At 39.5% G+C, this 288,358-nt stretch overlaps 1 protein-coding gene, 3 long non-coding RNA genes and 4 pseudogenes across 16 annotated transcripts, besides 1 other annotated feature; 2 read left to right on the top strand and 6 right to left on the bottom strand.

Annotated features, from left to right (window-relative positions):
• On the bottom strand, window positions 4,669–123,898 carry ADRA1A (adrenoceptor alpha 1A). 13 transcript variants are annotated; one of them, XM_017013094.2, is made up of 5 exons: window positions 123,819–123,898; window positions 123,455–123,654; window positions 120,606–122,174; window positions 26,800–27,185; window positions 4,669–5,267 (listed from the first exon to the last, which is right to left on the bottom strand). In XM_017013094.2, exons 3-5 carry the CDS (start codon window positions 121,486–121,488, stop codon window positions 5,109–5,111), a joined length of 1,428 nt encoding a protein of 475 aa, XP_016868583.1. In that variant the 5' UTR covers window positions 121,489–122,174; window positions 123,455–123,654; window positions 123,819–123,898; the 3' UTR covers window positions 4,669–5,108. The 13 variants fall into 13 exon arrangements, 12 of the variants coding, with proteins under 12 accessions (XP_016868583.1, XP_016868584.1, NP_150646.3 ...); XM_017013095.2 differs by having other exon boundaries at window positions 123,796–123,898; XM_006716293.5 differs by lacking the exons at window positions 4,669–5,267; window positions 123,819–123,898 and adding an exon at window positions 10,334–13,298 and having other exon boundaries at window positions 123,455–123,797.
• RPLP1P9 (ribosomal protein lateral stalk subunit P1 pseudogene 9) lies at window positions 28,315–28,648 on the top strand (annotated as a pseudogene).
• Window positions 92,502–92,767, bottom strand: COX6B1P4 (cytochrome c oxidase subunit 6B1 pseudogene 4; annotated as a pseudogene).
• On the bottom strand, window positions 110,086–112,094 carry LOC124901918 (uncharacterized). Its single transcript, XR_007060867.1, has 2 exons — window positions 111,024–112,094; window positions 110,086–110,907 (listed from the first exon to the last, which is right to left on the bottom strand). It is a non-coding gene; the product is annotated as an uncharacterized LOC124901918 (long non-coding RNA).
• On the top strand, window positions 111,413–115,301 carry LOC124901917 (uncharacterized). The gene is made up of 3 exons (XR_007060866.1): window positions 111,413–111,501; window positions 114,873–114,954; window positions 115,212–115,301. It is a non-coding gene; the product is annotated as an uncharacterized LOC124901917 (long non-coding RNA).
• Window positions 122,067–123,018: an enhancer, noted in NCBI's record as "H3K27ac-H3K4me1 hESC enhancer chr8:26723065-26724016 (GRCh37/hg19 assembly coordinates)". NCBI's record gives its function as "activates a minimal SCP1, AML or CMV promoter by ChIP-STARR-seq in naive and primed H9 embryonic stem cells {active_cell/tissue: H9 hESC(naive and primed)}" and the evidence as "EXISTENCE:reporter gene assay evidence [ECO:0000049][PMID:30033119]".
• Window positions 220,182–231,249, bottom strand: LOC105379339 (uncharacterized). The gene is made up of 4 exons (XR_949605.1): window positions 231,210–231,249; window positions 223,599–223,795; window positions 222,431–222,612; window positions 220,182–220,256 (listed from the first exon to the last, which is right to left on the bottom strand). It is a non-coding gene; the product is annotated as an uncharacterized LOC105379339 (long non-coding RNA).
• On the bottom strand, window positions 243,645–244,550 carry LOC100421821 (protein phosphatase 4 regulatory subunit 3B pseudogene; annotated as a pseudogene).
• LOC100132229 (nuclear pore associated protein 1 pseudogene) lies at window positions 266,975–268,963 on the bottom strand (annotated as a pseudogene).

The raw sequence follows: 288,358 nt of genomic DNA on the forward strand, positions 1-288,358 counted from the left end.
AGGGCTAAACAGAAACCAGCCCTTTCAAAAGACTGCACCACTGAGTTCAACCAACCACCTGGTGCTGCTAAACCCTTTTGCAGTTTTGACAAAACAACCCCACATTCCCTCCTGATGAGAGACCACAGACAACGGGGTGGTTCTGTCCAGTCTAGGGAGGAGTGCAGTGAGAGCTTTCGTGTCCTCTGCTTCACCTTTGACATCAGAGGTCCTAAAACTCGCATGACCCTTGCATCATGCTAAGGCTGCATTTTTTTTTAACATAGTCTCACAGGGAAGCATGAAGCTGACTTGCACATGAGCATGCTTCTCCTCTCATAAATATTCATGACTCCTTCTGTAGCTTATTGAATATGTATATCTGGCCACCTAATTTAGCATGAATCCCTGTCTTACGCGTGTTTGTGGGGTTACGGGGGTTGGTACAGTAAAACACCCTTGAAGTTCCTGTTTCTGGGTTTTGGTTGTAAGCTATGGTTCTCAGCCTGCATGTTGCAATGTTTTATGAGAATCAAAGCTTTCCTTTCCAAATTTATGAATCTCGTCTTTCTTCCACTGACACAGAGCATGTCAAAGGTCTAGAATAGCAGCTGGAATTGTACTGCTGATCAAGGACACGAGTGGTTGAGGGCCTAAATCAGACAGGAACTCACTGATAGGTGTTGTATTACAGGGTGGATTCCCTAGCGGTTTGACCCTGAGCAAATTACTTAACCTCTTTAGACCTCTCTTCTCTAATATGGAAAATGTGAATTAATAACTACCACCTATAATATTGCTGCAAACAGCAAATGGTAGTGCATGGAAAGTATTTAGCATTCTGCTTTGGTTTGTTGTTGTTGGTCTTCCAATACTACCAAATTCTCCAACTCTCTGGACACCATCTGGGTGCCCTATAATTTAACTCAATTCTGATGCTACCAGGAGTTAGTGTGGACCCCACAAGACTGCACCCCATTTCAGATGCCAGTTGCAAGTGGTGGGTCCCCAGGTCACCTACAACTTCTGTCTGACTTGGCAACAAATTGGGAATTTCCATAACCTCCTTCTTAGATTTGATAATTTGCTATAATGGCTCATAGAACTCAGGGAAACATTTGCCTTATGTTTATCCGTTTGTTATAAAGGATACACCTCAGGAACAGCTGAACAGAAGGAATGCACAGGGAAGGTGTAGGCCAATGTGCATAGAGCTTCCACAATCTCTCAGGTTACAGCACGCCCCTAGCACCTGGATGTGTTCACACATCCTATCTTGTTGTTTAAGAGTTTTCAACAGAGCTTAGTCTCCAGCACTCTCTCCTTTTTGGAGGTTGACTGGTGAAGCTGAATGTTTCCATCCTCTACCACTTAGTCTTCCTGGCAACCAGCCACATCCTGAGGCTCTCTAGGGGTCCCACCTTAAGTCACCTCGTTAACATGAACTCAGGTGTGACCGAAGACACTCCTCTCACTCTAGAAATTACAAAGGTTTTAGGGGCTCTGTGCTAGGAACCAGGAACAAATACCAAATATATTTCTTATTATCTCACAGAGTATTGCCTGGTATGTAGGGAGTACTCCACGAGTGGCAGCAATGGTTATTTTTGAGGCAGATCATTGGTTTTGCTGTGCTTTGCAGGGAAAGGGTGACTGAACCAGGAAACTGAGGGCTCTTGTGGTCCAGGTCTAAAGCAAGAGCTCCAGGCTGGGTGAGGAAAGAGGTAAGAACAAGATGGGAGATTCAGAACACACAGGCACCCAGGGAGATAGGGATGATTTTCTTAATATTTCCAAGTGTGCTAGTAGTCACCTACATGGCCTTCAGTCTATTCTGGAGGCAATCTCAGAACCATCTGGGCAGGAAATTTTGGGCCTAGAATACCTGGGACATGATCTTTAAGGGCAGCTGGGGTGGTTCTCTGGCCTCGTGAATTCCTTGCCGTATCCAAGATGAGGTTCCTGAATGTCAAGGTACCATGCAGGGCCTTTACTTGCCTGGGCTGAGGACTCTACTGCCTGTCTAGACAGCTTCTAACTGTAGCAAACTAGAAAAGGATGCTTGTCCGTCAGAGTTGTTTTTCTTCATTTTCTGTAGAGTCTTTCTCATGTGATTGCAGTCCAAAGCAGTGCCTGGGGACCTTGTGCCTGAGGCATGAAGGTCTTGTCTTTCTGGCTTTGTCCTCATGTCCTATTTAGGTTTACAGTGGCAGGCACACTGTGACGATGTGAGGATGTCTCTTCTAAAAATGGATGCGAATTCTTCTCAAACCTCAAAGTTCCCCACGGTCTGCACGGGACTGAGCTTGGAGAGGAGAGCCCCTTTCTTCCCTTAGGAAATCCTTATCATAGAGTGGCAGGATCCCCCCTGCCCTTCATGTGGATGGCAAGCAGCGATTAAATCAGCATCTCTACAGTCACTGGCTAACAGGGAGCAAGGGGATTAACTGGTGCTCATTTTGCAAGTAATTAAAAAATGTGTTACCATGATGAACTCTGGGAAGAAATTTTCTGGAAGCAATATTTACTATTTGGAGAATTTCAACTCTGAGTCCTAAAAGAGCCTTCCAAGCAGCAAGGCTGGAAGTAGCTGCAAAAGGAATAATAACTTTCAACACTGGTGTCCATGTTTTACTGGGGCTGGGTCTCTCATTGGCTTCCTCATCAGAAAGCAAAAACATCAGATTGTCTCAGCTGTCTTATGGTGTCACAGAATTAGGGGATACTTAATGTCGCTGAGCATAGGAGACTGACAGTGCTTGCTTTGGGAATTGGAGGCTGGTGTAGTGGCCAAAACTCTATGTTCAGGGATGCCCTTAGTCTAGATATTCTGTCATGTTTCTAAAACCGTGTACTTCGATTTCAGGATGTTAGAATATTATCAAAGGTGGGTAGTGAATGTGCTTTTGGAGAAAAATCATATTAAACATTTTAGTAGGTGCTTTGTTATACAAGATGGAGAATTTGAAAAGCCATGTTCTAATTTAGGGCAGCATTTGAATGTTTCGCATCGTAGCAAGTTTCTCTTCTTTGCAAGAAGTGAGTGTGCTATATGGAGAGAAGAAATATGATGCTGGTCCTGGACAGCTGGAAACTGAGCAGGTGCTTAATTGTGCTATGCCTCAGTTTCCTCATCTGTAAAAGGAACATACTTTGGGCTGTAAGAGCTGACTGTGAAGAATAGATCAGACATTGTGTGTAAAGTGCCTATCCTAAGGAGTTGTTTGAAGCCACCTAATGCATGCCCTGGTTGCTGACCCTTTGCTCAGCTCTTGGGTCCACCTTTCATAGCTTCTTGAATCTCAGGATATCTGCTGGTTTAGACCATTTGCAGGGATCTAGTCTCTCCACTTTGCTTTATTGCTGGCTCTTTGTCCTGTCCTGAATTTTGCTTCCTACCCAACTTTGGGTCACACCATTGCCCTGACCTTTCCTATCTCCCTTTGTGCTCCTTGTTAGGGTGAGTGTGTCCCGCCCACTCCTCAACTTTTCTTCCATCCATCTCATGATGAAGGAGTAGCTTAATTCGATTGGTGAATCTGGAATAAATAAACTGGCAGGCTCAGCTCTAAGACCCCTTTTGTCCTTTTGGGATGAGCTGCCTCCAGGGAGCAGCAGTTTCTTTTAGCTTTCCCAGGCTGTGTCACCCTTGGGCAGACTCCTCCACACCCCACCTGGTATGGGTACCCTGGTTTTGCACTGCTTATAGGGCAGCCCCTCACAAAGCTCATTTGCCCACAGTTATCCGCTGTGTCCTTCAACTTGACTCTTTACTGGGAATAAAACTGAGAGTCTAGTGTCTAGGGAGGCATATTGGTTAAGAAATTGGTCTCTGGAGTTAAAGTACCTTGGTTCAAATCCAAGCTCTGCCACTCACTTGGAGTGAACATTTTTTGTGTGTGTGAAAATTTTGCAAACCCCTAAACCCCACTGACCCTCAGTTTTCCTTCTGTAAGAGGAGGGAAACAATAGAAACTACTTCATAGTTCTGTTGGGAGCATTATACGAGTTAGTATATGTACAATATTTGGAACAATGCCTGCCCCTGGTAACTATAACTGAGTGTTGGCTAACTGTACGTATCAGTGTATTCAGGGCTTGCCCAGGGAAGGTGGAGAAGAGCACCACTTAGGCACTTCAGAGACCCATTCCCAGGTCCTGTTCCTCTACTGGTACCCTCAAGGGTGGCTTCAGAGCCAAGGCCCTCCTGACCACACCCCAGCACCTGCCTTTGTCATGCTTCCCATGTAAGTCCACTTAATCCATGTGGGTTACTTCCCTAGGTTTCAAATCGATTATTATCTCCGCTGGAGGAGTAGGGAGCAAAATGAAAATGGAGCATTTGTCTCCTCCTCTGTCATCAGTTACCATCACCCCATTCCCCTAGACCATGGGCTACCTCCTACTCATTCATGTTGTGAATTCAAAGAGTGCTAGGATGCCCCATCTGTTTTTTACCCCAGCCTTCAAAAACTTCTGTCTGCTCTGGATTTTAACCTTTAGGAAATCGTTCTTGCAGATACGAACCACTGTTTGGTAATGATCTTTGGTAGATCAAGACCAATGGGTCTTCCATTGCTCTTTAGTTGGTTCCTTTAAATGCTGAGCTCTTTTGAGAGCCCCTCACCTTCTACCCCTTCAACAGCGATTTACTACTTGATCCCCTTTCTCATTTGGACAACCTTTATTAACCAATGGCTATGGGCTGGGTGTCTATGGGAAGGTAAGATAACTGCCACAGAAGAATGTGTAGTCCAGTGGTGCTTAAACCGTGCTCCATGGTGTACTATGTACCCTCTAGAGGCCCCTCACCAGTCACCATGGAGAGAATGTGTGTGTGTGTTGGGGGGGTGGTTCTGAGTGGTTGGGGTCTTACCCCACTCCCAACATCCGTCCAGCCCTGCTGTTTTTCTTTCTTTTGCATATTGAGCTTCTGAGCAAGATTTCATCCACAGAAAGGATTGCACTGTTAAAAAAGATAAAAAAAAAAAATAGTTGGGCCGGGCACGGTGGCTCACGCCTGTAATCCCAGCACTTTGGGAGGCTGAGGCAGGCAGATCATGAGGTCAAGAGATCGAGATCATCCTGGCCAACATGGTGAAACCCCGTCTCTACTAAAAATACAAAAATTAGCTGGGCCTGGTGGCGTCGGCCTGGTGGCACATCCCTGTAGTCCCAGCTGCTTGGGAGGCTGAGGCAGGAGAATCTCTTGAACCCGGGAGGCGGAGGTTGCAGTGAGCCAAGATCATGCCACTGCACTCCAGCCTGGTGACAGAGCGAGACTTCGTCTAAAAAAAAAAAAAAAAAAAAGTTGAAAAACTATTGACCTAATTTTTCCCACTGAATTTATTCAGCATGGCTTTTTATAGTGGTTTCACCCTCCCAGCTTGCATTTGGCCAACAGGATGACCTGGCCAATGTCTTGGCACCAGTCACCTACGGACTCAACCAGAGAGGACCTCTGAAGCTGTCCCCTCAGCAGGTGAGTGTCACCTTTTGTATTGGAGAAAGATGTTTTGTGGTCAAGGTTAGTATTATTTGCAATAATAAGTAAATAAGGAATTTGTTAGGGGAGGTATCACACATAAATTGACTCTGAAGGCAGTCTCAAAACAGTTTCAAAAATGTTTTAGGCAGTGACAACACTATTGAAACACACTCATGGCCCCTAAAAATACTAGAAGCTCTAAAATAAGCTCTCAAAGTTGTTTTGTAGGACTCATAATATCAAACTATAACTTTCCAAAGGACAGGAGACTGGACTTTTCTTTAACTTTGTGGTGTGTTTGTTATGGCAACAACCCAGGGATCTAAGATAATCAGGGGCTGATGGCTCAATCACTGATCTATAGAGATGCATCTAATATAACCAATCAATATCTGGCTCATTCTGTTTTTATAAAGATATTTATGCAATCCACATATTTGCATGTTCATAGAGCATTTCTGGAAGATGTTCTAGCATGTTAGCTTCATAGAGTAAGCCTTATGTTTTTCTGTTTTGTTCACTAATGTGGTCAAAGATGATGCCTGGCATGTAATAAATCTTTAATAGCTATGCATTGAATGAGTAAACTCACAATAAAATGGTAAGGGTGGTTACCTTTAGGGATTAGGACTAGAGATTGGTGAAACTATTACTTTTCAATTTATATCCACATATGGCATTTATATGAAGAGGGCAGGAAGACTGTCTGCTTTTCTCTTTGTATTTGCTCCTTTACCCACAGAGAGGAAGAAATTTCTGCCTTTGCTTTCACTGCTATCTTTTGGCCTTAAGACTCCTCCATGGCCAGCCCAAATCAAAAAGGAATGCACAATCTGGCTGGTTGTTCTTGGACCATGTATTCTTAGTGGGCAAGATTCCACTCTTCCTCTCTCATTTCCTATCTCCATTGCTTTACGATCAGGGCCCCCCTTCCAGAAGAAGGCCTGGTCATGATTCTACTCTCAATTTCAGCTTTTCCATTAGTGTTTGGTTCATGGGGCTAGAGGCACATGAGCATTGAAATTTGTCCTTGTCTTAGTTCATTTGGGCTGCTGTAACAAAATAACATAAATAGGTGGCTTATACACATCAGAAATTTATTTCTCTCAGCTCTGGAGGCTGGGAAGTTCAAAAGCAAGGCATTGGCAGATTTGGTATCTGGTAAAGGCCTGTTTTCTGGTTCATAGGTGGCCGTCTCCTCGCTGGAACCTCAGATAGCAGAAGGGACAAGGAAGCTGTCTGGGCTGGGGTCTCTTCTTTTTCTTTTTTTTGAGACAGAATCTTGCTCTGTTGCCCAGGCTGGAGTGCAGTGGCATGATTTCCGCTCACTGCAGCCTCTGCTTCCTGGGTTCAAGCCATTCCCCTGCCTCAGTCTCCCAAGTAGCTGGGACTACAGACATGTGCCACCATGCCCAACTAATTTTTGTATTTTTAGTAGAGACAGGGTTTCACCATGTTGCCCAGGCTGGTCTCGAACTCCTGAGCTCAAGTGATCCACTGGCCTCGGCCTCCGAACGTGCTGGGATTACAGGCATGAGCCACCACACCCAGCTGGGTCTCTTCCTGTAAGGACAAAAATCTCATTCATGAAGGCTTTGTCCTCATGACCTAATTACTTCCCAAAGGCCCCACCTCCAAATAGTTTTACAATGGGAAAGATGTTTTAACATATGGATTTTGGAGGGACACAAACATTCCTTCTGTGGCATTCCTCAAACCTGGATATTTTAGATACAAGCAAGTTGGGTATAGGAAACCCTGAGACAGAGCAGCTCAGCAGAGATGCTTTAATTTTGGCAACACAGCTCTCCTGGTGATTCATAAAAATTCTAAGTTGTAGGCTGGGTGCAGTGGCTCACGCCTATAGCCCCAGCACTTTGGGAGGCCAAGGCGGGCAGATCACCTGAGGTCGGGAGTTCGAGACCAGCCTGACCAACATGGAGAAACCCCATCTCTACTGAAAATACAAAATTAGCCAGGTGCGGTGGCGCATGCCTGTAATCCCAGCTACTCCGGAGGTTGAGGCAGGAGAATCACTTGAACCCAGGAGGCGGAGGTTGTGGAGAGCCGAGATTGTGCTATTGCACTCCAGCCTGGGCAACAAGAGCAAAACTCTGTCTCAAAAAAAAAAAAAAAAAATTGTAAGTTGTTTCCCATTTGGCTCTTGTCCTTCTAGGTACAGTTTCTGCAAATGAGGCCTGCAGTGTGGTATGTGATAGGATTCAGAAACCCAGAGCCCATCCCAACCTCATGATACTGCAGTGCTTTTACTTGTTTAGTTTACCATGTGCAGATGTAATTCTGAAATGAGTATATGGATCAGAACATAATAACATGTGGGGAGTGAGTACGAAAAAAGTATTTTTTCCTCCACCTACACAACAGAATAAAAGAGTTGTTTTTCATAAATTCTGTTGAAGGCAATTTGTATTTATAAACAGGAGAATTAATAATAATAATAGGCTGGCAGGATGATTTGGCATTAAGAGGCCTTTTGTCTAAGAAAACTAGTTCATAGAATCATTAAATACTTTGTTTAAAATTGAAAAGTAAAGGAACAGAGTTAACCCCAAAGCTTTGGTGTCTGAAGCAGAGACTTAACAAATTCAGTATGGGTGAGTGTAAGGAGTAAGTGCTATGTAATGACCAAAAAAAGGATTGTAATACTGCCACACATATCTCAGAAAAGTTGATCTACTAGGGAATGTGTGTGGATGGACACTTTTGCTGTTCTGAGATGTCTGTGATCTGTGCCAATAGGCATCAGTATTGTGTTAACAATAACAGCAATTGCAACAACAACACCTAAGACTCATTGAATGTTTATTATGAACTACACAGACATTCTTTACATGTATCGGTCCAATGAGGAAGCTTCTATTATTATCTCGTTTTACAGGTAAGGAAATGAACACTCAGGTTGGCTTAGGTCACATGCTGCTAAGGGGCATGGGTGGGATCAGTGGAGTGTTGAAGTTGGCTTGTACAGGCTCTTGAGAGCTGACTGTGCACACCTCTTCCCAACAGTGTGTTCAACAACATCATGTCGCTACCTTGAATTTGGCCATTGTGGGATAATTTACACCACAAAAATTGACAAAATGCCACACATCATGTGGCAATTTTGTTTTTTTTTTCCAGAGAGCTCATTGGCAAACATTCTAACAAATCACTAGATAGGATTCAAACCCAGGCAGTTTGACTGGAGAGCATTTTGGTAAAGATGCATGTTTTCAGGCCAAAGTATTGATAATGGTATTAACAATTTTCTTATTGTGTGAGCCACTTTTATTGGTTGGTTTTATAGATGAGCTTGAGGAGGCGGTGTCTCATTTACATGGGGCATAGTGGATTGGTTGGACCAGGTGTGCTATTTACATAGTACCAGAGGAGGCTGGCCATCCCACCCTAATCTTTTATTATGCAAATGAGGTCTTTACCTGGCCTGTGCCATGTTACCTGCACATGTGGCAACAAAGAAAAGGGAAGGGAAAACCTCCATTTTGAATATAACTGGCTTCCAGGTATCCCTTTTTTATTGGTACAGCTGCCGGCATTTACCTATGCAAGCTTCAAGCTTGCTTATCTGTGCCTGCAGCTTGATTTTTCAGGCTGCTTTTTGTTAGAAAAGAAATTATTTTGGGGCTGCTTTTTATTAAAAGGAAATTCCACTGAGAGCTCTTTTGCCCTAACTGCCTAAATAATTTCTTTTTAGCTCCTGTATTACTATCAGTTGACTTAGATGCCAAGGACTTTGGGTGGAAAATAATGATCCCTCTTCACCAGGAAGCAGATGCTCAGCTTTGTGGATAGTCAAAATGACAGCCACAAAAACCCCCTAGCAAGATCACTGAGAAAAAGAACAACCTGTAATTGCTGAGTGCTAACTATACGGCAGGCATTTCCTTAAATCTTTAACTTCATGGTTTTATTTCATTAGCCCAGAAGCCCTCTAATGATGTACAGTAGTCATTGTTCTCATTTTTGAGAAGAGGAAATGAGGATTTGGAGATGTTGAAACATTGGCTTGAGATCTTCTAAGTGGCGAGTGGTTGAGGGAATTAGGAGCCTATAACAGCTGCCAGACAATCTGACTCCAGAGTTCATGTCCCCAAGGAGGAAACCACATTGCTGAGGAGTCCCACTGAGGGAGTGGGGCCGAAAGGGTAGCCCTGAGGCTTTCAGGTTCTGAGCCCATGGCTAGAGAAGAACCTCCATCAAAGAACTCATCATCAAAACACAGCTGTGTTGTCTGTGATCTTCTCTGACCTCGGCCCTCATAACCTATTGCCTTGGCTATGGGTAACTTAATATGTCCTGTCTTGAACACATCCAACATTACCATGTGCCTGACTTCTAATACCACCTTCCCCTGCTACCTGCCTCTAAACCTGATGATCCAGGTGTATTCTGGTCCTTGCCCGTATCTTGAATGCGGCCCCTGTACACCCTATGTCCAATCTACCCTATTTATTGTTATTTGTTTTGCAGTATACTTTCTATTTTTTTTTAAAGTGAGGATATAAAAATGAGATTCTTGAAGAAAATAATAAAGTGTTGTCTTTGGAAGGTAAACTTAAAGGCACCTTATATTTTGCTCTTCCTATACTTATTTACTTATTTCCTACATTTTCTATAATGAATGAGTTATTTCTATCACAAAAAAATGCTACTTACAAACGGATAAATGAAGACAGTCTTAAAATAAATCTTAATACCTATTCATCCAAAAAGCAAAAGACACTTTGCAAACTATTACAATCTACCTCATTTAGCCCGCTGAAGACACCAATTTTCTTTGCACTACCCACTCCATTTCTCAAGAGACATTAACAACACACCATGATTGAAAAACTAGGGTGTTATGTGTTTAAAGAAAGAGGTTTAAAATATTTTATTAGAGAACACATATCAATATTGAACAACACTTAAATAGATGGCATTCATATTAATAAGGACAATATAAATTCTTATAATTTGAACAGTCAGTTTGTTCAACAAATAAAATAAATTCATTTTTATCAGTGGGCATGATCCATGAAGTATATTTTTTCAATAATTTATTCATCTGCTTAGTACTATATACATTCATTTTCTTTGAAAAGAAACATAAAATCAACGTGATTGTTTATCTCATCACATCATAAACAGATGGACCTGTAAAAATGGCGTGTAGAAAATTCAGAAACACTTAAACAGCACATTCCAAGGATACTGAGTCCATTTAAGAGAAATTAAACTCTTTGAAGCCATTGTAGTCAGCCTGGGTGTCATATATATTCATTGATACAAAATGTTGCCACAAATTCAAGTATAATGATTCACACACATAAATATATTATTCTGACACAGAAGAGAATGCTCCCTTGAATAGTATAGCGTGCATACCAAACTCTCAGCACGATTCAGATTAACTTTTTTTTTTAAATGGAAGGAAAGGTAATGACATCGTCAACTTAGTCGACCAAATACCAAACCTGGAGAAGGTGGATGTGGTTCACAAACACTGCACAGTTAGAAATTGCACCTTACATGGAATCTTATTTGTCACAACAATTGTTAAAGGTTACAGAAAAACCATAGCAGCTAAAATCAGCCAGTCAGCCCACATTTGCTTCTCTGGCAACATGGAAATGCTGTGTTTGTATTTTAAACAAATGTAACAAGGAGACAAGCAGAAACGCTGCAGCAAGCCAGGAAATGTCACCGGGTTCATGGTTAAATGGCGTCAGCTTTATTTACTAAAGTATAATTTTAATTTCACAGGCAAAATGAACCTCCAGATTTGTTTTCCTTAGCCCCAGCAAGTCAAGTCCTTCCTAACTGTTAGTTGATTGCAAAAGTGCAGCTTCAAGTCTGTCCCTTTTGCTTTCATTTCCCCCCTGCCCCACCTCTGCTCCATCAGGTTTGTAACACAAGCAGACACTCTTTCATACGCTTCAATGTAGCGTGAGCTGTGACCCTTGGATGGTGTGAAAGCCAGCCTTTGGGGATATTATAGTGATTCAGTTATTTTCTGTTTTTTCTTTTTGTTGTTGTTGTTGTTGTTGGAAAAACTTGTTTTTTAAAAACATGCTGCATAACATCTTCTTGCTAAAAACAATTTCTCAATTAGTAGGAACACTGAATTGCTTTGTATATGATTTGCTTGTTAAGAAGTCCAAAGCATTTGGTTATTCTTAAGAATTAAGCACTTCCATTCTTGGGCAAATATTTATTTGTATGAAGAGAAAGAAATAGACCTCCTTTTTTTTTTTTTCTCTGTTTAGCCATCCCACTGTAATGCTGCACTAAGCCTTGAGAACAAAGAGAATCACGCAACTGGGAAACCAAGGCTTTGTGATTTTCAGCCAAGCCAAACATGGTCACTCTGTCAGGAAAGCCTTGGACTCATCCCTGACTGACTGGCTGTTTCAGTGAGTTCTTTCTTGGCTTAAAAAAAAGAGTGAGAAGAAGAGCAGTTGTGTGGTTTGCCTGTGGGGACTTGGGCAATGGGGGTTTGTAGAGCCAAGTGGCCACCATGATAAGCGAGACTGACTTCCCTGTGCCCCGACATTTGGGAGGAGGCAGCACCCCCAGCACACGCCTGAGGTTCACCAGCCCCTGGGCCTTGGCACAGATTCCTCCCTTCTTTGCCTGGAACAACTGTTTCTGTTCCCCACCCCATTGTGTCCTCCAGGATTCACCGTAGAGATCACCACTTTTGATAAGCCTAACTCTGCAGCCGGCTGAGGCCCTTCACCAAGCTCCCATGGCACTGTATTACCATCACAGGTGCTTGGAGGGCAAGGACTATGTCTCTGCCCTTGTTATTCTCCACCCCCTGGACTTGGCGCTGGAGCACAGTAACCCCACACTGAATATTATAGAGTGAATAAAGAAATGAGAGAGCAGAGACTGCAAGAGCAGCTCTCTTTGAACGAAGGGGATTTTGTTTTGCAGGGTGATTTTCATGTCTATGAATGTTCTAGAATTTGAGGGACACTAACTTTTACAAGTTAAATGTGCCTAACTTTTTTTTTCTTTTAAAATATTTTATTCTGAAAAATTTCAAACATGCACAAACATGGAAGAACGGCATGTGGCCTTGCCTGCCATTCTTATTTCATCTATCACACTTGCTTCCCCACTTTTGGCAATAAAACTTTAAAGCAAATTGCAAACATACTTCGATATGCACTTACCAGTTAAGGACAATGCCATTATCACATCCAACAAAATTTAAAATAACGATCTAATTATCTAACATCTAATAGGACACAGCCTATGCTTAATTTTCTCCAATTACTTCAAAAATGTCTTTTTACACTTTGTTTCAATCTAAATGAACAAGGCTTGTACAGTATACTTGATGAATACATCTCTTAAGAATATTTTAACCCATAAAAGTTCCCCTTTTAAAAATGCCATTTACTTATTGAAGAAACTGGGGTGCCTTATGGAATTCCTCACACCCTACACGTGGCTGATGATTCTCAATTAACTTTTAAGAATGAAATGGGGGAGGGAGGTTGTATGAAACTGATTTACAAAAAATCGAGCTATTTGTCCCTGAAGGCTCTTTTCCTCTTTCCCTTTGCATTCATGATCATTCCTTAAGTTACTGTTTTTCCTGTATCAGTAACAGTAACATGTTGGATTTGTGCCTTAGTCAGATGGATGCTTGATAAAGAAGTAAATCCAAGTGTCAGGCAAGGCTCCTGGGCTCCTGGGGTGGATTCCAAAGACAGTGGGTCGCAGGACCAGTGGTGGGTTTCATGCTCCCCTTCCTTGGGCAGTAAGGACAACAGTCGTGGACGGGAAGCTGGCTTCATGTCATGGGTGTGTGTCCCTTTAAAACACAAGGTAGACTAACATTTAATTAATCATGCATTTTTAATATCCTAGGCATCATGCATCAATGTGATCACAATTTTATCCTTTTGTAGAGTAAGAATTCTTACTCCAAACCCAATGTGTCCATTTTTCCAAGTTCAGACTTCAGTAGAGCGGGTTCTCAAGTTGAGGATCCCTCTCATTTCCTCATTAGCCAGGCTGGTCACATTCTGCTCCCTGTGAGATGATGCTTTTGGTCTTCTTTCTCCAAACACTGAAAGAACTGAATACTCTTCTTTTTAATTTGGGCCAACACCAATCCGTTCATCCTTGCAGCTGCTTCTCAAAATCCAGAAGACTGAAATAGCCATAGACTGTGTTTATATAAAGCAGAGTTGGGCCAAGAACCTCATCCCCGAAAGTGACTTTTTTTCCTCTCTTTAAAACAAGTTTGAGATTCTGAGTCACGAGAGACCATTTGGCAGGGAGATGGCAGCAAGTCCCTGCCAAATTCAGCCTCCGAGCATGGCTGACTACCCCGTCAGCCTGAGTCGTGGTGAGCTGAGCTTGCAGTGTGGACTTCCCTGTGAAGCCACCTGCCTAGAAGGCTGCTGGAGACCACTTAAAGGGTGCCCCAGAAATGTCTAGACTCGACTGGCAGAACCTGAAATTAGAACTAAGATTGTGACCTGGAGCTTCCATGAGAGTCTGGAAGTACAGCTTCAAGTCTGTCCCTTTTGCTTCCATTTCCCCCACCCCCCACCTCTGCTCCATCAGGTTTGTAACACAAGCAGACACTCTTTCATATGCTTCAATGTAGCATGAGGTGTGACCTTTGTATGATGTGAAAGCCAGGCTTTGGGGGTATTATGGTGATCTTCAATTTGCAGTGAAGTCAAAACGACCTCTGTTCATGATTGGGAATTTGTGGTTTTGGCTTGTAAACATTTACTTCCAGTAGTTGCCCACGCCAAGAGGTGTTCATCCCATATTTCCTTAGATGATGTTACATCTTAGTTTTGCTTCAAATGCTGTACTGTCTTCCAGTGGTCAAAACTACTTCTCTTTCCCATAACATCATTTATATAAGCACACGCACACACACAGGCAGACACTCACACCTTTTCTATAATGACTGCATTTTATGTAGCATCTTTCATAGGACAACTATGATAACTTAATATACTTTCTATTGCTAAGTAAGTAGCCAATGTGAGGAAGATGACAAACGCCAGCCTTGGATACTCTTGTTCTGGGCTGTCTACAATTCAGAGAGCTTGGTGGAAATCTTCAAAGTAGTGTAGTTTGCCTGATTTTTAAAAGCTAAGACAAATTTTCCAGGTGGGGATATTTCCAACCCAAAGAAAATAGTGTGGTGTGGGGAATAACTGAGAGTTGGGATTTAGTGCCTAGCACCTTGAATGTAGGAATGACAGGACCTGAGCCGCGGTGCAGCAGGTAGTTTGTGACCTGCTTTCTAATTACAGAGAAATGAATGTCTTCAGGTGGGGATGACCAGCTCCTGGAAATGTAAACCTGAAGTGAGATAAAGAGCAAAGGAAAGTGAAGGACTTATTTTCTCTCTTCCTGCACATGGCACTTTCAGTGCTTGAAGATACTTTAAAGGTGATCTAATTTTTAGTTGTGTCTTATTCAGATGGCATTTGAGAGGGGAAATGAAGATGGGAATAGAGTGCTAGCATTTATAGGGGGCCTACTATGATTTTATAGCTTTATCACCTCATAAGGCATTTCATGTACACAATTGTATCTGCTAATCCCATTTCACAGGTGAGGAAAATGGCTCAAGAGAGGTCACGTGATTTGTTCAGGGCCACTTAAATAGGTACAGAGATGGGAACTGCAATGAAGCCCAGGCCCGTGGTTCCCAGTCCATCATCGGTCTTCTCTCAACACCATTTTCCAGGTCCTTCCAGTGCCCTTCCTAGCATGGGCATTGGGGTGGAGTTGGGAAGGTCACGTTTAGCAAGCTAAGAGGTGAGCACAGGAGAACACCAGGAGAACACACAAGAGAGCGCAGCTCTTTCCAGTATTTCTCTTTTTCAAAACTCCCTGCAGACTTGACTTACTTGCCTCTTCTCATACCCATAATGTTGTATTTATTCTCTGGGAAAATTTTTTTTTGTAATGTGACTATGAAATCTCATACCTTACCATATCATGTGCAAAAACTTGGCATGTAGTGGATACTCTGAAAATACAATTTTTACTATTTAAACTTTATCTTTGTAAATCATCATGGATGCATTATAGGCAGCAAAATGATTTCGTTGTCAGGAATATTGGATTAAGTTTCTGTGTTAATACTGGAGAGTGAATTGCTTGTGACTTGTTATACCCAGAGATAAAAATAGTTTGTTTTCTCTCACATCTGATGAAGAAAGCATGTGTTTTTGATTCAGCTTTAAATACTGAGGCAGAATTTCTGTTGCACAAATGTCAGCTCTCACTTGTTGAAGTTTAGGTATCAGGGTTGCATATGGTATTCAGAAGAGGAAGACGGGGCCAGATAAGCTGCTGGGAATGGAGATGAAAGCAAGCAAGGGACCTCAGTTTTTATTCAATTACTTCCCAATAAAAGTATGACTCTTTTTTTTTAAAGTATGTAGAAAACTAGCAATGGATTGTTATTTAAATATTTGTAATGCTTGCTTTGATCTTCAAAATACTTCACAGAAGTACTTTTTAATAGCCTTCCTACTTGTCGGATTGAATTTGGGCATCCTTATTTGTAGATTCAAGCTGTCATTCAGCACCACATTCATCAAGGTCTCCTCCTTCTCTGCTCTTTACAACCACTGTCACCTCTGTTATGACTCCAGGACTGACTCGGGGAGGCACTGTGGGGCACGAAGTACTCTGCCCGATGCTCAGCTTTTGATTAATGGGCCACAGCCCTCCCATCCCTTGAGACTTCAGTTAGCCGAACTCTTTTCCTTAAGAAAGATAAGGCTGCATTTAGCAACAGGGATGAAGACAAGGGAGGAGAAGAAACGCAATTTTTAAAGATAAATCAATAAGCCATTGCTACACTTATTCGAACTTGGTTTTGGATGGCTTTTGGGCTTGAAAAGACAGAATACTTTTGTAGGCTTTGCCTTTTGATGTGATTTTCCCCCTGTCATTTCTAGATTGGACTGAAGCTGGTGCATCACGTGACTCTAGATAGCAAGGGTGTTCTGATGTGATTGATATTGTGGAACCAGATATACTTGCAACCTGAGAGTCCCCAGGGAGGAAGGAGGTGGATAGGAGGCCACAGCGGCATGGTGTCTTGCCCAGAAAACACAACAGTAGGTACTATGCAGTTAGAACAGTCCTGATTCTTCCAAATGAGGATAAATGCTCCTCGCTTCTCAGCAGGAACCAGGACAGAAGAGAATATATCACTCTGTGTCTGTCAGGGAACACTGTGAGGCAATACAAGGGTCTTGGGTTGGGTGATTAAGTGGAAATGGCATGGGATTTTTCAAGAGGCACAAGGTGTGCAGGCCAGGATGCCCTGAGACCAGGCAGAGTGGGTGGCAGGGCAGCAGGACCGTCTCATTGTGCTCATGAAGGCTTAGGCTTTAAGAGTGGGAGGTGGTCTTCAGAAGGTCGAAATTAAGAGAGCTTTTAGCAGGGCCTGGCTGTCTACATCCTCATATCAAATCCAAACAGTGCAGCTTCCTTTCCTCTTTTCTGTCTTTCTTAGACTATGAGAAGAGTAGAGGAAAACTACATGAGGCTCCTTGGCACCCATTTTTCAAGCCAGTCATGATACAGGGCAGACAGCACTGACATACCCTTAACCCACCTATCACTGGCACGGGTGCCCCAGGGTGATCACAGGGCTCTCATGTGGTCCTCAATGCCCCAGTTCCCAAGATTGGGCTCTGCTGTTGGTTCTTATCCCATCTTGTTCTGCCTCACCCTCCTCTCGGAGTCTAGGGTCTGTCCTATTTAATGATGGGGCTCTGCTTCCTCAGGTGCAAATGTCTCTGGGTAAGCATATGCCCACCTGACTCGAGATGGCTGTGATTCCCCACTGCTGACCTGGGGTTCCCCACTGCTGTGCTCTGCACACCTAACTGGGATCTTACTGTCCCTTAGAATCCTCAGGGTCATCAACTTGAGCCTTTCTGGGTGGATCTTCTGATGTTTCCAGGTCCCTGGGGACTGGCCTCCCAGCTGCTATCTGTAACTAGTGGTTGGATCTTATTACTTGTTCTGCTGTGCACCCCTCTCTCCATGCCTGCTTAGGGGCTGGAGTACTGTCATGGGCATGCTAAGTGACAGACCATTGCTGCCATCCAGGAGTTCTCCTCTAGTTGAGAAGACAGAACTTATATAAGTACAGTATATACAAGGTACCCTTTAAAATACTTTAAATAGATATAAACTTTAAAAAACAACAGAAAAATTACAACAGAGTACAGAATTAGTTGCCAAATACATTCTACAGACAATTGCTGTAAGAACTTGGAGAGAAATTGGGATGATCAGAAATGGCTGAATTTAAACTTCTAATCTGGGAAAAGAATTATGGATAACATTTTGTATGGGCAGAAATGAGAGAGTGAGGAGGGAGTCCTTGTGGGCTCAAATGAGTCTCCTACAGATTCCTATGTTGAAGTCCCCAGGACCTCAGAATGTGACTGTATTCGGCGATAGTGCCTTTTAAGGCATGGTGTGGTTAAATAAGGTGATGAGGGTGGACCCAAATCCAATAAAACCGGTGTCCTTATAAGAAGAAGAAATTGGGACAGAGAAATGCAGAGGAAAGACCAAGTGAAGACACAGGGAGAAGATATCTATCTACAAGTCAAGGAGAGATACCTCACAGGAAACAACCAGCCAACGCCTTAATCTTGGATTTTCCAACCTCCAGAATGGTGAGGCAATGCATTTCTCTTTTTGAAGCCACCCCATTTGTTATGATTGGCTAGGACACTAATATGGCAGGGCTACAAATGCATGGAGCTGTGCTGTATCTGCAAATGCAGGAGCATACTCGTTGGGAGAAGATCCTTTACTTAAAGCAGAAAAGTTCCTGGAACAAGAATATGATAAGTTGGCAGAAGGACTCTGTGAACAAGTTCCAGTAGCAGATGGGCTGCTGGGGACAGGGACGAAGAGCAGAGCGCCAGAAGAGAAAGAACACCCTTTGCCTGGTTGACAGTTTTGCTTAGGGTATACATTCCGATGGGTTAAGCATTGCTCAATGCTAACATAAAACCAGGTTTACTTTATGGGATTAATCAAGGCCTTGAAGACCCTCAGGCACTCCTAAGGGGGAAAGTCAAAAAGAAAGGAACAATAAAGGAAAGAGACAGAAGATGCAGAAGAAGAGAAAGAGAAGGTTACTTTGCTGGGCTCAGTAGAGACTTTCGAACCATCAGAGAGTGGTAAGAGGTGCACACCAGGGAGGCTCATAGAAATACTGCAGCCACCCACTCTGACCACCAGCTCTTTTCCAAAATGTGGCTGCACGTTGTTTGTACCTTTCACTTGGAAGTAATTGTGTAAGAACAGGAAGGCAGCACTGCAAGCAGAGGGTAAAAGTCATTGGGGGCCTTCAGAATGTCCTCATCCTCCTGGCACTGTCTCCTGCCCTGGGCTCTCTGGAAGCTGTGGGCCTGGAGCTCACAGAATCAGGCTGACCTGGGAAGAGGATGGAGTTGCTGAGAGCAGCCCCATCTCATCACTCAGAGCTATGCATGGAGCATGGATTCCATGGGAAATGGCACCCTCTGGAGCAAGGGCACCCACCCCAGCTTCTTTCACTGTTTGTAAGTTTAGCAAGAAGGGGAGAGTGGAATAATGGAGAGGATGGGATCAAGAAAGGAGATGGGAAAGATGAAAGGGCACAGGACCAAGACCAAACAGGGGACGAAGAAGGGAAGGGAGGGAAAGCTGCCATGAAGCATCAGCCAAAGGTCACAGATTACTTAATGGCCTCAGTATTTCCAGGTTCTTCCATATCAGTTCTGCACCCACCACCATCCACGCCCCATCTCAGAGCTCTGCTGTGGAGCCTCCTCTCTCAACACTGTGAACACCGTGCCCTCGGCTGCAGGAACTGCACCTTATTTCTGATTGGGAGAGTCTTTCTCTTCCTCGTTGCCCATCAGGACTGGAGAGAGGAAGGAACAAGAGGTCCCTCCAACAAGTGTGTCAGCTCAGGGAAACATGAATCTGGTATTCTTAGGGGAGGGCTAAATATGCTTCCCCATAGTAATATCATTTCTATTCCAGTTAGTCAAAGGAAAAGGAAAAATAAGAAAAGAAGGAAGAAGTAGAGGAGGAGGAGGAGGAGGAAGAAGAGAAAAAGGAGGAGAGAAATTCTGCATCCTATCTGTCATTTGGAAATGCCCCTCATACCCAGCATGCTTTCTGAACCCCATGGCTCTCCTTGGTGAGCTCCAGGCAGGCCCTCAAATGCCCTGGTGTGGGGTGCCATGTCCAGGAGGCCTTCCCAAGGAGCCAAGTGTGGCCCTGAAATTCTCTTGGGGTCCTCTGGGGACTTCCACTTGGGCAGGTCCCAAGGGTCTGGGAGAAATTTCAGGTTGGCCTTGGTCAGGAGGTGTGTATTTATTGTTGCTACTCTTAGGGTCAGCCAGATTGTGCTGTGGGGGTTTCCCTGATGAGGTGAGGAGCTGAATGATATTGAGGCTACCTGGGCCCCAGTGGACCTTTCTGCTCTACAGATGACAGCAGTGGGGGTGGCGGATGCTCACCTCTTATCCTGATACCTGCTTGGAAGGTCACAACAATTCATGGAGTGGGGCCACTTTGAATATGGACTTGCCACTTTATCCAATGACTCATGCAGGTTAGCCAAGTGGAGTTGTGTCAATGGCATATGAAAAAAATATTTGTATGTGGAACACCGAAACCTATTGTTTAGCATCATCTGTACTACACTGTTAGCTAGTAACGGCATAGATCATGACGGCAAATTACGGCCCATGAGCTCACTCCGGCCTGCAGCCTGTTTTTTTGTTTGTTTTGTTTTGTTTGAGAGAAGAAGGGTTTTTACATTTTAGAGGGTTGTCCCCCTCCCTGCAAAAAGTCAAAACAGATAAGAATGTGTGATAGAGACTGTATGACCCCACAATGCCTAAAATATTTACTATCTAGTCACATACAGAAAAGGTTTGCAAACTCCTAATATACATTAAATAGATTTTTATTTTTTGGTTAATCTGGGAACATCCTCCCCCTCCCCCATTTATAACAATGCCTCTTGGAAAAATGCATTCTTGACTTTGAAACAGATGAACTTGAACTCTATCCAGCTTGTAAGCTGGGGACTCTCTGTGCCTCTCTGTGTTTTTCATGCCAAGTGCAGGGCGGGGTGCAGGAGAGGTTGTTTGCTGCTGCTGATGACCAGTGGGTATGCAATGACCCACAGGCTGACCGGGAAAAGAATTATTTCCCAAACTCCCTTTGGGACCTCTACGTTCCTGAGGACATTAAGGTGGCAATCACTGCCTTACATGTCACCCTGTGGAGCAAACCAAGAGCCTCCTGCCCTGCCTATTTCCTTGGCTCTGCTGCTGCCATCTAGGGAGAAACAACAGAATCACATGTGCTTGTCTGTCAGTCAATGACAGAAGCATAGACAAATTTGCCCTCGGCCCCTAGAACAGTGACATGCTGCCCAGCCATGGCAGAGATAAGGCAGGAGAGAAAGTGCCAATAGAGCTGGAATTATAGGTCAGGGACAAATGAGTGAGATATGAACGTCAAGAGTGTCGAGAAACACAGTGGACCTGGGAAACATGGAGGTGTCATGGAAAAAGGAGTCGGAGGCTGGATTTGGGGATATTCAAAGAAACCCTTAAATCTCCCACCTCCTCTTTTCTTTATATGCTAAAGTGTAGGTAATAATCTCTTCCTTCTCCTTCTACTGCACAGGGATGACTTAAGATAGGCACAATTACTTTGACAAACATAAAGTGCTATATAAACGGACAGAAATATTAAACTCAAGTTGGGATTTTTCTGTCTTAGCTTTCTCTCTACTGCGTTTGAATGCACCTACAGGATCCGGCTTTTGAAGAAGCCAGTGCCGTCATTTTTTTCTCAAAATACAGTGTACATTTGCTCTTAGATTTTCTGCCTAATTAAGTCTGTAGTTTTTATAGTTTAGTAATAATCATTTCCAGTTTATAACGTGGCTGCACTGAATATGATACAGAGAGAGAAAAAGTAAAGTAATAACTCCTGAGCCACACGAAAAGGAAAGGCAATTATTTTGTCTTTTGAAATGAATAAGCCACAATCTTTAGGGCAGTTCCTTGCTTATCAGTTGCAGCAAGCCATGACTCAACCATCCTGCTTTAAGCGACGTCTATGGTAAATCTTCCTGCTCCTAAACCCCTCTAACCCCAAACCCCACAACCTTCCTTTTAGGTGGGAGAACCAGTAATCCATGTTGCAGCAGCAAAGCAGAAATGACAATTTCCTGAATAGAGCAGATAAGGCCAATTCTCAACCCCTCCTCCACATTTGGGTCTGGGGAGCGTGAATGAGCTAATGCTGATGGGAGCAGGGCTGGTGTCCTCCACTGAAATTCTAACTTGCTTTTGTCAGCCTAGCCCCACAGTGATCATCTCCACTCATTCTGCTCCCAGGGGTTCTGGAGGGCCAGGAGGCCACAGCTGCCATTGCTTTCTGAAGATGGTTGGCACCACAGCAGCCTGGCTCAGCCCAGCTCCCCAGCACAGTCTGCAGATACGGGGCAGGTGCAAACAGTGTTCCAACTGGGCTCCACTGGAGCTGTGCGCAGGTGGTTTCATAGTTAAAAGTCCTAGTAGTGTAAAAAAATCAGAGTAACTGGTAGGCATACCTCTGATGTCTCCATATTTGCCTCCTCTGCTTTCTTTTCACTTGGTTTTTCCTTGGAGAGTTTACCTCCCATCTGCTTCAGTGCCCTTTGCTAATGAGCAGAGCTCTTTCTTTAATTAAGTCAACAAGTATTCACACACAGAGGCAGCATCTTTTTTGGCCAAAGGACCTGAGCAGACCAGCCCCAGAAGCAATTGAGAAAGTTTGTCAAGCTCTGATTAAGTAGCTGTGATCAGAGTGAAAAATTGCCTGCCCAAGCAAATAGTTCCTAAAATGTTCTCACTACCAGGTCTTAACCATGAAACCTACTGGGCCAGAAGGTTGGGATATCCAGTTTTCACTTAGGAACAAGCGATGTCACATAATACATAGCCATAGCTTCCAGCTGACTCCTCATTTGCAGACTGCCTAGGTCTCCAGCTACCTGGAGATCAGCATTCTGAACCCTTTCTCCACGGTGGCATCATAAAATTCACATGCTTGATATGCTCTCTGCAATTCTTGGTGAAATATCTACAATCCATTCCCCTCTGTCCAAACAAAAAAAAAGTTGGAATACAGGTGAGTGAGAGTGAGTTATGTCGTATTTGCTTTCATTTATTTTTAAAAGGGATGTACTTCCCAAAAGTGTTTCTATGAACTGTGGTTGGTCATCAATAACTTCAATACAACACCCGATATGTGTCCTGTCAGCAACTGCATTTTACTGTTCTTGGCCAATGTGGCCCCTTCTGCATACTCTTCTATGCCCATCTTCCCCCAGCGTGCCATAGTATGTCCTCCTTGCAAGGCCTTAATCACATTCCAGGCCATTAACTCCTAAAAATGTGATGCAGTCTGATAGAAGTGCAGACACCAAATTCTTCCACAGATGCCCTGCTCTTGGGTTTGACTGGGCTGGAGATTTGGCAGCATGTTTGCCATGGTTAATTTGGAGGCAAATCTCAAGGAAACAGAACATTAAAAAGTTTGGATATGGCTTGGCATCCTCAGCACACCTAATCCAAATGGGAAAACGTTTACCCCCATTCTCTTGAGGAAGGGGGGCTATGGAAAATGTGCAGGTTGAGAATAGGGAGACCCAGGTTTAAATCATGGTTCCCCTTGGCCTTGGGCAAGTCCTTAACCTCTTACAATGATCAGATTTTTATCTGTAAAATAGGGGTAGCAGAGTTTCCAAGGAGTTTAGAGGCAATGGGTGCAAAATTCCCTGAAGATGCCTGGCACACTGTAGGACCTAACAAAAATCTTAAGAGAATATTTATTTACCCAAACACTACTGTCTACCATGGAATATTTATTTTTGAATATTTTGGAGAGTGTTAGATATGCTATGTGACGACAAGCAGAAACCCTCTTGGATAAGACATGAGAGAGGCAAAGGAAAGAAAACTGATGAGTAAAATGCTTTTCTGAAATCCTTGACATAATCTGGGGAAATTTTTGAATAATGAGATTCAGGGTCTCTCATAATGCATGCAGTTTGAGTTGCAGAATAAACTCAAATTTTCCCTGTCCCATAATGTCAGAATAAACTCAAACTTGCCCTATCCCATAATGTCACGTTGATTTTTGTGATGTTTAGACAATCCCAAAGCAACTACTTTTTATAACACATTAGAGAAGACATCGTTACTCTGGGTAAATTCCTCAAACTCCAAATAGAAGCAGTAAACATGTGAGTATAAATATGACAATCATTTGCTAAACTGCAACAATTTTAGATATTTTTTGGCATGCTTAAAGGTACAGAGATTTAGGGGGAATGAGCGAAAAGTAATTCAACTCATATATTCTTTACCCCACTTTGACTAAGTTTTGGGTGACGTTATCAATTTCTTGTAAATTTGGTGTATCATGCTATGGGAAAGGAAAAAAATGTTAAAAGTTTACCTCCCTGGAGAGAGGGGGCTGGAGAAGAGTGTAGCAGAAAATTATTTACGGATAGTTTTACATGGATACAATTGTCATGGTTTTAATCCGTTGACTGAAAGATTCTCTAGTTGTTTATTTTGATTAGATGTGGCATTAGGGCCAGATTTCCTGTATTTCTAAGCTTTCCCGTATCTAAAATTTAATATGTCTGTAAAGGTGTTTAAAGGATCATCTCAAACATGGAACCATAATTTGTTGAAGAAAAACGATAATCATTCTTCCTGTTGGGACGCTCTTCCTGTAAGGGGGAGTGGGGCAAGTGATTTTCTTATTCAGATCCTGGACCAAGCTCTTGTCAACAATGAAACTGATCTTTCCTATCAAGGCCAAAGAGAAGCAAGGGTTTGCATATTCAAGTTCTTCATAGATGCCTGCCTCTATAATAGGACATTCACATCTGGCAGAGCTCTTATGGGACACAGAGAGAGAACAGAAGAGTCTAAAAATCCGGCCAACATCTCAGTGCCAGAATCCAAGTTCTGAACACAAGGCTGAATATGTATCTGGCCAGTAAGAAGACACTCTTCAGAAAAAGGCTGAAAAAACAGTCACACTCCAGGTCTAAATACAACCTATAACAAAACCCAAATCCACATGCAAACATACCCTCCATTGCAATGTGGAAAGAGATTTGGTTTTAAGAAGAATTTAAGGAAATTATCATTTTGCTGCAAGAGAAGAAGAAAAAGATGTTGAGGCCGCTACTCTTGCTGTGAAGGTTACAGCTGCTTTGAATTTGTTAGAGGAAATTACCCTAATAGAGGAAAGAGGCCAGGCAAATGGTCTTTAGTTTTAGACCACTGATTGTTGTCGAGAATTATTCCAAAAACTTAAATTCTATTTTAAATCCTTATTGTGAAAAGACAGCCATATTTTAATTTTTACTTATAGTTACCATCTTCATCCTTAGTAATCTATAGCTTGAGCAGCCCTAATCCGAAAATCTGAAATCCGAAATGCTCTAAGATCCGAGATTGTTTGAGCACCGACATGACGCCACAGGTGGGGAATTCCACACCTGACCTCATGTCTATGGGTTGCAGTCAAAAACAGTCAATTAAAAATATTGTATAAAATTACCCTCAGGCTATGCATATGAGGTGTATATGAAACATAAATGAATTTTGTGTTTAGACTTGGGTCCCATCCCAGAGATATTTGATTATGTATATGCAAGTATTTCAAAATTTGAAAAAATCTGTAATCTGAAACACTTCTGGTTCCAGGCATTTCAGAAAAGAGATACACAAGTTCTGTACTGAGTTATTATGGTTTACCAAAATTTGGTATACATAAAGCAAAATATAGCATGTTCCCCAAGCTCTTGCAGAAAAGTAGGAATAGATGAAGTTGAGTTGACTACTGGATCTTTTACCAGAACAAATGGCCTTCTATCAAAAAATGTTTGCAAACTCCTGCGTTAGACAGTTCTTTGGTGATCCATCAGTATTGTCTGAAGCTAAGCATTAGTATTTTTCAAAGTTCGGGAATAATGTACTTGGATCATAAGGCTCATTCCAACATGCCACAGGTGAAGCTCATTCATTATGCAATAGTGAAGCAGATAAGAAGTAATGGGAGACAATCTTTTGCCTTTCAAAATATTATAAGCTCTGGATTTTCATAACAGAGTTCTGGAACAGGTAAGTGATTTGTCAAGAAAGGCTTTTGTAAGCCATGTTGAAATGGCTGTGCAGTAAGTGAACAGCCTCTATCTTTGCAAGAAATTAACAGCCACACCAACCTCTTGCTCTTTAAAGATATTAGAGAGAAAGCCTATCATCATCTGATCTTGGAACTGTTTAATGGATTTTCTCTCTAGTAGTTAAATTGAAAGAATGATGCTCAGGTCTATTGTTTTCTCTTGGGAAAAGCCATACCACCCTGGTTGGTTCTTTCAACCCTCTCCTGACCCAAGGATAGAGAACACTACATTCCAAGACATCATGAGTGCCCCTCACTCTCATCTTTGGGAAATGAGGAGCAGCATCCATTCAAAGTGCAGTCAAAGGTAAACCTCACTGCCAAGTTTCCCTCAAGCTGAGAAATTGGATGTATCAGAAAGGGTGGAGTTTCAGGACTTGCTCTAAAAATAATGTGTCTGGATCTCGGCCACCATCTTAATGCTCTTCCTCTCTAGGCCCTCTCCCCATAAATGTCAAATGTGGCTGTCAGTAGGTTGAGCCTGAAAATAAAATCCCCTCACTTCCATCAAGAAATAGCTCCAAACTTAGAGTGTGTGCTCAAAATATTCATGATGAAATCATAATCCTATATTTATAGTCTTTTGGATTGTGCATGAAATTCTGTTTCCCATGGTGGTTTTCGTTGAAGTGGGCACAGAGTGACCAAGAAAGCATTAGCTGCAGGGAAATGCTGTTCCGTATCATTCTGAACTGGTTGGTTGTGAGACACCCTCCCTCTTCCCTGTGCCCTACCCGCTGCCTGATGAGTTGGGTCTACCACCCACCCCATTCCCAGCAGGTCCCCTCTTTGATTGGTCCTGTCTTGTCCTCCAAGAAGAGCTGGCCTTCCGAGAAGGAAGTGGGGTGGGTACCTAAGATTATTCCCCTTTCCTCTGCATCTTTCCTGTCCTAGACTTCCTCCCCGTTCTCACTGAGGGAGATGGTGTGGACCTTAATGGTTGGAACTTGATGGTTCTTGTCAAGGCTGGGGGTTGAGGGCCCTACACAGCAGCAGACCTGCAAAAAGCTTTTACTTCTCACCCGGGCTGTGGTACAGGAGGATTGGTCTTTGGACACTGTAATCCTGGCAGATCCACGGGGCATGGAAGAGAAAAATTTCCATTCACAAACGCCATCCGTCTTGGAGATCCTGTAGAAGGTCTCTCTTGATCCCACGGGGATGCGCACCATGTCCTTGTGTTGCCCTTCCACGGCCTGGCTGGGCGGGTGCAGGGTGTAGCCCAGGGCATGTTTGGAAGACTGCTTTCTGCAGAGACACTGGATTCTCAAGACATTCTGAAAGGCCTTTTTGAACTCTTGGCTGGAGCATGGGTATATGATGGGGTTGATGCAGCTGTTTAGATATCCGAGCCAAAATACTATTTTAAAAACTGTTTCAGAGGGCTTGAAATCAGGGAAGAAAGACCCTGGAAGAAAACACACAGATTTATACATATTATTTGAAAGCCAGCAAGCCAATTGGCTAGGAAAACAATCAAACAGACATCTTTCTGTATTTTTAAACGGTTAAAATGATCCCAAACACATATGAGTTTCTCACATTTGACTGACTAGCTCCTATGACTGTCACCCTTTTGCAATATCTTCAAAGACCATTCCTACTTGGTCCGCGTGTGTCATTAATTACAGGAGCAGGCCCAGTGGGTAGGGTTGCACTGGCTCTCAGTGACCAACAGCTGCTGTGAAGTTTTACCAAATGAAAATGTGAAACTCAGACTGAGTCCACATATGTAAATTGTTTTGCCTAAATTGAAAAGTAAGTTGGAATCCATGCAAGTAATCCATATTAAAATTCGGTTATCTGAACATGCCCTTTATTCTCTGATGCAGTGTTATGCAACAGACACAGCCTCAGTGTTTATGAATTCCTCCCCTCCCAAATGTTAGAATTATGGATTTTGATGAGAATCTCAACTTTACACAATATTGGCCTTGCCAAAGTTGGGCCAGTGATTCTCAATCACTTTTCCTAGATGATGTCTTTTGATGTCACCGTTAGCTCCCTTTGTCAATATCCCTCGATGTCTCCCAAATGTGTGTCTTTGCTTCACATTCGGAGTCCTCCACAGCCTCTGGTCTAACCAGCTTTCTAATATGACTAGTTGCTATTTTTTCTCTAGCCAGACTCACTACACTTTTTCTCCAGGTCATTGATCATTTTTTTTGTCCTCTCAAGTTGGGCCACTGTGTCCTTGATGCCCTTTTCCACCTTCTCTACCTACCCAAACCCTACCCGTTGATGTGCACGGCAGGAACCAGGCCTCAGGACCCGTCACATCCTGCGCAGAGACTGCCACAGGGCATTTCGCAGCAGAAGAACAAAACTGTGAAGTCTTAAAATGGAACAACCTTAAGGATTATCTCCTCCAATTACTCAATTTACAAATTTAAAAAATGCTTATTTAGCCTTTTCCCAGCTGCCGCCAAGATGCTCTGCCCTTCTGAGCTGAGGCTGCGTTGGGGTCAGGCCCTCACTGCATCCAGCACTAGCACTACTCCGGGCAGCCCAGCCTTGCACTTGTCCACACCACGGACTCCATCTCAGAGCTCGCCTGCACTGACTCAGCCCTCATTCTGTATAACGCTGAGGGGATCATCACATAGGATAAGGTCAATGTCGTTTCTAAAGCAGCTGGGGTAAATGATGACGGCTTTTGGCCTGGCTTGTCTGCCAAGGCCCTGGCCATCGTCAACTTCGGGAGCCTCCTCTGCAGTGGAGGGGCGGGGTGGGAAGACCTGCTCAGCAGCTGGTGGTGTACCTGCGGGAGGTCCTGCCCTTCTGTCACTGTGGCCTAGGCCGAGAAGAAGAAGGTGGAAGCAAAGAAAGAAGAATCTGGAGTCTGATGATAATATGGGCTTTTTTTTTTTTTTTTTGAGTAAACCTATTTTATAACACGTTCAATAAAAAGCTGAACTCTTAAAAATGCTTATTAAAGAGATTGTCACAAACCTCATAGCTACAATACTGATAAGAGTGATGGATAAAGGGTATGGGACTCCCAATCCAATGTTCTTTATTCTCTGATTCTCAGACTTCCAAGGGCTTTTGCTAAAGGAGCTTTATGAATTATGAAATCCCAAACGTCCCTCTTCACTCCTTTCAGAGAAATTGCAAAATAACATCTTGACTTTCCTTCCACCTCCTTTCTTTTCTTTCTTGGCTCCCAAGCTCCTTTTCCTTCTCCGCGGGCTTTTAGTCACAGCTTCGTGTACAGTTGGTAGAATGGCTTTGGGAAACTCCTATGATGCCTTTGGGCCTCCAGTTTTCTTATCTGAAAAAGGAGTATGTTGAATGGATGATTCCTAATGGCCCTGAACAATTTTTTTGTTGCTGTTGTTTCAAACCTAAGGTCTTGATTTTATGTCTTTCTTTTCCTCTCTGCTCTGTGGACCTATCAGAGCCGTGACAAATTGCTGGTGCTATTAAAATCCACTCTGGCAAACAGTGCTCTGAAATTAAGTCAAAAAGCTCATCAATATAAACAAAGAGTAAACTTAAATACTGAAGAACCCAAAGAAGACACAATAGTGTGGTTGTTGATGGGAGCATTTATTACCTCTGAAGCACACTCCCTGCTAAGTTCCATGTGTCTCAAATTCACACACACACACACACACACACAATGGGTGTTTATTTGGAAAACATGTAAAGTGAGAAAGTTTTATTCTTTAGCTCTAAAGCTTTTCATGTTGTCCTATAATTATAATAAAGTTTACAGTCTTTGAATGCCTGATTTGAAACAGGCAAGGCACTGTGCTGAACACTTTCCATATGATTTAATCATCGTTAGTAACATGAAGAGTTATGTGACTCTTCCCTATTTTACAAATGAAGAAACTGTGGCTTAATGAGTTTGAGTAGCTCAACCGAGGTCACTCACATAGTTACTGGTAGGTTTGAAATTAGGCAGTGTGATTGATTTCAGGGCCCATGCTCCTTTGTGGAATCTCCAAATATACTGCAATAATACATCTCTTAGGAGGATAGCTGATGGGGAGTGATAAAGTGTGCAGCTGGGGGAAGCTGAATTGGAAAAATGCTTTTTCGAACCTCATCTGTGATGGAAAAAATGGCTAATGCCAACATGACTGATGGTTTTGTGCAAATGCGGTCAGTTCCAGAAAAAAATTTGTCTTACATTATGAAACCTATATATTGTCCAATATTTCCTACTAATAGTGACAGTGATGTGATTAAGGAAACCCATTTCACAAAGACCTGCCTGGGCCTGTGCTTAATGACTACAAGAATGTCTGAGCTGAGCACACTGAAACCCACCTTGTCTGGGAATGTCACTACTCTGTAAATCAGCGAGGGAGGGGAGGGTCGTTTCCTTATTTGAAGAATTTCAATTTTTAAAAAAGAAAAAAAAATATGCACTATGAATGTGAATGCTAATAAATATGGTTTGAGAGTCTTGGAATTTCCCATAATTCCTTCAATTACACTCATTCTGCTTACAGAACCCAGTTTTGCACTCGTAAATCTCAACATTTCCTTTTAGTCACTTCCTTCCCATCCCTTCTTTCCTTGCGTGGCCCTGCTCTTAATTCCAGGTATGGCTGACCCAGAGCCAAGCTCTTGGGCCCTCTCTCTAGTCTCTTGCTGTGTTCCAGTCTTCACAGGTGAATCCTGGCCTCCCCCTCTCTGTACCCCACTCAAAACACTCATTTCTTCAACATGGCTCAGGTATAGGTATAGGGTGAGAAAGAGAGTTGATTAAAACTAATTTACACTAAGATCTGAATGTCAGATAATCTCTAGGCCTAACCCCAGGAATATTTTCTTTTTAATCCAAGCAAATCTCTAGATTTTGGCTTATGCTTCCAGACCAGAGACCTTCCTGTAAATGACAATGTTTGGTTTATCCTATTAAGTGTGTGACAGCAGCCAGATGTGTGTAAGCCTAGCACGGATTTGCATGCTCCCAAACTGATAGTTCCACCAGGGGCAGGTTGCAGGATCCATTCTCATGCTTGGAGTATTCTTCCCTTGTGATGGGGAACAGGTGCTGGGAGCCATGTGATTTTCTTTGAGCAGCTGCTGACTGGCTGGGGTTAGATGAGAGACTCATAGCTATGCTTCCTTCAAGAACTTTCCAAAGAGTGAGAAAAGACAGCAAAAGGGCTAGGCATGGTGGCTCACGCCTGTAATCACTGCACTTTGGGAGGCCAAGGTGGGCAGATCACTTGACACCAGGAGTTTGAGACCAGCCTGGGCAACATGGTGAAACCCCATCTTTACTAAAAATACAAAAATTAGCTGGGTGTGGTGGCATGTGCCTGTAGTTCCAGTTACTCAGGAGGCTGAGGTAGGAGGATTGCTTGAGCCCGGGAGGTAGAAGTTGTAGTGAGCTAATGCGCACCACTGCAGTCCAGCATGGGCAACGGGAGTGAACCCCTGTCTAAAAAAAAAAAAAAAGGACAGCAAAAGAACTGCTCCTCTCCTTATTGACATTATTCCCATCCACGTATTTCTTCCTTTATTTTTCCTCTCCTAGAAAGGAGAGATGGGGCTGGAATTGGGCTTGGAAAGCAGCTGCATGGCCCCAAACCCTCCTCCTGCTCTCTCTTTCTCTGCCCAAACCTTCCCCGTCTGGTTCTATTTTCTCTGAACTCTGCATTAGTTCTATCCTCAGCCTCCATTCTTCCCAAATCTCTTTCTTCCTGAGGACTGGCTATGTTTTTAGGGTGGGAAGACAGCTGGAGAATGCTTGTTCCTGGCCTCCAGCCATCAGGACCTAGAGGGTCAGGGCTGAACCAGCCTGGTTCAGGGGTGGGTGCCTCTGACCCAGTCACTCTGTGGGGAAGTCCATTCGAGCAGCCATCCGGCCGGCTTTGCTCACTCACGGAGCTCCAGAATCCAGTAAAATGCTAGAGTCTTGAAGGCATTCTCCTAGTTTTTGCTGCATGAATGGCCGACCTTCTGACAGACGGATGGACTGACTGACTGAATGAATGAATGGCTGTGTCTCTGTGTTCTTGCCATGGTTCTTCTTCACAGTGTGGCTTGGTTTTCTTTTCTGCGTGATGGCTGTAGCCTCATATTATCTCCCAACCCTGACTTCTTTCTGCTGTCTCATTCTTCTTTTTTTTGCCCACCATTTCAGTTCAGTCATTTGGTTTTTTTGTAATGTTATTTTACTACCATTTTTTCCTTGCTCTATCATCTGGCATCAGACCCTCTAGTTTTTCTCATGATGCTTCATAGGAAGAGCCAGACTTCCAAATCACCCACATGAGAATAGGGGCTCCTACTTCTTTGGTCACCGTAGCTATGGTTTTCTCCTCAACAATCTCTGCTTCAAGAAGAGCCAACAGCTCCTGACTTAATCCCCTGAACACCTTGCCCTGCAGCTCAAGCCATCCTTTGCATGTGAATTTGCCTGGTTTAATTCTTGGGCTTTGGAAAATCCCCACAGCCTAAGGATTCTTCCTGTCACTGAGTTTCTTTCCACCATTTGGTCTGCTGCAGAATTTCTGCCTCTTTCCTGACCCTCTGGACACCCTGACCAACTTACGCCGGTCAGACTGAGGTGGATAGAACAGGAGTTTATGGCCAAACACCATCAACATTCTCATTCATGGAGATTCAGAATCCTCACTTCCACTGTAAAGGCCTCTAGATGCCAAGAAGAAATTGAAACGAATAATTTAAAATGTTGCCTCTATGTCTTTCCACTGAATGCTATATCCATTGGGAAAATCTGACTTCATTTTTGAACTGGGGCTCATCTAATAGGCTTATGAGGGGGCACTAGGAGGCATCCCAGTAAAGGCTTGGCGACTAGAGTCACCTTTTACAGTTATAAAATTACAGCAACATTTGCCTCAATGGCTCCAATACAAGATAAAACCATTTTTTCCTGCCCATGCTGGTCTCCTCCATGAATTTGATACACCGGTGAGTGCTATGGTTAGCTTCAAAAGTTGGTGAGAGTAGGAACTGAGTTCTCGAATTCCTATCCAGCACTGGTCATTAGGGGGTTCCTCCTTAGTTCAACTGTTTCTCTCAGAATGAGGGTGACTTGATATGGAAGCTGAAAGCTGTGAGTCAGTCTTCTTGGTTCCAGCCTCCAGCTTCTGCGCTTCATTTTACCCCCTGGAAAACTTGACATCTTAATGACAACCTTGAGAGACACTGGGCTATGGTAAACCCTACTTAGCTGGAGTTGCATAAGGCTAAAATGTGAAGACTGGCAGGCACTTAGAGATCAGAGCTGTCAACCTGTCCTTTATATGTGAAGACAGCAAGGCTGAAGACGCGAGTAGTTCCCCCAAATCACACAGCTGGACCCAAACTCGGCTCCACCTCACCCATTTCCACTCCTGATCTTTGTGTGCCGTTTAGCAACCCTACGATGACATGGAAGTGTTAATGGCAGTATGTCCAGCTTTCACTGAATGACAACAGGTTTTGCAGAGATAAGGAGAAAGAAGAGAGGGGAGTAGTATCCTCAATAATTGCATTATTTTAAAAGTCAGAGTGTGCTGTTCAGAAGGGTTTGTCAGCAGGGCCTTACATTCTGAGAAATGAAGTTTGAATGATCTCAATTTAAAAAAATGTGGACTCCAAAGAAGAAGCTAATGTTACATGACCATGGGAGAAAATAATCTTTAATTGTTTCTCCTTGTTCAGCGAGTGGTCTCTCCGATGTGCCTGGTACACATCCAATGAGCAGAGGAGAGAGACAGGCTGCCACACCAACAGGCCAAGGAGCTCCAGTGCCAGTAACATTCAGGCCAGACCCAATGGCTCCTTCTTACCAGGAAGAAAACTGCCCCATCAAATTAAACCCCAGAGACAAGCTATAGAGTCAAAGTTTAAGAGCAGACCAGAGTCTACCAGATGCCTTTGTGCTGAACTACTTTGGCCTGAACCCTCCTGGGGTTTATGTGGGGCCACTTGGGCAGCTCTCAGTCAGCAAGAAGTTTTTAGATTATCTACCTTAGATGGTGACCAGGGCTCTCTAAGAAGGTGGTCAGAATAACCATGGACAGTAACCTTAGGCTTGCAACCTCAGGTTCACAGACAGACTTCCCATGACTGACATGAAATGTGTATGTCCAGAGATACATTTTCCTGGGAAGAGTCCTTAGCTTGTATTAGCTTCTCGCAGTGCTCTCTGGTGATGGTAAAGATGGTTCAGCCTGGATCCCAGGTAGAGAGGACAAGCTGTACCCTGGCTGGGGAACCTCACTTAGCCTGTATGTCCTAATGATAGAATCTAGCTTACCAACAGAGCAAGCAGATGTGATTTCGGTGCCTCTTTGGAAGGACTTCGCTAGTCTTTTTTTCCCCTATTTAACTGGGGCCTGAAATTGTACAGCTCTCCATTCATGTATCTGAGTAAAGTCATGTGTATGCTCACTTGAGAGTGTTGGCATGTGGAGTCTTTTCTGAACTTTCTGGCAGAAAACTTGAGTGGTTGGTAAAGTGAGGAAGGTGGCACTGAGCAGGAATGGAATTAGCTCTCCTCTTGCATGGGGCAAAGCATGGGAGCATGGCATGGGAGGGTACAGTGAGTAAGGGGAACCGGGCACACTGTGCTGGGCACACATCCCCGAAGGAGACAGGCTCAGGGCACCCTGGGGGCCTGCCCAGTGTGGGATGGAAGTGCTGCCCACTTTTCCAGGGACTGAGGCACGTTGGTCTATGGTTACTGTGAAAAACCATTGCTCCTTCCAATCCAGGCAAGGAAAGAGGTCACTTGGGGAGATGTCCTCTCATCCCTCAAACTTCTGCAAGTGGCAGCTAAAGTTCTCTTGACAGGATCTGTCTGGCTGGCCAAGGAGAGCTCTGAGGAATCAGGAATTTCATCCTGGATGAGTCTGAGCTGCTGGAATTAAAACTTGTCAAATGGTTCGTCTCACCAGTTAACAAAGCCTAAGAAGCATTTCTCCTTTTAGGAAAAAGGAGCAGGTCCACCCAAATGCATGATTTGGACCCCAACGCCCATAAGAACGCTGGAAAGAGTAATAGGGGACCCCACATGTAGACATTTCTCCCTAGAAGACCTCCTTGTGTCCAATAAATAATTTGATTTGAAACACTCTCAGAAGATAGCAAGATTCTCTACCCCACTCCCTTTATTTAAAAGATTATTTGTTCAGGAAAAAGCTAGCAATAAGGAAGTCATCATGTGCTTTTATGGGCTGCTTCCTTAAAAGCAGATCTCCTTTCATAAGCCAGTGTATTTTCCAAGCCTTGTCAATTTTACTAAGGTCACCATTGTTTCATGAGTCTTCCATTTAAAACATTTTTATAATATAATAACCAAACCAAATGTCCAACAATGATAGACTGGATTGAGAAAATGTGGCACATATACACTGTGGAATACTATGCAGCCATAAAAAAGGATGAGTTCATGTCCTTTGTAGGGACATGGATGAAGCTGGAAACCATCATTCTCAGCAAACTATCGCAAGGACAAAAAACCAAACACCGCATGTTCTCACTCATAAGTGGGAATTGAACAATGACTATACTTGGACACAGGAAGGGGAACATCACACACTGGGGCCTGTTGTGGGGTGGGGGGAGGGGGGAAGGATAGCATTAGGAGATATACCTAATGTAAATGACGAGTTAATGGGTGCAGCACACCAACATGGCACATGTATACATATGTAACAAACCTGCATGTTCTGCACATGTACCCTAGAACTTAAAGTATAATAAAAAAAATATATATATATATAAATTTTTTTAATTGTCTCTGCACAAAATCTCTCCCTGAGACCACCCAGTCTAAAGAAGAGTAATCTTCAAACTCACACCTGCTGAATGGCTTATTTATTTCACGGTACATATCACAGTTTTTAAGTTTTCTTATTTACTTGTTTTCTTTGATTGTCTCATCCTCCAGAGCACAGATGATATGCTTTCCAATGGTAGGAGACCAGGTTATCTCTCTCACTGTAGTGCAAGATGGGAGCAGGAACCCAATTAACAGTTCCTGCCAGAAGAATATGTATCTAGTTCCTTCTCCCTTTTTTTTGCCTCTTACATTCCAACTGGTCACCAAACCCCACAGGTGTCTTTCCTTGAAACACCTTCCAAATTTTCCTTCTCCATCACCTCCAACCCCAGCACTGCTGCATGGTGAACTGGTTGTTTAAAGCTGGGTGAGTCATTTTTTCCTTCTTGGGCCTCAGTTTCCTCATCTGTAAAAGTAAAGACTTAGAACAGTAATTGATGCTACCCCTTCCTATCTGTAAGAGCAGATGCTTCTAGGCAAATGGAAACAGTCAAAAGGGGAAAACAGCCCATGACAAGCAGGATGATGAAGGAACGTGGTGGAGAGATGGCCAGAAGGGAAGAGGGCAGGCTTTGGAAGGAAGAGGGGAAACTGAGGTTTTGGGGAAGGCTTTGGGAGGACACCCTCATGTCTATCCTAGAGGTTTACTTTGAGATCACGGAAAGGAGGGGTGGGAGGAGAATTCAAAGGCTGCTGTCATGCAGTGCGTCTGCATAGGGGCCCAGGCAATTCTGATTGCATGAAGCGGGAATGGAATTAGCTCTATTCCTGCTTGGAGCACAGCACGGTTTGGGCTGCTGGTCGCGTCAGAACTTGTGAGCTTCTTAATAATACACGGGCCACACACCTCCACATCTGAGGCCTGGGAGGCTAAGGCTGTGCTCATCTGGTCCTTTCCAAGGAGATAGGATGGAAAGGGAAGAAACCATGGGGGAAAATTCCCAGAAATAACTAAAGGGAGGGGAGGCTTATCAAGGGGCTCAGTATTGTAGCTAAGGGAACCTCATAATGGGGTATCTGCCAAGACATGTGTTATGCATTATCTTTTTGTTGCTGATAAGATCAAGTCCAAGCTCCTCACTCTGTCATTCAAGGCCCCTTTATTATTTGGTTCCACCAGCCCTACACAACCTTCTTCATTCCTCATTCACTTAACACATAATTTACTTAGCACCTGCTCAGGCCAGGCACTTCCATAGATACTGGAGGTAGAATGGTCAGGAACATGCAAAGGTGTTTACCTTCTATGAGTGTCTCCAACAAATGCCTATGTTGGAGGCATTTGTTGTTCCAACAAAGGAATTATGAGTTTCCAACACCAAGGCTTTCTTCCTGCCGCAGTAGACTTTTCACTCTAACTTTGTTAGTTCACGAGGTGACTGTGACCTCAGCTCCTGTGGCTGTTTTCTGCTGCACTCTTCTGCTCTTCACTCAGTGACCTCTCTCCCCTGTATCTACTCAAACTTGAATTTGTCCAATTCTCTCTGTCTTCAAGGCTGTTTTCAAAATCCCACTCATCCACGAGCCCTTCTTTGTTACAGTATAGCTTGCTTTCTTGCCATTTCCCCTGTGGATTTAGCACCAGTTTCTTTTCTTTATAGCAGGGAAACCCCTGGGCCACAGACCAGTACCAGTCTGTGGCCTGTTAGAAACCAGGCTGTATGGCAGGAGGTGTGTGGTGGGCCAGTGAAGCTTCATCTGTATTTAAAATTTACAGCCTCTCTCCATTGCTCACATTACCTGTCAGATCAGCAGTGGCATTAGATTCCAATAGGAGCACCAACCCTATCGTGAACTGCACATGTCAGGGATCTGGGTTCTGTGCTCCTTATGAGAATCTAATGCCTGATGATCTGTTGCTGTCTCCATCACCCCCAGATGGGACTGCCTAGTTGCAGGAAAACAAGCTCAGGGCTCCCACTGATTCTACATTATGGTGAGTTGTATAATTATTTCATTATATATTACAATGTAATAAGAATAGAAATAAAGTGCACAATAAATGCAATGCGCTTGAATCATCCTGAAACCATCCTCCCATCTCCAGGCCCATGAAAAATTTGTCTGCCATGAAACCAGTCCCTTGTGCCAAAAAGATTGGGGAACACTGCTCTATAGCCCTTATCACCATTTTCTGTGCTTTACTTATTTCTATTTTTGGTTGCTTTTCTTGACTATAAACTCCCTTGAAGGAAGAGCTTCCTGTCTTTTTAATTTACTGCTGTATCCTCAACACTCATAATGGTGTACAGCATTTAGTAGGCTCCCAACAATATTGCTGAATGAATGACACATTCAATCCTCCTGGTTTTAGTCTCCTTAAAGATACACCCTCCTTCTTATCCTTCATTCGTGTCTCTCTAAGTGATCAACATGATTCTCAATGAATGCTTTTGAGCCAATAGATGACATTGGTTGATGGAAGAAAACAACATTTTGAACACAGCTCCTGCTTCAATTACTCACAGCTGGAGATAGATTCTCAAATGCAGAAACAGAGCCTGTCTTAACTCACATTCCAAGGAGATCTTTCAGATCTTCAAGACACTCACATTTATGTGAAAACAAGACCATTCTCCAAGTAGTTTTATACAGCTAAGTTGCAGGCACTTCATAAAATGATTACTTCCAGTACTTATAAAAACATTTTATAGGGTCCTGGAAGAAGGGTTGAAGCCTATAATTCAGATGTGATAGTCATCATCTCCTCTCATATTTGTGGGATTCAAGTCCAAGGCCAAACACCACACATCTGAAGCAGTGACACAAACAACCAAAACTGATCTCCCAAGGAGGAAGTGTGAGGCTTTTTCAGGACTGTGTCCCTTCATATTCAGCTTAAAGGCTAAAGCAGGTTTAGGTCCTGATCCTTGCCAGAAAGGACACAGGTGAGTTGGCTGATGCTTGAATAGTCACAGGTGAACAGGGGAGCAGGAAAATGGGTTTTTGCTTCCGGACTGCTGCAAAGATGCTTAATCTGAGTGCTCTGGACAGTTCCGGGTCCTCTCCCAGGCCACTGGCTCACCCAGAGGCATGGCCCTTGCATCTTCCAACAGCATCTTCTAGCTTTGTGCGAAGCAGGAATATGAATAAACCCTTGCTCTTCACTCCCAGCTCCTGTGCAGCTCCCTCCCCTGCCTGGATTAAGCTAGGGATGAAGATTGGCTATAGGTCTCTGCTCTTTCTCCCCAGCCACTTGGGTAAACAGTCCTAGGCTCCATCTGGACTAGAACACCTGACCAGGGCCTGACCTCTATCAGTCATGGGTCCTGTATTCAAATGGACATAATACATATATATAGGAATTTTAATAGCTCATTTAAAACATGCAGGATGTCTTTTTGGAAGCTATAATATGGCTTCTAAGTATAGCTGGGCAGACCAAATTTTAACACGCAGAAAGGGATTGGGGCAATTTCCTCTTTAATTTTAAAAGGCAATAGAGTATGGTACTGTTTTGATTATAGACATTTTTGAAAATAGGAATTGGCCATGCCTTCCTCTTTCATATAAATGTCACATTTAGAAATCTCAGCTTTGCTTGCAAGAGACATCCTTGCTCTTTTCAAACTTAATGAAGCCTTCTGCATTCTCATCTGAGAACTGGCTGGTACTTTCAGGGGGAAGATCAAGGTCAGGGCAGCTCATTCATTTCATACCTTTAGTTTCTTTCTTTTCCCTATGACTTGCAAATCTCTATGCCTAGACCATCTCTGCCACCTGAGCTCCGTCCTGCACACACAACTATTACCAGACATCCCTCCTGATGTTTCCAAACTATCTCATCCTTAACATCATCAAACTGAATTCACCATCTCTCACAAAACCGACTCTTGCTTCTCTGCTTCACTTTGGGCAGCCTTCCTCTCACTTGTCCAAGCCAGAAACCCACTGTCATCCTCAACCGTCCACTCTCCAACCTCTTCCACAACATCCAATCACCCAGCCCTGACTACGAAACCTGTATTCACTTGTTATTGTCCATTCCAGTTCTGGCCACCACCACGTCTAGCTAGAACCTCATATCAGTTTTCTAACTGGGCTTCCTGCTTCTGGTCTTATCTGCTTCCAACCCATTTCTCACACTCTTGCCAGAGAGATTCTGAGAAAGCAAACATGACACTATCCCTCCCTTGAGTAAGTCATTTCAATGATTCTTTACTGAATTAAAGATGAAGTATGAGTTATATATGAAAACTTATTAGGCCCGGGAGACTGAAAATTCACTTGGCTGGATAAGTAGGTAGTAGAGCATGGTAATCCAAGTGCCCACCCAGAGACTCTAGTCAGTGTCATAGAAGAGCAGAGAATTACATCCTCCAGGATGTGATCATTTGCGTGACTGTTAACTCAGCTGAGCGATGTGGCATCTTTTGTTCACTAGGATGTAGGTTAGGGTTATAGTGGTTGAGATATCAGAATTTAATTTTAAGAAATAAATATACGTCTCCTATAAGGCAGTGTGTCCACTAAAAAACTCTTCCGAAGGCCAAAGAATATTCAGAATGAGTTTCCAACTGTTCCAGAGATAGTGGTGACAATGATTCAGAAAGTTTTGTAAAACCTGGAAGACCCAAGACAGGCATAAAAATACCTGAAGGATCAACATGGGAAGTGGTAAAAATACCATTTGACATAGCAATCCCATTACTGGGTATATATCCAAAGGAATATAAATCATTCTATTTCAAAGATACATGCGTGTGTATGTTCATTGCAGCACTATTCACAATGTCAAAGACATGGAATCAACCCAAATGCCCATCAATGATAGACTGGATAAAGAAAATGTGGTACATATATACCATTGAATACTATGCAGCCATAAAAAGGAATGAGATCATGTCCTTTGCAGGGACATGGTTGGAGTTGGAACCTGTTATCATCAGCAAACTAACGCAGGAACAGAAAACCAGACACCACATGTTCTCACTTATAAGTGGGAGCTGAATGAACACAGGGACACAATGGGGGGAACAACATACACTGGGGCCTGTTTGGGGGGTGTGGTGAATGAGAGCATCAAGAAGAATAGCTAATGGATGCTGGGCTCAATACTTAAGTGATGGGTTGATCTGTGCAGCAAACCACCATGGCACAAGTTTACCTATGTAACAAATCTGCACATCCTGCAACATGTACCCCGGAACTTAAAATAAAAGTTGAAGAAAAATAGTCAAACAAAGAAACAAGTGCATTTGAGGCTGTCTCAGAAGGACTAATCCCTGGTACCCGTTGTGATTTTCTGTGACCTCACACCAGCCATGTTTCTAAGAAAAAGTCGTTTCCCGCTGTCGGGATTCCCCTCTGAAATGCTCACCCAATATCTGCTCCAATTAGGTGATTAATTCAGAACATATCAGATCACCACCAATAATAGTTTCTGGATGTGCTGTTAGAGAACAATAGTGTTGGTCAGCAATCTCAGCACAGATGTACTAATTCCCCAGGTGGGTGTGGAAGCAGTAAAACTTTTACTCAACTGTAGTTATCAATTTCTCTCTCTCTCACTCACAGAAAAATGTTCATGAGAAGAAAAGAAAGCTGACACAGTTCGTCAAAATGAAAATAATGAGACTCACTATTGTTGTTTATTCAGATTTGATTTTGGAGAGTTAGAAGAGTTTCTATCTCAAGATAGGAATTGGTGTTAGCAAGTGACTGCCTTCAGAATGTGTTAGAACCTGGGGATCTGGCATGACTCTATTTTCCTAAGTTTTTCATAAGGCTTATACTATCTAAGAATAACTAAAGAAGAAGGCTGCTAGGGAGACCAACCAGGAGGCTAGCATATTGGTTTGGGGTCAGAGCTCTAACCGATGGCTGAAAGCTATAGGAAGACTGATTTGGGCTGCCCTGGAACTTGGCTTTACCATCAATGATACATGAAAAGTATCTCAGAATAGGCGGGATACCCACTCACTGAGGCCAGAGACTGGGGAGTTAAGTACCACACAGCATCCTATTAAAATACTCTTTAGGGGACATTTAAATCCTGAAATTTTACAACTTATTGAGAAAGCAAAAATTATTGGTGGAGAGAAAGTTGATTGTTTTTTGAATGTTGAATGAATGAATGTTGAATGAATGAAAAAATTGAATGTCTTGCTTCCCTTTTAATATTGCAATAAGGTGTACATTAGAAGCATTTTAAGGGGCATATATATATAAGAATATGGATATATTATTGGACATGACAACTTATTTAGCATGATTTATCTGTTTCTGAGAATGAGACTAGTCTATATGTATTTCAATAACTCCTAAATTTTCTCCATTTAGCATTCATTACACACATTTTGATCTAATTTGTTGTTGAAGCCATTTATAATCACCTCATATAAACACTTAAGGCAACAAGAGCTGAGCTGACGTCTGGACTACAAATACGCAAGGATGTCAACATTCAGAAAAGATCAGGAACTTGCTCAGGGTTACACAGCCAGTGAGCAAAACGACTAGGTTAAAAACTCTGTTCTTCAGATTTCCAGTTTAGAAATCTTTCTTTTAATTGACACATTGATTTTTTTTTCAATTGCAAGAGTAGAAATATCCTCCAATTATTTGGGGGCTCTCAGAAACCCTACTCTAAAAAAACATGAATACATTCAAGCTGAGTATCTGCAGCTAGCATTCAGCCATCAAGCGAGTGGCTTCAGTCCTTGCTTATTTCAGCTCATGATTCATACATGCCTCTTCATGTAAATGTCTCACAGAAACCTCAGGGTTAATGTGTTCAAAATGACACATGCTAGTCTGCTTGATTCTGGCATTTCCCATCTTTATAAATTATATTTGGTATTCACTCACTGTTAAGAAAAAGTGACAATCAGTCCTGATGTCTTCTTGACGTCTTCAGTAGATCAGAACTCCTAGTATTGCCCCAGTCTTTCCACGTCTCTCCATCTCCATTGTCAGGCCCTACTCAGCCACAACACCTGTCACCTGTAAGTGCCTTCTTGTTGATCTCCTGCATGCCTGGGTCACCTTCCCTTTTCCCTAGGATGACCTTTATGGAATACAACTCTAATTCGGTGACATTTCCACTTAAAGGCCTCAAACACTTTCCAGTACTCTTAGATGAAGCCCAACGTCCATAGCATGGGCCATAGGGCCATATGATCTGCTCTTGCCTTCCGCTCCTGGCCTGCCTTTCACTCTCTTCCCTATCCCCTGCTCTGGCCACCCTGACCTCTTTTTTATTTTTATTTTTAAATTTTTTTTTTTTGAGATAAGGTCTCACTCTCTCACCCAGGCTGGAGTGTAGTGGCGCAGTCTTGGCTCACTGCAACCTTCGCCTCCCAGGCTCAAGCAATTCTCCTGCCTCAGCCTCCCGAGTAGCTGGGATTACAGGTGCACGCTACTATAGCCCAGTTAATTTTTGTATTTTTAGTAGAGACAGGGTTTCACCATGTTGAATAATAAGACTCATTATTGCAAGAGATGTACTCCATTGAGTACATCTCCTGACCTCAAATGATCCACGTGCCTCAGCCTCAGCCTCCCAAAGTGCTGGGATTACACAACCTGATCTCTTGATCTATGGAATACTTCTCTGCACCAGGCCCTTCACTTCTGCTCTTCTCCTTGCATGGAGTGTCCTCTCAACCTCTGTCCCCTCCACTCACCATTTATATCTTAGCTTAAATCACCCTTCCTCAGGGGAAAGATCTTTGATCCCCTTCCACCCATCCATATACCTCAGACTCCATGCTGGGTTGGGGGGGGGGGTCTCTCATTAAATGTTATCAAAGCATCCTAAACTTTTTCTTCATAGCTCAAGCAATTGTTCTTATTTGATTATGTGGGTGATGATTTGTTCAACATATCTCCCTATGTAAATTTCATAAAGATAGGATTTGTGCCTGGTACATTGTAGTTGTTAAATAAGTATTCGTTCATGGATAAAATATTTATAGAGCACTCATTATGTGGCAGACATCATGCAAAATATTACACAAACATTATCCCATTTAATTCTCCCAAGAACATGATGTGACTGTATTACCAACCTCATCTTACAGATGAGGAAACTGAGGCTTAAGGAGTTTAATTTGCAACTAAGGAAAATAGCTGAGCTCAGATTCAAATTCAGGCTTCATGCCCAAACTCATGTTTTAAATTTCTAGATGATGCTATCTGCGAATCTGTCACTGCTTTGCTGGCTTTATAGTGAAAATAGTGCACAGAGCCATAGTACTTGAAGTTCAAAACAAAGACAATCATCAGAATAGCCAAGAAAATTAATCACACATTCCATGTCCTATTTTTTCAGAAAGCAGAGACATGTGTAATTCAAATTATTAATACAAAAATAAAATTCTCGAATGTTAATAATTAGGTTTGTTCAGAATAGACATGTTTGGACATGGAAAAAAAACCCACACATACTATATTCTGTCTGAAAAGACTTTGACAAAATGCAACTAATAAAGTACGCCTAAAAAACAATCAGGTAAGATTGGTCAGAAAGTATGATCTGTTATGTATGACAAAATCTGGGTGAAAGTGTAGGAATAAAAGGAGAACTGTCATCTGTAGTTCTTGGATATGGAGAGAAGGGAAAAGTGAAGGAGAGATGATAACAGAAATAGTTACCATCTCGTGTGCTGCATAAAAATATCAATGCCTGACACAGACTTCTTAGTTCTTAGTACTTGTTCCCCAGGGAGGAAATCCCGACAGCTCACTTGGTAGTTCAGGGATGAGGGCAAGATTGTTCCCTTTTCTGTGCCTCAGTTTCCTGGCACACGTAAGTTCAGTGTCTGGCTGTAAGCATTTGCTCATTTGCTATCCCAGAGCTATGATCAGTTTCCTTCCTCTGCATGTAGCAGCTCTGCATCTACTTTCAGGGTATCTTCTCAGTCATTAGTGCTATCTTGTCTATTTTTTTTTTTTTAACATTTGGGGATAATTTCCAAGGTCAGAAACCGGACATTGAGTACATCTTCCTGCAGAGATGCCCCTGGATGTGTGGTTCTGGTTTACACAATGGTTACCCAGATGCCACACCTGTCAGCTGCTCTGAGAATCCCCAAGTATTTCAAGAGAATTTCTCTTATTCAGAGTGCTGGGGAAAAGACATATTCACAGAGAAATGTGCTCACATTTCTTGCATAGCCTGTTGTCCAATATTACCTAATTGTGGCTACAGAAAGATAAGGTATAATTTTATTTATTTGGGATTTTTTTCAAGGCTAAGTTGAATCTAATCAGGTAAATAATAGGTGTGTTTCTACAAGTTGTGCTAAGTCTACTCTAGAGCTGAGGCCATATGTTTATTACATAGGATTTCTTGCTGGAATTTCTTCCATGGATACCTGGGCTTTCTATCACATCTGGCACTTTGTTTCTTCTTTTTGTCACTTTTAGAGAAAAAGCCTCCCAGAAATTAGACATAATTTTTGAAAAAGAGTTAGAGAAGTTTTTAAGTTTCATGATCTCATAACCCATGTGGAGAGTTCTTCCTAGCACCATGAGGGTGATGATGGTGGCACTAATAATAGTAATTATAACAGTAGATGTAATTTATTAGTAATTTCAACTGTCCAGCAATGTGCTAAGTACTTTTCATGCACCACCTCATCTCCTCATATCAACCATGTAAGGTAGGCATTGTTTATCCCCATTTTACAAATGAGGAAAATGAGACTCGGGGAGTTTAATAATTTGCCAAAAAACAATCAGCCAATAAGAGTGAAGCTGGGTTCAAACCCATGCTTGCCTGGCTCCAGACCCTGTCCTGTACCTGCTAACACCGAATGCGCTACAACCCACTGCCTGGTTTCTCTACTGCTGTATAGTGCTGTGTGCTTATTGCCAAATTTTCACTGGCAAAATCAGATCCTGATTTAGACAACAAAACAAAGCAATTTGAATCAATTATTAAGAAATTTTATGGTTAAAAATATATATTTTTAAAATTTTACTTTAAGTTCTGGGATACATGTGCGGAACGTGCACATTTGTTACACAGACATACATGTGCAATGGTGGCCTGCTGCATGCACCAACACGTCATCCAGGTTCCAAGCCCCACATGCATTAGACCTATGTCTTAATGCCCCCATTCCCCTTTTCCCCCCACCCCTGACAGGCCTCCAGGTGTGATGTTCCCCTAAATTGTTTTTAAAAAGGGTAAAATTCATATGGAACCACAAAAGACCCCAAATGGCCAAAGCAATCCTGAGCAAAAAGAACAAAGCTAGAGGCAACACACTACATGCCTTCAAAATATGTTGTGAAGCTACAGTGATCAAAACAGCATGGTACTGATGTAAAAATAGACACATAGACCAATGGAATAGAATAGAGAATCCAGAAATCAATCCATGCATTTGCAGCTAACTGATTTTCAACAAAGCTGCCAAGAACATACAGTGGGGCAAGGATAGTATTTTTGATAAATGGTGCTGGGAAAATTGGATATCCATATGCAGAAGAATGAAACTTCTAAACTCCTATCTCTCCCCTTATATAAAAATTCACCAAAACAGTTTCAAAACTTAAATGTAAGACCAAAAACTATAAATATACTAGAAGAAAATATAAGGGAAATGCTTCAGGACATTGGTCTGGGAAAAATTTAATAAACAAGACCTCAAAAGCACAGGAAACAAAAGCAAAAATAGACAAACGGGATTATATCAAACTAAAAACCTTCTGCACAGCAAAGGAAACAAGCTATGCATCTGACAACAGATTAATATCCAGAATATAAACGGAATTTAAACTATTAAACAGTGAAAAATGTGATAATCCAATTAAAAAGGGAAAATAATCTGAACAGATATTTCTCAAAAGAAGACATACAAATGGCTAACCAATATATAAAAATATCACGAATCATCAGGTATATGCAAATCCAAACCACAATGAGATATCTTCTTACCCCAGTAAAAATGTCTTCATCAAAAAGAAAAAACATAACAAATGCTGGTGAGGATGGGAAGAAAAGGGAACTATTATACACTGTTGGTGGGAATGTAAACTAGTACAGCCATTGTAAAGAACATTATGGTGGTTCCTCAAAAAACCAAATACAAGTAGAACTACCATGATCCAGCAATCCAGCTACTGGGTATATAGCCAAAGGAAAGGAAATCAGTACCTTTAAGGGATCTCTGCACTTCTGTGTTTATTGCAATGCTATTCACGATAGCCAATATATGGAATCAACCTAAGTATTTATCAAAAGATGAATGGATAACAGAAATGTGGTATATATACACAATAGAATACTACTCAGCCCTAAAAAAGAATGAAATTCTGTCATTTGTGGCAACATGGATGAGCCTGGAGGACACTGTGTTAGGTGAAATAAGCCAGGAACAGAAAGATAAATACCACATGTTCTCACTCATATGCAGAAGCTAAAAAAGTTGGTCTCGTAGAAGCAGAGATTAGAATAGTGGTTACTGAAGGCTGGGAAGAATCGTGGGGAGGGGGATAGGGAGAGATTGGGTAAAGGATACAAAATTACAGCTAGATAGGAGGAATAAGTTCTAGTGTTCTATAGCACTATAAGATGACTATAGTTAAAAAGTTGTGATATATTGTTGGATGGCTAGAACAGTTTGAATGTTTCCAACACAAAGAAATGATCTTATAAATGTTTGAAGTGATGGATATGTTAATCACTCTAATTTGACCACTATACATTATATATATCAAAACATCACTATGTGCCCCATAAATATAATATGTATGGTTATTTTGTGTCAATTAAAGAAATAAAATAAAAATAAATTGTTAAAAACTTCCTAACATAGAAATTATAGTGACTTTCTCTTTGGAATAAGTTTGATCTATATTCAGGCACCAAAACAGTTTGAAGAAGGTCATAGCAACCATGTTTAAAAATTACTGTGTCTTTTAAGATACAAAATTAATATATGCTAAATTTTTACAATCTGTGGTATCCACAATTGGTATGCCTCCCATGCACATATAGGTGCATGTGTACACACACATACACACACTCACACACACACAATACAAAAATCAACCATGATGCTACAATCTAGAAATAAGACCAGATTTTAAACAACTATGATTGTATTTAGAGCACATGCTTTTTACCAGCCTTTATGTAATATGTCATGAACATTTTGCTATTTTATTTTTATTATAGAACACAATTTTTCATGGCATCTTAGTATTTCATTGCATGAATATAACAAAATTTATCTACTTCTGCTAATTTGAATATTTTGGTTATTTCCAGTTTCCTCTATTATAAATAACTATGAAATAAATATTTGTGTGGATAGATTTGGAGTATTTTCTTAAGTTACATTTCTAGAGAAAGAATTCTGGGTCATATAATATAAATTTCATAAGGTTTTTGATCCGTATTGCCAAATTGCTCTCTGGAGAGGCTATACCTACTTATACTTATCCAGCAGTGAAAAGTAATGACAGTATGGCGATGATGATGGCAGTAAATTATGAGTGCCCACTGGGTGCTAAACTCCTAGAGCTTCACATGCAGCAGCTGATCTAATTTTCCCATGTGTTCAGTGAGGTTGGGTGCCACGAAGCCTGTTTTATATAGGCAGGTTTTATCTGCATAGGAACTAAGAAAGACATTCTTGCCAAAGACTACAAGGGTCTGCCTGACCTGGCCTCTGCCATTTGGTAAGAAAACATTTAACAGCCATGCCAAAGTGCTTTTTACTTCTTAAACTGCCCAGATTTTCCTAACAAAGCTTTTGTATTCATTCATGTTCCCTCTTCTTGAGATGTTCTTCCCTTGGGTTTGCAGGTCTAGACCTTTCTCTTTTATGTCTCAGCTCAGAGGCTGTTCAGTGAGGCTGGGTGCCACAAAGATGCATTTTCTAAACATGTAATCTAAAGGATACTTCTGTCCCTACTTCCCAATATCCCTAACACCAGCCTCCCTATCACATCAGCCCACTGTATTTCTTTAATGGCTCTTGTCCTTTTCTGAAACATTTAAAAATTGTCTGTTTCACTTATGAAATGTAATTTCCCTAAGGACAAGGAGCACTAGAATGGAGGCTGGTAAACAGTAGGAATACAATACATGCTTGCTGGCTGATGAATAAATGCCCATATGAAAGGAAAGCTACAAAGCAGCCATCAGGATTGGAACCCAAGTGCGCTTTTGAATCTTGCTTTAATCATTGCAATCTACAGAGGATGTCTCCTATCCCACCCTCAGCAGCAGTATGTATTTATTTGCTCTTTGCCAATTTGATAGGTAAAATATGATATATTTTAATATTTTATTAGTTATTTGTATTTCTGCTTTTGTTAATTACCTCTGCCCATTTTTTCCATTAGTTAGTCATCTTTTCTCATTTTTTGTATTTATCAATATTTGTATTAGACCTCTAAATATATCCTTGCCAGGTAAGAAAACAGGTAGAAAAGAAGAATACATGATTAATTTGATAGATGTAGAAAGACATTAAGTAGAATTCATCACCAATTCTGGATAAAATCATTTTAATGCATATAGACTGGAAGGACATTCTCTTAGTAGCACAAAGAAGACCTGTAAGTTCCATCACAATATTTCACAAAGAACTACCAAAAACATAGACATTTAACTCAGTACTTTCTCACTCATGCTTTGCCTTAGGTTCTTTATGTAGTAAATGTTTACTTTGTAAGCATCAAATGAATTAATGTAGACAGGAATATATAGATCAGTGTCTGGCACATAGTAAGGTCATATACGTTGGTGATTATTGTTATTACCACTATATAACATAAACAAGTAAAATAATGAGTTTGTAACCATTCATTAATTATTGCTTACATTTTTAGTACATCCATGCTCACCCTTTCATGAGTAAAATTAAGTATGAACATGTTCAAATATGTGAATTACAAAAATAAATGTAAATGGATTAAAGTGCTGTGTTAAAAAATAAAGCCTCTCACACTGAATTAAGAAAAAAATTGAATATATACTGTTATGAAAGACACAAAAGACATGGTTACAAAAATAATATGGTTTGGAAATATATACTAAGCCTAGGTAAAAAAAATAAACTGAGACGGTAATATTAGTATTAAACAAAGCAGACTCCATGACATAAAGCATTTCATGGAATAGACAGGATTATTTTAGGTTGATAAAAGTCATGCTTACCAATAGAGCCATATTTATTAAATTTTATGTACCAAGAGATAGCAAATACATAGGTATATGTATGTATATTTTTAAAATGCTTAAAAATTGATAAAATTTTACTTGAAGTAGATGACTAAGATACAGACAACAAAATATGTATCAAGTTTTCAGTTTAAGAGTAAATCAATGACAACTTAGAAAATACTGAAAATGAGAGCTTCATGCAAGAAGCCAAAGTTATTCTCCTCTGTGAAGTCTTAGATGGTTATATTTAAACAAGAAAGACACAAATAGCTTAATTTGGGCATTAGAGTAAATAAGTTGGAAAAGAACTACAAATTAAAACAAAGGAAGCAAAAATTAATGAATTAAAAAGCAGAAAATCATTAGAATTAATTAGTACATTTAAGCTGATTCATTGAAAAGACTTTAAACTGGACATGCCTCTGACAAGCCTGACTAGAAAGTAAGAGGAAGAGTATAATTGTCCATCAGTAATAAGAAATAATATATTTTCAGATGCTGAAAAAAGTGAAAGCAATTTCAAGTAAAAAACCGTATGCAGATAACATGAAGAATTTTGATAAATTTGAAGATATTTGTCTAATTTTATTCAAGGAGAAATAATATATGAAAACTATAATGATTATAGAAGACACAAAAATTGACAAAATTTATCCTTAGAAACTGTTGGATCCAAATAATTTATATTCATGCTATATAAGTATTTTCAGAGTCTTTAAGTATGTAAAAATGCTTCCTAATTCACTTTCAAAGCTAGCATAATCTTGATCTCAAAACTGAGAAATAGAGCCAAATCAAAAGAAAACAAATAAAAAGTAAATATGAACAACCCACTGTCACCACAAAACAAACAATCCCACAGACTTGTATCATTTAGAAATGAAGTTGAAATACAATGAAAGTTGTCGATTATATCTACCAGTCTATTAAGTAAAAACAAACCATGATCAAGTAGGGCAGGAAGTGGCAAACTTTTTAAGTTTTATTATTAAAAACATTAGGGAATAATGGAATAATTAACAGGAAGGGAACACTTTCATTTCAAGGATTGAAGTTGTTACCTGAGGTGGCTCTTTTTGTATTCAGTGATACACCATTAGATTCTGCATCATTTTCATGCAACTTTATCTGTCTCTTCATTGTTGTCAGAATAAATTAAGAGAAAAAGTGAAATTTAGGAGGAAAGAAGCCTGCTATCTCTGGTAATAGATAGTCTGTGTGGTTCTTCTGGCCTCAGAATTGTGGTTCATGAATCTTGCATGAATTTTGGGATACAGGGCCAGATAGTAAATATTTTAGGCCTTGCTAGCTGTATGGTCTCTGTTTCTATTATTCAGTTCTGCCACTGTAGCTTGAATGCAACCATAGTCATTAGGTAAATGAATGTGTGTGACTGTGTTTTAACAAAACTTTATTTGTGAACACTAAAATTTGAATTTCATATAATTTTCCTGTGTCACAAAATAAATTCTTTGTTTGATTGTTAAAAATTATTTAAAAATGAAAAAATTGTATTTAATTCATGTGGCCATACCAAAAAAAAGGAGGCAGGTTGGATTTGACCTATGAGCTCTAGTTAGCTAACATCTAAGGTAGGATTTATCCCTCACTTTAAAGGGAATTAAGAACAAAAGTGTTTCTTCTGCCCTTTGATTATTAAGAATATTATTATGAACAAGAAAGAGATGTCTAAAATTACAATTAATGAACAATGTTCTAGAAGATTAAGTCAATTTAATGAGAGAAGAAAAGAAAGCAGATATAAATAATGGAAAAGGCAACTTATTAAGATGTGTATCCTGTGTACTATAATAATTTGTTACCTGGAAAACAAACGTTGTATTTTTTAAAAAATCTTTTTTCCTAACTTTGAATTCTAAAAAAACTAAGAAACAATGATCAGGGCAGTTGCAATGAATATTCCATTAGATTGTGTCCTTCAAACACCATCTCCTACTAAAAAGGACCAAGACTTCCTGGAGAAATGGCTGATTCCAGGTCTGGCCAGGAAACATACAAGAACAGACTTATTGCTACTGGTCAGGTGGCCACAAGAGACTGCAGTATCGTGTCAAAAGAGCTAAGGAACTAACTTAAATGAACAACCATTGGCCAATGATGAGACAATGTGAGACTCGATAAGCATTCACAAAGGATTAAAAATCGCTGCAAGGATTAATAATGAGTTTCAATTAGTAAAATCTCGATGCTGGGGGAAAATAAACCTTTATTTATTACCTTTGAAGGAAACTAATAACTGCCTTATTATTTTGAAAACTGATAAGTAAAGAACCAGGCGTTTATCCCACCTTTCTTGTAAAATCTACACCTCAGTTAATCAAATGGTTGATGAGCAGAAGTTGCTCCATCTATGTGTTTTCAAACTAATAAATGAAAGTGGAATGATAGAATATCGCCACTTTGCAACCCTAAAAATAAAACAAATTAATAAATTTAGGCAATTACTATAATTAGCAATATTTTGAAAAAAACAATAAAACATTTTTTACCTCCTGATGGAAGTATATACCATCTAAGCATTAGTTTTACCACAAACAAACAGACAAAGTGATACATCCTTCTAAGTCTAATAGCCAACTTGCAGGAACCATAAGGAGGAGAATATATTAAATGACACCACTGTGATGAAGTCAGCAAAATTCAGGCTACGGAAAATTGTTTATTCAAAGGAAAATTAAATAGAAATTCCAAGAAAAAGAAAGCGTAAGGGAGAACTTGTACAGGAAATAAACTTAGACTTATAAACCATTCATACTATATGGACCTGATTTGGATCTCAATTCAAATAAAAAAGTTCTAAAAGTGTCCTAAGAAAATTGAAGATATATGATAATATAAAATTATTGTCAGCTTTTGTTTAGATATAATAGTATTATTGTTATACATTTCAAAAAAAGAGTAATGTTTAGAAGTAAATAGTAAAATATTTACAGATGAAATGACATGCTCTCTAGAATTTGCTTCCAAAGAACCTGAGTGGAGTGAGAAATCTGAATAAAATAAAACTGCCTATGAATTAGTTTACAATTATTAAAATTGGGTTATAGGTACATCAGCTTCATTACATGATTGTCTCTACTTTTGTATGCATTTGATAATATCCATAATAAATACTTAAAATATTAAAAAAGAATAAAAGCACATAACTAAAAAATAACTCACTGATTACCTACAACATTTCGCTACCTTCATCTGCATTTCCAAGTTTTTTTAAATAGCTTTCATAAATAAGTTTGCTTTTTAATTCATCCTGCTTGAAAGCCAAATGCATTCAGGGCTGTGAAGGACACAAAGAGGTGGGATTTTGTTCCCAGCCTCCTGGATTCATTATGAATGAACAAAGACTGGTAGAAATCCTATGGTAATTCACAGCCTACAGTACCGTGAAGACAAGGAGGAAAGATTCGAGGACAAATGTATCCTACACGTGGCCGCAGAGAACAGACACCATGGGGACATATGAGACAGTGGAGTGGAGGGTATTTTAAATGAAGGGGAATGATGCTAAAGGAGGGTCAGTGTAAAAGTGGATAGAGAGATGATTAATTTCGAAAGGGGGGTACAAGATGAAGGGACACCCCTGAAATCGGGCACAGGCACATAGATTTGATACCATGATTATCAGGCAGCCTCTGTAATGTGTGACCACAGGAAGCTTTTGCATATGGCTTTGTTTTAAAGGCAGATATGTTCAGGACATATTGGAGAGGTTTATTCCCTCACTGCGCAAATTTTTATAGAGATGAGACTGGAATTGAGAGTGAAATGAAGGGAGTCGTATTAGAGCATGAGTTCTCTCAGCGTTCTCCTCCAAAGGGTCTGCAAGGTGAACAATATGTTCACAACGATACTAAGGCAGTATTTGCCTTTGCCACTATCATTCTGTTGTGAGAGTGGAGTGAAATGTTTCAGAGATGAAATGATGTGTGTTATTGTAACAGATTAAATGAAGAGCAGATATGAGGATTTAGCTATCATTTATAGCCTGACATCAAAGACACTTGCAAAAATGTAGAACAATATTACCCCCTCACTGTTTTAAATTTGGAAAATCCAGTTTGTTTTAACAAAAGTATGTTATTTATGTTAATATGTAATGGGTTTATTATTTTTATTTTATTTTATTTTATTTATATTTAAAACAGCGTCTCGCTCTGTCGCCCAGGCTGGAATGCAGTGGTGCGATCACAGTTCACGGTAGCCTTCAACTCCTGGGCTTAAGCAATCCCCCTGACTTAGCCTCCTGAATAGCTGGGACTATAGGCATGAGCCACCATGCCTGGCTAATTTTTTGATTTTTTTTGTGAAGATGGGGTCTCATTATGTTGCCTAGGCTGGGCACAAACTCCTGAACTCAAGTGATCCTCCAGCGTTGGCGTCCCAAAGTGCTGAGATTACAGGTGTGAGCCATCATGCCTGACCTATTATTGTTATTTTAAAGAAATTAATATATTTTTTAAATTTCTCAGTTTTAATTTTGAATATTGTAAATATCAACAGAGTCTACATACACAAAAACTCTTTAATGTCCTATATAATTTTAAGAGTGTAGAGGGGTCTTAAGACCAACAGGTCTGGGAATTCCTACATTTGAGTGTTTATTGAGGCTATGGAGAAGGGGGATTCAAGAGGAATTGCAAAGGAAAAGTGATCATGACATGGTGTTTACGTCAGTACATAATTGTTAAGTGCTCATAAAGTCCAAGGTCTTAAACATGAAGTAGAAGGACACAAGGTGTCTTCAGGTGGTCAAGGTGGAGGTCTGTTTGATTCAGATACAAATTCTCATCTGCATCGACAGTAAGTTAGTCTTTTTTTTTTGGGATGGAATCTCACTTGTCACCCAGGCTGGAGTTCAGTGGCACCATCTCTGCTCACTGCAACCTCCGCCTCCCAGGCTCAAGTGATTCTCCTGCCTCAGCCTCCTGAGTAGCTGGGATTACAGGTGCTTGCCACCACACCTATCTACTTTTTGTATTTTTAGTAGAGACAGGGTTTTGCCATGTTGGCAAGGCTGGTCTTGAACTCCTGACCTCAAGTGATCCTCCCACCTCAGCCTGCCAAAGTGCTGGGATTACAAGTGTGAGCCACTGTACCTGGCTAGTCTTGAATAACTTCTAGTGATGTTCCAAGTGATTTGCTCTTTCAGAGAATTAGATGGGCGAGATTCTAAATCTCACTCAGAAAAGCATGGCTTTTTTAACCCATAAAGAAAAAATGCTTTCTCAAAAGGACTCAATATGTTAAGCAGATCCGAATATACTTATCCCTTTGCTTACACAAGTCATAAACTGTGTCAGCTCTCACCTACCTCCTGCTTATTCTCATTTACTTTTGTTCAAAGGACATTTTTTTATTCCTAAATTATTTCCCCAGACAGAGATGATAATTCAGTATCTTGATGTTCATTTAATGCATGTGCATGGGAAGCCAAGTCATTTGACTATCAGGAGTCTAGTGAAAAATAGAACTAGAATGGTATCTGCCTGTGAAAAAGACACAAAGTTTAGAGAATATACTAAAGTTTACAAAAAGAGGATTTTGGGGGTTATGTAGGTTACCATTATTAAATACCCAAATAAGATTATTTCTATAAGAAACACTTTAAAACACCACTCACCTACCACCATCCCCATGACAAAATTAAACACTCTCCTTGTGCTCCCACGAGTACTACCATTTTCCTCTATAGTATTACCAACATCTCTGATGTATGACAGTTTGTTACATTTCTTTCTTTTTTCTCTCTCTGCCCAGGGATATCTTGCAGAGCAGGTATTTTGCTTTATTCCCATTTGATTTCCAACAATCCCTTACATGGTACATTCTATCTAGCAAGTTTCAATAATGGATGTTGAATTTAATGAACTAAAAAAGCCCCGGATGTTGTCAAGATTGCATTTGTTTATTTAATGTATATAGTTGTTCAAAAGTTCATTAATGGGGTCCAGTTATGACACAGTAATGGGTATGATATACTCTTCTGCTGTAAAAAAAAAGATGTAATTGATTACAATATATGAAGTCCTTGTTTTTAAGCATTTAGGATTTTGATCCTCTGGAGAAGTAAACACATGAGATGAGCTCAATGTTACTCTTTCTCCTTCAGGGCATTTTCTAAATTGTGGCACAGAGAAGTTGTGCCCTAATGAAACTGATCTCTGGGTGGAGAAAACAGAGGTTGTCACCCAGGGAAACTGAGATGGGTGAAATTTGCAAGGCAAGGTGCCACAGAGGAGAGAGCTGTGCAGTGACTTCCAGTGAATCTGTGTGCTGGTTCTCAGTTAAACTACAGCCAAATATTTGAATCTGTGGTCAAATATACCCAGTGCCAGCACAGGGTAATTGCCTACAAGAATACCAGTAGGTGGGTTCATTTGATTCTTTGAGGCATGGCCTTAAGCTTTGCCATTACTTTTAAGGCTAGAGCAATGCTGATCTAAGATATACTTTTCTGGGGTCTCAGCTGATCCCAGATTATGGAACAAGCTCTCTACTGTAGCTTGTTTCACCTTCAATGTGTCATGTATGACATCTGGAGTCTCTGTTGAGTTTGCAGCTCTCTGGGACAATAAGTGAATATTTTAGACTGTATGCCAGTAAATTAAACAAACTAAATGAATTGAACAAATTTCTTGAGGTACACAAATTTTCAAAAGTGATTTAAGAAGAAAGAACATTTGAATAAATCAATTTACATGGAAATGCACGTAATCTAGAATTGCCAATTCAATGTGAAAAAAATAAAGTTGGAGGAGTTATGTTACTTGACTTCATGATGTATTAAAAAGATTATCATCTGCTGGGCTTGGTAGCTCATGCCTGTAATCCCAGCACTGTGGGAGGCTGAGGATTGTGGATCACTTGAGGTCAGGAGTTTGAGACCAGCCTGATCATCATTGTGAAACCCTGTCTCTACTAAAAATACAAAACTTAGCCAGGCATGTTGGCGCATGCCTGTAATTCCAGCTACTTGGGAGGCTGAGGCAAGAGAATTGCTTGAACCTAGGAGGCAGAGGTTGCAGTGAGCTGAGATCGTGCCACTGCACCCTAGCCTGGGTTACAGAGTGAGACTCGGTCTCAAAAAAAAAGAGAAAAAATGATCATCATCAAAACAATATTACATTAGCATTAAAGACAGACTAATAGATGAATAGAAGAGAACAGAAACTCTAGGAACAGGCCAAGATGTGAAAAATGATTTTTCAAAAACAGTATAAAAATAATTCAATGGAGGAAGGTAGCTCAATGGGGGAAAGTCTTTTCAACAAATGGTGTAAGAGTAATTGAATACCTATATGCCAAAATGACCATCCTTGAACCTAGAAGAAATGGACATATTCCCAGACACATACAACCTACCAAGACTGAATCAATAAGCAATCAAAAATCTGAATAGACCAATAACAAGTAATAATATCAAAGCCATAATAAAAAGTTTCCTAGCAAAGAAAATCCTGGAACCCAATCAATGGTTTTATTGCTGAATTCTACCAAATATTCAAAGAAGAACTAATACGAATCCTACTCAAACTATTTCAAAAAATAGAAGAAGAGGGAATGCTTCCAAATACTCATTGTATGGGGCCAGTATTACCTTGCTACCAAAACACATGAAAAATCATCAAAAAGAGACATAAAAAACCCCAAAACAAAATTACAGGATAATATCTCTGATGACCATTGATGCAAAAACCCTCAGCAAAACACTTGTAGTCCAAATTCAACAACATATTAAAAAGATTATTCATCATGACCAACTGAGATTCATTCTAGGGATGCAAGGATGGTTCAACATATTCATATCAATCAGTGTGATACAGCATATCAATAGAATGAAGGACAAAAACTGTATGATTATTTCAATTGTTGCTGAAAAAGCATTTGATAAAATTCAACATCGCTTCATGATAAAAAGCCTCAAAAAATTGGGTATAGAAAGAACATATTCCAACACAATAAAAGCCATATATGACAGACCCACAGCTAGTATTAAACTGAATTGGAAAAAGTGAAAGCCTTTCCTCTAAGTTCTAGAACAAGACAAGCATGTTCACTTTCACTGCCGTTATTTAACATGGTACTGGGAGTCCTAACTAGATCAATCAGACAAGAGAAAGAAAGTAAAGGCATCCAAATTGGAAAGGAAGAAGTCAAATTATCCTTGTTTGCAGATGATATAATCTTATGTTTGAAAAAAATCTAAAGACCACACTGAAAAGCTATTAGTACTGATTTAAAAATTCAGTAAAATTGCAGGATACAAAAATCAGCAGCATTTCTATATGCCAACAGCAAACAGTTTGAAAAAGATATTTAAAAAGTAATTCTATTTACAATAGCTACAAATAAAATAAAATACCTAGGAATAAACTTAACCAAAGAAGTGAAAGATTTCTACAATGAAAACTGTAGAATACTGACGAAAGAAATTGAAGAAGACACACAAAAAGTGGAGATATTCTATGTTCATGGATTGGAAGAATCAATACTATTAAAATGTTCATAAACACAAAGCAATCTACAGATTCAGTGCAATCCCTATCGAAATACCAATGAAATAAAATAAATAAAATTTATATGGAACCACAAAAAACCAGAATAGCCAAAGGTATCCAGAGCAAAAAGATCAAAACTGGAGGAATCACACTACCTGACTTCAAATTATACTATAGAGCTATGGTAACCATAACAACATGGTACCGGCATAAAAACAGACATACAGACAAACAAAACTGAATGAAGAACCCAGAAATAAATTCATACATCTACAGTGAACTCATTTTTGACAAAGGTGCCACGAATATACACTGGGGAACGAACACTCTCGTCAGTGAATGGTGCTGGGGAAACCAGATATCCATATGCAGAAGAATTAAACCAGACCCTTATCTCTTGCAATATACAAAAATCAAATGAAAGTTGATTAAAGACTATGAAACTACTAAAACAAAACATCAGAGAAACTCTCCAGGACGTTGGGCTGGCATACATTTATTGAGTAATATCCCAAAGCACAGGCAACCAAAGCAAAAAAAACGGACAAATGGGATCACATCAAGTTAACAAGCTTTTGCACAGCAAAGGAAACAATCTACAAAGTGAAGACACAATCCACAGAATGTGAGAAAATCTTTGCAAACTATCCATCTAAAAAGAAACTAATAACCGAAATTTATAAGGAGCTCAAACAACTCAATAAGAAAACATACAATAATCTGATTAAAAATGGGTGAAAGATATGAATAGACATTTCTCAGAAGAAGACATACAAATGGCAAACAGGCATATGAAAATGTGCTTAACATTATTTATCATCAGAGAAATGCAAATCAAAACTACAATGAGTTATCTCACCCCAGTAAAAATGGCTTTTATTCAAAAGACAGGCAATGACAAATGCTGGTGAGGATGTGGAGAAAAGAGAACTCTCATACACCGTTGGTGGGAGTGTGAATTACTACAGCCACTATGGAGAACAGAATGGGGGCTCCTCAAAAAGCTAAAAATAGAGCTACCATATGATCCAGCGATCCTACTGCTAGGTATATACCTAAAATAAAGGAAATCAATATATTGAGGAGACATCTGCATTCCCATGTTTTTGGCAACACTATTCACAATAGCCAAGATTTGAAAGCAATCTAAGTATCCATCAACAGCTCAATGAATAATACAAATGTGGTACATATACACAATGGAATACTATTCAGCCATAAGAAAGAATGAGGTTCTGTCGTTTGCAACAACATGGATGGAACTGGAGGACATTTTGTTAAGTGAAATAAGCCAGGCAAGGAAAGACAAACTTCTCATGTTGTCATCTATTTTGGGGAGCTCAAAATTAAAACAATCTGACTCATGGAGACAGAGAGTAGAATGATGGTTAGCAGTGACTGGGAAGCGTAGTGGGAGGGTGAAGATGGGAAATGGGGATGGTTAATCTAAAAATATAGTTAGATATGAAGAATGATATCTAGTATTTGATAGCATAACAGAGTGACTACAGTCAGCAATAATTTGTTTTATATTGTAGAATAACTGAGGGAGTACAATTGGAATGTTTGTAAAACAAGAAATGATGAATGCTAGAGGTGATGAAAACCTCATTTATTCTGATACGATTATTACACAGTATATGACTGTATCAAAATATGTCATGTACTCCATAAATGTATCCTACTATGTATCCATAAAAATTAAAAATGAAAAAAGATGACTCTTGAACTATACTTATACTGTGCACAAAAATTAATTTGTATGGAGTCTGAACATAAACATAAAAGCTAAACCTATAAAGCTTTAAGAAGAAAACATCGAAAAATACCTTTGTGATCCTAGAGTAGTGAAATATTTCCTGGATAAGACTTGGAAAGTGATAAATGTAAAAGTAGATAAATAAGCTTGATCAAAATGCAAACTTCTGCTCATCAAAAGATGGCATTAACAAAATAGACAAAACACAGCCTACGAGACAATACAGACAATATAAATTTCTAACAAAGTACTTGTATCCAGAATATATGCAGAAATGCTACAACTCAATAATTTTAAAAGTCCAGTTAAAAACAGATGAAAGACTAGAATAGACACTTGACATAGGAAGATATACAAATAGCTGATGAGCACAGGAAAAGATGCTCAGCATCGCCAGTCATCAGGGACATGCAAATGAAAAGCGTAATGAGATACTACCACATACCTACTACAATCACTCTGCAAAAGAATATTTTGGAAGTTTCCTTTTTTTTTTTTTTTTTTTTTTGAGATGATTTCACTCTGTTGCTTAGGCTGGAGTGCAGTGGCAAGATCATAGCTCACTGCAACCTTGAATTCCTGGGCTCAAGAGATCCTTCCACCACAGCATCCCAAGTAGCTGAGGCCGCAGGTGTGTGCCACCACACTTGGTTAATTTTTAAATTTTTTTTAGAGTCGGGGTCTTGCTATGTTGTCCAGGCTGGTCTCAAACTCAAGGGTCAAGTGATCCTCCTGCCTTGGCCCCCCAAAGTGGTGGGGTTATGGGAATAAGCCATGAATTTCTTGAGAAGTTAAATGTGTATCTGTCTTAGGACCCATTACTCTCCTTAATGCTTACCCAGGAGACATGAAAACACATCCACATGCAGGCTTGTCTATGAGTGTTCAAAGAGGCTTTATTTGGAATAGCCCCAAAGTGGAAACAGTCCAAATTTCATCGATATGTGAAAGTATAAAAAATTATACCTATTACTCTAGAATAAAAAAGAATAGACTATTGATACATGTGACATGCATCTCAAAATCATTATCATGAATGAAAGAAAAGAGGCCAAGAAGATTCATACTGCATGATTTTCTTCATTGTAGGAGTCTAGAAATTGCAAGATAATCTACAGTGATGGTAAACAGATCAGTATTTGCCTGGGGACAGAATCCGTAACTCCATGGATTCCATGGGTGTCAGAGTTGTGCTCTGACTTATCTGACATATATCACTATTTGATGGACAAATGATCATATAAAGTGAAAAATCAACCTCTAAACTAAGAGTTTGGGATCTAACTCCAGAATAACACCAGTAACCTCTGTGTGTCTCATTGGAAGAACATATGATGCTTCGAGGATGGTTATGTCAGAGAGCAAATGAGATGGTGTGTGAAAAATAATAGTAATTATAAGATCTGATATAAATTTAATTTATTCTTATTGTTTGTTATTAATAGCTAGAGATAAGCCTGAAATTATAATTTCATAGCTCATCAGTGAGGGCAATGAAGGATTTGCATCAAAATAAGCTTCGGAGTCAGTCTCTCTCTCTCACATGCATACACACATACACACATGCTCGTATGCATGCACACACACAAACATACACCACTCAGGTTTCATAGACATTATTTCTGGAGATAAAGAGTATGGCTCTGAATTTTGTTTCTAATGCTGTTGGTTGTTTGCATGCTAATTCTAGACTAGGAATCAAATCCTAAAACGTCAGTTATATTGTGTCCCACTGTGACGACCAAGAATGGGGCTCTCACCTCTGCCTACCTGGCTCTTCACGTGAAGTCGCCTTCCTCATTTGTCCACTCTCAATTTACACCTATTGCCTCAGTATGGTTATTAATTGTGCTTTCTTACATTTTGAGTGTTATGAGCTAGACAGTAAGTTAACATTGAATTAATATTTCTGGTTTGGATCTACAAGGTGGGAATTATTCCCACTTTAAAGATGAAGCAAATCACTTGTCTACTACGCTACAACATTGTCTTAGAGAAGGGAGACCAAGACTCTGGGTAATACAAGACTGAATACTTACTGCGTGTCCACTCTATGCCCAGTACTTTCGAAACGCTTTCCATATATTAGCTCATTTAATTTTCCAAAAATGCTAGGAGGATACCAAGACATTAGTGTTATTACAGATTACGAAACAGGCATGAGAGGCTAAGTAACTTGCCCAAGGCCATGGAACAAGTGAGAGATGGAACTGGATTTGAACTCTGGTACCCCAGCTCCAGAGCTGGTGGGTAATAATTACTTGCTATGAAAAGTATTACAAGGCTTTCTTTTTTGTGTTGCTTCTACCTGGTACAAGAATCTTGATGAGCCAAGAGTTACTGGAACTTCAGTAAGCTCATTACTTGAACACATTTATTTTTAACCATTTTCCCCCCCACATAGATTTGGCATTATTAACAGAGCCAAAGCCAAGTGACGTTGGCCCTTGATAAAGACACAGCTTATCAGAGCCTGTGCCCCCTTCCCCCTAGGCATCTTCTATCACTGTTGCAGGTGCAGGCCCCCTCCACACCCACTCTGGAAAGCTGAGGGTTGTGGCTGGTTCTCCTTTTCTAGGACATTCCCTGAGGCCACTTGTGGCAGCCGCCAATGTGCTTGCTCTTCCTATTTTATCCTTCCAGGCATGTGGCAGCTTTACCTAATGACCGAACTCCCGAATGTTCCCATTCTGTCCTGCCTCTCTTTTCCCCTTACTCCAAGAATGACCCATTATGGGTTATTAGCACTGCCCTGTTTTTAACTGGGTTGCAATTCATGCAGCCTCCTAACTGCAAAATCACTTCCCTACAGCCTTCCTTCAGACAAGGTGGAACTGGCCCCAGAAGCTGGGTGTTTACACCAAAGATTTTTTTTTTTTTTTCGAAAGCTGCCTTCTGTTTTGCTCTTCCCTTACTGTATAACAGATAGCAGGGTGCAAAAAGCCCTTTATCCTGTTAATAGTGGCCTTAGGTAAGGAAAAAAAAAGAGCATGATTCAAGTTTTCTGTGGCCTCTGGCTCAGTTGAAATGGAATGTAAGTGCAATGCCAGAGCCTGGTAAAAATAGAAACTCCAGTGTCCAGACTCCTCTCCAGATGGTGTGGGAATCCAGATAGCAACTCATCACTAAGGAGGGCCACCATTAATTAGTGGGAAGATGTCATGCCTCACACTGGGGAGTAAATGAAATGGCCTATAGCTTAGAATGGAACCTCTCTAATCGCCAGAGAGTCCGAGGTTTCTCCCTAAGTCTCTTTACTCTGGCTTAACCGAGAGTTCGGTCATTACATAAAGCTGCCACATGCCTGGAAGGAGGAAATAGGAAGAGCACGTGCAGTGGCTGCTGCTAGAAGTGGCCTCATGGAACATCCTAGAAAAGGAGAACCAGCCACACCCTCAGCTTCCCAGAGTGGGTGGGGAGGGGGCTGGCATCTGTGATAATGAGAGAAGATGCCTAGAGGGAGCTGGACCCAAACTCTGATAAGCTGGGTCTTTACCAAGGGCCAAAGTGGCTTGGCTTTGGCTCTGTTAATAATGTCAAACTTATGTCGGGGGTAAAGTGCTATAAAAATAAACATGTTCACTGAACGAGCTTACTAAAATTCCAGTAACTCTTGGCTTATCAAGTTTCTTGTATCAAGTAGAAACGACACAAAAAGAAGCCTTGTAATACTTTTCACAGCAAGTAACTATTACCCTTCATAAGAATCACAAATCTAACCCCTTTCCATTAAGCATAGCCTCCTAAAAGGAATTAGCTTTGGGCCCTGGGCAAGCCACTGAGCTCTGCTAGTCTCCCCTTCTTTATCAATGTCATGAGGGTGATCATACTGATTTTCAGATTTTCACAGGGCTGCTTCTTTTGATAATTAAATAATAAGAAGGTACAAGAATCAAGAAGGGTGACAAGCACATGGGTGGCTAAAAATATTAACTGAAGAAATCAAAGCAATACAAATGTTTGGCACCACTAAGTTAGAAAGAGTGTATGAGAACTGGAGGGAACCCCTCTGCTGGTCAATTTTTATTATTTGGAGTAAATGTCATCTCTCAGAGAAGCTGTTCTCAAAGATCATGTTGCATTGTTAATTTTGGTATCTGTCTCTCTTAATAGACAGTGAACCTTCAAAGTGGGGAGGACCATAGCATGTTCAGGTCTCATTATAGCATGTAGTGCATAAAGGTGCTTGGATGTTTATTGAATAAAAGAATGAGTGAAGATTTGGAATAATGGAAAACATTGGGAAGGGTGTTTCTTTTGGTGGGAATGTAGCATGATGCAAACTAGGAAGTTACTTAGAATGTCCAGGAAAAGACAGGAGAGGGCAGCGTGGGTGGAAAACAGGAATTGAGGAGTACTGAGCAAGAGACACACCAAAGAGGCCAGGACCCATCCACCTTATCTCCTCACCTATAAATTCTGCTCCCCTCCTCCTTTGCAAGGTCCAAGCCTCACAATGTGGCTCCCTCTCTACACCATCACCTCCTGCTCCTCTTTGGAAAAGGAACCACAGTTCCCAAGCTCTTTATACTAGACACAGGGCAATGCATTCTGCACTTATTTTTTCTAAGTTCATACTTTGAATAAGTAATACATTTACGTGGCTCAAAAATGAGAACACTGTAACAAATTATACCCTAAGGTGTTATACCCTTGACTTTATTTCCCCTATCCCCCTTCAATCCCTAGACATAATCCTTTTAATTAGTTTCTTTTTTATTCTTCCAGTGTTTTATGCAAATATAAGAAGTATGTCTATATATTATTTACTTATGTTTCCTACACAAAAGATTGCATACTACATATACTTCTACATATTGCTTTTTCCACTTAATACAACCTGGTCCTCTTTTCCCTATCAATGTGTAAAGATCTTCATCCTTTTTTATAGCTGTGTAGTATTCCATTGTATGTATTTAGCATAGTTTATTCAACTAATCTTCTAGTGCTGGATTTTTTTCATTATATACACTGTGGAAATGAATAACTAAAATTTTGAACAGTTTTTTTAACTTAGCCTTTTACCTGATTGTTGATGCCTTTTCTTCTTTGGTGATCTTGGCAATTCTTAGGACTCTATAGATCACTTCTATGCTGATGACAAAGCCCCATTGCGGTGTGCATCCCCTTTCCTGCTTCTAGCTGCCTTCCTGATCTATTACAATCAACAGCAACTCTAAACTTGACCTCATTTTCTCCTCCTTTGCTTAGGAGGTTTTCCTAGTGAAAAGTATACACTGAGATGTCACATTCTCTCTCCTACTCACTAAGATAAGAAACTTCAGTTGCCTGTGATTTCTTCTCTGCCTTGAACTCTACATCCATTGGGTGTAACAAACACATTGTTTTCTTGCATAACATTTTGGACATATGTCCTTTCTTTTTATTCTTATTGTCATAAATAACTGATTTTTCCACTTTTCTCTTACATGTCTTCTGCAATAATCTAGACAGCTTTGGTAGGAAACATCTCACAACTTGGGTGGGATCATTTTTCTGCCATTAGAGGTATCCCAATGCCTAATGAAGAAAGTGTACATTGCTGTTTGTAATGAGAAACTTGCTTTCTCTTTATTGATGAGTGAGCTCTTTAGGAGTAGACACCTGCCTTATTTACTACAATACCCTTACCACCTGCCATGATGCTGGGCATAAGGTATGTGTTCAGTAAAAAATTGTTGAATTTATCTCTGCAATACAATTTCAACGGGCATTTCCAATCTTATCTCCCATTATTCCCCTAAACAAACTTTACTGCCAAAGCTAATTTGAACTATTGTCCAGATATACTATTTAACTTTCATGACTTGGATTATGCCATTCTCTCTGCCTAGAATATTCTTCCTCTGTCTCTATGTGTTACTCTGTTCAGGTACTGAAAAGCCAACAGTTTCCAAGGCCCAGCACCTCTGAGAAGTTCTATCTGATTACCCTGAAACCACCGAGGCCCAAAAGAAAGCAACTTCCTCAGTAGAGGAAATGGAACCAGAACCCTGATTTCTCAGCTCTCATGAGCCTAGAAAGAGTAGAGACTCTAAGATCCAGAACTGCACATTCTATTTCCCAGTGAGCCATGACATCCTGCCTTGGAGGCCAGAATGATACTTGTCTTACAACTTTATTGGATAATAGGGAGGATCCCATGGAATGATGGAATTAGTAATCATTTATAAAAGCACAAAATCTTATAAACTGTAGTGAAGTATGTAGTGCATTTCTATTCAATTAAATAAACATGTATTAAACTCCTACCTCTACTATACACTGAGCAATGTGCTACAAATGGAATGGTTTCTTCCCACAAAGCGCTGAGTAAGAGAAAGCTGTGGCCTTATTGAATCTATTGATTTAGCCTCAATAAATGCAGAAGGATGTCATCTACTCACACGAAGATAAAAGGGTTACAATCATGGACATGGCTTACCTCTCTAAATAGCTCGCTATATAATTTTGGCAAAGTTCCTTGAACAATTTGGTCCTTAGACTTCCTAGATTGTTCATGGAACTTTCTTCTTAGATTATTATACCCTGTTCTGTGTCTCAGTTTGCAATTTTTATCCCAGCAGAGGAACTCTAGTTCTAAGAGGGAGATCTGCCCTTGAAAACCGGCTGCCCTTATTACTTCCTGCCTTTCTTTTAACTGAGCTCCACTGGCTCAGACACATAATTTTTGTTAACCATGAATGCTTTAATAAACTCAGAGGTCGAATCAATAAAGCCAAGATTTTTGACCAATTGTGGTCAACACAAGTACCAAAGTAAATTTTTACAAAAGGGTCACCATTCAATTTCTAGTAATTTAGGGCAAATTCCACGTTGGGTTAATTTCATGCTGCATTTCTGAATTCCCAAAGCAGTTTCTACAGAATGTCATCATGACTATGGGTTTTTTCCCTTGATCCGTCCTAAGACTTGGTGACAGGCAACAAGCCTGAAACAGCCATTCTATTTCACTGGGGAGAGAGATTGCATGTGTACCTGGAATGAAACCATCTGCTAGAATCTTGCAGCAGTGTGATAATGGAGAATAAAATGGAGAATTGTTCAAGGGTCTTAGTTGAAGGTAACAGTATTTACGGGATGACCTAAAACAATTCAAATAAGAAAGCCAGCTTTAAGTAACAATATCCCACTGCTATGTCACACTAGTGAGGCAGCTCTGGCATGGTCCAGCTTAAAATATGGCTAGTGATTTGATTGTAAAATATTAGCTAGCTCACTGGAGAGCTGGCACAGGACTTTAGAGGAGACCTGGACTCATTTTTTCAGGTCTCACTCTTCAACCTCAGCATGCCCACTCCCATAGAATCATATATGACCAACACATCTTTGTTCCTTGGATGGCACGTTTGCAGTTATTCTTAATGAGCATGCTTCCTACTCAACTGACCCGAAATAGTTTGTAAGTAAAATAAAGAGAATTGCCCTAATTTCAACTATGATTAATCAATTAGTTGAAAAATCAATTACCTGACAAAAAAAAATCCAAGATTCACTTCGCATGACTTTTTAGTCTTTCATCATTTCCCACATTTGTGCTCCTGTGTTCAACCAGCTTTGGAAGTAAATTAATAGAAAAAGATGAAGGAACTGCTTTGAATCCATACAAGACATGGTTTATCAAACAGTTCACTAGCAAACATAGATGAACCTTGGGTGCATTTCTTTATCATCATTTTTGTGTGAGGCCCTAGGGTGAGAAATAGAAATGAAGGCTGGATTCTGTCCATTTGGGTCTCACTGTCTAGCTTTCTTTCTTTTCTTTTTTTTTTTTGTTGAGACGGAGTCTCGCTCTGTCGCACAGGCTGGAGTGCAGTGGCGCGATCTCGGCTCGCTGCAAGCTCTGCCTTCCAGGCTCACGCCATTCTCCTGCCTCAGCCTCCTGAGTAGCTGGGACTACAGGCGCCTGCCACCACCCTCGGAGAATTTTTTGTATTTTTAGTGGAGACGGGGTTTCACCGTGTTAGCCAGGATGGTCTCGGTCTCCTGACCTCGTGATCCACCCACCTCGGCCTCCCAAAGTGCTGGGATTACAGGCGTGAGCCACCGCGTCTGGCCCTCACTGTCTAGCTTTCTAAAGACAAACTGGTATTTACACCAATCTCTCCTTGTCACTGCCACTAAACTCCAGTCCACTAGAGCCCACTCAGAAAACCTTTCTCAACTGATGGGAGCATAAAGTTTGAGATTTTGCGATCACTCTTAAATTTCTTCTATGTTTTAGATGGATATAACTTAAGATTTGTAAAGTTCCAAATCTTCAGATATAGAACATTTCCAGCACCTCAGAAGGCTCCCTCATGCTCCCTCCCTATAAAGGTAACAACTATTCCAATCTCTGACACTACAGCTTAGTTCGATCTGCTTTTGAACTTGACGTAAATGTCGTCACGTGGAACGTACTATTTGTGCCTGACTTTGTTTACTCAGCATTACCTCTGCGTGATTCATTCACATTGTTATATGCATCAGTGCTTTGTTCCTTTTTATTTATAGTAGGAATATAACACAATTTATTTACCTATTCCACAGGTGATGGGCACTGGAATAGGTAAATATTACAAATAAAGCAGCCAAAAACATTCTTACAAATATCTTTGGGCTGATATGTCTTTTCTAAAGAAATCAAAATTTCTAATTTAATAAATTATATGTTTTCTAGCTTGGAAGACGAAGACAATGAGATCTAATGAAATGAGAGGCTGAGAAAACTGGACCTGATTAGATGCATCCAGACGTAATCTGTGCAAAAACCATGTTTTTTCCTTCTTCGACATTCTCATGCCTGCTTCTTCCTCCTCCTCTGCTCCCACTCTTAGCAGTGGCAACTCCTGGTGACCTATTTTTCTTCTGAGGCTTTTCTCATACTATCTCCATATTCTGTCAACTCATAACCACTCAGAAAATTTAATATCGAATAACTGATACTCAGGTTAAAATAATGGTTACACTACTCTCCTGAATAATCAAATAACTAATAGGTTTAAATAATAATGACACTACTTTCTTAAGGATATATGCTTATTTACAGGAAACAGGGATCTATCTCTGTGGAGAAATTTTAGAAGTCAGTAAAGTTCAGGAGATAGTTTTTGAGTGGGTAAAACTGATTTTCAGTACCAGAAAATCATAAATGAGCATCTTTCTTGTGAAGCCAGTTCTTAATACATCCAAAAAAGGGAGTTGCCTTTTTATTTTTATTTATTTATTTATTTATTTATTTATTTTCTTTATTATTATTATTTTTTTGAGATGGGGTCTCACTCTGTCACCCAGGCTGGAGTGCAGTGGCGCGGTCTCGGCTCACTGCAAGCTCCGCCTCCCGGGTTCACGCCATTCTCCTGCCTCAGCCTCCCGAGTAGCTGGGATTACAGGCGCCCGCCACCACGCCAGGCTAATTTTTCTGTATTTTTAGTAGAGACTGGAGTTTCACCGTGTTAGCCAGGATGGTCTCGATCTCCTGACCTTGTGATCCGCCCACCTTGGCCTCCCAAAGTGCTGGGATTACAGGCTTGAGCTACCACGCCCGGCCTGCCTTTTTATAATACATTTAATTTTTTAAAAATGCTGATAAAGACCTCTAGTTTGATATATAATTCTCAGAGTTGCGCTATCGTCTAACTACAATTTTTCACTCATACCCTTCCTGTCAATTGAAAGCTAAGGGACAGGTAATAAAAGACTACACTTGCATTAATAGTAAAACATACTAGGGAAAAGTTTTTCAGTTACAGTTTCAGAAAGTTGTTCAGTTGCTATGAGAGTGGAAACTAAATATTTGCTTCCTTCTATTACAAACACAGCAGACCAACCTAACCTAAGTCACCAAAGGAGCAGTTAAAATCATTTTCAGTGACATCGTGGGGCTAGGCTTTTTAAAGCAGGATTGAGAAGAAGGCAAAACAACTATAAGGTATCCTTTTGTTTTTTCTTTCTTAACCCACTCATCTAACTTTCTGCCTCATTGAGCTTCCTTCTTACAAATAAATGAATTAATTAAGACCCTACTTGCAAGAAAACCTGTGGTTAAAAGGGATCTTAATTCCTCTTGCATCTATCCATCCATCCATCCATCCATCCATCCATCCATCCATCCATCCACCTATTAATCCAGTCAACCATCCCTCAGGTGCTTGGCCTGGATCCCAGGCTGGTGGGTTACACTGTGGACATCCATCCTATGCTTGAGTGTTTCCAGTGATATGGAATTCATACAAGCCAAGCAGCCAGCTCAGTTCTGACAAGGTAACAAAGTTGCCTAATTAGAAAGTAATCAATAGCTAGTTTTGATAAGGTGGCATTTTTTCTCATTATTTTATTTCCCATTTTTTTAAGCTTTTTTTTCCAAACACTGGGAAAATAGGATATTAAAAACAAAAAGCAATTTCATATGTAAATGTCTTTTTAGACTAGGCTCAAAAACCTGGACACAGTGAAGGATGATGTTGACAGCTAACATTTTTCTATCTGACTTGGAGCAGGTGAAAGATTTCTCTACAAGTGACATGGACCTGCCAAGCCAAACCAGTGATCCTCAGGTCAGGCCAAGCTTTGTAACTTGGGGCCCACAGATGTGGTTTGTTTAGCTAGCACAATATTTTTAAAATAATGAGTTAGTTGCCAAGTTTTAAAATTAGACTGTTTCACATAAAATTTGAGTCTGGCTGATCCTAACAAAAAGAGGGTGCTTATTTATTTTTATAAAGTTTTTTTCTTAGCTTTAAAGGAGTGGTTTTAGTGATTACTATCTCCTATGGTGAAAAAAAAAAACATACTTCCTAGAATTAAATGATTCCTTTCTAAAATTTTTCATTTATTTATGTTTCTAGAGACAGGGTCTTGCTCTGTCGCCCAGGCTGGAGTGCAGTGATATGATCATAGATTACTCCAGCTTGAAACTCCTGGGTTTAAGCAATCTTCCCACCTCAGCCTCCTGAGTAGTAGGGACTGCAGAATAGCTGAGACTTCAGGTGTGAGCCACCACACCTGCCTAATTTTAAAAAGTATTTGTAGAGATGGGGTCTTGCTATGTTGCCCAGGCTGGTCTTAAACTCCTGGCCTCAAGGAATCCTATCACCTTGGCCTCCCAAAGGCCAAGGATTACAGCTATGTGCCACTGTGCCTGGCCAAGTGATTCCTTTCATTTAGCTTTAATTTTACTTCTGTTAAATAATTTAAATTTAACACTTCTTTAAAATAAAGAAATATATATCATCTGTTTTATAATTTTCTTTCTCTCCATCTATTTACTCATCCATCTACCCTTCCATCTAGAGAGATGTCTAGATTTGTGTTGGCCAAATGATAATGGTGGTTACTTTAGGATGGTGGAATTTTAGATGACCTTTAACTTTCTATTTTGTATTTTGCTGTGCTGAATTTTTAGTACTCAACATATTTCATTTTTATATAACATTAGTCCTTGTCATTTAAGAAGTCCTTTAAAATTAAAATATGTCTCTCTTCTTTTATCTCTTGAACTGAACCTTTAATGGATGTGATTAAGTGAGATCTAAATTAATGGTGAATGCCCTTTTTCAGGTAACAAGAAAAATGTGAAAATTTGAGCTTCCTTATTAGACAGGCTTCTCCCCTGATATCAATCCTTATGTATTTAACTCACTGTAGTAATTTAGAAAAACATGTTTTATTTCTTTTATTGGTCAATATAATTTAGACGCATGGGCCAAAGTATCAAAAATTTCCACTACCAAATCCTCACCAAGACTTACTGGGTTAAATCTTGTGGTAAACTATAATAGGATAACAGTCTTAAATAGATACTTGAAATCACATGCAGATTTCCTTTTCTGGAAATAGGGCATTCTAGAATACTGAAAACTATTTTGCCAGAGAACACCTAGACAGAGTGGAAAAAGTTGATAAGCTTTCTTTTACATGCATGGTTAGGTTTGCAAGATAGTAAAATTTTTCCAAGGGAGCAAAAAATTATCCAAAGCACTAAAACAAGAGGTAGCAAAAACCTAAGTATTAATGTAACACTGATTTCAAGCTACCTTATGGGATTTGTTGGTCTTGACAATCAAGTGATGTGGGTTGCATAAACCACATCAGGACAGAAGATGAGGCCTTGGGCTTACATAAAATTGGAAGGAAAATAAACAGAGATCCCTACATGCAAGCTTGAACCCTCACAGAGCTAGGCCTTTAGTGAAAGGTAGATGACTAGGAACCTGATCAGTCTCAGCCTGGATACTGTTTGTGGGAGAGAAAGGTCTCTGTTGAGTACTGAACAAGAATAAAAATAAAGCATACCAAAACTTGTAGAATGCAGCCAAAGCAATAATTGGAAATGTGCAGCCTCAAATATTTCTATCAGAGAAGAAGAAGGCTGAAAATTAATGAGCAAAGTAGCTGTCTGTGTTCCCTATAAAACAAAGGGTAAGGCAGTGAGTGATTAAGTGCTAATGCTTCTCTGGAGAGGTTCCAGGGCAGAAGGAATGAGAGAAAAGGGAAATGAGACAGGGCAGGATGAGAAGCAAGGGAGGGGGCGTGTCCAGGTGCTGCTGGTTGCTTTATCATGAGCCTTGAAAAGTCGCTGGTTCCATGGCAGCTGTACCCATTTGGTCACTCTTTGGGATCTCCAGAAAGGCAAGACACAGAAACAGTGCCTCACAGCAGCATCCCGAGGAGTCGTCCCTCTTAGTGTAGGCCTGAGGGCGTGGGGAGGAGCAGCCCTACAGGATAGATGTAAAATCCCACCTGGATCTGTCTTTCCTATATTTCCTTTGGAACAAAAGCCTTAAATTGGTGTGGGAAGGACACAAACCCTGTCACCTTCAAGGAATTGGAGAAAATCCACTGAAACTGGGGAAGGGCATGAGAAAAACCGTATTCCATGAAGGTGGGATAAACTTGCTGGGTTCAGACCTATTGATTGGGATCAAAGCAAATCACTGAGGGACTCCTCTCCTGAGACCCAAGGATGCAGTGCCTGCCAAGGACAGAGACTTAACCAGAGCATCAGAGCCCACCCATGTGCTGCCCCTGGAACCAGTGTAGCATACATTGAGTAACAAGTAACAGTGGTCTATGGCTGGGAGAAGGGCAAAAACAACAAGAGAGGTGCTCATGGTGTATGTGTGTGTGTGTGTGTGTGTGTGTGTGTGTGTGTGCATCCACATTGTGTGCACACGCTCATGTGCACACGCCTAACACACTGAGGCAGCCTGCATGGCACCCAGACCAGAGCACCTGTGCGGTCACACAAACACTCGAGTGGACACTGGCTCACTCACACCTCCATGTGGCACCTCAGCGCCCACCAGCTGCTCAGTACCTTGTCCACACACACTTCTTGTAGCACAATGGGAAGACCTAAAGCGGAATATGGAGAAGACCCTATGAAAGCCCCTGGCATGCCAGCCCCCATCCTACAGGAGTTTGAACCTCCCTCTCACTCTTTGCAACAAACTAACTCAAACATGTCATAGACTCAAATGTAAAACTCCAAACTGTAAAACATCTAGAAGAAAATGTAGTAGAAAAATCTTTGTCATCTGGAGTTAGTCAAGGATTCTGGGGTTAAAGATTTCTTAACTACAACTCCAAAAGCATGACCCATAAAAGAAAGAAGATAAATTGGGCTTCATCAAAATGAAAAACTGTTATTTAAGAAGTCTGTGCTGAGAGAATGAAAGGCAAGCCATATACTAGGATAAAAATATTTACAAACCATATATCTGATAAATGACTTGTATTCAGAATATACAAAACCATCAAACGAAGTAATAAGAAAACAGACAATTCAATAAAAATAGAATTGAAATAAATATTGGGACACATACTTCACCAAAAAGATAAGCAAATGTCAAATAAGCAAATGAAAAGATGCTCAACATCATTAGTCTTTAGGAAAATGAAAACTAAAGCAACAATGAGATACCATTTTACATGTATTAGGATGGCTAAAACCAAAACGAAAACAAGAACATCCTGACAATTTTGTGTACTGGATTGTTCATATATTGCTTAAAAGAATGCAAAATGATACAACCACTTTGGAAAACAGCTTGGTGATTTCTTATAAAGTTAAACATACGAGCCGGGCACTGTGGCCCATACCTGTAATCCCAGCACTTTGGGAGGACAAGGCAGGTGGATCCTTTGAGTTCAGGAGTTTGAGACCAGGCTGGGAAACATGAAAAATGCTGCCTCTACAAAAAATACAAAAATTAGCTGGGCATGGTGGCAGATGCCTGTAGACCCAACCACTAGGGAGGCTGACATTGGAGGATTGATTGAGCCTGGGAGGTTGAGGCTGCAGTGAGCTGTGATTTTGTCTCTGTACTCCAGCCTGGGTGACAGAGCGAGACCTTATCTCAGGTAAACAAAAACAAAAACAAAATAGGCTTATCCTACCACCCAGAAATTCATTTGCTGATGTTAACCCAAGTTAAATAAAAACTTGTTCATTTAAAATCTGTATGTGAATGTTTACAGTGGCTTTAGTTACAAGAGCCAAAATCTGGAATCAACACAGACATACATCCTTCAGCTGGGGATTGATGAATACACTGTGGTGTATCCACATAGTGGAATGTTACTCAGCAACAGGAAGGAACATCCCAACATATGGATGAATCTCAAACACATTACGCTGAGTAAAAGATGCCTGACTCCAAAGGCTACAAACTGTATGACTCCATTTATATGACATTTTTACAAAGACAACACTATAGAGAAAGAAAACTCAGTGGTTGCCAAGGATGGGGGTGGACAGACGGTTTGACTATAAACAGACATGAGAAAATTTCTGTGGGTAATAGAACTTTTCTGTCTTTTTTATGGTCATGGCATGTGACTGCAGAAATTTGACTCACAGAACTGGACACTACAAAGATAAATTTTAGTCTATATAAATGAAATCTTAATATTAAAAATGAAATAATATTAAGTCAAAAAGAATTCCATGGTATGTCACTATCCAAAGACAACCTTATTAACATTTTTTTGTTTGTAAAATTTTCTGAAATCATTTTTAAAAAACTGCACTTGCTGCTTCCTACACGTGAACAATAGACCCAGAAAACTTTACAGATGAGTTTTACCAAACATTCAAGGAATTGATGGCTTAACTATCTCAAAGTATAATACATAGGAAAAGGGGCAAAATTTTCCTAGTTCGTTTTATATGACTATAAATAAAAAGAACCAAACAGAAATTCTGGAGCTGAATAATACATTAAAAAAGAACCAAAGAGAGATTCTGGAGCTGGATAATACATTAATACCTCTGGAAATGAGGTACAGAGCGTCAACAGCAGACTTGATCAAGGAGAAGAAAGAATCTGTGAATAAAAAGGCCAGTAATTTGAAGTTATCCAGAGAAGAAAAAGTAAAAAAATTAAAATAAAAAAAGTGAAGAAAGACTCCAGGATTTATGAAATGTTATCAGGTAAAATAATACATGCATAATGAAGAATTTAAGAGGAAAAGAGAGAGAGAGAGAAAGCGGCAGAAAGCTTGTTTCAAGAAAGAATGGTTGAAAACTTTCCAAAACTTAGAAAGGATGTGGACATCCAGACTTTTGATGTTCAGACTTCCACCAAAAGATCAACTCAAAGATGATTACACAGAGACACATTATAATCAAATTATTAAAAGTCAAAGACAAAGAGGATTCCAAAAGCAGCAAGAGAAAAGCAGGAAAATTCCATGAGGCTATCAGTGGATTTCACAGGAGAAACCTTGCTGGCCAGGAGGGGAGTGATATATTAAAAATGCTGAAAGAAAAAGACTGCCAACAAAGCTGTCCTCCAGAATTGAAGGAGAGAGAAAGACTTTCCCAGAGAAACAAAAGCTGTGGGAATTCTTCACCATGAAACTGCCTTATAAGAAATGATAAAGGGAGTTATTCAAGTTGAAATAAAGGGATACTAATAAGTAATTTAAAATCATATGAAAATATAAAACTCACTTTTACTCTAGTATAAAAGTTAAAATACAAAAGTATTAAAATATAGCTACAATAATTAATAAATAAACAATACAAAAAGATGTAAATTGTGATATCAATAAATCAAACGTGTGTTGGGGGAGAGAAATTAGAGGGTAAGTTTTTGTATGCAATTGAATTTAAATTGCTATTAGCTTAAAATAGATTGTTACAACTATAAGATGTTTGATGTAAGCTTCATGGTAATCACAAAGCAAAAACCTTTAGTAGATACACAGAAGATAAAGAAAGAAATCAAAGCATACTACTACAAAATATCATAAAGAAACATTGTAATATAGGAAAAAAGGAACTACACAACAGTCATAAAAATTAATAAATTGGCAATAGTAAGTAGCTATCTATCAATAATTACTTTAAATATAAATGGATTAAATTCTTCAATAAAAAGACACAGAGCACCTGAATGGGTTTAAAAAACAAGATCCAAAAACATGCTGCCTAGAAAAGACTAACTTTAGCTTTAAAGACACATCTGAAAGGGAAGTGATGGAAAAAAGATATTGCATGTAAGTGGTAACCAAAAGAGAGCAGGGGTAGCTATACTTACACCAGACAAAATGGACTTGAAGTAAAAATCTGTCACCACAGAAAAAAAGGTCGTTATATAATGATAAAGGGGTCAATTAACCATGAAGATATAACTGTAAGTGCACCCAACACTACAGCACCCAAATATATGAAGCAAATATTACCAAAACTGAAAAGAGAAATAGAGAGCAATATAATAATAGTAGTGAACTTCAGTACCCCACTGTCAAGAATGGATAGATCATACAGATGAAAAATCAATAAAGAAATACCAGACTTGAATTATACTACATACCAAATGCTAACAGACGTACAGAATATTTCATCCAACAGCAGCATAATATATGTTTTTCTCAATTGTAGGTGGAACATTCTCCAGGATAGATCATATACTGGACCACAGACAAGTCTTAACACATTTAAGAAAATTGAAATCATATCAAGTCATTTTTTGACCACAATTATTGTCAATTATTACCTCAATAGTGCTGGAAAAAAAGTGTACATCTAAATCTCAGCCCCAGGGATACTTTCTTGACTAAACATCATTGATCACCACAGGTTTACTTTGTCTCTCTTTGGCTGGATAGTACAGCCATTCTCTTCTCAGTGTAGACTTTTCACCACCTTCCCCATGACATAGACTGAGCATTTTCTGGCTCTTTGCACCTTACACTTTCTCACCTTACAAATCCATGTATTTGTGGGCACATGCACCATATGCCCACATGCCTATGCCAATATGCGAGCATTGTTAGACAGAATCGGCTTGATGACACTGAGATTCTGGGAAAATGCAGCTTCTATAGGTAATGAGCATATATATCTAGTCACATTTAAAAAAATAGAATTTATTTTGAGTTAATTGTAGATTCATATATGGTTGTAAGAAATAATACAGACAGATTTAGTGTAACCTTTACCATATGCATTAGGCCATTTTGTTGTTGTTGTTGTTGTTGTTGAGACAGAGTCTCACTCTGTCGCCCAGGCTGGAGAGCAGTGGTGCCATCTTAGCTCACTGCAACTTCCACCTCCTGGGTTCAAGCGATTCTCCTGCCTCAGCCTCCTAGAGTAGCTAGGATTACAGGCAGGTGCCACCACACCTGGCTAATTTTTGTATTTTTAGTAGAGATGGGGTTTTGCCATGTTAGCCAGGTGGTCTCAAACTCCTGACCTCAGGTGATCCACCCACCTTGGCCTCGCAAAGTGCTGGGATTACAGGCATGAGCCACCACGCCTGGCCACATTAGGCCATTTTAGTGTTGCTATGAAGAAATACCCGAGGCTGGATGAGTTATAAAGAAAGAGGTTTAATTGGCTCATGTTGCTGCAGGCTGTACAAACATGGCTCTAGCATTTGCTTCTGGTGAGGGCCTCAGGAAGCATACAGTCATGGTGGAAGGCTAAGGGAGAGCAGGAAATATCACATGGTGAGAGTGGGAGCAAGACAGAGCAAGGGAGTGGGGAGGCCTCAGACTTTTAAACAAGCAGACCTCGAGTGAACTGAGAACTCACTTTTCACCACGGAGATGGTGTTAAGCCATTCATGAGGAAGCCAACTCCCTGATCCAATCACCTCCCACCAGGCCCCACCTCCAACATTGGGAATCACATTTCAACACGAGATTTGGAGGGGGCAAACATTCAAACCACATTACCAGGTTTCATCCAATGGCAACATCTTGCAAAACTACGGTACAATATCACAACCAGGATATTGACAACGATACAGTCAAGATACAGAATAGTTCCATCCTGGCAAGGAGCTCTCAAATAGTCCTTTTATAGCCATACCCACTTCCCTTCTGCCCCACCCCGATCTTCACTCCTGGAAATCACTAATCTGTTCTCTATTTCTATAATTTTGTCATTTCAAGAATGTTATGTAAATAGAGTCATACAGTATGCAATCATTTTGGGATTGGCTTTTTCCACTTAGCATTATTCTCTGGTACTTCATCTAGAGAATGTTGCACATATCAATAGCTTGCTATTTTTTATTGCTAAGTAGGGGTGTATTACCATTTGCTTAACCCTTCATTCACTGATGAATATCTGGATTGTTTCCAGTTTGGGGCTATTACAAATAAAGCTGCTGTAAAAACTCCTGTACAAGTTTTTTGTGTGACCATAAATTTTCATCTCTCTAGAATATGTGGCCAGAAGAACAACTACTGGGTTGAATGGTAATTGCATGTTCATATTTTTAAGAATTTGTGAAAGTCTTTCCAAAGTATGGTATCGTGGTTGAGAGAGAAAACTGTGGAGCCAAACCAAGAGATATCCACCACTTTTGAGTTGTATGTGTCTTGATATGAGAGCAAATCTCTCCAAGACTCAGCTTCTTTGTCTATAAAGCTATGCCTACTTCATAAAATGTTTTGTTAAATTGTCTGAGGGCTAAAAGGGATTATACAAACAAGTTCTTAGCATGCAACTACTCAGAACTTGAAATGTGGCCAGGATCATTGAGGAAGTGAAGCTTTTCATTTACTCAATTTTAAGTCACTTAAATTAAAATAGCCATACATGGCTAGTGGCTACTATATCAGACAGCACAGATTTACATTCTTACAAAATGAAGATTACAATAATCCTCACAAGGTTGATGCAGAATGAAGAAAAATGCAAAAGAAAACTGCATGAAAGACATTGTAGTATACAACCTAAGGTGCTATTTATAGACAATAACTTACTCAAGGATGGTTTAGATACAGGCTGTATTAGTCTGTTCTCACATTGCTACAAAGGAATGCCTGAGACTGGGTAATTTATAAAGAAAAGAAGTTTAACTGGCTCATGGTTCTGCAGGCCATGCAGGAAGCATGGTGACTTCCGCTTCTGGGGAGATCTCAGGAAACTTACAATCGTGGTGGAAGGTGAAGGGGAAGGAGGCACATAGCTGGAGCAGAAGCAAGAAAGTGGTGGGAGGAGGTGCCACACACTTTTAATAAACAAATCTCATGACAGCTCACTATCATGATGACAGCACCAAGGGAAGATGGTGTCAAACTATGAGAAACCACCCTTTGAGTCAGTCACCTCCCACCAGGCCCCACTTCCAGCATTAGGGATTACAATTTGACATGAGATTTGGGTGGGGACACAGATCCAAACCATATCACAGGCCAAGAAAGTTTTTCTCTCCTTTCCAACTGTGAACTGTAATTTTTTGTTATAGGCATTAACAGAAGAACAAACACCAGCAAGAAATGAACAAAAAATGGGGGAGGGCAGTGTCATGAAGCAAAATATGTGGCTAGCCTTTCTGCAAAGTGTGCTCTTGTCTGTGACACATGCTTCTTTGGCCACATGGTATAGTGTCTGCCTTCCACACTGTCACGTGCTGGGGGCTGGGCATGGGCGGTGACTTCCATCTGCTTCCTCATGGAGCACAGCCTCACAGAATTCATCATCAAGATAGGTCATGAATGGGAATGCACACCAGTGTAATATCTTTGTCCCTGGTGAGCCGTATCTCTGATACCTTCTAAAATGTTAGCTAGAGAAAGCAGAGGTGTTTCATTGACAGGTAATTATTGTTCTCTCATAAAAACTGAATTCTATGAAGAACAAAACCTTTCCTCCATCTTGGAAGTTGGGACAAATGCACTGGTTCGGGGAGCGCTGGGCTAAGGATCAGGCTGCTTGGGCTATCAACATATTTGTGTCACCACCTATCTAAGTGGCACCAGGAAGCCCACCTTCCTTTTTCCTATAAGACAGAGGATCAGGACTAGTTGGCCTAGGACCCCTACCAGGACCATCATTTCATCACTCATACTTGACACCTCATATTCTTGCAACTTCAAGGGCACAACCACTCTCTGATGTGTGTTATAATTATAGTTGTCAAGGTGAAGAACCCGAGGTACCATAAGACTATGGCTTGGTCAAAACCCCACAATATAGTAAGACAGCGGCAGAATTGGAAATGAAATCTTCATACTCCAAGCCTTTCTTTGGGTCTTTGTTCCACGCTATGTTACTCTGGGCTCATTTAGAAGAAAGTATTGCCCTGGGCTGGAAAATGGAGTGCCCAATGAATAGAGCTGCTTCTTTCTCCTCCCCCTGCCTCTTCTTGCTCAGCCCCCACACCTGCTGTACTGGCCACTGTCTGGATGTAGTAGGAGAGAGAAGAAAAGCAGAACAAAATAGGTAGGGGGCAAGGAAAGAGAAAGGTATTAGAAAGGTAATAGAAAGGATATATAATATTTTTCCATCTGTTCAGAAAGAAAGGCACTTAGAACTTCAGAAGAGCCAGCATTTTTACAGAATCACGAACAGTTTAAGCAAGCAAGGACAGAGAAGTGAAGTGACTCATCCTGGGTAACAGGGGTCTATCTAGTAAGCAAAAACTAATAAAGGATGGCAAAGCATAGGAATTAAGGCCAACTAGAGTCTCCGTGTCAGCCCTGTTGCATGCCCGCCGGGAAGCCACGGTCAAGGCAGCCTCCTTCAAACTTCGTTTTTTGCATCTCTGAAAGGAGGCCATGATACCAACATTGTAAGGTTATTGTGAGGATCGAACAAGGTAATGCCTGTCACACAGCTGACCAAAATTTAAGAGCTTAATAGAAGAGAAAATTGATGAGTTTGGGCTAGAACCCAGATATTCCTGTTCAATCGAGTGCTCTTCCCAGTAGAACACGCTGCCCCTCCCCCTTCCTCCCTTTTTGCTCAATGCCAGCATGCTCCCTTAAGCTCTCTAATTAGCTAAATAAAGAGTGCAGACAGGGCCTATGTTAAAAAATGCTTTCTGAGCCAAGTGAAATCCCTAGGGAAGTGAAAAGAAAAGAAAAAACACACACATGGCCAATTACCATAGCATCATTTCATTTCCTCAGAGTGACTAATACCCAGAGACAGTCACTTAAACACTAATTGCAGGAGAACAGGTAGAAATCATGTTAAATGAGCCCATCTTTATTCCTGGAAGAAAAGACAGCAAGACTCTCCAATGCATGAGTATGTCTGCCTCTTAATCATCTGCAGAAAGAGAAGGCAGCTTCCTTCTCTGATTGAACATTGGATTTTGATGGCATCGTAGTTCTTCTTGAACTAGCCGGCAGATCTGCAGTGTGGAATTGAGTTACCAGTGGAGCAACATGCCAGCTTCCTTCTGACAGCGTTTGGTTGTTCAGAATTCAAGCATGGCATAAAACAATGCCTGCATGCTCCAGAGAGACCCCCAGCCCCCACATGTCCCACCCTGAGCTTGCTAGGCCTTCCAGGGCCTCGGTCCCCACATCTGTGTTGGGAGAGAGGAGACAGTTCCTTCTTTAGGGAATGGGGGTCATAGAGATATCTTCACTCTCTAGCTTGTTTTCTTCTTTCTGATTGTAGCTCAGCTCCTTTTCTTTTCTTCTCTCTTCTTCCTGCCTTTAACCATTCTTCCATGAAACACTCAAGTGGGAGAGTTTGGTTGTTTGACAAAAAATGGGGAGGGTGGGTAGGGAGGAAGATGGAGTTTCTTTGTTTTCTAATTCCGCCCTACTTCGTTTCCTATAAGGGGACCAGGAACACTTTTCACTGGTCATCGTGGGGCTTCTCATCCCCTAAAGGCCATATTACCCCAACTTCTAGTTGTCAGCTATCCTTGTCAAAATTTCCTAATTTTGATACTTATATCCCACTTATTCACTAATCCCAGATCAAGCTTCACTTCCTCCAAAAAGTCTTTTTCAACTATGTCAGCCTTCACAGAGCAACTGTCATTCTTTAGGAAAAATCAAAATTTAGCTTGTAATGATATATGAATTGCACATGCACGCTAATTTATACTCTCCCTCCTGATTTAACAATCCTTAAGGAACAGTCTCCCTTGTATCCTGCGGGCATTCTGGTTCGATACTAGGCACAGTGTTGATTGCCTGTTTGATACCTGCTTAAAACAGAAAATCGACTTCCAAGTTCTGCGCACTGGTGTTTGCATGAGGACATGAGCCCCATTCCTTGAATTCCTACAATGTCCCAAGTGCTGAGCTGGGCACTGGCCATGCCAAAAACACATAAACACATTCTGTCCAGAGAGTGCTTACCTCTTCTTCCTGAGAAGATGGCCAGCTCACTTACACAATGAGTTCATTTTCGTCATGGAGATCATGAACAGAGGGTGCATTCCAGCTGAGCTAGTACTTCCTGCCCCTCAAAGCTCAGCTCAAAGTGAGTTTCCTTCTGTGGCCTTCCTCAGGCCATGGAACCTTAAGTTTCTTCATTTTTTTCCCTAAGACAATGAAAAGAAGAATGCTACAGTAATTAATGAAAGTCTCATGAGTGATCTCTTGCATCTATTTCCAGTGGATAGTTGGGTGTTTCTGACTGGCAAGCAATTCTCCTGCAGACCAAATTCAGGGACCCAGGCTCCTTCCACTTGTGGCTCTGCCACCTGCAAAGGCCTTGGAGTGACCTGCATCCAGAGGGCAATGGCAGGGTCACATTATGACTTTTATGGCTCCAGTGACTCTTGCCTTCATGGGCTCCTTCTTCCATGCAAAAAATTAAAAATTATATTTTATAACTCTATTGGTATAAAGATGACTACATTGTATATAAATATATTTTTTTGGCCAAAAAGTCTATTTTGTTATCTTGATTTTAAAGAAATAGAAACATTTCCATGAGGCCTTAAAACTCTTGTGGACCTGTGCTCATCTTTGTCTGTGCTTACCTCCCAGTCTGACCCCTGCGGTGCTCATCGACCCTATGCCCTTGGATCCAGCATGTGCCACCTTGCTTTGCCTTCTTGGCATGTTCCTGTTAGCCTCCCCAGACAGACAGCAAGATCTTGGGTCTTTTGCTAGCTCCCTAGCACATTACACCAAGCCTTGCCTAGGGCGAGGGTCTCCCAGTCTGATTCCTGAATTTGACCAGTAGGAGAGCTATCTGCCAACCAGAAACACCGAGTTCCCAACTGGAAATAGATTCAAGAGATAATCTCATAAGACCTCAGTCAATTACTATAGCATTCTTCATTTCACTATCTTAGGAAAAATGAAAAAACTTACAGTTACACAGTCTGAGGGAGGACACAGCTATGTATGATTGTGCCCGTTCTGCAAATCACTAACCCTCAGTTTCCTCATCTGTAAAATGGAGGGCAAGAACTGAATCTCCCTCATGGTACTGCGTGAAGAAGAAAATAGATGATTCATGCAATGTGCTTAAAATAGTATCTGGCATGTTGTAAGCACTAAATAAAGGTTAACCTTTTTATTATTATGACAATACAACAATGATTCATATTTATGAAATACTTGCGTTTTTCTAAAAACTGCCACAAGATGATAACATAGCTATAATCATAATGTCTCATTGCAGCCAAAACTTGTTTATGGGAAATGTTGAGGTTGAATGGAAATGTTAAAGACAGATGTGGATTTAAATCTCAGCTTTGCCACTTGCCAGCTTAGTGACATGTGATACTTACTTAATTTCTCTGAGTGTCTTAGTCTGTTTGGGCTGCTATAACAAGATGTCCTAAACTAGCTGGCATATAAAAAACAGAAACATATTTCTGATAGTTCTAGATGCCAGGAAGTCCAAGATCCAGGTACCAGCAGTTGCGGTGTCTGGTGAGGTCCACTTTCTGGTTCATAGAAGGCTCCTTCTATCCGTGTCCTCACAAGGTGGAAGGGACAAGACAGCGCTCTGGGGTTTTTCTTTCTTTTCTTTCTTTTTTTTTTCTTTTTTAGCAACAAGAATGCTCAATTTATTTATTTTTTCTTAGCAACAGGAATGCCCAGTCTTGGGCTTTTTCCATAAAGACACGAATCCCAAACATCAGCGCTCTGCCCTTGTGACCTACTCACTTCCCAAAGGTCTCACTTCCTAGTACTATTACATTGGTGATTAGGTTTCAACATACAAATTTGGGGAGGGGTGGACACAAACATTCAGATCATAGCACTGAGACTCTGTCTTCTTACTTGTTTTTATTTTACTTTATTTTATTATTATTTTTTTGAGACAGGGTCTCACTCTTTCACCCAGGCTGGGGTGCAGTGGCGTGATCATGGCTCACTGCCCCCTCAACTTTCTGGGCTCCAGCAACCCTCCCACCTCAACCTCCTGAGTAGCTGGGACCACAGGCATGTGCCACCATGCCTGGATAATTTTTATATTTTTGGTAGAGACAGGGTTTTACCATGCTGCCCAGGCTGGTCTCAAACTCCTGAGCTCAAGCGATCTACCTACCTGGGCCTCCCAGGGTGCTAAGATTACAGGTATGAGCCACTGCACCTGGCCTTTCTTATTTGTAAAATCAGATAATAATACCACTTACTTCACAAGTATTAAGAAACTGTTCTTGGAGTGCTTGACACCAGTCTGCCTTTTCTTTTTTTTCTTTTGTCGAGAATAAAGATGACTGTCTAAACAAATACCTCCTACTCATCCATGGTTACGAAAGCTTCAAGTCCTCATTAGAGACAAACTTTGGTGTTAGGCTCAAGAATGCTAGCTCCCTTCCCTTTTCCCTATCCCTGTTAAAATAAAAAACACTACACACCTAGAAGGATAATACATGAGTCCTTCCTCAGTCATTAACACCTTAACCTAAATGTGCTTCTTGTCTCCAGAGAGCAAGCTCTATCAGCTGGGGAAAGAAGGGAGGGTTTAAGAATGTAGGGCAGAGGCACAGGTCTGTGATGCCGAGGACTGATTTTGTTTCTGTTAATTTTATTTTTCTGTGATACTGGCATTCGCATAATATGACAACATTTTCTGGATTTTAGAGGATCACATTCTCTGTCGAACTCTCCTTGATTAAATGAAGTCACAGGGTGAATATTTCAATTATTTCAAGCCTTTGTGGTCAGTGATCTAGTATTCAATTGACCTGAACACTGAAAACAATCATCATGCCTATGGCTATTTGCTAGGGACACGTGATAACCACATGCAGGAATTCTGGGTAAGAGCCCAGGACCTCATTCCAACCCTGCCTTTCCCAAATACCTGCCCTGTGAGCCAAATCGCTTAATCTTAGGATTCTTTTGTTTCTTCTTTATAATTTTAAAAAGCACAGTACCTGCTTTATAAGGTTTTATGCATGAGATGGTGCCCATCAAGTGTATAGTGGCTGGTGTGTGATAATTTTGTAAAAGCGTCACATGGCAGTACATCAGAGCCACATGACATACATGACTGCTGGGAGCTGGGAAACACACTAGGAGCAGTGGTGCCTTCCAGTTGTCACCAGAGCAGGCACTGAACCTCCACTCACAATGCTCGGGAGACTCACCTAATGCCAAAGCCAGGGTCTAGATAAATCCTGCTTGACACAAGACCATATAAAGAGAGAGAGAAATATAGGCTGACAAAAAGTGGCTACAAAGCAAGGCAAATTCAAGTGGCTACTGGTGGCGTGTATAAAACAGAACTGCCCTGGGAAAGGAACAATCAAAAAACAAGATGGTGCCTGGGGAACTTTCTCAAAAGTGAGGAAACAATAAGCTATGTGTGCTCCTTAAAGCAAAGATATGGCAAAGATCCCAATCCATCTCATATTTTTAATAAATATGTCATTCTAATAGAATTTTCCTTGGTACTTAAAATTAGATTATAAATTTTACCCTTAGGAAAAAATATAGTTAGGAAAAAGAAGGATGATTGAATGAATGACGAAAGGAAAAATAACAAGTGAATAGTCGGTAATATGATAATATGATAACATGCTTAATCACCTCTCAAAGAAATACAGCTCCAAGTTACATAATCCTGGATTCCACATCTGGAAACAAGGAGCACTCCCTGTATTTGGAGTTTATTATAAATATAGGCAGAAAGGCTGCAATGGAATTCAGAAGGACAACCCAGTAGAAAATTGAAACCTGGAAAAAAAAATCAGCAATTCCATAACACATCACTTATAGACAGCCCCACGCTGCCCCTGGTAAGTTTTTGCAGAAGAACATGAAAATCCTTAGCTAAGGTACAAACAAGCCAAGTAGAGGTCAACACATTTGGGAAATAGTGGCTCCACACTCCTAAATGTCAAGGGTGTGTGTCTGGGGGGTGGGGGTGGGTGGGGAAGGATTGTGGTATTTCAGGGAGAAGGAATGTCGGATGTTTGAAGACAGCACTAAGTGTATATTAGAGTGAGCACTGTCCTGGGCCTCTAATGGACTCCATTCTGAGATCTGTGTCAGAACTGTCAATAACCCAGCCTAGCCCAAAACTGTTAATGTATCACCTCCCACCCAGAGCTGACCCTGCTTCTCAGATTGCTTCCAGGCAGGTCCCCTGCAGAGAAAGCCGAAGGATGGGTAGACACACAGGACTGGTATTGGAAGAGATGCTTCATGGTTTATTTCTTCTGCACCTGCCCTCAAAGCTTGAAGGCAGCTCTTGAAACCCTTATTTCCAAGAAAGGGGAGGAACTTGGCTGTGGTATTATGATGCTCCCTAAGATCTTGCAGTCTGAAAGCTGGCTTGGAGCCTTGTTTTCTTCTGCCATCTCCAGAATCCCAAATGTACTAATCAAGACTCCCTTGTTCGTTCTAGGATAACACATGACTGGACCACAGGGAAATAAATGGCCATGAAAAGATGACACCCTGAAGCCAGACAATATTCTCCTAACAAAGAAAGGGGAAGAGTTAACAGAGGGTTAAACCAAAGACGGTTTGGCTAGAGAGACAGCATAGTTGAACCTTCTCATCAGTTGTGGCTGTAACAAGAATTTGCAAAGATGAAGGTTTATTTAAGGAATTAACCAAGAAATAAGCTGTTCTACCCACAGTCATCACAGCTGCCAAAACTCAAATTATTTTCTTACCCTGAGATGATCCTAGGGGAAAGCATGATTCAAGTTCTACCAGAGTGTCAACTACTCCCTCTGGGCTTGTGTTAACTCTTTTGGAATATTAAAATTGTTTCTGTAGCCTGCCAGAACAAAGCTGGGTTGTTGCAGTAGCCTCCCAGATGAGGTTAGGGTCATTGCGGGCGGGAGGGAGTCTTTCTCACCTTTTTTCTTTTTATCTTATATACACAAAGTTAAATGACTGGATGAAAGCCCCAGATACTGGTCTGTAGAAGTGTCTTTGTTCTCATGGATGCACTGTTACTTCCTGGACTTTGGGGGACTGAGGTCTTTTATAGTTAAAGAAATATACTTAGGAGATTGGCCTGGTTGGGGCTCTGCCATCACAGTCTCTGGAGCTGTAACCTAATCACATATCCTTGGCAGCAAAGGCAAGATCCCCTGCTGACTTGTCAAACTCTCATATGGATGTTAAGAAGATTAAGATAATAGCATGCCTAACATAGCTAATAAGAGAGATTTAAAACAATTGGCAGAAACAGATTGAGTTATGAAATGCTTATTATGGATGATTCTGTGTCACAAAAACAGCATATAGGGTCAGCTTAATTTCACACACAAGTAAGGGGAGAAGAGATGCCAATGATGACGAGGCAGAGAGAGAGAGAGAAGGAGAGAGAGAAAGAGAGAGAGCCTGCTATGCCATGGCCAGTGCTCAAGTGGGCAGACTGATACTGAGCTCTGCTGGGATTGCCCAGTACCAACCCCCTGCCCACACCCCACCACTGATCATGGCCAGTTTGGAAAGGGTGTAGAGGTCACGGAAGTGTCAGGTCACACCCAATGTCCTAGACACTGGAGGAGGTACATCTGTGTCCAAATATCCTAAATAGATTTTCCTAAATTTGAGAATAGTCACTTCAATCTTTCTTCTTTCCAGCCTGGGTAGATCAGCCACATGCCAATTGTCTTCTTGTTTTCTTTCCAGGACAAGAAGAACATAGTTTCACTCGCAGGGAATGAAGGACCCTTTTGGGCCTTGGGGGGAACACGCTGCATGCAGCTTCCTTTCCATCCTTGCATCTTCTTTGCTGTCTAGTGCTCCTTGTCATGGTCTCTGGGGCTGTCAGCAGCCACCGCCCCTGCGCTGTGGGCTCCCTGCCCTGTGGAGTCCTGTGCTCCAGGCTGGCTCCCACCTCTCCCTAAGAGACACCTGGGCCTGGCCGTGTGGTTTGTAGGCTGGAGTGGGGACAGAGGCCTGCTGGTCTCACCCCACATTTCTCATCCATTTAGAGGAAGGAGCCATCTGAGAATCCAGGGACGCTCCTCTGGCCCACCAGCCTTCTCTTCCCCCTCCCAATCTCCCCTTCCTTTCACAAGGGAAGGGAGGAGATTCGGTTTGCAGCGAGAAATGTTGAAGTTGGGAACGAAGTCTTTGGAGTGGATTAGCCCTTTGATCTTCAGGTGGGATCTCCAGGTGGGACGCTCATGGTGAGAACAAGCAGCAGGCTGCTCTCCTGCCTTGCTGGTGAAACCCTGTCCCAGACGCCTGAGAAAGTGACCTGGCAACATCGTTAAAATTGCAAGCACGCATTCCCTTTAAACCAGAAATCCCCCTCTTAGGAATCTCTCCCATAGAAGTAAAAGCATCTAGGTATAAAGGGACCTCTGTAAACAATGTGCACTCTTTGCGGAGGCAAAAGTCTGGAAACTAGATAAGTATCCTTGATAGAGGAAAGGAGGAATACAATAGACTACAGACACCGTTCAGAGAAAACTTAATGAAAACACTGGCAGACACAAATCAGGTTGTGGACATGTGTTTTCTTGGGAGAAATTAAGGAAGCTGAAGATGGTGTATGGCACAAGAGATGAAGAGGGGTTAGTCGCTCCCAACAAACAAAAAAGAAAAGAAAATGAGAAAAATGATGACACTTTAACAGTTCAAGCAGATTGTCTAGGGCAGGGAAGTAGACTGAGAAACAGGCTCTGGGAAGTAGACTCTGAGACGGAGGTTTGCCTGCAGGAGGATGTGCCCTCCTTGTCACACCTGTGGGGGAGGGAGGCAAGCAGGATGGGGTGGAAGGAGAAGCTGGGCTGCCATGCAGTCAGGACAAAAGCCTCAGCCCATCCCGGGGAAGGCAGCATTGCTCTGGACAGCTGCCCAGTCATTGGATGTTGGCTGCCTGCAGGAAGAAGGAGACTCTCATTTGCAGTGGGCAGCCACCAGGAGTGAGACACAGTTGGGAGCTGCCAGGCATTGGCCCTCCCAGCACCATAGGGAAGGGACACAGAAGGCACACTGCAGCGCCCATTGCACGGGTGCACGATCACATGTATGTATATTAGTAAAGTTATAGATATACGTGTGTGTGGAAATCGATAAAGGATGAGAGTAGGCAGAAGAAAAGAGGGTCTCTGATTCTCAGAGTATAAAATTTATTTCTAACACTGGTGAGTCTGAAGCCTCACTGGACCCCATTCCAGTGGGAAACAGACAAGACTCTCAGCCTGGGCAGTTACAGCAGTGACACTGGCCGGATGATTTCCCTTGACCTCGCCACATGGAAGCCATGCAACCCAGCCCCCCATCGTCTTAGCTCCTGAGAACTCTGACTGCCTTCTATTTTTGAATGGGTTGGGAATAGAACCAAGAGATAAATTTTGTCTCCCTTTTGCTTGTCAGGGTTGGGTACCTTGAATATGGGTTCAAACTGGAACCAAAAATAAAATTCAAAGTAAACACCTCAGAAGGACACCCAGCTATCTCCATGGCAGAACTTTGCATAGGGTGCTGGAAAATTCAGGCAACTGCTCTGACCCAGCACAAACTAAGAAGCTCAGCAATGACTCAGTCACTCCTCTTGAGAGCAATTAAGCTGCTGTAAAACATGTAGGAACCTGATAAGTAGACATACAATCAGTCCCTAAATCCCACCTTCTCCTAGCACCATATTGCTAAGGCAAAGCAGAGACAATTCATTCGGCTTGCATATTTTCCTCAAGACTGTCTTTCATACTTCTCTGAATGAGATTTTGTTTCTATCAGCAAGTGTTTAAGAAACTATGGAGAGGAAGAGGAAGCTGGCATATGGCTTCAAAATAACTTATTTCTGTTGACATGAAAAGAAAGCCTTTTATATTTCAATAGGATATCTTCATGTATTTAGCATTGTTCTGGAAATAATAGTTAATGCAATGAGCCAAGGAAAAGGTGAGTTATATGTATTGAGAAGGAGGAGGAGCAGAGTTAGTAAACATTGATAATTTTTGTATGTCTGGATAACTCAAAAGTTATTAGCTGGAAAAAGTTATTAGTAGTATGTAATAAGAAAGCAGGAAGGTAGCTGGGTAAAGGTTAAATATATTAAAATCTATAGCTTTCTTATATGCCAGCATTAATTGTAATTAGAATGTAAATATTCTACTCACAGTAGCAACAAAACTATAAAATACCAAGGGATACATTTAATAAGCAATGTATACAATAAACAATAGAGAAAGCTACAAAGATGAACTGACTTGAAAGAAGTAATACATTCTGGGATCGAAGTCTTTAGGTTGTGAAGATATCAGTTTTATCCATTCTGATTTATAAATTAACAGCATTTCAACAAAGAGTTTACTTAGAACTAGACAAAATAATTCTAAATTTTACCTGGAAGAATAATTATAGGTGAAAAACTAAAATGAGATGGGTGGAAAGGGGGAGCTTTTCCTATTTGATATTAGGATGTGTTTTTAAGTTGCATTCATCTACAGATAGGAAGACCAAAACACAAATCAGGACATCTGCTGATTATTCAGCCATTTCTGATGTTTCCAGACATGGAAATTAACATTCTCTCTTTCCTCAGTTGACCATAGATTCTCATGAGTGTTATTTAGCCTTGTAGAGCACAGCAATCTCCACGTAGATCCCACCAGCCCAGAAGAGCCATCAGCCCCTGCAGTCAGATAGTTCTTCACTTTGGACCTGTATTCCTCTGACAATACTGAGTGCATCTCCAAGGGCAGAGTATCAAAGCATGTCCTCTGGCTGGGTCTACAGGACACCAACATCTGGCAGAGAACTGACCCATCCAGTTGGAACTCTGGACTTTTTCCACTTCCACCTTTTGCTGGATAGGTAAAACATACAGACTTCTATTTTAATTCTTCACTTGTTTCCTGGGATTTTTGATGCCACATATACCAAGCTCTCAAATCATCGTGTAAAGGGCCAGTTTTTCTCAAATCCATTGTGCACCATGATGTTTTTTAAGTGTATGAAAAATAAATCATAAACAATGAAATTAAAAAGAAAGCCAATGTCAAGCAAATACAAGCCCCTATTTTTATTACTACATTTCATAGAAATCAAGTTACTCTGTCATGTTGCCGTATATGTCCTTAAACACTTATTTTCTTTGGTGGCCTGACCCTTATCAACTGACTGCACCATTATATAACTCATCACAAGGGAACTGGCTACTACTTTAGCTAGCAATTCTTTATGCCTTGTGATCTAAGTAACAAGACAATCTTACATTTTTATAACACTTAACTTTTTGTAGTGTGCAAATTCTTTTCCTCTCCAACAACACTATTTTGAGGTAGTTGGGGCAGTTTTTACAAACCCAATTTCTCACATAGTGTATTAGTCTGTTCTCAAACTGCTAGAAGGACATACCCAAGACTGGGTAATTTATAAAGGAAAGAGGTTTAATTGACTCATAGTTCCGTAGAGCTGGGGAGGCCTCAGGAAACTTACAGTTATGCTGAAAGGGGAAGCAAACACATCCTTCTTCACAGCGCAGCAGGAGAGAGAAGAATGAGGGCCAAGCGAAGGGAGAAGCCCCTTATAAAACCATCAGATCTTGTGAGAACTTACTATCACGAGAATAGCATGGGGGAAACTGCCCCCACGATTCAATTACCTTCCACTTGTCCCTCCCACGACACATGGGAATTATGGGAACTACAATTCAAGGTGAGATTTGGGTGGGGATATACTCAAACTATGTCAGGTAGGAAATGCAATTCCTCATAGAGATATTCAGTGACATGGTCAAAGGGGTTACTGACAAAGCTGGAATGCACCCTGGAATGCCCTCCCTGATTCATTATTTTTTGTTATTTCCACTTCTTTCCCCCTGCTTTTCCAAAGCATTTTTATTCATAGTTAAGTCATGATTCAGGGCCCCAGGGTGAGGATCACCATGTACCCAGGTTTCCCTTTGCCTGGGAGAAGGATGAAGGACATAGGAGGGGTAAGATGCAGCCAGTTCAGATCTTTCCAGGAAATGTGCCTTTAGCCCAGCTGTCATCCTAGACTGAAACCCAGGAGCAGGGCAGAAGAACTTGTACACACACTGGTATCATTCACACATAGAGACATCACACCCTTCAGCGGTTGTTGCCTTCTCACAGAGGTGGAAGTCCAGGAAGTTCTGCCAGCAGTTCCTAGTCTGGTTGGGGAAGCGTCTGTCAAAAGGGGCAGTCTTGTAGTTCTTGATTTTGGTCTTCATGTCTTTTGCCAAGGTGCTGACTTCTAAAGATGCTCATGATGCAGCTGGTAGCTCAGTGTGACCCTCAGCAAAGACATCAACTTTGGACCTCATTCCACTCTTTAATGAATCTGTTTATGTCTCAGTTAATGGAGCTACTGATGACTGACTCAGTGAGTCTAATCCCATGACCCTGACTGACAAAGCATTGTAAATGCTAATCCTGCAAAAGTCCCTTCTACTGTTATCTACACCGTGAAGAGAAAACCCACCAAACTGAACAATGATGATGTTCTTACACAGCAGCGCTGCATTAGGAAGAAAATTTCAAATAATCCATCACCTAGTGTGAATATTTCCACAAAACAGCAAATTTCACTAAAAACTCTCATTAAACACTTTAAGAAGAGACGTGTAGCGAGTTATTTAGGCTACATAAACCAAAACCAAAGTGATATTGTTGGTCTGGTAGTTCTTTCTTAAAACTGCAGGTAACACATATAAGAGCAAATAAGTAGCGTCTTATAGGCCAAGTTTACAAAAATAAACTACAAAGAGATGTGAGAAATTTTAAACAAAATCTCTGCTCATTGTTCAGAAGGAGATTCTCTTCTCTGTGCTCTTCAGGAGGGGCCAGCAGTGGTATTTGGGCTGAGTGGCAAGTGAAGGGGAGTGCTTAGGTCCCTTCAGACTGTGTGCCAGTGAATGCAGTTCCAAAGAGCTGAGAGAAGGGCAAACGACCAGCCCAGGAAGGCAGCATAGTACAGGGGAAAGCCCTTGGTTCCAGAATCCAAGGGTTTTGGTTTGAATCTCAGCTTTGCCACTTCCTAACTGGGTAATGGGCCCTCACCTCACTCTGCCTAATAGAACTGTGATTACTAAACAAAGGTAGATATACAATGGCTAGTATATAAGTGCTGAGAGATATTTGTCCTTGTCAATAGAAAAAAAAAAAGCATATAGAATTCACCTTCCTCTACCAGGCATGTGCCTGGACCTCTTCAGGCTTTTTAAAAAAGCTTTTTAAATTTATTTTTGTCTGACATTGATTATGTGGGATAAAATATCTCCAAGTGCGGTGCAGAGTCTATATGAAGAAGCACAGATAGGAAGAGAAGTAGTCACATTAAAGTCAAATTAAGAGTCCTATTAAAGTCTACAATAGCCAGGCTGGGCATGGCAACTCACACCGGTAATCCCAGCACTTTGGGAGGCTGAGGAGGGCAGATCACTTGAGGCCAGGAGTTTGAGACCAGCCCAGCCAACACAGTGAAACCCCATCTCTATTAAAAACACAAAAATTAGCCAGGTATGGTGGTGCATGCCTATAATCCTAGCTACTTGGGAGGCTGAGGCACAAGAATCGCTTGAGCCTGGGAGGTGGAAGTTGCAGTGAGCCAAGATGGCACCATTGCACTCCAGCCTGGGTGACAGAGAGAGACTCTGTCTCAAAAAAAAAAAAAAAGTGTACAGTAGCCATTGGGCTAGATAGCCTGAGGCCTAACCGGTGCCCACAGTGGGGATGTGTTATAGCACAAGGAAAAAAGCTTTGCTTTATGAGAGAATTTTGCAAGGGCTATTCTGACACACACCTGAGTGAGCTGACATGTTTGGAGAAGGCTCAATGAGTAGAAGCTCAGTACCTCCCATGTATGCTCAGAATGTTCCCACTTTTACTGCCTTTGATTCCTATCTCAATACATTACTTTAGTCTCTACCAAAGTAATACGGAAGACAGAATTAGAATTGTCTTTTAGTGATTGTATGCAGTGCAATGTACAACCAGGACAATTGTGTTGTTTTTCCGGCTTGAGTTGCTCCAGTTGGCTGTCTATACCAATCACAAGACTTGTATTTCTCAGGACTGTGCAAAGTTAAGCCAAGTAGTTGAGTACAAACCAGGACAGGCGTTTAATGATACAGATGTTCTACAACATGTTTTCTTTTTTTCAGGCACCAGAAATCTATGTGGTTACTTTCTTTAGTTTATAAGACCACATGTAAGTACTTTGGACAATTGATGTATTTTTCCTTTTTACATTCAGATATTTAACAAAGCAAGGCACAGGTCTAGGCTCTGTATGAATCTATATCTGAAGAAGCCAAGTTGGAGCAGCTTACAAGCAGATCCCAGTCACTGACACCACCTTCCGAGGCTTAGTGATGAGTAGAAAATCCAGACCCTTCACCCCGCTGCTCATCTGAAATAGAGGACAATAACTGGAATCTCTATGCTCTCCAATAATGCAGGACTTGACTTTGAGTCTCTTCAATTTAATTGAACAAATATTTATTCAGGACTTACTACTGTGCTTAGGCCCTGAGGATTCCAAGCTGATAAGACTGATTCAGGTTAGGCCTATGGAATACAATTTAGAGCTTACAAGATGATCACCTAAGCCACTTTCATCATTCAGCTGGTGAAGAACTGAGCCCTGGAGAGAAGGAAGCTTCCCAATGGCACAAAGCAAGGGAGAACCAGGGTCATTCAAAAATTTGAAATGGTAAAAATGTAGATGCCATTACTATCAAAAAAGTGGTAGAAGATAAAGGTACTGTGTGCAAGTCCCTATTCTGTAGCTTTGGCCTTAGATGTGGATCCATTCCTTACCTGGACACAGAGGAAAGGCCTCCCTCCTTAATGTCTGCATAGGGCCACCCCCTCAGGTAAACCACCAGTGTGTCCTCTAATGTGTCCCCTCAGCTCTGGAACCAGAGTTAAGGCCACCTGACCCTCACCATGTGACTAGCTCTATCCTGGACAAGTCAGATATTAAACCCAGTATAATGAAAACCAGGTCTTTACATTAGAGATTTTTATTTCAATAGATATCAAGATAGACTTGCAAGCAAATTTGTGTATTTAAAGCATATGATATAATGATGGACTATGCATGCTAATTATTAGAAAGTAATAAGGGTGCTAGTTAAGTGGTGCTTCACTTCTCTGTGAAGAATTTTTTTTTTTTTTTTTTTTGAGATGGAGCCTCGATCTACGCCCAGGCTGGAGTGCAGTGGTGCAATCTTGGCTCACTGCAACCTCCGCCTCCCGGGTTCAAGTGATTCTCCTGCCTCAGCCTCCTAAGTAGCTGGGACTACAGGCTCCTGCCACAACGCCCAGCTCATTTTTTGTGTCTTTAGTAGAGACGGGGTTTCACTGTGTTAGCCAGGATGGTCTCGATCTCCTGACCTTGTGATCCACCTGCCTCGGCCCCCCAAAGTGCTGGGATTACAGGCGTGAGCCACCATGCCCGGCCTGAAGAAGTTTTTTGACTTCCTAAACTTCAAACTGGAAAACCAGCCTCCTCTGACTGTACCTGTACAATGATTTTGGTCCTTTATTGGGCTTAATTACATGCTAGTCTCCACCTTGAAGTCAGGGTCTGTTCCTGTCTGGCGCCTGGTAGACTCTCAATGTTTCTTGAATAAAGTAAATAAAAGATATTTTGAGATCTTAGTCCACTCTGGGGTGGCTTCCCAGAAGAGAAAAGCTGGGATTTATTTTAAGAAATGGAAGTAATTTGGCGGAAGGAGGCATATTTCTTCCTTAGTGCCCTCACCAAGCCTAGAAAATAGGAGCAGGTCTTGGGGTGGGATGGTGGGAAGGGTGTGTGGGGAGGAAAGGCACAAACTATGTGATTCCCCTATGGCTAGAGAGAAGCTCTCGGAGGCAGGCTAACTCTGCCAAGGTCAAGGAGCAAACAGGAATGGAAGCCTTGACCCTCGGTCCAGCCTCACACCACATGTTCTCTATAGGAGACACCTTTGTACGGAGCTTTGCACTGACCTTGAGAAATAATTTCCATCTGGAATTCTGGGTGAATCACAGGAAGGCAATCTGCAATTTCTCAAGTTTGCACTTGGCTGGGGTTGTTGAATCTATGTTGTAACCCTTATGAAACACTATTGCTCAAGAACATTCGAATGGATGCAACATTTGTAAATTAAAAGCCTGCTGCTTTAATTCCCTTCCAATGGACACAGTTAGACATATACAGAAGTCACAACTGGATGCAGCTGGAGGTTTGACTTTGAGAGGATGGGAGACTGGAAATCCCTGGGCATTTGGTCAGCACAGTAGCAGAGTGCTGGGGTTTGGGAAAGTAGCGGTTGGGTAGGAGAAGGTGTTGCATGCAATATTTTTCTTTCTGGTATTTGTCCCGGGAGATCCATATTGACACCTGAACTTTGTGACACAGTCGAGCCCTGCTCCACTGGCTTCTATACAAACAACATGATGCAAACCAGCTGGGGCCAAAGCAGTTACCATGGAAACCCTAGACTTTGGTTTGGAAAGTAAAAGTAAAAGACATTTATGATGACCACAGCAGTGGTTTGTACCAATGCACTTCTTGGGAAGTTTCTTTTTTATCCTGAACTTTAGCGTTCTTTTTTTTTTTTTCTTGCCCTGTGGAATTTGGCAAAAGAAAAATTTAAAATCAGATTGGAATTATTACCTTCCCCATTAAATAGCTAAAACAGGAAGTCTTGATTTATTCAAACCATATTTGCTAAAGACAAATTTAACTCTAAATGGAGAAACCGCTTAAAGGTCAAGTTTTGTCTTGGATACTTTGAAAGAGTTGCTAAGCATTTTTGTCCCCTATGGAGGCTGGGTTGACACCAGGAAGTGTTATTTGTGTTATTTCCCCTCAAACATTTTTCCACCTCTCAGTAATGACAGGAGAATTATGGCTATAGAGAGCAAACACAGCCTTATGTGGGCATGATCACAGTTGTAGCAAGCCAGTCATGATAGCAGGAATAGGCTGGTTGCATGAGTGCACTGGGTGAAGACTACAGAGGACATTAAGGGCACCAGAGGGAACAGGTTCAATTTCTACTCTGTCACTTACTTGCTGCATGATCCTGGGCCAGTTACTTAACCACCCTCTACCACAGTTTCCTCAGGTTGGAAATGAGAATCAAAATGCCCAACTGCCCCCAAATGTTCACATGGATTCAATGAAATAAAGCACATAAAGCATAAACTGAAATCCAAATGGAAAGCAATCACAAAAAGAATCCAGTGGAAGGGAAGTGGGAAGTAGCAGGCAGATCACGCTGACAGGTTGGCTTCAAGTGACCGTTCCAATCTCAGAGGACCACAGTCTCAAGGCCACCTACAGTTTCCTTTACCACCCACTGTCTGAGCCACCAAAGCCTACCCCACCCTTGCACCTCCTTTCTTACTCCCTTCTAACTGTGAAGGCATCGGGCTTTCCCAGATATCCTTTGCATTCAAATCCTCTCAACCACTGCCTGCAGATTCCCCTCCTTCTGTACTCATTTTTCTTTTCTTGGAAAAAAACAAAAACAAAATTGGACCCTTGGTGGAGCCCTTGATGGCGACAGCACAATCTTTCATCCCTTTGCTTTGTCCTCTCAGGTCCTGGCTCTGTTCCTCACCTCCACTTTTATTTCCACATCCTCCATGACAAGCCTCCTGTCCCTAACATTCAGCTGAAACTGTTCCTAGATCCCAAACTCCTACCCTAGCACAAGAGAAAGCTGGTGGCATTCCTATTTAGTGACATCTCTTCCCAACTCTGCATCAGCTTTGATAGGTCACAAATGACCTCAGATTACTAAACGCTATTTTTTTTCTCCTTTTCTTTCCCCTTGACTTCTCTGCTGCATTTGATATTGGCGCCACTTTCTCTTCACTAAAATTCTCTCTTCTTTTTGTTGCCAGGATTTTATGCTGTGGTGAGTCTCCCACTTTTCCAAAACGTTGTGCAAGTTCTGCTTGTTTTTTCTTCTGCCTACTGATGCCAACATATTCTAACATTCAGCCCTCCTTAGGAGATGACCCATTCCCTTAGCTTTGCTATTTTCTATTCCCATGACTCTCATCTCAAGAGCTCTTCTTCACCAAATGCCAATTATTTCTGCTGATCTCTAGGTCAACCCTGTCCAACAGAACATTCTGAGAGGATGGAAATGTTCTCTGCCTGGGCTGTTGAATGCAGTGGACATTAGCCATATGGAGCTATGGAGTACTTGAAATGCAGTTAGCCTGACTGCAAAACTGAATTTTTAATTTTATCTAATTTCAATTTCAATTTAATTTATTACATGTGGCTAGAGGCTACCATATTGGACAGCATAGTTCCAGATAGTTTCACTTAAACACCATCATTTCAGGCAAAATATGATCAATACTAAAGGTTTTCTGGAACCAACTCCTCTCCCAGCCTCTCTGTCTATGGACAACTAATCCCTACTGCATGCAAAGCTCAAAAGCCTCTTTTATTAATTCCACTCTGATTCCTCAGACGCAGTCTCTGATTCCCATTGACCTGCCTTGAAATATCCCTGTTCTCTCCCCGACCTTCTGTATTTTACTGCCACACCCCTGAGCAGGTCCTCATTCAAACCTAAACAGCCAGCCTGAATCTCTCACTTCAACACACCTTGCGATCACTGCAGACCGGATCTTATTCTAACACTGCTCTGCAATGTTGCTTCCCTGCCTCAAACCCCCAGTGGCTCCCCACTTCCTCTGATTTCATGGCCAAAACCTTTGTCTGGTTTTCAAAAAGACACCCAGAATAATATCATCCCTGGTCTGGGTCAATAATATTGTCCCACCAAGTCTGGATAATAATATTGTCCCACCAAGTCTGGTTTTCCATGACTCTCTCTCTCCCTCTCTCTCTTTCTACACACACACACACACACACACACACACACACACACACACACCACTCAAGGATTATCTCACAAGCTCATGAATGTGCTGTGTTCACTCCTGTCTTGGAGCTTCTATTGGCTTTTCAAATCCGCTATTGGCTTTTCAAATTCTACCTTTCAAGACCCAGTTAAAGACTCCTTCCCTCTATGGAAACTTCCCTAATTAAGACCTGCCTGGCATATCTCCCCTCTGGATTCCTAGACCATTTATAATGAGTGTTATCTTGTCCTGATGACTATTGTTTCAAGTGTGCTATCCTTTTCCCCAGATTAGACTTGAAGAAAGTGGCTCTTCTTCTTCCTGACCTCCAGAAGACTTAGCTCAGAACCGAGCCCGCAGCAGATGCTCAGTGCTTTGTGAACATGTCTTGATTCATCAGCAAGTGCAGGATAAGAACTGGATGTGACAACATCTGAGAGCTCAGTGAACATTAGACTCGCCTTGTTAATAATTTACTCCCTTTGTCCCCTAGTTTCCTGCTCATCCCTCTATTTCTCCTGGCTCTTTTCAGCTTCAATTCCTCTCATTTGTCCACTTCTTCCCTTTGTCCAGTAAACCACATGGGCTGATCAGGGTTGGAGTAGAGAGTGTAGGATTGTCTATTTTCTCTTGGAACTGATGGCCATGGTGAACACCTTGCTTGCCATATGATCAACATGGCTCTATGAGGCAGTTAAAACTATGTAGACAAAATTTTTTTTGTCAGATAAAATGAGGATAAAAATACCTCCTCATCAACATATAGAGGAACTATGGAATTAAATGAATAATGAGTAATGGGCTAAGAATATAGGATTGGATGTACCAGAATCACAGTGCAACTGCCTCATGGAAAAGCTGGGCATTTTCATCTTAAGGGATGATCCAGAAGGGCAAAGTTTAAAACAAAGGAACTGATTCAAGTGCAATATTTTACATTGTGTAAATATCTGAAGGAATTCACAAACGGACCACAATGGCTGCAGAGACACAGTGGTAAAGTGCTTAATAAATTGGCGAACACGTGTTGTGCCATAAATGTTAGTGCATGAAGCAAGTTATGATTATTTGTTTCCCTTTGTGTTTTTCTAATCAAAGATTTAAAAATCATGGGAGTTTTGAGCATCATGAGATAACAAGTATTGTGATACAGGTCCACCATTCCTTTTCCAAAAACTTTGGTATTAGATGTGTTTTGGAAATCAGGATTTTTCAGATTTTATAAAGGTCATCTGGATCATATGTTGTATATTGTATACTACTACCAGTGGGATATGGGTCAGCACCCTACAATCAAACACAGAAATATTTCTGCAACACAACGTGTAAAATATAAAATCTACAAATGGACTCACCTGAGTTCAGATTGAGTTCACTGCCAAATGAGTTCTGATAAGGTCAGATTTTGGCCCCAAATTATTAATCGAGAACTTGCAATTTTCAGAGCTTTTGAACTTAGGAATACAGACATTGTGTACCTGTCCTATTCTACATCATTTTCTTTAAAAAGAGGTAGTCTTTTTGAAAGTTTCTATTAAACTTTTAGAGATGTAAAAAATAGTGGGTAGTAATTACAGAACTTACTACAAAGCTACAGTAATCAAAACAGTGTGGTACTGTCATAAGGATAAAGGACATATGAAATGTGGAATACAATTCCATTTGATGGAATAGAATTTAGACTCCAGAAATGAACTCATTTATCTATGATCAGTTGAATTTCGACAAGGGTGCCAAGACCACTCAGTGGGAGAAAGAATAATTTCTTCAATAGATGATGCTTGGACAATTGGATTTCTACAAGCAAAAGAATGAAATTGGAAGCTTACCTCCTATCATGTATAAAAATTAACTCAAAATGGATCAAGGACCTAAGTGTAACTATAACTCTTAGGAGAAACTATAACTCTTAGGAGAAAACATAAGGATACATTTTTGCAACTTTGTCAGGGGTGTTCAATCTTTTGGCTTCCCTGGACCACAGTGGAAGAAGAAGAGTTGTCTTGGGACACATATAAAATACACTAAAACTAACAATAGCTGATGAGCTTTAAAAAATTGGAAAAAATCATAATGTTTTAAGAAAGTTTATGAATTTTTATTGGGCTGCATTCAAAGCCGTCCTGGCCATGGGTTGGACAAGCTTGAATTAGACAATGACTCCTTAGATATATGACACCAAGAACACATGCAACAAAAGAAAAAGTAGATAAATTGGATGTCATAAAAATTAAAGACAGCTGTCCACCAAAGGATACTATCAAGAATGTGAAAGGGCAACCCACGAATGAAAATATTTGCAGATCAATTATCTGACCAGGGTCTGGCATCCAGAATATATTAATAACCCCTGCAACTCAACAATAAAAAGACAAATAACCCAATTAAAAAATGGGCAAAGGATGTGAATAGATATAACTCCAAAGAAGTTACATGAATAGCCAAACATGCATATGAAAAGACACTCAGCATTATTAGTCATTAGGGAAATGCAAAGCAACATCACTAGAGATACTATTTCACACCCACTAGGATGGACATCATTTTAAAAAATGACAAGTAATGGTGAGGATGTAGAGAAACTAGAGCCCTCAAACATTGCTGGTGGGTATGTAAACTGGGGCGTTTGCTGTGAAAAACAATTTGGCAGTTCCTTAATTAGCTAAACGTAGAAGTTCCATATGGCCGAGCAATTCAACTCCTAGGGGTATACCTAAAAGAACTGAAAACTGGTACTCAAACAAAAACTTGTACATGGATGTTCATAGCAATGCTATTCATAGTGGTCACAAGGCAGAAATAACTTAAATGACCCTCAATGGAGCAACAGATAAATAAAATATGGTACATTCATACAAATAAATAGTATTCAGTCATACAAAAGGAATGAAGTCCTGAAACATACCATAACATGGATGAAGCTTGATAACATTATGCAAAATGAAGAGGTATACACAAAAGGTCACATATATGATCCCATTCATATGCAGTATCAGGAATCAGCACATCCATACAGATTGATGGCTGCCAGGCACTTGGGGAGTGGGGAATGCCGAGTGATTGCTAATGGGACCCAGATTTCATTCTGGGGTCATGAAGTGCTTTGGAACTAGATAGTGGTGATAGTTGGATAACATTGCGAATGTATTAAATGCTACAGAATTTTACAATTTAAGATGGTTAAAATTGTGAATTTTACGTTATGTGAATTTAATTACAATTAAAACAAAGTGAGTAGACAAATATTGCCTCTTTGGGGACCTCAAGGCATCTGGAGACCTCAGGGTTTGTTTGGTTCATGTGTTTTGTTTTGTTTTGAATCACTAGCTAAGATGTTGGCAACACAGTAAACAAAAGCTGAACAATAATAATAATTGATGTCTGCTTTAAATGTGCTGTTTCTGATGTATTTTTGTAAATTTCAGGAATTCCTGTAGCATAAACCAGAGTTTGTTAATCTTGGCACTATTGCCATTTTGGGCTGGTTAATTCTCTGTTGTGGGGGCTGTCCTGTGGTTGTGGAACATTCGGCAGCACCCCTGGTCTAACCCACACAATGCCAGCAGCATCTCCCACCCCAATTGTGACACTATGACAGAAAGAGATCTTGGGCCAGGCGCAGTGGCTCATGCCTGTAATCCTAGCACTTTGGGAGGCCGAGGTGGGTGGATCACTTGAGGTCAGGAGTTCGAGACCAGCCTGGCCAACATGGAGAAACCCTGTCTCTACTAAAAACATACAAAAACTTAGCCAGGCGTGGTGGCAGGCACCTGTAATCCCACCCACTTAAGAGGCTGAGGCAGGGCAATCACTTGAACCCAGGAGGCAGAGGTTGCAGTGAGCCGCGATCGCGCCATTGCACTCCAGCCTGGGTAACAGTGAGACATCGTCTCAAAAAACGAAACAAAAATTATTCACAATAGCAAAGACTTGGAACCAACCCAAATGTCCAACAATGATAGACTGGATTAAGAAAATATGGCACATATACACCATGGAATACTATGCAGTCATAAAAAATGATGAGTTCATGTCCTTTGTAGGGACATGGATGAAATTGGAAATCATCATTCTCAGGAAACTATCGCAAGAACAAAAAACCAAACACTGCATATTCTCACTCATAGCTGGGAATTGAACACTGAGAACACATGGACACAGGAAGGGGAACATCACACTCTGGGGACTGTCGTGGGGTGGGGGGAACAGGGAGGGATAGCATTGGGAGATATACCTAATGCTAGATGACGAGTTAGTGGGTACAGCGCACCAGCATGGCACATGTATACATATGTAACTAACCTGCACATTGTGCACATGTACCCTAAAACTTAAAGTATAATAATAATAAATAAAAAAAAGAAACAAAACAAAAGAAAAACACTAACAAAAACAAAAACAAACAAAAAGAAAAACGTCTCCAGACCTTGCCAAGTGCCTCCTGGAGGTCAACATCACCCCCGATTGAGAACTACTAATGTGACCTCTTTAGGAAAAGTTTATTATCCTGGGATTTTTTCCTCTCCTAAAGTTTCTTTTTAAAAACCCATTTCTGAGATTGTTCTTTAGTAATTTCCAAATGACAGCAAACTCATGAAACAAAACAACATGAAAATTCCAGGTAAATGTCCAAAACCTTTTTCATTAAGAGGAACTAAACTACGCAGTCCACTTGTAGACAGTAGGTTTCTCACTGGCAACGAATGCCCTGGCAATAAGCTAAATGTGGATAGCACATAAAAAAAGTGAATGTGCAATGTTCCCTTTTCAAACCCTTTTTGGGCAAAGACGACTGCTCTGCCAGCATTCCAGTATAATGACAGCTCATGTGCCCTTTGTCAACCTTGCCTCCTTCTCCTTTGAAAATACAAACCACACTTCTTCCCAAACTTCTTCTGATACCATTTAATGAGTCTGGGATCAGACACTGTTAGCACAGAGAGCAACCTGTGCTCCAGATCCCCCTCAGCAGCCGCTGCCAGCAGGAAGGGAGGGCTGAGTGTTCAGGACGCAGGGTTCCCTGGCTGCTTCACCAGCGCAGTGCTGCCTTTATCCATTTTATGTCTTGGATTTCTGAGTGGGATTTATTTTGCACAAAGAGTTCTGAAGCTGAGAAGTTTGAAAGCCACTGGCTCAACCCAAGCCCCTCTCCTACAGATGAGGACACCAGAGTGCAGAGCAAAGGGCAGGACCACGTGTGATTCCAGGGCTTTTAACTGTAGACAGGCCCCTTTCCTCTGTTACAGGGAAGGCAGCCAGGCAGCTCCTGCAAGATGTCACTAATCCCTTGCGTGCCTCAGTTTCCTTATCTCTACATGAGCATAGCAACCTCCATCTTCCTGGCTACTTCTGGGATTTAAATTAGACACAGTAAGTGCCATGCAAGTACCACTAATATGGATGGAAAGTTTGTGTCCTCCCCAAATCCACATGTTGAAACCCTAACCACCAGTGTGATGGTGTTAGGAGGTGGGGCCTTTGGGAGGTGATTAGGACTAGATGATGTCACGAGGGTGAACCCTCATAATGAGATTCATGCCCTTATACAAAGAGGAAGGTACCAGAGAGCTCTCTCTCTCTCTCTCTTCATCAGGTGAGAATGCAGGGAGAAGGCAACCATCTGTGACCTAGCAGGAGAACCCTCACCAAGAGCCTGACAATGCTAGAACCCTGATCTCAGACTTCCAGCCTCCAGAGCTCTGAGAAATCAATGTCAGCTGCCTAAGCTGCCCAGTCTATACCTGCCCAGGTATTCCATTATGGCAGCCTGAGCTGACAAGTCTACCGCTTGACATCACACACATCCTCAGGTGTGTGAATGGTTTCACTTCTTCTTTCCTAGGAAAAGAGTCATTAAACTCTACACGTTTCACACAATCCTCTTGTGATCACAGCCACAAGGGAAAGCTCAGCTTACTGAACTGTGTAGGGATTCTGTTACTGTCTCACTGCACAGTTGTCTTCCTCTAACTGTTGAGAATCAAAGGCTATAGGAGGATGGGTCTGCTTTGTCTTGAACCACAAACTTCTGAAGGACTGAAGGAGAGAATCGCACTGCGGGTGACCCACTTCTGCTTCACACTCTGATATCCCCATGAAAAGGAGCCTGCACACAGGCAGTGAATTCCAGACGGAGCTGAACTCTCAGGTCCTCTTTCTAAATTCTCAATCTATCTAAAAGAATACACATACAGGTGAAATTTTACCTCCCTGCTAAAAACCTTAGGGAAAGCCAAAGTTCATAAGCCAGAATCTCTGAGAAGTTTCTTGAAACTATAGTTTGGTTAGGACCAGCCTGAATAAAAAACTGATGAATCCTCGGTTCACATCAACAAAAGACGGGAAAGACGGAATGGCTCCAGTAGCTTCTCAGGAATAGCCCCAGGGGCTTGAGAGAGCAGAAACTGCGACACACACAGGATCAGGGCCAGCTTGTCAAAGGTAAATCTCAATGCTTACATCCAGGCAGGATGGGAAGGACCCTGAACTTTCCCAGGCAAGGTCAGCAGACAAAGGAGGTTCTCTACAACAGGTGCCCAGGCGGTCAGTCATGCCACCCGGAGGAGAGGGCACTACACACCCTGCACCAAACAGACAAGAGAAACAGCCTTTGCTGTGCAAAATCAAAACATGTTACTTCCATCTCTTGAAGGATAAAGAGTTCTGTACTCTGGCAGATTCGAATCACAACAAAGACAATCCATTTCCTTCTCCCCTTAATCTGGATCTGAAAGATTTGAAGAGGAACCTACCCAGTTTCAAACAAAGCCCATTTCAAATTTTAATACCAGGTCACCCTCTATGAGGTTGAAGAAAAAGAGAAAAAGTACTGTTCCTATGAAAAGCTTCAGCTATTCAATAGAGGAGATTGATCCCAGGAATCAGAGCAAGTGTACACCTTTAAAATGGTGATGCGGAGGATGATCTCTAAATTGTATTCAAACAAGACTTAAGCAGCTATTAGGCTCACAAAACAAGTGTAGGGGGTGACGAAGATGGACAGTGTGCCCACCATATGGAGTGGGATGGAGGGAATATGGAGATTGTGTATTACAAAAACCAAATAAGTAAAGTGGAACATGAACTTGAGAAATTCAAATGGAAATTTAAAAAAAAATAGTAAAAAAGTGACTAATGAGAGAGAAATGCAAAAACAAAAAACAAAAAACAAAAAAAAAACAGGGCAGGTATAGGAATTGAAATTCCAAGAGGAAGATCAGAGCAGAGGACATCATCATTAAAGGAGGCTGCCTTTGGCTTTAGAGCAAAAGGTGCACTGGATCTCAAGCAATAGCAATGAAAAGTTACCCCAAACAGAAGTCCCCAGTATATATACTTTTTAATTTAATAGAGAAAAAAATTTTATAAACATCTTAGTTGAAAAATAAATACACAAAGAGAGTACTTGACAAAAAAACAATAATCAAGGGGACCTCACGTCATTTATGAAGCATTAAATGCCAAGAAACAAAGAAGCAACAAGAGTATTTTGAAATGCAAAACAAACAAACAAAAAAGAAAAACAAAACCCTCACTTGAATTCTATGTCACATAAGTTGTCTTTCATGTGTTAAGGTTTAGGCCTGGAAGGGCTGAGAAAATGTGTTTTGCTTATATCTTTTTTGTTGTTGTTGTCAGAGACAAAGTGTTGCTCTGTTGCCCAGGATGCAGTGCAGTGTGGAAATCTCAGTTCACTGCAACATCTGCCTCCTGAGTTCAAGTGATTCTTGTGCCTCAGGCTCCTGAATAGCTAGAATTACAGGTGTGTGCCACCACGCCTAATTTTTGTACTTTTAATAGAGACGGGGTTTCACCTTGTTGGCTAGGCTTGTCTCAAACTCCTGGCCTCAAGTGATCCGCCCACCTCGGCCTCCCAAATTGCTGGGATTACAGGTGTGAGTCACTGCACATGGCCCTTGCTTATATCTTTATAGGTAAAATTTTGTTTGGTGCTATAGTCTTCTCTAATATAATAATAAATATTTTAAACTTTGTGGGCCATACAGTCTCTGTAGCATCTACCCAAGTCCACCACTGTCGCATGGAAGCACCACAGACAATATGTCAATTACAGGGCATGGCCAACCTAGCTGGTAGAACTTTACTCACAAAAGCAGGCCATGATTTGCCGACCTCTGTTCCATCTGGGAGATTAAGAAAAATCCAGAGCACAGGAGTGAGTAAGTCATAATATATAATAGGAGGACAATTGGTAAACTAAATTATAGAGAGATACAAAAGACAGGAGAGGCAATACAAAATTTAATGAAAATAATCTAGTTTTAAAATGCACTATTTTATTAACTAAAAGATAGAGGTTTTAAAGAGAAGGGAAAAGAAGAGTGTGCTAAACTTCTCACCTTCCATGGGCAAAGGTGGGTGGTGGAGTAACAGAGAGAACTGAAGGTTTAAACATGCTTTTGAAAAACTAGAAAGTTATGTCTAGTAAAATTAAAAACAGGAGACAAGCTTTCCAAACCACCACAGAATTAAAAAGCAAAGAAAAAAGTTACCCGTTTTACGAAAGACTGAAAATAGTGAAAACGAAGGAAGCATAGAGCCAGAAAGCATATGATAAGTTGACAAAAATCACACCAAATAATCTGTCACAATAAATGAAAATTAGTTAAATCCTTATTAAGGACAAATACCCATATTAGAAACATGGATTATGAGAAATCCATTTGATGTGAAGTACACAAGCTGCTATATAAAATGGTGAACAAATGTGAATAAAAATAGATTAGAGATTGAAATATTATTTTTTTAAATGTGCATATCCAGGAAAAATAATTAAATAGAACAAAAAGTCTATCTTTAAATGAAGATATTATTGATTTGATCTTTTATGCATGAAGCAAAAACATAAACATATATAAAGCAAAACTTGTTAAAAATGTAAGAAATAGTGGGAAGAAACCTGGTAGCAAAGGGAAACTTTATCATACTTCTCTCAATATTTGGCAAGTAAAGTATATAATAGATAATGGTAAGATAAATAAAGATTAATGGATAAAGAAGATCTGGAAAACACCACTATTAATGTTTAGTTAATATATACACTAAAGATTAAATCTATTGTGTATTAATTATTGATTACATATTAAGTCATTAAGAAAATCTCAATAAGTCCCATAAGCTAAAAATTATTGAGCTCACACTCTCTGACCACAATGCATTAAATTAGAAATTACATTTGAGAAAGTGGGAGATAAAATTACCAATGATTTTCAAATGAACAAACAACAACAACAACAACACAATGAATCCTTTCCTGTCTACACAGGACAAGGGAAATATTAAAAGCAGGAAGGCAGACTGATTGGATGACAGCACTGCCTACCCAAACATAAGGGAAGAAACTAAACTTTGCGTAGAAGCAAATGTACAGCTTGGATTGTTTTTAATCTTAGACAAGAAAGAATTAAAATAGATGAACTAAACATTCTGGGTAAGCTAATATTGAAAAGCAAAATATAACCAGAAAATAAAAGAGAGAAATCTCTAGAGATTACATTAATGTACTGGGAAAGAGATTAAAATGACTAATAAATTCAGGACTTGGATTCTTTGAAAAAAACTAATAAAATATACAGGCTTTCAGAAAGTCTGAGCAAAGACAAAAAGAAAGAAGAAAGATAGCAAAGAAATAAAAAGTTACAGAATTTCATGTAGAAGTCTATGCTAAAAACTTGAACCTCAATGAGAAGGCAAATGGAAAATACGAAAATAAAGATTATCAAATCTGACGATCAGAACAGACCACTATCCATGGAAGAAATAGAAACCAGTCTCAAAGAATTGCATCCATAAAAGGAGCTGGGCCCGAATGTTTTATAGGCAAGTTTTTCAAACCTTCAAGGAACACATAATTCTTACGGTATTTAAGCTGTTACAGTTTATAGAAAAAAAATGAAAAGTGTCACAATTCGCTTTATGAAATTAACATAAACGTGCTACCAAAATGTAACAAAGACAGTGCATTAACGTAAAACAATAGACTCATTTCACACAGAAACACAGATGCAAATGAGAAGTGAAATATTTCCTGTGATACAGCAACATGAATAACGGTGATGTCACCTGATTGAGTAGAATTTAATCCAAGAATACATGGAAAGGTTAATAATATGAAATAAAATTTTATCAAATCAATGTCAATGAAAAAAGATTATATTGATGGATATCAATAAAGCAAATGTTTAATTTAACAAAATTAAAAATTCATTTTTATTGAATAATATTAAAAATGCAAACAAATTAAAATACATTTTAAATCTAGATCTGTATAGTTTTGTAAACTCTAGAAAGATATTTCTTTGATATGATGGAGTATATCAATCTAAAACCAATGGACAGTGTCATATCTGTCAAAATATCAAAGCAGCATTTCCCAACATCATTGTTTAATCAATTTTCCAGGAGATGTTAGCAGATGTGCTTAAAACTAAAGTCTAAACAACAGTTCAAAAGTAGTTTGGGAAGTAAATGGAGTGACAAAATGAATCCAGAGTTTTCTTGGCAGAATGAATGTACAATAGACAAAATAATTTTGAAAAAGAATATTCATCCAGGCCTTAACCTAGAGAATATTAAAATGTATTATGCAACCACAGCCATTAAAGTAATGTGACAGCAATACTAGAGCAGAGAGACAGATAAATGGAAAAGAAGCGAGTGTATTCCAAAATAGATCCAAAATTCTTTTTAATATAACAAATGTGGTTTTCCAAATAAGAAAGGAAATGATGGATTATTTGATAAGCCTTTTGAGACTATCTGGCTAACCATTTCAAAATAAATACTGTGAGGCATAATCTACCAAAATACAAACATGAATTCCAGGTAGATTACAAATGATGCTCTAAAAGAATGAGGAGGAAACAGACTTACATTGTGGAAGGTCTCTCTGAGCATCCCTGAGAAGGCACATTCAATGAAAAAACATGAAAATATTTGACTATATAAATATTTTAAATGTCTAAACATTTGCAAAAACCATAAAACAACAAAATGCAAATAACCAAGTGGAAAAGATAGTTTTAAATATGTATAAGGATTATAATATTTTAAAATATTCCTCATCTTTATTCTTTTCTTAGTAAACCTCTCTCTCTCTCTGCCTCTCTCTCTCTCTCTGCCTCTCTCTCTCTCTGCTGTCCACTTGGCTTTGCTATTCCATAGAAGGTGGATGCCACTCTGGAAAGGAGGAGGAGTGTCCCCTTTAGCCAGAACAAGGAAGAGGAAAGACTTCCCTGTCTTCCCTGAGGGACTGTGAGAAAGGTGGGGAAGAAGGTAGTGGAAAGAGGCAGTTGGCATTTGTTCTGAGCCCTCTCTCTCAACAAGAGTGGTAGGAATGCCTGAAGATTGGCTGGGCACGGTGGTGCATGTCTGTAGTTCCAACTACTCAGGAGGCTGAGAAGAGAGGATCACTTGAACCCAGGGTTCTAGGCTGCAGTGAGCCATGATTGTGCCACTTCACTCCAGCCTGGGTGACACAGCAAGACCATGTCTGGAACAAAAAAATGCCTGAAGTTAAAGCGGGGCGGGGGGGGGGAGCAGGCAGAGGTGCTTTCTCCCATTCTCCATTCTGGGTGTAGTCAGTCCTTTCCATGAGAGCCACCATACCTGTTAATGTGGCAGCCAGTGTGGTGGGGTAGAGAGTGTGGTGTGGAAGGAACCCACCAGGCTCTCTGTGCCCTGAGACTGGGATGGAAACATTGTTGAGAATTTGGTGCAGGAGGTTGTCAAAGTTGTTCACAGGGCTGCAGGGACAAAGTGACTCCCTGGCCAACAGCAACAGAGCCAGTGTCACTGGAGCCAGGAAACAATGGAGTCATAGTCAAACCCTCTCTGACTACTATGACATTTGTAAGCCCCTAGGCGTGGTCAGTATCTTAGAGGGCAGATCTGAAAGGCCCTGTGCTGTGGTCTGAATGTTTGTGCCCCACCCCCGAAATTCCTATGTTGGAATCCTGGCCCCCAGTGTGATGATATTAGGAGATGGGGCCTTTGGGAGGTGATGCAGAAAGAGGCCCCAGGGAGCTGCCTCACTCCTTCCACCAAGTGAGCACACAGCTAGAAGGTACCATCCATAAAGATGAAGGTAGGTCTTCTTCAGACACTAAATCTGTTGGTACATTGAGCTCAGACTTCCAGCCTCGAGGATTGTGAGAAATAAATTCCTGTTTACAAGCCACCCAGTCTATGGCATTTTATTATAGCAGCCTGAATGGACTAGGACACCAAGGCATCCAAGAGACTGAATATGCAAAGATGATGCATAAATTATTGGATTTGAATGAGTTTATTAAATTTAACTAAAAGTGTGTGTGCATGCATGTGTGTGTGTGTGTGCATGTGAGTGCATGCATATGTGTATTTCCATGGAAGTTTGTAGAAAAGATCACATCCGTTTTTGGAAAATAAGCTACATCTTCTTGGCACATTTGCATATAGTGTGAGAAGACTGGCAACCCAGGATTTGTGATAAATAAGTAATTATTTATCTTCAATGTATAAAATGAGCTTACCGATAAAAAAAAAAAGACAGAAAAACTGCTGTATAAAAAGTGGCCAAAAAGCACAGATAGGAAATTTCACAAGAGGAGAAATATAAGTGATGGATAAAAATATAAAAAGAAATGTTCAAATAAGAACACATGACACGGGGAGGGGAACATCACACACTGGAGCCTGTTGGGGGTTGGGGGGCAAGAGGAGGGAGAGCATTAGGACAAATACCTAATGCATGCCAGGCTTAAAACCTAGATAATGGGTTGATAGGTAAAGCAAACCACAATGGCACATGTACACCTATGTAACAAACCTGCATATTCTGCACTTGTATCCCAGAACTTAAAGAAAAAAATAAGAAAAGAAAAGAAACATTCAAATAGCGAAGAAATAGAAAACATAAAAATGAAAAGCCACTAGGCAAGTGTCAAACTGGCAAACCAAATAGCAGGGCTAAAATACAGTAAACTTGTTAGACAAAGAAAATGCCTTAGAAAACTGTCCTCATATCCACCATGAAACCATGAGGTGACAGAACACAGCAATGACTTTGTTACTAAGTGACTAAGGATTATTACTCCATCCAAGTAATAACTCACTTGTCTATAGCCTGACTTGAAAGAGTCAGCTATTGTTCAAAGCATTGTTAGAGCTCATTGTTGATGTCTTCTGAGCCTGCAGCACGTTCTTTTGAAAATGATGGTAAATCTTCATTGACAGATTTGTCTTGTGGAAAGAGCCAAAATTAATTTAAAGCCAAGTCTGGTTATACTATTTCTGATCACGAGAAAGCTTTTCTCATAAATCTAAGCTCTGAAGGCAGTGACAAAAGAGGCATTCCAGAACGATGTGGCAGCTCACGGAAATAAGTTTTTTAAATGGCACGGTAGAAGGATTGCACTTGGCAGGATACAGCTCCCCTTGTCCTGCATAAAGGTCTCCCAACTGGTCTATCCACAATCTTGTTTTCACTAAGCCTTTGATAATCTTGAAATGCTGTATAAACTCTATCATGTCATTCCTGCTCATCTTTGGATAAAAACACAAACTTGTATAATGGCTATAAAGCCTTGTTTAGTCTGGTTCTTCCCTTTCCAGCTTCACTGGACACCAGTTATCTCTTGGCCTCTTGTTTCTGGCCACAGTGGCCTTCTAGAAAGTCATTATGGACATTAAGCCAGCCCCACTAAAGTCTTCGCACGTTCTCTTCCCTCCCTCCCCATTTTTGCCTTTAAACACCTACTCATTCAATAGATCTGGACTTAATAGTCAAGCCCTCCTTCCCAGAAAGACCTTTCTACCCTCCCAGTCCAGGACCACCCTTAGCCACAGGACATATTTTCAAGGCACCATTTATGTTCCCTTCATTGCTCTGTACACGGTTTTCGATAACTTAGTGTGGCTATCTGATTAATGTCTATCTCCTTCTGGAGATTAGAAGCCTGCAGGGAGGCAAAGATCCCAGTTGGTTTTACTCAGTGCATTGCATGAAGCCTGGCATATGGGAAGTTCTCAATATAACTGATGGATTAAAGAGAAATGTAATTTGGCACACTTGTGAGGTCGGTGATCTGCAAGAGGACTACAATGATCTGCCCCTCTGTGTACACACTTGCTGCTCTCCCATCAAGAGATGAGTCTGTCTCGCTTCCCCTTGAACCTAGGCTGGTCTCCTGACTTGCTGTGACTGCAGAATGAAACAGCAGTGATGCTGGACCAGGTGTGAGCCTAGCTCTTCAAAGGCCTCACAGTTTCTGCCTTGACTTTCTTGGGGGAGAGCTGCCATGCTATAAGAAGGTGGTTTAGAAGGGAACAGAGGCCACCAAGACTCACAGCCAGCTTCAATTGCCAGGCAAGCTGGGTGCTGACGTACTTTTGACCATAGAATCATGAGACATAGATGGCTGCTGCTTTAAGCCACTACCTTTTGGGATGGTCTGTGGTGTAGTAAGAGTAACTGAAACGCTGGCTTCTTATCTTAAAATAAATTCTAGCCAGGTGTGGTGACTCATGCCTCTAATCTCAATGTTTTGGGAGGCTAAAGAAAAAGGATTGCTTGAGGTCAGGAGCTCAAGACCAGCCTGGACAACACAGCAAGATCCCATTTCTATAAAAATAAAATATAAAAATTAGCCAGGCATGGTGGTGCATGCCTGTAGTCCCAGCTACTCAGAAGGCTGAGGTGGGAGAATCACTTGAGTTCGAGGCCGCAGTGAGCTATGATTACCACTGAACTCCAGTCTGGGTGAAAGAATGAGATCCTGTCATTAAATAAATAAATAAAATAAAATAAATCCTAATGGCACTAGTTTTTCTTCACACCATTATCTCTAAGAGGTGAACCTTTTCCATGAGAACTAGGGAACTGCTCCCTTTGTACCTGCAGTGAAGCAACCCTCAACCCCTGGTTATCTTGGGCATCCGCAGAGGGTTTGGGATTATCATATATCATTGTATGTACTTGTCCTTTTTCCTTGTCATTTTTCATATACCTTTGCTAGGTATCTAATTGTTCAGATGTTCTGCTCCATTAGGGCAGGGATTTATTTGTCTTTATCTCCAGTGATTCTATAGCTTCCTGGCAAACAGTATATGTTCAATGAAACTGCTGAATGAATGAATGAATCATTCTCTGCCTCATTGCCTCCACCTGATAAATCCACTGCCAGCTGTGCCCTCCTCAAACATCCAATCTTAAAACACATTTTTCTGCTCTATCAATGTGCTGCCTCCTGTTCTTTTATAAACATAATCCTCAAATATTCTATGTCTATGTAAGCCACATCTCAGCCCAATGCTGCCTCCTTTGATTCAGTGGCAACAGCAATCAATGGCTTAGGTCCTATAATAACGCTGGGTTTTGTGTTTAAATCAGATAACATATCCAGAATTCAGACACGTAACTATGTTTTCAGTGATTGTTGCCTTTTCATCTTCTTTCCAATGCTTTCTATTTCTTAGAATGCCAAGGACATCCACCCCTCATGGCAACATCTGCATGTTGACATACATCAGTAATGGTCTGTGAATCATTTGAATTCTGGTAAGATGAACATTTATTACCATTTACTCTGAGTTAGGCACTATGCTGGGCAGCTGACCTATATAACATCCCCTGTTATATGAAAAAGAAAGCCTAGGTTTAAATCTCAGGCCAACAGTTTCTCCATTCAGCAGCACACTGCCTCTGGAACTAGTGGGCTCTAGACAATGAGATGAAATCAACAAAGATGATTCATAGGCTTTAGATGCTGGAGCTTCCTGAGAAGCAGAGTTCTTATCCTTCCTTCTCTTTCGTAGGTTGAAGGCTGACACCGTCATAGTCTCTCTACTCATCTCCATGGCCAAAATTTGCTTTTGAAAGCATTTGCTCCAAAGTATAAATGACTGTTAACAACTGCACATGGCACCCCCCTCCCTTGAAGGCATTCTGAATTTCAACCAAACATTTAGGATGCAAAAATGGAACAAGATTAGCAAGATTTAGACTTGGAAGCAGGCAAGTCAGATTCCTCCCAACAGTCATGCTATTCAATGCAGCAAGCAACCCAGCCTTAGTGGAAAGAAGCTTGGGAAAAGGGAACGTGAGACTTCTCACAATATACAGGAAGGACCTTTGCAGTCAAATAGCCTACTCACCTGATTTTCCTGGGTCAGTCCCTATTAAACATGGGTGTTTCACTTCTCAGCTGTGGATAGCACACTCATCCCTGCCCTGGTTTCAGTTTTTAATCTCTTTCCTCTCCCGCAGCCTAGTGCAGACCGACAGCCCTTTTCTCCAAAACAGCACGTCATATTTAAGAATGTATGTCCCTTGAATATAATAATATGATAGTATATTTATTCTTCTGCTCACATTTTGCATGAAAAACATACTTAAGACAGTTAATAAAAAAACATATAACATCTCGTTGACGACCCAGCAGAAGTAGTGCCATCTTCTTTAAGTCTCTGCTCTGTCAATGGTCATGCATGTAGAAGCTTCTCAGTGACCTCTCGGCACAATGAACTGCTATATTCCTTAGCACACTGTAATAATATCATTCTGAGCACCATCCTGAGCACCATGTAATAATATCACTCTGAGCACCTATGTCATAGACTTGCAATAATTGTTGACAATTTGTCTCCTTAACTAGACTGTGAGGCCCTTGAGGGCACTGTGTTTTATTCATCTTTTTTATTCTGTGTAGCTGAGAGCCTGGTGCTTATTACATAGCCAGTACATTCTTGGAGGAAATCATCTCTTACTCAATTGGTGTCAGGAAGAAATTGAGAGCCACAGACTGGCAGGTTCAGGGATCCTTTGCACTACTGAGCAGCTACTCAGACCCTGTGAACTGTATGTTCCCTACTTCCCTCCTGTCATATCATTTTTCTTTTTTTTTTTTTTTTAGACAGAATCTCGCTCTGTCACCCAGGCTGGAGTGCAGTGGTGTGACTCAGCTCACTGCAACCTCTGTCTCCCGGGTTCAAGCGATTCTCCAGCCTCAGCCTACCAGGTAGCTGGTATTACAGGCGTGCACCACCATGCCCAGCTAATTTTTGTGTTTTTAGTAAAGACAGGGTTTCACCATGTTGGCCAGGCTGGTCTCGAACTCCTGACCTCAAGTGATCCGCCTGCTCAGCCTCCCAAAGTGCTGGGATTAGAGGCATGAGCCACCGCGCCTGGCACCTCACTAGGATTTAAAAGAAGCCCAGTGATTCCGAGGGCTCCTGTCTACCACCACTTCTCTCCACCACAACATCTTCTCCTCCACACTGCTGACTCCCTGGGAGAGCAAATCCAAGAGCGGGCTATGACTAGTCAGAGCATCCACCTCCCCTAGATGACTCCAGGACCCAGGCCATTGTTTCTCATCTCTATGCATAGCTCAGCCACCACTGCAAGCTCCAAACTCTCAGGCCACCCATCGTCACCTGGGCTCCTTCTACAACCTGGCTGTGGATGCTCCCTAACCTGACCGAGTCTGTGTCTCTTCACACACACACTCTCTGGGACTCACAGTAGGTCCTCAGCATTGCCTCCTGTATCCCTCAGCTGCTTAGCTCTTAGAGAAAAACACACAACCCTCCTTCCCGCTGTACTTTAATGTTATGACCGTAAATCTCAGATAGGCCTTCAGGACTTCCCAGTGACTCTACCAAACTTCCATAAAATGTTTACTGTCCCACTCTCAAAGATGAATCTTTCACACCTTCTCTGAGGCTAAAACTGCCATCGTTCCCCATTCCTGACTCTCTCTTAGCTGATGACCTTGCTTCATATTTCACTGAGGACATAAACATATCCTAAAGAGATCACTATCTCTCTCCCTCTGTCTCTACTTGCCTCAGGGCTCACACACTTTGCTCTCCTTGTCACTTCCCAATGCTCCCCTTGGGCACTGAATCCCGTTGCCTCTTTTGCCTATCCCATCAGTGCCTCTCTCTATCCCATCGTTCCCATCAGAATATAAATATCATGTCATATCCCCACCTCCCACCATTGAAAGCTCTCTCTATACCCCTCCAGCTACACCGCATCTCCTAGCTCCAGTGTATAGCAAAACCTTTCAGAAGAGTTGTCTATTTTCCCTGTTCCCACTTTTTTTATCCTTTGTTCTTTCTAGAAAGTACACAATCAGGCTTTTGGTTCCATCACTCCTCTGGACCTGTGAGCCTCACGTGCCTTCCTCCTATCACTAAAAACCTGCTTACTGCCAAATCTAGTGTTGGCTCCCAGTCCTCCTCTAACCTGACCTCTCAGCTGCATGTGACACAGCTGATTACTCCTGCCTTCTTGAAACATTTTCACTAGGCTTCCAGGACATCACATTCTCCTGATTTTTCTTCTCCCTGGCTACTCCTTTGCAATCTTGTTTGCTGGCTGTTTCTCCTGTTTTTCCTGACCTGACCCCCAGAGGCTCTGTTTTTTTTTTTTTTTTTTTTAGATGGAGCCTCGCTCTGCACCCAGGCTGGAGTGCAGGCATGATCTCGGCTCACTGCAACCTCTGCCTCCCGGGTTCAAGCGATTCTCCTGCCTCAGCCTCCCAAATAGCTGGGACTAAAGGTGCAGAGGCTCTGTTCTTATCTCTCTTTACTCTCTTTATCTTTTCTCTTGTCAACCTCTCCATTCTTGTAGCTTTAAAGATGTTGATATATCCCAAGTTTATATCTGTAGCCCGCCTCCTCTCTAAGCTCCAAATCTATGTAAAGTGTATAACTCCCTACTTGCCATCTCTACTTCCATGTCTAATGAATGTTTCTCAACACAGTGATACAAAAGAAAGGCTCATACTTCTCACTCCCTGCAGCCCCTTGCAGCCACATAACTCTTTGGTTTTGCCAGTTTTAGTGAAGTGCATTACTATTTACTCAGCTATTCAGGCCCTAAACCTACCTATTTCTCACACCCTTGTCCACACTCATCAACTTTACCTGTAAAATAAGTGCTGAATGTGATCACGTCTTACCACCTCTACCTGTCTCACCTGAGTCCAAGATGTCATGACCTCTCTCCCCTCGACTTCTAATAGCCTTTTAACTAGTCTCTGCTTCTGCTCTTGCCCCCAAACAGCCAATTTTCCCCCCAACAACCAGAATGATCCTTCAAAAATATAAATGAGACTGGCCACTCACCTGCTAAACACCCTTGAATGACTTCCCACCACAATTAGAATAATATGCAAACTTTACTTTGGCCTGAAAGACCCCATATGACTTTGGTGTTGTCTATCTCTCCAATCTCTTCTTGAACTTGACTGCCCCCTCCCTGTCTGTAGTTGAGCCATACTGGCCTCTGTGATCTTCATTGAACAGGTCAGGCTCTTTCCCATCTCTGTACTCGCTGCTCCCTCTGCCCAGGAAGCTCTTCTTCCCAGATCTTGCAAGCTTTGCTCTTCAGTCCAGTCAGGACTCTGCTCAAATATCACCTCTTTAGACAGAATTTTCCCCACTACCCACTAAAGCAGGCCCTCATTGTCTTTGTCACTTTCTAGCCTCTCATCCTGTTGATTTTTTGATAGTGCATGTTAATCTTGACATTTTAGGATACAATCATTTGCTTATGTCTACCCTTTCCAAATACAACCGTCTCATTGGCAAGGACTTTTCTGCCCTGTTCATCCAAAGTGCCTAGAACAGATGGTCCATAAATACTTGTTGAGCGAGCACACGCATGAATACGTGTGCAAAGGGGCTCAGGTAAAGAGTGTAATTTCTATAATTTCAAAGCTGTGATGTACTTCCAGGAGCAGAGTAAGTAATAATGATGGGCAGGCACAATGGAAGGCCAGGTATTGGATTAAGGAGGGCCTCTCTGGCAGCCCTACAGGACAGACATTTCTGCAATGATAGAAATGACCTATATCTCTGCTGTCTAAAACAGTAGTCACTGGCCACGTGTGACTATGGAGCACTTGAGATGTGGTCAGTGGGACTGAGGAATTGAGGAACTGAAAGAATTTTATTTAATTTCAATTAACATTTAAATAGCTATCCTTGGCTGGTGGCTATGGTATTAGAACCTGAAGAATCCCTTCCCATGGCTTGTGATTGCAGGATAATTGTGTATAACTCACTGAGTTGTCGAGGGGACTAATGAAATAAAAAGCTTAGGAAAATGTCTGGAACATAAGTGGCACAAAAAAATAATAGTTGCTATTATTCCACAGAGTTGCAAATTAAAGTACTTTAAGTATATGCCATTTAAATTAGGCTGTAAAGCACTTGAAATGGACTTTTATTAATGTTAGGCATAATGTTTTGTTTTTTAGAGTTGGTGGATAATCGATGTTTGGGTCTGTATTTGAGCTTACAAACTAAAAATAGCACACAACCATTTTGGGATCTCATTGAAGGAGATAGATGTCTATTCCAAGTGGATCAGCTTGCTGATACTTATAATGAGCTAATTAATTTTGACAACAGCTAATTTAGCATCTGCAAAAATTGGATTTGTAACATTATGTGTACTGTATTATTTTCAAACAGTGTTATCTGCAACTTCCCGGATGATTTTGGATAAGAGAAGTGTTTGTTTTAATACTTATTATTAAAATAAAAAAATAAGTATTTACTTATTGGAAATACTATGATTAATTATTTAAGGCTTAAATTGGTTTGGACATAAAATCATTTTTTTTTCTTAGTGGCTGACCATAATTCCTTCCATACTGAATCCAGAAAATAAAATTAGCACAGATATAGAACATAAACAGACCATTATAACAAACCCTTATGAATAACCTAATGCAATAATAAAATCACACATTTGTCCAGAATAAGCATGGTACTTATTTTCAGGCCAAGAGAATTTGCATTCTGTAGCAGAGTGAAAATGGCATTCCACAGTCAGCCTAAGCACTTGGTGGAGACTCTGAGACTAGAGAGAGCAGATGCATTTAAATTGAACACGTGCTTATAGGCATTAAGAAAAGTTGACATTCTTATTAAAGAGACCAATTAATCTGCATCAGTTGGAAGCCACTTTACAGTCGAAAAAGTGCTCTAGGACCTAATATAAATGAGACTGGAGTAGAAAGAGAATGAAAATTCACTTTTCTACAAGGGAGCCTTTTCTAATTGCCCTAGAGCTGTGCTGTTTGAAATGCTAATCCTTCCTCTTCCATCCCGGACTGGGAGTCTGGGGTAACAGAAGCCGAGGAGGGTGAAGACCCCCAGATGCTAAAGTGAGGGGTGTTCAAGACTTACCAATGGGCATGACTAAGAAAAAAGGCAGCCAGCAGAGGACGAAGCAGCCGACCACGATGCCCAGCGTTTTGGCCGCTTTCTTCTCCCGGGAGAACTTGAGGAGCCTCACTGAGAAGTGCGTCTTGGTCTTGGCGCTGGCCATCCCGCTGCCTCCTGCCGGGGCGTTTTTCCGATGGATGCGGAGCGTCACTTGCTCCGAGTCCGACTTGTCGGTCTTGAGGCCAGACTTGAGGCCCCGGCTCTCCCTCTTGGCCACCACGTAGACGCGGCAGTACATGACCAGGATGATGGCCAGAGGCAGGTAGAAGGAGCCCAGCGCTGAGAAGAGCACGTAGCCCGGCTCCTCGTTGATCTGGCAGATGGTCTCGTCCTCGGGGGCCGGCTGCCTCCAGCCGAACAGGGGTCCAATGGATATGACCAGGGAGAGTGCCCAGACGCAGAGCAGAGCCATGAGACCCCTCCTCTGGGTGACGATGGTTGGGTAGCGCAGCGGGTAGCTCACGCCGATGTAGCGGTCGATGGAGATGATGCAGAGGCCCATGATGGACGCGGTGCAGCACAGCACATCCACTGCCGCCCAGATGTTGCAGAAGACCCTGCCGAAGGCCCAGTAGCCTAGGACCTCGAAGATGGCGGAGAAGGGCAGCACCGTGGAGGTGAGCAGGAGGTCGGCCACCGCCAGGTTGACGATGTAGTAGTGCGTGACTGAGTGCAGGTGTCGGTGACAGGCTACGGAGAGGATCACTAGGATGTTACCCAGCACCCCGAAAAGAATGAGGCCCCCCAAGATCACCCCGAGCAGAATGGCCTTGGAAATGTTCACCGGTGCCGGCGGTTGGGTGCAGTTGGAGCTGTCGGAAGCATTTCCCGAGAGAAACACCATGGTCCCAGCCGGGGCCGGGCGAGGTCCGGCTGTCCAGGGCCACCTCCCGGGCTGGCGCGGAGGCGGGAGCGCGGGAGCCGGGAATCAAAAGGTCTCGGCTGGAGGGAGCCCTGCCAGGTGGGTTTGGCTGGGGGTGAGAGCGCGCGCGCGGGTGGGAAACAACCCTGGCCAGCCCTGGGAACCCTCAGAAGGCCACATGAAGGGGCAGGGCATTAAAGACATGGCCAGGGGCGCGCGGGGCTGCCGGGGACCCTCTCCACCTGCCGGGCTGGCCTAGCCCGGGACCCGGACTCCCTCCCTACCCGAAGCTGGGTGCGAAGATCCAGGAGACTCCTTGCAACATGCAATTCCAGAATTACGAGAATCTGCTTTTCCGCGCTGTCTTATTCGTCCTGGCTGGGGGAAGATTCAGCATTCTGCACATGATTCGGAATTCAAAACTCCAGCGCCAGTCTCTCCCTCAAACCAAAAGATCAGCCGTCGACGCTCAAAGGCAGGGACCGATGGTTGGGTAGCGCAGCGCTACAGGTTGGGCGCTGCTCCTGGCCCGCAGTTACCTACATTTTGAGCTGCCCCACCGAAGGCTCCTGCTCTCTCCAGCTTCTAGGAGCACAGGTCAGGGGACGTAGGTGTGGAATATGTGCTGAGACCCAGGAGGCTGCGGGGCATCGTTTGACCGCGTCCACCTGAAAGAGCGCAAAGAGAAAGGCGGCTTTGAGCTAGGCGCCCCAGGGAAAGAGGCTGTGCTGAGCTTGACGGGTTGGGGGACACCAGTTGGGAGCCGGGTTGGTTCTGCGGTCCAGAAGCTGCTTCGCCCGGCAGCGGTGGAGGCGACTTCGGAGCTCATCTCGCGCCCCCACCACTGGGAACCTGCCTAGCGCACTCTACTGAGTCACCTCTGCCCGAGTTCAGGATCCGAAGCGAAAAACAAACAAAAAAACAAATCCCCAAAACCCCAGGCTCCAGCGCTCGAAGTCTGGATTTCGAGCGCAGGTACCACGAAATTAAAATCCTCGAAGCCCCGGAGGGGCGACTGCGGCTGGCGAGTGTGTCGCACGGATCCTAGCCGGGGAATTCTGGAGGATGTACTCGGTTTCCGTTAGAACAGGTTGCCTCGCAGTCACCTGGAGGGGGCGGCCTGGGAGAGGGAACAGCTGCGACCCAGGGACCTCAGGGCCAGGACCACGAGCACGCTCACTCTCACGCCGGTGGAATTCGCACTCGGGTGTGCAGAGCGCACCGGTCTGTCCACCAGCCAAGCTGGCTTGAGAGCCAGGTCCCGAGCGAAGCCGGGAGGGACCCGAAGACAGAAAGCGACCCAGGTCTGTCCACGACGCCTTTCCAAGCCTCACTGTTGGCCACCCGAGGGGCTCCAGCTGCCAGCCGTAGCGGGACTGGCGGGGGACGGGGTGGGGAGGACGTCCCTCTGCAGAGGGAGCTTTGCAAGTGACAGTCACTGCGGATTTTGCAGGCGTAAACATTAAGCCGGCATGCCAGCGGGCAGGGGCCGCCTTCGATTTTCTGGGCTGGGGGCCACCATCTGCGTAAGAAACCTGGGTTTCCACAACTGCGAACCTACCGCAGGGACTCGGCAGGACAGCGCGGCGTGAGGAAGTGCCCACCTTGCCTTCTGGGGTTGGGCCCTGAGGTGGGACCTCGGGCAAAGACTCTTGTTAAAATCGCAAGTTGGAGACCTCACAGGTGGTATTAAAAACGTGCCACTGCAGAAACCCTTTTCCTCCTACCTCGAGGGTGATAAACACAGGGTTAAAAAGACACTTGTTCAGTAGAAGGCAACTTCGCAGAAGATGTAAGGGAATCGGGGGTGGGGTAGAGGGGCCGGTATAAAACCTGGTGGAAAAAGCGGGAGGCGCTGGGAAAAGTGGGGGTTCCGTCTCACCAGACGGCGGGGGAGGTCTGCCCTCACCCACTCGGCCCTGCGGGACGCCGGCCCCGGCGCACTCACCTGAAGCGCCGCTGCTGAGCCACCAGCTCGCGCGCGGGGGATGTGGACCCGGCTTCGGTCCCGGGAGCTGCCTGCCTGCTCTTCTCTGGAGGCGGAGAGGGGACCGTGTCTCCGAGGCACCAAATCCTTGTCCTTTTGCACCCGCTGACTCACCCCTCCACCACTGATGTCTTTAAGCTCCTGAACCGCTGTCACTTTACCTGCATTTTTTAAAAAGAGTCAAAATAAGAAAAGAAAAAAAAATGCAGATAACCGGTAACTCCACAATCACCCTTTTAATATTCAGCTCCCCGACACCAGAAAAGAATAGCAAGGAACTTTGCAGCTCTCGCTGACGTAACTCAGGCAGTAGCCCAGCTAGTACCGTAATCTCCTGCTGCTACCGTATTACTCTACGGCAACAGGCACAAGTGCGTATACAGCTGTAATGTTTTCCTCTGGCCTAGAGGGGGTTGGGTTCTAGCGTTTCTTTAAAAAGGTTTGTGTGTGTGTGTGTGTGTGTGTGCGCGCGCGCGCGCGCGTGTGTGTGTGTAGAGTCATTTGTAGTAAATAACTTCTTTAAATGAGCTTTTAAAAATAACGAAAAATTGACACCCTTGCTAGATATTGCTGTGTGTATGGTGTGTTCATAGGAATGTGCTATAAAGTAACTTTGAACAGCTTGATTTGATTAACATTTGGCCTAGGTTTTGTTAAGATCAAGAAGTATATTAAGAATATTGTAATTCTAAATATGCAAGTAAATTATAAGGTGTTTTAAATAGCAAGTAAAATCAGATAAAATATGACAAATCTGATTGTAATGAAATTATATTTTCAGGAAGATAAAGTGGACATATCTAAACCTTATTTAATATGATTCACTTCTAATTTCTTTAGACAGATGAATTTTAAGAGCATTATGGCCACAGAGTTTGGTATTTTTTAAATGCCACACAATCTTTTCCAGTTTTCTTGAGAAAATGGTATCCTTTCAGGAGTGTTACTCTCTTTAATTCATTAATAGCTGGAGTATGAAAACCTAGCACCACCAGTCTTATTACTTTTTTTCTGGTAAATTACATAATCTGTTTACCTTGTGATTGAATAAAGTCACATGTGTTTCAGAATATCGGGAACATAGAAAAATGTTTCCCACTCCAATTCCCACCTCCTAAGTCATCTTTCATCTTTATTGATGCAGACAAAGTGGAATGTTCTTATTTACTAGGTCTCCTTAAACCTAGGAACAAGGAGATAACTTTAAGCAGTGGCACTTAAATTCTCTCCTGTGAACAAAATCATATTAATATGATTACCTTTTCTAAGTGAGATAATGTTTGGGAGGCTCTTTTATAGCAATAAATCTCAAAATGCCTCAGAGGAATGCCCATGAGAGGGTCAGTAAATCCTATGTCATGGAAGACCTAATATATGTATTTATTTCTCTATTGTATACAAAGTCCTCCACCTCTGCCTCATACCTGTAGGGATAGAACTCACACCTAACACATTTGATTTGAATTTAATATATTTTTAAAACTGAATTTCGTGCCATAGGAGGAGCATCCTGGTTGAACAGACAGCTCCACTTCTCATTACTAAGTCACCTGCTCTCTCTGGGATTCAGTCCCCTTAGGAGGAAGCTTGACCTCAATTCCCTGCACTTCTAGTACTTTATCATCAAATATGTGTATAATGTCTGTGCTTCCGAAATCCCATCCATCAGAGGGATATACACTGTTTTGTTTTGTATTCATTAACCTGATGCTGTGAATGCAAATTCTTCATTAAGATGTGTTCCATGGTAGATAAGGGAAGCAGTGCTATCAGCAAGCAAAGCAACTGAAAATTGCTCAGCTCTGCAAGGTCGAAAATTGCAAAAGTCTTTGTAACTCCCAGTCCCCACTCTACAACAATTAAGAATACACATAATCCACCCCTGCACCCACCTCCAATAATTAACTAGTTAATACTAAGATAAGGAAGAGCAGCTCTTCATGCTGCTAGCAGGTAGGTCTTTCAAATCTGCTTCTCAGCCTGTGACCATCAATCCTTGCAAAACGACCTCTCAGAACCAATTTTTCAGTCACCTACCATTGATTCACAAACAGAAAACTATCCATCTGTTGGTTACTCTTTAAAGAATAGTTGACGTGGACATCCCAGAAAGTGTCTGAGTTGTACACATGGGTAGGTGGAGTGGAGAGGAGTATGCTCTGGGGTCATAAAGATGCTATTCTGACCCTCCTATGCGACCATGGCAAAGCCTTGGTTTCCTAATTTTTAAAGGGAGACAATGAACCCCCACAAGGTTGTTATTAGTGTTGAAAGAAATTACGTTTCTCAAAAACTCAGCTCATAATATTCACTAACTCTATTATTAATCTTATTAACTCCCTTTCTGCTCATTTTGTATGCTACTTTATAGTGAAATATATTTCTAACCCAGGTAGTCCATGAACACTGGTAAATTCAGCTGGAGAATGTGCTAAGTGTCTTGAGCACTACACTTGAGCTAAGTGGTTTAATCAGAATGACCCAACATGGTTAAGTTGCAAGAGCTGGCCCTGATCACTGGCTGCTTCTTTTCTTCTCACTTTCCCCCTTGTTCTTTGTCTTGAGGGGCCATGCAAATGTGTGTGAACACCTCAGCCCCTACAGCCAGAAAGCTGCCTTCTTGGCCTCAGGCCTTGGGGTACACACATTTGTGATGTTGTCTGCCCAGAGAGAATGGACCTGAAAGTGATTGTGTGGCCATCTGGGGCAAGGGATTCTGAGTCCCAGGGCATGGTCTAGAAAGGAGGGCACAGGCTCCAGGTGGGCATATCACATTAGTCCTATGGCCAAAAGGAGTCAGAGCTGGACTCTCTAAAGCCTGAAACCCTAGCCGGGGTCCCTCTTGCCTGGCTCTGAGGGTGATACTCTGAAGACTTCCGGTGTGACAGAAATTGAAGAATCCCCTGAAGGGGTGGTTGTGGAAAGACTCATAAAATGATATTGCTTGATGTAGGATTTGTGGAATCAGCAGGATTGAGATTTGTAGACAAAAGTGAGGAAGGTGAACCATCAGCAGCCGCATTTTAGAGTGGTGTGTCAGGGATGCTGGGGGAATGAGTCTGATTGGAGAAGAGCTGAGCAATGGACATAAACCCATGCATTGATTGGCAGGACTTTCTTAGTGACTAGTGAGGAACTCGGCAAGTGTGGTAGGCTTAGAGGTTTAAAAAAATAAAGAATCTGTCTATCATTCCCTTAGAAAACAATACACAATGGAATTAGGAGCTGTGTTCTGGAATTTATGATTGCAAATGACAGAGTAGAAGACTTAATGTTAGTATCTACCCCAAAGACTTGGCTTTTCAACTAATTCTCCTAAGGCTTAATAAGTTAAAGAGGCAAGAAAATGAAAAACAATTCTCAGAAAGGTATTGATGCAGTATCAAGTCACAGCTCTCCAAAGAAGCATTGTGTTCTAATCCTTTATCGAACTGAGAACACTGCACAGCCCACAGATACTGCTGAGGGATGTCTTTGATGAGATAGTAATTCTGTCTTTGCCATCATTTTTCCAAATCTTCATTGCCCTGAGAAAATAACATACTCCAAGTCTTGGGAGTCATACCACCCCATCCCTACACTGTGGGACTATCATGGTAGGAATATGAGGTCAAGTCAGCCTATAGCTGATCAGCAAATAATTCCTTTAAAACAATAAGACTTTGCTCTCGCATAGCAAATCTAAGCTGAGGCATATTAATCAAATTTTTTCAATATCTTTGTCAATATCATCTGGAAATGGAAGTAAAAGAAAGTCAATATGTGTACCAAGTGCAGACACATTTTTATCTCATCTCTTCACTTGCTGATGGGCTGTTATAGGCACTTTAAAATGCTTATTGACTTGTATTTAATTATAAAATTTATGCTCATAATAGCACATTTGGAAAAGTCAGACAGAAATGTATGAAAATAAAAATTATCTGTAATCCTGCCACTGGAGAAATAGCTATTGTTAAATATTTGTCATATTTTCTCATTTTTTGTTAATGTGTATAAATTATATACATGGAAAAATATATATACACATGTACATACCAGGAAATATTTTATGTACATGTATTTATTATGCATACATATATATTTCACATATTATACATTGTATACATTATATAAAAGAGTGTAATCATACTGTACCTATAATTATATATCTTACTTTTTCACTTATATTATATCATGAACTCATTCTATTATTACATTTATACCAAAACATGGTTTATAAGAGCTCCACAGTGATTCTATTATATGTATATGCTATTGTCTGAATGTTTGTGTTCTCCCCAAAATTCATATGTTGTAGCCTAAATTCCGAGGTGATGGTATTAAGAGGTGGGGTCTTTGTAAGATGATTAGGTCACGAGGGTTCCATCCTCAGGAATGGACTTAGTGCTGTTATAATAGAGGGAGCCTCTTTGCCCTTCTGCCATGTGAGAACACACAGAAGGCGACATCTATGAAGAATGGGCGCTTGCCTAGCATCAAATCTTCTGGCACCTTGATCTTGGACTTTGCAACTTCCCGAGCAATATATTTCTTTTGTTTATAAATTATCTAGTCTAAGGTATTTTGTTATAGCAGCCTGAACAGACTAAGACACTGTATGTCATGACAAATTAAATATTTAAATATTCAGGCTTTAAAAAAAATTCTGATCTATAACTTGAACTGTGGTAAATCCTCTTATTTATTTATTATTTTACTTTAAGTTCTGGGATACATGTGCAGAATGTGCAGGTTTGTTGCATAGGTGTACATGTGCCGTGGTGGTTTGCTGCACATATCAACCCCATCATCTAGGTTTTAAGCCCCACATGCATTAGGTATTTGTCCTAATGCTTTCCCTCCCCTTGCCCCCCATCCCCTGACAGGCCCCAGTGTGTGTTGTTCCCCTCCCTGTGTCCATGTATTCTCATTGTTCAACTCCCACTTATGAGTGAGAACATGCGGTGTTTGATTTTCTGTTCCTATGTTAGTTTGCTGAGCATGATGGCTTCCAGCTTCATCCACGTCCCTGCAAAGGACATGAATTCAATTCTTTTTTATGTCTGCATCGTATTCCACGGTGTATATGTGCCACATTGATAAATACTCTTACATATAATATTGTACTCCAAATTTTCCTTAAGATTAATTTCTGTAACTAAAATTAGAATAACAAAGGTTATGAACATTTAAGAGGTTATAACAGATATTGACCTCTAGAAAGGTTTTACAAATGTAGATGTAAAATATAAACTCCCAATAGGAGTGCATAACAGAACCTGTTTTTTGTTTTTTTACTTATTTATTGTTTGTCTCTTGCCAACTTTGACTGTTTATAATAAACTAGACAAGTACATAATATATGTAAATAAAATAAACCGTAGGCAATTTTATAAGTAAAAAATAATATCTCATTTTTTAAAATTTGTATTCTTTAGTTATGATTTTATTTCTTTACATTTATTTGGCATTTCTATGTTTTCGTTTGTGATTTGCTTGTCCGTATTTCTGCTAGCCAGGTGATATGGTTTGGCTCTGTGTCCCCACACAAATCTCATCTCAAATTCTAATCCCCATGTGTCAGGGGAGAGATCTGGTGGGAGGTGATTGGATCATGAGGGTGGGTTCCCCCATGCTGTTCTTGTGATAGCGAGGGACTTCTCATGATATCCGATAGCTTTAAAAATGACAGTTTCTCCTGCACTCCCTCTCTCTCCTGCCGCTCTGTGAAGAAGGTGCCTTGCTTTCCCTTCACCTTCCACCTTATTATAAGTTTCCTGAGGCCTCTCCAGCCATGCAGAACTGTGAATCAATTAAACGTCTTTTGTTTATAAATTACCCAGTCTCAGTGTGAAAACAAACTAATACACCAGGATTTGGTCAGAAACTGCTGTAGTTGTTTCACGTAGGAAGGATTTAATACAGGGAATCAGAGGCTTATAATATTGCTGGGAAATATTGGGAAACAGATTAGAGAAAGCTACTGTTAACCTCTGGGAATTCTGAAGTGCAGGTGTATCAGGAAACCGTGTTGGTGATTTCAGCTGCCTAAAGCACCAATGATGTGCAGGTCACCCAGGAGATCCTGGCAGAACCTCACCTCTACTGTTGGCTGAAGTCTTCATCCTTGCACAACACTGCTACAGGGTGAGAAATGGCTTCCGCTTCTCTTCCACTTTCCAAAATCTCACAAAATTCCTCTCATTGGTGAATTGTGACCCAGAATCCCGATGGCACAGATTATTCTAGCCTTTGCAATGCAGAGAAGAGCATAGAAAGAAAAAAAAAATGACCCTGAGTGGACAACAGACAATTTGGTATAATGTCCATTACCCATTTTGATATTGGTATTTTCCTCTTTTATCATATTGATTTGTAAGAACTTCTTATGTATTATGGTGGCCTTGAAAACATGCCATTTGATCTACAGCAAGGAGCATAATTGACTTAGATTCTCTTAGATTTTGCTCTTCTGGGTCCATTCCTGCATTCATGCCACACTTTCTATAGGCTGTTCTCAACCAATGGCAAAGCAGGGCAAAGGTTCTAATGCAGGCTCATTACTGTAATATATGGGATTTCTTGAATTGGTGAATTTGTCTCACGTCAGCTAAAACTTCCTTGTAACTGTGCAACAGTCTGACACTTTTCCTTCCCTTCTTCTTCAGAAGGTGTCAACTTGGACCATAGTCTGGAGGCTCTCCTTACCTTCTGAATTAGTCTGTTCTCATGCTGCTAATAAAGACATACTTGAGATTGGGTAATTTATAAAGGAAAGAGGTTTATTCGACTCACAGTTCCACATGGCTGGGGAGGCCTCACAATCATGGTTGAAAGCAAATAAGAAGCAAGGTCAACATCTTACATGGTGGTAAGCAAGAGAGCTTGTGTAGAGGAACTCTCCTTTATAAACCATCAGATCTCATGAGTCTCATTCACCACCACGAGAACAGCATGGGAAGGACCTTCCCCCATGATTCAATTTTCTCCCACTGGGTCCCTTCCACGACATGTGGGAATTATCAGAGATACAATTCAGGATGAGATTTGGGTGGGGACATAGCCAAACCATATAACCTTTCCCAGCTCCCTCCCTCCTTGCCTTTACAGGCACTTCCTAGTAAATCTCTTGTATGATGAAATCTTATCTTGGTGTATGCTTTTTGGAGGGCCAAAGGTAACACATATATTAAAGATATTAGAACTTTGTGATATTCGTTGCCATTTCTTCTCATCACAGACATTTAAAAAGAAAAACTTCATGAATTTATATAAAGAGAGAGGCTCTTCCCACATAAGTTCTTCCATAATCAGTATATAAAGTATCATATTATTTATACCTGGGTAACCTGTAAGCTTCATATATTTTGTGCAGATTTTATAAAATTTTACTTATTAGTGATTTTTCTCAGTGATCAGGATGGTTGACCTCATGAAAAAACCCACAGGGGCTTCCTCACTTCTCTCTACTCAGGGAATTTTCCTAAAATTAACCTACATGAAGAAGATAAGAATTTGTACTAACTTTAAAGTCTTTCCTTCTGAAATGAAAAGAGTGAGTATTGATAACGAGCAGTCCCTCAATTTCTTCTGGCTGAGGAGCAGCAGATAATAACACTATTACTTTAAAAGCTTAAAATCAGAGTGTTTTGTCACTTTTATTGATGGATAAGCTTGAGTTCTGAATCAATATTCAGAGTTTCTCCAGTCGTGTTAATTTAACGGCCAGTTTATTTACTTTCTGAACAAAGATGTGGGACATGTATTGATAAAATGGTTTTGTTTCTCTGTCCAGCATCAGAAAAAGCAAAACAGAATAATTTTTTCAGTTCTTTTTTTTCTTACTTACTGAAACCACCTTTATTACCTTTCCTACTCCCTTGTAGCAGTCAAATGAATCCAATTATGAGGAATTAAGCCTATAAGGAAAGACACGCATCAGAAGTCAGCCCAGTCTGATTTTATCAGAAGTACCAATTGTACCTGGGGAATCCTTGGAAAGAATGGTTGAATTATCAGCTGAGAAAATCTTGGGGAAAATAAACCTTGAAAGCCGGGGATCTAGTAATCTATTTTACATTTTCGATGACAAATGAGTTTATAAATATGAAGACAGAAAGTTGTTTAATGATATAAACACTAGTTTAAACTAACATAGGGAGATTCATCTCCATTAGCCAAATTTCCAAGTATTCCTGTTACTGATTTCTAGTTTTATACTACTGTGATCAGAAAAGATACTTAACGTCATTTCAATCTTTTTACATTTATTCAGATTTGTTTTGTGATAACATATGCCTATTTTGAAGAATATTCTGTGTGCACTTGAGAAGAATGTGTATACTATTGCTATTAGATAGAATATTCTACATATGTCTGTTAGATCCATTTAGTCTAAAGTGTAGTTCTAGTTCAATGTTTCATTATTTATTTTCTGTCTGAAAAGTCTGTCCTTTGTTGAAAGTGGGCTATTGAAGTCGCCTAGTATTACTGTATTACAATGTGTTTTTCCCTTCAGGTACTTTAATATTTGCTTTATATATTTAGTTGCCCCAATGTCAGGTATGTGTATATTTACAATTATTATATTCTCTTGTTAAGTTAATCCCTTTATCATTATATAATGTCTTTCTTTTTACATTATATAATGTAAATTATATAATTATATATGTAAATTACATCATTTATATATAATTATATATGTAAATGACATCAATTATATATGTAAATTACATCATTATATAATGTCTTATTTTTTACATTTTTAACTTAAACTTTATTTTGTCTGAAGTAAAGTATGAGTATCAGATTACCCCTGTTCTCTTTTGGCTTCCATTTGCCTAGAATAATCTCTCCTATTTATTCACTTTCAGTCTATGTGTGTCCTTAAAAGTGAGGTGAATCTCTTGTATGCAACATATATTTGGGTCTTAAAAAATCAATTTAGCCACTCTACATATTTTTATTGGAGACCTTAATCTATTTACATTCAAAGTAATTATTGATAAGTAAGGACTTAGCCACTGTCATTTTGTAAATAATTTTCTGTTTTGTATTTAATAGATATTTAGTTTCTTTCTTCTTTTTCTGTCTTTGTGGTCTGATGGTTTTCTGTAGTGGGATGTTTTGAATCCTTTCTATTTATATTTTGTGCATCTACTATAGATTTTTATTTTGTGGTTACCATGAAACTTACATAAAACATTTTAGACTTAAAACAGGCTATTTAAAGCTAATAACAACTTAACTTTGGTTGCATACAACAACTTTGCACTTTTACTTTCTCCTACCCACATTTTATATTTTCAGTGTCAAAATCAATATCACTTTGTAATTTGCTTCTCTTTATAGCTTCTTTCTGCTATAGTTGTTTTTAATAGTTTTGCCTTTTAATCCTTGTACTACAAATAAAATTCCTTTAAAAACTACCATTACAATCCCAGAATATTCTGAATATGACTCTCTATTGCTTATCCCACTGAGTTTTGTGCTTTTGTATGTTTTATGTTGTTTATTAGCAGACTTTTGTTTTAGCTTAAAGAACTCCATTTAGCGATACCAGTAAGGCAAGCCTAGTGGTCATGAACTCCCTTAGATTTGTCTGGGAAAGCTTTTTTTTTTCCCTTATTTCTGAAGTACAGATTTTTCAGGTAAAACTGTTCTTGGTTGTCAGGTTTTGTTTTGTTTTGTTTCTGTTTTTTGTTTGTTTGTTTTTAACTTCAGCCTTCTGCATATATCATAGCACTCTCTTCTGGCCTGTAGGGTTTCTGTGGAGAAATCTACTGATAGCCATTTTAGGACTCCCTTATATGTGTTATGTTTCTTATCTCTTGCCACTCTTAGAATTTTTCTTTGTCTTTGATTTTTGATAATTTGGTTGTTATGTGTCTTAGTGAACTCCTCTTTGGGTTGAATTTTACTGAAGACTAAGCTTACTAAACTTGGATTTTTGCATTTTTCTAATATTTGGGAAGTTTTCAGCCATTATTTCTTCAGTTATGTTTACTGGTTTTTTATCTGTCTCTTATCCTTTTGAACTCCTGTTATGAAAATGTTAGTTCTAATGAGAATACATGGACACAGGGAGGGGAACATCACACAATGGGGCCTGTTGGGGAATGGGGGAAAAATGGGAGGGAGAGCATTAGGACAAATACCTAATGCATGTGGGGCTTAAAACCTAGATGATGAGTTGATAGGTGCAGCAAACCACCATGGCACATAGGTACCTATGTAACAAACCTGCACATTCAGCACATGTATCAAGTAAAAATAAATAAATAAAATAAAATAAAACGTCCAAAAAAAAGAAGAAAATGTTAGTTCTTTTAATGGTGTACAATAATTCCTTCAGACTTTCTTCATTATTTTTAATTCTTTTTATTTTGGCTTCTCTGACTGAATAATTTCAAATATTCTGCCTTCAAGCTCACTGATTCTTTTTTTTTTCTTTCTTTCTTTCTTTTTTTTTTTTTTTAATGAGACAGGGTCTCACTTTGTCACCTAGGCTGGAGTGCAGTGGTGTGATCTTGGCTCACTGTATTCTTGACTTTCTGGGCTAAAGCAATCCTCCCACCTCAGCCTCCCAAGTAGCTGAGACTACAGGCATGTGCAACCACACCCAGGTAATTTTTTGTATTTTTTTTTTTTTTTTTTTTTGTAGCAATGGGGTTTTGCCATGTTTCCCAGGCTGGTCTTGAACTCCTGAGCTCAAGCCTTGGCCTCCCAAAGTGCTAGAATTATAGGTGTGAGGCACCACACCTTGCCTGATTCTTTTTTTTTTTTTTTTGGCTTGATTGAATCAGCTATTGAAGCTTGTTATTGAAGCTTTCCATTGAAATTTTTAGTTCAGTCATTGTATTCATTTTTAGAATTTCTACTTTTTAAAACAATTTTGTTTCTATTTATTTGTCAAACTTTAAATTTGTTTGCATATATTTTCCAGATTTTATGTAATTTTCTATTAGTATATTCTTGTGATTCATTGAACCTCAAGAGGATTTTTCTAAATTATTTGTTAGCCATTTCTTAGATCTTCATTTATTTAGTGTTCATTGTTAGAGCTTTATTAGTTCCTTTTGGTGGTGTCACGATTCTCTGATTTTTTTATAATTCTTCTGTCCTTGCATTGACGTCTACACATTTAAGGAGACAGCCACCTGCGCTGGCCTTTGCAGGTGTTATCGGCAGGGATAGAACTTCATTATTTAGTCTAGCTCTGATCCTGGATGGGCCAGCTTGTACCAACCCTGAGCAGGCAGAGATTCCTGTCAGGTTCTTTAGTTGGGTGGTCTGCTGTCTTTGCTCCGAGGTCTAAAGAGACTACTGGCTGGGCTCCACCATTTAGCAAGGTACTATTGGCTGGTCTCTGCAAACAGGCCCAGCTGCTGGCTGGGCGCTGCAATAGCCATCCATTGGGCAGATTTGCAGTATGTATTCCCTGGCCAGGTTGAACTACTGTTTGCATTTTGCAGCTGCGTAGGGCTGAAGGCTGGGCTTTGAGGTCAGGTGGAGTTACAGCTTAGGACTAATGGGTCCAGAGGCTTTGCTCCACAGAACTGTCTTTCTTTGCTCCACAGAACTGTCTTTCTTTGCTCCATAGAACTGTCTTTCCTTGCTCCATAGAACTGTATTTCCTTGCTCCATACAACTGCCTTTCTTTGTTCCATGAGACTGTCTTTCTTTGTTCCATAGAACTGTCTTTCTTTGCTCCACAGAAATGTCTGATTGAGACTTGTCTTTCAGCCTGGGTGGGGCTTTGGATTGAATTCCGAGGCTTGCCTTACTTCTTTGGACTCCCAAGTGGAGAAAGACCAGCCCCTGTTCTCTGCTGAAATGTGCTGTGGCAGGTGTTTCCCTCCCTGAGTGGAGCCTTGATTTAGGCTCTAAGGCTGGGTCAACCTGCTGTTTGAAATATGTGGTTTGCAAATCATTTCTCCAAGTTTTTACTTTGTATTTTCATCCTCTTAACAAAGGCAAATGTTTTTAATATCAATGAGAACAGTTTATCAATTTTTTTTATTTTATGGATCATGTTTTTGGTGTCAAGTCTAAGAATTCTGTCTAGCCTTAGATCCCATTTTTTTCCTATTTTCTCTAAAGTTCCATAGTTTTAACAATTAACTTTTTAACATTGTTCCTTTTGGTTTCCATTAGTATTGGTTTTATTTCCTTAAACTGATGTATATTTTAATTTTGATTTCAAATTTAATTGCATTGGGATCATAATGTGCTACTCTGCCTTCTCTTCCACTAACTTTTGCTGTTGTTAAATTACTTTTCCCTTTTTTAAAAAACATTCTTTTTAATCTTATATGAACACATTTTTTGGGCACTTTAGACTTTAGCAGTTGAATGTTTTATAATTTATCTTTAAATTTTCTTTGCAAATCAAATGCTGTTATAACAATAAATAACTGAATTTCTACAGAAATTCAGAAATTAATTAATACCCCACAATGTTTGATTCGATATCTAGTGTTTTCATAGCCATTCAGTTCTAAATATTTCACACACTCCAATATGGTTTTCTTCTTTATCTCGGAATTAATTAGCAATGCTATTTTCTTAGTATCAAACTTTAAACTATTATTTTAATGTTGATATGTAATTTAATTACATAGATATGTGGGAAAATCATCTATGTGATATGTACTCTATAAAATTTTTGAGACTCATTTTGTAATCTAGCATGTGGCCAATTTTTGAAATGTTTCCTATGTGCTTGGAAAACATGTATATTCTCTGTTTGTTGAGTCTGGGGATACCTGTACCACTATTAGATCAAACACATTAATTTCGTTATGAGGATTTTATTTGTTCTCTCAAATTTTAGGTCTGCTTGATCCACTAGTCTCTGATCAAAGTGACCTAATGTATTTCAATCTGATGGCAGATTTACCATTTTCTCCTTACAATTCTTTTTTAATGTATGTTTTATTCCTGTAAAAATAGCAAACTTTAACAGTTATTTCACAGATGTTTTTTAAGTTTCATAAAATTTTCTTAATGTGTGTATATTTGAAAACATCCTTATTTCATGTTTTCTCTTGAAAGATAGTTTCTTTGGTGATAAAATTCTAATATATTTCTCTTCACCATTATAATGATTAATCATTTGTATGATGTTATTCATTTTTGCTGATGGTAACTTTGCTATTGCTGTAGTTATTTTTTTTTGTAACAATCTTTTATCTCTAGTAGCTCTTAGGGTCTTATTTTTGTCTTTTATGTCCTAAAGTTTCATAAAATGTAAATCTGTTTCTATTCTGTTGGATACTACTTGTGTCATTTTAAAATGAAGATTCACGTAATTCTTTAATTCCTGAACATTCTCATTGATTATCTTTTGTCTAAACTTCTGAAATTGAAGCAAAATACACAGTGCACCAACTGTAAATGTACAACTTGATAGATTATCACAATTGCCCAAGTATGAACCAGAACATTACCAAAGCCCTAGAAGCCTCCTTCATAGCCAATCATCCTCTTCCCCATAGGTAAACACTATCTTGATGTCTAATTTTATACTTATGCCTATTTTTGAGCTTTATGTAAATCATACAGTATATATTTGATCATATTTAGCTTCTTTAATTCAAGATTATATTTGTGAGACTTAATCATGCTGTTTTACATGGATCATGCTGTTTCTTGTAAATCGTGTAGATCATTTACTGACACTGTTTATTCATTTATTTCTGTGTATGAATATACCAATTTTATGTATTCTTTATATTCTTAGTGGGCATTTAGATTATGTCCAGTGTTTAACTATTATGAATAATGTTGATATGAACATACTGTAAAAGTCTTTTGATGCGTATGTACCTGAATTTTTATTTCTATGTCTCTTTCTAGAAAATGAAATTGCTGGATCATAGGACAAGTATAAATTCTATATGTTCTTCTTTAGTAAATATTGGCATATGCTTTTCCAAAGCAGTGGTAGCAATTACATCCCTATCAATAGTACAAGATTCTCTGTTATGAGTCTTCTTAGTTTTAGCCATTTTGGTGTGTAGAAATAGCTCATTGTAGCTTTAGTTTGCATTTTCCTTATTACTAATGAGGTTGAGCAACTTTTCATATGTTTATTGGGTATTTGACTATCTTTTTGTGTGATTTGTCTGGTTAGTTCTTTTTCTGAAATTTCTACTGTATTCTTACTACTCATTCAGCAGACTTGCTCTCCCCTCCAGTATACTCATATCTAAATCATAAACACATTTCAAAACTCATCCAAAGGTCACATTTTCTCTGATATTTTCCCTAATACACCCAGCCAAAATAGATCTATTTATCTAGCAGACTTTGCAAAATGTTTATGTAAGTGTTGGTAATTATCACTTTGTACTTAAGTTCATAGTTATTTGTATTTGTTTGGTCTCCTGCAATATAGCCAATGTGCCAGGGGACATGAATTGTTGGTATTATGTATGATTTCTAGCATAGTATTAGCTTGCTGCAAAAGTAATTGCAGCTCTCCCCACCAAAAGTAATGGCAATAACTGCAATTACTTTTGCACTAACTTAACTCTTGGCTAAGGTGACTGTATGTTCCATTTTCTCAGGACAGCCCAGGTTGATGCTACTTCCTGCTGGTCCTGATGGCCTGTCTAGTTAGCACTTCTTTCTGCTCTCAACATTACCCTGGTTTATATGTGGTGTTATATGGTCACCGTATTCATATTAGAATAAAAAAAAACCAAAAGACTTGACAGCAATGATAACTTAGTAATTAAATCAATGTTTAGTGAGGGGAAAAGAGATACTTCTAAGTGACTTAAAAATCTTGGCGCCATTGATATAGTGAAGCCAGGAGGAGGAGATTTGTAATGCAGCTATTAAATGTGATAAGTGTGGCTTGGATATGTTGAGTTTGAGGTCACTGGTGAGCAATGGGGTAGAACACAGAGTTATGCACAGAGTGTTAGATAGACGGGGGTGACGGAAGCCCTGGGAGTGATGTTGTGAGCCGGCTTTCATATTCCTTACATAGGGATTTAGCAGGGAATGAGACAAAGTCCCCGCTCTCGAAGAGCTTATGAGAATTAGAATAGGCACATTAGATAACTATTTATGAGTGATTTTATCATCTGAGGGATGGAACTGAGGAGAGAGTTTGGGAACAATAAAAACAAAATTGGGAAATGCTCATGTTTTCAGGGGAGCATGAGGATGAGGGCCCAGAGAATAAAAGAGCTGGCAGAGTTAAATGTTAAGCATTTCAAGGTTTTTAAAACAAAGATGTGGTCTGATATTGAATGCTGAAGATTAAAATAAACTGGAAAATTGGAGATAGTGTTTTATATTTTTGTATGCTTTTCATATTTTTAATGTTTGCACAAACAAAATACAACAAAATTTGTAATACATATTTTTGAAATAGGTATACTTCATTATTGCATTGACCACAATTTGTTGAAGCTCTTATTTAACTTTTTTGGGAGACATACCTTAAGAGTCTATTGCCATACTGCCAGGAATATACCTGCTTTCACCCGAGAAATACCTTAAAAGTCTCAGGGAAAGAATAAAAAATTATTTTTTGTCTTGACTGTTGACCAAGTTTGGTGACAATTAGTAGGTGTTCAATTCCTAAATGTATTAAGCAAGAAAGCACTGTGGCCACAACCAGCCAGTAGCATTTAGTTAAATATGCATTTCCTCCTTACCAAAGTATATTATATTAATTTTTAGCAAAATGTCAATTTCTCTTTTTTCAAAGAAATGAGTCATCACTTATTTTAATTTTAAGAGGACAGAATCTTTGGCATTTGAAAATTGACCTCTACAAATATGTTTTATAAAAATATATTTTTTCTTTTGTGGTTTTTAGCCTTGAATGTGGAAAGTTAGGAAACCACAACATTTTTTTCCTTAAAAGTAGTTTCCCACACAAACAAAATAATAGCTTCTAAGAAAAGTTAGAAGCTTTCTAATAATTTATAATTCAAACCAATTTTTTTTGGAGATTTTCCCACACTCTATCTATCACTGGAACTGTATATATACAAACTAAACCATAATGTCATCAGAGTAATTATGTTTCCTGAGAATTCAGTAGCATTAACAATAATAACAGCTAACATTTAAATAGAACTTATGGTTTACAAAGAACTTTCACATACATTATCTCATTGGATTCTTTGAGCAACCTTGTAAGACACTTATCTATGACCCATGTTTTCACGATGAAGCAACTGAAGATTAGAGAAGACCAATGAGCAGGCCCAAGTCACACAGTGACTTGGAGGGAGAAAACTGGGTTTTCTGAACCTACATCATTAACTTTTCAATATGAAAACCTTCCATAAAATGAACTTACTATTGTGTTGGTAGTACCACCAAGGTAAAAGAATATTGCTAACCTTTCTCGTGGGTTGCTAAACTGGATCTTGTGGGCCAAATCCAGTTTTGCAGCCTAAATTTTTGTAGTAGAGTCCTCCAGTGCAGAATGCTTTTGTAATGCTTCTAATGCTTGTAAAAAACAAACAAAAAGCAAGCAAGCAATCAACAGAAAACCAAACACCGCATGTTCTCACTCATAGGTGGGTGTTGAACAATGAGAACATATGGACACAGGGAGGGGAATATCACACACCGGGGCTTGTTGGGGGGTGGGGGTAGCTAGGGGAGGGTTAGCATTAGGAGAAATACCTAATGTAGATGATGGGTTGATGGTTGCAGAAAACCACCATGGCACATGCATACCTATGTAACAAACCTGCACGTTCTGCACATGTATCTCAGAACTTAAAGTATTAAAAAAAAAAGCAAGCAAAGAAAAATATGCAATTGACATGTAGGTGACACACAAAGTATTCTATACTTACAATTTTGTTCTCTACAGGCAAGTTTTGCTGAACCCTGTTTATAGCAGTGTAGGTATTGGGCGCAGCAGGAGGCTTTGCTGGCAAATGCTCCCTCAGGCTGAAGGCTTTAGGGGGAGGGTTGTCTAGGCTGTTTTCAGTGCACTCTTGAAAGTGGTATACATAGCAGAATGAAACACCTCACAGAAAGTCTCTAGGAACTGACCTATGTAGTTTCTGAAGCTAGGGAGCTGAACCTGAGCAGAAAAGGGTAATTGATTTGAATCCTGGCTTCCACTGGGCAGCTTCTGCCTACAGGGTCATGTTTGCTGTGCATTTAGTATTGTACACTTGATATTGGGCATCCTTCAGCATTGTGCGTAGGAGAACAATTATGGAGCCTCTCTGTATTTCAAAATTCTCCAAGAATTTTCAGGAATATTTGGTGTCGAACCCTATATCAAAGTAGCTTAAGGAGTATTTTTCAATAGTGAGCACAAAACCAGGTAGGTTTTCCCATTCTCACTTTCTAATTCACTGCAGTTGTGTGAGAGGAGGTAAAGGGCATTAGGGAGTTGAATAGGTTTCCTTCCACTTGACATATGGCTTTAGTCTCTTATCTTTACCATTTAAAAGATTTAATGTAGGATGATGATTGCTAAAGATGGTATTTTAACAGTCTTTTATTAAATACCTACTCTGTAAAGACATTGTGTCAAGTGCTAGGACCATGAAGATGAATGAGACACTCTACTTGTCCTGAAGGATTTCAAGGACTGACAAGGGTGGTGAGCATGTAAATAATTGCATGAACACATTATAGTAAGTATTAAAGAGAAATGTAATGGGCGTATATGCGTGTATTTTTGGCACTGAGTATGTCTGTGTCTTGACAGCATGTAGCTCTTTTACTACTAACATGAATATTAGAGGTAGCTCTTTATCAATGACTGATCAGTAGAGGTCTAGTAAATTCTACAAATTCTATTTATTAGGAACAAAATATCTACCAGGCAGGCTTCTTCTCTTCCAGTTAAGAAGTTCTACAAATAAATGGCAAGTGGCACCAATACCAAAAACCATGTAAACCTCCAATTAGGTGTTGAACTAGGAATCCCACCACTGACTAGTGGCAACTCAGACAGGTACAACCAGAAATTACATCCGTTTGCTGTGTCTGCCTGAGAAAGTTACAAGGAACCCAGTGACAGTCCAGCTCCAGCAATCAAAGCAGCTATGGGAAATGGGTGTAATAATTGTTGCAGAGAAGTCCCTGGGGCACTGCTACATGGACAGGTATTGCTACATGACAGCTACTTGGGGTGGCTCTGTCCTCAGCATTTTGAATCACATGCAAATGTGACCTTCATTCACTGCCATTACGAGCTGCCTCTGCTTTTTTCACATGCCAGTGTTCTCTACCCACTTTCAGATGTCACAGCTTCTACTTTACCCTGGAGTAAAATAAGCTTCCACACCAAAAACAAGTCTCCCCCCAGCAACATATTTCCCTCTATACTCCAAGATTCCAAAAGGAGAATTTGCTACACTGGCCTCCAATCCCTGGGTATTGCTGCCTGGAGCTCACAGAATTACTCTCTCACGCTCTGGAGTTACTTTGGCTATCAGGACAGTTTGAGTTGTCCCAGGCTTCCAGATGAATTATGAGAAATTGGCAGTGGGAGAAGTGGTATCAAAACTAGAGAAAGCAAGAAGTGTTGATGCCAGGCCAAATTCAAATGGAAATAGTCATTCTCCTTTTAGGCCCATGAAAACTTAGGTTCATGCAAAGCATTCAGGGGAAGCCTTCTTTGACTGTATCACCCAACAATTATTTACTGGGTGCTTATCCTGGCTCATTGCAGCATATACCCACTTAAAATACCCTCCCCTGCAGAAAGACTACCTGGAGCTAAATCAGCTAGAAAAGTAAGAGGCATCTGTTTCAAAGGCAAAAGCAAAATTGATCTAAGACCCTTCAGAATTTTCATGTTTGTAGGAAGAAATGCAAATAGGTTTTAGTTCCAGTTTGTGAGGGAGCTTATCCCATGCTGTGTTGCAAACAGCATGTACTGCAGGGAGATACAGTGATGGCTGTTGACAGATGGACCATGACTTTAGGTGTGGGGGCATCTGGAATGGAATGTTCTCTGAAGCAGGAGAAATTCAGAGGTACCAAGTAAAAAAAATCTCCTTTACTTTTAGATTGTATCCGACTCCAGTCAATGTATTCCAATTCATTTTTATGGCAGGTTGTTAACGGAAGGCTGGGCTTGCATTACATGCATTTGGGGTGAGTCTGGAGAAGGGAAGAACTGACCGCCAGAAACCATTGAGGAAAGCAGGCTGTATTCTGCATTTCTTCGGACTTGTCTTTGTGGAGTTTGATAGGAACCACGGATGTCTTTCCTGAGGCTTTCAACTTCCTTGTGTCTGAGACACTCCACAGTTACCCAAAAGCAGAGGGATCTGAAGGTTAATCCAAAGAAGACAAGCTCCTCCGTTGTCACTTTGTGTGAATTTGGGCAATTCACTCCATAACTCTTCATCTTTGAAGGCACAGATGACACCATATTTCTTTATTTTTTTGGTTAACACTTGCTCAAGCCCCCACTTGCCAGTCTTTATTCTCTAATCCAAATCTTACCAAACCCAAGCTTTAGAAGTGGATGTTGATGTCCATTTAATGTCCTCACACTGTGCCCACCCAATGGAGAGTAGTGAATGAAAGCACAGACTCTGATCGGAGTTCCTGGGATTGAGTGCTGACTCCACTATTTACTACCTATCTGATCTTAGACAAGTTTCTTAATTTCTCTGTGCCTCATTTTCCTCAGTGATGGGGTATAGATAATAAGAACAGGTCTTCATGATGATTAAACTAGTTTGTATACATGTCTTAGTCTGCTATGGCTTCTATAACAAAATACTACAGACTGGATGGCTTAAACAACATACATTTGTTTCTTAAAGTTCTGGAGGCTAGGAAGTCAAGATCAGGGTACCAGCAGATTCATTCCTGTTAAGGACCTTCTTTCTGGCTTGCAGACATCTTCCTTCTTACTAAGTTTTCACATAGCAGAAAGAAATAGAGAACTCCTGTCTGATTAGTGTCTGACAAGGACACTAATCCCACACAAGGGGCTCTGACCTCATCTACATCTAATTATCTCCCAAGGGCCCCATCTTTTAATAGCATCACATTGGAGGTTAGAATTTCAACATGCGAATTTGGTGGGAGGACACAAACATTCAGTCCATGAAAACATGTAAATTGGTTAGATTAGTGTTTACTTAGAAAAATGTACCATAAATAGTGTTTCTTATTGTTGCCATTCCCCTTACTTCTCCCAGCCACACAATGTCATGATGTCACTGTTGACGGTCTGTTCTCTGCAGTCAGAAGGTGCCGACCTCTCTGTAGTGAGACCTTATTGGTCCATCCCTGTGGTGGGAAGCCTCTAAGAAAGCCTACAAGGTTTCCTGCCTCCTAGCATTCATCCCCTTGTGTAGTCCCCTTTTCTTTAGTGTGGGATGGACCTAGTGACTCACTTCTAATAACCAGAATATGGTAAGTGATAGCATGACACTTCTGAGATTAGGTTACCAAAAGATAGTGGCTTCTATGCTGTTGTGCCGTAGCAAGGCCCATGAAGCAACGTACTGAGTGAGGACTTCAGTCAACAGTCAACAAAAAATTGAGGCCTACTGAGATCCATGTGAACGAGCTTTGGAGTAGCGCTCCCTACCCCTCAATGGCACTTTAAGATGAGACCACAGCCCCAGCTGACATCTTGACTACAACCTCATCAGAGACTTTCAGCCAGGAGTACCCAGCTGACCCACAAATACCAACATATAACAAATGTCTCCAGCCACTAATTTTGGGGGTAATTTGCTAACCAGCAATAAATCACTAATATATAGGTTGTCAAGGCTGTTTAAGGGCAGATAAGTGCCAAACTCAGCCAGAATGCTCCTACGTGGACTTTTTTCACGTTGATGCTCTCATGTTCAGCTACTTTCCAACGATACAAACAAGGTAACAGGGGGTTTGGTCTGGAGGAGCTTCCAGCATCAGCATCATTGAAGAAACCAATCCTTTTATATGAAACCTTAGGTCTTTATCTTGAATACTGCTCTTCAGCTTGACTCCCACTTTTCTCAATGCAATTTATTTTAGGGACTTCAATGTACTTCCCTGTCTTTACGTCTTGGTTGGAGGTACCTTGATCTAACAAATCAGGACAACCTAAGTTCAATTCTTGAGAAATTCTGAGTGGTTTTAGTTATTTCCCTCCCACAAGGGCCAGTAATTTCAGGGAATGGCAACCAAAACTTATCACAAAAATTTTTCTTATACTGAAATTCTAGAGCTTAAAAGAGCTACTCAGGTCTATAATAGTTCAAAAGACAGTGAAGTCCAACTTCTATTAACAAAAATAAAACCCATCCCACACAAACACACAATAAATTACACCTAATACATATGATGGGAAATACTCATCTTTAGTGGGAAATAAGGAAGAATATTAAGAAAAGGCACAGCTGCTTTGGCCACATGGGCACAGTTCAGATCATGTGAGGTCCCCATGTGTGTGGTTGTGAGAATCACTGCTTTGTGGAAATCTAGAGGAATTCTTGAAGGGACTCTGTTGCTCTTGTTTTGAACCAGTCTGACAATCTTCAGCTTTGAGATGAAATATTTTGTACACTTATGTTTAATGTACTTACTAGTGTAGATTTAAATTTCTTATCTTAGCATGTGCTACTGCTACTGTGTTTGTTTTTTGATTTTGCTTTCTCTAAAATTTATTGAGACTTTTTTATTCCACCTATTTCCTCTGTTAGTTTGGAATTTATGCACTGTTTTACTATTATTTTAGTAGTTACTTTAAAAATTCAACATATATATTTGACCTATCAAAGTTTCTGATAATTGATCCTTTTACTCTCCTCTGAAACAACAAAAGGACCCTAGAACGTTTTGCCTTCCTTTAATTCTTTCTTTGATTTTATGTTATTATTGCCATTTATTTCAGTTGCATATATAACATTCACATTAGATATTATTATTATTATTATTATTATTGTGGTACCATCTATGCTTATTTAAGTTTATCCTTATATCTATCTCTTTTGTCATTTTTCTCTTCTTTCTATATCTCCAACCTTTATTTGAGATTACTTTATTTCTGCCTAAAGAATATCCTTCAGATTTCCTTTAGTATAGGTTTGCTGGGAGCAAATACTCTCATTTTTGTGTATCTGAAAATGTTTTTAGTTCATCTTCATTCTCAAAGGATATTTTCAGCTGAGTATCAAATTTTACGTTGAGAGTTATTTTGTTTGAGTATTTTGAAGGTCATATTCTGCTGTGTTCTAATTTCTGATATTGCTGCTGAGAGGTAGGCTTTGGTCTGTCACTCCTTTGAACATAATCTGTCCTTTTACCTGTGGCTGCTTTTAAGATTTTCTGTTTATCTTAAGTTTTCTGCAATTATGCTTTATGCAATATGATATACCTAGGTGTGAATTTCTTTTTTATTTATCCCACTTGGGATTTACTGGACTTCTTAAATCTATAGATTGACGTCTTTTATTGGTTTTGAAAAATTCTCAGTCATTATCTCTTCAATTATTATCTGTATTATTTTCTCTTTTACCTTCTGGGATTTTAATCAACTATATGTTAGATCTTGCCACTGAATTCCCCACATCTCTTCTCTCTTCTTTGTTTTGTCACTCTATGCATTTTTCTTGATAAAATTTTCTGACCTATGTGCTAGTTTACTAATTTTCTCTTTAGCTGTGTTTACTCTGCTATTAAATATGTTAACATAAATGAGTAAATCTCTAGGATAACCACAAAACCGATAGTAAAACAGTGTGCACCTTTTAAACAAATTAAATCTCAATTTTGATTTTTTTTTTTTAGTTCTAGAATTTTGGGGGGGAGAGGGTGGCAGTTATTTTCAACCATAAACTGTTATTTTATGTTGGAATACAAGAAGCAATGGAACAGTTGTTTGGAAGGTTTAGGACTAGGAAAAGTCTGGGAGATGGGAGGGAGTTTGGAAGCTGTTGCAGTTCTGACAGCTGAGGAGTGAAGTCCCAGGAGGCAGCCGGAGCAGGAAAGTGCAGGAAGGTGAGGTTGAGATTCACCACTGCAGAGAGCAGAGCAGGATGCAGGAGCACCGTGGAGGGACTCCCAGTCTGGAGTGATCTACTCTTTCCTATATTCCCTGCTACCTGTTGGGCCTCACAGGTCTGGGATAGGCACTAAATAGAACTAAGAGTAGCAAAAATCCCACAGCTGAAATTAATTTCTAATCCCCAAGTAAGACAAGGAAGCTAAAATTCTTTGCCAGAAGACAACATAGACTTATGAAAGTTTTGTGGTAAAGCAAAATTATAATAAATAAAAGTAATATTTTAATGTTACTCTCTCTCTCTCTGCATTCAGTATTTTGTATAATCCTTCAACTGTTCTACCTTCAGCAACTCTGACTATAAAAGTATAATGGGGAGATGGAGGCCAATGACTACCGGGTTTCAGTTTTGCAGGATAGATAAGCCTATACCTCTAATGTACAGCATGAGGACTAGAGTTTATAATATTTTATTGTACACCGGAAATGTTCATAGTTACCACACACAAAAAAAGTAACTATGTGAAATGATAGTTATGTTAATTTGCTTGACTGTAGTGATCATTTCAGTTTGTATATGTGTATCAAAACATCATGTTGCTCAATAAATATATAGAATAAATGAATTAAAAATACAATAGATGTATCTTCCTGAAATTAAATTTTAAAAAAGAAGAAAGGAAGATTATATTTAAACCTAGAATGATAAATGAGAATTAAATTCACAACTTTTAAGTTTTCTTTATCAATATGAACTGTGTAACCAATCTTGTTTTTGCGATTTTAGGCACTTTGTAATTTTATAACCTGCCTAAATGTTTGCAGGGCCTTCCTGCTGAGAAAACAACAGGCATTTAATCCACGTGATTTCTTTCTCCTGTTCATTGCTAACATATTTCAAAAATTCATATCCTAAAAAAAGATCGTTACATTAAAGAAATGCAAATATGGCTCAATTAATATATCTTCTAGGACTAAAGCATTTTTGGAGGTATTTGCTTTGTTAAAAATGACAATGAGTCTTCTTTTTACTCTGGTAGAACCCAAGAGGTCAAAGATGGAAGCAGTTCCAGTGTTGGAAGGATGTGGGGACTGCATTGGTTTTTTCATTGCCAAATTGAGGGTGGGGGCAGTATCTGAGGTGGGATTGGCATAAAGGTGGAGTGACTGAAGCTCCTGTCAGTCCATAGTGGTGGCAGCGACAACTGTGGTGATGGTGTCCAAGGCCCAACAGATGGCCCAGAGGAGTTGGGATTGGTGGCTGTTGAGTGGCAGCGGTATTGGCTTAGCTGCAGACCACCTGTGGGCAGGACAGAATTTAGGAATCAGAATGTGGTTGCAGAGTTGTACCTAGGAATCAGGAAACCTTGTCTCTCCTTTAAATTCTGTCACTGTATTAGTCAGTTCTCACACTGCTATGTAGAATTTCCTGAGACTGTGTAATTTATAAAGAAGAGATTTAATTGACTCACAGTTCCACATGGCTGGTGAGTCCTCAGGAAACTTACAATCATGGCGGAAGACACCTCTTCACAGGGTGGCAGAAGAGAGATCGAGTGCAGCAGGGGAAATGCCAGATGCTTACAAAACCATCAGATCTCGTGAGAACTCACTCACTCTCAGGAGAACAGTAAGGGGGAAACCGCCCCCATGACTCAATTATCTCCCACCAGGACATATGAGGACTATGGGGATTACAACTCAAGATAAGATTTGGGTGGGGACACAGCCAAACCATATCAGTCACCAACCAGTTATGTAGCCTCAGGTAACTTTCCAGTCACTTGAGGCAGCAACTTCCATATCTCTTCAGTGAGGGTGTTGGAATCAATGTTCTCTGATACACTTCGCAGCTCGAAAAGTCTCTATTATCATTGTATTCTCATACCTTATATTGTTTCTACTGTTGGAAAATTAAAAATTTTTATAATGAAAAGATTTAAGAATTAAAAATTATTTTTAAATATTTTAAGTAATGTTAAATACTTAATTTTGAATAAAATATTCAAATTTTAATTTTAGTAAGATCTTTTATTATGAAAAATTGTAAGCATAGAGACAAGTAGACAAAATCTTAAAATCCTCTGAATAATCCTCTGTATTCAATAACTATTAGCATTTTGCTACATTTGCTTTATTTTTTTGCTTAATTTTTAAAAATTATGTATATCTTGACATTCTTCATGCCTAATACTTCAGAATATCTCTCTAAAAATAAGGACTTTTGCCTGCATAACCATAATATTATTATTACAGCTAACAAAAATAATAATTCTTTGACATTTCTAATACCCAGCCTGTAGCCAAATTCCCCCAGTTGTATATCAAATATTTTCTACCTTTGGTTTGTTTGAACTTATTAAGCTCCAGGCATTTTATGTGGTCATTATGAATTAAAATTCTCTTTTAATAAATATCAATCTCCTCCACCTTTTTAATGTGACATTAACTTACTGAAGAAAATACAATTTTGATGCCAAATAAACTATTAGCCCGCATCTTCTTTAGCAGAAGTACAATATTATGCTGCATTGGATTGGTTTATAAGCACCATTTAACTTAAAACCCCTTTCCAATAACCTTGTTCCCAGTAAGAAACAAAACACACCAAAACTGACATCTTTGGCTCAGACAACTGTGGCTCAAGGCAGCAAGCTCCTGTCCCCAGACTCTGGGGTCACAATTTATCAGGGAGTCGGGCCCGGGGTGCTGGGTCAGTGGTTGATAACTGCACATGGAGACCGAAGGAAAATGCTTTCCTTGCTGAATGGGGAGAAATTTAATGGAGGACACGAAATCTGCAATATCATTCATAAGGAGTTTCTATTTTATTAGATACATGCTTCGAGTTTCTTCAGTCCCAGGGGAATTTTTTAAAACAGCCAGCCACCTTTTTCCATTACAAAAGCTATAATTTTTAATATGCTTCTTGAGGCTATTTTAACCAAAGATTATGATGTTTTTTATTTTATTGGACACAAGTAAGATGAGCTTTTGGGGGGAACTTTAAACTTTGATCAAACAATTTGGGATGAGGCTGCTTATTATACAGGATTCTCACTAGTGGTATCTTTTTAAAAAAATAATTTCAAGTTTTATTTTAGATTCAGGGGTACATTTGCAGGTTTGGTACATGGGTACATTGTGCGATGTTGAGGTCTTGGATAAGAATGATCCCATTCTTAAGCCCAGGATTTTGAGGCTATAGTGAGCTATGATCATGCCACTGCACTCCCTTTTCTCCATGTCCCATGTCCTCACCAGCATTTGTTATTTTTTTGTCTTTATGATAATAGCCAGTCTAACTGCGATGAGATAATATCTCATTCTATCTTTGATTACATTTTCCTGATGACTAGTGATGTTGAGATTTAAAAAATACATTTGTTAGCCATTTGTGTGTCTTCTTTTGAGAAATCTCTGTTCAGATCATTTGCCCATTTTAAAATCAGATTGTTTATGTTTTTGCTGTTGAGATGTTTGAGTTCCTTGTACATTCTGGTTTTTAATCCCCATATTGGATGAATTAGTTTGCAGATATTTTCTCCCATTCTGTAGGTTGTCTTTCACTTTGTCGATTGCTTCCTTTGCTGTGCAGAAGCTTTTTAGTTTTATATAATTCCATTTGTTTATTGCAGCCCTATTCACAATAGCCAAGATATGGAATTAACCTAATTGTCCATCAACAGATGAATGGATTAAGAAAATGTGGTATATATACACAGTGGAATACTATTCAGCCATGAAAAATAATACATAATGTCATTTTATAAAAATAAGTATAAAACATTATAAAAATAATAAATATTGTCAATTTCTGCAACATGGATGAGCATGGAGGACATTTTGTTAAGTGAAATAAGTCACCAAAAGAAATTTAAACACCATGTTATTACCCATATATGGAAGCCAAAAAGTGGATCTAATAGAACTAAAGAGTAAAACAGATTACTAGAGGATGGGAAGGGTAGGGAGAAGGGAAGAATACGGAGAGATTTATCAAAGCACGTGTCCCCAATCCCTGGGCCATGAATCAGTACTGATCTGTGGCCTCTTAGGAACCAGGCTGCACCAGAAGGTGAGTGGCAAGTGAGCAAGTGATGGCTTCATCTGTATTTATAGCTGCTCCTCATCACTCCCATTACCTCCTGAGCTCCACCTCCTGTCAGATCACTGGCAACACTAGATTCTCAAGGGAGTGCAAACCCTATTGTGAACTGCACATGGGAGGGATCTAGGTTGCATGCTCCTGATGAGAATCTAATTCCTGATGATCTGTCACTGTCTCCCATCACCCCCAGATGGGACTATCTAGTTGTGGGAAAACAAGCTCAAAGGTTTCACTGATTCTACATTATGGTAAGTTGTGTAATTATTTCATTATGTATCACAATATAATAGTAGAAATAAAGTGCACAACAAATGTAATGTGCTTGAATCATCCTAAAACCATCCTTCTCCATGGTCCTTGGAAAAATCATCTTCCATGAAACTGGCCCCTGGTGCCAAAAAGGTTGGAGACTGCTGTATTAAAGGATACAAAATTACAGCTAGAGAGGAGGAATAAGTTTTAGTGTTGTACAGCACTCTAGGATCACTATAGTTAACAATGTATTATATATTTTCAAATAGCTAGGAGGATTTTGAATGTTCCCAACACAAAGAACTGATAAATGTTTGAGATGATGGATATGCTAATTACCATGATGTTATCACTTACATTGTATGTATAGAACATCACTATGTACTCCATAAATATATACAACTATTGTGTATCAATTTAAAAATTAACAGTTTCTAAAAAAATGAATTTGAAAGTAATCCAATGGTTTAGCGATTTCAGCAAATTTAAGTCTCTAGCTTGGCTTGTTATTTCAGCAGCCTATTCTGTCACTTAGTTCTAGACATTATGCCAACTCAAAGGGACGGGGCTGATCTTCAGCAGAGTCCTTCAGAGTCTCATATTATACATTTCATTGTGCCAAGTCATGTCTAACAATAATATTGAATTGCTTTTCATAAAGAAAACAATAAGATTTAGTGAAGGTGAGGATCTATTCTATTCTGAATCATTGTTGAAACGAAGTCCTGTGGCACCTGATTCCTGTAAATAGAAGAGAAGAACCCCAGGAGGCGCATGTGTGTAATACTCTACTTTGATGAAGTTTTTATTGATGAAAGATTTCTTCTATATTCTGTATAAATAAAAAGGGTTACTACTCATGTGAGCTGAGCCACAGTGGAAAGTTTCCTGCAAAGTCAGTGAAAGGTAACACGTGGATTACTGGGAGGATGTAAAAATGCAAGCAAAGTCCCCTGTGATGGCAGGAGGAAGCATTAGGTGCTAAAGTTGGACGCATAGAACAAAAATAAAACATAGGCTACACTAAACTGTGAGAATTCCTTAAAGTGCTCATAAAAATAAGCACATACACCTAGTTTGGGGCTTTTAACCCAGTACAGTAATACATACTGTATGTATTAATGTAGTGTATATATAAAATCTATAAAATGTAATTTTATGGTATTATAAATTATACCATTTAAAACTGTTATTTTCCTATCTCTTTAAAAAGTGCCAAGCATATCTCAATACATTTATATATGTGTGATATTGGTGGCTAGTTTGAGATAGTCTTTATTATGCTAATTAATTAGATGCTTCTTTATTTAAAGTTTGCAAGGACAGATGTTGAATATTGACTAATATCTTTTCTTGGCTTCTAATGAGACCACCATATGACTTTTCTCTTTTGCTTTATTAATGTGATTTGTGACAGTTGACACAAATCACAAAAGAAGTCAACCTTCTTTTCTTCAGATGAGGCTTCCTTGATACAATCTATTATTGTTTTGAATAATTGCTGAATTTTATTGTATTTTCTGTAGTCTTTCTAGTGCTATTATTTTCAGGTGTGGATATCAGAGTAAAACAAATTGGGAGGGTTTCTATCCTTTGTTATGCTCTGGAGCAGTTTAGACCATATGGGAATAATTTATTCTTTGAAATTTTGGAAGAACACATTTAATAGCTTTAGTAGCATCCCACAAATGTTAATATATATAGTGTTTTCATTGTCATAATCTGAATAGCTCTTTAACAATGGTATTGATCTCTTCTTTGATCTCAGAATTATTCAGAACATTGTCCAGGAGTTTCAGAATATATTTGTTTGTGTTTTTTGTTTTTATGTTATAAGTTTAATTTTATTGCATTGCAGCCAATACTGTGGTCTGTACAATTTCTACTTTCTATATTTAATTTGTTTTGTTTTTATTATGGCTATTAAGACAAATTTTGTAAGCTTGAAAAGGAAGATACTTTTATGCTTAAATGGTAAAGTGTTATCTATCTAATAACTCTCATTAAGGATATTGTTCAAATGTTCTATATTTTGGATGTTAATCTGCCTTAGACTGAGGATGTATATTTGAAGTTATTCCACTACTATTTAATTTCTGTTTGTTTCTATTTATATTTCTAGCAGGTTTTGCTTTATGTATTTTGGGTCAATATTATGTGGCAGAGAAAAGTTTGTGATAGCTGTATTTTAATTTTCATTATATATTTTGACAATATTAAATGACTTTTTCCTATATAACATTTTCAGTTTTGTGTTTCTTTTCATTTAGTTTGTTTACTAATATTAGTGTTTTTGTGTGTTTTTCATTTTTTCTTTGACTTTTCCTGTACAAATTTGAGTTATTCTTATATTTTATTTATTCTGCAATAATTTAGAAGTTGTATAACATTTAATTCTACTATTGCTTACCTGTAAGTTTTAAAAATCGTATTTGAATCTATTTTTCCTAAACTCAAAGGAAACTTAAAACAATATTATTGTTTTCACAACACATAAACCATGAGATAAGACATTTTCGTATTTTATTTTTGCCACTACTGCCTCTACTCTTCTCCATTCTACTTCCTAAATTGCATTTATGGATGTTTAGACCCATATTATTACCTTTGTGTATGAATCACCTCTCTTAAAATGTTTTGTATTTGTACTGATATCATTTAACTCAATCTGTATAAGATAGAATTTCCTGCCTTACTGTAGCTTTTTATACTACTTTATTCCCATTTATGATTTTAATGTAGTCTAGTTCCTGCAGGATAATTCTGAATAATTTTTTCTGGTTTAGTCTGTGGATGATATACTTTCTAATCTCTTGTAGATCTGAAAGTGTCTTTCTGTTATTCTTATGCACACATTTAAATGGAGTGCAGGATTCTGGAGCCACAATATTTTACCTCAAAACTAGATGTTGCTCCGTTGTCTTACAGTGTTTAGTGCTGCAAGGAAGTTCGATGTCCTCTTGATTTTCATTCTTTTGGAGGTGATTGTTTTTCCATCCAGATGCCTTTCTTTTTCTTTTTTTTTTTTTTTTTTTTTTTTTTAGACAGAGTCTCACTGGAGGCCCAGGCTGGAGTGCAATGGCGCCATCTCGGCTCACTGCAGCCTCCGTCTCCCAGGTCCAAGCGATTCTCCTGCCTCAGCCTCCCAAGTAGCTGGGATTACAGGTGCCTACCACCACACCCAGCTAATTTTTTGGATTTTTAGTAGAGACAGGATCTCACTCTGTTGTCCAGGCTAGTCTCGGACTCCTGACCTCAAATGATCCTCCCATGTCGGCCTCCCAAAGTTCTGGGATTACAGGCATGAGCCACAGCGTCCGGCCATCATCCAGATGCCTTTTGGGCATTTTATTTGGCCTTGCATTTTTTAAACATTTGCTACGATGTCTTTGACGCTGACCTTGTAGATTGTAGACCCTTTTCATCTGTAGACTTAGGTTTACATTGCTTTGAAAAATTTTATTCTATGGTTTTAAAAAAACATTAGTACTATTGTTCTATTCTGTTCTTTACCCTTGGGACTACAATTAAATATATTTTGTATATCCTTGTATTTCCTGCCACAGATTATATCATGGTCATTTTTCTTATTTCTTCTGTTTACTTAGAGAAGTAGCTTGTCTTCTACTTCACTGATTAGATCTGTAGTATCTAATCAATATTCAACATCACATTGCACCTTTTAATTCAAAAATTGTAGTTTTCATCACAATTTTCTTTCCTGGTCTCAAACAGTTGATTTTTCAATGAATACGTGCTCTAATCTCATACCTGCAGTGCCCTTTTGAAACTGAGAACAAAGACTATGCAATTTCTTTAAAATGCCAGTTTCTGATAACAACTGTAGATTTCAGAAGATGACATTTGTTCCCCTTGATATGAAATACGGTGGTTTCAATGGCTTTCTGCTTAGTCCTCCCAAGGGAGGGAGGTCCAGGTTTACCCAGTGCTGGCTTATAGAGTTAGGATTTGATGAGTTTTGTGTGTGCGTTCTTTATTTAAGAATGGGTAGCTCTTGTCTCTTTTAGAGACTTTCAGTCTAGTTGGAGGAAGACAGGGCAGCTGGGCTTTTCTGTGGTTTACTTTACTACAGTCCTGGGTGGTCTCTCTTCTAGCCCCACTTCAATACTGGTCATTGTGCTGCCTCTGGGAGCCTGAACCAGGGATGGGGATCTCAGCAGGGAGCGAATCCCCAAGGAGGCAGCTCCCTGCTGTGCTTCTTCTGGGTGGCTGCAGCCTGGGAGAACATCCAGCAGATGCTGGTAGGGTGGAAATGTCACTGCCCATGCCCAGCTCCCTGCAGGTGACACCAGGGCCTTCAGCACTCAACCTTTCTCCTCTGCATTACAGGATCTGAATGCAGTTTTGCTGGATTCTCTTCCACCTGTTTTCTGGGCAAATAGTACGGTGGTAGATCATTCTTTCCATAAAATCCCATCTCACTTCACTATTTCTAAATGACATCGTGAATATTCTAGTGCTTCTGGAACATTTGTGTGTGTATAATCTTTCCCTGAACTCCAGCACTGGCTATTGACTTTTTTCTTCTTTGTGTAGTCTTTATAGCCATTTAAGCAGGAACTGGGGAAGAGCAATTTGATGTTTGTACACATATCATCCTCTTGGCTGGTCTTCACATTGTTTCTGAATGCTTTCTGTGACTCTCATGCATATTTCTAAGTAGACAGCACAGAGCTGGCGTAAGTTTTATTTTGTTTTCTGCTGTCTGCAAGAGGCTCACTTTTTTTCAACTTTTATTTTAGATTCAAGGGGTACAAGTGCAAGTTTGTTACCTGGGTTTATTGAGTGATGCTGAGGTTTGGGGTACAAATGATCCTGTCACCCAGATAGTGACATAGTACCCAATAGGTAGTTTTTAACCTTGCTCCTCTCCCATCTTCTCACCTCTAGTAGTCCCTAGTGTCCATTATTTCTGTCTTTAGGTCCACGTGTACCTAATGTTTAGCTTCCACTTATTACTGAGAACATGTGGTATTTGGTTTTCTGTTTCCGTGTTAATTTGCTTAGGATAATGGCTTTCAGCTGCATCCATGTTTCTGCAAAGAATATAATTTCATTATTTTTTATGGCCACATAGTCTTCCATGGTGTATCTGTACCGTATCATCTTTATACAATCCACCATTAATGGGCATCTAGGTCTTTGCTATTGTGAATAGTGTTGCACGAAATATGAGTGCATGTGTCTTTTTGATAGAACAATTTATTTTCCTTAGGGTATATACCCAGTAATGGGATTGCTAGATCAATTAGAAGTTCTCTTCCTAGTTCTTTGAGAAATCTCCAAACAGCCTTCCACTGTGGCTGAACTAATTTACATTGCCACCAACAGTGTATATGTTCCTTTTTCTCTGCAGTCTTGCCAACATGTTATTTTTTGACTTTTTAGTAACAGTCATTCTAACTGGTGTGAGACAGTATCTCGATGTGGTTTTGATTTGCATTCCTCTGATGATTAGTGATGCTGAGCATTTTTTCATATGTTTCACGGCCGCTTGTATGTCTTCTTTTGAGAAATGTCTGTTCATGTTCTTTGTTCACTTCACTATTTCTAAATGGTATTGTGAATGCTTTAATGCTTCTGGAACATGTGAGTGTGAGTGTGTGTGTGTGTTTCTGCGTGTGTGAATGTGACCTTTCCTTGAACTGCAGCATTGATAGTGATATTTTTCTCCTTTTCATAGTCTTTATAGCCATTGACGTAGAAACTGGGGAGGTGTGATTTGATGTTTGTACACACATCATCCTCTTGGCTGGTCTTCACATTGCTTCTGAATGCTTTCTGAGTTTCATGTATGTCTCTAAGTAGACAGCAGAGAGCTGTCCTTAGGTTTTCTTATATTTTCCACAGCCCAATCAATGTTCTGCATATCATTTATGTTTTATAAACACTGGAGGAATTGAATTCTAATGAAATCTCTCCCCACTTCCCTACCCCTAAATCCAGGCTTTAAATATCAATATTTTTGCGGCTGGGATTCTTCTAAAATAAGAGCTGAGTCTCTAGTTCTTTTTTTCAGTTTCAGGAATAAAAAGGTAATATTAGAGCACCAGATAAGAGAAATTTTCTGTAATTCATTTAATAAAATAATTGGGTTAATATGCCTGGGTCTGTAGTATTACAAGTAAAATCCATGCTTCATTGCTTTCATACTGAGTGAATTACCCAGGGAAGCCCATAAACTGAAAATGAGAATAACAGTCTGTCTTTCCCTAGCTTCTCTTGCTGTCCCTGCCTTCATATTCAGTTTGTGCCCAAAGAGCAAGGCAACAGGAGAATACTGTTTAAATCTCTTCTGAAATGTTCACACAGATATGGTCCTGATAGCTGTCATAAAAGTCAAAACTAAGCCACTGAATTAGTTGAACAAGTCATCTGTGAAGGCCATGTCTGAGAATGTTGGCCTACTAAAGATGGCTAGCCACAGGAAAGACATCAATTATAGCCAATAAAACTGGACAATTATACAATTTTCCAGTTTTGTTTCTTGTTTCCCTCCTAGTGATGGATACACCCACCTGATCACGGAAGTGAGCAGTTTGACTCTCGTTTTGTCAAGAGTCAGTGCTGTGGGAGTCAGCTTGGGCTGCTGTAACAACACACCACAGCCTGAGTGGCTTCTGCAACATTTATCTATCACAGTCCTGAAGTCTGCGAAGTCCAAGATCAAGGTTACAGTAAGATTTGGTTGTTACTGAGGCCTCTTTCCCTGGCTTGTAGATTATACCATCTCACTGTGTTGTCACATGGCAGAGAGAGAGAAAGAGAGAGAGAGAGAGAGAGAGAGAGAATGCATACTCTCTGGTTTTCTTCTTATTAAATACGATGTAGTTTTATCATTGCATCATGGTCGCACCCTTCAACCTCATCTAAACATAACTACCTCTGTATAGGCCCCATTTCCAAATACAGCCACATTGTGTGTTAGGGCTGCAACATACAAATTTTGGGAGGACACTATTCAATCCTAGCAGGTGGACTGGAGAATGCACATGTATGTGGGGAGATTTGGACCAGGAATTAGAAAGCTTCTTTTCTTCCCTGGTTCCTATATGAATTCAACAAGTCATTTCACATTTTGAGTCTTGTTGATCTCATATGGAGGATATGCATGTGACAATCGCAAGGCTCCTGCCAGCTGGGCCCTCCAGGGTCCTATGGTTCACGCTAACATTGCACACAGTCCAGTCTGTCCAGTGAGTTCAGCGGCCTAGCCTCCCTTATGCATGCTGTACTTGGCCAGACAATATTCCTTTGTCTATAACATCACAGTGCCCAGAGAGCCCTTCTCTTGCCAGATTGCCAAATGCGGGAGGCCTTTCAGAATATCTCCATTCATCCATCCACCCATCTACTCTATAGTTTTCTCTTTTGCTTTGTTCCAGGTGCTGCTTTAGGTGCTGGGGATATCTGTGCTCTGATGAATTCCATGTTTTAGTGGATTTGCATGGATAGAAGGGACAATAGCAAACAAACAAATATATAGTATGTCAGATGGTCATGAGTGCTTTGGAGAAAAATAAAGTAGGGTGAGAGTGAGATGTCCTGGACCGGATGGAAAGGTGGGAGGCTGTTATTTTATATCTGATGGTCAGAAAAAGTCTCCGTGCACATATGCAGAGGATGTGAGCTAGCCCAGCATGTATGGGGTGCAGAGGGCCTAGGTGGGCAGGCAGTAAGCACCTGCAGTATGCGTGGTGTGGCTGAGGAGAGTGAGCAAGGAGAGCAGTGAAAGGAAATAAGAAGAGAAAGTCAGGGTCCCTGAGCTGGCCAGGCTTTGTTGAGACTCCAGAGACTTGGGTTGCCTTTTCTATTTTGACCAGAATTTATACTGTTCTTTGTAGGAGGATGGCTTGTTAGGACCTCACTCCTCTATACCAGAAACAAAACTCTCTAGATTGATATTTTTAAAATGTAAATTGAATCATGTTAGTCACTTGCTTAAACCACTTCACTATTTCTTTTTCATTTTATTATATAACAAAATCAAAACCTTTCACCAGGACTCCCCACGGGTCCTTTCTTATCATCCTGACTTCATTTTGGCCCTGTTTCCCATCCCTGCATGGCTTCCTAAGCTCCAGTCACCGGGTCTCCTAGTTTCAAGAATGCTGCAAACTCACCTTCCCTCAGGGCTACTGATGCTGAAGGTTTCCCTGGCTGCTCCTTGCTTCTTACTCTATGGGTCTCAGCTTAAATGTCCTCATCTCAGGCAGACTGAAAGCATCTCTTTACTAGTACATATAATAATTTGTAATTACTTCTTTAATTTTTTTCCCTTTCAAATTTACACTTCTTGAGGGCAGGGACCACCTGCTGGCATTGAATCTGAGGGTCTGGAATGTGGTAGGTACTCAAAATATTTGTTGAGCGAATAATCAGTGGCTAGGGGAATTGAATGTTTGATAGCATTGCCTGAAGTAGACGGGAATTTTCTGTGACTTTCCAGAAAAATCCAGAGAAGTGGATGGGTTCTCAGCCTTCATCTTCCTTCATCTCTCAGCAGCATGTTACTCAGCTGATAACAGCCTCTTCTAGATATGTAAAGCTCTCTTATATTATAATTTTAGGCTGGGCATCATGGCTCACGCCTGTAATCCCAGCGCTTTGGGAAGCCAAGGCAGGCGGATCACTTGAGGTCAGGAGTTCAAGACCAGCCTGGCCAACACAGTGAAACCTCATCTCTACTAAAAATACAAAACTTAGCCAGGTGTGGTGGTGGACACCTGTAGACTCAGCTACTCAGGAGGCTGAGGCAGGAGAATTGCTTGAACCCAGGAGGCAGAGGCTGCAGTGAGTCGAGATTGTGCCACTGCAATCCAGCCTAGGTGACAAAGTTAGACTCTGTCTCAAAAAAAAAAAAATATATATATATATATACACACACACACACATATATATATAATATATATTTAATAATAGTTCTATTAAAACCAAAATCTTTTTCCTCATTAACAATAATTTGCACAATTTGATTTATTTTATATTAACTGTGTAAAGAAAGTATAGTTTGCTGACAAATAAATTAGAAATGACTGTGTTGTTTTGGTTTCAGAATGGAATGTATGTTAATATGTAGGTTGAAATGCAATTACTTATTACTGCACTAAAAATTGACAAAAACTGTCATGGCTTAAAAATCAATGGTTTTATTTTTATGGTTCTACATGATAAAACAAAAGATGATTTTTGGTTGCTGTGTTTAACTTTTCTCTTTAAATAACATAGTGTGTTATTCTTTGCATCCAATAAATGAATAGTCAATTTAGATATATTCATTACTATATTTCACATTTTCAATTTTTTGAAAAGAAATTCATATATATTAATTTGCTGCATAAGAATTTATATACAAGTTACAGATACAGTGAATATCAACTTGAGATAAGGTTACAGAATTGTTATCATTTTGTTTCTTCTCATAAGTTACATTTTGACATTATATTCTTTATGCTTTCTTTAGCAAGTGATCCATTATGGATACAAAAGGAAGACTCTAAGATTATAAGTAAAAGCAATTCAAAACTATCATGGCTAGTAGGGTTTATCTGAGTAACAAATAAATGAGACATAGGCTTATTTACTTTGAAATTCACTGGCCACAGCATACCTGCTCACTAGATACAAACTGAGATGTTAGCAAAATGTTCCTTTTTAAAAGGGAAAATACTTAAAATCATTGCTTTATTTATTGATTCATTAAACTTTGTTTCTGTTCTATTAACTCATTGATAAAAGTCGAAAGGAATAGACACTATTGTGGTTGTGAATGACATGAACCTTCTGGAACCTTTTGGAAGTCTTCCATTAAATCCCTATCAAATCCTCTAACAACCAACTAGGCAGAGCCAGTCAAAAGACTAATAAAGGGATTTAAGAAGGGGACACACTCATCAGATTTTCCTTTTAGACAAGTCACTCTGGATTGGACAATGAAGCCACTGAAGGCAGGAAAACACTTGGGAGGCAATGGCAACAGCCACTCAGGTAAAAGTGAGCAGGAATTTGAAGGGATGAGGTCAAGAGGTTTTGAGGAGGCAGAGTCAACAGGACAAGGTGATTAAGTTGGAGGAGAGCCGGAAGAGGGATTAAGGTGTTGGGATAGACACTGGAATGTAAATTAGAGAAAGAATTCAGATGTGGGAGCAGGTTTGGAGGGAGGGAAGATGAGTTTCCTTGGAATATGTTGTTTCAGTTGTTCATGGGCTTTACACATGGAATGGTACATGGTGCATGCACTATAATGACTTAAAAGCATAACCGAAGGGTAGCTTTTATGTTATGTATTTTTTATCCACATAAAAATAATTTGGATCTGCATGGGATGTTTTGGGTTATCAAAATAACTGGAAGGGGTGCTACTGACATTTAAAGTCAAGGGGGAGGGAGAGAAGGATGCTGAACTACCCTATGAAACAAAAGTGACAGGCTTGCTGCACCCGTTTACCACTCAGCACCCTCTTGAAAAACAGTGAAGGTGCTGGTAGAAACCATAAGCCTCTGTAGACTTGGTAGAAAAGCACAGAATCCATCAGAATCTGTGTATATATGTATGTATGTATGTATCTCTATCTATCTACCTACCTACCAATTTATCTGTCATTATCTATCTATCTGTGCTTTAAGCAAGGGAAGCTGCTATTTAAGATTCTGCAGCTATGCCTGTGTCTATAGGTGATGACAGCAGGTCATCTGGGAGCATATTCTCTAGTATGATAAAGATTTGTTTTTTGTAGGTATATAAATACAAGACAAGAAGGCATTTTCTGTCTGAGAAAAGGTGTAAGAAGACGATGTGCACTTGCTTTTCTCTTTGTGATGTGGTAAATTCTGTCCCTCTCAAAACTGCTTGAGATCTACAAGGCTGTGGGAGGGGGTGTGGGCCAGGTTCACACAGATTTTGCATAAGAAACTCAGAGGGAGGAAAGGGATTAAGATCCTCCTAACCTCTTCTGCTCAGGTTAAAATAAAGCAATGATTTTATGTATTTTCCCTTTTAAAAAGGAACATTTTGCTAACATGTCAGTTTGTGTCTAGTGAACAGGTATGCTGTGGCCAGTGAATTTCAAAGTAAATTCAAAGATTTTTGCATAAGAAACTCAGAGGGAGGAAAGGGATTAAGATCCTCCTAACCTCTTCTGCTCAGGTTAAAAGTTAGAGAAATCTCTTTGCATATTCATGGTTTATAACAGTTTTAGAGACTCCTGGATAGGGTTTTCCCTGCAGGTAATATTACAATTATTATTCTTTTCTGCCAGGTCATCATTACTTAAACAAACAGGTGATTTTATAGCTAAAGGGGGGAAAAGGATATGTGTTAAGAAGTTAAATTTCATTTTTAAGTGATTGAGACATTTTCTTAAACTAATACAAAATGCTTCACATTTGTCACCTTTTTAGTGAAAGCACATTAGCCTAAGTTCACTACTGTGTGGCTACCTAGTGGAAGGAGTAAATCTCTGAACGCCACCGAGAGTACAAATTCACTTTGGAGTGGTGCAATATCTCAAGGTTAATGGGTAGAAAAGTTACAATTTAATGCTAAACCATCTAGTTTCTTGTGTTGTATGGGATAAAGGATTTTGGAATAAACATTCTCATAATATTGCTAAAAAAAGTTACAGAAATCTGTTTGTGTGAACCTGGCCCTAATCAAAGCTCTGGGGACAGCAAAGGGTAACAAAATTCACAAATAAAATGACTGTGGGCCTGGAAATAGTCATTACCAGTGTGCTGGCCCTTGCTCTGGAGTCTTAAGTGGTTGGTTCTGGGCCCCCAAGATGGCAGATATCCTAACTCTGTAGGTCTCTATTTGTCCACTACACATTGAAAACTTATGAGTGGACCCAGCCAACAGATCAAATAAATGCGTATCTCTGAAGGGTAGGCATCAGGCATTATTAGTATTACTGGAAAGCTCTCCAACCCAAATAATGTCAGAAAATACTTGAAAATCACATATGTGATAAGGGACTTATAACTAGAATATATAAACAACTCTTACAATTCAATAAAAAAGCAAGAAATCCAATTAAAAAATGGGAAAAGTATCTGAATAGACATTTCTCCAGAGAAGATAAACAAATGGTCAAAAAGCACATGAAACAATACACAACATCATTAGCCATCATATGGGTTTTGTCTTTCATTCTATTACTATGTTGTATCATATTTACAGATTTGCATATGTTGAACCATCCTTGAATCCCTAGGATAAATTGCACTTGATCATGAGGAGTGATTCTTTTAATATGTGCTACTGAATTCACTTTGATAGTGTTTTGTTGAGTACTTTTGCATTTTTGTTCATCAGGGATATTGGCCTAAAATTTTCTTTTCTTGTAATGTCCTTATCTGGCTTTGGTATCAGGATAATGCTAGCCTTGTAAAAAGAGTTTGGAAATATTCCCTCCTGTGATTGTTTGGAAGAGTTCGGGAAGGAGTGATATTAGTTTTTCTTTAAATGTTTTGTAGATTTCAGCAGTGAAGCCATCATGTCCTGGGCTTTCTTTGATGGGAAACTTTTTAATGACTGATTCAAACTCTTGTTATTGGTCTTTTTCAGATTTTCTGTTTTTTCAAGATTCAGTCTTCCTAGGATATACATGTCTAAGAATTTATCTATTTCATCTAGGTTATCAAATTTATTGGTGTATAATTATTCAGAATAATTTCTTTTGATCTTTGTATTTCTGTAGTGTCAATTATAATTGTTTCTCTTTCATTTCTGATTTTATTTATTTCCCTTTTTTCCTAGTAAGCCTAGTTAAGGGTTTGCTGATTTTGTTCAGCTTTTCAAAAAAACCAACTCTTAGTTTCATCGACTTTTTTTCCTGTTGTTTTTCTAGGCTCTATTTTATTTTTTTCTGCCCTGATCTTTGTTATTTCCTTCCCTCTACTAATTTTGGGTTTAGTTGTTCTTTTTTTTTTTCCAGTTCCTTAATGTGTAAGACTAGGTTATTTCCGATCTTTCTTCTTTTTTTGATCTAGACATTTATTGCAGAAAGGCAATGTGGTAGATTTCATCCCAGCACCCCCCTCCCCAGTCATGGTCTCTTGTGGTGGGCTTTGAGGCCACAATGAGCCCTGTTTAAACTCACAGGTATGCCATAATTAGCCCCTGATTTTTGCTGAAATGTGCTGTGATGAGCATCTCTCTCCCTAGGGGGGTCTTGGGGCCGGGTCTGAGGCTAGGCCTGGATCTAGGGATTCAAGCCAGGTAGAACTGTCCACCACTTCTAGGAGTGACCAGCTGAGCTTTTGCAGGTGGGCTTTGTTGTTGGCTGGTACCTCTCATTGGCCACCATGGCTGGCAGGAGCACAGCTGCCATCAAGATCCTCGTGCTGGTTGTTGTGAACTCTGTTTCACTTCTCTTCTGTGTTTCTACCTGACTCTGAGTTGTCTAGTGGTGCCATTACCCTCAGTGTTCTCCATGAGGTGAAACTGGAGGGGGCTTCCCAGGAAACATCTCAGAATGCTAGAGAAGATGAATGTCCCTTTCTGGTTCTCTTTTCTCAAAATAAAAACCATAAACCCTAGGGAATTCTCTCTTCATGGCACTGTGCCAATTTGGGAGAGAGGAAGCAAGGGGGGTGATGTGGTCAAAGTGAGACTTTTTCTCTTACTCTCTCTTGTGTTTTTTATTAAGTTCCATGGCCCACAAAGGTGTCTTGGTCTTGTTCCCATGTTTCAGGGTTTTCACAAGGTGTTCTTGTCTGTGGCTAGTTTCTAATTGGACTTTCTGTGGGGATCAAGCTACCTGGGACCACCTATCCTGGAATCTTGCTGATGTCACCGTTAGGGAAATGCAAATCAAAACCACAGTAAGAAACTTCACACTCACTAGGATAGCTAGAATGAAAAAGTCAGATGGTAAGTTTGGTGAGGATGTGGAGAAAGCAGAACCCTCATACACCACTGGTAGTAATATAAACTTGTACAGCCACTTGGTAGTTTCTGAAAAATTAAACATAAGGTTACCATGTGATCCAACAATTCCATTCACATGTATATATCAAGAGAAATAAAAGCATATGTCTATACAAAACTTGGACAAGAATGTTCATAAAAGCATTATTTATAAAAACCAAAAAGATGAAAATGACCCAAATGTCAACCAACTGATGAATGGTAAAACAAAACGTGGTATGTCCATACAATGGAATATTACTTAGCCATAAAAAATGAAGTGCAGATACATGCCACAACTTAGATAAACCTTGGAAAATTATGCTGAATTAAAGAAGCCAGCCACAAAGGACTACACATATATCATTCCATGTGTATAAAATATCCAGAATAGACAAATCTATAGAGTCAAAAAGTAGATTAGTTGTTGCTTAGGGCTGGGAGGTTGGGGTGATAGGGAAGGTGGTGGATGACAGCTAAAGGATACTGGGTTGCTTTTTGAAATTATGAAAATATTCTAAAACTGATAGTGGTGATAATTACATGATTCTGTGAATGTACTAAATCCGTGGAACTGGATATTTTAAATGGAGGAATTGTGTTGTATGTGAGTAAATTCAGTAAAACCATTACTTAAAAAATAAAAAAGAAAGCTCCTGAAGTGATTCCAATATTCCATGAGATTTGAGAACCTCCACCCTAATCTATTCTAACTCAGCCTGCTTCGGCAGGGAGTAGGATGAGGTGGGGTGCAGGCAGGGACAGATTTAAGTTCTTAAGTATTTGTGAGCTGTCACCTTAAGAAACCCAGTTATTTTGGGCATGAAATATCCTTAGCTGACTGCAATCCTGGGGTAGAGGACATGGTTCTCCCTCCCTTCCAGAATCCTGGCAGCTCTGGCAGACTGCTACACCAGCAGGAGCAGAAGGTTCAGTCTACTGTGTTACCTTAGACTTGGGGAGAAAACAGGGCCAAGTAGCACTAATTCTTTACATACTGGTTAATACTGAATGACATAAAGGGTACGTATTAAGATAGGAATAGCTTAGACTACTTGCCAATAGTCCCTAATAGTCTATCAATCACACCTCAGCTGAAATCCTGACATGTCACTTGTACATGTATACACGGATAATGTCACTCAGGTAAATGCACAATGAGCAGACTTTGTTTAGTTAAATTTAATGATGCTGACATGGTGCTAAATCAATGGGCCAAAGTCCATCTGTTGAGTAGAATAAAAATCAGAGTTACAGAACTTTAAAGATGAATTATTCTTCAAGGAGCACTAAATCCAACTTATGTTTTTCTGACAATTAAACAGGGGCAGAAAAAGGTCAGCTGACTACCCCGGCACATTGCAAACATTTAAAGAGCTACTTTGAGGGCTCCTTCCATCTTGAGATGGTAAATGTAGCAGTGTTTGAGCACAGTCTATATTGCTGTCTTAATCTGGACCCTGCAGAGAAACAGAACCAATAGGATGGAAATGTGTGTGTGTGTTTGCGGTGTGTGTGTGTTTATGATTTATCATAAGGAATTGGCTCATGTGGTTGTAGAGGTTGACATGCCTCAAGATCTGTAGTAGGCAAGCTGGAGACCCAGGAGAGCTGATGGCATCATTTCAGACTGCGTCCAAAGGCCTGAGAACCAACAGAACTGAAGGGAGAAGTTACAGTTTAAGACTGAGTTTGAAGGCAGGAGAACACTGATGTCCCAGCTTAACAACAGTTAGGCAGGAGAAGTTTCTTCTCAATTATCTTTGGATGAGGCCCACCCACATCAGGGAAGAACATTTGCTTTACTAGTCTACTGATTGAAATGTTAATCTCATCCATAAGCACCCTCACAGACACACCCAGAATAATGTTTGGCCAAATGTCTGGGCACCCCGTAGCTCAGTCAAGTTGATGCATAAAATTAACCATCAAAACTGCCTTTAGGTTCTGATGGATCCTGTGTTTACACAGGAAGTAGGATGTCAGTTCTCTATGCTATAGGGTTTGGTCTGTCAGTGTTGGGCATCTGTGTGCACTCTCCTTGGCACCTCAGAGCAAGGGTTAGCATGGAGTAGAAAATTACAGAAGGGCCAGGAGGACATGTAGCCATTGTGGTCCTGTGAGAGAAGTGGAGCCTTAGAGAATGGCAAGATCACTGTGGTCCAGAGTAGTTAGAAGTTTCATGGAGGGGATGTGACCTGAATGGTGCCTTGAGGAATGATTGTACTTTTTCTGGGGAGAGAGGAGACAGAGAGGATCCAGTGGAAAAAGCAGCATGAACAGACACAGCATGAAGGAGTGGGTGGGGCAACAGGCAGGAAGCAGCCTGACTGCAACAGAGTGCATGCCGGGAAACAGGAAGAAGCAAAATGGGTAGATGTGGTCTAAGAAATTAGAGTGAAAGAATTAGACTTCACACCGTAATAACAGGAAGCCACTTCTCAAGCCGGGCATTCATCTGATGGCAATGACATTCTAGAAAGAGTTGTTTGCTCTTCCAGTTAAATCCTTAAAGATGAATGGTTGTGACGTAATGGTCTCCAACAGCCCCCTTATTATCAATCACCTAAAAAAAAATTAAATTTATTTTACTTAAAATATGGTAATGGAAACTAATTCAGTAATAACAAAATTTGATTTTATTCTGTTCTTTAGATACTGAGAAAATTAAGAGCAAACTTTCCAGGCTTGTGTGAATTTCAGAAGAATATTCTCATTTTACATATGGCAAAGTGAGGCAATGGTCTCACCATATAATATAACAATGTAATCTTATATTCTTAAGAACTGCTGTTAAGAACCACCATTTAAAACAAATTTTTATATTATGATTCTTTCAATAATATTGCTATTAGTCTTGTAATATACTTGTATTCTGGGACTACTTCTACTTACTTTTATACGTAGCCCAACTTTGCAAGGAAAATACTCTCTTAATAGTTGAAAAATGGCAGTGTGCTACTGGCTTATATTTTACCAACACTGCTTCTCCCCAGTGCATGTTTAGGTGCAGAGCTATTTCATTATCACAGCAGAATAATTGCCATTTTCAAAGCCAGCCCTCAGAGCCAAGCAGTGAAATTGTAAAAATTCTTTTACAACTAGCAGTTGTGAGATCTTACATACGTAGAGTGCACTTCTAGGACAAGCATTTAAGATACTTGGGGTCTTCCTCAAACCATTCTAACATTATCTCTAGCTACTAAAAATAAAACAGGTAAGTCAACTTTTAGGACCACATTTGTAATTCTTTTAGAAAGAATAAGAAGATGATATCCATGAAATATTTGAAGGTGAATTTGAATATGAATACCATATGATATGTGAAAAACTATGAAACAGGCTTAAATGTTTTAATACTTCCCATCAATCACACTGCACACTTTTTGACATCTTTTATGTTCCAATTGATATAGATGTAGAAATTTCCATCAGAGGCTTGGGGGAAAATTATATATCTAAACTTATTGCTATTGTTCCTTCATGCTTTTTCTTCCTTATAAGGAAGTTTTGCAAGAAACTTCATCCCAAGAGGTCATCTTCCCTGTAAAATGCGGCAAACACCCTTTTTAAAGATGAGAAAGGAGGGCGTTGAATTTGGGAGACGATGGTGTTCCAGAAAGGATGGAGCAATGCATGGCTGTCAAACACAGCTGTACACTAAATTACCTGGAGCATTTTCAAAACTATTGATGCCTTGGTCTCATCCACCAGAGCTTCTGATTTAATTGATGTGTGGTGCAGCCTGGCATCAAGATTTTTCAAAACTCCCCAGGTGATTCCAATGTGCACCCAAGGTTAAGGACACTGGGGTGGTGGCCATGGGCTTGAGTAACAGCTGGAGGGAGTCAGGTGTGTCGTACAGACTCCATGATCCTCCTTCCTGTATGTGAAAAGTGGAAAAATACCAGCATTTTACAGGGCTATTGTAAGGATCAAATAAAAGGAAGAATATGAAATTTCACTGAAAACTATAAAGGGCTCAACAAGTGTTGACCTTCTCAGAGATATATTCAGACCCTTTTACTCCAAAAAAATAGCAATCTAATTTGCACAAAAAGTCATGCTTCAATCATCTTTACAGAAAACAAAAGTCCTGCCAATTTTTGAAATAGTTACTCATCACCCTGGTAGACTTTGGAAACTCACTGACCATTTTGTATAATAAGTAGATTTTATACTAACAGAGGAATATGTAAATGCTATTACGAAAACAGATATATTTAGCTGTTTGCATATATATATACACACACACACACACACACACACACAGCTGTACATCTGTACATATACACACAAACAGCTAAATATATCTGTTTTAGTAATAGCATTTACATATTCCTCTGTTAGTATATTTCCCTTGGGGTAACTGATTATATATATATATATATATATATGCACCCATATGGGAAAAACTGAACTGGGTGGGTAGACTAGCAGACTAGCAGTAGAATTTTATCTCTGCATAATTTGGGTGCATCGAGAAAAAAAGGAAGTCACTGATAGAATAAGGAAAATAGAGCTCACTACTAATGTGCAGAAATCTGCAAAGGAGAGGGAAATTGTTAAAATAAAAGTTAAGGAAGATGAGAACATGGAGGTGATTGATGAAATTGACAACATGAGGGAGTTTTGAGACTTACACATGGGTAGTATCCAATGAGTTGTGGGAAATGAAATTCAAGGAAGATGAACTGAAAAATGAACAAAAATTCCCAAAAAGAGGAGTGGAGAAAAAGGCATCAAGGGGACTAAGACCCCAAGGGAGAATTTATTCATAAGATGCTGGAGTTAGTAGAGTATCCTTGGATACTGGTGGAAGTGACCCATGGAGGAAAGGCTGATGATGGAGAGAAGGGCTAATTGCAGGAGTGAGATCCTTCAGAAAGGGTGTTGAGATGCTATCCTAAAGGAGTCTGACAGGAAAATGAATCATACATTTGTAACAAGATAGAACACTGAGATTATAGATACGGATGTCAGCTTATTATAAATTTGAGGATGGGAGATTTTCAGCTTTATCAGTGAAGTGTGATGCAAGATCATCAGCTAAGAATGTTGGGAGTTGGACCCTCTGGGCCAGAGGAGAAGGTAGGAAATTTTGTCCTACAGTGTGGAAAACAGACTTATTAGGCAGATGAGGTAGAATTGCTGATGCGTGTTTAATGTCAATTTGTTGTCACTGGTCATGAATTTAATTTGAAGTCAGTCAGTCCTTTGGTCCATTCTTAGGCACAAGTGCAGGAAAGGTGGAGGTTTGGGTTTTAACAGGATGGTGGTTTTGCTCAGGGAGAAGAATGAGCGGAGTTGTTGTGTTAGCAAGTTTGGCTTCATGAAACACTGAGCACTTACCAGTTGGGTTTTGGTGGGGGAGTGTACAGAATTCTTTTATAGAACCTGTTCTTTCAAACGTCTCTTAATTCAGTGCATGACTTCCTCTCCCTAGCCAATAGCCAGATTGGGATGCAGCCAACTGGGAAGCTTCAAACAGTCAGTCATCTCTAAGGGGCTTTAAATTACTAAAATATATCAGAAATACAGGAACAAGCATCCTGTTTTTACATTTCTGGCATAGTGGACTGAACGGTGGCCCACCACAATATATGTCCACCAGAACCTATAAATGTGATTTGATTTGGAAAAATGGTCTTTACAAATGAAATTGAGGATCTCAAGATGAGATCATCTCTAAATCCAATGACAAGTGACCCTTGTAAGACAAGAGAAGGAGAGAAAACACAGAGGAAAAGGCTATGCCAAAAAGAAAGAAGAAAGAAAAAGAAAGAAAGAAAGAAGGAAGGAAGGAAAGAAAGAAAGAAAGACAGAAAGAAAGAAAAGAAAGAGAAAGAGAGAGAGAAAGAAAGAAAGAAGTTGACCAGAATAGGCAAAGTTACACATACTTAAAGTAAACTAATGGTTGCCTTGGGCTAGGGACTGGGATGGACATGACACCTAATGGGTATGGGGTTTCTTTTGGGAGGAATAAAAATATTCCAGAATTAGATAGTGGTGATGTAAAGCTTTGAAAATATACTAACATCATTTAGTTGTATACTTTAAGAGACTGAATGTATAGTATGTGAATTATTTCTCAATAAAGCTGTGAACAAAAGAGAAACAAATAAACAAACAAAAAAGAAAACAGAGGCAGAAGTTGGAGTTATGCAGCTCTTCCAAAGAACAGCTGGAGCTACCAGATGTTGGAAGAGGCCAGGAAGGATTCTTCCCCTAGAGCCTTCAGAGGGAGTGTGGCCTGCCAGCACCTTGACCTTGGACTTCTGGCTCCCAGGACTGTGAGAAAATACATTTCAGTTGTTTTAAGCCACCACGTTTGTGGTAACTTGTTACAGCAGCCCCAGGAAGCAAACATAACTGTCAACATGGAAATAGTTCCTGCTCCCAGTAAAAGGAATGGTACCCCTAAGTAAACAGAAAAAAATAATAAAACTAGTAAACCTTGCCAGTGCTGACCTAGGTCTGTTGAGTGTATTTGTGGCATGCATATGACAACTTATAGGGCCCATCATCTGGCCAGTCACTGATCTTCAACTGTATTAGTCTATTTTCACGCTGCTGATAAAGACACACCCGAGACTGGGCAATTTACAAAAGAAAGAGGTTTAACTGGACTTACGGTTCCACATGGCTGGGGAGGGTTCACAATCATGGTGGAGGGCAAGGAGGAGCAAGTCACGTCTTACATGGATGGCAGCAGGCAAAGAGAGAATGTACCAGCAGGGGAAATGCCAGATGCTTATAAAACCATCAGATCTCTTGAGAATTCACTCACTATCACAAGAACAGTATGGGGGAAACTGCCCCCATGATGCAATTATCTCCACCTGGCTCCGGCCTTGACATGTGAGGATTATTACAGTTCAAGGTGAGATTTGGGCAGGGACATAGCCAAACCATATCATCGACCAATCTGTTGACAGTTGCCTGAAAACGTCAGCAGAGCAGTCTGGAATTCTGAAATGAATAGTGGATGGCATGGGGGTGGGACTCATTTTCTTATCTAAAATTGAAAAGTACTAATATCTCATCTGAGAACCTAGTTTTTTTGAAAATTGAAAGAGAAAACTCGATGGAGAACGATTATGAAAGAAAAGGGAATGTTGTGTTAATTCGTTTTTTTTTTTTTTCGGTGGAAGTAAATTAGTAAGTGACTGTTCTTCCTCCAGTTTCGAGCAAACATTCTTTGCCCAGGATCTGATTCCTATCTCAGTTTGAAATAGAAATCAAAATGGAATAATATTTGACGTTTTGCTGTTTCAGATAATTAATGTCAAGAAACAATAACTGAAAATTGGTGGGATTAGAGTAGGGCTCTTTTCCATGTGAAAATGGAAACCTGGGATTTCATTGCTGCTGCTGACATCAGTCATGAGGCTCCCGCTCCATGGCCTGGTGCCCGACTGAACAAATGGTGAGCACGTTGTGCCATGAGAGCAGGAGTCCCAGCTGATCACTGCTTTCTCTCTCTGGCTTCCAATGTGTACAGAAGAAACTCAAAACAGCAAACGGGGGTCAAGCCCCAGTTTTGCTGTTGACAATATCGTCATGGAGAATAGGGCTTGAACCTGAGCCTAAATGGGGCGTTTTCTCCTGCCTCTGTGTTTGAGATAACTGGCCATCACCGAAGAGCAAAGGGCTGACTGCAGTTATCCACCCAGAGGCTAGAACAGAAGGATCAGAGGCTTGGCTGAGCTGTCAGAGGAGTGAGGGCCAGGGAATGTGCTGGTCAGCTCACCAAAGGTAAATTCATTGGGCTGGCCAAGAGGGTAATAACTGAACCGGATAAGTGAGCTGGATAAAGGGAGCCCTGGCTGTTTCTTTGAATGTGGCTGTAGAGCGTATACTCAGCCTGTACCTACCTGCCCCCACTCCCACCACCAAGCCCACTAACCAAACTCACTGACTGAGGAGCCGGCTGGGGATAAAGGATCCCCCAACATGAGGCATAGGTGGAAAAACAGTCCATTTATTTTAAGGTTCCCAATAACTGCTGCTTCTCTGATTCAATATACTATAGGAAAATTGCTCATGGGAAAAAGTTATAAATGTGATGACTTAATAAACTTAAAATGATCAAGCCGTATTTACAATCATCAATATCAAATGAGCGTTTATATTCTCTATGGGAACATGCCACTTGACAATGTTTCTGTTGTCAAAGAGAATGTGTCAGAAAATCAAAACATTCTGTGAAAGCAAAAAAGAAAAAAAGAACCCAAAACAATAAAACAGATTTATTTTATCCTTAGTTGAGTAATGCTATCTGGTTATGTGATGAACTGTGAAATGATAAGCAATTCTAAATGAGTTTTAAATTCAGCTCAAGTAATAAAGCCCTTAATATGGACCTAATGAAAGAGATATACAATTCCATTAATCACTGAAAGCAGTTTCTGGAAGTCACATATCTTGAGCTGCACCTGCCTGGTCTGATATGAGGCTAGGCCATTTCAGAGCCTGTAATCCAGGGAAATCCTAGGAAGGGAAAGGAGATGTGAAAACAGGAGTTGAGTATTTATTATTCTCTGATACCGTGTAGTTAAAAAACACCCCACCCCCCATTCCTTCAGCATTTTAGGGGCTCAAAATGGTAATGAAAAGATTCATTATGGGGCTGGGTGTGGTGGTTCATGCCTGTAATCCCGGCTCTTTGGGAGGCCAAGGCGGGCGGATCACTTGAGGTCAGGAGTTCAAGACCAGCCTGGCCAACATGGTGAAACCTGTCTCTATTAAAATTACAAAACTTAGCCATGCATAATCCTGAGTAGCTGGGATTACAAGCGGGCATGGTGGCAGGCACCTATAATCCCAGCTTCTCAGGAGGCTGAGGCAGGAAAATTGCTTGAACCTCAGAGGAGGAGCTTGCAGTGAGCCGAGATTGTGCCACTGCAATCCAGCCAGGGCAAAGAGGCAGACTCTGTCTCAAAAAAAAAAAAAAAAGATTCATTATGATTGGGCATGTGAAGTAAGTATTCTCTTGCAACCCACTTTCTTAACAGTATGTGCCACTTTTATCAGTTCTTTTCTAGAGATGCTCATCTCCATTTATGTTATTAAAATCTATCCATATAAAAGGAATTGATTTTTATAAACTTCAAGGTAGTAATTTAATGACTTTAATAAAATTACTCCCTTAAAACTGTAAAACATTAGTGATTACCCTTCTCATCTGAAGGACAGACCACAGACAATAATACATTTGCAAGAACAAAAGGAAACTGGAACTGGAAGTCACTTTGGTTGTATTGTCAGCCAACTGATGTTTCTACTACCTTTTCTTTACTGTTCCCATTAGCTCATTTTGAAACACATTAAAAAATTATTATTTTTTATTAATACTCCAGATTTTTACATATATATGGGGTACATGTGATATTTTGATTCATGCATACAATGTGTGATGATTGCAGTATTTAAGATATCCCTTACATCGAACATTTATTATTTCTTTGTGTTAGGAACATTTCAGTTAACAACAATATGTTGCATATTTCAAAACAGCTACAAGAGAAAATTAGAAAATTGAAGCATATTTTGATGACATACTTTTCTAGTTTCTTCAAAGGATATGGATGGGGGATCTTTTCTGTTATCCTCACTGAAACAATGACATCCCTTTCCGTGAGAATTAATGCTTATTACTTATTACCATGATCCAGACGCTGGTCTTAGTGCTTTACATTTGTTATTCAATCATTATGATAAACTACACAAAGAAAGTGTATTACGTCATTCTTGCATTGCTATAAAGAAATATCTGAGGGTGGGTAATCTATTTTAAAAAAGAGGTTTGACTGGCTCACAGTTCTGCAGACTGTATAGGAAGCATAGTGCTGGCATCTGCTTCTAAGGAGGCCTCTGGAAGCTTCCAATCATGGCAGAAGGCAAAGAGGGAGGAGGCTCACTACATGGCGAAAGCAAGAGCAAGATGGAGGAAGGTGCTGCACACCTTTAAACAACCAGATCTCATGTGAACTCACTCACTATTGTGAGGACATCACCAATCCATGAGGGACCTGCTCTCATGACCCAAACACCTTCCACCAGGCCCCGCCTTCAACATTGGAGATCACATTTCAACATGAGATTTGCAGAAACAAACATGCAAAGGGTACTATTTTTTATCCCATTTTTCAATGACAAAGGAGGGGCACAATGATAGATGCCCAGGTAGTCAGACTCAAGCACACGCTCCCACCCATCAGGCTACCCTTCCACTCTCCATCTTTATCTTCAAAGGCTGTTTTGTTCACGGGAATTCCTAAACCGTCTCTTCCCTTGAGTCCTCTTCCCATAAATGTTGTTGAGAATTCTCAGAAGGTTAAAGGACTTGCTAAAATTTGCACAGTGAGTGGAGCTGAATTTAAAACCAGGCCTTCTGATCTCAAATCCTATCAGCTTTAATAACATCACACTACTGGATATAGCTGAAGTTTTCAACTTGGGAGAAACTGGCTCTGAAACAAAATAGTTGGCACTATTTCACTTCTTTCACAAATAAAATCCAGATGGATTTCAGAATTAAGTCTTGCAAATGAAACCATAAAAGTACTGCAGGAAAATTTTGTTGAATATTTATGTAATCTTGGGGCGGCAAGGCCCATTCTAAAAATGCCCCAAAAGTAGGAAAGATAGATACATTAGATTTCATAAAAATAAAAAGTATGTAAAAACATTGCATACAAAAAAAGGAAAGGCAGGCCGGGCGTGGTGGCTCATGCCTGTAATCCCAGCACTTTCGGAGGTCGAGGTGGGTGGATCACCTGATGTCAGGAGTTGGAGAACAGCCTGGCCAACATAGTGAAACGCTGTCACTACTAAAAATACAAAAATTACCTGGGCGAGGTGGTGCACACCTGTAATCCCAGCTACTTGGGAGGCTGAGGCAGAAGAATTGCTTGAATCCGGGTGGCGGAGGTTGCAGTGAGCTGAGATCGTGCCACTACTGTACTTCAGCCTGGGCAACAGAGTGAAACTCCGTCTCAAAATAAAATAAAATAAAAAGCAAAAAAAAAATAGGAAGGGCAAACACCTGTGCAAAAAAGAAATCCTCTCTTTTTATTGATTCATTCAAAAAAGATTAGCACTGGGGTAAAATGGAGAGGAAAGGCAATGTTCCTGCCTTCATGGAGTTTATAATCCAAAGACAAAGTCAGACACTGATGAATATGCAATTACATGAAACAAAGGACCCCAGGGGACCCCGGAGATACTTTTTACATGCTCTCCAGGTGGGTTTTTTTCTCCTCACATGACTCTCAAGTAGGTGGACTTTTCCTTCAATCTATCCACTTATTTCTTGCGGAAATCTATTAATGTTTTTGACACCTGGATGCTACACTTCTCTAGTTTTTAGTACCAATATTTCAACTGCGCTGCAGTTCTGGGGACATTGCAGTTGGGTATAACAAAGGAGAGGTGGGTAAGCAAATAGTTTCTATCTGGAACCAGATTCTGCATAACTTTAGCAAATGTATTCTGCAGGAACACTGCAAAGGGAAACTACGTACTGTCCAGCATAGCCCATGGCCTTTTGGGGAAGATTGGGACACTTCTGCTCTGACTCCAAGTTATTTCATTACAGCCAGAGGCAATTTGGCCAAGAAAGACCCTGACAGTGTTTCCACTAGGAAATATTCAGGCCTTCTTTCCTCTCTTGCCAGAAAGTACCCTCAAAGCCAAAGGGAAGAAAACAAGGAGCAGTAGTAAAGACCCGTTACTAGCAGGGAGAGTGCTTCCCTTGGCCTGTGCCCAGGGTGACTTGGCCATCATAAGCACTAAGTTCTCAGGGTCTGAGCAGAGATACAAGGGTCTTTATGTGAGAGGAGCCCATAGCTGGTGAGCCTCTCCAAGCCAACTCTATTGTCCCACTCCTCTAAGATAATGGATTTTAAAAATTGGCAGAAGGAGTGTGCAAATTCTTTTCTTGCTTCTAACTTGCTTAGCATCAGGCTTTTTCTGTAACCTTTGAGTGAAATAAAACACAGCCTAAATCGTGGTCCTCAACTGTGAGTGGATTTCCCCCCACAGGACTTTGACAATCTCTGGAGACATTTTTGATTGTCATGACTGTGTGGGAGTTGTTGCTACTGGCATCTAGCAGGTAGAGGCCAAGCATCTGGCAATGCTCAGGACAGCCCTCAAGACAAGGAATTATCTAGTCCAAGTGTCAGCATGCCTAGATGGAGAAATACTGACCTAGGGATACAAATACTCCTTCAAACAATCTCTCAGAGCAAAAACAAAATAAAATAAAAAGGCACCAGGCTGGGTTGGTGAATATTTTGGAAAGAAAGAGGGCTTTGGTTTTATTTCTCATTTATTTTGCACAGAATTCTCAGACTTTTCACAAATAAAAGGGGAGTTATAGGCATGACCGGTGTGAAGTCAAAGTAACAGCTTTCACCATGACACATTGTCAAGTATATTTCTTGGACTCTCTCTCTCTTTTTTTTTTTTTTTGTAATTCCCACTTCAAAACCCAAAATCAAAACTTATCTAAATATCTTTGGTAAAATACATATTCAAGTTTTGCATTATTTGGATACTTACTCCCTCTAACTCTACAACGTTACATATTTTCCTACTGCATTTTTAACTTTCTAGCTAGCTTTAATGGGCATTTTATATTAACTCCTTCTGAAGTTTTTGTCCCAGAGTAAAAATATATTGACCTAATGTAATAGTGTATTTTACTATCATTTTTAAATTGTTTTAATTTGTGTGTCTTTTATCTTTATGGCCCACTGGTTTCACTTGTTTCTAAGTATTATATGGTTTGGCTTAATTTCACAGATGCGTATAAATTTCCCTTTACTTGCTGTAAAATTAACTGTGAATTATGAGCATGTGCTCTAGTAAATGTTCACAGCTTCTCTATTAGGAACACTCAGATGACTGGGAAGTTACTAAAACTGGGGTTCCAAGAAAAAACAGTGGATAAATGTTTAACTCCTTTAGCGTTGACTCCTTTCTGAAAGGCAAATTTTTAAGACCTCGGATTCTTTATATGTTAAATGTGGTTTATCATTAGGAATTTCATCTGGTTATGTGACAGGAAAGATCACTGACTTGAGCAGGATAGGATTTTATGGATTCACTTTTGTAAAATAGGTCTGGAGACAGGCAGTCTAGGACTGACATCGTCTGGTGGCACCATCCGGTCATCTCAAATTGAAGCTCCTTACTTTGAGTTGCTTCATGCTCAGTCATGGCTTCTGCCTTCAAGGTCCCCTGTAGTTCACATTGACTGGAACTCTAGCCATTGCCTGCACATTCCAGCACAGAGAAAATAAGAGAAACAGGACAAAAGGGTGGCCATGCCTTTCAAGGTGCTGTCCTAGCAGTCCCATGTCATACTTCTGCTAACATCTCATTGCTAGAATTTAATCTCTGTCAGGGAGGCTGGGAAATGCAGTCCTCGAACTGAGTACGTTGCCATCTCCAATAAGATTGGGATTCTGTTACCAATGAGAAATGACAGACTAGGAGTTATACAGTGAGCAGTCTCTGCGACAAGTATTTCCAAACTTTTAAAGTTAAGGAACCATGTTTTTCCCAAAAAAATTGTATTTGGGTGTCCACTAATTTTCACTGCTTTCTTCTGACACTGATTTCTCTCTCAGCACTCCCAAGGTTCTGGAAGATTTCTATGGAACTAAGGTTCCATAAGGGCACCATGGGTTTGAAAATCATTAGCTAAGATAATTTCCAAAGGTGTATTCTTTTTTAAAAATTCTGATTCTTTGATTTTGTTGATTTGTAGGATAAGTAATAGCTAAAGAATCACATTTCTCAGTGATTATGACAAACTTTAAAAATTATTTTTTATTTCTCTATTTTTGAGACAGGGTCTTGCTCTGTCACTTAGGCTGGACTGCAGTGGCATGATCACAGCTCATTGCAGCCTCGACCTTCTAGGATAAAGCGATTCTTTCACTGCAGGCTCCTGAGTAGATAAGACCATAGGTGCATACCACCATGACTGGCTAATTTTTTAAAAAAATATTTTTAATTTTGTAGAGATGGGGTATCCTTATGTTGCCCAGGCTGATCTCAAATTCCTGGGCTCAAGTGATCCTCCTGCCTAGGTCTCCCGAAGTGCTGGGATTATAGGTGTGAAACACCACACTCAGCCGTAACAAACTTTTAAAAATTGTGGTTGTTAAATTATAGGTGTCGAAAACAATGTTTTAATTCAGTTTTCTTAATCTGAGCATTCCATTCATGGAACAATGCCCCCTTTTTCCTCCAGTCCTCACCAAGTTAAAAATGGATAAAGATGAATTGGGATTGGGTTAAATATATTTGAAGAAATATTTGTATTTATTTGTTTTTCTTTCCTGTTTTCCTCTTAGTAGTGTTGGCGTAAGTTAATCGTTCTGAATATGTTCAGTAGTGTTTGAATCTGTTGTGTTTCCTGAGATCATTTGTAAGGCACATATTGTTCTCCCTATACCTTAAAACTAATTCCACTTTTACCACTAAACTAAGACGTTGTAGAAAGTATATGGTTGTTAACAGCACACATCCTTATACTCAAATATCATTTCTCTCACCTAATAGCTGTGAGATTTTGAGCAAATTAATTTTCTTAAAATATGTCTTCATTTATAAACATAATGATATCTATCTTGTTGATTTTTTAGGGTTAAACAAAAATAATGCATTGTAGGCACTTTATAAATGTTAGTTTCCTTTTATGAAGAGTATAAGTTACTCATATCATAAAAAAGCTTTAGGCCCTTCTCTGAAAATGAAGAACCAGAGGAAGATGGGCATAGGGAAGGAATCAGAACTATTAAGATGGTGATGGCTTGGTCTGGGAATTCATGTCAAGGAATGAAGGAGCCTTGATTATAGGATGCAGGTTAGTATATTTAACCTCACTCTTACATATAATACCATCATTGTGTAAACACACACACACACACGCACACACCACACTATATGAATACAAATCATGAAACATCAACGGAAATGTAACAGCAAAAGATAATGTATGTTTTTTAGAATTGTACCCTGGTTGTGATTCTAAAATTTCTTGGCTTCAGAAAGTGGCATTGGTCTGATTCAGGTTTATTCTTGGCTCTCACATGAAAACAGCAGGCCCGGCCAAAGGCTAAATTATGAATCTTTCAAGTTTGACTTTGGCAAGCCTCCTCCTTTCAGCACCTTCCTTAACTCCAGGACAAAGTGGGGGTTGGGGGAAGAATGGGGAGGTGTTGACCAAAAAAAGAGAAGGGTGTGTGAAGACATTTTTTCCAGCTATTGGGATGTGAGGAAATGATGCAGGACACACCATTTCTTGGGGTGCAAATTTCCTACTTTGAGAAACACTGCCTTAAGAGATAGCTGCAAAACATGTTCCCTTTTCCTGTAAGACTATAGCTGATGAAAGCATTTCACCCAGACCCGGATCAGTCAGAGGGAGTTCCAAAAATAGTAAAAGTATGTTAAGAGCACGTCTGTTGAGAAAATCACAAGATATTAGTCTCTGCAGCAGCTTTTCGTCTCTCTTCATGTATCCTCTTCCTTCATTTATGAATATTTCTTGACTCAGCCTATTTCCAAGGGATTGATTTCACAATACCTGCAATCTCCAACCTTGCCAGCTATAGGCATTTAACCTGCAAGAGGTTCAGCTGGCTCGAGTCCCTGCACCAATATCAGAGACCAGAGTCTCCTGAGGTCTTGCCTCCTCATTCCTGGTATTTGGGGCCTGGGTTGATTTACTTCATATAAGTGAGTATCTGCCTTGGTTTCCTGCAGTGCAGCTACTCTTAAGCCTGGTCTTGAACTTCATTCAGTTAGCTGTGCTGGGGCCTCGACATGGTTGACCAAGATTAGATTTCTTTCACTAGGAAAAATCTCATCCTTGCCCCACCCAGGCAATCTAGGTGAAGTGTATCTCAAATGCTTCCTCCTACTGGAGGCTTGTGAATTTTTATCGTCTGGCCAACACTTGTATCAAGTTATCTTCTATATTGTTATTGCTCCAACCATAAATAGGTTTGCTGAGCCATTTTGGGCACAGTGATAGGCATGGTTGGTGCTATGCTTTGAATGTATGTGTCCCTTCAAAATTCATGTGTTGAAACTTAAACCCCAAGGCGATGGTTTAAGAGGTGGGGACCCTTGGAATGTGATTAAGTCATGAAAGATTCACCCTCATGAGTAGTGATCTTAGAAAAGAGTTTGAAGCAAGTAAACTAGTGTCTCTTGCCCTTTGATCTCTTCTGCCGTGTGAGGACACAGCATTTGTCTCCTCTAGAGGATAAAGTAACAAGGCACCACCTTGGAAGCTGAGAGCAGCCCTCACCAGCCATGAAGTCTTCTGGCACCATGATCTTGGACTTCACAGCTGCCAGAATTGTGAAAAACAGATTTCTGTTGTGTATAAATTACCTGGTAGGTGGTATTTTGTTATAGTAGCAGGAACAGACTACGACAGTTGGTCACTCCCTTTGAGTGAGTTAGACATTCTAGTAACAGCCACACAAGTCTGTATGACCACAGCCAGAATATCTCATGGCAAAGCTCCTAAACAACAGTGCTCATTATAGCAGTAACTGCATTTGGACAATATAATTATGTGGGTGAAAGATTGGCATACAAGATTAGGATCAGAAAGAACATTAGAGGAGGCTGATTTTAAATGCCATTTTCATACTGTGTTAAACTCCAATATATTTTTAGGTCAGTTTCTGGACTTTGCCTTTTACTCACTTGAGCTTTCAGTTGCTCCCTGCATCTTTACTACATTATCGTAATTGTTTGAATTAAATACAGTTTTAGTGTATTATAAAAACACTTTATACAGTATTTTTTCAAAATTTTCTTATGTGGATTTACTTGAGCTTAATTATTTGGGGAAATGTTTTCCTCTTCTGATCTCTTTCGTATTTTTGGCATTTTCCTCTGCATTACTGAGAAAATTTCTCAAGGTTTTATCATTTATTCTATTTGATGCAGTATTGATTCTGTTACTCTCTGGGTCTAAAGTCATTAAAAAAGTTATCATACAGGATGTCACCACATCCAGGGTAGAATAAATAATATTACAAAATAATCTATTGTACTACAAACATATGAAACAACTTCAATGAGAGTGGTGGGGGGAAAAAAGCATTGACCTTACTACATGTGAAAATGACTTGAGACTGTAAGACTAAAGGCAAAGGGAGCTGCACATAAACACTGTGCTCTAATTGATACAGTTGTTTCATATAGGGGTACAAATGAACAATTCTGATACCGCTACACATGTATACTGGAATTGAACAATTACGTAAATGGATGGCAAATGGTGGAAGTCAGGTTTTTCACTGTTGGAGTAGGAGGTTATAGATAAGCAAGGGAAGGAGAAGAAAAGGATCCATGTAGTAACTGATTAGATTTGTCAGCATCTGTATGAACTTATGTTTAGCTTAATACAGACAGGTACATATGGAATAGTTATAGATATGGGTATATACTTGAGTTACTGTATACACATATATTTTCTTGTTCTGTTAGCTGAGAGGAGGGCCTAGAAGCAATGGCACTCCATTAGCAATGAGCATTCCTGGCACCCAGATCTTGGTTTCTAATACCTTTCTCCAATAAAAGGAACCAGGGCTCTTTGGAGAAATAGCTGATTTTTGAACTTGGTAGGGAAGGAAATATACAAGATGAGCTTGGAGCATTGTATAGTGCCAGAAAGTAAGAAAGTGCTAAAACAAAAAATCTGCAATGATGGGGGTATGCCAAAAGGATACATGAGTCAACTGAAAGAGCTTCCAATGGCCAAAGCCAGAACAATTTGAGCAATAAAATAAAGTATTATTGGATTATAACCAAAAGAACAAGACAAGATAAATATTTATGAGTCTATGTAAGAAAATGATTGAATAAATCATTTTCATAAGTCATTTCTTACATAAGACAATAAGTCTTATGTAAGAAAATGATTGAATAAATAAATATATATGAAAGAATAAACAAATTGCCCACACAGAAGAATTTCAAATAATTTATGTGGATACTCTGCCCTCAAAAAGGTGGAACATAACTCCTCACTCCTTAAGTGTGAGCTCTTCATAGTGACTTTTTTTTCAAAGAATACAGTATGGATGGGGGGAAAGTAACTTTGCAGTGTAGAAATCCCACAAACACTACCTCAGCCAGCTGAACAGGTTCTATATCAACAATTCTAAATAATGTTGGTCATATATTCTCCCTATATAAAGTGATAAAAATGATATTTTACCTCTGTGGTCTTCCTTCCCAAAGCACATAATCCCAGCTTAATCATGAGAAAAATAATCAACTAAATCCCAGTTGAGGTACATACTATAAAACACCTGACTAGTACTCTTCAAAACTGTCAAGGTTATCAAAACAAGGAAAGCCTTAGAAACTGTCAAAGAGCCCGGGGAGATATGATAAAACTATTGTGGTATCCTGGACAGGATTCTGGAATAGAAAATAAATATTAGGTAAATCTCAAGAGAATTCGAAAAAATTATGAGCTTTAGTTAATACAAAGTGTGTTGATATATAATACAAATGCATTAATTGTGACAAAAGCACTACACTAATGTTAAGCGTAAATAATAGGGAATCTGGGTGGGGGGGGTATATGGTAGCTGTTCATACTATCTTTTTTGAAACGGAGTCTCGCTCTGTCACCCAGGCTGGAGTGCAGTGGCGCGATCTCGGCCCACTGCAAGCTCCGCCTCCTGGGTTAACGCCATTCTCCTGCCTGAGCCTCCCGAGTAGCTGGGACAACAAGTGCCCGCCACCACGCCCGGCTAATTTTTTTGTATTTTTAGTAGAGACGGGGTTTCACTGTGTTAGCCAGGATGGTCTCGATCTCCTGACCTCATAATCTGCCCACCTCGGCCTCTCAAAGTGCTGGGATTACAGGCATGAGCCACCGTGCCCAGCCATGGCATTTTTTAATGTTGTCAGCTCTCTTACATCTGTCTCATCTTTCATTTTTAAATAGAATTTTGCCTTATTTAATTTCCTTGTGAAAGATACCAGATCTTATTTAAAATTTCGTTCCATTTCCTGTAAGTTTTAAAAGTAGGTTCTCCAGACTTTCACATCTAATAAAAATAAAACAGGGACTGGGTTTACCTTATGCTTGAAACATCCAAAATAAAAATAAGTAAATAAAACAGACAATATACATAAAACAATAGTTTTTAAGACACTATATCAAACAGTGAAGGACAGTGAACCTCAACAGATAGGAAACAAATGAAGTAAGCCCTGTAATTGTCCAAGCTTAACTGCCTTGAGAGAGCATCAGAAAAAGGAGGGAGAACCCAGGGGAAGCACGATAGGCTCCTTGAATTAAGGAAACATAGCTGAAAGTCCAGGTGGAACCTGACTGCTAGAGTTTGTAAGACAGAGTACTAGAGAGGAGAAAACTACACAGAAACAGAGCACTGAAGCTCTCCAGAAGGTCCACTTTGAGTGTTCAGCATTGTATAGAGCAGCATATGAGAAAGAACATACTTGGGAGAAGAAAATTTAAAATAATTACAGGGAATAGTGCCTGATGCTTATCTGGGCCTGAAAAAGTGCCTGCCTCCAACAGAGTGGGAAACTTTATGATTAATGGGGTCATTGGATAGAGTACCAAGAAGGGTTTTGACTCAATAGTGGGAAACTATGATTACTATAGATAAAATGTTTCTTTGGTCCTGTCTAGCAAATCTTCATAGCAAGATCCGAAAGGATCAAACTATTTCCAAAATACTTAATTACATACCAGAACAAAGCTTGAGAATATAGAAATACAAAAAATATCCAGCATCCAACAAGGCAAAATTAACAATATCTGGTATCCAATTAAAGATTGCTAGATACACAAAGAAGCAGGGAAATATGACCCATTATGAGAAGAAAAATAGTCAATGAAAATCAACCTAAAACTAACACGGATATGGAGACTCAGCAGACAATGACATTAAAAGAGTTAATATAACTGAGTTCGGCATGGTAACAATGATAGAGAAATGTAAGTTATTTTAACAATCTAAATGAAACCTCTAAAGATGAAAACTAAACAATGTAAGATGAAAAATGAAGGGATGTGATTAATGGCAGAATAGACATTGCAAAAAAATATTATTAAACTTGGAGACAAAGCATCAGAAACTTTCAAAATAAAACAGAAAAAAAGTTTAATGAAAAGAACATCAGTAAGCTGTGAGACATCATTAAACAGCCTATATATGCAATTAAGTCTCTGAAAGAGAAGAGAGATAAGGGAACAGAACAAAATATTTGAAGAAATTATGGCTGAATGTTTTCCAATTTTGATGAAAAGTATAAACCCATAGCTTCAAGAATCTAAACAAATTCCAAATAAAAGAAGCATAGAGAAAACTACAGTAAGGCATGCCATAATCAAATTTCTCAAAGCCATTGATAAAAAAGAAAGCTTAAAATCAGGCAGAGAAAAAGTATAAATTATGCATAAGACAACAAAGATGAACACGAAAGATTTCTTTTCAGGAATAAATTAAGCAAGAAAGTGAAGTGACATCTTGAAAATATTGAATGAAAAAACTGTCAATTTAGAATTCTCTACCCAGAAAAAAAACTTTAAAAAATGAAGAGAAAATGGAGACTTTTTCAGATAAAAAAGAAAAAAAATTCATCATCATCCCTACAAGATATGATAAATTCTTTCAGGCAGAAGAAAAATGATAGAAGATGAAAACCTGAATATACATGAAAGAATGACAGGAAATAGAAATACTAACTACAATGGTGATTATACATAACTTTCTTACCATTTAAACATTGTTAAAAGATAATCAACTTTGTAAATAAAAATAATACCACCATATTTTGAGGTATACAACATAGGTATAAGTAAAATGTATGACAAAATAGTGTAAAGATCAGAAGGGGAAAAATTGTATATTTTTATGAGGTCATTTATATGCATATTATATTTTTATGAGGTCATTTATGAGTATATTATTATGAGGTCATTTTACTATATGTGAAGTGGTATAATACTGCTTTAATGTGGATTTTATTAAGTTAAAGATGTATATTATAAACCATGAAACAAACAGTAAAATAACAAAATAAATAAATATAGCTTATATGCCAAAAAGGGAGTTGAAATATTTGATTAATACAAATTAAAATATATTATTAATCCAAAAAAGTAGGAAAGAGGAACAAAGAGTAGATGGGCCAAATAAAAACCACATAGGAAGATAGTAGCATTAAACCTAACCATATCACTACTTACATTAAATGTAAATGGTTCAGACAGTCTAATTAAGTGGCAGAGATTGTCAGACTGGATTAAAGTACCTCTGAAAAGAAACATATTTTAAATATAAAGACACAAAGGGGTTAAAGGTGAAAGAATGGAAAAGATACACTAAGCTAACACTAAACAAAAGAAAGTTGAAATGACTATAGTAAAATCAGATATAGTAGATTTCAAAGAAAATAATATTATTGGGGATAAAGAAGGTTACCTCATAATGATAAAGTGTTCAATTTATTAAAAGGGCATAACAATCCTAAACATTTATGGACCTAATATTAAAGCTTCAAAATACATGAAGCAAATTCCGATAGAGCTATAAGGAAAAATAGACAAATCCATGATTATCGTTGGAGATTTCTATACCTGTCCTTCAATGATTGATAGAACAGGTATATAGAAAATCAGTAAGCATATAGAAGACTTAAACACCATCAAGCAACTTGAAATTTATAGGATACTTTACCCAGCAACAACAACAAAAACACATATTAGTTTCGAGTGTACATAAAACATTTATCAAGACAAAATATATTCAGGGCCACATGACAAGACCAAATAAATTTTAAAGGCTTCAAGTTATATGAAGTGTGTTCCCTCAATTAGAATGAATTAAATAAAAAATCAATAATAAAAAGAAGGATCTTTTAACTATTTAAAAATATTTGGAAAATAAACTTTTAAATAATTCAAGGATTGAAGGGAAATCAAAAGAAATATAGAAAGTGTTTTTAGCTCATAAAATAAAAACACAGCATATAAAAATGTGTGTGATTCTACTAAAGCAGTATTTAGGGTGGAATTTGTGGTATAAAAACTGTATTATAAATACAACATAGCAAACTGTATAGTATATTGTGAATAGAGTATAGCAAACTATATTGTAAGAGAAGAAAATTCTCAAATCAATGATCACTGCTCCAACTTGAAAACTGGAAACTAGAAAAAGAAGAGAAAACAAAACCCAAAGTGGGCAAAAATGTAATAATATCAGAGCAAAAATAAATAATATAGAAAACAGTTAAACATTATATAAAATAATTAAAACCAAAAGATGGTTCTTTGAGAAAAATAGATACAATTGATAATCCTCTAGAGAGACTAGAAGAAAAAGAGAGAACACATAAATTGCCAATATCAGAAATTTAGAGAGGTGATATCACAATAGTACCTACAAATATTAAATGGATAATGGAAGAATATTATGAACAACCATATATCAATAACTTCATCAGTTTAGATCAAATGAATAAATTCTTTGAAAGATGTAATCACCAAATGTCTCTCAAGAAGAAATACAGGACAACTTTTGGGAGGATGCCATGAGAATCTTCCTCTGATGGAAGCTCCACTCTGTACAGTTGTGGTCAAGAAGGCTTTCTTTTCTCCAAGTCGAGGGTTATGGCATCTCCCTGGAAGGAGAAGGTCGCCACCGTGTTATCCCTCTAGATCTTTGTCGTGGAGGTGAAATTCCAGACTTGGGCAGCCAAGAGTTTGAAGATCCCTTCTTCCACCCAATTCTCACTCATGGGGTAGAAGCTCTATTCCAAGAAAAAAGGTGAAGAATATGGGGGCTCTGATTATACTCACCCTAGTTTACTCATGGGGCAGAATTTCCACACTAAATTAGGCGAGGTGAAATGACCAGAGACCACTGTCCCCACCCAGTACTCTACTCATAAATTCCATTGTCACTCAGAGAGAAGTGGGCCACCATTCCTGCTCCTGACTCCTGAACAGGGGCTCAGAGATTTTTCCCAGGAGAGAGACAGACCATAAGAAGAGAGAGCTCCAAAGCTCTCCTCAAAGGCAGAGTTTTAATTTAGAATAAAGTGTTGAAAAGTTAAAGTTAAATGGCACTTTTGAAAGCAATAGAAATTTTGGTAGCAGGCAATTAAGAGGAAATTAGTAGCTTAATGAGAGCAACAAGGTAAACTGTAGGCCAGCTAGTTTATTGGAGAGAATGAGCATTTCTGTGATTAGAAAAAAACTCAAAGACTAGCCTCAAAAATTGCTCCTGTGAAGATGCCTAAATGTAATTAATCAGACTGTGGAGCAATTTATGCTCCATGGCATCATCAAAACCGATAGAATAATCAGCTGGCAATTAGTGGAGCTAACAGCTGGCTGTGATACCAACAGAGACAGACAGCCTAATGGGGAAAGAAATAGTCAAACTGCTGTTATCTCAGGATAACTGTGTTTTTCCTGGAGGCTGTGCCCTCTCAGTAAGGACATCAGAGGCTTCATACTGTGGGGGAAATATAATTAACTAAAATAATTCATTCAAATTATTAAACAAATAAAAATTCTGGAGAATGGGGAAAGGTGTGATAGGGTTCAGCATTCAGAGTTGCTGCAATATGTACTAAAAAAAGTACCATTTAAAAATATATAAGACATGAAAAAGCAGGAAAGTGTGACATATACTCAGCAAAAATTTGGAGCAACATCACTGTATTTCAATGGGATTAAGTATAAATCTGAAGTAGTTTATTTCAAGTTAAGATGTATATGGTAAACTCAAACACTTACTAAAGAAATAACTAAAAAAAAAAGGATACTTGAAGAAACTAAAATGTTGCATCACAAAATATTCACTTAGTGTAAAAAAAAGCAGTAGCAAAGAAGTAGAAGAACAAAAAAGACATGAGACATAGAGAAAATAAAAAGTAAAATGGCAGAAATAAACCCAACTTTATCAACAATAGGATTAAGTGTTAATGAATTAAATAATTCAAAAAAGGCAGAGAATGTCAAACTAGATTGGAAAACTAGGTTTAATTATATGCCATTTCTAGGAGATAAACTTTGGATTCAAAGATACAAATAGATTGGAAATAAAGGGAAGAAAAAGTATACAGCATGCAAACAGCAACCAAAAGAAAGCTGAAGTGGCTATACCAATATCAGAGAAAATATGTTTTCAAAATGAACTTTAAAACAAAAATATTTTAAAGAGAAATATTTTTAATGATAAAGAATCAATACATTAGGAAGATATAACAATTACATATATAGATATATGCACCTAACAACAGAATCCTCAACACCAGATAACTAAAGAGAGAAACAGACAATTTTCACAATATAGTTGGAGACTTTAACACATTACTTTCAACAATAGATAGAACAAGTAGGCAGAAAAGCAACAAGGAAGTAAAAGACCTGAACTACACTATAAACCACTAGACCTAATAGACATGTATGAAACACTCCATCCCCAATGACATCAGCATACAGATTCTTGTCAAGCACACATGGAGAATTATCCAATAAATAAAATGGTAAGGCATAAAACAAGTTTCAATAAGTATAAAGAAATGGAAGTAATACAAAATATGTTCTCTAACCACAATTGAATGAAATTAGAAATCAATAGTGGAAAGAAATTAGGGAAACAACACATTCGTAAATAACAAGTGGATCAAAAAAGAATTATCAAAAAAGAGGAATTAGAAAATCACTTGAGATGAATGACTTTGAAGACACAACATACCATAATATATGAGATGCAGCTAGAAAAAGTCAGTGCTTAGAGGTCACTTATTGTTGTAAATGTCTATATTAAAAAAGGAGAAAGAATTCATATTAACCACCTAAACTTCCACTTAAAGACACTGGAAAAAAATCACAGCAAACCAAATTTAAAGTAAGCAGAACAAAGAAAATAATGGTGGTTACAGTGGAAATTAGTAAAATACAGAATAGGAAAGCAATACAGAAAATAAATGATTCTCAATACAGAAAATAATAATTTTTATCATTTCATATATTTTAAATGATCAAAAAATTGAAAAATATTTAGCTAGATTAATCAAGAAAAAAGAAGAGTCAAATTACTAGAATCAGGGATGAAACAGAAGATATCACTACAGATCTAACAGAAATAAAAAAGTATTATAATGGAATAATATAAACAATTGTATGCCAAAAATTTAAATAATTAGATAAAATATACAAATTCTTAGAAAGACACAAACTATAGAAAATGACTCAAAAAGAAACAGAAAACTTGAATAAATCTGTAACAAGTTATAATAAGTGAAGAAGTTGAATTAATAATCACAAATCTACCCACAAGGAAAAGCCCAGGCCTAGATGGTTTTGCCAATGAATTCTAGCAAACCTTTAAAAAATAATTAACACCAATCCTTCACAAAGCCTTCCAAAAAAATAGACAAGAAAGGACTACTTTTCAGCTTATTTTAGAAGTTAGCATTATCCCAATACTAAATTCAAAATATCACAAGAAAATAAAACTGCAAACCAACATCTCTTATGAATATGAATGCAAAATCCTCAACAAAATACTAGCAAACTGAATCCAGCAACATATGAAAAAATTATACACTGTGAACAAGATGGATTTATCCCAGTGATGCAAGGTCGGTTTAATATCTGAAAATCAATTACAATAGAATATAAAACAAAAACCACATGATAATTTTAATAGATGCAGAAAAAAATGTTTAATAAAATCCAACACTCTGTCAGGATAAAAACAGTCAACAAATTAGGAATATATGGGAACTTCCTCAATTTGCAAAATGGCATCTATAAAAAAGCCACAGCTAACCTTAGAATTAATGGAGAAAGACTAGAAATGTTACCCTAGGATTGGTAACAATACAAGGATGTCTGGCCTTGCAACTTCTGTTTAACATTGTACTGGAGGTTTTGGCCAAGACAATTAGGCAAGAAAAAGAAATAAAAGGCACTGGAATTGGAAACGAAGTAAAACTATCTGTATTCACTGATGACATAATCTTTTATATAGAAAGTCCTAAGAAATCTACTTAAAAATGATCAGAACTAGTCAACAACTTCAGGAATATTGCAAAATATATTAATATACAAAAATAAATTGTATGATGGATATTCCAATTACCTTGATTTGACTACGTGAATGTATCAAGTTATCACATGTACCTTGAAAATATGTACATCTATTATGTATGTATCAATAAAAAAAGAAAAAATTAACTGTATTTTCATACACTTGCAATGGACAATCCAAAATGAAATTTAAAAAACAATTTCATGTGCAATAGCATCGAAAGAATAAAATATATATGTGTAAATTATCAAAGAAGTTCAAAACTTTTACTCTGAAAATTACAAAACATTGTTCAAAGAAATTTTTAAAAGCCTTAATGATAAAACAGTCCATGTGCATGCATTAGAAGACAAGTATTGTTAAAATGGCTATATGCATCAAAGTGATCCAACTGATTCACAGATTCAATAAAATCCCGTGAGAATCCCTCCCGACTTGTTTATAAAAGCTGACTAGCTGATTCTAATATTTATATGGAATTGCAAGGAACCAGGATAGTCAAAACAGTCTTGAAAATGAACAGCAAAGTAGGAGGACACAAAGTTACTGATTTCAAAACTTTCTTTATTATTATTATTATTATTATATGTTAAGTTTTAGGGTACATGTGCACAACGTGCAGGTTTGTTACATATGTATACATGTGCCATGTTGGTGTGCTGCACCCATTAACTCATCATTTAGCATTAGTTATCTCTCCTAATGCTATCCCTCCCCCCCTCCCCCCACCCCACAACAGTCCCCAGTGTGTGATGTTCCCCTTCCTTTGTCCATGTGTTCTCATTGTTCAATTCCCACCTATGAGTGAGAACATGCAGTGTTTGGTTTTTTGTCCTTGCGATAGTTTGCTGAGAATGATGGTTTCCAGCTTCATCCATGTCCTTGCAAAGGACATGAACGCATCCTTTTTTATGGCTGCATAGTATTCCATGGTGCATATGTGCCACATTTTCTTAATCCAGTCTATCATTGTTGGACATTTGGGTTGGTTCCAAGTCTTTGCTATTGTGAATAGTGCCGCAATAAACATACGTGTGCATGTGTCTTTATAGCAGCATGATTTATAATCCTTTGGGTATATACCCAATAATGGGATGGCTGGGTCAAATGGAATTTCTAGTTCTAGATCCCTGAGGAATCGCCACAGTGACTTCCACAATGGTTGAACTAGTTTACTGTCCCAACAACAGTGTAAAAGTGTTCCTATTTCTCCACATCCTCTCCAGCACCTGTTGTTTCCTGACATTTTAATGATCGCCATTCTAACTGGTGTGAGATGGTATCTCATTGTGGTTTTGATTTGCATTTCTCTGATGGCCAGTGATGATGAGCATTTTTTCATGTGTTTTTTGGCTGCATAAATGTCTTCGTTTGAGAAGTGTCTGTTCATATCCTTTGCCCAATTTTTGATGGGGTCGTTTGTTTTTTTCTTGTAAATTTGTTTGAGTTCATTGTAGATTCTGGGTATTAGCCCTTTGTCGGATGAGTAGGTTGCAAAAATTTTCTCCCATTCTGTAGGTTGTCTGTTCACTCTGATGGTAGTTTCTTTTGCTGTGCAGAAGCTTTTTAGTTTAATTAGATCCCATTTGTCAATTTTGGCTTTTGTTGCCATTGCTTTTGGTGTTTTAGACATGAAGTCCTTGCCCTTGCCTATGTCCTGAATGGTATTGCCTAGGTTTTCTTCTAGGGTTTTTATGGTTTTAGGTCTAACATTTAAGTCTTTAATCCATCTTGAATTAATGTTTGTATAAGGTGTGAGGAAGGGATCCAGTTTCAGCTTTCTACATATGGCTAGCCAGTTTTCCCAGCACCATTTATTAAATAGGGAATCCTTTCCCCATTGCTTGTTCTTGTCAGGTTTGTCAAAGATCAGATAGTTGTAGATATGCAGCATTGTTTCTGAGGGCTCTGTTCTGTTCCATTGGTCTATATCTCTGTTTTGGTACCAGTACCATGCTGTTTTGGTTACTGTAGCCTTGTAGTATAGTTTGAAGTCAGGTAGCCTGATGCCTCCAGCTTTGTTCTTTTGGCTTAGGATTGACTTGGTAATGCGGGCTGTTTTTTGGTTCCATATGAACTTTAAAGTAGTTTTTTCCAATTCTGTGAAGAAAGTCATTGGTAGCTTGATGGGGATGGCATTGAATCTATAAATTACCTTGGGCAGTATGGCCATTTTCACGATAGTGATTCTTCCTACCCATAAACATGGAATGTTCTTCCATTTGTTTGTATCCTCTTTTATTTCATTGATCAGTGATTTGTAGTTCCCCTTGAAGAGGTCCTTCACATCCCTTGTAAGTTGGATTCCTAGGTATTTTATACTCTTTGAAGCAATTGTGAATGGGAGTTCACTCATGATTTGGCTCTCTGTTTGTCTGTTATTGGTGTATAAGAATGCTTGTGATTTTTGCACATTGATTTTGTATCCTGAGACTTTGCTGAATTTGCTTATCAGCTTAAGGAGATTTTGGGCTGAGACAATGGGGTTTTCTAGATATACAATCATGTCATCTGCAAACAGGGACAATTTGACTTCCCCTTTTCCTACTTTAATGTCCTTTATTTCCTTCTCCTGCCTGATTGCCCTGGCCAGAACTTCCAACACTATGTTGAATAGGGGTGGTGAGGGAGGGCATGCCTGTCTTGTGCCAGTTTTCAAAGGGAATGCTTCCAGTTTTTGTCCATTCAGTATGATATTGGCTGTGGGTTTGTCACAGATAGCTCTTATTATTATGAGATACGTCCCATCAATACCTAATTTATTGAGAGTTTTTAGCATGAAAGGTTGTTGAATTTTATCAAAGCCTTTTCTGCATCTATTGAGACAATCAGGTGGTTTTTGTCTTTGGTTCTGTATATATGCTGGATTGCATTTATTGATTTTCATATGTTGAACCAGCCTTGCATCCCAGGGATGAAGCCCACTTCATCATGGTGGATAAGCTATTGGATGTGCTGCTGGATTCAGTTTGCCGGTATTTTATTGAGGATTTTTGCATCGATGTTCATCAAGGATATTGGTCTAAAATTCTCTTTTTTTGTTGTGTCTCTGCCAGGCTTTGGTATCAGGATGATGCTGGCCTCATAAAATGAGTTAGGGAGGATTCCCTCTTTTTCTATTGATTGGAATAGTTTCAGAAGGAATGGTACCAGCTCCTCCTTGTACCTCTGGTAGAATTTGGCTGTGAATCCATCTGGTCCTAGACTTTTTTTGGTTGGTAAGCTATTAATTATTGCCTCAATTTCAGAGCCTGCTATTGGTCTATTCAGAGATTCAACTTCTTCCTGGTTTAGTCTTGGGAGGGTGTAGATGTCGAGGAATTTATCTATTTCTTCTAGATTTTCTAGTTTATTTGCGTAGAGGTGTTTATAGTATTCTCTGATGGTAGTTTGTATTTCTGTGGGATTGATGGTGATATCCCCTTTGTCATTTTTTATTGCATCTATTTGATTCTTCTCTCTTTTCTTCTTTATTAGTCTTGCTAGTGGTCTATCAATTTTGTTGATCTTTTCAAAAAACCAGCTCCTGGATTCATTGATTTTTTGAAGGGTTTTTTGTGTCTCTATCTCCTTCAGTTCTTCTCTGATCTTAGTTCTTTCTTGCCTTCTGCTAGCTTTTGAATGTGTTTGCTCTTGCTTCTCTAGTTCTTTTAATTGTGATGTTAGGGTGTCCATTTTAGATATTTTCTGCTTTCTCTTGTGGGCATTTACTGCTATAAATTTCCCTCTACACACTGCTTTAAATGTGTCCCAGAGATTCTGGTATGTTGTGCCTTTGTTCTCATTGGTTTCAAAGAACATCTTTATTTCTGCCTTCATTTCATTGTGTACCCAGTAGTCATTCAGGAGTAGGTTGTTCAGTTTCCATGTAGTTGAGTGGTTTTGAGTGAGTTTCTTAATCCTGAGTTCTAGTTTGATTGCACTGTGGTCTGAGAGACAGCCTGATATGATTTCTGTTCTTTTACATTTGCTGAAGAGTGCTTTACTTCCAACTATGTGGTCAATTTTGGAATAAGTGTGATGTGGTGCTGAGAAGAATGTATATTCTGTTGATTTGGGGTGGAGAGTTCTGTAGATGTCTATTAGGTCCGCTTGGTGCAGAGCTGAGTTCAATTCCTGGATATCCTTGTTAACTTTCTGTCTCACTGATCTGTCTAATGTTGACAGTGGGGTGTTAAAGTCTCCCATTATTATTGTGTGGGAGTCTAAGTCTCTTTGTAGGTCACTAAGGACTTGCTTTATGTATCTGGGTGCTCCTGTGTTGGGTGCATATATATTTAGGATAGTTAGCTCTTCTTGTTGAATTGATCCCTTTACCATTATGTATGGCCTTCTTTGTCTCTTTTGATCTTTGTTGGTTTAAAGTCTGTTTTATCCGAGACTAGGATTGTGACACCTGACTTTTTTTGTTTTCCGTTTGCTTGGTAGATCTCCCTCCATCCCTTTATTCTGAGCCTATGTGTGTCTCTGCAGGTGAGATGGATTTCCTGAATACAGCACACTGATGGGTCTTGATTCTTTATCCAATTTGTCAGTCTGTGTCTTTTAATTGGAGCATTTAGTCCATTTACATTTAACGTTAATATTGTTATGTGTGAATTTGATCCTGTCATTATGATGTTAGCTGGTTATTTTGCTTGTTAGTTGATGCAGTTTCTTCCTAGCATCGATGGTCTTTACAATTTGGCATGTTTTTGCAGTGGCTAGTACTGGTTGTTCCTTTCCATGTTTAGTGCTTCCTTTAGGAGCTCTTTTAGGGCAGGCCTGGTGGTGACAAAATCTCTCAGCATTTGCTTCTCTGTAAAGGATTTTATTTCTCCTTCACTTATGAAGCTTAGTTTGGCTGGATATGAAATTCTGTGTTGAAAATTCTTTTCTTTAAGAATGTTGAATATTGGCCCCCACTCTCTTCTGGCTTGTGGAGTTTCTGCCAAGAGATCAGCTGTTAGTCTGATGGGCTTCCCTTTGTGGGTAACCCGACCTTTCTCTCTGGCTGCCCTTAACATTTTTTCCTTCATTTCAACCTTGGTGCATCTGACAATTATGTGTCTTGGAGTTGCTCTTCTTGAGGAGTATCTTTGTGGCATTCTCTGTGTTTTCTGAATTTGAATGTTGACCTGCCTTGCTAGATTGGGGAAGTTCTCCTGGATAATATCCTGCAGAGTGTTTTCCAACTTGGCTCCATTCTGTCCGTCACTTTCAGGTACACCAATCAGACATAGATTTGGTCTTTTCACATAGTCCCATATTTCTTGGAGGCTTTGTTCATTTCTTTTTATTCTTTTTTCTCTAAACTTCTCTTTACGCTTCATTTCATTCATGTTGTCTTCCATTGCTGATACCCTTTCTTCCAGTTGATCACATAGGCTACTGAGGCTTGTACATTCATCACGTAGTTCTCATGCCATGGTTTTCAGCTCCATCAGGTCCTTTAAGGACTTCTCTGCATTGTTTATTCTAGTTAGCCATTCATCTAATTTTTTTTCAAGGTTTTTAACTTCTTTGCCATTGGTTCGAACTTCCTCCTTTAGCTCGGAGTAGCTCGATCTTCTGAAGCCTTCTTCTCTCAACTGGTCAAAGTCATTCTCCGTCCAGCTTTGTTCCATTGCTGGTGAGGAGCTGCGTTCCTTTGGAGGAGGAGAGGTGTTCTGATTTTTAGAGTTTCCGTTTTTTTTTGCTCTGTTTTTTCCCCATCTTTGTGGTTTTATCTGCCTTTGGTCTTTGATGATGGTGACATACAGATGGGTTTTTGGTGTGGATGTCCTTTCTGTTTGTTAGTTTTCCTTCTAACAGTCAGGACCCTCAGCTGCAGGTCTGTTGGAGTTTGCTGGAGGTTCACTCCAGACGCTGTTTTCCTGGGTATCAGCAGCAGTGGCTCCAGAACAGTGGATATTGGTGAACCGCAAATGCTGCTGCCTGATTGTTCCTCTGGAAGTTTTGTCTCAGAGGAATACCCGGCCATGTGAAGTGTCAGTCTGCCCCTACTTGGGGGGTGCCTCCCAGTTAGGCTACTTGGGGATCAGGGACCCACTTGAGGAGGCAGTCTGCCCATTCTCAGATCTCAAGCTGTGTGCTGGGAGAAACACTACTCTCTTCAAAGCTGTCAGACAGGGACATTTAAGTCTGCAGAGGTTACTGCTGCCTTTTGTTTATCTGTGCCCTGCCCCCAGAGGTGGAGCATACAGAGGCAGGCAGGCCTCCTTGAGCTGTGGTGGGTTCCACCCAGTTCCAGGTTCCTGGCCACTTTGTTTACCTACTCAAGCCTCCGCAATGGCAGGCGCCCCTCCCCCATTCTCACTGCTGCCTTGCAGTCTGATCTCAGACTGCTGTGCTAGCAATGAGCGAGGCTCTGTGGGCATAAGACCCTCCAAGCCAGGTGTGGGATATAATATCCTGCTGTGCCATTTGTTAAGCCTGTTAGAAAAGTGCAGTATTAGGGTGGGAGTGACCCGATTTTCCAGGTGCCATCTGTCACCCCTTTCTTTGACTAGGAAAGGGAATTCCCTTACCCCTTGTGCTTTCTGGGTGAGGCAATGCCTCATCCTGCTTCAGCTCATGCACGGTGTGCTGCACCCACTGTCCTGCACCCACTGCCTGGCACTCCCCAGTGAGATGAAGCCAGTACCTCAGTTGGAAATGCAGAAATCACCCATCTTCTGCATCGCTCACACTGGGAGCTGTAGACTGGAGCTGCTCCTATTCAGCCATCTTGGCTCCACCCCGATTTCAAAACTTTCTACCAAGCTGTACTCTCAAATCAGTATTATACTGACATAAGGATAGACACATAGATCAATGAACCATAATTGAGAGTCCAGAAAAAAAGTATGTGTCTATGGTCAACTGACTTTTGACAAGAGTGCCAAGACTTCAATGGGGGAAGGGATAGTCTTTTCATCAAATGATGCTAGGGCAACTGAATGAATAACCAAATGCAAGGGAATGAAGTGGAGCCCCTTTCTTATATGATATGCCAAAATTAATTCAAAATGCATTAAAGATCTAAATGTAAGAGCTAAAACTATAAAATTCTTAGAAGCAAACACAGGGATAAGTATTCACAATCTCATATTAGGTAATGGATTCTTAGGTATAACACCCAAACCACAAGCAACAAAAGAAATAATAGATAAATTGCACTTCATATACATTAAAACCTTTTGTACATCAAAAGAAACTGTCAAATGGTAAAAAAGCCACCCACAGTTTGGGGAAAAATGTCTGCAAACCATATACCTGACAAATGATTTGTATCTAGAATATGTGAATATGTTTTACAACTAAAATTTTAAAAAATGAAATAAACCAATATACAAACAGAAAAGGATGTGATTTAATATTTTTAAAAATATATGCAAGCAGTTAAAAAGCAGATAAAAAGATGCTCAACAGCATTAGACATTAGAGAAATGCAAAACAAAACTACAATGATATACCACTTTGTACCCAAGAACACGGATATACTAAAAAAGACACAACAAGTGTTGGTGAGGGTGTAGACAAATCAGAACTTTCTACACTGTTGGCGAGATATGACCCAGGAATTCTACGCCTAGACATATACCCAAGAGAAATGAAAATATATGTCTACACAAAAAGTTGTATCTGAATGTCCATAGCAACATTTGTACTCCAAAAATTGGCAATGATCCAAATGTCCATTAGTTAATGAATGGATAAATAAAATGTGGTATATTCATACAATAAAATATTTTTCAGGAATAAAAAGAAGGAAATACCGATAACTGTTTATCTTAGTAAATTTGGGCTACTATAAAAAATTACATAGACTGAATGGCTTAAACAATAAACATTTATTTCTCATAGTTCAGAGGCTGGGAAATCCAAGATCAAGGTGCCCAACAGATTGGTGTCTGGTGAGGACCCACTTCCTGGGTTGCAAATGGCTGTCCTCTCCTTGTATCCTCGCATGGTGGGAAGAAAAAGAGGAAGCAGACTTTCTTATGATTTTTATAAAGGCACTAATCCCATTCATGTAGGTTCCACCCTCATCTAATCATATTAATAATTACCTCTCAAAGGCCTGGCCTCTAATACCATCACATTAAGGGGTACAGTTTCAACATATGAATTTAAGGGTGGACATAAATGTTCAGTCCATAACACTGCTACACCATGAATGCAATTTGAAAGTGTTATGCTACGTGAAATAATCTCTTTACAAAAGACCACACATTGTATGACTCCATTTACATGAAATGTCCTAAATAGGAAAATCTATATAGAGAAAGCAAATTAGTGGTTGTTTAGGGTTGAACAGGTGGAGGTAATTGGGGACTGAGTGGTAATGAGTATGAGGTTTCTTTCTGAAGCAATAATATGTTCTGAAATTGGTTGTGATGATAGCTGCACAACTTTGTGAATAAATTTAAAACAATGAACTTGTATACATTAAAGAGGTGAATTACATGGTATATGGATTACATCTTTAGAAAATGGGTGGTGTGTGTGTGTGTGTGTGTATCAATAGCTAGCTAGCTAGGTAGATAAGTAGGTAGGTAGGTAGGTAGGTAGATATAGCTAGATAGATGTAGGTATAATCTGAATAGCCCAATATTTATTTTAAAAATTTACTTTGTACCTAAACACCTATCTACAAATAAAAGTCCTGGTCCAGATGGCTTCAATGGCAAATTCATCCAAACATTTAAGGGGGAAATAATACCAAACCTACCCAAATTCCTCCAGAAAATTGAAGAGGAGGAATCACTTCCCAAGCCACTCTGTGAGGCCAATATTGCCCTCATATGAAAACCAAAGGCATTATAATAAAACAAAACCACAGATCAATATTTGACTTGAAACCTAGTGCAAAATCTAAAACAAAATTATGGCAAATTGTATTCAACATATACAGAAAAGGTAATATATCCTGGCTGAGTAGGTTTTATTCCAGGAATTAAAGGATGATTTAACACTTAGAAATCAATTAATGTAATTTACCATGTATGCATGTGCATGCATATGCACGCACACATGCACACACATACACAACTATACAATCATCATAGTAGATGCAGCAAATGCATTTGACACAGTCTAAGTTTGTGTAAGTACACTCTGTGGTTTCACACAATGGCAAAATTGCATAATTTCTCAGAACCTATCCCCATTGTTGAGCAACACATGACTGTATATCTTTGCCCATTCTTTTAATTTTAGGCTTTTCAACTTAGTCTGCTTTGAGTGTATCTCTTGTACATACCATGGTATTGAGTTTTGCTTGATAAACCAGTTGAAAATCTCTTTTTTCTTTTTTTAAAATTTTCCATAAGTTATTGGAATAGAGGTGGTATTTGGTTACATAAGTAAGTTTTTTAGTGGTGATTTGTGAGATTTTGGTGCACTTGTCATGCAAGCAGTATACACTGCATCATATTTGTAGTTTTTTATCCCTTGTCCCACTCCCACTCTTCCCACCCCAACTCCCCAAAGTCCATTGTATCATCCTTATGCCTTTGCGTCCTCATAGCTTAGCTCCCACACATCAGTGAGAACATACGATGTTTGGTTTTCTATTCCTGAGTTACTTCCCTTAGAATAATAGTCTCCATTCTCATTCAGGTCACTGAAAATGCTGTTAATTCATTCCTTTTTATGGCTGAGTAGTATTCCATCATATGTATATATACCACAGTTTCTTTATCCACTCGTTGACTGATGGACATTTGGGTTGGTTTAATGATTTCACAATTGTGAATTGTGTTGTTTTAAACATGGGTGTCCAAGTATCTATTTCGATTAATGACTTCTTTTCCTCTGGATAGATACCCAGTAGCAGGATTGCTGGATCTAATGGTAGTTCTACTTTTAGTTCTTTAAGGAATCTCCACAGTGTTTTCCATAGTGACTGTACTAGTTTATATTCCCACCAGCAGTGTAGAAGTGTTCCCTGTTCACTGGATCCACACCAACATCTATTGATTTTTGATTTTTTGATTATGGCCATTCTTGTAGGAATTAGGTGGTATTGCAGGAGTAAGATGGTGTCACATTCTTGCAGGAGTAAGGTGGCATTAATGATGTTGAGCATTTTTCCATATGTTTGTTGGCCTTTGTATATCTTCTTTTGAGAATTGTCTATTCATGTCCTTAGCCCACTTTTTGATGGGATTTTTTTTTTTTACCAATTTATTTGAGTTCACTGTAGATTCTAGATATTAGTCCTTTGTCAGATGTACACATTGTGAAGATTTTCTCTGTTCTCTGTTTACTCTGCTGACTGTTCCCTTTGCTGTGCAAAAGCTCTTTAATTTAATTAGGTACCAGCTGTTTATATTTGTTTTTATTGCATTTGCTTTTGGGTCATGAAATCCTTGCCTAAGCCAATGTCTAGAAGGGTTTTTCCAATGTTATCTTCTATAATTTTTATAGTTTCAGGTCTTAAGTTTAAGTCCTTAATCCCATCTTGAGTTGATTTTTGTGCAAAGTGAGAGTTGAGGATATAGTTTCATCCTCCTACGTGTGGCTACCCAATTATCCCAGCACCATTTGTTGAAAAGGGCATCCTTTCCCCACTTTATGTTTTTGTTTGCTTTGTCGAAGATCAGTTGGCTATTTGGGTTTATTTCTGGTTTCTCTATTCTGTTCCATTGGTCTATGTGCCATTTTTATGCCAGTACCACACTGTTTTGGTGACTATGGCCTCTTAGTGTAGTTTGAAATCAGGTAGTGTGATGCCTCTAGATTTATTATTTTTGTTTAGTCTTGTTTTGGCTAGGTGGGCTCTTTTTTGCTTTCATATGAATTTTAGAATTGTTTTTTCTAATTCTGTCAAGAATGTTGGTGTTTTGATGGGGATTGCATTGAATTTGTAGATTGCTTTTGGCAGTATGGTCATTTTCACAAGGTTAATTCTACCCATCCATGAGCATGGGATGTGTTTCCATTTATTTGTGTCATCTGTGATTTCTTTCAGCAGTGTTTTGTAGTTTTCCTTGTAAAGGTCTTTCAACTCCTTGGTTAGGTACATTCATAAGATTTTTTTTTTTCTTCAGCTATTGTAAAAGGGATTGAGGTCTTGATTTGAGTCTCTCTTTGGTTGCTGTTGGTGTAGAGAAGAGCTACTGATTTGTGTACATTAATCTTGTATTCAGAAACTTTGCTGAATTCTTTTATCAGTTCTAGGAGCTTTCTGGAGGAAAGCTAGGGTTTTCAAGGTAAACGATCATATCATCAGCAAACAGTGACAGTTTGACTTCCTCTTACCAATCTGGATACCATTTATTTCTTTCTCTTGTCTGATTGCTCTGGCTAGGACTTCCAGTACTATGTTGAAGAGGAGTGGTGAAAGTGGGCCTCCTTGTCTTGTTCCAGTTCTCAGAGAGTATGCTTTTAACTTTTCCCCTTTCAGTATTATGTTGGCTGCGGGTTTGTCATAGATGGTTTTTATCACACTATGGTATGTCCCTTGTAGGCCAATTTTGCTGAGAGTTTTAATCAGAAAGGGACACTGAATTCTGTTGAATGCTTTTTTTTGCATCTATTGAGATTATCATGTGATTTTTGTTTTTAATTCTGTTTATACAGTGTTTCACATTTATTGACTTGCATATGTTAAACCATCCCTGCATCCCTTGTATGAAACCCACTTGATCATGGTGGATTTTTTTTTGATATGTTGGATTTTGTTAGTATTTTGTTAAGGATTTTAGCATCTATGTTCATCAAGGATATTGGTCTGTAGTTTTGTTTTTTGATTATGTCCTTCCCTGGTTTTGGTGTTAGGGTGGTGCTGGCTTCATAGAAGGAATTAGGGAGGGTTCCTTCTTTCTCTGTCTTATGGAATAGCATCATTATATAATGTCCCTCTTTGTCTCTTAACTGCTATTGCTTTAAGTTTGTTTTGTCTGATATAAAAATAAGTACCCCTGCTTGATTTTGGCATCCATTTGCATGAAATGCCTTTTTCCACCTCTTTACTTTAAGTTTATGTGAGTCCTTATGTGTTAGGTGAGTCTCCTGAAGGCAGCAGATAGTTGGTTGGTGAGTTCTTATCCATTCTGTGGTTCTGTATCTTTTTTTTGTTTTTTTTTTTTTGAGATGGAGTCTGGCTCTGTCACCCAGACTGGAGTGCAATGGCATGATCTCTGCTCACTGCAAACTCCACCTCCCAGATTCAAACGATTCTCCTGCCTCAGCCTCCTGAGTAGTCGGGATTACAGGGGCCGACCCCCATGCCCAGCTAATTTTTGTATTTTTAGTAGAGACGGGTTTTGCCATGTTGGTCAGGCTGGTCTCGAACTCCTGACCTCAGGTGATCTGCCTGCCTCAGCCTCCCAAAGTGCTGGGATTACAGGGATGAGCCACCATGCCCGGCCTGTGGTTCCGTATCTTTTAAGTGGAGCATTAAGGCCATTTACATTTAATGTTAGTATTGAAATATGAGATACTGTTGCATTCATCATGCTCTTTGTTGCCTGTGTACTTTGGTTTTTTTGTTTGTTTTTTGTTTTTAACTTATATTTTTGTTTTATAGGTCCTGTGGATTTATGCTTTAAAGAGGTTCTGTTTCAATGTGTTTCTAGGATTTGTTTTAAGATTTAGAGCTCCTTTTAGCAGTTCTTATAGTGGTGGCTTGGTAATGGTTAATTCTGTCAGCATTTGTTTGTCTGAAAAAGACTGTATCTTTCCTTTACATATGATGCTTGGTTTCACTGGATACCAGATTCTTAGCTGATAATTGTTTTGTTTGAGGAGGCTGAAGATAGGGCCCCAATTCCTTCTAGCTTGTAGGGTTTCTGCTGAAAAACCTGGTGTTAATCTGATAGCTTTTCCTTTATAGGTTACCTGATGCTTCTGTCTCACAGCTCTTAAGTTTCTTTCCTTCATCTTAACTTTGGATAACCTGAAGACAATGTGTCTAGGCAATGATCTTTTTATGATGAATTTCCCAGGTGTTCTTTGGGCTGCTTGTATTTGGATGTCTAAGTCTATAGCAAGGCTGGGGAAGTTTTCCTCGATTATTTCCCCAGATATGTTTTCCAAGCTTTTAGAATTATCTTCTTCAGGAATACCGACTATTCTTAGGTTTGGTCATTTAACATAATCCCAGATTTCTTTGAGGGTTTGTTCATATTTTCTTATTCTGTTTTCTTTGTTGGATTGGGTTAATTCAAAGACCTTGTCTTTGAGCTCTGAATTTCTTTCTTCTACTTGTTAATTCTATTGCTGAGACCTTCCAGAGCATTTCGCATTTGTAAAAGTGTGTCCAAAGTTTCCTGAATTTTTGGTTTTTTTTTTTTAAGCTATCTACTTCCTTGAATATTTCTTCCTTCACTTCTTGTATCATTTTTTTGGATTTCCTTGTACTGGGCTTCGCCTTTCTCTGGTGCCTTCCTGATTAGCTTAACTAACCTCCTGAATTCTTTTTCAGCTAAGTCAGGGATTCCTTCTTGATTTGAATCCATTGCTGGTGAACTAGTGTGATTTTTTTTGTTTTGTCATATTACCAGGATTGGTGTTCTAGTTCCTTCTCATTTGGGTAGTCTCTGTCAGAGGAAAGGTCTAGGGCTGAAGGCTGTTGTTCAGATTCTTTTGTCCCATAGAGTGTTCCCTTGATGTAGTACTCTCACCCTTTTCTATGGATGTGGCTTCCTGTGAGCTAAAATTTTGTGATTATTGTCTCTCTTCTGGGTCTAGCCACCCAGTGAGTCTACCTGGCTCTGGGCTTGCACTGGGGGTTGTCTGCACAGAGTCCTGTGATGTGAACCATCTATGGGTCTCTCAGCCATCGATACCAGCACCTGTTCCGGTGGAGGTGGCAAGGGTGGTGCAATGGACTCCATGAAGGTTCTTAGCTTTGGTGGTTTAATGCTCTATTTTTGTGCATGTTGGCCTCCTGCTGGGAGGTGGTGCTTTCCAGAGAGCATCAGCTGTGGTGGTATGGAGAGGAGCTGGTGGTGGTTGGGGCTCTAGAATTCCCAAGATTGTATGCCCTTTGTTGTCAGCTACCAGGCTGGGTAGGGAAGGACCATCAGGTGGGGGCAGGGCTAGGTGTGTCTGAGCTCAGACTTTCCTTGGGTGGGTCTTGCTGTAGCTGCTGTGGGGGATGGGGGTGGGATTCCCAGGTCACTGGAGTCATGTACCTGGGAGTATTATAGCTTCTTCTGCTGAGTCATGCAGGTTGTCAGGGAAGTGGGGGAAAGCCAGTAATCACAGCTCTCACCCAGCTCCCCAACAAACCAAAGGGCCAGTTTCACTCCCACTGTGCTCCCACCAACAACCGCGAGTCTGTTCCAGGCGGTGGGCGAGATGGGCTTGAAATCTTGCCCCAGGCTACCCACCTCCCAGCTGTGAAAGAAAAGGGCTCGGTTCTTCCCCTGGCTGTGGCGTCTACACAACAGATTTGTGCCCTCCCCTGAGTTCTGGCCAGGAGGCTTCTTGCCCAGTTGGAATTGTTACAAAGTTCATCTAGAGATTTCCTTCTCCCTGTGGAGTTTTAACCCCTGCTCCTCTGGCTGCCCTCCCTGTGGATTCCTGTGGTGCCAGGAAGGAATGGGCTCTTTGGGGACCCAGTGAGCTCCCAGCACCTTCCTGCTACTTCCTCAACCCCTGTATTTTGCTCAGCTCTCTAAATTGAGTCAGCTCCAGGTAAGGTCAGAAACTTCTCCCACAAACAGACCTTCAGTTTCTCCAGTGGGTGTGTGTGTTCGGGAGAGAAGGGTCTCCTTTCCCACTTCTGCAGCTGGGGCACTCACAGTATTTGGGATGTCTCTGGGGTCGCACGGAAGTAGTCCACTTCCTTCAGAGGGTCTGAGGGTCCTCTTGGGACTGCTGATTTGTTCTTGCAGTCGATCTTGAGCTTAAATTCACAGTGCGAGCCTCCACACACTGCTCTGTCTGGAGCTGCAATCTAGTCCTGCCTCCTGTCTGCCATGATGATCCCTGAACCTGAAAATCTTATTTAAATGACTGATGTATGTGGGCTCAACTCTTTCTTATTATCTTAAATTACAGTTTGGAATTAAATATTTCAGTTTAGGTTATAATTCCTGTGTGTACTATGTTACATTTACTATGTTTGTTTATGTGTTGTATCTTCTTTGCTACTTTTTAGAATTTACTTTGGTAGTTAGGAAGCCTTTTATTTAAATACAAAGTTACCTTTGTACTGATATCTTTTTACAGTTTTCTCTTGTTTATTTTCTGGTGTGTCAGTTCTATTAGTTTTCAATTGCTGCCATAACAAAGGACAACAATCTTAGTGACTTAAAATGAAACAAATTTATTATCTTAACAGGCTAAGATCACAGCCTAATCAGGGATGCAACCCTTTCTGGAGGCTCCAGGGGAGAATCTGTTTCCTTGCTAATGCAGATTTCTGGCAGAATTCATTCCTTGTGGTTGTAGAATTAAGGTTGCCTTATCCTTGCAAGTTGTCAGCTGAGGGTCATTCCAGCTTCCAGATGCTGCCCACATTGCTTGACATATAGCTTCCTTCCATCATCTTCACGGCCAGTGGCGCATGGAGTCCCTCTTATGCTTCAAATCTCTCCTATCTCTTCTTCCATTGTCACATCTCTCTGACTGACTGTCTGCCCTCTTATTTCACTTTTAAGAGCCCATGTGATTACATTGGTCCCATCTGAATCATCAAGGATAATCTGTCTCTTTTAAGGCTTGTGGCATTAACCTTATCTATAACACTCCATTCGCTGTGTAATTGACATTGTCAGAAGTCTCAGGACTTAAGCATGGACATCTTTGTAAGTTATTATTCTGCCTTTCACACCAGTTTTAAATAGTATTCCTTAACTCTCATTTATTACCTATACATCCATTAATGATCTTATTTTATTTTTAAAAATTCCTTTTCCTGACATTTATTTTAATTACATACTTTCTCAGAACACACAATGTTCACATATTATTCTTCCATTCATGTCCTCACCCATACTGACCTCACTTTTAGATTTAGATATACAAATAAACAAATTACGTCTTCATTTTTATCCTTTGCCAAAGATTTCTCTGTCATTACTTGGCAGAATGGAGCTTCCGCTCTAGAAGATTTCACCATAAGCGTATGTGAGTAGAAAGTATTCCCTAAGAACTTGCAGGTTAAAACTATTTCCATAGCACAGATACTTCAAGATCACTTAGCTTGTTAGAGTAAATAAGCAGGAGATCATCAGCCTGAGGCTATTTCTGTACTTCGAGTTTCTACATAACAAACCACAATCTAACTTAGCAAACAAACCCAAACCTAACAGGAGAGTATATTTTTTTTGTAACAAATAGCCAGGTTTCAGGCAATGACAAACAGCCAAGCTTCCACCAATCACAGGCTGCCAATTGATTAGACCACATCTAAATAAGGCAAATGCCTAGCTCTAGCCAACTATGTGATTTCTCTGCTTTCATGTTCAGCTTACAAAGGTTTACCGTTCATGCTACTGGTGTGAGCTCTCTGTGCCCCTTCTGGTGCTAAGTGCTGCCTGTTTAATGAATTGTTCTTTGCTCAGATAAACGCTACTAAATTTAATTGGTCTGAAGTTTTTCTTCTAACAAGCTGTTTTAATCTGTTTTGTGCTGCTATAACAGAATACCTAAGACTAGGTCATTTGTAATAAACAAAAATTCATTGGCATATGGTTCTGGAGGCTGAGAAGTCCAGGATTGAGGGCTGGCATCTGGAAAGAGTCTTCTTGCTATGTCGTCTGATAGTGGAAGGTAGAAGGGCAAGAGAGGGTGAGTGAGAGAGAGAAAAAAGGGGGCTGAGCTTGTACTGTTATACAGAACCCAATCCCATGACAGTGGCATTAATTCACTCATGAGGGCAGAACCCTCATAGCCTAATTGCCTCTCAGTAGGTTCCACTTCCCAACACTGTTGCACTGGGGATTAAGTTTCCTACACATGCTTTTTGGAGGACACCTTCAAACTTCTATAATTCACTCTTTTGTCAGACACATTTCTTATTTTTGTGGTGGAATACTAGACATTAGGATGGGCATTGAGATATGTCATATACATAGAGCTAATTTCAGGGGTAGAACATTTTTTCACAGAAGATGTATGAGTTGATCATACTGGAATAGTGGGTATGATGCCTGGATTCATGGAACTACAGTGGTTAGTAGAAGTATTTTAATAGCAAAGTTAATTGCACATATTTCTGATAAAATACAATTTTTGGCTTCTTTCTTTCTTTCTTTCTCTATTTCTCTTTCTCTCTCCTTCCTTCTCTTCCTTCTTTCCTACCTTCCTTCCTTCTTTCCTCCCTTCTCTCTCTCTTTGTGTTTATTGAAAATGCTGCTCTGCTGCTTCTGTGCTTTGTGCATTTCTTTTGAGAAGTCACATGCCAGCCTCATTTTCTTCTTACTGCTTGCTTGCTCTTTTTGTCTGGAGGCCAGATAATTTTTTTATTGCCTTTAAGACCTAATTGTTTTTCTAGGCTATGTCTCAGAGTTGATCATGCAGAATAATTTTTCTGAGGTATATCGTGTACCCATTCAATATGTAGATTTAACTTTTCTCTATTTCTAAAACATTTTCTTGAATTATAGTTTCAAATATTAGTTCTGTTTCATTGCTTCATGTTTCTTCTTCAAGGACTCCAATTACATATATATTGAATATTCTTTTTATTCTGATTTTCAAGTGCTTCCTCTCTACCCCCTTTTTACCTCTTTATTCATTTTTAATCTTAGTTGTTTGCCTACCTTTCTTCATTATTCTTTATTATTATATTTTACTCTATTCCACTGGAGACTTTGTAATTCATTCTTCATTTCTGAGTTGATTTTTTTTTGCCTTTCCTTTTATTTTTGCCTTGATCTTGATTAGCTTTTGTTCCATTTCTTTCTGTTTTGCACATTTGTAATCTTAGTTTTTGAATTTCGAATTCTAAGAATTTAAAAAGTATTTCTAAGATGCTCATTTGAAGATATTTAATTCAGTTTGAAGTATCGTGTTAGCACTCTCTTCTGCTTCTTGACTGATGTTTTGTGGGGGAATTTTTATTTTCTATTTTCTTTTTCTGGGACATTGTGTACAGTTGGTGTGTTTTTTTTCCTATTCCTAGGCATTTTATGGCCTGTGCAGTAAAATGCATTTTATTCCACGGATGATGTTGGGGAAGGAAAGTGCAAGGTTGGCATGCCTTGCCTTACAGTTCTTCATTTCTACAGGATCTTTAATTTCCTATGTTGCTTCTTTCTTTCCCTTCATTGCTGCATCCTTTAAGGGGACCACATTATTTCTATCTCCTTCTCCCCTGTAAGCATGCTTCCATGAGGCTGCTACTACCAGTCTCATTCACTTTCAAGCTACTTCCCTGTGGCTGATGCTGTGAAATACCAAACCTCCAGCCTGTGCTGGGTATTTTAGCACTTAGTATTATTTTTCTTTCTTAGGGAGATGGGGAGGGAGGTTTTGTCTAGTTTATCTCTCTCTTCCATGCCCCTCTTTTCAGAGTCTCTTAATCCTCTGTCCCCTGATCCTTCTCTGCTTGGAGTAGCAGCTGGAGCTCAAGCTCTTTTGAAATTTGGTGTCTATTTCTCTGCTTACAGATAATCAGAAATTGGTAATAGCGGCCAGGTGCGGTGGCTCAAGCCTGTAATCCCAGCACTTTGGGAGGCCGAGGCGGGCTGATCACAAGGTCAGGAGATCAAGACCATCCTGGCTAACACGGTGAAACCCCGTCTCTACTAAAAATACAAAAAATTAGCTGGGTGTGGTGGCGGGCACCTGTAGTCCCAGCTACTCGGGAGGCTGAGGCAGGAGAATGGCATGAACCTGGGAGGCAGAGCTTGCAGTGAGCCTAGATCGCGCCACTGCACTCCAGCCTGGGCGACAGAGCAAGACTCCATCTCAAAAAAAAAAAAAAACCAGAAAAGAAAAGAAATTGGTAATAGCCTCTAAGTAATGCTGAAGGCGTGAGTTGTATATGGCATTATTTGCACTTCATGGTGATCTTAAGTGTTTGGGGGATGATGTGTGGATTTAGATTTAGCTGACTGCTATCTTTCTAAGGTCAAGCAGCACTCACCTGGCACAAGTCTTTTGACCTGTGTTAGAAAAGTGAGTTCCAGTGCCCTGATTCCTTTTCTCTTAAGGCCCAGTCATGCCTCCATTTCTTGTTCCTTTGTGTTAGCAGCTGTGAAAGGGCTTCTGTTGGGATCTGCTTTTATTTTCAGCTGCATCTAGCCATTTTCTCAATATGAGGATCTATGAAGTAGTTATCAGCCCTTTCCTTTCATCAGGTTCAATTGACATCAAATCCAAAAAGAATGCCTCAGAAGTGGAAGTCCCTTTTGCCTAGGATCCAGCCCCCAGGCAGATTCCCCTAATTGTTCCATGCCACTTGTCCTGCAGCACTGGCAGGGAGAACTTGGAAGGAGTTCCATGCTGACTCTGCAGTCTTTCCCAAATGCAAATAAGATACTTGTTTTGTGGGAAAGAGTTAACTGCCTGCCAGGTTGCCAGGCACTTATGTAGGCATTTTGAATATCAGCTTATTTAATCCATGAACCAACTCTGAAACTGTTCAAGGGCACACAGTTGAGAAAGGCACACAACCAAATTCAAGCCCTGGTATGTTTATTCCAAATGCTCTTCCCTACCTCTGTTTTATATCGAATAATCATTTCAGCAAAAGGAAAGGTGTCTTCTCCAGGCATAAACACTGGCTGATCCTTTCTGTAAGGCACGTCCAAATATTCAACAATGTGGCCAGGCATGGTTGCTCACATTTGTAATCCCAGCACTTTAGAAGGCTGAGGCAGGTGGATCACGAGGTCAGGAGTTTGAAACCAGCCTGGCCAACATGGCGAAACCCTGTCTCTACTAAAAATAGAAAAATTAGCTGGGTGTGGTGGTGCATGTCTGTAGTCTCAGCTACTCGGGAGGCTGAGGCAGGAGAATCGCTTGAACCTGGGAGGCAAAGCTTGCAGTGAGCCGAGATAGCACCATTGCACTACAGGCTGAATGACAGAATGAGAACAAAAAACAAACAAGCAAAAAACAAATATTCAGCAATGCTCATGCATCTATCTATCTATCATCTATCTATCTATCTATCTATCTATCTATCTATCTATATTCTTAAATTAGTCACAATTTGGCTGCAACCTCCACCCTGCTCTTCTTCTGGCTTCTATGGGGATGAACTCTCTGACGTGTTTCTTTTTCATAATGAACAAAAACCAGTCCTCCAAAAAACCAAAAAGAGAAAATACTATGTCTTTTGTGGTATGCTCAGAGTCAGTTTAACTGGGAAAACGCTGACTGTGGAGGGAGAAGACAGCATCAATCTTCTGGGTGAAGGTCAATCTTCTGGGTGAAGGGCAAGGAACTTCACTTTCCTGGCCCTGAGATTAGCCTGTTAAAAGGAAGTATCGAGTTGGGCGACTTCTAAATGTCTTCTAGTCTCTACTACTTATGAATCCCAGTCATCTATGGCTCTCCTGCAATTTGCACAGTCATCATCCAAATGCAGATGATAGTTCACCCCTATGCTCCACTTTATGAGAGACCAGGATTAGCTGTGGCTTAAGCTCTATTTGGTAGAATACTTGGAATGAAGGTGAATCTAAACCATTAAAAGATTTAGATTTCTGAAGACACTGAAGGGAACTTCCTGAGGTTCTTTTAGTATTAGTAAGTATGAAAATGCTAATTAATTTATTGGCATGATTTGCTGCCTGATGAGATGACAGCACTCTGATGCTCTGAGCCTGTGAGAACTTGCTAACCTCAGGGTTCTTATAATTTAGTTTTACCTCCTGCTGAATCATTTTTCTAGTGGCATGAATCAGGTCTCATTGGAACTCCTCTGCATTTTTTTTTTTCTAATTTCCCTGCTGAAACACATCCTGCCTGCATCTTAAAGACTAAAGATTAGGAATTTTAACTAGAGAACTGGAGAATTACTGAATGAGTAGGCAATTAGTTGCTGAAGGATGTGCCAATTGTTGTTGGAAATATAATTTCCCCCAGATTTGCAGGAAGGGATTTGGTTACAGAGTGTTCTCCACATTGGAGATTTGAGCTATTGTGCTTGCCAGGTCTTTAAATAGGCACCTGAACTTTATATTCTTGGCTCAAAACTTAAGAGACTGCATTTTATTGTGTTAAGCCTGCCTTCAATTTTGGTCTCAAGTTTTATTGATTTATTGCCTGATAAGAAATATTTTAAAATGGCCATTTCTTCTTTACTATTTTGTAAAAATCATGTTAGTGATTCCTATAGACAGATAAATATGCCCTAAATGTTATTGCACTTTTATATTTCAGAAATTGATCATCTATCTTCTTTTAGGAATAGAAATTGTCAAAATAGAAGGCCAATGTTCCCTATCAAAGTAAACAATTTTAGAGATAAAAAAAGCATCTTAGAGATGTTAGCCATCTCATTTTTGCAGATGATGAAACCATGATGCTGGAGAGTTGAATGTCATGTTCAAGGTAACAAAGCTGGCTATTGCATAGAACCACATCTAGTGCCTCTTCAGTCTAGGGATTGTCTCCCCAAACTACATGGCCTGTCCAGCATTACTGAAGTTAATCACCTTATTATAATTTCTTTCATTGGTCTGGTGAATCAAACATTGGATGGAATTTTAAAGCCTGGCTCTGAGCCCTGCCTGACTTTTCAACTTGCTAATTGTGTGATACTAAGCCTCAATCTTGGAGCCATTTATTTTTCATCTGTAAGGCAAGGATAAGAATATTGACATTGCAGAACTGGTAGAGCAATGAAATGAGGCAATATTTGAGAAAGCATAAGCCGAAAAATTGTGTACAAATACCAGTGAAGGGTATCTATGGTTGCCTATATTATAGATTATTTTGGTTGCCTATCTATAGAATTATTTTATAGATGATTTTATTGACATCAATAATTTCAGTGAAATAAGCCAGGAACAGAAGGACAAATAACTCATGATATCACATACACAGATGACCCCCAACTTACAATGGTTCGACTTAGGATTTTTTTGATTTCACAATGGTGCCAAAGCAATACACATTCACTAGAAACTGTGCTTTAGTACAGTATTTAATGAATTACATTTAGATATTTGGCACCTCATTATAAAATAGGCTTTGTGTTAGATGATTTTGCCCCAGTGTATGTAGGCTGATGTAAATGTTGTGAGCATGTTTAATTTAGGCAAGGCTGGCCGGGCATGGTGGCTCACGCCTGTAATCCCAGCACTTTGGGAGGCCGAGACGGACCTCCTGACGGAGGTCAGGAGATCGAGACCATCCCGGCTAACACAGTGAAACCCCGTCTCTACTAAAAACACAAAAAATTAGCCGGGCGTGATGGTGGGCACCTGTAGTGCCAGCTACTCGGGAGGCTGAGGCAAGAGAATGGCGTGACCCCAGGAGGCGGAGCTGGCAGTGAGCCGAGATCGCGCCACAGCTTGGGCGACGGAGCGAGACTCCATCTCAAAAAAATATAAGGAAAAAAAAAAAAGTTAGGCAAGGCTAAGCTATGGTGTTTGGTAGGTTAGGTGTATTCAGTGCATTTTCAGCTTATGATACTTTCAACTTATAATGGTTTTATCAGGACATAACCCCACCATAAGTCAAGAAGCCTCTGTACGTGGAATCCACAGAAGTTAAACTCATAGAAACAGAGAGTAAAATGGTGGTTACCAGAAATGGGGGTTGAGGGGTTTGAAAGGATGTTAGTCAAAATATACAAAATTTTAGATAAAAAATACCTGAAGGAATAAATTCAAGAGAAGTAAGTTCAAGAGCTCTACTGTTCATCACAGAGTTAATAACAATATATTATATACTTGAAATTGCTAAGAGAGTAGATTTTAAATGTTCTCACCACAAAATAATGATAAGTATGTGACGTAATGCATGTGTTAAATAGCTCGATTTAGCCACTCTTCAATGTATACATATATCAAAACATCGTAGTTGTACACCTGACATATATGCAATTTTTACTTGTTAATTAAAGAGAGAGGGAGAGAGATTTTACATCGAACTCCCTCTGTAGCTTAGACAATGATTCTAAAAGGGAGTTACTGCTTATCCCCCTGTTGCCCAAGGAATAGCTGTCAAGAGAGAAAATCATGTATATGAAGAGCTTAGTCAAATCAGTTGGCAGTTTTAATAATCATACTTTTTCAATCACCCTGATTGTTTGGCTTACTCAGGATCAGATCTTTCCTGACATTGGTTATTCCTTGAAAGCTGCAATCTGTATCTTATTCAGTGTTCGCTATAAACATAATAAATGCTCTGTAATTTACGTTATATGTAAAGTATGGAGGTTGTCTTTTCAACAGGCCATCGCCAACAAAGTCTGGGATGGCGCTTTCTTAAGTGTGAAAGGAATTTGAAACAACCAAGCTGATCAATGAGTCTGGGCGTCAAAATAGTCAAATCAGTAGGTCACATCATTTCATCACACTTGTGTTTACGGAACCATCACCACAATCAAGATACAAAAGGATTCTATCACTACACGATTCCCTCATGTCCCCCTTTCTAGTTCATTACATCCACCTCTCTTTCACCAACCATCCCTGAACCCAGGCAATCACTAATTTGGTTTCCATCTCTGTAATGTTGTCATTTTGAGAATGTGACATAAATGGAATCATACAGTTTGTGATCTTTTGAGACTGGCTTTTTTCACTAAGCATGATTCCTTTGAGATTCATCAAAGTTGTTATGTGCAATAGTTCATTCCTTTTTATTGCTAATCAGTATTCCAAGGAAGAGATGTATTAGAATCTGTCTAACTATTCACCTGTTGAAGGATATTTTGTTTGTTTCTAGCTTTGGCTATTATAAATAACTTTGTTTTGTTTGTTTTTAAAAAGACAGGGTCTCACTCTGTCACCCAGGCTGGAGTGCAGTGGTGCAACCATAGTTCACTGTAACTTCAAACTCCTAGGCTTAAGTGATCCTCCCACCTCAGTTTCTTAAGTAAGCAGGACTACAGGTGTATGCCACTATGCACTACTAATGTTTTTATTTTTGGTAGAGATGAAATCTCACTATGTTGTCCAGGCCAATCTTAAACCCCTGGCCTCAAGTGATCCTCCTGCCCTGGCCTCCCAAAGCACTGAGAACATTATTTTAAAATAAATTTTATTGTGTATATTTGAGGTTTACTACATGATGTTCATTTCTATGGGATAAGTGCCCAAGAGCACAATGCTGGATCCTATAGTAGGAGCATGTTGAGTTTTTATAACTACACTGCCACACTGTTTTCCAGAGTGACTGTACCATTTTACATTTCCACCAGTAGTATATGAATGATTCAATTTCTCTGCATACTAACCAGCATTTGGTGTTATATTATTTTTCATTTTAGACATTTTGATAGCTGTGTCATGATATTTCATCACAGTCTTACTTTACATTTCCCTAATGGCTGGTGATGTTAAACTCTTCATGAGTTCACTTCCATCCATGTATTCTCTTTGCCAAAATGTCTGCTTTTATCTTTTGTCCATTTTCTCATTGGATTTTTTTAACTTTGAGGTTTGATCTTTTTATATATTCTAGATATGAGTCCTTTGTCAAATATGTGGCTTTCAAATATTTTTATCTCCTTAACTGATCAGAAGTTTTTAATTTTGATGAAGTCCAGTTTATTGATTTTTAAGGAATTGTGCTTTGGGTAGAAGTCTAAGATTGCCTTCCAGAAATATTGTTCAAATTTACATTCTGACTAGAAATAATTATTTTTCTAATCCTCATTATTCATTGATTAAAATATACCAATTTAATGGACAAAATAATAACTTTTAAGATAAATGGTTTTTAATAATGTATTTAATTTTTGTGTTTATTGTTTATGAATTCCCTGGTCATCTCCTTTGTTCATTTTTCTAAAGGTAACTTTCTTCTTCTAATGTATTTCTGATATATTAAGGTACAATTTATCAATCATAAATATTACAAATATATTTTTGTACATTTACCTTTTATCTATTATATTTGGATGTACAGATGGCTTTAACTAGTATGAAGCCAAATCTATCAGATTTTTACTATATGCCTTCTATGTTTACATGTATAATTGATTTAGGGTTTATTATGTGGCTAGTTGAGAAAGATTCTTTTTCCGTAAATGATTCATTAATTATAACATCAAAGTATATTGAATAATCTATCCCTTTCAGGAGCTGAAATTTCAGGTTAATCAAATGCAAATATTTCTTGGCTATCTTTTACCATTTTTCATACAAAGAAATTTTAGAGTTATTTTTCTAAGTTACAAAAATATAACTGAAATTTTTTCTTAGAATTTTATTAAATGGTTGACTTGGGGAGAGTTTATATCTTTACACTATTATCTTCCTGTTACAAGAATGTGATTATTTTCCAGTTATTTGTCTTTGTTTATATCCATAGTAAAGTTTTTTAATGTTTAATATACCCTTTGAGTTTACTTCATGTATTTTATATTTCACAAAGCTATTGATAATGACTCTTTTTTCTTTATACTTTTTAACTGGTTACTGTTGATGAGTAAAATATTTCTTTTATAACTGGCTGAAATGTCTATTTTCCCATTCCAGTCAATTTTCTGTTTTTCCTAGTTATTGCAGTTTGATACTCACATAATCTAGAATAGTGATAATTTTGTCTTCCCAATTGTCACCTTTGTTAAGTTGCATGAAGTTAATATTTCAGAATAATGTTATATATTACAGTGGTTGCTTTGTCTTATTCTTAACTTTTATTAGAAAATCTCTTGTGGCTCAATATTAATAAAATATTGGTTGTTAATTTGAAACAGACTCTTCAATATGTTAAAGAAGAAAATGTATCCTAGTTTACTAAGAGATTACTGGTAGGTTTCACACTTGCTTGGAACCTGTGCTCCCATTTCTCTTTCCTATTTCTCCCTTGTGGAATGGGAATATCTATCCTATGCCTGTCCTACCATTGTATTTTGAAAGCAGATAACTTGTTTGGTTTCATAGGTTCACAACTGGGAGGAATTTTGCCTCAGGATGAATCATTTATTTTTGCCTTATCATAACTGATTTAGATCACGTTTAGATGAGATTTTGGAGTTAGAATTTATTCTGTATTATGGTAAGACTTTTGAGGCTACTGGGATGGGGTGAATGAATTTTGCATATGAGAAGGTCATGAATTTTGAGAGTCAGATAATGGAGTATTATGGGCTGACTTGCATTCTCCCAAAATTCATATATTTAAGTCCTAACCCTAGCACCTCAGAATGAGACTATATTTGGACTTCAGTCCTTTCAAGAAGTAATAAAGGTAAAATGATGTCATTTGGGTGAGCCCTAATACAATATGACTGATGTCTTTATAAGAAGAGGAAATTAGGTCACACACATGTACAGAGGAAAGGCTAAGCTGGATTGAGTCCTTCAAGGAGAAGGTGGCTTTTGATACTCTAAGGACAGAGGTCTCAGAAGAAATCACCCCTGCCAACACCTTCCAGCCTCCAGAACCATGAGGAAATAAATTTCCGTTTATGATACTTTGCTACAGCAGCTCAAACAGACCGACACCTTGGTCCCCAACCCCTGGGCCATGGACTAGTACCATTCTGTGGCCTGTTAGGAATCAGGCTGCACAGCAGGTGAGTGGCATGCGAGAGAGCATTACTGCCAGAGCTCTGTCTCCTGTCAGATCAGCAGCAGCATTCGGTTCTCATAGGAGCACAAACCCTACTGTGAAGTGCACATGCAAGGAATCTAGGAATGCTCCTTATGAGAATCTAACTAATGCCTGATGATCACAGTTTCTTCTCAAAACCATCATCCCCCACGCCAGCCCCATCCACAGAAAAATGATCTTCCCCAAAACCAGTCCCTGGTGCCAAAAAGATTGGGAACCACTAGACTAACACAATACCCTTGGTTCAATTGTTCAAGGCACAGGAGTATGTCTGGATGGTCATGTTATTCTGCACCAATTTCCTTTCACAGGTTATTTACAGGGTCCTTGCTCCTCATCTTTATAGATTAAAGATGTGGCTAAAATGTCAGAGGATGTGGGTGGAGGACTGGAGACAGAATAACAAACCTGAATTCCACATTCCCACATTATTTGTAAAATTAAACCTTCTCTCTTATTTTTTAGAAAAAGTAAAAGCAAGAAGCTGTGCAGCATTGCTTCTGTGACTGGCAATTGGGTTCAACTGGCAGTATTCATTTACCAAAGAAATAGTGATCTCATGTTGAAGATATAGCATCACCACCTAGAACTAAAAGAACCAAATCTTTCCCCCCAGCATGTCTTATTTTAAAGCCTGTGTTAGAAGCTACAACTGTCTGTCTAGTACCCAATCCTTTAGATATTGCTTTAAATGTTTTACATAAAAGAAGAATAAATGGAAGTCCTTCTTTTTCTGCTTATCTGCAGCATTTTGCGTTTTATTAAGTCTACTTTGAAGCAGACCAAGAATATTTTTTCTACCTTTCATTGATCCTCCTATTTCACCTTATAATTCTTTTCATTGATTAAGCCATGCCCCCTGAGGATCTGATTGGAAAGAAAGGAATCAGAGACTCAGAATGTTCACTTGAGCTGGAAAACAACTGCAGGATAAATTTCCCTGTAGGAGCCTAGAGGGACCTGTGCAGTAGGGCTATGCTGTCAGCCAGGAGTTAACTACAAGATAGAGAGCCCCTATTAGTTAATTTTTTTAATTAGTCTGCCTTTTGCATTCAGCAGTAAAGTCCTACTTAAATGAAAATGATTTTTCAGGAAGGAAAATCAAGAGCGAGTAGGGATTTCCAGAGAGGAGCCAGTGGCTTAGAGAGCAGGATCTGAAGTCAGTCCAACTCCCGCCCTGCCACTACCACCATTCGAGTTATTACATGCAACAGGGGAAGCTTATTCCTCTGTTGCCACAGGCAAAATTTTGAAGGAAGCATTTTTCTTCTCCTCTATTAAATACACTCTTATCCATTAAGCAGCCTCCTGTGCTAGCATCTGGCTCTCTTCCTGCAGCTAGGGGTTCTCCCCACTTGTGTTAGGTCCTACCCAAGCCTCACTAGCCCTGCCTCATCGAGATTCAGGCCTCTGTTGGGAGAAAGGAGCTAATCTTTCAGAGCCAAAGTGGTCATGCTGGCAGAGGGCTTCTAGTTTTCCAAGTGCCTCATTGACCTCCTGCTATGACTTTGAAAATTTCTACATTCTGGGGAGGTACATTCCTTGTGCCAGACACTGTGGGAAGCCTGGTACCTGCATTGTCTTATTCAACTCTGACAGCAAATAAGGGGGAATTACTGTAGTAGCTCCTCAACATCATCTAATACCTAGAACACAATTTTTTTCAATTTTTCTTTTAGGTTCAGGGGACACATGAGCAGGTATTTTACATTGGTAAATTTCATGATGCTGAGGTTTGCTTTACAAATGATCCCATCACTCAGGTAGTGAGCGTAGTACACAATTGGTAGTTTTTCAATCCATGCCCCTTCCCACTCTCTCCCCTCAGGTAGGCCTCAGTGTCTATTGTTCCCCTCTTTATGTCCATGTGTACTCAATGTTTAACTTCCACTTATAAGTGAGAGTACATGGTATTTGGTTTTCTGTTCCTACATTAATTCTCTTAGGATAATGGCCTCCAGCTGCATCCATGTTGCGGCAAAGGGCGTGATTTTGTTACTTTTTCATGGCTATGTAGTATTCTATGATGTATATGTACCACATTTTCTTTATCCAGTCCGTGATAGATGGACATCTAGGCTGATTCCATCAGCCTACTATTTGCTATAGTAGTTCCAATGTTTTAGTGGCTGTATAAATCACCTGTATAAATGGCTAATTCAAATTAAATCATACAGACATACCATGATTTATTTAATGAATTCAAAATGGCTAGATATTTAATTTGTTTCTAATTTAGGGCCATCATAAGCAAAATTGTTCTTTTGTCTTTGTAACTAAATCTTAGCACATTTCCTTAGTATTTTCTCATGGTAAATGTCTAGAAGTAAAACTGCTATTGCACAGGTGATGCCAATTTTAAGATTTGTGATACATAACTGGGAGACTCTTTTCCATAAAGACTCAATCAATTTCCCAGCCATCAAAACTACTTAATAGCTCTTTCTCCATGTCTTCACCAAAACAGAGTATTTCCCTTTCTGGCTACCTTTTTGGCTATTATCATAGGTGAACGTGGAATTGCATTGAGCTTGCTTTTCTTTGCTAACTTTAGTGTGTTTACTGGCCATCTGCATTTCTTCTTGGGCAAATTGCCCACTGTCTTAGTCCATTTATGCTACTATAACAAAATACGGGAGACTGGGTAATGTTTAAATAACAGAAATGTATTTCTCACAGTTCTGGAGGTCGGAAAGTCCAAGATCAAGTTGCTGGCACCTGGTAAGAGCCTTCTTGCAGCGTTCTCACATGGCACCCTGCAGAAGGGCAAGAGAGCAAGCTAGCGGAACACTGTGTGAAGCCTCTTTTATAAAGGCCTTCATCCTATTAATGTGGAAAGATTTCAGGACATAATCACCTTGGAGAGGCCCCACTTCTTAATATTAGCACATTGGCAACATCTGAATTTTGGAGAGGACACATTCAAACCATAGCACCTGCTTATATATTTTCTTTTGAAAGAGGTACTCATCTTTTTCATGAATTTTAAAAGCTCTTTTATATTAAAATGTTAATCCTTTGTTGATTATGGTATATGTATAGTACACTGCAAATACTTTCTCCATTTATTTGTTTCTAAAATTTTGCTTTTCTTTTTGTTTCAAGATATTCATAACTACCAATCTTTTCCTTTATGCTTGCTCTGGGATCATTTTTATAAAGACCTTCCCAGCTCAACACCTAAGAAGATTATATAGTCATATATCATATATATTTTATCTTAATATTTTGTTTAACATGATCATATTTAATTTATATGGAACTTACTAATATAAAGTATAACTAACCTATGCCTTTATTATTTTTCATATATTTATTCAGTTTATCCAAGATCATATACAGAGAGACTGAGAGATAGATGTAGATTTTTATATATGTATATATATCAAATAATATTATCCAATTTTTCCAAGATCATATATAGAAAGACTATATATATATATATCTGATATATGTATGTGTATATATACATCTGATATACGTATGTATATACATATATATATATATATATATCTCCTTTGATATATACCTCTATATATCTGTCTCCATATGTGTGATCTTGGAAGAACTGCATAGATTTCTGTCTATCATCTATCTCCTTTCTCATGTTTATTATTAAACACATGTTTTTTTCTTCTATAGTATTTATCTAATCAACTGTAATTATAGAGCTCCTATTATATTCTATACACAGTAATTAATAGGTGCAGAGGATATCTTTGTGAACAAGACAGAAAAAGTCTCTTTCATTTTGGAGATGACAGTGCAAAAATAGGAGGCTTGATGAAAAAGTCGCAAATAGCTATACAATGGAATTTTAACTCTGAAGAAAATAAAGCAAGGGAAAGGAATAAGTGAGTGATGAAGATAGGCAGAAAAAATTCAGAAAATTCAAAAAGGTTTGTCTGAGGATGTGACATTTGACCAGAGACTATGATTAGCCTCGCTATTTGTGTTTTATTAGTCTCTTCAAAGAATGAGCCGTTGGATTTATTTATCAGGTCTACTGGCTTTCTATTTTCTGTTTCATTAATTTCTATTTGTATATTTATTTAGTTCTTCTTTTATATCTTCTTGAGAGGCAGTGAGGCATTCTGGACAGCACCTGAGAATAAGAAAATGCTCACGTTTCTATCTCTTGGTCTGACTGGAAGGGATTATTACTTCCTTGCCTTGGAGAGGTCTGCCCTCCAACTTTAATGAAAAGATTCACAGGTCATTTTTAAATGGCTACTCTTTATTCTAGAATTTCCTTTTCCTTGGAAAGAAGAGAAAAGATTTCTTTTCCATGATACTTTTAGGAGCACCCAGCAGTCAGATGATTGCAAGGAAAAAAGGAACATGCTTTGACCCTGAGGGTGGTACTTTTATTCAGTTGGCACTCGCTGAACCAAAGCTTCTGCAGCATGAATGCAGCCTGAAGCAGGAATCTATCCACAAGAAAGTGCTTTGTCATGCTAATTTTAAATTCAGGATTCATACTACCAAAACGGAACAGAGAAGAATAACTTGCTATGAAATAGCATTAGTTCTATTTGAAGCTGGAAAATTCATTGAAGTTCTAGTTCCAGACCAGGCTAGTCCATTTACCCAATTTGCCTTTCATGCTCACAGAAAACTCATTTTGTCCATTTCACTATTCAGGATGATTTTTAAATTGCATCGCACCTGTTCAAAAGCTGAGAGGAAGCACGGAGACCACATACTGGAGATGGTAAGTATCACACTTCACAGTGAAATAATAATGAAGAGCCCCTAAAAAATCACCCATCAGACAGCCACAATAATCCCAGATACGAACGAGTCTAAAGACCAGGAGTGCACAATTACAGTGCTTGGGTTATTTTCATCAATAGCAGACAGGCTGCTTCTTTGCACATGGATAAATAGCTTATTCATTTGTGTTGGAGTATATATATATATTTGTTACCTTGAAATGTAGATGAAAAGCTCAAGTCCACAACTCCATGGCAAGTGAAATAAACTCAGGCAGAGTATTATCAAACATTTGGACACATAGAAGCAATTTTAAGAAGGATGGAATTAATTGGTTCTCATTTTCCTCAATCCTCTATGCTAAGACTTCTAAAAGTATATTCTTTAAATACAAATCTAGAGAAAAAGAGAGAGACAGATTCTGGAAACAGTTTATTGTCATCTCCTTCTTAGAGATCCACCATGTATATCTTCATAATAAAGACATTAAAAAATCCAACAGTAAAGAAATCCATCTATTTTTATTCCAAGCATTTCACACAATATCTTAAGAAATCAGCATTTGATAAAATACATATTAGAAAATATTGTCCTCTGCCAACCTTTATTTGCTGAATAGAAAATTTCAATAATGTATGGCACATTCTTTGACAGTTACTCTGCTAATTTGGGGTCAAGCTCACCATTAATCTTTTAAACTATCATAGAAAATAATTCTGTTTCGATCACTTTTTCTATTTTATACTTACTGTGCAAAGGTATTACTGTCATAATTCTTAAACTTCTTCCACGCACCTGATACCCCTTCACCTACTTAATGGGTTTTCTAACTCTGACTTTCTTGTTTTGAGACAAGAATATTTTGGAATTTACAAAAATAAATTTGGGGCACAGTACTTCAGTCAATTCGTAATATGAAATCTGGTTTCAGGAGATGATAAAAATACCTTCAGACCTCATGTTATGTGGTAGGTTCATAGGATTTGGGACCAGTAGTCATCTTTGCATTCCTACTGTTACTACAGTGTTTGTACATTTTAGATAATTATAAAGGATTGTGAACCAATGAGAGATTTAATAGTAAATTATGCTTTTAGGAAGAAACTGTAGAATAATTGATATTGCCATTGGAATTGGAGACAGGAGATCTAGTTTCTGGAGCTGCCCACTGCTACTAATGAGTTCTAAGCTATCTAAAAATCCATAAACCTAAGCTCTCTGCTTCAGATTCCCCATCTGTTAAATTGGAATCATACAATCCAATCACCATATTTTTCAGAGTAAAATAAGGTAACTAGTGTATAACCGTGTTGAAGAAGTTAAGAATACTCTATGTTTGGAAAATAATTTCATTGGCATTATATATGCACCCCCTGTCTTACTTTAGCTTTCATGTGAACTGGAAGCTATCATTGCATCAAAGCTTGGGCCAGGGAGAGGATGATCTGGCACCATACTGAAACTGCAGATACAGCCAGCTCTAGGCAAAGTTGTGAAGGAAGAAATCTTGGTCACCTCCGTGCATTGATTCTCCTCTTATATTGCATTCCTCCTTCCAAGCCAGTCAGTGAGTGCGTTCCTGAAAAATTTATTTAAAGGAAATTTCTAGAAACCTGGTAGATTTTGCTTACTTTATGAAGAAAGCAATAGTTAATTTGAAAAATCCTAATCATTACATGTGGAATTTCAGCAATTAACAAGGCATTGAAGAGGGCTGGGGAAATTTTACTAGCCCTTTTTCCCAGTATCTCTTCTATTATACCCAAATATTTTGAGATATGAATTAACACCCCCATTTTACAGATAGGAAGATAGACTCATTGAAGTTGACTTGTCCTGGCTTCAAAGACCGTAAGTCAGAAGAACCAGGATTTGTCACCTGCCTGACTCAAAACTTACTCTTTTTCTTTACATCCTATGACATCAGTGGGTGAGAGCAAATAACCCCAGAGCTTCAGATATAAAGAGAAGCAAATGAATTATTAGATTCTTCATTCTTTATTTGGATGTTATTTGTCAAGAAGGCAGGCTGTGGAAAGTATTGTCCAACACCAATGAAATATAAGTTCTAATAAAGACTATTAGAAGATACAGTGATCTAGCATAGTGGTTACAAGCCAGAGATGTGGAAGAGATTGCCTGTGCTGTTATCTGGTCTCTGTTAATTATTAAATGTATATATTGAGCAAGTTAGTTCAACTTTCTATATACCTTAATCTCCTCATCTATAAAATGGAGATAAATACAGTACCAACATTTTTGGCTTTGAATCAGGATTATAAGTTTAAAAATTTAACTGACTGTCAGTTCTGCTATAACACTTGTTTTGAAAATGGGAATTTGGCCCCATATAATTCATATATTAGGGAAAAATTCGAGCATTCACTTGAATTTTGCATTGTTGTGTGCATAATTTTATTCATGAGAAATGCTAGATGAGCACAGAAACCTGCATTTGGCTGAGTGGGGCTAATGTAGAAATATACCAAATGTTTGCATGCACACACCTGTACACACATACAGCACCCACGCACACACACACCTCAAGCAGCTACCCTCTCCCTTAGTTCACTGCATATATCATGAGCCACATCTAGTGTTTCTATTTTTCTTTCCATTTCAGATACTCCTCCTTCTGTCACTTCAAAATAACACAGGCCAGTAGCCCTTCCGAAGCCCAATTCCACAAGAAAACTTCAGACCTTGTTAAAATTCCAAGTTTATTCCAGTAATTTATCTGTTTCTTAATCATCCAATATATGTAAAAGCTTGCCACATTTTTATTGGTTTTCTAACTTTTTTAATGTGTCACTGATGGCAGTTTTTGAGTGTTGTATCTCAACTCCATTTTTTCCATAGTTTTTTAATCACATGATTTTGCATAACATGGTGATTTTTTTGCAATGCAAATATCTCATTATAAAAGAACTGACTATATTTAGAACAATGCCTGGTATACAATAAAACATTCAACAAATTGTTATTATTATGCTAAACAGATAGAATTCTTTTGACCAAATGTTAAATCTGTTTCATTATGAAAGAAGAAAGAATGCTGATATATTTTAAATCATGGATAGAATTCAATCACTTAATATTCACTCAACAGATAATTATTGGTTGCCTCCTAGGTGCCTGGTGCTGGGCTGGCTGAATACAAAACCAGGGGAAAAAGATGCGGTCACTGTCCTCACAGAACTGAAGGTCTAGCCAAGGAGACAAACAACTGAAAAAGCAAACTAAGTGTCCAGGCAAAGTATACAGGGGTGCTTTGCTAGTGAGTACATTGCAGCAATAATTAATCTAGCATAAGAAGGCTCAGAAAGAAAATGACTTTAAAGCCAAGTTCAAAAAGATGTGTAGGACTTTCCCAGAGATAGAGCTGCTGGGAGTGGAGAGTATGAGGTGTTCTAAGTACAGTTAAAGCAAAGGCCTGGAGGAAGGAAATGTCCCACTGAATGAAGTTCCTTGTCTTGTGTAGTGAGAGGCAAGGAGGGGTTAAGGAAGGAGGCTGAAGAGGAAGACAGACACAAGTAAAGAAGTGCCTGCTAAAACCTACCAAGAACCCTGAGTTTTATTCCAACAGTGATGGGAGATGATTGAAAGACTTTGAGAAGGGGATTCAGATTTTCACTTTAGAAGATCCCTCTGGCTATAAGTGAACAATGGACTGAGGAAGGACAAGATGGGGTGGATCAACTCATTCCAGGAAGTTATTGCACAAATATGGACAAAATGCACAATTGCATAGGCTGGCTGCTTTGGCACTGACAAGGGTGAACTCCACTCACTGGGACCTCCTGCACTGGGATAAGGAGCATGCAGGAGCTGGAATGAGTGCTTTTGGGCACTGGCAGGAGTGAACTTTGTACTGGCCCTGTGGCAGCATCTGGGGCTAGGGGGTGCCTGTGATCTCCAAAGACCCAGAGGAAGTGTCACAGTACTCTTTTAGCTCTGCCATTTGCAGGAATAAATTGAAGATGGTAAATGTGGGGGATTTTATTGCCCATGAAAGTGGCTGTCAGCTGGAAGGGGAACTGAAAAGGGGATAGAGTAGGAAGGTCCTCTTGTCCAGCCATCTCTGGCCAGATTCTTCTCTGAAGTTACACCATCAAGCTGTCCCTCTGAAGTCAAGCTGCTTCTCTCTGACCAACTGTAGTCTCCAACGTCCAGTTTCTTCTCCCCTTTCTGCCAGCTGAGCCTGAGGTTTTTATGGACACAGGATGTGGGGCAAGGTGGGCATGGGTGGTTTTGGAAAAGGCAATATTTAAGCAGGAAAACAGGGATGTAAGTCCTCACTTTGGGCCACAGTTTCAGGCTTGAGGGTGGGGCTCTTGCCGGGGACCCACCCTCTTCTGCCCATAATTTCCCTGCCTCCTGTCCCTGTCACTTGGAGGTGGAATGAACTAAATTCAGTGGAGTGTGGTGAGGGGAGGGGAATGAGTGAGAAGCAAGGATCTAGGATGACTCTCAGTTTCTGGGTGAACCATTTTCTGAGAAAATATGCTTGAAGAGAAAAACAGATTTGAAGGGAAGATGATGGGTTTTCAGCAGACTGGGCTGTTCAGACAGGAATAATACAGGGTGGTCACAGCAGTTTCACATGACTAGATGCTACGGGCTGATAAGACCCTGAAAAACAGGATGTGGGCCAAGCTGGCTAAGACTGACTGGAACCAACATGGGCTGGATTTGACCTAGGTTCCACCGAGAACCTCATTATATGCTCATTTACATAATTACCCAACCACCAGTGCCATGACAGTTCCAGGAACACCCATATTTGGTGTAAAAATGGGCGACTCCACAATTCCAAGAAATCTCCACTTTTTCCAGGAATTTTCATGAATATCCCATCCCTTGGTTAAATAAATTCATAAAGAAAGATACCCTAAACCCCACTGGGTGACTCTGTCTTGAGTACATCTACACTCTCCTTGCTTGAGTGTGTACTTTTCCCATTACAATAAATCTCTGTACTTTCACTATTTTCAGATTTATCCTTGAATTCTTTCTTACAGTGGTGTTAAGGGCCTGGAAACTGGTTGGAGTCGAGGTCTCACCAGCATTTGGACCTCCCCCAGCCCACCAGTATCACTTTCACCATAGAATTATCATGGGACGAAAAACCATGCAGGATGGAAGGGTTTAGTCCCAGTAGATACCCAGGACTTGAATGGCCCAATGAATTTCAGATGGAATGAAAACCCAGTGGATTTTTAAACTCAATTATATTTGGTAAAACATGACTGTATGGGTTCTAAGAGAAAAGTGTTTGGTGGACTCTACAGTGAGATTCTAGAATTCAGGTCTCGTATAAATAAGAGAGCTTGGTTTTATTTTAGCCTGTCCAAAATCATGCTGTGAAAAGTTTTGATGAGGTAAGTGTAAATAAATCAGAAAACATTGTAAATGTTTACATGATCACTTGAAAATGAAAAGAAAGAATGTTTAGGACAAAGTACATTCTTAGTTCTTTTGAACCAAAAATATTTCCACAAAGTATATAAAATGTACAAAAACAGCCAAACTGAGGCCCATCTGTCCTTAATTATAACAGAATAACATGAAAAGAAACCAAAAGACATGACCCAACCTGCTTCCTTGAATGGTAATGAAAACCCAGTGAAACATTCTTATTTTCTGCTTTCTACCGCAGTGGGCATCACATTCTAAAGGGATGAGAAATACAGCAATGTCGTTTATTTCTTAAAGCATGATTGTTTTTGTAACATGATTTGTAACTGGGCTAAACTTGTAGAATAAACTGGTACACTCTGACTCCACTTAGCTTCAGTTTTTAACTAAGCCTAGAAAATAAGAGAGTGAAGCATCACATTGCTATAATTAGGGTCTCTAAATATGTATGGTTTCAGAGATACTATATCATTATACAGTATGTACAAAGCTGGAATAAATACTAGGCTTTCTGAGCACAATGCTTATAAAACAACTAATTGCAATTTACCTTTGTTCTACTTGTGGGGTTTGTCTTAGTATCTGCCAACTGATTTCTTATTTATATAAATATCCTTTAAAAGTAAGATTTACTTTTGTCACATCTGAAAAAATTGCAGTGGCCAAATAAAGGTATATTTTAGCTAACTGCATTTAATTTGTCACTGTGAGAACATGATCTGAAAGTGGAGATTTAATGTTTTAAAAATTTTTGTAGGTACATAGTAGGTATATATATTTATGGGTTGCATGAGATGTTTTGATACAGGCATGCAACACATAATAATCACGTCATGGAAAATGGGATATCTATCCCCTCAAGCATTTATCCATGATGTTACACACAATCCAATTATACTATTTTACTTATTTAAAGTGTACAATTAAATTACTATTGAATAGTCGCCCTGTTGCACTATCAAATACTAGGCCTTATTCATTCTTTCTAACTATATTTTTGTGACACCATGCGATGTTTGTCTTTCTGTGCCTGGCTTATTTCACTTAACAAAATGATCTCCATTTCCATACATGTTGCTGCAAATAACTGAATTTCATTCTTTTTTAACGGCTAACTAGTACTCCATTGTGTATAAGTACCATATTTTTCTTAACCATTCATCTGTTGATGAACACTTGGGTTGGATATTTTATTTTTTTCCAACTATTGCTGCCTGGTGAACTGATAGGGACCAGAAATTTACAAATATGCAGAATTTTTTTTTTTTGTCCTTGGAACTTGTTCTTATTTGTGGATGTTAAGTGAAGGAAAAACAAACTATTGTTGATTTGGTTTTAAATAATTCATGGGTAAATGAAGCCACAAACTGTAAATTACAAAGGCTTTCAGAAGGGCAGAGTGAGACACTCAGGGACATTGGTGGCAGAGAGTGCAGAGGTGAGCTTCATGAGATCACACACGGCCGTAGGCAAGGTGGGCATGGGGAGGACTTGAGATGGCACAAGGATCCATCTTAGGGATGTGTGTGCCCATGAAGCATGGAAATAAAGGAAAATCTTGAGTTCCTTCAAGGTAAATTCCAGGCATCTAGCTAGCCATGAAAAGTAAATGACTACCTTAATAAGTAAGGAGATAATAGTAACTTAAAAATAATGGCAGAGGAAGTTAGAGTAAGGAGATATTTTGTTTCCTATGGAAACTAAAGTAACGTCTTAACATACTCTGAGTTGTTTTTCAGGAACCTGGACCCCTACCACATGAATCCACTGGCTGGCACATAGACCTCAGATAAGGAGGTACTAAAGACTGAACGCTGATGGCTGTTTTCCTTCTAAACTTCTTCCCAAAGGGCCTCAAGGAGGTCATGCCCACGAGCCAGAGCTAACATTCTTTTCTGCTGACCCCAAAATTTTAAACAAAGCTTCTCTTCCTTGATCAATTGCAAATCAGAAAATCTTTGAATTTACCTATGACCTGTAAGCCACCCCTCCACCCCCCGCCACCCACGACCCCCACTTTAAGATATCCCACCCTTTTAGGCCAAAACTAATCTGTAACCTCCAGGTATTGGTTTGCAATTTTGCCTGCAGTTTCTGCTTTCCTGAAATTAAACCCTGCCTTTAAAAATCCTTACCTGCAAACCACTAGGGAGGTCAGAGTTTGAGCATTAGCTACCTGGTGCTCCTTGCTTGGCACCCGGCAAATAAATGCCTTCCTTTTCCCCACTGCAAACTCGGTGTGGTTATCTGGTCTTACTGTGCTGGGTGAGTGGACCCCAGTTCAGTTCTATAACAGGCTGGGCTGGGTAAACCTTCCCATATTTGAATGGTAGGAGAATACTTATTCATCAACCGTTAAAGATCCAACATAGGAAGAAAAAATTAGTCCTTATTTTGTCTGTCTTGTCAGATTGTGGAGAGGGTCAAGCAAGTGTCAGGTGAGTTGTGTGTGTGTATGTGTGTGCGTGTGCATACTCACTAGGGTTGGGGGTGTGGTGAGGGTAGGTTAGAAGAAATAACTTAATTCAAATACCACAGGATATGCAGGTAGAAACAGTATGTGAGAATCAGTAAGGTGTTCTCTGAAATTTGACCAGTGGTATCCTGGATGATGTAGACCGTAGACTGTGCAGTGTCCAGTTCTTTTATTAAGTACATGGGGTCTGTAGTCACACTTCCTGGGGCAAAATCCTGCCTCTTATGTTTTTGACCTTCGGCAAGTTACCTCACCTCGCAAAACCTGTTTCCTCACCGGTAAAATGGGAACAATCACAGTACTTATGTCATAAGATTGAAATGAGAATTCAATGACAGTCTGGATTAAACACTTAGTACGTGGCTTGGCATGGAGAAAATGCTTCATAAATGGTAGTTCCTATAATGACATTTTTATTAGTGTTATTTATATTCTGCATTTGTCAGAAAAAGTGTTCTGCTTTTGTATTAGTCTGAGTTCTCTACAGAAACTATATATATATATACACACATATAACTATATATACACATGTATATACACATATATATATACATAACTAAATTGCATTGGTCATGCAGTTCCTTGGAGGCTAAGAACTCCAAGATCTGCAATTCATGCTGGAGGGTCAGGAGAGCTGGTGATATAGTTCAGCCCCAGGTTCAACGACCTGAGAACTAAGACAGTCAATAGTATAAGCTCTAGATCTAGTCCAAGTCCAAGTCTGAAGGCAAAGACCGGTGTTCCAGCTCCAAGACAGTCAGGCAGGGAAAAAGAATTCTTTCTTACTCAGATTTTTATTTTATTCAGGCATTCAACAGATTGGATGAATGTTTTACTGCTTTACTCAATGTAATGTTTCCAATGTCAATCTCATCCAGAAATACCCCCAGAGACATACTCAGAGATAATATCTAACCAAATATCTGGGCACTCTGTGGTCCAGTCAAGTCAATCCATAAAATTGACCACCACAATCATTATCACTTTCTTCATCCTGCCTTCTTAGTGTTACTTTGTTGCTTTTTCTAGCTTCTTGTACTACTTTATTTGCTTACTTATTTTAATATTCTTTGATTAAAATAGCACTTAAAAGCCATACTTGGGAGGCTGAGGCAGGAGAATCACTTGAAGCTGGGACGTGGAGGTTGCAGTCAGCTGAGGTCATGCCATTGCACTCCAACCTGGGCAACAAGAGCAAAACTCCATCTAAAAAAAAAAACAAAACAAAAAGCTATACATTTTATCTAATAACTATTTTGTGACTACACCCATAAGATTTAATGTCATGATTTTTCTTTTATTTTCTAACAGTCTGTAACCAGTTTTTTTCATATTTGTTATTAAGGTGATTTTATTTTTATTTACTTATTTTGCATATATTTTTGCACCCCAGAGAAAGTGGCTTGTACAAGTTCTAGTTTTGGGAATTTCTTGAGGCTGTCGCTTAGTGTATAATAATAATTGCATTTATTTTTAAAAGTACTATTTAGATATATTTTTAAAAGTTTTTCATGTGTGAATTTTATTTAATTCTTACAACAATCCTATAATGTAGATATGATTATTATCCTAATTATACAAATGAGGACATTGAAGTTCAGAGAGGTTCACTAACTTACTCAAGAGTGCACAGTATTAAGAGTGAATAGTAAGCCCAAGTTAAGAGCCAGATTAAAGATCAGACAAATAGACAATGACCCAGGGCACCAAGCTATGAAGTGTGATGTGTTAGTTAGCTAAGATTGCCATAGCAAAGTGCTGCAAACCGGGTGGCTTAAACAACAGAAATGCATCATCTCACAGTTCTGGAGGCTGGAAATCCAAGATCAATGTATTAACTGGTTTGGTTTCTTGTGAGGCTGCAAGGGAAGGATCTTTTCCATGTCTGTGTCCCATCTGCTGATTGCTTCCCACCAGTCTTTGGTATCACTTGGCTTGGAGAAGGATTATCTTTGCCTTCATCTTCACATGGCATTCCCCCTGTGTGTGCCTGTTCAAATTCCGCCCCCCTCCCTTTTAAAAATAAAGCCACCAATCATATCAGATCAGGGCCCACCCCAGTGACTTCATTTTAACTAATTGAATTTGCCAAAATCCAACTTCCAAGTAAGGTCATTTTCTGAGGTTCTGTGAGCTAGAACTTTTAACATATACAATTCAACCCATAACAAGTGATAAGTCCCCATAGGAATAAATTGAAAATCAGTTTGCGGGTAATTTTTGTTTCCACTCAGAACTTCCTAAGAAACTGATGAGCTAGCTGCAACCTGGTACTGTTCTGACAGAAGAGACAGAACTTTGAGACAGCATTAAAAACAAACAAACAAGCAAACAAAACTCCTTTCCAGTGCCAGTCTGTCTCTTCTACCTTTTTTTCTTTGTGGCAGGCATATGCAAGTTATTGGATCTAACTATGGACAATGCCACTATCTCCCAGAGTAACTAGTTGGTTTGTGTCTGAGACTGAAGGCAACATCAGCTAACATTTTGAAACTAAATAAGGTGTTGTGCTATTTATTAATAAGAATCCTTGTACTTTGTAAAATAAATTTGCACATTTCAATATTTTTCGTGAGAAACTATCTGGTCATAATATCAGATTTAAAAATGAAACCGAATAACAAAGACATAGAATTAACCTAGGTGTCCATCAATGGTGGATTGGATAAAGAAAGTTTGGTACATGTACACCATGGAATACAACCCAGCCATAAACAAGGTTAAAATCATGTCCTTTGCAGCAAAATGAATGCAGCTGGAGGCCATTATATTAAGTGAATTAACACAAGAACCAAAAACCAATTACCACATGTTCTTATGGATAAGTGGGAGCTAACCAGTGGGACATGAACACAAAGATGGCAATAATACACACTGGGGATTACTGGAAAGGGGAGGGAGGAAGCGGAGCAAGGGTTTAAAACCTAACTGTTGCATATTATGCTTATTACCTCAGTGACAGGATCATTTGCATCCCAAACCTCAGCATCACACAATATCCCCAGGGGATACATGTGCCCCCGAATCTAAAATGAAAGTTGAAAGAAAAATGAAAATGAAAGTCACGTATACCCAACAGAAATGAACATCTGTGTTCACCAAAATGTGTGCTCTGAAATGTTCATAATTGCACCATTTTAAACTGGAAACAACCCAAATTCTATCAACAGAAAATGGATAAACGACACAACGACTATCACGACCATAATGATGAGCAAAAGAACTCACATGCACAATGTATGGGTTTTACCCATCTAAGTATCAAAAGTATGATTTCACTCATCTAAACATCAAAACAGGGACAATGACTTGATGGACCTCAGAGGAGCATTTATCCTCAGAGGATGCTATGACTGTGAGGGACATGAGCAGTGGCTCTGGGGTATTGGTAATTTTCTGGTTTTTATTCTGGTCGCTCACTATATGGTATATTCAGTTTGTGAAAATTCATTGATTTGCACCCTTATGACAATGGATACTTTCATTTAAATATATTATGCTTCAATAGAAAGTTAAAAGTAAATGCAAATATTAAATCTTTAATTGTTTTGTTTTCATAAAAGCATGGAGTTGCATTTTTATTCCCGCATATGAAAACTTTTAAAAATAGCACATCTCTCCACCCTCACAATGAAGAAACAGAAAAAATATTCAAAAGGAAAGAATCAAGCATTTATCTTGACTTCTCCGTGTGAGCAGCATGACTGGGTAACCAAATAGGAGAAGAGGGGAAGCATCTCTTTATATGTGTTTTATCTAATAAACGAAAAAGAAATGATGGAATTGGAAATCACCGTTTGGCAACCACCAATGAATGAATGGATCTAAGCACTGGGCACCAACAGCTGCTAAGATCACAGAAGGAGAGACAACCAGATGGATGCTGGTGAAAGTGTGCAACATCACATGGTCTTGCCAAAGGACTTGAACCTGAGTCTGGATCCAGCCTCTGGACTCAGCTGCCAATCTGCAAGAAATCCAGAGGGCAGAGGAACTGCACTATGAGTATGCAATTAACAGAATGAAACTGTGGAATATTCCAAATGCCCTGGATTTCTCAAAAAGTAAATTGCGGCCAGCGGCAGTGGCTCACACCTGTAATCCCAACACTTTCGGAGGCCGAGGTGGGCAGATCACTTGAGGTCAGGAGTTCGAAACAAGCCTGGCTAACATGGTGAAACCGCGTCTCTACTAAAAACACACACGTAAAAATTAGCTGGGCGTGGTGGCGGGCACCTGTAATCCCAGCTACTTGGGAGGCTGAGTCAGGAGAATCACTTGAATCCGGGAGGTGGAGGTTGCAGTGAGCCAAGATGGTGCCATTGTAGTCCAGCCTGGGTGACAAGAGAGAGACTCCGTCTCAAAAACAACAACAACAACAACAAAAGTAAATTGTAGGAAAAAAAAGAGATGGAGGAGAAATTTGTGGATTAAAATGGGATAAAATGTTAGCTTTTAAAAAAACGAGCAAGATTAAACATAGTCTCTAGGAATGGACATTGGGGTGATCTGTATAAAAGGAGAGTAGTTACTTTTAGGGGAAGCGAGGGGATCATGAGAGACACAGGCCACATGTCCTTACCTGGGTGTTGGTAAGAAAAGTACGTTGTAACTCATTAGGGTTTGCATTTGTTTGGTAGGGCCTTCTGTATTTGTGTTTGTTTTACAATAAAATATTTTAAAGTAAATAAAATTATTTCTAAAAATATTTAGCTCCCCTATTGTTCTTTGAAAATAAGACTGCTGACTATTTACCTAAATGTGTCCTTTTTTGGTGTTCTTTACATATACAGAATGTGCCTTTCCAGTTTGTTTTCAAAAGCAATTTTTAAAATGATACCGTGGTTAGTAAGAAAGCATCCTGAGCTGCACATTAATTTTGTTGTTTAGTAAATGGTAATTGACCTAAAATTCTTTCAGGCATTAAATGCCACTTAATTCAGCAATATTTGGAATCTTTTTCTGTATTAATGTTTATTATTAATCGCATTTAAAGCATGCAAATATAAATCATTCTGGCTGTACAGGAAGGAGGTAGTTACAAAGAAAAACAAAGGACTTTGAGCAGTTACTTCTATGATAATTTGTGCTTTGAGCTCTGGAATGGCTGAAGGTGTTCCATATCCCCTACCATTAGATTTCTAGAGAATTCCCTGAATTTTTGTTTTGTTTGTTTTGTTTTTTTGAGACAGAGTCTTCCTCCGTCGCCCAGGCTGGACTGCAGTGGCACATTCTTGGCTTACTGCAACCTCTGCCTCCTGGGCTCAAGCGATTCTCCTGCCTCAGCCTCCCAAGTAGCTGGGATTACAGCTGTGTGTCACTATGCCTGGCTAAGTTTTGTATTTTTAGTAGAGACAGTGTTTCACCATGTTGGCTGGGTTGTTCTCGAACTCCTGACCTCAAGGGATCCGCTTGTCTCGGCCTCTCAAAGTGCTGGGATTACAGGTGTGAGCCACCATACCCAGCCCCATAAGCACTAATTTAAAATTCAAATGACAAATTCTTCCTTCTGGATTTATCTCACATATATATATATACATATATATATATTTTTAAACTACACTTTTATTGAGATGTAATTTCTATACCACAAAGTTTACCCTCTCAAGGTGTATGATTCAGTGGTTTTTAGTATATCCACAAAATTGCGAACCCATCATCACTAATTCCTGAATATTTCCATCACCCCAAAAGGAAACCCTATATCCATCCTTAGCATTCACTTCCCATTCCTCCTTTTCCCCAGACTCTGGCAAATACTAACCAACTTTCTAGTCTACGGATTTGTTTATTCTGGACATTTCATGTAAATACAATCATACAACATGTGGCCTTTTAAGTCTGGCTTCTTTCACTTCACTTAAGCTTTTATGGTTTATCCATGTTCTAGCATGTATTGGTACTTTATTTCCTTTTATTGTTGAATAACTTTCCATTTTATTTATTTATCTATTGATGAACATTTGGATTGTTTTCACCTTTTGGCTATTGTTAATAATACTGCTATGGACATTTGTGTACAGGTTTTTGCAAGGACATGTTTTCAAACCTTTTGGATATATACCTAGGAGTGGAATTGCTGGGTCATATGGTAGTTCTACCTTTAACTTTTTTAGGAACTGGCAAAATATTTTCCATGTGACTGCACCATTTCATATTCCCACCAAAAATGTATGAGGGTTCTAATTTCTCCATATCTCAGGCAGCATTTGTTATTATTTATCTTTTGATTACAACTATGCTAATAACTATGAAGTGGTATCTCATTGTGGCTATTTTTAAGAAAACACAAAAACACATCCTGAAAAATCCTATAACAAAATCAACATTCATGGTAATGATACAGGAGTTAAGAAGAAATTAGTTAGGCAGATAGTGAAGGTATGGAAGTCCTTGGTAAAGTTTTTCTTTTTATGAAAAGCAGCCCCAAATTATTTTCCTTTCTAACAAAGAGCAACCTGTAAAATGGAGCTGCAGACACAAGTACAGGCAGTTACAGCCAATCATGTTCAAGATGGCAGCTCCACCTTCCCTTCTCTTTGTCAGCCACGTGTACAGTAAGGAGGAGACAAGATGGTGCCCGGCCAAAGGGAAAGTTCATTTGCATAATAAAATTAGGGTGAAGAAGCTAGCCTTCCCAGCACTATGTAAATGTCATACATAATGGAACCAATCTTTGAGCCCCATGTAAATCAGACACCGCCTCCTCAAATCTGACTACAAAATCCAGGGCATTCACTGGTGGCCTGTCTTTTCCTCTCGAAGTCCCCTCACACTAGAGAGAGAGCTGTTTCCCTTTCTCTTTCTTTTGCCTATTAAACCCCGCTCCTAAAATCCTCGTGTGTGTCTGTGTCCTAAATTTTCCTGGTGCGGGATGACGTACCCAGGGTATTTACCTCAGACAATGTAGAGGTAGCCCCTTCAGTAACATCACATGTAGGCAAGCCAGAATGCACAGAGAAGCAAACCTGTCATCAGATCCTCAATCCCATGGGATGGTCACATAACCCAAGATAGGGCACCTAACTGACAGTCTCCTGGGGTCCTCTGAAGGGAACATCTGTTTGCATTGGCATCATGGGTTAATTATGGGTATTATGGGTCTCCTGAGTTACTAGAGACAGCCATGCTTAAAGTCAGTTTTACCCACGGGTAATTTAATTACATGAGACAACAAATTCTCCTTTGTTGTTGTTTATATCAAATAGTTTTTGTTTGTTTGTTTGTTTGAACTAGTTTAAATTTGGCTTCTCTCACTTTTAACTAAAAGTCCTGAGCAATACAGCCTTCTTTTAAAAGCTTAAAAGTGGAATTTCTCATATAGTTTCTACTGCATGAGAAGAAATGGCTTCTAATTTTTATGCATGTAAATTAAATACTATTTTCCTTTTAAATAATAAAGGGTAAATTTATTATTTAACAAACACTATGTATTTCCTTCTCAATTTGGCATTCACCTAGCAGTACACCAAACTCCACCAAACTTCTCAACAAATTCCCTAAAAGACAACACAAAAGACAAAAATTTACACTCTCACTAAAACTTAAAGTTCACAGACAACTGTCAAAATCTGGAGAAATTTCCAGATAAATTATAAAGCAATTCGGAAAAATTCTCCAAGGCTAATTGTACCCTCCCATGTTGCTTTAGTAAAATAAACTACACACAAAAAGTAAGGAAATTGTCTGTACATCTTCAACAACATGCTCCTTCAATTAAAGGCCTGGAATCTGTACTATTAACAATGGAGGCTGCTTTCTCCTCTACTCCATGAGTTGTACCATGAGGCAGGCAGAATGCTGCATACTAACATCGTTCCCTTAATACTTCATTTGTAAACTCATCAGAAGAATTCACCTGCACACACACACAAGAAAAATTCCTGAAAGCCTCCAGACAGAAAAAGTAGGCGATTTACAAAGGCCAAAAAATTGTTCATTTTCAATCTTCTCCTGATGTAACATAAAATGCCAGAAGCAATAAAATACAACCAAACACCGTCTGTTCTCACTCATAAGTGGGAGTTGAACAATTAGAACACATGGACACAGGGAGGGGAACATTACACACTGGGGCCTGTCGGGGTTGGGCGGGGGGGTGGCTAGGAGAGGGATAGCTTTAGGAGAAATATCTAACGTAGATGACGGGTTGATAGGTGCAGCAAACCACCATGGCACGTGTATACATATGTAACAAACCTGGACATTCTGCACATGTACCACAGAACTTAAAGTATAATAATAATAATAATAATAAAACTAAAGAAAAAAAAAGAAAGAAGGAGCCCTGAGATAGCCAAGTATAAATGGGTCCCTGGAGAATCTCCAACCAACCTCCGCACTGGGAGGATGGGGCAGGGCCTCAGGAAGCTGGTGCAGTTTGCACCGAGGAGGAGCCTTACCACTCCTGTTCCTGTGTGGTAAACCGAGATTCAATCTGTGAGATGGGGGCCTGTTAACAGGAGCCCCTATCGTTTTTCTGAGAGTCTTTTTCCTTTTCACCCAATAAGTTCCAGTTTTCTCACCCTTCTATGTGTCCGTGAGCCTAATCTTTCCTGGTCATGTGTCAAGAACCCGGATTTTAGCTGAACTGAGTAGAAAGTCCTACAACAGCCCCTTAATCTTTGCAATTCGAAGTATTTTTCCATGGACTCAAGAATTGAACACTTGGAGCATGTTAGAAATGCAGAATCTGAGGCCCCACCCGAGACTCCTTGTATCTTAACAAGTTCCTGAACAACTTGTATGCACAATGCAATGTGTGAAATACTGGTCTAAAAACCACACAGAAAACATGTGCTTCACATCAAGGCATATAGTCGTTCTGTTCATTTCGGCAGAAAACTCCTGTCACTAAGATATGACATGTCCTCAAGGCATGACAGACTTAGGGAGAATGAGTTCTAAATTAATATATTGAAGTGAAAGTACTCAAAGGGATATACAGATTCAATGCAATCCCCATCAAAATTCCGATGGCATTATTTTCAGAAATAGAAAAAACAACCTTAAAATTCATATAGAACTACAAAAGACCCCCAACAGCCAAAGCAATCTTGAGAAAGACGAACTAAGCGGGTGTTAACACACTTTCTGATTTCAAAATATGTTACAAATTTTCAGTAATTAAAACATCATGGGGCCGGGATAAAGACAGACACATAGACCAAGGGAACAGAATAGAGAGCTCAGAAATAAACTAACATATGTATAGTCAACTGATCAACAACGGTGTCAAAAACACACATTGGGGAAAAACAGTCTAACAACGTTGGGAAAACTGGACATACACACGCAAAAGAATGAAACTGGACCTTTATCTTAGACCCTACACAAAAATCAACTCAAAAATGGAGTAAAGACTTAAATATAAGATCTAAAATGGTAAAATTCCTTAATGAAAATATTCGTCAGTTGTTCTTGGCATTGTTCTTGGTAATGATTTCTTGGATTTAACACCAAAAGCACAGACAACAAAGCCAATGTAGACAAATGGGACTATATCAAACTAAAAACTTCTGCACAGCAAAGGATGTAATCAACAGAGCAAAAAGGCAACCTGTGGAATGGAAGAAAATATTTACAAATCATGTATCTGATAAAGGGTTAATATCTAAAATATGTAAGAATCTCCTACAATTCAATGATTTTTAAAAAATGAAAACTGCTTTGTAAACCAAAAAATATCTGAGACAGGTCTCAGTCAATTTAGAAGTTTATTTTGCCAAGGTTAAGGACATGCCTGGAAAAAGGAACACAAATCCAGAGGAGCGATAGGTGGGCTGTGCCTGTTTCCAAAGATTTTGAGGGTTTAATATTTAAAGGAGAAAATCAGGCTGGAGGGAAAAAGGGGAGGCTATGGTCACATTACTGAATCCACACGTTGCAAGAGAAAGGAGCAGATAGGGGAATAATTAATTATGTATTTGTCTTGCGCTCAGTGAATCAGCACATCACGTAAGACAAGGCAACCAGAAAGTTGCTACCTGTGGAGATATTTAACCTTTTATCTGTAGCTATCTGCTTAGGAACAAAAGGGAAGGCAGTTTCTTGCATGACTCAGCTTTGGATTTATTTTCGTTTCTCAACTTGAATAGACATTTCTCCGAAGAAGACATACAAATAGCCAACAAGTATATAAAAAGATGCTCAACATCATTAACCATCACCAAAATCCAAATCAAAGCCACAGTGAGATATAACCTCATACCTGTTAGAATGGCTACTATGAAAAACAAAGCAAAAAGTAACAAACGGAGAAACGGGAACCCTTGTACACTATTGGAAATGTGGATTGGTTGAGCTACTATGGAAAAACGGCATGGAGTTTCCTCAAAGAATAAAAAATAGTAATACTATATGATCCAGCAATCCTACTGCTAGGTTTATTTCCAAAGAAAATTGAAATCAGGATCTCAGAAGATATCTGCATCCCTACATTTATTGCAACATTATTCACAAATGTCAAAATATGTAAACAACCCAAAAATTGATCAACAGATGAATGGACAAAGAAAATATGGTATATACATATGGTGGAATACTATTCAGCTATGAAAAATAAGCAAATCCTTCCATTAGGGACAATATGGATAAACCTAGAGAACATGATGCTAAGTGAAATAGGACAGACATGAAAAGGACAAGTCCTGCATGATTGCTTTTACATGAGGTATCTAAAATAGTCAAATTCACAGAAGCAGAGACTAGAACAATCGGTTGCCAAGGGATGGGGGAGAGGGAAATGGGAAACTATTGTTCAATGGGTATGAAGTTTCAGGTACACAAGATGAATACGTTCTAGAGATCTGTAGTACAACATAGTACCATATTTAACAATGCGACATTGTGCTGTTTAAAATATGTTAAGAAGAAAAATCTCAGGTTAAGTGCCGGTACTACAAAAAACAAAATAAAACAAAATAAATAAACAAACAAAAGTCCACAAAAAAGCACAAGGAAATCTTTGTCAGAGACAGATCTGTTTAGTACCTTGACTATGGTAATGGTATCGTGAGTGTATGCATACGCCCCAAAACATCAAAATGTATACATTAAATAGTGCAATTAAACAAAAAAAACACTGGGCACTGCAGCACTTCATAACCCCCTCCTTTATAAAATATTCTTCGTGAAAAATGAATAATTATAAATGAAAAAAGAGAAAGAAATGAGTGATAGATCCTATGCATTATAAACTACTATTAAAAAGGGGAAGCATGAATTAAAATTGAAAGGCAAGTAATTAACACAAAGCAGAAGACAAATGTGGCCTCAAAATAGAAGAAAGTTTTAAAAACATTGGAGATTTGAGAGAAATTAAAGAAACATGGCTTCACTTAAAGAAGACTTATAAGGAGAGGTATAGCAGACCAAGAGAGAGATGCTAAGTCCACAAAAGGCAACGAAAAAGTGAGCTGGCAGAGTTAAAAAAGGAAATGAAAAAGAAAGAGAAAACATTATGTAAATTAAAGCCACATTTTAAGGAGTATTGAATTAAATTAAAATGTGAAGCTCAAAACACAGTAAGATTGAAAAGATTAAAAATTGTCTTAACTAAAATTTACTCAAGTCTTAATACTGAAGAAGTACATGATGTTCTAGAACACTGTAAACAGAATGATACCCACTGATCCACATCTTTGTCATGTTTCTGGACCTCAAGAATGAAGAAAGAATTTCACAAACATTCAGGATAAGTCATGTTTAAGAAATGAAAAGATCAACCTGGCCTCAGACTAACAGAAGACACTCAATGGCAGAAGATACTGGAACAACTGAAAAATTGGGAGGGAGAGAGACTATGCCCCTAGAATTTTACACTGAGCTAAGCTGTCCTTCAACAGACTAGCCTTCTGGCATGCAGGAATCTAAGAAATGGAGCACACATAAATATTTCTTTAAGGAAAGATCACAGAAAGACAAAATCCAACAAACCAATAAATAATTTAAAATTAAGAACTCAGAAACATAAAGGCTATGGTGGTCACTTTAGGGTTCACTCTTGGGCTTCTACAGTCTGTGGGTTTGGACAAATTTATAATGGTATATTTTTACCATTACAGTATCATACCCATCCACGGATTTTTAAAATTTAATAACAACATTTTATTAGGCCATTCTCACACCACTATAAAGAAATATCTGAGACTGGGTAATTTATTTAAAAAAACAGTGGTTTAATTGGCTCACGGTTCTGCAGGCTGTACAGGAAGCATAGTGCTGGCATCTGCTCATCTTCTGGGGAGGCCTCAGGAAACTTGCAATTATGGCAGAAGGTGAAGGGGAAACAGACATGTCTTACATGATCAGAGCAGGAGCAAGGGAGAGAGGGAGGGCAGGTGCTACATACATTTAACCACATCTCGCGACAACTCACTCACTATCAGGAGAACAGCACCAAGGGGGAAATCGACCCTCATGATCCAATCACCTCCCAGCAGGCCCCACGTCCCACATTGGAGATTACAATTCGACATGATATTTGGGTGGGGACACAGATCCAAATCATATCTAACATTTTAACTGGCAGATTTCTAACTGGTTCTGTTTTATATTCACTGCTTCTTATTTTATTTCTGCCACTTTAAAAAAATATTGTCTTTTTCTTACTGATGTTAGTCTTACATTTTTTTTCAAGAAACTAAATTTACTTATTTCAAACTATCCACTGGGTGCTACATTACTCAGATTTATCTAAAAGGATTTAATCTTTGCTTTTGAAAATTTCTTGGTCATTTTTCGTATTGTATTTCTTTACTTTTCAATCACAAGTTCATTTTGAGCAAAGTTCTCTCTTTATCCCTCCCTTTCTCTTCCTCCTTGTCCCCTCTTTTCCTCCTCCTCTTTCTTTCATCCTTCTCACTGTTTCTCTTCCCCCATCTCCCTCTCTCTCTTTCTCTCCATCCCCATATGTTTGTTTCCATCTAACCTCTCAGAAGCCCATCTCTAAAGCTTCCAGATTGTGTACTGGGAAGTGGTTTAGAACCCCTCACCATAGTGATACCGGGGTTGCTGCAGATCTCGCCACTAAGCTCAGCCGTTGCTGATGGGGAGATGCATCTGTGTCCCCCTACTTCCCTGGTTAGGTCCCTTCACTCCACTCCAAGCCCAAGCAGGGATGGGCAGCAGCTTTTGTAATCATCTTTCATGAGTGCAGGGGACTTCTTGAGGCCCTCTTTTCAATCAGGGGCTGCTGACTCTGCGCTCCTCCTCTTGTAAAGTCTTTTTATGATCTTGACATTGTAATAGAGGAATTCTGGGCCACTTTGGTTTTTTGGGGACCTAAAGTCTGTGAAGCCCACAGATTCAGCCCTGACTAGTCCTTTGAGTTTCTGACCCCCCTCTGGAGCCACAAGCTGTTGATTTTTGTACTTGGGTCTGTCCTTTAATTTTCTGTCTCTCAACATTATCTTTCAATGATATATGTGCAAAGTAGAGTGTAGTTCAAAGCATGAATTTACAACTCTTTCTCTAAAAGAAGCATCCCTCATAAGAGAGTTTTAACTCTGTGTCTACCAGGAGGTGTGACAGCCACCATTCTTGTGAATTCAAATAATTCAATTGAAACTGAGTTCAACAGACTGAAACTTGTTCCATTAGCCAGAAAAGCTCAAGTGGTTTTTTCCCTTATTATATGATGGTTATGCATTTCAGCTCTAAGACCAATTATCTTCCTATTGGAGCAACGAGTTTTCCAGACTAGAAAAAATACGCATTAAATTTATAAATATTGAAGGTTTTTTTAAAGGAAATCTTTGTTCATCACATAATTTTTATGTGATAATTGGCATTCCATAAAAATATAAGTATCTCTAAAATAAAGATAATGAACTGTATGTACTGTTTTAGCAATGCCAGGGCAAATTTGGTACATTTTGTTCCATCCAGCTATTGCATCCTTTTCATATTAGTCTTCTTTTAAATATTAGATAAAAATGGTACTGTGGGAACATGCATAAGACCACTACAGAAGAAATAAAATACAGCATCTGATCATTTTGTTATGACCATCTTGTTCTTTGGTCAATTAGACAGTTGTCTCATTGATGGCCAGGTCTCCCTTATACAGGCATTTTTATCACAGGTCAATTTCTTGTAAATATCATCATCACCTCCCTGAACTACTTGCATTATTAGTGCTTTAGTCACAGTGTGCTAAAATCTCCAAAATAAGAAAATATATTGAAAGAAGCTGGAATAGCTTCCAAATCATGCACTAACATTAAAATCCCAAGAGTTGGAATAATTTCTAATTTTGCCCAACTTTTGAAAACTCATCCTTAAATTGAGATTGTAGTAGCAAAATAAAATAAAATAAAATAAAGGTAGCAATGCCTTAAGAGAATGAACAAAATTTTTAAACAAAAAGAAAACATATAATTAATTAATGGGCAAAAATGTTAAACAAAAATTCCTTCTTTTCCTGCAGCATTGTGAAAAAAAATTCTTAATTTGGCTGAAGAAAATAAAGCAAGAAAAGAAAGAAAATTCTATCTTTAGAAATTGATGATGGAATGCTGGCTAAAGGCTGCATAATGAATTTGAATTTTTATTTCTGCATCTTCCAAAAACAGAAAATGAAAGAAAGGGGACTTTATTTACAACAAAAGTTATAAACCCACATGATGAGCGTAGGTGAGACAGTTAGGACAAAGGTGGCTCATGTATTGCACTCCAGCCTGGGCGACAAGAGTGAAATTCCGTCTCAAAAAAAAAAAAAAGGTTTTGGAAAATAGAAAGCAGAAGGAAAATTGGTGATTGACTAATTAGACCTGATAGACCTGATAGAGTTGAAACCAGGTTGGCAGGAGAAAGTGGAGGATCACTTTTCCTCAGGCTTCTGGGGAAAGACTGTAAGAAGAATGTTAGAGATGAAAACAAATCAGCAGGAAAAAAAAAACAACTTGGAAGGATTGAGATTATTGAAGGGGATTAAAACTTCGAAACAATTACTAATATCTTCCAAGAGGTAAGAAATGAGAAATGATGCTGCATCTATGAAACAAGTACAGGATGCCATAGATGACTGATAGATAGAGGGACAGATGGATGGATGGATGGATGGATGGATGGATGGACGGACAGACAGACAGACAGACAGACAGATGGATAGACACACAAACAGGGAGATATTCCAAAAATGAAAAGAGTTCTTGGAAAATTAAAAGAAACATGACAGCAGAAAAGAACCTCAAAAAAGGAGATTTGGAAATAAATTTGAAGAAATATACCAGCAAATAGAAGGAAAAGGCAGAGATAGGAAACAGAGAAAACATTAAAATAAAAGATAATTAGGGGATTCCTATGCCCAACCCTGACCCTAACGTTAACCAAACATCTTAATAATAGGAGTTCCAGAAAGAGAGAATAGACAAAATAAAATGGGAGATGTGATCAAAGAAATACTTTAAAAAAATCCTAGAATGGAAGTATGAATTTTCAGATTGAAAGGATACCCTGAGTGTCCAGAATAATGGCTAAATATAGACCCACGTTAAGGCACATCATTGTGAAATTTCAAAACAATGGCAACAAAAAGTGAGATCCATAAAACAGGTGTAAAGGGAGGAAAATAAAGTTCCTGGTTTGAGGATTCTTCAAATCCTCTTCAGAACCATCAGTCAGGTCCTCTGTGGCTCCAACCATGTCTCATCAAAAGACAGATTGCCTTTTCACCCTGCAAAACTGGAGGCAGGTTATAATTTGCAGTTTTTCTGCTTCTCATATGTAAAAGGGGATTTGCTTATGGACAACTTGGTGCAAGATACAATGGAGATCATAGTGTTCTTAACTCCAATATCCAGAGGTGGCTTTGACCTTGATTCAAAGAAATGTGACAGCAGAAAAGGAGAAGCTCAAAAAAAGGAGACTTGGAAATAGATTTGAAGAAGTCTACAAGGAAATAGAAGGAAAAGGCAGAGATAGGAAACAGAGAAAATATGAAAATAGAGGATAATTAGAGGATTCCCATACCTAACCCTAACCCTAACCCAACATCTGAATAATAGGAGTTCCAGAAAGAGAGAATAGATAAAACAAAATGGGAAACATGACCAAAGAAATACTTTAAAAAACAAATCCTAGAACGTAAGTATGTAAATTTCCAAATTGAGAGGATGCAGTGACTGTATCCACCTGACATGACCAGCAAAAGCAGAAATGTCCACCTGTGCCGGGGCACCTGTTCCTCTGGCCAGTCCTCCTTCAGAACACAGGGCTTACCTACAACACTTTTCAGACCTTGCACCCTTCACCTTCTGCTCCAGATGACCCCTCATCATCACCCCTTCTGCACCCACAGCTGCATCTGGACAGCAGCAGTGTTAGCTGAGACAGCTCCCCAAAGCCCACTGTTTACCAAGGATCTGAGGAGGCCCATGTGGGAAAGGGAGCTACCAAGGTTCAGCAACCTCTTACTGCCTGTTTGAAACAACCTCTCCTCCTCATTCCCCTATCACACACTCCCCACATTCCCTCTCTTAATATCTCCCCTCCCACAATCTTGCTCAGCATCTGTTCATCAATAACACAATCATTAGAGGCCCTTCGTTTTGTAATCTAATTTTACGTTGATAATTCTTAGATCATCATATTTTTTTTCCTCAAAACACTGAAGACCTGGCTTCACTGTCCAGGAATTAAATGTTGTTGACAAGTTATCCAACTATGACTTGGGTACACATGAGTTTTCAAAAAATTTTAATTTAATTAGTTTACTGATTGAAGTAGAAATTTGTCTGCGTGGATTCTTTCTGCAGCCAATTATCCTCTCTACCATCTCTCTCAAAAAAGAGTTTGTTTTTGTTTTTCCCTCAGGAACATGATTTCACTGGCCTTGTAAGGAAGAAACAAAAATACTACACTTCAAAATAAAACATGCTCACATTCACTGGGGTAGATGATAACTTGCCTAAAATCAATTATTACTCCTGCTTATGGGTAAGGCTAGGAAAATTGATATGTGACCAAGAGTTCTTTTAAAATTTTTCATGAAAATGCACACACACACAACACATACACACACATAGTGTACACACGCACACATTCTACTAGCTGTCATTTTTAATTGATCAATATGGGGCAGCAAGGTATACATGAATCCATCATGTTAGGCTCTTATCTGAAAAGTGGCCAGATGGTAACATGATATCATTGTAAATTTCAATAGAGAAGAATTCAGGATTATTTTTGCACTGTGATCACCTGTGGTCAGCTGCGTAAATTTCAGAAAATTAAACCTGTTCTCTCATCCAGGGAAACTGAAGGGAGGCTGTTATTCTTTCTCTTCATCTTTTGACAGTTAGAGCAGAAAGTGACCTAAGGGTGACAAACAGATATTCTTGAAGGAGCAACAAAAATCAGAGAGTCAGCAAGGAATTATTTCTGGCGGTTGCAGCTGAGTCCAGAGCCTAGTGCCTTGGGCACCACTCATTGGCCGTTTCTCGGCCAGGAACTTGACCTATCCCCTCCCTTTAGTCTTGCTCAAGCCTGTTTCTCCAGCTTTCTGATCCCTCCCAACAGACTACCTTCTTGCTAAGTTTCAGATTCAGTTTCAGTAGTTTGTATCCAAGGAATCATGATCAATTCTGAAGAAGCTGGTGACTTTATGGCTGTTGACCAAACTTCTTTGGGGAATATTGAAAGAGTTTGGCATGTCTGTGCATGATGAAGATGTGTAGAGCATCCTTTTTCCGTAAAGTAGCAAAAACCCGATGTCTCACATGCATCAGAGGGGCTCCATCTGTGCAGAGTAGGAAGTCGTTACTTTCAGTGAAAGTGGTTTGGCAAAAAAAACTATTTACCATTTCCAAAACATTGGCAATGTTTGTTATTTCAAAAGGAGCTTGCATAATAAGATTTTTTTGATGGCATTAGCATGTAAATAGTGAATATAAAAAAGGAGGTGATTACATAAAAAGATGTCTGTAGTTTCAACCAGTTGCATACTGAAGGGGAATAAGGATGCTGTCAATTGCTTGATGACTTGCCTCAAAATCTTAAAAGCAATGTCAACTATTCCAGAATGTGTCATTAGACAAGAAAATCACTTCCAGTTTTTCCTCTATTCTACTCCACAAACCAGCTTGACTATTTGCAACACATGACTTTACTTAAGCCTCTCCAATAGAGTGAAGCTTCCTGAGTTTGGCAACTTTCTACGATGTGTTGAGAAAAGGTTTTTGTGAAACAGTAAATTAAATGTTTAGGAAGGTCCCAGCTTCTTCAAGTTAAAATTTCCTCACTTTACCACTTCCTCACCTAAAATATTTTGTTTAAATCTGTTTTTAGAATGGGCAGATGTGAAGTGCTTTATCGGTTTCCTGGATTAATACTTTAATTGACAAGACTTTTTGGCCCAGAAAACACTATGGCTTTTGTGTTCTACCATCACATCACATCAAAAATGCAAGTGAAAGCGTGATTACCAGAGTCATCATCCTTCCATTTCTTTGGCACTGCCACTTAAATGAATCTGGAACAATAAATAATAAATCATTCCTCAGTAATGCTGATTCAACTGACTTTTGCAACTCATTTATTTTGCATTTTAATTAGTTTAATCTGCAAAGATCGAAGTAATTTTTATGTTAACTAAGTAGAGTGTAGGATAGTCAAGAAATTTATATAACAAACAAAAGACAGCAGATTTTACAATTTATCCAAAATTTTAATGAGTTTTAATCCTTATGTATACATGCGGATTATAACAGCAGTTTAGAATGCATGTCATTCCTGACATTCAGCAACAGTCAAGGAGAGAGTTGCTTGGTTTTGTTTTGTCTTGTTTGCCTTTGTAATATAGCAATTTCTGAATGCTTTCACAGTTGTCTTGCAGAGATTTTTGAGATATATAGAACTTTCACGAAATAATAATATATGAATATGGTTTGTGTCACATAGTGCATGTGCGTGCCATTACTTTGTATATCCAGAAAGTATACAAAAAAAAAAAAAAAGAATACAAAAAGAAAGCAAATTTGAAAAGACTCTACTGTTCTCATAGTATGCTACACTGGGAATGGCCTATGTCCATTGAGGAATCAAATCATTTAAAATAACACACTTCAACACTTATCTCAATCATGAGATATTTAAACTTGCTTGGTTTACATCCCCTTGGACCTAGTTACCTATTGGTTAACAAATAATTATAAATAGGAAAAAATGAAAATCAACATAGATGAGCTGAGTCTCCAATACAGAAACAAGTCATTTTACCATTTCATGGCAGAAAGGCCAGTAGACATAGAATCTCTTCAGAATTTTTCAACCGGTCATACAAGTTTCTGTAGAGGGGTGAACTGTGGACATGTGTGACCTACGAGCAGGCCTAATGACTACTGTAATTTTGAGATAGTGATGAGCATAGATAGTATTTCAAGGTACACACAGAACTGTAATGTGGTAGGAAAATATTTATGATCTCTATGGGTAACAAAGTTCACTGTCTTTTAGGAGGGCAAGTATTAAAGTGCTTGATAAAACTAAAGGTAGAAGTTTTATATTTACCAAAAGAAAAAAAAAACTCTTGAAACACTTTGAGATAAAGGATTTTATCCCTAGGTCAATTTACATGGCAAGCATATTTAATTATATGAATAAGTCTTTTAATTCAAGGCTCCGAAGTCACCATCAGAGATACAACTGAAAAAATTACAAACTTTCTCGGCTAGGCTGCTAACATGGAAGAAGAGAGTAAGGCCAATACCACTGCAAGCTTTCAAATATGGAATAAAGTGCTTTCCCTGCATGAAGATGAAGTAGGGACTTCTCTAACATGTTTGAATAGAGAAGTAATGAACACCCGGAAACACTTTAGAACCTTTTCAAATGTTTCTTCCCCTTATCTTGATGGCATCAAAATTAATCACAGATCCACAATTCTTTTCTTTCAGGTGTGAGTTGTTTGATGACTTTGACCTAGCAAAAATTAATTCAATTAATCTTAGGACAAAAATAATCTATTGTAATTGAAGTAATTAAAGCTTTGGAGAATTCTAGTTTCTCCTGAAAGAATCCTATCCCTGCTTTTTTAAGAAAGCTCTGAAATTTTAATTCCATTTGCAACAATATGTCTTTACAAATTGAGGTTTTTAACACATAATTATTAAAACAAATGGTCAAGATGAGTTGCTTGTCAACATGTCCCTTACTTTCCCATTTTCCCTTCCTTTCCTTTCTTTCCTTAATATTTCTTTCCTTCTTTTCTCTCTTTCACCCAGGCTGGAGTGTAGCACATTGTAACCTCATTCAACATGAAATGCATGCTCTCTCATCAAAGGCCACTCCACGGTGGCATTCTTATTCAAACTTAGCAACAATAATCTTCATTTTAACATATCTTTAAAAATAAAAATAAATTTAATTTACCGGTATTTCAAATGTCTTTTCTTTGTATTATAATGCAGGTATTGCTATAACCTACATTTATTTAATATAGGTATTAATATAATACAGATATTGCTATAACATACATCTATGTTTAAATATTTTAATAACTGTATTTCAATATACTTGGTTTCCTTTATAATCCTAGGTTTTTTATTTATTTAAAAAAATTCTGAACCTCAAAAATTAAATGTAAAATTACCACATGATCCAGCAATTCCATTTCTGGGTATATACTCAAAAGAATTGAAAGCAGGGACTCAACAGATATTTGTATTCCATGTTTACTGCAGCATAATTCACAATGGCCAAAAGGTGGAAACAATCCAGGCTTCCATTGACAGATGGATAAATAAAGTATGGTATATACATGCAATGAATATTATTCACTCTTAAGAAGGAAGGAAATCCTGACACATTACGACATGGATGAATTTTGAGAACATTACACTAGTGAAATAAGCCAGTCACACAAGGACAAATACTGTATGTTTCATTTATGAGGCACTTAGAATAATGAAATTAATAGAGACAGAAGGTAGAATGGTGGTTACCAAGGGCTGCAGGGAAGGATGAAATGGGGAGTTAGTGTTTAATGGGTGCAGAGTTTCAGCTGGGAAGATTAAGAGTTCTGTGAGTGCACGGTGGGGGTGGTTACATAACAATGTGAATGAATTTAAGGCCCTGAATGTAAACTTAATAACAATTACAATGGTAAATTTTATGTTATGTATATTTTACCACAATAAAAAAATTATTAAAAAGATTATTTTTATCAGACTGCGAAAAGCATTGTTGTCACAAAAGAGTTTAAGAACCGGTTCTAGGACTTGAGGACTTTTACCACTGTTTCTGAAACCTCACTGTCTTTTTTTTTTTTTAATCGCACTCCATCACCCAGACTGAAGTGCAGTAGTGTGATCTCAGCTCACCGCAGCCTTGACCTCCTGGGTTCAGGCGATCCTCCCATTTCAGCCTCCCAAGTAGCTGGAACTACAGGTGCACGCCACCACACCTGGCTAATTTTTGTATTTTTTGTAGAGACTGCGTTTTGCCATGTTGCCCAGTCTAGTCTTGAACTCCTGGCCTCAAGCAATGTGTCCACCTCAGTCTCCAAGTGCTGGAATTACAGGCGTGAGCCACCACATGTGGCCTGTCTTTTTAGTAGAGTGTATTCTGTGTAGCACGTTGTTCTTCTCTTCATTAACTTTTTTCTTCTTTCTATTTTTTGGTTTTTAACATAGTATTTTATACCACAAAATTTACCAATATTAAGAATACAATTTGGCCTAGCACAGTGGCTCACACCTGTAATCCTAGCACTTTGGGAGGCCGAGGTGGGTGGATCACCTGAGGTCAGGAATTTGAAACCAGCCTGGCCAACATGGTGAAACCCTGCCTTTACTAAAAATACAAAAAAAAAAAAAAATTAGCTGGGCAAAGTGGTGCGCGCCTGTAATCCAAGCTGCCCGGGAGGCTGAGGCAGGAGAATTGCTTGAACCTGGGAGGTGGAGATTGCAGTGGGCTGAGATGGTGCCACTGCACTCCAGCTGGGACAATGGAGCAAGACACTGTCTCAAAAAAAAGAGTACAATTTAATGAATTTTGGTAGATATATATAATTGTGTAAATAATGTGCAACTAAGATACAGAACGGTTCACGCATCCTAAAATAGTTCCTTGTTTATGCTTAATCAACCCTATATTCACTCCCACACACTAGACAATCACTGATCCCCTCTGTCAGTACAGAATCTCACTAGTTTCACATAAATGAGGTAATAGAGTATGTAGATTTTGTGTTGGACTTCTTTCATTTACCGTAATGTTTCTGAGATTCTTCCATATTGAATACATTAATATTTTATTCCTTTTTAATGCTAAATACTATTCCATTGTAGGGATATACAGAAGTTTGTTCATTCACCAGTTGATGAACATTTGGGTTGCTTCCAGTTTGGAGCTCTTATGAATAATGCTTCTGTGAACATTTGTGTTTATACTTTGTATAGACATTTGCTCTTATTTCTCATACTACTATGCTGGATCATATGATAAATATATATATAATATATAACTTTATAAGTTATCTGCCACACAGTTTTTTAAAGTAGCCGTACTATTTTCCATTTCCATCAGCAATATATGACAGTTCCAGTTACTCCCTAACCTCACCAATTGCTATTGTCTGTCTTTTTAACTTTAGCCATTGTAGTGGACATGTAGTTGTAACTTACTGTGTTTTACTTGCTTTCTGATGACCATTAATGTTGAACATTTTTCCTTGTGCTTATTAGTGACTCTTACATCTTCTTTAAAAAGTGTGTCATCAAATCTTTTGTCCATTTTTTGTCTTACATTATTAAGTTGTAAGAATCATTTATTCTGGATCCAAGTCCTTTGCTAAGCATATATTTTGCAAAAATTTCTTCCAGTCTATAACTTGCTTTAAATATGCCTTTCAAAGAGCAAACATTTTTAATCTTTTTTTTTTTTTTTTTTTTTTTGAGACAGTCTTGTTGCCCAGGCTGGAGTGCAATGGTGCGATCTCGGCTCACTGCAACCTCTGCCTCCTGGATTCAAGCAATTCTCCTGTCTCAGCCTCCCATGTAGCTGAAATTACAGGTGCCCACCACCATGCCTGGCTAATTTTTTGTATTTTTAGTAGAGACGGGGTTTCACCATGTTGGCCAGGCTGGTCTCGAACTCCTGGACCTCAGATGATTCACCTGCCTCAGCCTCCCAAAGTGTTGGGATTACAGGCATGAGCCACTGCACCTGGCCACATTTTTAATCTTAATGAAGCACATCTTATCAGGTTTTTTATTTTATAGTTTGTATTTTTTAACGTCCTGATTATAAAATCTTTCATTAAGCCAATGTCACTAAGATCTTCTCCTGTATTTTATTCTAGGAATTTAGGTCTATGGTTCATTTTGAGTTGTTTTGTCGATAGTATGAGAGAAGGGCCAAAGTTTATTTTTTTCATACAAATATCCAGTTACAGCAGCGCTGTGAAAAAACTAGCATTTCTCTATTAAATCACTGTGACACTTATATCAACAATCAATTGGCTTTAGAAATGTGGGTCTATTTCTGGACTACATGTTCTGTTCCACTGATCTGTAAAGTTTAGCCTTTCTCTAATACCATACTGTTCTTAATTACTATAGCCTTATAGTAAGTCTTGAAATCAGCGTAAGCCTTTCTACTTTCTGTCCCTTTTACTAAATTGTTCTAGCTATTCTAGGTCCTTTGCTTTTTTGTATTAATTGTAAAACCAGCTTGTCAATTTTTTTTAAAGTTTGTTATGATTTTGGTTGAAATTGCGTTGAATCTATAGAGATAAGATTGCCATTTTAACAATATTAAGTCTTCTAATCCATGAACATATTATATATCTTTATTTACTTAGGTTGCTTAATTTCCCTTTACATTGTCTTATAGTTTATAGGGTATAGGATTTGAATATCTTTTGTTAAGTTTATTTCTAAGTGTTTGGTGGTGCTTTATGTCATATTAAATAGAGTAGTTCTAAAATTTCAGGTTTTAATTGTTTATTGCTAGTATAAAAAATGCAATTGAGCTTTGCATTTTGACCATAAATAATACAAATTATTTTTTTCATATTGCATATTTTTGCATTTATTTATTAGTTCTATTAACTTTTGGGGGTAGTTCTTAGGGTTTTTATACTTATGTGATTATATCATTTTCAAATAAAGACAGTCTTAATTATTCTTTTATAATCTCTAAAGGTTTTATCTGTTTTTATTGCTTTATTGCACTGGATAGGACCTCCAGTACAATGTGAAGTGATAGCGGTGAAAGTGGATTTCTTTGCCTTGTTCTTATTCTTAGGTAAAAAGCACTGATCATTTCACTATTGAATATGATGCTAGCTATATGCTTTTTACAGATGTTCTTAATCTGATTGAGGAAATTCCCTTCTATTCCTAGTTTGCTCAGTATCTTTTATTAATCATGAAAGGGTATTTAATTTGTCAAATCCTTTTTTCTGATCTATTAAAATGATTTTTCTGTTTTATTCTGTTAATATGTTGAATTATTTCTGATTTTCTGATGTTAAATCAACCTTGCATTCCTGGGATAAACTCACTTGGTCATGATTTATTATTTATTATATATGTTCTTAGATTTCATTTGCTAATACTTTGTTAGGGATATTTGTGTCTATGTTCATGAAATATATTGGTTCTTGGTTCTTATTTTGATATTTTGGCTGGTATTGTCATTAGGATAATACTGACCTCATAAAATAAGTAAGGAAGTGTTCCTTCCATTTCCATTTTCTGAATGAATTTGTGTATAATTTAGATTGTTTTTTTCTTTAATGGAATTTACCAATGAAGCCATCTAGGCCTGGGGTTTTCTTCTGGAAAGTTCTCAAATTATAAATTCAATTTCTATAATTGATATAGGACAGTTGAACTTTTCTTTTTTTAGTCAATTTTGATAATTTGTGTTATTTAAGAAATTTGTCCATTTTATCTGGTTGTTAAATTTATTGGTATCAAGTTGTTAATAGTATTCCCTCATTATCTCTTAATGTCTGAAGAGTTAACAGTAATACCTCTTCTTCCATTTCCTATACTGGTGATTTGTGTTTTCTTTTTTTCTTGATATTTCTGCTAGATCACTATCAACTTTATTGATATTTTGAAAAGCAGATTTTAATTTGTTTTCTCTATTGTTTTTCTGTCTCCTATTTTGTTGATTTCTGCTCTCTTCTTTACTATTTCCTTACCCCTGTTTTCTCCGGGTTTAATTTGGGTGTTTTTCTAATTTCTTAGGTTAGAGACTTAGACCATTACTTGAGAACTTTCTTTTCTAATGTTGGCACTAAACATAAATTTCTCTCTCAGCACTATTTTAACTGCATACCACAAATTCAAGAAATTAAAAATATTTTCTATTTTTTCTTATTTCTTGCTTGACTCAATGGTTATTTAAAAATAAGTGTGTAATTGCAAATATTTAATGCTTCCTAGGTTACTTAATTTTGCTTATTTTTTTTAAGATAATGCCATTGTAGCCATTCTCTGTATGATTTTTTGCACTGAAACCACCTTTGCAAAAACGATAACAGTTGGGGAGATCTGATCTAGCCAATCCTCTTGCCTTTAGCCTTCACGCTTCCTTTAATTATTTCTGGGCTTAAGCCAAGCTAACTTTGGGAAACATTTAATATATTGTTCAAATGATAATAGCCCTTCCCCCAAACTCAACCATCTTAATAAAGCTAATGAGAGTGCACCAAGCTAGGAGGATAGAAGAGCCTGAATTCTGCTAAGGTGTAGATATAAAGGCTTGCCAGACATTATTCCAGAATTCACAAGATTTTCAACTTTCTCTATTACTCCTGCAGCCTAAGATTGGCCCTTTGAGACACCTTTTCAGATTTTCTGCATGTCTGACCCTGATGGCTCCACCTGGACTCACCAACTGCTCATGTGGTCCCACCCACACTCTTGTGGTCTACTCAGCGCAAGAGGACAATTTCAACTCCTAATGATTTCATCTCCCATCAACACTCCTCGTACCCTAGCCCCCTGCCCACCAAACTACCTTTGAAGAACCCCTAACTTATGAGCTTTTGATGATACTGATTTGAGTAATGACTCTGCTATGTGGGGTGGCTGGCCTTGCATCAATTAAACTCTTTCTTTACTGCAATGCCATGATCTATTTTGTTTGTGCAGGGGGATGGAAGAAACTTTTAGGCTGTTACAGTATGGCTTAGAATATTGGTAAGCATACCATGTGCACATAAAGCAAATTTGCATTCTGTTATTGTTGGGTGTCGTTTTCAACTAAGTAAAGGTAGATAATATTTTTGTCTTATTTTTTCTAATAGTTTTATTATGTACTCAGGAAGTATTAAAAATCCATTATTAGAATTGTGATTGACTGTTTCTCTTTTTAGTCCTGTCAATTTCGGCATTATGTATTTTTATTTGTTTCATGTATGTTTTATTGTTATATCTTCCTCTTGAATTTACCCTTTTATTATTATGAAGCTTACCTTTTTATTTCCATTTTTGCAAGTTATTTTTAAGTTTGTTTGACCTAATATTAATATAGTCGGTTCAGCTTTTTTACATTTTATCATCCATTAACTTTTAACGTATCTGCATTTTTATTTAAACGTGTATCCTGTAGAGAACATATAGTGGTGTCTCGTTTCTTTATCCATCTGGACAATCTCTGTTTTTTAATCGAATGTTAAGTTCATTAATATTTAATATTATTATCAGTATGGTTTGGTTTGAGTCTAGCTTTAAAAAAATTTGTTTTGTCCTTGCTTGTTTTTGCTGTTATTACTTTGTACCCCCTTTCCTTCCTCTTTTTGGATAATTTGAATATTTGTATAAATACCATCTTAATTTTCCTAATGGCATACCTATTATTTTTTGCATTATTTTTATAGTGGTTCCTTAGGGAATATAATATATATTCAGAACTTTCAATGAGCCAACTTATAGTTAATAATGCACTATTTATTGTGAAATACAGAAATCTTACAATCTTACAAACCCATGCTTTCTCCTATCCTTTATAGTCTAGTTGTTATTTATGTTAGACAAACTTAGAAATTTGTTTTAAAGAGAAGCAAAATGTATAAGAAAATTAACAGGAAGCATGCAAAAATATAGTATTTTGCATTTATCTACAGGTTTATCATGTTTGGTGCTCTTCACTCTTTTCTGAGGATCTAAGTTTCCATCTGGTATCATTTTCCTTCAGCTTGGAGAGTTTCCTTTAGCATTTCTTATAATACACATTTGCTGGAGGTAAATTCTTAGTTTCCTTTTATATGAAAGCATCTTATTTCACTTTCATTCTTGATGATATTTTCACTGGATATAGAATTCTGGGTTGCCAGTTTTTAACTTTTTTCTTCTGCACTTTAAAAGTGTTGATCCACTGTCTTCTAGCCCAGTGATTTTTGCTAAGTCAGCCACTAATTGGATCATTGGTCCCTTGCTTGTAACATGCCAAGATTTACTCCTTTGTCTTTCAACAATCTGATTATATGGTGTTCTTTAACATGGACTTCTTTGTATTTGTTCTGCTTAGTATTTGTTTAGCATCTTATGTCTATACATTTCTGTCTTTCATAAATTCAGGAAATCTTCAGACCTTCCTCAGCTGGGCTTCTTTGCATCTCTTCCACACATTCATGCTTCAGGAGTTAGTCAGAGATTTGGCAGAAAGAGATTGAGGATCCCTGTCTGGCTCTTTCCCCCACAGGATTCTTCCACTCTCTTCAGCCTCCACAATTTTATACCTTCTCTTTTCTGGTTGACAGGACAGAAAGAATATAGTTTTTTTCCACATGAGCTCCTGTCTGTGTTGTGTGCCTTGTGTATACTAAACTTAGTCTTGGGGTAAAAGCCTGAGGAATGGAAATTTACTCATATATCTCTCCCCCACTTCAATCAAGTATTTCGTCCCCATCATAGCCTGTTTGCTTCTGTTCATTCTTCAATAACTTCAAGAAAGCAGTTTAAGTTTTAGTTCACACCTTTGTTTTCAACTGGGGTGTTTAGAGTCTGTTTCATACATGTAACATTACTCACTTTTAAATAGAAGTTTCACATGGGTGCATCTGATTTGAGGAAATTTGTCTAATGCTTGAGTCTTAGCTTCAAAGGAGACTAGAAAAGAAAATTTCAGGTTTCCATTTTACAGAGATAGAGCTAAAGATAGGACATTTCCAAAACATAAGAGCATGAAAACTATTGTTCATTTTCACAATTTTAATAACATTTGAACAACAGTTTACTTATTGGTTGCCCAGTATTACGAACCAGATTTAAATTTCCAAACAACAACCAAAAACTATGAAATGGTTACTTCATTTAGTACAATTATATTTTATGCAAATGAAAACATATGGGCCGGGCAAGGTGGCTCATGCCTGTAATCCCAGCACTTTGGGAGGCTGAGGTGGGTGGATCATGAGGTCAGGAGTTCGAGACCAGCCAGGCCAGCAGGGTGAAACCCTGTCTCTACTAAAAGTACAAAAATTAACCGGGCATGGTGGTGGGCACCTATAATCCCAGCTACTCGGGAGGTTGAGGCAGGGAACTGCTTGAACCCGGGAGACGGAGGTTGCAGTGAGCTGAGATCACACCATTGCACTCCAGCCCAGGCAATAGAGTGATACTCCATCAAAAATAAATAAATAAATAAATAAATAAACAAAAAAGAAAACATATGTCATCTCTCCCTAAAAGAGAAACCCAAATCTCTTTAGGTTAAAACTTTTCAAGACTGTAGTGACAATTACTTCCTTCCTCTGCTGCCCATTCCACATGCGCAGTCATGGGCTGCATAACAACATTCTGGTCAACCACAGACTGCATATATGATGTGGTTTCATAAGATTATAATGGAGCCAAAAATGTTCTAGCATCCAGTGACATCGTAGCCATCTTGACATCATCACCATCATAACGTCATAGCACAATACATTATTCCCATGTTTGGTGGTGATGCTGTTGTAAACTAACTTACTTTTAAAGTCATATAAAAATATAGCACATACAATTACGTATAGTACCTAATGCACGAGGTTGATCATAAACCACTATCTTACTGGTTTGTGTGTTGAGTATACTTTTTATTGTTATTTTAGCGTGTACTTCTTTTGCTTATTAAAAAAATACTGTAAAACAGCCTCAGGCAGGTCCTTCAGGAAATATCCCAGAAGAAGGCATTGTCGTCGACAGCTGCATGCCTGTTATTGCCCCTGAAGGCCTTCCAGTGGGGCAAAATGTGGAGGTGGAAGACAGTGATATTGATGATCCTGACCCTGTATAGGCCTAGGCTATATGTGTGTTTGTGTCTTCATTTTTAACAAAAATATAAAAAGTAAAAAAAAAAAGAAAAGTAAAAAATATAAAAAAGCTTAGAGAATAACGATATAAAGAAAGCAAATATTTTTGTACAGCTGCACAATGTGTTTACGGTTTTGTGTGTTTTTTTGTTTTTTGTTTTGTTTTTTGTTTTTTTGAGACACAGTCTTGCTCAGTTGCCCAGGCTGGAGTGCAGTGGTGTGGTCTTGGCTCACTGCAACTCCGCCTCCCGGGTTCACGCCATTCTCCTGCCTCAGCCTCCTGAGTAGCTGGGACTACAGGTGCCCGCCACCATGCCTGGCTAATTTTTTTGTGTGTTTTTAGTAGAGATGGGGGTTTCACCATGTTAGCAAGAATGGTCTCGATCTCCTGACCTGGTGATCCGCCCGCCTAGGCCTCCCAAAGTGCTGGGATTACAGGCGTAAGCCACCGCACCCAGCCAAGCAGTCTTAAATGACCAGTTTAACCTCTCATTGAATGGAAATACAGTGTGGCCCCTAAAGAAGCATTCTTCTCTTGGAGACAAAGACTCTTAGGGGAGGAGGAGAAAATATTTTGCAAGTGATCTAGTGGTATAATAACAAGGGATGCCATTTTATCTTTCATCACTGGTTTATAGATCCAAGTATTTTGGCTGTCAGAAAAAGAATATCTACAGGTTTCTTGTTCAAAATATATACTGTGTTCTATAGAAAACCATGTCTCAGCAGTACAATGTATTACCTGTATTACACAAGTCAAGTATTATATGAGACCATTCAACTCTACTCTAGAGTAAGCTGATTTTGGTAAATGGAAAGACCAGGAAATCTCATGAATGTAAGGCTATTGTGTTACTTACTTGCTATAAAATATCTCCCTTTTTCAAAGCAGTGTTGTGTAAAATGCCATGATGGTGATCAACGTATTCAGCAAATCCTTATGTTATTAGTGGCAGAAGCATTATGTACAGTGAAGGCAAATATGCATCCATGATATGTGTCTATTCCAATAAGGGCAAATCACAGTCCCCTCCATCATAGAAGGGGTATAATATACCTAACCTGCCACCAGGTGGAGGGTTACTCTCCCAAATGTATGATGTGCCAATCAGGATTGGCTACTGGTGCTGACAAGTTGGGCCCTCAGCAATGGTGTTCAGGACAGCCTTGGAAAAGGGGGAACACATTGTTACACATGTCGTTTATAATGTGCCCTTAACCACTGGACACACTGCAAGATGTCACTGCATGGAAGAGAAAACCAAATTTTGCACATTCTCACTTATAAGTGGGAGTTAAACACTGCGTACTCATGGACGTAAAGATGAGAACAATACACAATGGAGACTACTAGAGCGGGGAGAGAGGGAGAGGAGAATGGGTTTTAAAACTACCTGTTGGGTACTGTGCTCACTACCTGGGTGATGAGATCATTTGTATCCTAAACCTCAGCATCACGTGATATACATGTAACAAACCTGCCCATGTACCCCCGTATCTAAAATAAAAGTGAAAATTATTTTTAAAAAAGACTTCACCAGTGCGAGACTCCATCTCAAAAAACAAACAACAAACAAACAAACAAAAGACTCCACTGCACTGCAAAGCCACAGTACTGCGTTTTTCATCCTCAGCTATACATGTCTTAAAGAGGCATGCTAGTACCTGCTACTTTCTGCTCTCCAGGTTCTGTCTTCATGACATCCCTGTTACAGAAGGCCAGGGTGATGTTCTGGCATGATGGTGAGATGATCAAGGCTCCTAGAATCTCTATTGTGATACAGAACTGAAAATTGCCATAACAGACATCAAAGAGTAACAGTGGATTCCTGATTTTTTTTTTCGTGTGAGAGCAACTTTTTTCTGGGTTCTCTGCATATTGGTATTGAAAAAACAAAGACAAAAATTATAAAGCTTATGAGTAGCTGCACACAGTTGCTAGGAGCTACAGTTGCTGTTGTCACTTGATTTACCTTGCCATAATCTGTCATCTTCCAAGATGCTTCCATATTCTTCACAGATCAGTTGGTGAGTTGAGATGAAAATGTGACAAAAAGCACCATCCTTGCAACTTTCAAGTCTTTGATGGTAACAATGACCTTGACAATTTCACCCATTTGCAAAGAAACTTTAGATTTACTATTCTGGAGGAAAATAACAGTTCCACGGGTTCTTATTTGGATATTTCTAACATAATAGGCCTTCCTCCGTGGATCAGGGAGCCAGGCATTTCTTTCTAGCCATGCACACAGTTAACTGGGAAGGATAGCCTTGGAGTTCTACTCTCCTCATAAGGTAGACTCCAGGAAAAACAACATTTCTCAGATAGCCTCCGTAGCAAAGCTGGTAGACTGTAGTGATGTCATGCATTCCCAGACTTGTTGAACCAGTGTTCAATAATCTCTAAAATATCTAGGTGTTTTCCTTTGTTATTGTATATGGGTTCCCTAGTAAAAGGGCTCAGGTCTCTTTGGGAGAAGGGTGGGAAGAACAGTGATCACATGTACTTGTGATGTTGTCAAGACTCCAGCCTCCTCTTCATTCAAAGGGCTGTGAGTTTTTGAGCTGATTCAAATGCAGGAATTGGGTAAGAGGCTGTTACTCTCTATTTGAGGCTCAAACCAGACCTTTCTTTATCCATCCTGAAGTTTTCTGTTACGCAGACCTAATAGGACATTTGTAAACTATCCATGAATTTTGTGTCAGAGACTTTACTATCCCTTAGCAAGTAGCAAAGATCCCTGTGGGTTGAAGCATGTACTTCCCACTGTGGCTCAGCTGCCTAATATTTGGTCCACACCCATTTTATCTCTGACAGTTGGATGCTGCTATTTGACATCCAGAAAGACCATGTCAGTAGTAGCATCTTCCACTCACGTTATTGCCTAAAGAGAGCCAGCTAACGAGCTTTTTAGAGATGTTGATACTCCCCACCCACATGCAGTTATCTACATCCTGGTGGGTGCCATGTCTTCCATGCTCACTCAGGTATGAGGTTAAGGGATAGATTAGTGGACAGTCCAATCTTCTACATTCCTATCTCTCTAGGACTTTGGTATCTTTCTTGCTCATTGCACTGAGGAATTTCTGGCATATCAATTTCTCTTAAGAAGGCCACCACTGAATTCAATTTAATTCTGCCAAAAGAGCAAGTTGCTAGAGGCACTTCAGGGTGGTCAAGCTAATTATTTTAACCTAGACTATCTTTACAGAGTATGCCTAATGAAATATTTAGCCTAATCCAAAACTATGTCCAGCCCTCTCTAGCCTAAATCCCTCAGAATCTGTGAATCACTATTCGAGGGCTTATGCTGGGCCCTGTTGGCCAGTGAAGGCTCTCAGGTCTAATCTGGTAAGACAAGACACTGGCACAAGTGAGGCAAAGTGACTTTGTTACTCACATGTAGTCACAAGGATAAACACAAGCCTAGGGTCCACGGCGAGCCAGCCTTTCAGTGAGAAGGAAAGTGGTGCAGTGCAGATGGAATCTCATTGGTATGTGTTCCACATTCCACTGCAGCTGAGGGACCCTGGAAGTATTTCGTTCTGGGTTTTATACCCTGGGTGCAAATTGGATTGCTGAGCATAAGTACTGCAGAACATCCTAGTCTGGGAGGAAGGAAGATATAGCCTGAGATGTTCTGGACATTTCCTTCTTATCTTAGGATGTTGCATTGCAAGCAAGAGAGGGAAGAGCTGGGCCGGCCAAGGCTATCCAGGGACCTGTCCTGCAGGCAGTACTAAAGTTTTCTCAGTTACATAGACTTAATGGGACCTTAGAGAACCATCCATCATTTTTTTTTGCCTAGAGACTTTACTCTCCTTTAAAAGTATGTGTGAAACATACTTTTAAAAAGTTTCTGTTAGTGGGCAGTTCTTACAAATCGTTGGTGTGTAAACCTTTTCCTAGGTATGATTTGTTTTTAGCATCCCAGGGCCCACAGGGTTCTGCACCTAGTTATACGTTAGAGACAATGTCTGGGAGGGGTGGGGAGGAGGCCTGGAGGACATTTTAAGAGGTTAATGCTATGAATGAAGCCATTAGGAGGTCTTTAAGCAAGGCAGGAAGAGGATCATCAGATTTGGAAAGAGGGGTGTTTTCCATTATACAGGTCTTTGGGGGTTAGGAGTATAAGGCCCCCAAATCCTCTTCTTTGGTCCAGTTCCCATATTCAAGATTATAGTCATTCCTCTTTGATGCCTTAATATCCACCAATGAAATCAGGCAATACAGTGAATTCCTCTGACTCTGAATGTTGGCAACCCTCAGACTCAACCCTTGACTTTGATTTTTGGCTACAGAAGCCCTCTGTCTGCAGTAAAGATAAGTGATTCTTTCAGCACAGCCATAGAAATCAAAGAAAGTCCCTGGTTTTCTGACCATGCCTTGGGCTAACAAATACTTTGGAAATTGTTTTCTTTCTTTAAGCTCTTCAGCTCAGAAGCAGCCAGCTTACCTTATCATCCTTGCATTCCATTTACTTGAAGGCTTCTTGACAGCAGACACTTCTAGAATCAATTACTACACCCACCGGGGTTCTAAGTTGCAAAGAGCAGGGCTCACTGGAGCTAGTTCAATCAGGAATGCAATTTATTAAATCACATGAGAGGCTCCTGGAGACTGCAGATGGGCCAGGGAGCAGCTTGAACAATGGCATGGACAGCTTGCTCCAGAGGAAATCTGACAGGTGTCCTGCACATTGTGTCACAGCCTGCTCCATGATGCTAGATTGGGGGGTGCCACCACTGGGACCTCTTCCTGTTATGTCTCAGCCAAGACCCACTAGCCTTCCTGAAATGCTTTAAGGGCATCACCCCTTTCACATCACGCTTTTCTGAGCTGGAATCTCCAGTGAGTGCATGGGACTGGCAGAGCTCATGCCTCATGCCTGCACTTTGCTCTCAAGGTGCTAGGAAAGCAAGGTGTTCCTTTAACTTTGGGTGAGAGCACAAGGTGAGAAATTCTGCAAACTTTAGATAGGGATTCAAAAGGTATTATGAATACTTTACAAATATGAAGGTAGCTGTGGACTTTAACCAATGCCCACTGCAAAGAGCCAGCCCCAAATGTTACCTACCCCAAATGCCACCTCCTATCACCCAATCTAAAATGGCCCACACCCAGGATACTCTTTGTGCATAGTCACATCTTTTAAGGCATATATCATATTTTGCAACTATCTTGCTGATGTATTTATTTGCTATTTTTTTGTCTCTCACCTAATTAAAATGTAAAGCTTTAGAAGAGCTTAGCACAGTTCCTGGCAGATGGTTGGTACTCTGTAAATATTTGTTGAATTAATGTAGCTGTAAAATGAGATGTTTCTGAATAATGATCTTAATGCTGGTTTTCAAATTGTCTAACACTTTTTTCTCAAGGTGCAGCTGGATGGCCACCTAGGTGGGGAATCCCCATCTGGGACCGAGCTCTCATCTGTCTCTGCCCCTGCATCAGCCCAAGGAGTTTAATCTCTTCATTGTTAGCTAAACAGTAAACAATAGAGTTTTTAAAATTACCTATTTAACAGTGAGTTTTTTGACACCTCAAATTGTAAACTATTTCCTCCCTGGGTTAAGTCATTTATACAGGAATTGTTGGTTGCTACAATAAAGTGAGACAGATGACCTTAATCAATAATTTTGTATTTTTGAGATCCTTACCCTGAATTGGAAACCTACTAAGTTGTTCATCTGTTCAGAACCCTACAAGAGCTTGCCAATACCTAGAATACTAACTCCTCCCCCAGCAGCACTCGGAGCCCCTGACAACTTACTGTCCCCCTTTCTTTCTATCTTTGTTTCCTTCTGTCCTGCACAATGAGCTCACATTTCAATCCATGTGTGATGAACACACTCTCAGAATGCCAGAACTGAAAAGGACTCAAAAAGCAATCTTGTTAAACCTCTTGTTTTAATACAGGAAAATGCTAAATCCCAATGAGGTTAACTGATAGAAACATAGTACACACTACTTAATATTTCATTGACTGAGTAAATTTCCCAAGATCATACTCCTACTTAGTGGAATAGTTCAACTTTGAAAGCAGTCTCTGAGCATTTTTATCCAGTGTTTAAATTTTTGTTTCAGTCCTAGTAATGGATAACATTTACTGAGCACTCACTAAGTGCCAGGTATATACAGGAACACATTTAATCCTTGCAACACCCTTATGGAGAAGGTTACTATTGTTATCCTACCTCAAAGCTGAGAAAACTGATGCACAGTAAAGCTTATGTAATTTAATCATAGCTGCACAGTTAATAAGTGCCAGAGTGGGGATTTGAACTCCAGAGCCTGTGTGCATAATGACTGTGTGATTCTGCCTACTGTGGGCTGAACTGTTTCTCCTCAAAATTCATGCATTAACTTCCTAACCCCAGGAACTCATAATGTGATTGTATTTGGAGATAAGGTCTTTAGAGAGCTAATGACAGTAAAATGAGGTCGCTGGGATGGGCCCTAATCCAACAGGACTGGTGTCCTTATGAGGAGAAGAGATTAGGACACAGGCACCCACAAAGGGAAGACCATGTGGGACGCAGGGAGAAGGTGGCCATCCACAAGCCAAGGAGAGAGGCTCAGGAGAAACCAATCCTGCTGACACCTTGATCTCAGACTTCCAGCCTCCAGAACAGTGAGAACATAAATTTCTGTTGTTTAAACCACGGGGTTGTCCCTAACCTCCAGACCGTGGACCTGTATTGTTCTGTGGCCTGTTAGGAACCAGGCTGTACAGCAGGAGGTGAGTGGCTGCGGGTCAGTGAGCATTATGGCCTGAGTTCCGCCTGCTGTCAGATCAGCGGCAGCATTAGATTCTCACAGGAGCACAAACCCTGTTGTGAACTGCGCACGCGAGGCATCTAGATTGTGCGCTCCTTATGAGAATCTAACTAATGCCTGACGATCTGAGGTGAAACAGTTTCATCTTGAGACCATCATCCCCCCTACACCGCCCCCAGCCCCCGCCATCTGTGGAAAAATTGTCTTCCATGAAACCCGTCCCCGGTGCCAAAAATGTTGGGGACTGCTGGTTTAAACCACTCAGCAGGCCGGGGCGTGGTGGCTCACGCCTGTAATCCCAGCACTCTGGGAGGCCGCGGCGGGCAGATCACGAGGTTAAGAGATCGAGATAATCCTGGCCAACATGGTGAAACCCCGTCTCTACTAAAAATACAAAAATTAGCTGGGCATGGTGGCGCATGAATGTAGTCCCAGCTACTCAGGAGGCTGAAGCAGGATAATCTCTTGAACCCTGGAGGCGGAGGTTGCAGTGAGCCGAGATCGTGCCACTGCACTCCAGCCCGGGCAACAGAGCGAGACTCAGTCTCAGAAAAACCAAAACAAACAAACAAAAAACAACAACAACAAAACCCTCTCAGCCTATGACACTTTGTTACAGCAGCCTGAGCAAACTAAGACACTGCCTACACGTGCATACGACTCCCATATCTCCCAAAGCCTCGGTATCTTCTTTCATAGCATTCCCTCCATCTCCAGTGTTCTTTGTCCCACTTTTTACCTCCCTTCTTTCATCCCTCCATCATGTCCCTATTCTTCCTGGACCACCTTAGTTACTATCTCCTCCATGAAGCTTTTTAAAATTAACCCCTAGCCTTCCGGAAGGAAGCGGCTAACTATGGCGACCGCCATGGAGCAGTGGGTTCTGGTGGAGATGGTACAGTTGCTTTACGAGGCTCCTGCTTACCATCTTATTTTGGAAGGGATTCTGATACTCTGGATAATCAGACTTCTTTTCTCTAAGACTTACAAATTACAAGAACGATCTGATCTTACAGTCAAAGAAAAAGAAGAACTGATTGAAGAGTGGCAACCAGAACCTCTTGTTCCTCCTGTCCCAAAAGACCATCCTGCTCTCAACCACAACATCGTTTCAGGACGGAGTCTTGCTCTGTCACCAGTCTGGAGTGCAGTGGTGCAATCTCGGCTCACTGCAACCTCCACCTCCCGGGTTCAAGCCATTCTCCTGCCTCAGCCTCCCGAGTAGCTGGGACTACAGGCACAAGCCACCATGCCGGCCTAATTTTTGTATTTTCAGTAGAGACGGAGTTTCACCATGTTGGCCAGAATGATCTCGATCTCCTTTTTTTAATTAAAAAGTAAACTTTAATGTCGAAAATGCAAACTTGGGGAGGGCAGAAAGATCACACACAAGGCTGTCACTTCACACTTGGAAGGTTGCGCCGCCGTCCTGTCTGCAAAGTGAGGAGTGCCAAGTGTGATCCGCCCGCCTGGGCCTCCCAAAGTGCTGGATTACAGGCATGAGCCACCACGCCTGCCCTGCCGTGTCTTCTTTCTCCTCCTAAGCAGCTGTTTTCGTCTCCTGAATTTTGATGTTCTACTTAACACCCTCATGTTCTTACGCATGTTGCCCTGCTGGAGGCGTCCTTCTCTTTGGGAAGCCTGACCCACCAACAGTGCCTCAGGAGATAGACATGGAAGCTTAGCCGGTGGGGGCCCCCCGTCTCTATCCCACCTCAGTTGCAGGGGAGGGGTCAGTTGCAGCTGCAGTGGTGGCCCCGACAGTTTTCTTTTGCGGGACCTGTGGCCGGCAGCTCTGGGTGGAGAAGACCTACTTGATCCAAGAACTGCAGGATCCTTGGGCTGCATGTCCTCCCCCACCATCAGCAAGCCTGGAGAGCTGGGCAGGTGGTCTTTACCCAGCACCTTCAAGGCCGCCTTCTCTGGCCACAGGGAGCAGCCCGGAACTGGGGCAGGGAGCACTGTTGGAAGTGGGTCAGGCTTCCCAAAGGGAAGGATGCCACCAGCAGGGCTGTGTGAACTGGCGACTCCATGGCCCTTGGAGTAGAAACTCACTGCATGCACCTGGGCCTTGTCAGTCTGGTTCTTTTCTGTCAAGCTCTTGAGGTGGACATTTCCCTCCAAGGGCCTGGGATTGTACCAGGAGGAAGTGAGGTTTCCCTGAGTCTCCAGGGGCCTAGAGGTGGAGGCTGCTTCCCCATTGCTACAGGGGCCCATTTTATTGTCCTCCTGCCCCTGGGTCTCTACCTGGTCTTTCACCTCCGTTGCTTCTTTGGGCTCTTCTGCCCTCACCTCCATCTTCAGGAGCCTGGCTGGGATCACCTGCTCATCTAATGAAGGAAGTTGAAGGTTAAACTTGCCTCTGAGACGAGGGATCCTCACGGGGCTGAGGTGTCCAAACATCATGGAGTTGCGAGCAGACAGCATGGGTTTCTTCCTTGAGGGGGGGCTCCAGACCACAGGAGGCAGGACCTTCTGTGGGGTGCCCGTGTTCCGAGAGATAAGACACAGCCTGACAGGGGCGCCGTCCCACCTGACTGGAAAAGAAGGCCCAAGGTGTCGCTGACGGTTGAAGAGGAGTGGGAAACGGCCCCAGATTCCCGGGGCAGGCACAGGTGCGGGAGCTGCAGGGTGAGCCCGGCCAGCTGGGAAGGCCTCACAGACAAGACGAGCAGGTTGCCGATGGCGTGGCCAGGACCTGCGGTGGGACCAGGAACAAAATACGCTTAGTGAGTTGCCCATTTTAAGCGAGTTGTGCACAGACGAAACTAAGGGTCAGAAACAGAGAGGATACTCCTAAGTCACCCACTTCTCTGTGGCCGGGTGCACACTGGGCATCTGGGAGTTTATGACATCACCATGGGGCTGGTGACAGAGCCAGGGTGTGGAGGAGTGCTTAGGAGCCCAGCGAGGGTGCCTACAAGAGGAGTCAAAGGGCAAAGGGTGAGACCCTTCCACCGGTCCAGCTGGACTCTAGCCTCAGGGACGTCCTGCTCCTGGGGGCAGGTGTGTGGCCCTGGATGGGCCCCCCTGTGGGGCTGTTGGGGGTGCGGGGCTGATCCACCAGAGCCCTTCCACCTGGCACCTGGCCCAGATGCTGGCTGGCATCCAGTGGCCCTGTCTTGGCCGGCCCTATCCCCCAGGTTACAGGGCCAGAACCTGGAAGCAGAGCGCAGGACCAGCCAGATCCTGCCAGGCTCCCCCGGGGCCTCTCCAGTGCCTCTGTGCCGCCTGGAGCCAGGCCCGCCTTCTCCATGGCTGCCGTGGCCTCAAGGCACGCCTCGCTCCGCAAGTTTCCAAAGAGAGGACGCGGTGCCCTGACCTGACTGGATGCGCCTCTTACCACATGCCTCCCTGGCAGGCAGGGTCTCCACTTTTTACAAATTTGCCTGAGACCATTCCTCAGGTCATTCAGGTGGTCATGGCCCAGCCAGGCTTTGAACCCGGGCTGTGCGATTCCACAGCGGGCGCTCTGGCCTGTGTGCCTCATGATCATGGACACAGCATCTATTCTTATTTTTTCCTGTAGTCCTGGGGTACTTAGCACCATGGCATATCTGTAATAAGCACATGCACACCTCGAAGGAGGTCTTCACTTCAACATACAAGTTGACCATGGCATGCTCTGGCCTCCAGTCCTCTACAAAGATGTAGGGCAGGAACTACCAGTTGTCAGCACAGCACCATCCCACATTGCTCTTCTAATGGAGCCTTTCACCTCAGATGTTGTTTCTCGACTGATGGGAAGGATCCAAGTATGTAAAGATTATGTTCTAGATCAGCTTTGGTCTGTCCTAAAAGAAATTTGCCAGTGAATTATTCCATATGGATAAAAGTCAGTTTCTCTGGTCTTCCTGGAATGTGTCTAGAAAGCAAATACATTATTTACAAGTTCATAGTAGATCAATGTATTGGATTAAAATATGACAAACATAATTTGGTCATTGTGAGCATGCCAGCTCAGTCAACTATTCACCACACATGATGCCCTAAATATAACTCTAGGTTTTCTTATGCCCAAAAGAGGGACATACTCTTGGGTGTCTGGACTAGGGAAACATGTATGAAAAACCATTTGGCCACTCTACATCTTATTATTGGAGAATTGAAACCCTCTATATTCAAAGATATTATTAAAAGTCAAGAAGTTAAAAAAATAAATAAATAAATAAATAAATAAATAAATAAATAAATAAAATTAACCCCTAAAATATGCAATTGCTCTATTGTTGTCCTTCCTACACCTTGTTTACCTCTGCATGGTGGGCTTAATACATTCTGCCTTGATTTGTGATTAATCTGTGCAACTGCTTTATACCCCCCTACTAGATAATGAGTTATCTAAAGACAATGGCTGAGACGAATTCATCTTTGTTCAGTTCAAGTTATATTTACGAGGCCCCTGCTGTATGCACCCAGCACTATGCCAGGAGGTCAAAGTACAAGGATAAGGCATGATCTCTGTCCTGAGGCACTTACAGTCTAGTAAAGGAAACTTTATGTTCTTGGCAATACCCATAACACTACTTCACATTTCTTATTATCTAATATGGCTTGGTTGAATTTAATTGAAAATTGATCTACTCCAGAGAAGATAAATTAAAGATGTAAATGAGAGCAGGTTGTTTTACAAAATAGCACCAGCCTCTGAGGCAAGAGATCTTTATTCCTGGTTGAGTGGGCTGGGTATGGCAATGCAGGGAAGGTGGCCACAGCCAGCCCAGGTAACTCCTTGGCAAGTGCATCTGAAGCCTGGGACATCACAGTCAGACAAACATAAAATCCAGAGGTCTCCTGTGAAATGACTGTGTACCAGAGGCTTTCATTAGACAAACTTGAGTCTGGAAATTTACATAACAACCATGCAAGCTGGAGACTTGTATATCAGAGTGTGAAGCCCCTACCTTGTGGCAGGAGGCTGAGGCTGGACCAATCCATGCATCTGATCATCTCAGACTCCGTAAGACCCGATCTTGCTCTTTGATGCCACCTCAAGATGAATGCTGATGGCAAACAGCCTTCTGAGGCAATTACGAAAGACTGATTTCATTATATCTACTCAGAAGTTGCCCGTCTCTGGTACCCAGGTAAATCAATTTTCAATGAAATTCAACAAAGCTGCATTAAATAATAAGAAATGTGAAGTAGTGTTATGGGTATTGCCAAGAACGTAAAGTTTCCTTTACTGGACTGTGAGTGCATGAGGACAGAGACCATGCCTTAGCCTTGTACTTTGGTACCCAAGTATAGGGTGGGGTAGGACAGGTGGAGGAATGAGAAGGGCTCCTCTGTGTTTCATATTTGACCTTGCTTGTGGTTTTGTTACAAAAGCCTGGACATTATGAGTCAATAATGAAATCTATTCCATCTTGCTAGGGAGAATATTATATTCTCAATTATTTCATGATAGCTATATAATGTTTTATTAATGACTCCAATCTAGCCTAACATCTTTCCAAAACAGGTTAAAAGCACTCTTGAAATTGCTGCAAACTAAAAATGCAAGGTAGGCAACGGCCAACATAGGTCCAAATATTCTACATGCTTAGACCTTGAAGTGATAGTAGTGGGAAGGAAGGAGAAAGGGAAGTGGAGGAAGAGGAGGTAGGGAAGAGGGGAGGAGAAGTAGAAGAGGAGGCCTGACTGGGTGTGGTGGTGTCATGCCTTTAATCCCAGCATTTGGGAGGCTGGGGTAGGAGAATTGCTTGAGCTCAGGAGTTTGAGACCAGCCTGGGCAATGTAAGAAGACCCTATCTCTACAAAAAATAAATTAGCCAGATGTGGTGGCACACACCTGTGGTCCCAGCTACTTAGGAGGCTGAGGCCAGAGGATCCCTTGAGCCCAGGAGGTCAAGGTTGCAATGAGCCATGATTGCACCACTGTATTCCAGCCTGGGAAACAGAGTGAGATCCTTTCTTAAAAAAAAAAAAAGAGAGGCTGGATCATTCACTTTTGTTTCACTTTTGTGATCCCTTTTCTCACTTAAGGAGATTCTCCTGTCCCTCCTCAGAATCCTCACACTAAAGGTTAGATCTCTGTCTTCTATTTATAATCTCTCTGTAACTGGACCCTTCTCACCAGCTTTTGAAGATGCTGCTTCACTTACCTCCACTCCATGGGGTCCTGACTCCATTTCTTAGATCCCTAGTAGGGAAGCTGATGAAAATCTTGGAATAAACTCCAGAAAGGGAGGAGGACTGCCTATCTGCTGAGGAGAAACAGAAGGGGTGGACGAGCGGGTGGTGGAGGGAATGTCAACTTTATTCTGACAAGATTGTTTGTGTAATAACACCCTGTAGGGAACACAGAATTTGGGTGATGTATTTTTAAAGCACATTAACCATTACACATACAAAGGAACGAACAGGTAGATGCAAACGGTAATCTCAAGATGAATTAATCCAGTTGTGGCCTCAGAAATCTGAAACTTTCCGTTGTTTTCTTGAAAGCAACCAATAATTAGGAACTCTCGATACAAGAAATGCTCACTAAAAAAGAGGCAGAATGAAATCATTGTTAAACCTTACATTTTAAAGGTATATTGATGCTGGGTTTTTTTTACAGAGAAGCTGATGAAAGTGGTACTCCCCACTCCACCCTAAACCAATATTTTTCTTGTCCCCTTTGGGTGGCCTGTGTCCTTAGTCTAACACCATCGGGGTCTTTATAGGCTTTGAGCTCGTTAACCTTTCACTCTCACTGAGAATCCCGTAACTGATCCTCAGGAGGCACATGGTGTTTGCCTCAGGCAAGCTCAGAGCTTCTGCAGACACTTTGTAAGACAACCTGGCAGGCTTTTCCCATTAGCAGCAGGGCCTGGGTTCACACCTCCCACCCCCGCGACTGATTGTATATCCTCTTTCCCACGTGTTCTGTCTTTTCTTCAGAGAACTGGAATCTCTCATGATCTTGGATTTTCTAGTGAGGTTATTCCATAAGCAGGCATCCCTGAGTTGACTATGAACATGTACCTCTGGTTACCTATGCATTGCAGTCATTTCTGTAGATTTACTACCTGTGAAAGAATGGAAAGAGACAGGAGAAATAATCCAGTCCCATGATTCTCAGTGTCTTAGTCAGTTCCAGCTACTATAACAAAATACTTCAGACTGAGTGGTTTAAACAGCAAACTTATTTTTCATAGTTCTCAAGACTGGGAAGTCCAAGGTCAAGGTGTCTAGGGATTCAGTGTCTGGTGAGGGCTCTCTTCCTGGTTTGCAAATGGCCACCTTCTGGCTGAACTTTCTCATGGCAGAGAGAAAGGAAAAGAACTCTCCCGTGTTTCTTTTTAGGAGAACACTGATGACAGGCTCTATCCCCGTGACTTAATTGTCTCCCAAAGGCCCCACCTCCAGATACTATCACATTGGGGATTAGGGCTTCAACATATGAATTTGGGGGGAAGGGTGGAGCACAAACATCAAACATTCAGTCTATAGCACTCAATAAAGAAAAACTGTCCCCCTCCCCAGAAAGTGTGTTGGAAATTTATGGAGACATTTTTGGTTGTCATAGAAATTGGGGGTAGCACCAGCACTTAGTGGGGACACTTGACATGCTGCAATATACAACCTGATGAAGGTTTCCCCCACATGCTACATAACTTTTTAAAATGCTCTACTGGACATTTTTAGGACTGTTTATAATTATCCAAGCCTTGATTCTAGTTTACCTAAAAAGATAAAATATATTTTATATATACATTTGAATGAATTTGTCAGATTATAGAAACTGAGAGAGGAAAGTACTGAGCTTTCTTCTCAACTTCATTGGACGCAACAGTATGCATTGATCTGCATTTGTGCCTGCTATATTCACAGAGGTTCTAAGGATAGGTGCCCGGACTATGTTATTATATCATCTATTGCATAAGGGTCTGAACACTTACACATGGAAATAACATTTTATAATTTATTATTATTATATTTTTCTATTATAGTTGGGACACTTAATTTTTTTAAATTATGTCTGGAGATCAATTACATTATTTGTAAATTTCGTTACAAAGGGGCATTGCAAAATATGTGTTAATAAAGGATACAACAGTTCTGATTCCATTCATGAATGTTTCAGCATTTATTTAACTAGTCTTTGATTGATGCACACTTGGGCTATTTCTAACGTTTTACTTTTACAAATAATGTTGCAGTGAAGAACTTTATAGATATCATTTCCTATGTTCACAGTGTTGGAATTTTTATTAGTTAATAACATTAAAAATCCAGGAAATTTTTCACTTCAAGATCTGTGCTTCTGCTTTCTGATAATGACATTCCAACAATCTTGGGGCTTTTGTTTCTTCCCAGCAATGTCTGGGACTGAGAAGTAGCTGCCCACTTTGACAAGCTATGTTAGTCTGCTCAGGCTGCCATAACAAAACATCACACACTGGGTGGCTTAAATAAGAGAAATTTATTTCTCACAGTTCTGGAGGCTAGAATGTCCAAGTCAAGGTGCTGGAAAGGTAGGTTTTATTCTGAAGCCTCTTATCCTGGCTTGTAGGTGACCCTCACCTTGCTGTGTTCTCATATGACCTCTCCTTTGTGCACACTCAAAGATAGAAAGGGAGAGAGAGTTTCCTAGTGTCTCATTTTATAAGGTCACCCATCTTATCAGAGTAAGGCCTCACCTTTATGAGCTCATTTAACCTATCTCCAAATACAGTCACACTGGGAGTTAGGGCTTCAATATATGGATTTGGAAAGGGGGGAACACAATTTATTCTATAGCACAAGGCACGTACCCTCCAGTTGCCAATAGCGTCCATCACTCCTCACTGTCTTCTTAACGCTGACTACAATCAGTTCCCACTCATTGTCACACATGGGCTGCTGTATTTCTTATAACAAAAACAAGAGGAAGGCCAAGGGTGGTGGCTCAAGTCTGTAATCCCAACACTTTGGGAGGCCAAGGTGGGAGAATTGCTTGAATCCAGGAGTTCGAGACCAGCCTGGACAACATAGCGAGACCCCATCTCACAAAAATTAATAAACAAATAAAAAGAGGAAATTATATCACTATTATGTCTATGTCTCTATCAAAATTAGAAAATTCAAGAGAACCTGTAAGGGCCATGAGTTTCAAACAAAATGGGGGATACATATTTAGTGGAAGTAAATAATATTCCTATGTGTATATGCAAACAGAATGTGATTTTTGTCGAAGAATCAGACTTAGGTGCCATTGTGAAACAAAACCACCAGAAAAGCACACACTTAGTCTGAATCACATAATTGGGTCATCTGCTTGGCCCTGTGTACATCTGAGTTTGGGATCCTTGTGTGATTCTATTTTTACTCCTAAAATATCTGCCTCCACTGATGTTGCATTGCCTTTCCTCACATATCATGCAAATTGCAAATATTTAGAAAAAAACAACAGACATCCCCCAGCCTCAGACACTAGCAGCAAAATCCAAGCATGGATTCTTTTTTTTTTTTTTTTTTTTTTTTTTTTTGAGACAGAGTCTCACTCTATTGCTCAGGCTGGAGTGCAGTGTTGCGATCTCAGATCACTACAACCTCCGCCTCCCAGATTCAAGGGATTCTCTTGCCTCAGCCTCCCAAGTAGCTGGGGTTACAGGTGTGCACCACCACGCTGGGCTAATTTTTGTATTTTTAGTAGAGATGGGGTTTCACCATGTTGGCCAGGCTGGTCTTGAACTCCTGACCTCAAGTGATCCACCCGTCTCAGCCTCCCAAAGTGTCGGGATTACAGGCGTGAGCCACCACGTTCGACCTTTTTAAATTTATTTTTATTTTTATGCTCTTAGAAATTTCTTTAGGTCTGTGAAGCTGCCACTCTTTGAGAAATGGATTGCTACGTTCTCTTTCCCTATGAATAGCAGACATCATTTAATCGGTTTTCCAGTCTCATAAATACACTGCCATGTGATGGATGGAAGCCGAGTCCCTGTGCTGCTGCAGACTCAAGCTGAGCTGGCTGAGCTGCTTGCCTTGTTCAACTCTTCAGCTCAGAAGGAAGCCAGGATATTTGTGTTTGTTCATTTCCTCTCCCAAACATGGGCTTGCTGCTTGCTGCAGTGCAACAGGCTATGAATTCAAAATAGGATAGAGCTGTCCAGTGGGTTACACTTCAAATGAATGTTCAGTTTTGACCATGGCCTCAGATTATCTAAGCCACAAAATGGGGGAAGGGAGCAGCACACAGAGGAAAACAAGTTCCTGTAGAATTTCCAGATTTTCTTGAGCTTAATGGGGTCAGACATTCTAAGGCAAATAATCTTTCTAGAGGCAAATCAACCCTCTTTTCAAGGTAAATAAAAGCGATGCTTGTTGCAGTCTATGCAAATGCCATAAGCAACAGTTTCAAAGCGAAAACAATGTGAACTATCATATTTCCTATATTCCAACTCCTAGATTTCTTTTTTTATTCTCTGCATATGGAACACAACAAATAACCTTCCTTTGTTGGAGTCGATCTGTAACTCCAACTTCAGTGAGGCTCATCTTTTGTTCTGGCAGAAAAAGTTTTCCCTTTATTGGTGTCATTTTGGTGTTGTAACAATCACAGTGCCATACTCATAGAGTGTGAGAACTTTTGCCACAAGTCTAAAAGAAAAAGGCACCAGTCAGGGAAGAAATTATTGCATCTTGGCTGACATTGCAAGGCAGAGTGACTATTTCTTCTTGCAGTGTTTATAGAGCCTGAAGGAACTAGGACCATCATCTCAATGCGAGGCAATTATTGAACCCTAATATATAGTTTACCAAGTGCTTTATACACCTTTATCTCATTTAATCCTCCAACAGTTTAATAAAAATGGAAGCCATGAGAGATAAGTAATTATCCTACCACTCCAGAGCTGCAGGTGGCAGAACTGAAATTCCTAGTCCAGTCTCTTTGTTCATTCATTCATTCATTCCACTGCATTCAACAAAAATTGAGTTCATAATGTTTGTCTAACCCCAAAGCCTATGCTCTTTACCCTGAGGTATTACAATTCCTTTAAAAAGTCAAACTATGTCAAAAATAATGTTTTAGAAGGCTGTTCTGGTGTCATAAAAGTGAGAGCTAGTGGAGTCTTTGGGGCCAAAAGTCATCAACTATGAAGCAATCTTGACAGGTCAGGCTAGGAAAATCCTTTAACCCAGACTCTCAGCGCATCTGTGGGGAATGGTAGGTCATCTGTATAAATACAGATCACTCTTATACATACCACAGCATAATGCCTGTTTGTCCTATAGGGTCATTTGGCCCACTTACAGATTATGAGAGAGAAGGTAAGGCTAGCAAAAAGAAAGATTTTAATAAACTTGATACAGGTTGCTGCTGGACCTTGTTTGGATCTATTTTGGTTTTCTTTAAGCTGTCATCTACTTCAGTGGGCCGAAACAGTGAAGAGAAATTCAACATAAAATAAGAAATGGGTGAAAACTTGTGGTTCTTAACCTAATAAGAACCAAAAGGACATTTTTAAACTAATAAGAGCTTACATTGGGCTCAAACCTGTTTACTTTCTTTAGCAACAAGAAAACTGAGAAAATTAGGGTACAATAAATTCTTTCTTTATTCTTATGTTGCCATCTGAGTACTACATACACATAGATATTTCTTTGCATTTTTTTGTGAATGACTTTTAATATTCCCTTCAAGAAGATTACGCTAAAATTAATCCTCTGTAGATAAGTGAAAGCAGATGATCTTACAGAAGAAAATCTATCTGATGGAATAATATCAGGCTGACAGGCACACTTGAATATTACAACTACAATTAAGATAAAGTCTTTTCCTCGCTTGGCATGGAAACAATGGAGGCCATAAAGTATCAGGATTCTTTTTGCATTATAGGAATAATGAGAAAATGGACAAAAACCAATCTCTCCTCTGTGGCAGTACAGCCTGGATTCCGAACATCAGGCATGTATACACCATGCGGAAAGCACAGGAGACTGGACTTCACTTCTGAGTTCATTCATTTTTTATTTCAGGCAAGTCTTATGTTTAAACATAAGGCCCACAACCACACTGTTTCAGACAACATACCAAATGGCATGTCCAATATTTTGATTTAAGAAGAAGAAGAAAAAAAAAAGCACTTCTCAGTTATCATTGTCTGTTTTCTTTTTTTTTTTTTTTTTGAGACATGTTCTCACTGTGCCACCGAGGCTGGACTGCCATCTCAAACTCCTGGACTCAAGTGATCCTCTCACCTCAGCCTCCTGAGTAGCTGGGACTACAGGCACCTGCCACCATACCGGGCTAATTTTTTTTTAATTTTTTGATTTGCTATGTTGCTCAGGCTGGTCTTGAACTCCTGGGCTTTAGTGATCCTTGCACCTTGGCCTCCCAAAATACTGGGATTATAGCCATAAGACACTGTGCCCAGTCCATCACTGACTTTGTTATGCTTGAAGCAACGTGAAAGAAGGTGGAGAAGAATCCCCTTCCCAGAAAAGACGATAGTTCCTATTTCTTAATATTTGAATTTCCTGCCTTGCCTTGGAAGAGAAACAGATGGCAAGGATGAAAGGAAGAGGGGACTAGAAGATACGTTATTTTGAAAATAGAAAAAAAAAGTCAAAAATTTATCTTCCAGTTGATGCAGCCACCAGGAAAGGCTGACGACACAGCAGGTAGGGCCTTGGGGTCACCATTCTTAGACCTCAGTGAACAGGCAGAGCTGTGGGCAGCCGGAGCTCTGCTCACTAAAGGGCATCTGTCTACCACTCTGCAAGCTTTAGCCCAGAGCAGTGTTAAGTCAGGGCCTCCTGGGGAGTCTCAGGAAGGGTTAGAAATGTCTGAGATCAACTAAAAAACATATTCATCTTCCAGAGTTAACTACAACTTTTGATGTTGGTTCTTCCCTGTAGTCTTTTCCTTTTGCAGAGTTCTTCACATTTTTAATAGATTTTATAAAATTACTTTCATTTTTGTGATTGTTTCAAAACTAACATATATGAGTTATAAAGAGTTTATAAAAAACAAAGAAACAAATGAAAACAATTCACTTTTCAACCACACAGAAGAAATGCCAACAGTTAACGTTTGAAGGTGGCATTAATTTTCTCATACTATATATTGAGTGCCATTTTGGACAAAAAGAAACTGAGGTTCAAAAATTTCAGGCTTGGAAATGAAGAAGGTTGGTATATGAGATGGGGCAAAGCAAAAACAAAAACCAACTGGCTCATTTTTTTCCGTCTATACTCTCAACATTCAATACAAGACTGCTCTGTGACTAGATGTGTGGGGGTTTCCCCACATATGGAACAATTAATTCTCCAGCAGACTCGCTGGAGCTCGATGTCCTAAAATGTAACTCAATTGTGACACTATCTATGTGGAGATAGTGTTGGATCCCACAGGTTAAGGTTTTTGCATCATCAACACAGTTTTCACATTTACTATTAAATAGTTCATCCTTTCTCCCACTTACCTGAATTTCCAGAAAAATCTTATAATAAATCTTTATATATACATGCATCTATTTCTAGATGTTCTAATCTGGCCCATTGAGCAGGCTGTCTTTATTTCTATGCTAGTATATAGGAAACCTTTATCATTGGCCAACATAACCCTTAATATTTTCTTTTCTTTTCTTTCTTTTTTTTTTTTTTTTTTTTTTGAGACAGAGTTTTACTCAGTCTGTTGCTCCAGCTGGAGTGCAGTGGCATGAACTCGGCTCACTGCAACCTCTGCTTCCCAGGTCCAAGCGATTCTCCTGCCTCAGCCTCCAGAGTAGCTGGGACTACAGGCATGCACCACCACAGCTGACTAATTTTTGCATTTTTAGTAGAGACAGGGTTTCGCCATGTTGGCCAGGCTGGTCTCAAACTCATGACCTCAAGTGATCCACCTGCCTTGGCCTCCCAAAGTGCTGGGATTACAGGTGTGTGCCACTGTGCCCGGCCAACCCTTAATATTTTCTTGAGGTCATTATCCTCTCCCAAAACATGTGGCCAATCGTGTGCACTGTCCCCCACTAGCACATTGAGACAGTTGGGCCTACATGAGCCAGTTGGCACTTCCTACACCTGAAGTCTCAGGAAATGGCTCCAGAATTGTCATGTGACCCAAACAAGGCCTCGGGAGTTTTCGGCTGGAGCAACTGAGTAAGATTGCCCCTGGCATCTGCCATCTGAGTGCCGGAAGGAAGTGATGCCTTCCTGGCCATACGGAGGAAGCCCATCTGCAGAGGCAAGAAATGAGAACCCAGAACAGGGGTGCTAAGCCAAGTAAAAGAAGCAAAATACCTAGGCTACATGGAGTCGGATTCAGTTTGGACTCTGTCATCTGGTTTTTCTAGTTATGGGAATCAATGAATTCCCTTATTTTTGGATGAAACTGGTTTGAGTTTCTGCCTTAGCAGGTAACATCTGTCTAAGTGCCTCATAAACAATGAGGGACCATACAAATTTGAGATAGTGGTAACATCTGGGAAAAAGAATCATTTCTTCTAATATTAGTCATTCCAAAAGTCTTAGTCCAAGTTTCTCCATATAGTGTAGACCATAATTTAAACTCTACCTATATTACAGAATTATTTTATAAATAAATGAAAAATATATATGAAATCTAAAAAATGACAAAGATGAAAGTATTATTTTAATCATGGGCATATTTATTTTCTTTAGTTTTGCCCATCTTATTTGAGAGAAAATACTTTCATGTCTTTATCTATGCTACAGCCTCCTAATAGGTTCATTATGGTTTATAAATGTAAATTATAATTAGATTTCTATAAGGTCAACACCATTTAGAAGTATTAAGAAAGCAGCTGACTTGTATTACCTGTTTCTATTCATGTAAAATTCACCACAAGAAGAAAGATGATTGCTTTAGTAATTTTATTTTTCACTAAAAGCTGCCTAGTCCAAGCATTATCAATGGAGAAATGTCTCAGATAAATGGTACCTGCAGCTGTCACATCAAACCAGATGATAACAAAATCTCCATGTACACCAAGGTGTCTAAATGTTCAATGTTTCCAAAAACCACTTTCATTCCCAAAGTAGCTTTTACAGTGGCCCAAAACCACCACCCCACCTTTTTTTTTTTTTTTTTTTTGAGACAGGGTCTCACTCTCTCACCCAGGCTGGAGTGCAGTGGCATGACCTCGGCTCGCACAACCTTTGCCTCCTGGGCTCAAATGATACCCCTACTTCAGCCTTCCGAGTAGCCGGGACTACAGGCATGCACCCACACGCTTAGCTAATTTTTAAATTTTTTGTGGAGATAGGATCTTCTTGTATTGACCAGGATAGGCCCCGTATTTCTTAAAGAGCAGCACAAATAATGGGAAATGATTGTTAAATTCTTTAATTCCCCGCACTGTAAAATAATTGATGTGTACAAGAAGAATTTCTGTGAGTTGACTGAAGCAGGCAGAAAAATGATGTTTCCTTGTCTATCGTTTTGTTTTAACACCACTAGATACACTGGTTCTGCTTCACTCTCTTGCAAAAGATTTTTGCTTGAGTTATAACATCTTGCCGAAGAACACCATGAGATTTTAACGTAGCAGGAATTAATTAATCTTTAAACCTCTAAAATTAATTCCATCCTTCCTGAGGAAAGACAAATGGAAATGGTCAGGATTCCCACAACGAAGTACACAGGAATCCCAGCCTGAGCCTTGCCTCTGGCTTTATCTGTTTAATTGCTTGTTTGTTTGTCTCAATTCTGAGATTATATATTCTTAAACATAATCTCTTTAAAACCTTGAAACCATATTCCAGGGGAGAAAATAAGGTTTATGTCATCATGTTTGATGGAGAAAACCAGTTTCTGCATCTTTTCATCTCTGCTGTGGTTGGTCAAGGAGATGTGATTAGTCAATATCTTTGGCTTGCTGTATTCAGATTGAACAAAGCTTTTTCAGAACAACTGTTATGTGTCTAGCGCCTTGCTCTCACTTGTTTTATCTTAATTTTGACAACAACCTTATGAAGTGGTATTTTTAGTCATTTTAAGTGGAGGAACTTGAGGTTTAGAGCGATTTGTCCAAAGAGCCAGTACTGAGATTGCATCATTTGTTCAAGATTGCACAACTAAAAGGAGTCAGAATTTCAACTCAGGTCTTTCCAATCTATGCCGTGTGCCTTTTTGACCCTCCTCCCTCCGCTTGCTAAACATTGAATAATTGAAAGTATCATGGATGATACATCTAATTTTGATATTTGATGAATCTCAAAAACATTATGCTAAGCAAAAGACGCCAGACACACAGAAGAGTATATACTGTCTAAAGCCATGTATATGAAATCCAAATACAGACAAAATTAAGCCATGTAGATGGAACATAGGCAGTGGTTGACATCTGCACAATGAATGCTCCACAGTGTAGGGATTCGACTGAAAGAAACACCAGGGAACTTTTTATGGGGGTGGAAGTGTTCTATATCTTGTTACTTGGATATACACAATTGTCAATACTCTTTGAATAACTGAACATCTAAAACCTGTACTTTTCATTGTGTGTTAATCACATCTCAATTTTTTTTTTTTTTTTTGAGACAGTCTTGCTCTGTCACCCAGGCTGGAGTGCAGTGGCACAATCTCGGCTCACTGCAACCTCTACCTGCCGGGTTCAAGTGATTCTCCTGCCTCAGCCTCCCGAGTATCTGGGATCACAGGCACGCACCACCATACCCAACTAATTTTTTTGTATTTTTAGTAAAGACGGGGTTTCACCATGTTGGTCAGGCTAGGTTCAAACTCCTGACCTTGTGATCCTCCTGTCTCGGCCTCCCAAAGTTCTGGGATTACAGGCGTGAGCCACCGCGCCTGGCCACATCTCAATTTTTTAAGATTCTATTTAAATGACCTAAAATGCAGTTTCAGGTAACTCTGCTTCTCTGGTAGTCTTCAAAGTTGATATATCGAAATTTCTACTTTGAAACAGAAAACAAAAATAATATTTTAATGTCAACAGTGTCTTTGACACAAACTTGGCCATAGTTACTGACTTAGGTTTAGTGAGAAGATTCAAGAGAAATCTGGGCTATGAGGCACAATCGCCAGGAATTCTTACTTTTATCAAGAATCTATGTTTAAGTAATAATTGTATTAATGTTAATAAGCATTAACTGAACATTTCTAAGCACCAGACATGGAGTTAAATGCTTCACTGCCTCTTCTCACTTCATCCACACATCAATTTAATGAGGCAGGTAACATTATAATCATTACCCTCTGAAAGATAAACTCTCCAAGACTTAGAGAAGTCAGATGGCACATCCAAGATCTCAGAAGTAGGTGTTGGGCTAGAAATTTGCTGAAGAGAATCTGAATCTTAGCTCTAGTCTTACACTACTTAATATTGCTTTCAATGACAGCACTAATGAAAAAATTCAAGGGAATCAAGAAAAATGTTGAATGGTTAGCATTAACTTTTGCTTTTTTCCAGTCTTGTATTTTCTAGGTATTCCGTATGAAGTATGGGTTTCTTTTTTAGGTAATAAACTATAGTCTAAAATGATAGTTAATAGAATGTAAGTATGGGCTTGAACCTCAAAATACTTTGGAAGTTAAAAAAATAACTCTTATATAGACAATGTAAATATTCTGTTTCAGTGTAGTGGACTAAAACTACATGTTGCATTTCTCTGTGGCATCAGAAAGCTTATTATAAATACATAGCACAAATGTATTATTTTTCTGGCTTGAAGAAAAATATCCAATGGCACCCCTATCTCGTAAAATTTAGAACTGAAGGATGAAGCCATATTATGATGACCCTGCCTGTGTGACATTTTCACCTTAGGACTGATGTCTTGTGTTTGAAACGTGATTAAATCTGATCATCAGGTGTGATGATAGCTTGCAATGTTCTAAGGAATGATCCTCACAGAGGAAATTGATAATTCTACAATGCAAACCTTTACTTTATACTAATGGGTTAAGATGAAATACTGGGAGGTTTCTTCAGCACTTACTATGCTCAGAATTTAGGCAAGGGAGAAAGTAAGTCAGGCATCTATAGCCGATGTCAATTCCAGCTACTGTGGCCCCTGACGTGATGGTTTTCAGCGAAAGTGTAAAGTTATTCTCTAGATTTACAAATCTACAAATTATCAAAGTGGTACACATTTTAAAACTAAATCACAGCCACCAGCCCACATTGTTCTTCCCTTTTTTTGCATCCACCTGTCCATTGAATTCTCACTTTCAAGTCAATGTAATCCACTCAAGTTTTGGGAATCATGAACCTGACGAAAATACATGACAAAAATACAAAAGTATTTTGAAAGTATAGAAATGCAACATTTCTGATTCTTGCCATTCTAGTAATTTTCAATTCTTATCCAAATTATTCTACCTTGGCCTTCATCTGGTATGCCAACACTCATTTAGAAAACCACCAATAGTCTTCGGTTATTTACTCTTCTTTACTTCCTGTATACAGTAGATTTCTTTGTGCCTCCTGGATGCGTTCTTTTTTGCTGGAATATTTCATCCAAGAGTGATTTCAAAGAGATTCCGTGTGTTCATCCTTCTGAGGCAATTGTATACTTGAGAATGTTTTTATTGCACTTAAACAAAAGCTCAACTGGATGAAAATATTCTAGGTTCAAATTTACTTTTTCCATCAGCATGTTGAAAAATATTAGCCTAGTGTCATCCAATATCATTGGTGAAAAGTCTAACATCAATTTGATTTTTGTTTCTTTTTCTCAGGAAGCTCTTCTTTTACTTTGATGGTCTTAAATTTAGCAAAGTGTGGGTTTTTCTTATCTATTCTCTTACTTTCACATTCCATGATCTTTCTTTTATAATAAAAAATTCTCAATCATTATTTCTTTAAATATTTTCTCCCCTTTATTCATTTATTTATTTATCTATCTATTCATTTGTTTATTTAAGACAGGGTCTCACTCTGTCACCCAGGCTGGAGTACAGTGGCATGATCATGGCTCAACTGCGGCCTTGAGCTCCTAGGCTTAAGCGATTCTCCCACCTCAGCCTCTCAGGTAGCTGGGAATACAGGCACACACCACGATGCCTGACTAATTTTTGTATTTTTTGTGGAGATGGGGTTTTGCCACGTTGCCCAGGCTGGTCTCAAACTCATAGGCTCAGTGATTCTCCTGCCTCGGCCTCCCAAAATGCTGGGATTACAGGTGTGAGCCACCGTGCCTGGCCTCCTCTTCATTTACTGTATTTTCTTCTGAAGCTTCTTCTATTCTTCCTATTAACATGTCTTTTATATTTTGGTCTTTTTAATACATACTTGATTGTTTCCCAGAAGGATTCCTTTACATGTTTTTTTCAGTTTGCTAGCTCATCTTTGGCTATATCCATTCTAATATTCAATGTATCTCCTGAGTTTCTTATCGTAGTGATAACGTCCCATTGCTTTTTCCTCATAAATCTTTGTTCTTGCATTAAATTGCCAAAACCAGTTGATTATCCCTTATCCAAAATGCTTGGGACAAGAAGTGTTTTAGATTTTGGATTTTTTCAAATTTTGAAATATTTGCGTATACATAATGAGATATCTTGGAGATGGGACTCAAGTCTAAACACATTGTTTATGTTTTATATACACCTTATACACACAGCCTCAAAAATAATTTTATATAGTAGTTTGAATAATTTTGTGCATGAAACAAAGTTTGTGTACACTAAACCATTGGAAAGCAAACATGTCAGATGTAAAACTTTCTACTTATGACATGTGTTCATGCTTAAAAACTTTCGGATTTTGAAGGATTTTGAATTTCAGATTTTTGAATTAGGTATGCTCAACCTATATCTTCTTGAAAAATATTTCTTTTGTTTACTTTAAATTGATGATTTGTGCTTGGCCTCGTGTTGGTTCTCCAGCTAAATTTTGGGCATTCGATATATTTCTCTCTAAGTGTATGTTACCAGAGGGTGTCAATTCCCTTGGGAGGTACATGTGCAACCTGTTCTTTTACACCTGCTGGGGTCAGGCTCCACTTGGATGCCACCTGTTCCTGGCTCCAGCACTAGGCTTGTAATTAGGGTTTTCTTCTTCCAAGTGGTGATTGGACTTTTCTGCTTGGGTTAATTTGGGGAAAGAAAATAATGCAACTGAGATCTCTGTCTCTCCTTCTCCCTCTCCTGGCCCTCTTTCAATCTGGACTGCAATTCCCTCCCACACCCACCTACCATCTTCTGATGTTTCCAGGGGTTTTAGACAATCTTTAAGTTAATTAATCAACTCTATCAATTTCACTTTCACCTCTAGAGCATTTCCAAACTGGGCTACATGTTTGGTTGCAGTGTTGCAAATACCACTTTTTGTATAACGTTAGAATGTTCCAAATTTTAAAGCTAAATATCACTAGCCCATTGGTCCACTCTTTATTTTCCAGGAGGTCTCTCCTATCCTAAAGATGGTGTCATTCTCATGTGAATTCTTATACCTTTATTTCATATGCATACCTCTGTAAGTGTCATTTAGCATTATTTTTGTGTTTTTAAAACTCACATAGAGTATTATACTGTACAAGCATAAAACAAACATTTTAAGGGCTGGGTGTTGTGGCTTACATCTGTAATCCCAGTACTTTTGGAGACTGAGGCAGGAGGATCACTTGAGGCCAGGAGTTTAAGACCAGCCTGGGCAACATAGCAAGACCCTACCTCTACAAAAAAATTAAATTAAAAATAAAATAGCAGGGAGTGGTGGTACATGCCTGTGGTCCGAGCTAGTTGGGAGGCTGAGGTAGGAGGATCATTTAAGCCTGATAATTTGCAGCTGCAGTCTCACTACAAAGCAAAGATTATGATTGTGCCACTGCACTCCAGCCTGGGCAACAAAGCAAGACCCTGTCTCCAAAAATTAAAAAAAAAGATAAACAATTTAATATATTATATTGATTATATTTAACTTTTTCCCAAAAAAAGACCTTAAGGCCTTTTTAAGCTAAAGATATAAATATAACACTTAATAAAGGAAAAAATACAAAATTACAACCAAAGAAAGGGGAGAATGCAGACACACTAAGGTAAGGGCTGGAATAGTTGCTATGTTTGAGAGTTTAGCAATGTTCTTACTAAAAGCTCATTAAACCTATTTATTTTTGGAAAAAGATCAGAGTCATTGCAGGAATCACATTTTGATTTACAGAAGGCCACTCAATATGGTTTGTCTGTGTCCCCACCCAAATCTCTTCTTGAATTTCCATGTGTTGTGGGAGGGACCCGGTGGGAGGTAATTGAATTATTGTGGCAGGTCTTTCCTGTGCTGTTCTTGTGATAGTCAATAAGTCTGACAAGAGCTGATGTGTTTTTAAAGGGGAGTTTCTCTGTGCAAGCTCTCTCTTTGCTTGCTGCCATCCATGTAAGATGTGACTTGCTCCTCCTTGCCTTCCACCATGATTGTGAGGACTCTTCAGCCATGTGGAACTGTAAGTCCATTAAACCTCTTTTTCTTCCCAGTCTTGGCTATGTCTTTATCAGCAGTGTGAAAACAAACTAATACACCACTTGATATGTTATTTACTTAAATGCAAAGTAAATCCATTGACCTTCCATTGAGTCCAGCCACCATAAAGAGTTAGAAGGCCTGCAGTTTCACAGAATGGTTTCATAATATCCAAGCAGTGTGGGATAGAGCCTTGTAAGGCTCGAAATAGGAGCCAGGAGCAAAACAGCACAAGAAAGATCCAGAAGCTGATTTAATGTGCTTTGTTTTGAGAATAGTTTAAGGCACCCTGTGTCTTCATAGTCATATATCTGCAGCATAACTTGGCTGTCCACACACTGTGAAATAATTTTAAAATTTGTAGCCATGATTTTCAGTAGGAAGAGACATTACTTTCTTATTTGTTGGGCAAAGCAACTGGCATTTAGGCTGACTAGAATGGTTTTAAGTGACTAATGAAACAACTGCTAATATTTCAAGCTTCCACTAGATGTTTGCAAGCTTTGCAATTGGTCTTAAAGAAGTAAAATGTCTGATTTAGAGCACTATATAAATAATATCTCACAATAAAATATTGCTTTCTAAATCTATAGCTATACTTTTTTTATCACTTAGAGAATAATATATACATTGTGGAAAAGCTATACTTTTTTCAATGGCCTTTACTTTGCTGCAGAGTAAAATAAACTAAAAGAAAATTAAACTTCAGATACAGTTTAATATTTTTAAACTCATTAAAATTGTCTTTCAATCTTAGAGAAGGCCTTGACTGTGTGTTCATGCTAGGGGTAAATTTAGAGTAGATAGCTTTGTGCATTCATTACCCCACTTACAGATTTTCAGCCCCT

Source organism: Homo sapiens, chromosome 8 (genome assembly GCF_000001405.40).
Source record: "Homo sapiens chromosome 8, GRCh38.p14 Primary Assembly".
Lineage (NCBI taxonomy): Eukaryota > Metazoa > Chordata > Mammalia > Primates > Hominidae > Homo > Homo sapiens.

Excerpts from the sequence above, each read along its gene's own strand:
- ADRA1A (XM_017013094.2), bottom strand. The coding sequence starts at position 121,488 with ATGGTGTTTCTCTCGGGAAATGCTTCCGACAGCTCCAACTGCACCCAA. Across the intron at positions 27,186-120,605 it reads TTTCTTAGTCATGCCCATTG|GGTCTTTCTTCCCTGATTTC; the intron begins GTAAGTCTTGAA and ends GTTTTCTTCCAG. Across the intron at positions 5,268-26,799 it reads CCTCCTGTACCACAGCCCGG|ACGAAGTCTCGCTCTGTCAC; the intron begins GTGAGAAGTAAA and ends TTTTTTTTTTAG.